At 37.2% G+C, this 288,358-nt stretch overlaps 1 protein-coding gene across 1 annotated transcript in view; it reads right to left on the bottom strand.

The window, feature by feature from the left end:
* Positions 1-339, bottom strand: part of LOC149160371 (uncharacterized) — a 2,426-nt gene extending 2,087 nt beyond the window's left edge. Inside the window, exon 1 of the mRNA XM_089434602.1 lies at positions 1-339. This exon is cut by the window's left edge and continues 889 nt beyond it. Within this exon, the coding sequence (XP_089290728.1) occupies positions 1-339 (339 nt within the window).
* Positions 340-288,358: the final 288,019 nt, after the last annotated feature.

Below are 288,358 nucleotides of genomic sequence, written 5' to 3'. Positions count from 1 at the left end.
ATTTCCAATCTCCTGGAGGGAGCTCTCTTCCCAGTATTCCCATGGGAGCGAATACAGCCTTATCCAGACAGGAGCATAGCTGAGTTCTTCCTTGTCTGGATTGAAGCGTTCAACCCACCCTTTGAGATATAGACCTGCAGAATTGAAGAAGTAAGGACCCCCATCCAGAATCCTGTTGCGATCTTCCAAGCAGTTGAAAACAGCCGTAAAAAACCCCTTCGGTCCTAGATGCAGAGTGATGTGGCCCTTTGGGTTCCATTTGGAATTTATCCAGCTCCTTAGCGCTTTCTCCGTTGGCCATATTCCAATAAACTTGCCAATCAACACATCATCCCTCATAAACTGTATTCTGGCATTGATTCGATGACTGGGAAATTCCACTTTTGGCCTATGAGTAGCCACCGATCTACATGTGGAGGAACTTGCTTTGGTTTTGTCTTTCTGATCTTGTTCATTGTCCTGTTGCTTGCTACTGTTCCTATTGTCCTCATTCTGTCTGTCTTCCTTGTCAGTATCTTTAATTCGCTACTTTTGGCTATCGTTTTTTGGGGGAGGTGCATCGCCCTCCCCTTGAGGGGGCTACATGTTCCTTCGCACTATGGCAGGACCACGAGACCTCCGATCCGCCCAGGTTCTGTCAAGGCTGAGCTATGTCAGTGGAGCCTACCATAGCAGGGGCTGCAGAAATCCTAGGACGAGTTGTAAAAACCCTAGTTCGCTGCTCCCGATCCCTCGCTCTCCTTTCAGCCCCTTGGTCATGATGTTAATACACACCCCTAAATCCATTAATGTATTTGAATTTTTTTGATTTGGATATGGACAGTGATAGTGGGATTTCTGAGATCATCATATTTGACAACTGCATCCCCCCCATAATTAAATTAGATAATTTACCCAAACCATGAATAGTAGGTGTATACTTGGGCTTTCTCCCTAGATTTCTAAGACACAAATCTTAAACAATTTTGGCATAAATTGGCACATCTCTTATTGCTTGTAATAGTGGAACCTTTACGCACAAATTCTGAAGCTCCTCTAATAAATTGAACTCAGGTTGTGGGGTTTTCTTAACTATTTCCAACCTTTCTAGATATGGAGAACTAACATATTGGCTATTAGTTTGGCTAGAGACAACCACTTGTGGCTCTTCTACTACTTCAGGGCTTATAGTATACATGCACTCCTCTTTTCCTTCATGATTACGTTTCACTTCAGGAGATGAGGGTTTGTCCTCCACTTGTTCTGTGATTAATGGTGGATTCCATGGGTGCGGTATCTTCCTAAACCTGATTTGTACATCATCACTATTGTTGGGGAATAATCTCTAAGGCAAGGGTTGAAAAACTCAACAGAGAAGAGTATATAAATAAACAAATAACACTCAATCCAACATGTAAAAATTTGAATTATTAAAGTTTGAATCAAGAACGTACTCGAGGGTCCTACATTTGAAGATGTTCTTGTAGGTTCCAAACCCTCTGCTTCCTCCAAAGTGTGAAAACCTGCAAATCAATCACATGATCATAGATAGAACATATAATTAAAATTACATGCATAAGACTATGTTAGGTCATCATAAATATCAATTTATACATGAGTTTCTTTATTGATGAATAACAGTAAGTACATGATAGATACAACCTGATCCAGACCAAAGGCACTGAAAAAGCCTTCCTCTGGATCTGTCCAGCCTGAGCCATGAAGATAACCTCTCTAATAGATGCAAGAAGATGCTAGATAAGGAGACTAAGCATCCTCACCAAAATTGACCACTATTTCCACAAAAAATTTAGAGAAGCCATTGAAATAAATAAGCATCCTAAAAACCTAAACAAGGATGATGGGTCATAAGCAATAATAGGATCCCCACATTAAAATCCAAATCCTGTAATTTGTAACCCCTTAAACTCATTATTAACTCTCTCTTTCTAGTTTATTTATATTTTTTAATATATTTTCTAATATATATTTTTCCTTAAATTATAAGACCCCTTATCGCACATTAAAATACTTTTAAGAATTAATTTTAAGAATTCAATAATTATTCCTATCATTTGATAATATAACATTCAAACATAATATTACATAATATATAAATACACATTTATTAATTTTTGAAAAAAAACATTTTATTTATTTAATTTATTTAATAATTACATAATTCCTTTCTAAATAATTTCATTGTTGGCCATTTTCTATAAAACCCTAATACCATCTCCCTATTTATTAAACACTAAGTTTTCATCAGTTTTCCACATACTTTTATCCTGATGATGAACCTCAGTTGAGGGTTCGAAATGTCAATCTTCAAATCAATATGGATGCAACGAATCCAGAAAATATATTACAACAAGATAAGAATCAAAGAAATCTTAAATTAGAAAAAAAAAACCTAAGGTATTGAAAGAGAACTCTAGACCTTGTTCCTAGAGAAATGAGTTGAAGTCAATGGGAAAATATATATTGGAAGGAAGGTATTAAGGCATCCCACATCACCGAGCATGAGCGTAACCCATAAGCCAATAATTTGGAATGAATCGGAAAAATAAAGATGAAGCAACCACCTCGAAGTATATTTCCAGTATGAAGAAAAGGGTGATAGTGCATGAAAGAAATCCTCTGAACCAAAGAATAATGAAAGTTGACACAGAGGCGAGGAATCCATCAATTGGGTCAAATGGAAACCAAGGTACTGCAAAAATCCCAATGTTTGATAATGTACGCTGACGTTGAACATAAGGGAAACCACTTAGTCAAAGACCCATGATACCGATCAATGTTGAGCACAAGGTCATCTATCAATGATGTAAATAGGTCCAACATGCGACTCTAGGTCTACTCTTAGAGCAATTTTTCGAAGTCGATAAGAGAAGACTCGTCGGTAAGAAGTCAATGGGGATCTTCTGAAATGAAATGAGCAAAAGACTAAGTAATTGATGTGACATTGAGAATAACTTGACAGATCGGGTATGGCTGACAAAATTGAGTCAAGAGTCATGACTTTATGTGACTATATGGTAGCATAAGATAACTTTGTATACGTTTGCGATGCAAGAGGCATGAACAAACTCTCCATATGATTGGAAGAGTTAACCAACTGGCGGAGGAATGACTCAAAGACAAGGTTTTGGCTTCCCTAAATTCAAACTAATTCCCATCTCGATGGAGGAAAGACTCATTTTTAAGTGCTTATTTTAAGGGCGACATGACTAACACTTGTTTCCATCAAATGATGAAGAAATTGTCTCATTCCCACTCTTGTTTTTGGAATATTTAATTTTTTGTCTTTTTCATATTATAAAGCCTGAAAAGGAATAAAATAATGCTTATGGTATAATGGAGAGAACAAGTGTCAAGGGAAAGTGCAATAGTTCCTGGGTCTGGAACATTCCTATGATCAATGCAAGGTGGCAGATACTGGTCATCAACACTTGGGGAATTTTCTCTCAACAAAAAAGGGTGTCAAGTAAAAAAAAGCTAATGAATTCATGACTTGATCTTGCAGAAAGGTCATGGTCAAAAGTGGATTATATATGAGTCTAGTGAAGCTGACTTAAGGCCAAAAATGAGTGAAATTGGTCAATATGAAATGAAATAGTTTAAATCAACACATGGGAGCCTCTAGGGTATAAAGCCAGAATAAAAGCGGAGAAGAAGAAGAATGTGGCTTTAACACAAAGTCATGGTAGGACTAAAGAGGACTCCTGTGCCTATAGAAGATTTGCAACATGGGCAACATGTGCCAGTGAGGTTCTAACTAGGAAGCCCATGGAAGGAAAGCCTCTACCACTATGTTTTTATTTTACAAAATAGCGAGTGAGAGGGGTTAAAAAATCGCAACATAGTGGGGTCCACCTTGTGACTAAGTATCACAATATGAGGTCAAGATGAAAAATGCAATGGAAAATGATCTTAAACTATATGCCAGTTTAGAGTACAATACCTGCCATGATAGGTCAGCGATTGTGGAATCAAAATAGTAGGAAAGCATCACTAAGTGTTAAGAAAAGTCTTCCTTAACCTGAAAAAGGCCCTTCCCAACACTTCAAGCAAGGTCAAAAGGTTCATAAAATTAAAATAATGAACTTTATAAAATTGGCTTTGAGTTTTGTAAATATAAAACAAAGTTTTAGAGCTTCCCCAACTCATTTTTACCATTCAAGTATTGAAGAGAGAGTTTTGGGAGAAAACTTGGGAAAGCAAGTTTAACTGATTTCACCAAAGGATTTGGAAATCGCAATCTCCAGGTAATTCTTGGTCATGATCCCTTTCATTTAGATCATTTTTTTAATGATTGAATCGATTTTTTTATTGTTTAAATTAAGTTCAAAACCAAATCTATGTATACGCAGGTCTGGTTCTATTGGGCCGTGTATAGAAATACCTATATGTGGGTTGTTAGAAGGAGAGTCATGTGTTTATGTGATTGTCTTTTACATAAAACACATCAACGTAGAGCCAAATTCAAAAATGAATTTTCTAATGGTTGAAATTGCCAAATGTTTTAGGATTTAGAGCAATTGGAGAGAAAGGGAACACACTGATGTTGATAACCAAGTCTTTGAGGACCAAGAATTGTTGGATGGAATTAAAATTGTGGATTGCTCAAGTTTTTTATGATGTCGAATATGAAAGCCCAAACCATATTATTAGAGATGTTAATAAATTATTGGGACACAGGGCAGGAACAATTCTTCATAGATTAAATGCCACTACAAATTGAGGTAGAAGATATTCAGTTCATTATAGGTCTCTCCAAAAGGGGAGAAATGGTCAATTTGAAGGGTAGGGCTAGCGAGGGCCTAAACATTGATAATTACATTGTCATGTAATGTGCACCAAATACTGACGAGGTTGGGTCAAAATTCCCAATCAATAATATCACAAACCTAACAATAAAGATCATTCTTTTCACAATTTCCAGGATATCAGGATCAACTTCTTTGCATCAGGCTTCATGAACTATGATGTTTCTAGTAGTGGTGTGCTTGTAATAGTAGTATATGATTAGTGTAAAACACTCTTGGTGAACATGAAGAGGAAAATCACAACCTGCCAATAGAGGAAGGAATTATTTTTTGGCTATGGAACTATTCTCTTCTCATTCTTCTTTGAGTGAATCCTTGCATTGCAACCCAAAGTAACATTTTCCATTAGCAGTCCCAAAGATCTTAGGATGGCTAGATGGTCAGAATTTATGAGGAGACTTGGTGGAGACGAAGTCACCCAGGAGACATTTGATGATGAGTTCTTCTAGTGTGGGAGGAACAAGTTGTAGCCATTGAGGACAACCCCTATGCAAGGATAGAATTCCGAGGGGAACCAAAGTTAGCACTTCCCGAGGGGGCTGCATGGGGTGACATTGATAATTTTTTTAACATATTTTATTTTTATTATTTTTAGGGATAATCTCAAGAAATTCAAAATCTTTTTTCGTGACACAAAAATCCTAGCAAGATTATACCGAACATGGTACATATGTGGGACCAGTGAAATTTGAATGTCTACCGAGGCATAGGCATCGTGGCAGAGACACGAAAGGTGCAACCGCGGAGTTCGATAAGTTCCTTCGATCAGTGCAGAGGAACTTGGAGAGTTTGACTTGCCAAATTCCATTGGCGGAAGTAGAGGAACTTCCAGAGGTCATATAGAGATGGGTGGTTGGAGTACCATGTGATTGGGTGGGACTTCTACCAAGAGGCTCACCCAAGGCAAGACCCTCAAACTTATATTTTGGATAGAATGGTCTTTTGATTAGAGACATGATCGGGCATAAGCCCTAATTTTGCAGGACATTTGTCCACATTTTGTAATATTTTTTGAAACTTATATATCTATAAATACATGGGATGAATTTATCACACACACACACACACACACACACACATATATATATATATATGATTGTTTGATGTTTTGATTTAATTTGATGAATGATTGATGTGCCAATCCAATGCTTGGTTAGTTATAGAATCAAAAAATGCATTATCTGATCATGGAATGTGAATGAATGTGATAAAATTAAATGATCTTTGTAATAATATCACTCTCAGAAATTGACGATGTAATGAAGGATCTCTCACATGATAAATGTTATTTAACTGAGACACCACCAATTGTGAGTCTAAGTACACCACTAATGATTCAATACCATAAGATATTGCCTTAGAAATTAAATTGATAACGACAATGTATTCAACCATATTATAATAAGCATGACCAATACATGTGCCTCTTGTGATCAACAACTAACCAGATGGATAATGAATTACCCATGGTATGGAAGCTAGATTCTTGGTGTTCCTATTGGCACTGTTTGCGGATCCTAAATACATCGAATCACCCATCGATACATGAAAAAGTATATTGAAAACACCGTCATCACCGTGATACTCACAGACAAAAACCAAAACTATACAATATTTACAAAACAAAGAAAATGTTCAAGTAAGATCCCAATCCTAATACTTCTTAAGATAAAGCCCATTTCTGGTCTTTGACATCACATTCCCTTCAAAATCAATTAACTCATAGGCACCCTTCTTCAAGACCCATTTGACAATGCAAGGATCGTACCACATAGGTTTGAAATTTTCTATTCCCAAGGTGTCATTAGCTTAGTCGTAGACCAAGATAAGGTCACCTTCAAAGAAACCCCTTGGTCAAATGAACTTATCATATAAGCTTTAGACCTTTTCTTATTAGCCTTGTTCACTGTGGCATCATCTCAACGTTGCTCATCAATATGTTCCAAGTGAAAAAGGAATTCTTCTAAACTTGACATGTCTGGAAGAAGTTGGACTTCCATCTTAAGTGATGGAATCTCACATTCTGTAGGAAAGATTGATTCCAAATCATAGACTAACTGAAAGGGAGTGAACTCCATGGATGTCTTAAAAGCATTCGATATGCCCATAAAGCTGGATAAAGCATGATGTGTCAGTTGGACTTGGCTTGATTAATCGTCCTTTGCAGGATGGTATTAAGGGATTTTTTAACGAATTCAACTTGTCCATTAGCTTGAGGATATTGAGAAGACAAATTCTCCTACCAAAATCCCAATTTCAAAGCTAATTTTGACATCATTTTAGCGTGAAAGTGACAACTATGGTTAGTGAAATTCTCTTTAGGGATACCAAAATGTGAGATAACTTGATTAAAAGTAAAAGTGTTGTTGTCTCACCATTGTTATTGAAAGTGAGCATAGCTTTGACCCCCTTCTTAAATTAGTCTACTGCTATTATAACATACTTGTGTCCCTTAGTCGAAGCTGGGTGGAAAGTCATAAAATAAATTCCCCACTTGGTAAATGGACCAACAGTAATAAGAGGAAAAAGTGGAGCTAGATAAGTGCACATTGTCCACGTATATATTTGACAAGGTTGGCATGTTTTGACCGCTTCCATACAATCTTTGAAAATCAAAGTACAAAAATATCCTGCACGCAAAATCTTCTAGGTTACTGCAAGCCCAGACAAATGACCGCCACAAGCCCCACTGTGATAGTCATTTGAAAATGAGTCAACTTCCTCTAAGGTAAAACAATGTCTAAGGATTTAATCAAGATGACAACAATATAAGGCATGACCAATAATCAGATAACTCTTAGTAAGGTGAAGTAATTTTTGGCATTCATCCATAGAAAAAGACTGAGGGAACTTCAAGGTATGGAGATATACAATTATGTGCCCATACCAAGGATTTTGGTAGGAGATAAGAAAAATATGTTCATCCAGAAATGGTTCTTCACAAGTGAAATCTCCCTCACAAGGAAATTCCGAAATTAATTTTTCAAAAACTAGAGATTTCTTTGATTTGGCTAACATGAACTCGAGATCGAGCTCTTGTAAAATTACAATTTAGTTGTTATATTTGCCCCCAATCACTCACCTACTTAGGACAAATTGAAATGGATTGATGTTAGTAATTACAATGGTTTTTATCAGAAAAATATAATGACATAGTTGTTGAACAACATGTACTGCTGCTAAAGCCAATTTCTCAACCTGAGAGTATCAAAGTTCAGGACCGACTAAGACATGATTTAGATAATAAATCACATGTTCTCTAAGGTCATCGTCTTCCTAAACCAAAACCATACCTATGGGTGATTTTTCCGCCACTAGGTACAAAAGGAAATCTCTGCTATAATCAAGAGGAATTAATAGGTGAGTAGAGGTCAATGCCTTTTCAAATCTTGAATGAGCATTGGGCGAATTTGTCCCAAAATAATGGAACTCCTTTCTTAAGTGAACACATCAAGCCTTTTGTAATCTTAGCATAATTCATGATAAAACTCCTTAAAAAGTTGGCTTTTCCTTCGAGACTTTGAAGTTGATGAACATTAGATGGGGGAGGAAACTAAAGTATTGCCTCAACCTTGAAGGGATCAACTTGAATCCCTTCACTATAGATAATGAATCCCAACAACCGACCATATGTAACAACAAAGACACACTTACTAGGGTTCAACCAGATTTTATATTGACGACACCTTTCAAAAACCAAACAAAGATGCTTTGGATGTTCCAATCTCTTGCGAGAGTGAGTAGATAAATCATCCAAATAAGCCTCAATTATTTGTTTGTTAGCGTGGAAATCATATGTCATAGCCTACTCGAAAGTAGCTCTAGCATTTTTAAGGCCAAAAGGCATTTTATTATATGCAAATGTACCCTAGGGACAAAGAAATATTGTTTTATATTTTATCTTTAGAACGAATTCACTACAACAAAAAAGGTCATTGGTGAGGCTCATGTTTGTGATGGACCTTTAATGTTCATCACCAATATTGCATATGGTGATGGTCCTTAAAAGAATGTTGTTGTGAGTGCATATAGTGACGATCCTTTATGGTTTTTCACCAAAGCCATTTTCAATGACACTTTTGGTGAGGGTTGTTAAAGGTCCATCACCAATTCTCTCTTTGGTGATGCTTCTAGTGATGATGTTTTATTGGTCCTCACCAATTCTCTTTTTGGTTACTTTTGGTGATGGTAAACAATTTTCATCATCATTGATCATTCCAATGAGTTTTTGATGATGCTATGTGACTGTTGTTATATTTTTTGTCAAAAGATAATAATTTATACCATTGTTATGGAGCCTTTTTCATTATGTGTACAAGGCCATAGAAGTTAAAGTAAATCAATTTTTTAAGAAGTAATTAGTGTATATCATTTCCCTCAAGTAATGAGAATATATTTTTCCTATAGTCAACATATGATTCATCTCTATTAGGTTATTATCTAGTGAATTCCATTTAAATGAATTTCCACTAGTGTGTGTAGAAACCATATTATTTAATACATAATCAAGCTTAGTCAATTCTTGTAATGAGAGACACCTAGCACTCCTCATCAATCTTGGTACACCTTGACATTCTTTGGCATAAACTAACATTCCTTGGCACCTCACATGTCTTGGAACATATTGATACCTAGAACATCTTGCCATGAGTAGGACACCCAAGCACATGTTAGCATGCCCCTAGCACAACATAACACTCCCCAAGCATGTGTTTGCATGCCCTATAATCCCTAGCATGCCCTGTAACACCTTGGAAAGAATTGACATACATTATCACTTGTTATGCATTAACACTTGGAATGCATTGGAACCTATTGTTAGTTTGCCCAACATGCTCCTTTTGAAAAAGATAAAGTCCTGACTTATTAACCCTATTATGTGCTCATTTCTTTTCATTTTAGCTTGGTTATCCCTTTTACTGCCTTGACACACCTTGACACATGTTGGCACACCCTAAAATGCTACATATCATGTCATGCATTAGCACGTGATATGTCTTGGCATGCCTTGGAACTATTTGGCACATGTTAGCACACCCTAGAACTCCCTAACACTTTCTGGAACTTATTAACATGCCCTGGTTTTCCCTAGCATGCCTTATCGCTACCTATTATACTATGTCACTCCCTTCTTAGCATCCCTAGCACTTATTGACACTCCCTTGCACACCTTCATATTCATTTGTTGCCATGCATTTTGACCCAGTTCTCCCTTTTGTTGCCCTAGTACTGCCTAACACTCCTTGGTATGCATTGGTACTCTCTGGCACACCTTAGCACTATTCATCATGCCCTACCACTCCATAGCATGTATAACACTCCCTAACACACATTGGTACTTGGAAAGTCTTAGCATGCTTAACATGTGTTGACATGCCTTGGTATGATTTGGCATGTGTTGGCATGGTTTAACATGGTTTAATATTAAAGTTATTTGAGATCAATTATTGGAAAGTAGGAAAGAAGTAACAAAGGAATATTTGGGACTTATAATGCACCAATACTTGGCACTTGGCATGTATTGGAACCTACAATACTACAAAAAAGGCCTTTAGAGGCAGTTTAGGTTGCAACAGTCTTGCCAAAACAACCTCTAAAAGTGCTTTCTCATGACTTTTTGAGTGGGTTTTTAAGTTATTGCCCCTAAATATATTTTTCATGGTGGTTTTCTGAAATCCCCCCTAGAAAGTATTGAAAATTGAACTTCGAAGCGGGGCGGGGGTTGGTTTAAATGACTTCCCCTAAATATATTTTCCATGGTGGCTTTTAACCCCCCTCCTCCCACCTCGAAAGTCATGAAAATTGAATATTTATTTATTTATTTATTTATTTTAATTTTTAATTAATTAATTAATTTTATTTTATTTTTAGTTTTATTTTTAATTTTTTTTTTTTTTTTTTTTTTTTTTAATTTTAATTTTAATTTTTTTATTTTTTATTTTATATGTATATATATTTTATTTTTTATTATATATATATATATATATATATATATATATATATATATATATATATAGAGAGAGAGAGAGAGAGAGAGAGAGAGAGAGAGAGAGAGAGATATTATTTTATTTTTATTTTATTTATTTATTTATTTATTTTTATTTCTTTTTTCTGGCAGGGGGTTTCTAACAACCACCTCTAAAAGTGTTTTCTCATCACTTTTGGGGGTAGAGGGGGTTTAAATTATTTCCCCAAAATACATATTTCATGGTGTTTTTTTTACAAACCCTAAAATTGATGAGAATTTAACTTTTGGAGGCAGTTTTTGAAACCACCCCTCCAAAAAAGAAAGGTCATGAGAATTGAACATTTGGAGGCATTCATTTAACAACCGGCTCTAAAATTTCAATTCTCATGACTCTTTTTTGGGGTGGGTGTTCAAAACCACCTCCAAAACTTCAATTCTTGTGACCTTTAAGGGGGGTTGTTTGACAACCCCCCTTAAAAGTCACAACAATGTAACTTTTGGAGGTAGTTTTGGAAAATCCCCCCTAAAAGTTATTATAATTAAAAATTTTAGGGGTGGTTGTTAAATGACCACCACCAAATGTTCAATTCTCAAGAATTTTGGGGGAGGGGAATCTTTTAGTATATTGAACTGGGAAAGGGGACATAAGGGTAGCATGGATGGGTAGAAGTGAGATGTTCGAGCATGATTTACTGATATCTATAATCCTAGCATTACAAAATGAGAAGGGGCCTCAGGACCTCAAGGCATAGGGTATAGTGGGGATAAAGGGAAGGAAATGAGAGAAATTGATAGGGGAACCCCCAATAATTGTGATAAGGTGATTAGGGGTCCCATTATCACAACCCATAAGCCCTTAACCCATAACTTGATGGGTTAGCCAAATTTCAACTTGAGTTGAAATTGATTGGAATTTGACAGAGTTATAGGGGAAACTGATATTACAAGAAGAGTGGAAATATGAAATGGGAAAGTGTTAATCAGGGAACATAGAAAGGAAGTTTCTATTAGAATTTATCCCTATTTATTTTTCAAAGTTAAACATTGTGACTTGCATTTGTCAATGTTAAACTAATAATGGTCAACAAGAAAATCAATTACTCTTGCCTCGAGAGAGACTAACAAATTGATATGTAAAGTGGAGAAATTTTTCCTACTTATCGAACAAGGAGTTGCATAAACAAAATGGGTTTTTTGGCTGGAATACAATTTTTAGCGAGATTGTGATTTCTTATTGTTTAAAACACACTTTTGAATGCATAAATAGATTAAACACCCTAAAAGTCCCATGAGGCACTATAACTTTAAAATTAAAAAACATAAAATTATGATTTTTAAAACATTCAACTAGATTTTTTGGACAAATTAACTAGAGGGAAAATGCCCATTTCATCTATTAGTTAGATTACTTGTATAAATAATGGTTGGAAACATATTTATCTCCATTTTTAATTTAAATATGTTATTGACCTAAGTATGAACTATTTTCAAGGATTTTAGTTTTGGGTGGTTTTCCTACAAAGCTTAATAATAAAATATCATTACACAAATATCTTAAAATCATAGCATGAATAATGCAATTATATCCATAAATTATCATACAAAATATATGAGGCATTAATCCATATGGAATTGTATTGTACGATAAAACCTTTAAGTTATGGTCCAATCAAATGTTTAAAAATATTATTTTAATAATATTGAAAAAAAAAAAATCCAGAGTTAAACATTATAACTTATATTGGTCAATGCTAAACTAATAGTGGTCAATAGGAAAATCAATCACTATAATATTTGCCTTGGTAGGGGCTAATAAGCCATTATTTCCAATGCTATGGAATAAATTCTTAAAATGTGTATCATATTGAATAAAACATAAACTAAGATTTAATGTCACACCCAACATCAATTTTGTTAACTATTTGTATAACATCAAAATTTAATATCTATGTAGCATCATCATTTCATATGCATCGATATCTAAAAATGACTTCGAATTGCAGTTTTGAACTCACTTTTGTTTGAAAATTCAAGTTGAATTTTCACATAGGTTTTGACTACAAATTAGTGGAAGAAATATCTGCCCAGGACTGGAAATTTTTCCACTTATAGGTCATTGAATATAATTTCATAAGACAATGTTCTAGTTGGAAATAAAAAGGAGAGAAGTCATCATAAAAAGCGTTCTACAACTTAGGTGTCACTTACTGTGAAGAAATAAGTATCAAAGATTACATCATTTAGTTGTTATTCAACGTGAAAAGTTTGTTATCCAAGCATCCATTCGAAACTACTATTACCAAAGGGTTATGTTTCACATGGTAGTAGGAAAAGGTTAGCCAAGACACATGAGGACATATCGTAGAGGTGTTTCCCCTATATCTCTATGCTTGGTCCTTCCACCTTTTATGTAAAAAGTATAGCAACAAAATGGGAATGTCAAAGTCCCTTGTTTGTTAGGGTTTCTCCAAGGAAGAGTAAAAGTTTATGCAACTTAGTTTCATAGAAAAATCATAGTCTTATGTGACTCAATTTAAACTTTTTCTTCAACAACTGCTTTCATTTCCCATACCTTCCTCAATATTTGCGCCTAACATATTTAGGTGGGTAATATTTCAATTGGATTTGAGTCTTACTCTAGATCTATATTATGATCTTGTGATAGTATGAAGAGTTGGGGTGGGAATGAGTGATCAATAATTTATTCTTGCACCCATTCATTTTGGGCAAAAATTAATGAACACCAAAGGCATGAAATATCATTTTCTTCATAAAAATTTTTGTATTCTTCAAAGAAATAAGGAATGATCAATATAAGGTTATGGTAAGACTACATTGTGAACTCTTACTGAGTATACCTAGTTCCTAAACATGAAGCTTTCGTTTTCGTATCAAAATCAGTAACATCCATTATTGTTAGAGATGTAGATTATCCAAACACTACTACAAAGAAAGGCCTTTAGGGGTCATTTGGCTTGCAACAATCTTGCAAAAACTACCTATAAAAGTAGTTTTAAGGATTTAGGGGTGTTTTTGAAATCCCCCCTCAAATTCATGAGAATTTGAACCTTTTTTTTTCTTTGGGGGTGGGGGGGGGGCTGAGGTTGTGGTTTAAATGACTACCCCTAAATATAGTTTTCATGGCAGTTTTTAGAAGCCACCCACTTGAAAGTCATGAAAATTAAAAAAAAATTGGGGGGAGGGGGTTATAACAACCACCTCTAAAAGTGTTTTCTCATGATTATTTTTTTTTGGGAGGGGGGAGGTTTAAATGTTTTCCCCTAAATATATTTTCATGATGGTTTTTCGAACCCCACCCCAAAGTCATGAAAATTGAAATTTTGGTTTTTGGTGGGGAGTTCTAACAACTGCCTCTAAAGGTGTTTCCTTATGAATTTTGTGGGAAGGTTTAAATGATTGCACCTAAATACATTTTTCATGGTGAATTTTTAACAAGCCCCCCTAAAAGTCATAAGAATTAAACTTTTGGAGGCGATTATTAAACCTCCCCCCCACCCCCCCACCCACCCACCCACCCCCCCCCCCCCCAAAAAAAAAAAGTCATGAGAATTGAACATTTTGAGATAGGTTTGGACAACACCCACCCAAAAGTCATGAGAATTTAACTTTTAGAGGAAATTGTTAAATGACCACCTCCAAATGTTCAATTTTCATGTCTTTTGGGGGTAGGGGATCTTCTGGTGCGTTGAAAGGTGCAAGGGGACATAAGGGTAGCATGGAAGAGTAGAAATGGGAGGTTTAAGCATGGTTTGTTGAAATCTATAATCCTAGAATTAGAGAATTAGAAGGGGGCTTAGGATATAATGACATAGGGGCTAGGGGGCCTAGAGGGAAGGTATCAATGGAAATTGATAGGGAAACCCCCAATTTTTGTGATAAGGGGATTAGGGGCCACATTATCAAAACACATAAGCCCTTAACTCATAACCACTAAATTCCCTATATCCTTAACTTCTACACTCATAATTCATAACGCATTAACCACTTATTCCCTTAAACCTAAGTGACTAACCACTTAAACCCTAACCCCTAACCTAGAATCCTTGAACCCCCTAATAGCTAACCCCTTATCCTCTTAAACCTTGACCCTTAAGACTTAACCCGTAACCCATAAACTCCTTAACCCATAACTCCTTACCCTTTGCCACTTAAATCCCATAACATTTAAGCCCTAAAACACTTAATACCCTGAACCCTAAGCCCTTGGTGATTAAACCTTAACCCTTCAAGCCCTTAACCACCAATCCCTTAACCTCTAACCCCTAAACCCATTAGACCTCACCCACTTAACTCCTAAACCACCTAAGCCCTAACCCTTTACCCTTTACCCCTGACTCCTAAACCCCTTAACTCCTAGAACCCCTTAGCATTTCTCCCAAACTGTAGATGCTCCAACACCAATCCTCTTGGTCATATTAGGTTTTTTTCTAACAACCCCTCTAATACAACCTCCAAGTACTACTAGGGTCCAAAGAAAAGAGCCACAAGATCCCAAAATTTGATCTACATTTTTTTATAGTCATATTTGCCCCAAATATCCTCCACATATTCTTTTTCAAAGGGCATCAATACGGTCTTCTAATGTCCACTAATGCATCTATGTTCATAGGAATCAACTAAGTCTCATCTCCTTACGTGAACCACGTGTAATTCATGTCCAATCAAAAGAAAAAGGAGGATATAAGGCTATCTCTTCAACTGATATCATTCTTTAACATTGGAACCTTCTTTTACCAAATGCATGGGTAACAATCCCATACAATTCTACAATATTTATCAAAGGTTTTGTCCTCAACATGCTAAAAAAACATTCAAATTCCATTAATTTTCTCCAAGTCTATTTGAAACTCTCATAATTAGTCCTCAGCCACATGAATGGTGCAATCTTCATGCTATCCATATCTAGATTCATCCCCCTTTTACCCCGTTTTTGGTTCCTTCAATACAAATATGACCAAGGTCAACTTATAATTAGGTCTCCCTTTTGCATCTTGCATCTGGTGAGAATATTTCCCTATTATTTAGGAAGGGGTTACTTCTAATATATTTACACTAATACTCTCAACATATGTGGGGCTAGAAGATACACCATGAGGAGGAAACATAGGTCAAACTGAACCTTATTGTCAAACATAGGTCAAAAATACATAAAAAATTAAATAGTATACACATGTAATTCTTACATTGTTGGCCAATTTTTGGATCAAATCCACCATTTTATTTGTCCACCTCCATGGTAGCTTCCCATTCCATTAATTCTTCAACAATTTCTTTCAATTTTCCAAGTTCCTTGTTATTTTCTCTCAATTTCTCTTCTATATGATGCAATTGTAGTTAATAGGGGAACCCCAAATAATTGTAATAAGGGGATTATGTGATCCCTTGTCATAAATCAAAATCCCTACTACATTCAATCCCTTAGTCATAATGGCCAAAGGGTGTAGTTCTAGGGCCATTGGGGCCAAATTTTGGGTTCATAATGTTACAATAAGTTGAATGATATGACTAAAAAAGTGAGAGGAGTATTTTGTGGTGTATTGAACGGGACTAGGGGACACAAGGGTAGCATGGATGGGTAGAAGTGGGATGCCCAAGCATGGTTTACTAATATATATAATCCAAGCATTAGATAATGAGAAGGGAGCTTAAGACCTAATGTCATAGGGGCTAGGGGGGCTAGAGGGAAGGAAACAAGAGAAATTGAAAGGGGAACCCTTGATAGTGGTGATAAGGGGATTAGGGGCCCCATTATCACAACCCGTAAGCCATTAACCCATAATCACTAAATTACATATTCCCTCAACCCCAAAGCCATAATCCCTTAACCCCTAAACTCACAAATCATAACTCATAACCCACCAACACCTTAACCCATTAACTCCTAACCTAGAATCCATAAACCACCTAAGAACTAACCGCTTATTCTCTTAACTTGTTACCCTTAAACCTTAAACCCTAACCCCTAAAAAAAAGTAAAAATTAACCCATTAACCCATTAACCCTTAACACCTAAATACCTTAAATCTTAAGCCCTTAACCCTTAAATCCCCTAGCCCCCAAGCCCTTGGCCCTTAACTCTTAACTCCTAAAGCCCTTAACCACTTAGTATCCAAGGCCAAAAATAATGCATCAAACCAACAATATATCTTCTTAGGAGAATCATTCACCTCTAACTAAGAATATTTGGACCATTTTATTTTTAGAGAACTACATATTGGTCTCGAGGGTGTGTGTTTGTGGGTAATTCCATTATTACCATGTATAACAAATGTAGAACAACTAGATAATTTGCAAAACCTCAATCAGAATTGTTCACGACATCTACACTTCATGTTGACATGGAGATTGTAGTGATCTCTCACATAAGGAGTTGGAAATGAATATATCATTCATAATAAAACGCCATCTTCAACCCTACTGCAGAATGAGCTATCCCTTGATACAAATATTTTGTTTGCTAAGAAAACTGAATTGTGTCAATGTAGAATAATAGATGAGAGAAAATAAAATTATATTGTCCACACTAATGCTTGAAATAGCCTCACATTTTCCATGAGTGGTGATCCATGGGGTGAATTTAGGGCACTATTAAAGTTACATCATGTTTAAATTCTTTTTACATCATGAGATTATTCTCCATTAGGGTTGATGAATCATCATAAGGGAGCATGACACATTATTGTGGAGTGATTAAACTTGTAACAAAATTCAAGTGGTATACACCTCCAATGTAAATGACATCATTATATGTTTGTTTCAAGTTGTTAAAGAGGTTATTTATAAACAATAAATTCAATGTACTTGGATTTCATATTTTCATGGCCTTGACTCTAAGATGGATTTGTGCTAGGAACACTTTATGCAAATGAGAGGGGACCTGATTGTTTAACCCACATACACAAAAGAACACTAGATTCTTATCTTCAGATCCCCCCTTGGTGGGTTGAAAGTGGGTTTACATTAGCATCTATTTTAAAATAATCATCATGCTATACCTCTTCTCAATAACATCTTCTATCTTTGCCACATACACGACATTGAGTTAGAGGATAACCTCATCTATAGATGCTTCATTTATTATGGGATTCAAGCGATGTTCTATTTTATTTTATCAAGATTTAGATAAGTCATTCTCTACTTTATTTTAATACATGTCTAACTCTTTTTATGATGGAGTTGCTCAGATTTAGATCTTTATATAATACCTTATGTGGCCTTCCCCTTTTGAACTCTTCCAAGGGGGTCACCTCCTTCCATGTTGCCTTGCCTAATTAAGGCCAAAATTGACAAATAAATATTCAAACTTCTTCAGCTATCAAATTGGTGGGGCCTCATACCTCTTCTTGAACCCCTCAATCGGGAATTCTTTCTTCAAACAGACTTTTGAGGATTTCCCATTGAAAATCGCGAGTTGGATTTCATAATAACTGTTACCCCACTTTTTATATGAGTTTTTAGAAGTAGTTTTAAATTTTGATTGACATCTCAACCCCTGTGATTCTTGTGACATTAATCATTTTCCAACTAAGATATATGGATGGATGTATAATTCATTTGATGACACCTTGCCTTGGTCATCTAGGACACTAGGTGTAGGAAGATGTTGCTTTAGCAACCACATTTAGGTTGATATATATGGTCCATGTGTATATGATATCTTTAATGTGTATTAATTTTATTGTGATAATTTTTTATAAGTAGAACTTCGGCGTAAATCACATAAAGAGATACATTTGTCGACGCGTTTCAAACCAACCAATGTGGCTGATCGTCAGGACAAGTTGAAGAAACAGATCCAACTTTGCATGCTAAATGTCTCTCTTTATGTGATTTACACCGAGGTTCTACTTATAAATATTATGGATCACAGAAGCCTCAATTCAGCAATTTATTGTGATAACTTAAGAACTCTATTCTAACTCTTAGATTCTTTGGCTGTAAGTTCTAAGTTGAGTTGTTCCATAGTGTTTCATAATTTTACTCACATAAATGTGTCATCTTGATGGTTTAAATGTGTCATGGTGATTTGAGTAGGTATTACACATCGTATATTATTGTACCCTTATTTACCTTAGTAAAATTTTATCCCATGTAATTCCATAACATATTAATTAATTTTGATCATCATGTACTACCCTATGATTCCCTCCAGCAAGAAATCAATTATTTTATCCATAAAACTCATTATGTAAACCACTTCATTTTCAGTTTTATCACCGTGATTTCAACTCAGGGTTTTGATCTCAACGATATAAGTTGTGCAAGTTCGTTGAATGATCTTCATATATTAATCTCTTTGTTTGCACAAGCTTAACCCAACTATCACAAGGTCTACTCAACCCTGGCATCAAATGGAAAGAAAAATAAATTGTAGGTATGATGAATCACTTGGAAAGAAGAGTCATTACATGGTCATGATTTAGTGGCCAAATGTTGATGGCGCCCTTAGAGTCACCTAGCTGGACAATTGTGTGAAGAGGGCTTGCAGTTTATTTTATGGGGGATTTTTCATCTTCCATGGATTTGATTCCTTAATTACTTTTACTTTTGGCCCGTCCTAAGGCATCACTCTTATTACCTTAAAGCTTTACCATGTATGTAAACACTTTCTATAGATCCCCCACAATGAAAATATAATTCAATTTTGTAGGGTATATGAAATTGTAATGATTTCTCTTTGCTACTATTCGAAAATGAATCTTGTATTAACTCAAGATTTTCATCTTTTATATTTAGGGAGAACCAAATCAATGCAATATGACCTAAACGGAATGAAGTGGTCACCCACTAACCTTAGTGTCTTTTATCGTTGATGATCCTCCTTTGCGATTGACCAATTTTGGGGAGAAACATCCCTTTAATCCCTTGTTTATCTGTTTTTTTTAGAATAGTTGGCTGATATTAATCGAAACCGATCTGATGGTTTTTGGGAATTGATATTAATCAGATCCTTTTCCTTTACAAAATACTCTATGACCACTCATTTCATAAATTTAGTACTTCCTTCCTTGCATGATCAACTATTTGATGAATCATATGCATTCCTAAAGTTTTGATTTGAAGGAAATATGTTGGCATTATGGTACATTTGTTGTCCTTGATGACAACCCACATACAAGTCAATTTAGAAATGATAGAGGAAAAATCACATTGTAACAAGTCTATTCAGAGGTAATAGAGTAATGGCATAGAAGAAAAGGATGATAAGACAAAGGATTACAAATCAGAATTGAGAAATTGAGGAAGGAGGATGTTTTAAGTTGTATAGGCCGGTTAACCTAGTTGATGTCGTGTATACACGTAGGCACACAACATAAAAGGCATGTATACATATGCACGTAGTTTCATGGAAGAAAAAGTGTGTATGGGATGGAAAATTAAGGTTAAAGAATACCAAGGGTCCATACCATGGTATTAGCCCACAATATTGCGCGAAATAACGGTTACTTGATCCCGTCTAAGAATACCATAGGTTCTAAGTGTTGTTTTGGTGCATGGTATTGACAAAGGCTCTAAGTATATAAGGAGGGGAAGATCAAAGGGCTATGTGTGGAAGTGAAATGGTTTTCATGAATACTTATGTCTGAAGTATATTGTGTGTTGTAAGGGCTATGGTTATGATATAGATCTAAAACATCTTGTGCACCCTTGGATACAATGTTCGATCAAGATCATGAGGCCTGAAATGACTTATCATTGTATGATCTGATAATGGATAGTCTAGATTTGATTGCTAACACATGTTTTATCCTTTATGTGCTATGATCTGGGTATATCTGAAGTCTTAAAAATCTGCGAAGTTATAAGTAATTATTTTTAGATCTATGTGTAGGTTCACCTTGGTGAAGGCACATATACACGTGGATTCGACTCTTCCAAGTAGTGTATGCAGAGGAAAGGATTGGTGTTTAGAAATGACCGATCTATTTGATCATTTTTGTTGTTTCACTGTTATTTTTCAATGATGTATTCATTAGATATGAAGTAAAACTAATTGTATAAGGAGATTGAGTCTAGCTAACTAATTGATTGAATAACAAAGGTGATCTTTGCTGCTATATGTTTAGAACTCTTTAATATGATAGTGGATATTTAGAATGTCTTTGTGTAGTACAGTTCTTGGTTCAAAAGTTTTATGATTCAGTATCTTTAGAGGTATACACAGGTTGGGTTACAAAAAGTGGTGTATACATGCAGGTTGGCCTCATTGAAGTAGCGTATACATTTTGACATATGATTTTTGAGGTTGCAGTTGGTTTTGGTTGTTGATGTAGTGTTCTAGGTTTAGCTCTGTGTTCTGGTGACAGTGATCTGACTATTCAGATTGATTGATTGTGTTTTTCTTCAGAGTTGATGGGTTTTAGTGATTGGTTGATGCAGTTGTATTTGATGGTTGTATTACAGTTGTGGTGATTGATTTTGAGCTTCAATGTTACTGATGGGTCCAGTATGAAAATTTGATGAAACGTGGCCTACATATTGTGTTGATGTGTACTAGGAGTATCCAGTCTAAAAATTTATGAAACGTCCCTAGAGAAAGAGTGAAGGTGGTAGCCTTCTGTAGGCCAACGCCTACGTACTGGTAAACATATAAGCTAGTACAAGAGCTAAGTGATTGGAGATCCCTTCCATTAGAAGATGGTAAATGAGTGACGGTTGTAGCCTTCAGCAAGTAGATTCTTACGTACTGGAAAAAGTTTGCACCAGTACAAAACTTTTAAACACCTTTTATAATAAGAAGATTGAAGATTAAGACGAAAACATCAGTGGTTTTTTCCCACATTGGGTTTCCACCTGAAAAATCCTGGCATTCATGTGTGTTGCTTATGTGCGTTGATTTATGTTCTTACTATTTACTGCTTAGTAAATACATCACACTATAATTTAAGTTCAACAAATAATGAATTAGATGTTTTACAAGTTTATTATCTATATGTTGGTTTCATTCATTATAGTTGCGGACCTATGTTGTTTGGTTTATGTAAAATCGTGTATACAATTTGAAAAAGAAAATTATTATATTGAAAGTTTTAATATTGATTCACCCTTGCCTCTCAGTATTTTTCCCAACAAAATATGCACGTTAACCAATTTTCTCAATATGAGAATCATCATTGTACACAGATGGATAGATAATTTTTTCTTGAGAGTTATCATTTTGAAATTTATGTATTCAATTCCTTGTCTATTAATAAGATTTATACATCTACGATTAAATATTTTAATACAAGTTTGGATACTTCTTCCATACACACCGCTATGTGCTTTGTAAATCATATCATGTTCGAAATGCCCTTGTTTCCATGATAAAAACACATACAATTCATTAACTATTTCGTTTTCTTGGCATGTATTTCATTTAGTTCTAGTCATTTGGTTGTTTTCAAAGTTTTCTTTTCATGTCTCTAGGTTTGTTTTGGAATTTTCCAGAAAAACAAGAATTCTAAAAAACACAGTGACTAAATCACTCCTAAATTGTTGCAATATGGTTGTGCTTTCAAAGCTCACCCTTGCTGGATTCAACAAAGGTGTTCGAGATAAATAAAAATAAAAATAATAGAATGAGAAACAACTTAAAATAGTTAAGAAAAACAGTTAAACTTCTGCCCCTCTTTTTTATGCAAAATACTCTGCTACAAGAAGCATCTAACAGTTACAATATACAACAATTGTGCACTAAATGAAACAACTAATAATAAATTCACACTATAAATTAGACATGTCTTAAAATTGGAAAAAAAAATCCCGGGGTGAAAAATACTCTAGGATTACATTCTTAGCAACTTACAAATCAATATTTTCTATTCACATAAATAATTAAACCCAAGAGGAGTTTTGCTCATTTGAAAATGGTCCTTTCTTCTAGTGAGTTTTCACAGTCTTCAGTTTAGGGTGTTGAGCTAGATTGGACCACTTCCTTCACCTGAACTTGAATGGATGAACTCCACCTAAACCCATCTTCTATGGTGTCCTTTTTTCCAAAAATATAACATGTCACTAGTGGTTAGGGTTTCCTAATGTAAGTTCTTGGTATCTTTCTACATGATACATGACAATGTGCCATTTTTTCCATGTCAGCTATTTTTTCATTCATGTCTTTATTTCTTTGATTTTTATTACAAATCAGGGTTAGGGTACAATATTTGATGACTATAGATGTCATCATATTAACATATTCAACATAAAATACATAAAATAAATATAACACAAAAAAGGATTGTAGTAGTAAAAGAGAATTTTTTGTGGTAAGGAAAAATAACATTAATATATGAAACATAAGCACATCAAGAGTGTATACAAACACCTAAAATTTCCTTTTGCCAATAGGAATTTTGGTTAGGACCCTCAATAGTAAAAGTCTTAATTGATTCAAAATGCACACATGAACGAGTTTTTATAACATTATGCATCTTGTGGCCATTGGAAAAAATATTTCTAAAATGTTGCTTATTTGGATGTCTCTTTAGCCACTGACACAACTTGGAAAAATTGAGAATCCCATAAACATAATTGGATACTTATAACATTATTTATTTCACCATAAATTTGTAGCATAAATATTCAATTGTACCGAGTCCAATCTCCTCATGGGAACAAAATTTCTCATGACAAGTCTCGAATTTACATTTATTCATTCAAAATCTAATCGTGTAATAAGTTAGAAATAAAATATGTGTTACATGGAATCCTACCTGTAGGGTGATGATGAATGGAAATTATTTATGGTAAAGGAATTCTATGCCCAAGAGAGCACACTAGTCAAGGTGGGTACATATAGTTTATTTCAAACTTAATCTTATCTATCTAGTTACAGTTAAGTGTGCCTTGCATATAGTGTTATCCACTTACACATAGTTTTTTGTGTCTTGCTTAAGAATTTTGTTCAAGGTTTAGTTAGAGTGAGCATGCATAATTATTATTTGTGAAGAGTTGGGCTTTTTTATTTCTCAAACTTTCACCATGTTTAGAAGTCTAAATCATAAATGTAAGAGCATAGAGGAAAATTCTAGGTGAGGCTTCTAAGGTCAAAGCAGGTGCCTTGCCTAGTAGTTGTCTCCAAGATCTTATGATTATGGAAAGTTTAGAATTTTCAATGTAGTGAGAATTTGAGTGGTGACAGGACATTACTTAAAAGGAAGGTATATCTATTTAATTAGTCTTCAAATACGAAGAAATATGTTTTTCTATGGGGATTCATTCTCCTTTGTACTTGTAATTTGTTCTTGGGATTTGATGTCAATAAAATTAATAGTTTTGCCGTATTATTTTTTCTTTTTGACATGTAAATTATATCTTCTTGTTGCTGCAATTCTCTTGGTTAATTAAGTTTAACATATGCTATGTGGTTTTTTTGTTCTCTTTGTTGTATGAGAATTTGTTATTTGATAATATGATTCAATTCTAAGAAGTTCATAGTGTTAGATTTAGGCTTAGTTTGTCCTTATACTTGACTTGGGCTTGAAGCGGCTAGGGTAAAATTGTATGTAGGTTTCTATCCTTCTAAAATAATCACTATCAAGCAGTGGTTAGGAGATAAACTTGCCTTGATATGGAGGGATTCATTTGAACTGGATGCCCCATCTAATTTTCTGACTTCCACTTTAACCCCTGTTCTACTTTTGTCTTCATAGCTTTAGGAGTACACACTAGACTTGCCAGATATAGATATATTGATGAAGTATTCTCTAATAGCTATTTTAAAGGAGGAAATTGCATTTTCATTTACTTGAAAGGATTCACTCAAGATACCCCTAGATTTCTAGACTAGAAATCTTCTTGATGTTCATGTGACAAAAATATTCTCATTGTTCCAGTATAATGGAAATTATGTCAGATGATGTACTACAAGCATATACTATGCAATTACAAGCATGTCAAGTGTTATGAAAGAACATGCACACTTTCTCTACTATCTTTTTGTTGTTGTTACCTAATGATGTAACAGGTGCAACAAATTATGGATGTAACATCCCAAGGGGATTTTTAGCCATTAGGGTTTACTAGTGTTGGCTAGGTTTTCTTCTTATAAATATAACAATTGTACACATTCATTTACCAAATATAATAGGAGGTACTCTCAATGATATACAAGATGTATCAACAATCATAAATTCTTCCACAAATTACTGTAAATTAGAGTCTATTTCTAATGAATAATAGGCAACACAACCATATTAATTCCAACTATAATAGTGTTATCCAATAGTACTAAAACCAAATCATGAGTACTAATATGCAAGCACTCTTCAATTAATTACAAAATAATTGTTTTATTTAACCACTAAAATTCATGTTTTAGAATTTTTTTTGTCAGGTTAAGAATGCACTAATGAGCCACATGTCTACTGAACTTATAGTAGACAAACCCTCACTAAAATTCCTACTTCCTTAAGTGTTACTAGGTTCATTGTTCCTAGGACCTACGGATGTGACCTTGTGGCTAAAGAATTCACGGCTGCCAAATTTCCCCAATCTCTTCAGTGAATATCCTATCTAATTGAAGAAAGGCATTGATGCATCAGATAAGTATATCCATGGCCTTGTTTTCTCTCAATCACTGATTCCAAATCTAGATATACTATGAAAACTACCGAGGGAAGGTTTTGTTGTCACGAAGCCCTTTTTATCAAGCTTGTGGTGACCAAACATACCACATAATATTCAACATATTGGATATCTTTTCAACATGTTGGATATTGGTCCTTTCACTTGAAAAATCGATATCTATTCATCATATTGGATGTCTATTAAACATATTGGATATTAGTCCTCTCACTTGCAAAATGGATATCTGTTCAGCATATTGAATATCTATCCATCATATTGGATATTGGTCCTTTCACTTGTAAAATGGATATTTATTCAGCATATTGGATGAAGCAAGTGAAAGGAAATTTTTGTGTGTAGGATCATATGTGTATGTACAAAGGCTTGTGTATGAAGGAGAAGCAGGAAATGTTGGAAGAGAAGTGAAGAATCAATTGCTTCCCTGGGCTTCTTGGTTGAGAAAGAAATGTAAATGAGGTCTATGTGAAATACAAAACATAAGTATTTCGAAGTTGACATGTTTTACTTAATGCATTTAACAAATTCTTTTTTGTATGCTTCACATTTTTAAAAAGATTGAAACCTTTTATTTTAGTAGTTCAAGGCATGGATAGCCGATAAGGATGCAAAAGCTCTTTGTTGTCAGTAGGAGCTTCTTGAGAAAGAATAATCTATCCAAAATAAGTATGCTTAATAGTGTTTGTGTTGATTTTACACAATCTTGGTGTCTAGGATAGAATCTTAAATCACTGATGGTATCAAACCAAGAATCACAAAGAAGCTACTTTGCACAGAGGAATTATAAGCAATAGTAAATCTACTAGTGCACAAAATATACACAACTTTTTACACAAATTATGTATAATAACTCAACTTTTTTATATTAATGCAACTAAATAATACAACATTCTAGGGCTCTCATACTAGGGATAGTGGCCCTCATACATCCATTGATACAAATATACAAAAGTGGGGCTTGGTCTCAGTCTATCGATAACCAATCTATCCTCAACAAGATAATCTAACCATCTACATGATGTATATCTCCTCAAAGTTTCCTTGGTAATACCCTATACACATCTTCCCGATTCTTTGGCTCCCCATCTGTAACATCTACCTCTGTCAATGCTCCAAGTCCATTTGGATACTAAATCTTAGCTCAACAATATGCTCTCTTGTTGACCATTCATCCATCAACACATCAAAACATCGAGACTCCTGTCAATTTGTTCACAAATCTGTTTGTGAACAACTCACAACTACCCACTATTGCTCCTTAGCTACTTAGGGACTTCTTCCCACTATAGTGTTCCTACACTTCTTTAATGAAGATTAACATAGGGCATGGAGGGTTGTAACCTATCATTGCACGATGTCCATCTCCCACAATGAACATGGGCTAGGAGGGTTTCCCAACTTCTACTATAGATGTCCTTCTCCACAGGACAAGTCTAGGGTTACTCAAACTGCTCCTCACCGGTCGAAACCCTAAGCTCTTCTTCTACCACTCTAGAAACCACCTTATTCCATTAAGATGGTGCACACCAAGCTTCAACTTGGGAACTATCACGATGCCCTCCAACAAACCATAAATCCCCAATGTGCTATCCACACTTGTTTCACTCTCTCGCTTCCCTCCAACAAACCACGAGTGACCAATCCTTGTTGTAGAATCTACACTCTAGTTAGGGAATCCAAACGTAGGATATCCCTTCCTCTTGGCTGCTACCAGACTTAAAAAATTTTCCATCCCTTTGACACCCATCCAACTAGAATACATCGATAATTAAGGTGACATATACAACCTTCTACCACTTCCACCTTGCATAGGGTTCTGTGAAACCTAAGCTCTAGTTATGGCACATTAGCAATCCTAATTCTTTGCTCAAAACATTATGTTTCCCTTCTCCAGCTGGCTGCCCTTTTTCATTGCCTTCTACCCTTTTTCTGAAACTATTGAGTCCTCAAGGCTCCTCCTTAGAACTACTGCAACAGATTGGAAAGCTACTGTAAGGGTCTCAACCTTCTAAGATAGGCAAAATACCTCTGATTAAACTACGTTAGGTCTTGGTTTTGTGGCTAGAGAAGAGGACCTAAACTAGGCCTCTCATCTCATAAGACAATCCTCCCAACTCCTTGTTGTAGCAACCTTCTTCTGCAGCCTGAACAAAGACAAAATACACCTCAAACCATGCTAAAAAACACATCATAACTTACCTCAAAACTGGGAATTTCTATTCTAGGGAACCCACTATCTTACACAACAATTTTAAGCCTCCTCATTGGCTAGTCTAGGTCTAATACAACTGCGACCTATCTCTACAAGAAGTACACACCCCAAACACAAGAGAATCCCCTCCAAACAGACGCCAAAATCATCCTTCTTACCTCCCTACATCCTGTCTCAGATCCGCACCAAATTTCAAAGATAATATATGATGTTTAATGTACTTAGATGTATGTTATTATCCTCCCACTCGACCTTTATATATATACTTTATGTGGGTGACATAACAACCCTTGAAAGGGAACCTTAATGTGCTAGTCGACCTGACCTTAAGGTCTTCTTCACCCATGTTAACCTTCAAAAATTAATATTTCCCTTCTACATGTCAGATTTTGATGATTTTCCTTGCCTCCAATTGCTCTCAAAGTGCTCTACCTTCTCCACCACTCACATGAAAAATTATCTTCATGGTTTTGGCCCCAATATCGATGGGTACAAAACCCCAAGCTTAGGTTTCAAGCACAAAAGCCACTTTTGTGTGCCAATTTCTCCACAACCCAGAAGCCTAGGGTTTGGAATACCTCTCAAGCTACAAATATCAACACTCCCTCTTACCAAGAGAGGTACTTCCAACACTAGGAAGTCTCCATCATATCATCTTCAGTGACACTAGCCCATCTAGCGTCCATCACTGCAACATATTGTGTAGAATGAACCCTGCAATCTCGGTAGTGCCTCTACCTCATCTCATCTGAACCTAAAGACCTCAAACCTCCATAGGGCTTCTCCCTTTGAGGCTAGACCCCCTTTGAGTCTACACGATCTCCATTGGCTCAATCCTATAAGCATTCTTCCATCTAGATAAAATAAAACATGTGAAAATCCCTCCAATCTTAGATATGCAACATCACGATCCGATGAAGAAACTAGTCTAGAAATCTGCAATACATCACATGAAGAAATCTTAATCATATTGATATTTTCCATGCCAAATCAATCCTCGAGTTTTCCTAATGATCCATGCAAATCAAAGGAATTCCATGATAAAAAAAACTGCCACACAACATACGGAAGTGGACTAGGTTCATCACTGACCCAACTAAACTCCTAACCCATCTGACCATGTAACTTATCAAGATCACATCTCCATGTCTTCAACTAAACCCTCCACTCCATGATCTATAAAATCCTATCTCCCTTGGAGATACTTTGTTGTGCACACTGATTCACTAGCCCTTCAAAGTAGCTCTAATACCATGTTGATTTTCCACGATCCTAGTGTCTAGGATAGAATCTTAAATCGCTGACGCTACCAAACCAATAATCATAATGAAGCTACTTTGCACAATGAAATTATAAACAATAGTAAATCTACTAGTGCAAAAAATATACACAAAGTTTTACATAAATTATGTACAATAACCCAATTTTGTTATATTAATCCAATTGAATAATACAATAATCTAGGGCTCCCGTACCAAGTATAATGTCCCTCATACATCCACTAATACAATGATATAAAATTAGGGCTTGGTGTTAGTCTATCGACAACCAATCTACCCTCAAAAGATACTCTGACTATCTAGCTAATGGAGAGCTCCTCACAGCTACCTTGGTCGTACCTTGTACACATTTTCCCGGTCCTTTGGCTCCCCATCTACAACATCTACCTTTATCAATTCTCCAAGTTCATATGGTCACTGAATCTCAGCTCAACAATATTCTCTGTCATTAATCATTTGTCCATAAACACATTGAGAATCTTGTTGAGTTGTTCACAACTTCGTTTGTGAACAACTCACAATTTCCCACAACTGCTCCTCAGCTACTCAAGGACTTATTCCCACTATAGTCTTCATGTGTTGCTCCAATGAAGACTAACATAGGTTATGGAGGTTTTCCACCTATCACTGCAATATGTCCATATCCCATAATGAACATGGCTAGGAGGACTTCTCATCTTCTTTTGTAGATCTCCTTTTCAACATGACAAGTCTAGGGCTACTCAAAATGCTCCTGGTTGATCAGACCTTTGAGCTCTTCTTATGCCATTCTAGTAACCACCTTAGTGCATCAAGATGGTGTACATTGAGTTCCAACTTGGGCACTATCACACTACCCTCCAATAAACCATAAATTCCTGATCCATTATCCACACTTCATCCACCATCATGTTGCCTTACAACATACCATGAGTGACCAATCCTTGTTGTAGCATCTGCACTCTGGCTAGGGCATCCAAAACTAGGATAACCCTTCCTCTTGGCTACTAATAAACTTCACTAACTGTCCAATCCTTGGACACCCATCCAACCAGCATACATCCATCATCAAGGTGACATCTACCACTTGTGGTTGGTGCCACCTTTCCTAGGGTTCTATGCAACCTAAGCTTTGGTTAGGGCACATTATCAATCCTAATTCTCTTCTCAAAACATTGTGTTTCCCTTCTCCAACTGGCTTCCCTTATTCATTTCCTTCTTCCCTTCTTACTGCACTGTTGAGACCTTAAGGAACCTCCTTAGAAGTCCTATAGTAGATTGGATAGCTACAACAAGGGTCTCAGTCTTCTAAGACAGGGAAAATACCTATGATTCAACTGCGCTAGGTTTGGAACATCTACGACTAGAGAAGAGGACCTAAACTAGGCCTCCCATATCATAAGACAACCCTTCGAACTCATTGTTGTAGCAACCTTTCTCTGTGGCCTAAACAGAGACAAAATTCACCTTAAACCATGCACAAAAACACACCTTAACTTATCTCAGATCTATGGTTTTCTCTATTAGGGAACCTACTATCATACATAGCCCTTTCAATATTCCTCGTTGGATATTCTAGGCATAAGAAAATTGTAGCCTATCTTTGCAATAATTCTTCACCCAAAACACAAGATACACCCCTCCAAACAAGGTACCAAACTCCTCCCTCTTGCTTCCTTACGTCATGCCTCATATCTGCACAAAATTTTAGAGACAATCTATGATGTTGAATACACTTGGATGTATGTAATTATCCTCCCACCCAACCTTTATATGTACACTTTATGTGGGTGACTATACAACCCTTGAAATGGTAGCTTAATGTGATAGCTGACCTAACCTTAAGGTCTTCTCTACCCATGTTAACCTTCAAAAATTAATATTTCCATTTCTACATGTCATATTTTGATGATTTTCAATACCTCCAGTTGCTCTCATAATTCTCTACCTTCTCCATCACTCTCATGCCAAATTTCCTTCATGGTTTTGGCCCAAACATTGATGGGTATAAAACCCCAAGCTTGGGTTTCAATCACACAAACCACTTTTGTGTGCCAATTTCTCCAAAACCCTCAAGCCTAGTGTTTAGAGTACCTCCCAAGCTACAAATCTCAACAGTCTGGTGTTATTTGAACTTTACCATTGTATTTATATGTTTTAAGAAATATTATTTCTAAACTAAATACATATGTTACCTTATTTAACTCAAACAAGCAAAACTTCTAGAAAAAAACGTTTGAAAAATCTAAGGCAGGAAGAGTTTAGAGAAAAAGGGAAAAGAGTCGGAAATCTAGGTATTACAATAGGTGGGGGTGTTGTTGATGGTGCAGATATTTTTACAGAGCTAGTTGGAGTCAATTCTCTGGTAGCAGTTGAAACCAACACTCCATCTACTGCATAAGATCTAAGCAATCAAGAACAATCAGGTGATGTTACTAGCTTTGAGATGGAAAGGAGTGAAAAGGTTGAATCAAATATTTCAAAATTTCTTGGACAATATTTTTTAGATGGATCAAGTTCTGTTAATAAGAATGTTGATCAGATCCATATTTGTGAAGAAAGTACACACTTGAATGTAGATAGAATCTCTACAAAAGAAGCTGGTGAAGCACAAAATGCAAGTAAGGTGAGAAAAAATCATACATATTTTGACTTGAGAAATTCTCATGTTTCAACAACAGAGCCTCCATTGACCACTGTGTAATGTTTGGCAAGAAAACAAGGAGATGAGGATAATAGCATTTTGGAATATAATACGAGGACTGTCATGCCTTCAGACAAGCAATTTGTGCAGGGATGGAGACAACGAAAAAAATATGTGGCAGTTGATTCAGTCTACTCCAGGGAACATCCCTATGGTTTTCAAAAGATATCTTCATATATAAATCCATATAGGAATCTTAAAGTAACAAGGAAATCCTACAATAGCCTATCATTTGGTAAGACGTTTCTAGGTAAAGTTGTTATTCCAAATCCATTTTCAAGAGAGATGTTTGATAAATATAGGGACATAACAGTAGGCCAAAAGGTGTTAGATATAGAAAATGGATAAAAATGTGGACAAAAAGATGTAACAAATATCAATTTTAGACTCTTGCATGGCTGCAGAATCTCAAAATTCCAAAGATGATACTTTGGATACTGGGAGTGTAGTAGAGAAAGATATGGATGTACATATGGCATCATATGTAGGCTCAAGTGGGCCGATTGGTAAGGGAATCCCAGTAGTATATCAATATGGTTCAAAATTTAAATTTCCAGAAATGGATAGTTCAGAAAGTGATAAAAACAATACAATACAAGTATTCATGACGATAGGAGAGAATGAGTCTGATTACCATCTCGAACATGTTGCCAATGATGATTTTTTGACTGGGTGCGTTTCTGTGTCTCTTAAGTAATTTTTTGGATGTATTGCCACAACAACCTTCACTGGAAAGAAGTATTATAATAGAAGTAAAACATGCAATACTTTTAAATGCTAGTCAACTAGAGGCACCTTTTGAGTCTTCTCCTGACATTATACAAAAGAATGAATTCAAATGTAATATTGATAGTTTATGCAAGGTTTCAAATGGAATCCTTGAGGGGAATGTTTCTCATGTCAAGCCAGGAAAGGAAGATGGTAATAGTGGTGATATCAGAAGAGTGATGGGAGATGGTGCAGAAGGTTCCTTCATATGACTCAAGGTCTAAGTGGTGCAAGGATAAGGGAAAATCATGACTATATGCGCAGTAAAAAATTGAAACAATTGATGAATTTGAATTAAAAGTTCTATTGGCTTGTGATACTACATCAACTTTTCTCTCTCAAAGTAGGTAGAATGTATTATATCAATCCCAACTTCATCTTTTTTGTGTAGATGATTATCCATGATTCTTACTCCTTGTTGTGTTTATATATGCAGGATGGAAAGATGCAATTATATACCCTGGAGAAATAGTTGTATCCAATCCCTATTCAAATTTAGTTCAAGATGTTAATGATGCTTCACAATAATTATGTTCATGACTTGAAATTCAATGACTTCATTTTCTTTCCTTAGCTTTTGAATCACAATAGTTTGGTATGAAACCAGCTCACAAAATATAAGAAAGGATAGATCAACGACTTCAAAATCAGCCTCTTCAAGGGGGAAACATCCTTTACATTACACAAATGAATAATTCTTGGATGATTCAAATGACAAAACCTCCTTTATATATATAGGATTCTAAGGGGTCACAATATAATAAAGGTCGACATAACAATAATAATATAAGGGCACAAGAATAACAATAGTGGGCTTCTATGGGGCACAATAATAACAATATGGGTACGATAGGGGCACAACAATAACAATAAGGGCTACAATGAAAATAGTAATGGAAGAATCATTAGTATTATAGGGACCTAACATGCCCCTCTCCTTCAAAAAATTGTTTTCCTCAACGCTTGAGTTGTTCTGGATGCTTCTGTATAAAATTCTCATCCTCCCATGTGGAATCTTCAGTGGGTAAGTTCTTCCACTTGATGAGATACCCTGAAATTGATCAAATTCATAGTTGTTGAGTTCTTGTTTCTATGACTGCTTCAGGTTCCAATATGATTTTTCCTTCCTCGTCAAGTTCTGTAAATATTGTTTGAACTAAGTTCTTTAAGCATGAAACATGGAAAACTGAGTGCACTTGGGAAGCTGCAAGAAGCTCCAATTTGTATGCCATAGCACCAATCTTTTGCAGCATCTTGTACGAACCATAATACTTTGATGATAATTTATTATCCTTATTAGCTTGCTTGAGGGACATTTTTTTTATATGGTTGTAGCTGTAGAAATACCCATTCACCTACATCAAAACTTCTTTCACCGCGATCTTGATCTTCTTGTTGTTTCATTCTATTATGCGCCAAAGTGAGGTTATCCTTTAATATCTGGAGAACTTGTTGTTGATTCTCAATGTGATGTTCCACTGCTTGAACCTTAGAATTTTCTCTTAAATATGATGTGATGGGCGGTGGATGATATCCATAAAGTGCCATAAATAGGGCCATTTCTTTTGCAGTACGGAAGGAAGTGTTATACCACCATTCAACTAGAGGTAACCATTTGACCCATTGTGTCTGTTTATCAGATACAAAGTAACGAAGATATACTTCCAAACATTTGTTTACTGTCTCAGTTTTCCCATTATGTTGAGGATGATAAGATGAACTATGAGCTAACTGAGTACCCAGACAAGAAAATAATTATGTCCAAAAATTTCTAGTGAAAATGGGATCTCTATCGCTTACAATAATCTTTGGGTTTCCATGTATCTCTTGAATTGTTTCCATAAATGTAATAGAAACTGTATTGGCTTTAAATGGATGAGATAATGCACAAAAGGGAGCATACTTGGTAATTCTCTCAACTACCACCATGATGACACTCTTTCCTTCAGAATTGGGTAAACCTGTGATAAAATCCATTGAAACCTCCTCCCAACGTTGAATTGGAATGGATAAAGGTTGTAATAGACCCGGGGTCTTAATTGTTTTAAAATTATTTTGTTGGAAAACCAAGCATTCTGCTACAAACTTTCGAAGGTCAGATTTAAGGCCATCCCAAAAAAAATCCTTCTTAACCTTGTGGTAAGTTTTTAAAAATCCTAAGTGCCCTCCTAAGGGACAAGAGTACAATTCCATAAAAATCTTTTGTTTGAGTTGGGAATTCTTACAGAGGTATAAGCGATCTTTATACCATAACAATTCATTTTTCCAGCTAAATGTATCTGATGTACTAGGATCTTGTTGTAACTTTTGAATGATTTCCCATACTTCTTTGTCATTCTTCCATTCATCCCTTGCTTCGTTTATCCAATCTATTTAGATAATAGAAATGGCGCAAAGCAATGCTTCCACATCCTCATCCTCTCTTGAGAGTGCATCTGCAACAACATTTTTATTCCCTTTTTTGTAGATGATTTCAAAGTCATAACCCAACATCTTTGTGACCCATTTTTGTTGCTCTTCTGAGGATAAAATTTTTTCTAAAAAGTATTTAAGACTATCATGATCCATTTTTACCTTGAAGTATCTTCCCATTAGGTAGGGTCGCCATTTCTTAAGTTCATGTAGTATTTCCAACATTTCCTTCTCATAAATAGATTTGTGTAAATACTTTCCTTTGATTGGACAAATTTCGAAAGAAATGGGTCTTTCTTCTTGCATTAAAACAACTCAAATTCTATTTCCTAAGGCATCACATTCCACAATAAAGGTTTTTGTGAAGTCTGGCATAGCTAAGACCAGTGCTTGTCACATTACCTCTTTAATATGTTCAAAGGCCTTCGTTGCTTTTGGAGTCCACGAAAATGCATATTTCTTCAATAATGTTGTTAGAGGTGTTGTTATTCTCCCATAATTCTTAACAAACTTGTGATAATACCCTATCAACCCGAGAAATCCTCACAAAAGCTTTATGGATGTGGGGATTTTCCATTCCTTGATGGCTTTAATTTTGCTAGGGTCTACCTTAATACCTTCATGAGATACAATATGACCCAAATATTCCACCTCTTATACTCCAAAGAAACATTTGGATCTTTTTGCATATAATTGTTTCTCCTCCATTAGTTTGAGCATCTTGTCAACATGTTCAACATGATCCTTCCAAGACTTGTTGTAGATTAGTATATCATCAAAAAATACTAACAAAAATTTTCTAAGGGTGGGTTTGAAAATGGAATTCACCAAAACTTGAAATGTAGAAGGTGCATTGGTAAGGCCAAAAGGCATGACAAAAAATTCATAATGACCCTCATCAGTTCTAAATGCTATTTTCATAATGTCTTCATTCTTCATTATGATTTGATGATATCTTGAACAAAGATGCAACTTGGTGAAGTAAATTGATCCATGCAATTCATCCAATAATTTATCAATGACAAGAATGGGAAATTTATCTTTAATAATGAGCTTGTTGAGCTCCCTATAATCTGGACACATGCACCATGATCCATCCTTCTTGTGCACCAATACTACTGGAGCAGAGAAATAACTTTGACTAGGTTGAATTATACAAGCCTTTAGCATTTTTGCAACCATACATTCAATTTCAATCTTTTGGGCATAGGGATATTTGTAAGGCCTAATGTTTGGAGGAACACTTCCTAAAATCAAATGAACAACATGATCATGATCATGAATAGGTGGGAGGCCTTTGGGAGTCTCAAATACCTTGGAATGATTGCCCAACATTTTTTAGAGATCTGGAGAAATAGATAATTTCGATGTGGGAACCTCTAGTGAACATAATTGTGAAAATACACCTCATTGCTATTTCTTTAGAAGCTTTGTCATGTCGTTAGAGCTGATTATCTTTCTCGGTTTCCTTATGATACCCCTTATTTCAAGTTCCTTTCCTTCCGAAAAAAAATTCAAGAGAAGTTATTGAAAATTAAAAGCTATTGTACCCAAAGATTGTAGACATTGGACTCCTAGTACAACATCTACAACACCCATTGGAATGGAAAGAATTGGGATATTCAATACAAATTCTCCCATGGATAGCTTGATATTATGGCACTTTCCAGCGAAATTTATGGTTCCTCCATTTGCAACCATCACTTGACACTCCGGTGCTGGATATAGGAAGAAATTCAATTCCTTGGCTATCTTACAATGAATAAAATTATGGGCACTTCCTGAATCAATCAACACTATTACCACTTTCTTCTTGATATGTCCTTTCTATCTTGAGAGTTTGAGGAGTGTTGATTCCGGCCAATGCATTACAGGATATGGTAGGATTCATTTCTTCTTTCTCTAGGGTTTGTTCATGGTGTATATCCTCTTCTTTTGACATTTCTTGTTCTTTTTCTTCCTCCTCTTCACAATCTATGTAAAATAATTTCTTCGCAGCACACTTATGACCTTTAGTGTATTTTTTATCACAACTGTAACAAAGCCCTTTTTTATTTTTTTCTTCCAATTGTTATGGTGTCAACCTTGTAGGTTGTGGAAGGCTAGGGGAAACAACACTTCCATATTTTTAGTTGTGAGTGGTAGGCTTCCTTGTTGCCATAATTTTGCTTTCAATTTTTCTTGCCAACCTAAATGCCTTCTCCAATGAATCAGGCTCCCAAAGGAGAACCTCATGTTGGATGTTATCCATTAAAGTCCCTATGAACACATCAATCTTATGACCCTTTGGAATATCTTTTACCCTTATATTCAATTTTTGGAAGTCTTCAATGTACTCCATCATTGAACCCTTTTGTTTGAGATTTATCAATTGGCTAAAAAAGGTGTTTCTTTTTGTATCCTCATAATGTGCTATCATTTCTTCCATAAAAATTTCCCAAGTGATAATTTTTTTACGAGAGAAAAGCATCGATACCATACAAACTGATTTGGTTCCAAATATAAAGTTGTAATGCATACCTTTTGTGTGTTTTTCACATTATGGAGATCGAAATATTTCTTCATCTGTAGTATCCATGTTACGGGATCCTTGCCATCAAACTTCCTCATATCAATATTTGGAACATGGTGGGTCTTCAATCCAATGTTAGAGTCTATGAAATTATGATTAACATTTATTTTGTTCTCATCATGAGTTTCCTTTACTACTCTTTCACCATTAGTAAGCATTTCCTATAGAAAATTTGTCAATTCTATCTTCAAATCTTCCATGTTGCCTTTAAGTTTTGCTTCTATAGCATCCATCTTAACTTCCATGCCTTCCATATTAGCTTACATGCCATCCATATTAGCTTCCACACTATCCATCTTAGCTTCCACGCCATTCATCTTAACTTCCATGCCTTTCTTTAAACCATCCATCTTATCTTCTGTTACTTTTTGTGAGAGTGAAAATTGTTGCTCTTGGTCTCGTAATTTTGATTTATCATGTTGCATTTCTTCCTATTCTTCATGAGTCATGGTAGAGATTTCAGGTTTCTTACTAGTTGTTTCCATTTTCTTTCCATGGGGCATCAATTAATGATAATTTTGCCTCACTAGGCCCTTTGAATCACTTCAAACTAATTTTTCAAACCAAACTTATGCAAATTAGAAAAAAAAAAGTACACACCTTTTTTTGCTTTGTAGGATCTTGATATTGAATCCGTTTATCTCTGAAATTTTGAAACTCCAAGGTCTGAAATTGCATCTGGCAATATCTCTCTAAGTCCTATTTATAACCCCACCAGTTTGATCAATATTGGATTTTTCAAAAAAAAGTGATGCCAAATCTCCCACAATGACCTGATTATGGACTAGTTCAGTGGAGCATACTTGTACGACCTTCCACATTTCATTTTTTCAACCTTCAAACCTAAAAACAATATAAAGAAAAATACAGTCCGTCTTGTTTCTATAACTTCTTACGGAATTTCAATTCGATGCTCAGAGAGAACATTATGACGATTTTTCCAAGGTTGCTTGTTTGGGATGCAATTCGGTAGCCTGCAAAAACCCTAATTTCCTGAGATCATATCCCCGACAATCTAGTGTGAAAATCTCTTAAATTCATACCTGAGTTTCATCACAATTTTAGATCAAATGGGTTTTAAGTTCGGCTTTTGAAACATTGTAGACACAATGTTATTGCAAAAATTCCATGATGACCTGTTTGGAGCAGTGAAACCCTAGAATCCAAAGCTCTGATACCAAATGTTATGCAACCAGCTAACAAAATAGAAGAAAAGATAGATCAATGAATTCAAAATCAGCCTCTTCGAGGGGGAAACCTCCTTTACATTACACAAATGAATAATTCTTGGATAAGGGGTTATGATATAATCAAAGCCGACATAGCAATAATAATATAAGGGCACAATAATAACAATAGTGGGCTTCTATGGGGCACAATAATAACAATATGGGGACAATAGGGGAACAACAATAACAATAAGGTCTACAATGACAATAGTAGTTGGGGAATCACTAGTATTATAGGGACATAACATAGTTGAATTTCAAAGAAGTGAAAGATTCTTATAATTGTAACCACAATATAGGTACCATGGGGTTCACAATGTATTCACTTAGGAAATAAATAATAAATAAGAATTAAATGTATAATCTAGTTGGAAGTCTGGAGTTTATCCAAGAACTCATCAGAACTATCCATGATAGAGGGATTTCAAGGAGGATTGACATGGTTTCTTTTCATCTTTGTTTCATGCAAGTTGGCAAAGGGAACAACCTGCATATTTTATTTGGTAAAGAGGTTTGTCTTACTTTCCTATTTAGGTGACATTGCAAAAATTGATGTGTTGTGGCTCCAACCAAGTAGACAGCATTGATGTTCTACACTCAGAAGATCATTGATTCATCTATAGGGCTATTTTCTTAAAGTGACAGTTCAAGTGTATTGTGGTTTTATCTTCTATGGTGTATTTTCAACATTTTTTGAATTCTTTCCTTTATAAATTATGGTACATTCATGAAAATTGAGTGTTTCTTGTTTTAAGGGTAGTTGGTTTCTTGTGATCTATGTAAAGAAGGATTGAAAGTGCATCTCATAGAATCAATGAAAAATTTTGAAGACTTAAGAGGTGTTGGTTTGTTGTTTAGTTGAAGTATTTTTTTGTCTAAACCTAGTTTCTATTTTGATCACCTAGTTCCACTTGGTATGGTCATTTTTTCCTGGTGAATTGTGTGTTTCTTATATTTGTTTCTATTGGAAATATTGATTTTGAGATTTTATAGCATTTCCCATAGCTTATTGTGTTAGATGAAAATAATGGAGCTTAAAAATAATTATTCATTCATGGTAAATTGTATGTTTTTCCAACAACAATAGTTGTTAGCAAGCCTGGATTTTGCAGATAGGATTTGGACTACTCATCCATGAATCTAAATTTTTTCATGTGCAGGTATTTATTCCCAGGCTTGAAAATTCAAGTCATCGAATGATGTTTAAAGTAATACTATACCTTGGATTATGGTAATTGGATGCCTCTCATAAGCAAGCATATACAAAATTCTTTCCCTTCTTGAAGTTAGAACCTAAATCTTACTAGGTTTAAGAAGGGAACCATCTTGTAAAGAAATATTTGATTACATTATTTATGCTGAAGATGGACCATGAATTGATGGTCTAAAATGTCAACAACATCTCTTTGCATGAAGTTACTCCAGAAAAGTCCAACCAAAAGTATTTATGTTGTTGAGATTCCTCAGTATAGTTTTCCAGGTATTTTGAATGAAGTTCAGGCCCAACTTTATTCAGACTAAATATTAGTATGAGTTCAACTATGGCAAAAGGACATTTTCAAGTTGCTTATTTGAAGATATAAAAAAACAACAATCAGGGCAGTAAGACCTTTTTCTTATTAATTCATTATTTTACCTAGTTTTTTAGTGTACCAAGTGGCTCAAATATGTCATACAACATTTTCGTAATTGTTAAGGAATATACTTGCATTCATTGCATTTGGATGCTAATATTTTGTATTCTCAAGATTGTCTTGGAGTGTCCTTTTCTTTGATCGTTTCATGATGGATATTGGACATTTGTTCTTTGTGAACTTGTCCTCAATACGTACTGTAGTCTAGCTGGGAATTTTTTATTGCAGATATTATTATGCAATACGACCACCTGAAATGTTCTTGTAAGAAATAAAAAATAAGGTATGCAATGGAATCACAACCTTAATTATTATTTTTTTTTAATTTTATTTATTTATTTATTTTTAATTTTTAATTTTTAATTTTTTAATTTTATTTATTTATTTATTTTATTATTATTATTATTTTTTGGATATCTACTCTATCAGAGTCTTCTTTTTCATGGTATTTTCCGTCTTGCTGCAAGAACTAAAATTTGGAGAATGGCAAAATGGATATTCTACAAAGTAGTGGTTCATAGGAACTTGACTGTTGTTTTATATGAAGTGAACTTTTTACATCAATTGAGTTCAGGAGATGTCAATTTGGCATCGATTTAATTAGAAATGTGGTGGTTTATCTGTGGAGGAGAATCTGCAAGAATGTCGAAGTTGTGTGACAACAAACATGGAAAAGGAAAGCATAGAGAAAGACTATAATTGGGATTCTGTGAGAGACATCCAAGCAAACCTTGGTTTAAATTCAGAAATATCTTAGGCAAGTGAGATGTAGGAAATTAACCGGGAGCCTGACCAGTCCCAAATCAAGAAAAATAAAATGTTACTTGTAGAAGGTTTGAATTATGGAATAAAACGCACAAGCAACATGGAATAGTGATTTGATCTCACTGCAAGGAGCAACTTATCGTTGGTGAGGTGAATAGTACAAATTTCCCTAGAACACAATCTTTTACTTGTGTTGTGACTTTCATGGTGGTTCTGACTTTGAGCTTTAAATTAATCCGGGTGGATATTGGTGGCCATTCGCCTATTCCACCTAGTCATCCAATTGGTTTCATCATTTTCCTTATTTATAGCAATGTTTACTATTTTTAGCATTTTTTCAGGTACTGAAATTCTGGAGTAGTTTTGACCCCCTAAATGACATTTTTTTGAGTTCCACAACAAGCCTGTTGCCATAGGAAGGGGCTTGTGGAAAATCCTATAGTACTCAAAGATATATTTCCAACAAGGTATAATATGTGCCAAATAAATATAATATGACCAAGTTACGACCCTGGGAAGTTGGTTTCCCAACTAACCTCAACGAGGCCCACAAACTCTTGGTGTTCCATCTCTCGGGGTTAGGGTTTTGGTTGTTTAGGGTTTTCTCGTGTTGTTTAGTAATAAAAATTCCCTTGAGCCTCATTATAACACAATTCAGAGGCATTAGCCACCACATCTCTTCTCAGAGAAAGTTACCATCACCCGAGCTAGTTTATTTCCATTTTTGTATGTAAGCATCTTTCAGTTCTTTGATATTAATGAAATGAAAATTTATTTCAGTTGTATCTCTATGTTTATGCATGTATATGTATTTTTTTTGTGTTCTTGCATAAGTCTGGATTAGTGGTATCAAAGAGGTTTACTCTTTCTCTGTTTTTCTTTGCATGTCCCCAACGAGGTTAGGGTATAAGGATTTAGGGCTCAAACTGGTTGAACCTTTGCAAGACCAGCCTCGTAAACCCCAACATCCTCCCATGGTGGAAGAAAAGAAGGATGAGGGGGTAGGAGATCCTTTCAAAATATTGCTCGAGGAAGCCCTCGAGCGAAAAAGGAATGAAATGATGGATAATTTTGCCTAGATCCTTCGATAGCTACCCATAGGCAACCCATCTTCATCTAACAGCCACTTTGGAGGCACCACTCCTTTTAAGGTACAAGTTAACTTTGACATTCCCATATTTGAAGGTTAGATAGATGCAAACATTGTATATAGATGGTTAAATCTTTTGGAAGGATATTTTTCAGTTCATGAGTTTTCCTTCGGGAAAATATTACTTTTGCACTCCACAAAGCCACCCTAGATGTCAAGGATTTGTGGGAAACGTACTGTGAACAAAAGGACGAGAGGGAATCCTCACTATTTTTAGTCTCACCCACTTGGAATTCTTTCTAAGATGCCATCAAGGAACAATATTACCTTGTTGGGAGCTATGAAGATAAATACATAAAGTGGACCATGCTGCAGCAAGGAAGGGACTAAGATGTGTCAAAGTTCATAAATGTTTTCCATACCCTTCATATGAATTTGGGTATCAAGGATTCTAAGTGGCATTTAGTACTCGATTACCGTGGTTTTCTACATAAGTAACTCCAGGACAAGATGGATTTCCTATACATCTCCTCACTTGTTATCACCTATCAATACGCTGTCAATATCGAGCAGAAATTTAAACGGAAGAAGCGATACTTTGGATCTACGAAAATCAAGCAACGGAAAGGTGCCCCCAAACCATAGAACAAAGGACAAATCCCACGAAGGGAAGCCCAGGACAACCTTCTGAAGCCACAAGAAAATAAAATCACCATGCAGACAAAGAAGGACACATGGAAATGGTGTGAGTTCCATAAGAGCCCTACTCACAACATAAGTGAGTGCCAAGCCAAGTAGTCACTAGTGGCTGAGCTAAAGGCTTCTGAATCAGATGCATGTTCCAACTTTGAGTCAGAAACTAACTAGGAGAATGATAAGGGGAATCACAATATCGATGTGGAACCTAGTGCCCCCATTGCCACCACCAAGATCCAGAAGGATAAGCTCGAAGATCCAAAGGAGGGGCAACGACTCTTCCACTCACAAATGTGGGTGAAGGGTTCTTCAGTGGAGTTCATTATCAATAGTGGAAGACAAAAGAACCTCATTTCAGCAGAGGTCGTGAAGTGGTTGGGTCTATCGGCCACACCACACCTATAAGCATACACCATCGGGTGGCTTCACCAAGGGCTAGATCTTCGCGTAAGCCAACAATGTCGCCTTCCCTACAACATCAAGCCATTCATAGATGAGGTACTGTGTGATGTTTCTCCTCTTGAATTTTGTGATGTATTATTAGGCCAACCATACTTGTGGAAGCGACATGTTGTGTATGGGTCTAGGCCTCACACTATTATTATTACTTTGGGTAATAAATTGTATAGGGTACCAGAGGTAGCATCACCTTACACTATTTCTTTGATCACTACGGAGTAATGCAGTAAGATCATCTCCTAAACCAGGAATTTTTTTCTTTATGATCCACCCTCAGGGAAAGAAGAAGATTGTGGCCACTGCCTCCAAATAAGGCTCCTCCACATGGCAGAAAAATATGGATAAGGTTATGGAGGAGTACGCGGACATCTTCACCTCACCCACAAGGGTACCTCTACATTGTTAGGTCAAGCACTCCATCAATCTAAGCCTGCACGCGCCGCTACCCAATGGAAAATTATACCAATGCTCTATTCTAGAGAACGATGAAATCAAGAGGTAGATTTAGGAGTTGTTGTAGAAAGGGCACTTTAGGCCAAGTTCATCATCCTGTGGGAGCTAGATCTTGTTGGTACAAAAGAAGGATGGGACCTAGAGACTTTGTATTGACTATCAGGCACTAAACAAGATCACTGTTCGGAATAGGTATCTAATCCCACAAATTGGTGACCTTTTGGACTAGCTCAAGGGGTCCAAATATTTCAGCAAGATTGAATTGAATTCTAGCTATCACCAGGTACTAATCGAACCCTCCAATATGTGGAAAACTTCCTTCAAATCCAAGGAAGGCCTTTTCAAATGGTTGATCATGCCTTTTGGGCTGACGAATGCCCCCGAAACCTTCATGAGGCTAATGGATGACATATTGCGACCCTTCAAGAACTCATTCTTGGTGGTGTATTTTGATGACATTTTGATCTTCAGCCAAAGTTGGGAATATCACCTCCACCATATTAAATAGGTCCTCCAAATCCTGCAGCAACACAAGTTATGTGCCAATTTGGAGAAATGCACTTTTGCTATGACCCGAGTTCAATATTTTGGGTACATTATTGATGAGCAAGGTGTGCATGTGGACCGAACCAATATACAATTCATTCGGGATTGGTCAAGACCAACCACTATAACAAAGCTCCACAGCTTTCTAGGTCTTTATAACTTCTACTGCAGATTCATGTTGGGGTTCTCTCATATCACTTGGCCTTTGAGTCAAGTCACCAAGGGATGAGTGAAAGCAAAGTTATTTTGTTATGAATCCTAATAGAAGGTGTTTTTTGAGTTGAAGCATCACCTTTGATCTACATCAGTGATCACATTACTAGACCTCCAACAATAATTTGAGATCGAGACATATGCCTCCATATATGCTATTGGTGTAGTTCTTACTCAGGAAGGGCATCCAATGGCATATCATAGTGAGACACTTTCAGGCAGTTTGAAAGTATCCCACCTATGAAAAAGAGATGTATTACATTGTGCAAGCCTGCCGACAATGGAAGAATTACATTACAGGGAAGGAAGTGATCATACACAGAGACCACCAACCCTTGTAGTTCATACAAACACGAGAAGTTTTAGAACGATCACTATCATAAATGGTCCACATACCTTCAAAATTTCCATTTGAACATTAAGTACAAGAAGTGTAGCACCAACAATGTTGTAGTTTGCCTCAACTGACCGCCGATCATGGTGTTGATCATTGTGCTCGACTCTTGTGGGCATGAGATTGCGGGGTGGCCACATCTCTACAAGAGTGATCTGAAATTCAACAACACATATCAGACACCTTTGGAAGGAAAGAAAGTTCCAATTTTTCAGCAATAGGATGCACTGTTATGCCACCTGGGACACCTTAGTGTTCCTTCAAGTGAATGTGCCAAGATGATTTGGGAAGCACTGCATGATTTTTCAGCAGACCCTATCGAGGAATCGCTTGTTGCCACTGATGAGGAGGAGTCCAAAACTTCTTCGAGCACTTTAGAGCAGCCATCAGAGAAGCCTCTTGGGTTTGATTCAAAGGATGAGGAGCAATTCATGGCTTCTCTAACTCATCTGCCAACTTGGGCAAAGAAAATCTTGCAAGATGCGGGTGAACTAGTCGGTGATCCTGAGGATGCGAGAAGGACTAGATCACAGTTTTTTGGGGCTCCTCAAGCTCTGGCTGCCACCGAACCATTGCTTCCCATAAATTTCTATATGACACTTGGTTCATATCCACAGTCACACTCTGAGGCTATTGGAAACCCTCTTTGGGAGGCTTCCATGGATGAAGAGTACTCTGCTCTCATGGAAAACAACACATGGGACTTGGTTCCACTTCCGAAAGGAAGAAAGCTTGTTCGATGCTGATGGATCTATTGAACAAATATTGCTGCATATGGTGAGATCAGAAAGTAAAAATCTCAACTTGTTGCAAAATGAAACTCTTAGGTACATGGCATAGACTACATAGAGACATTTGCACCCGTTGCAAAAATGGACTCCATTTGACTAGTTTTAGCCATTGATGCTTCTCGCAAATGGGAATTTCATCACATGGATGTGAAGAGTGCATTTCTTCATGGAGATCTCAAGGAGGAGATATATATGGAGCAGCCATAGGGATACATTCAGAACTCTTCCCTCATTTGCAGATTATAGAAATATTTGTATGGCCTAAAATAGGCTCCTAGAGCCTGGTATGCAAAGATGGATTCTTTCCTGATTTCCATTAGATTCATTCGATGCAAATCTGATCTAAATTTTTATTTGTTGCAACATGATGATTGCATTTTTCTGATATTACTTTATGTAGATGATTTACTGATGACAGGGAACCTTACCTCAGCTATTGATTCGGCAAAATCAACATTGCACAATTGATTTTCCATGATAGATTTGGGATTGTTGCACTACTTTCTTGGTCTTGAAGTTTCTCAGTCTACTTCAGGGATCAAGATGGAACAGTCTAAGCATGCATCAGCTCTACTTGTCCACTTTCAGATGACAAAATGTAAGCCATCAGCATCTCCCTTTCTTTCGGGGATCAGATTTGAGGATGCGGGTACTACACCTTTGGTGGACAGTACACTGTATCGACAGTTGGTTGGGAGTTTGTTGTATCTTACTCACACTTGACCTAATATATCTTTTGCAATAGGAGTTTGTTCTAGATATATGTAGGAGCCCCATGAGCTTCACTGGAAAGTTGCAAAGATAATCCTTAGATATGTGAAATGTACTTCTAGTTTTGGTATATTTTATGCTGCAGATTGCCCACTTTCACTGATTGGGTACACAGATTCTGATTGGGCTGGAAATGGTACTAACTGCAAGTCCACCTCCGGTTATGTTTTTAGCTCTGGTTCAGGGCCTCTTTGTTGGTCTAGCAAGAAGAAATCCATGATTTCTTTATCTATAGCCGTGTTGTGGCTAGCAACAACCCCCCTTGTTATTTAGTTTTATCAGTGATACTAAATAAGTGGGGACCCTTATTCAAAAATTTAAAAAATCGATTAATGCTTGTATTTCCTTTTTCAATAAAACTTACTATCATAAACTTAGGAGAATACCCTTGAAAAATCTAAAAATACTTAAGTTTTATGATAAGTTAGAATAAAATCACTCCTTAAAGTGTGTCGCATCGCAAAAGGGTAATGGATGCCTTCCTACAAGCAGAATTCTAAGAGTGCAAAATCACGATGCGAAATCATGCATCAAAAGACTCTCATCGCATCGCATGCCTCAAACATCACTTACGCTGAAATGCCTTAAACCACCAATATGCGATGGCACATCTTGCAAATTGCATTTCGCAGAAAACACATTGACGGATGATTACCACACGCAACCAATTTGCGATATTGCGATCTATGATACTACGATTTGCGATATTGCGAAGCAAATCACAAAATCACCTTTAGTGCACGTTGTTCAAAAAAGCATTTTCCATAAACCTAGGCTTGGTTATGTGCGTTAATGTTAATCAATGAGTTAGTTGGAAATCATTAATGAAATATGGTTTTGATCTGATTGAAGAGCCATTTCACGTAAGGTGGTATATTTTATATGTTTTCTACATTTAAAGCTTTCCCGTCACCTTTCTCTTATCATTATTCTCACCTCATTTGTAAACTGCAAAAGCAAAGAGTAGAGAAGTATACATAGCGGTGTTCAGGATATTATGGGAAAGAAGGGTAAAGCTTCGAGTTCTGAAGATAAAGAAATGACGCCCTTATACACAGACACCACTTGTAACAAAGATGTCGGTATTACTACTTGGGAAGGCATGTACAATTTACTCGAGGAAGAAAATCCCAAGGTAATGGAGCTTACAGCTACTGCAGGTTCACATGGGTCTTTTGAGGTGTCTATTACACAACTAGCATGTTTGTTCTTGCATAGGATAGCGTGAGGCCCAAAATTCTTCCATACACGGACATGGTTAAATGGGTACTAGATAATGCTGATATCACGTATAGAGAATTTAAAGCTCAAAACCACAAACTCACAGAATCGTTATTTTCACAAAATTTAAGCTTTATATCCTCTAACAAAAAGCGCGCAAAAGGAAAAAATCGCACCAAGGAAGCCCAGATCGAGAAACGGAGGCAGTTTCTGATCGCAATTAGCGCTAATCGTGCATTGCCAGGAAAAACCCCTTGAGATAGAAAGCCTCTAATCACTCAGTCACTTATAAGCCCGAAAATTTGTAGGAAAAAGCGCTAAAGGCGAAAGGAAAAACTTGAACTCTAGACCAGTGGTATTTATCAAGTATATCATCAAGTGGTATGTAGATATCTACCGAATGTACAGCATCTACAGACAAGCTGGAGACAGAAGGCTCAAGAAAGGGCAGAGTCAATCAAAAGGTTAACCAAGTTGAATTGGGATTCTTACAAGGCGTACTTGGTAAAGCCACACAGCCAATGCATGACTCTCAAATGTATCATCAATTCTACCGAGAAGATGGCACCAGCACTTGCCAATTCCGTTTTCACAGGACAACTAAAGTCAGAAGTCGGCTAGCCAACTCTCCTCAAGCAAATGTTGAACGCTTGCAATTACAAGGAACCTATACATAGATAGCTAGTTGTTAATTTTAGTTTTAGATTTAGTTTTAGTTTTAGTTTTTCTTTATTTCTTCCTGAAATGAGGACGGTCATTTAAACCACATCCTAAATTTTTGTAATAAATTATTTTTAGATTTAGTTAATAGTATTTAAACCCTTTTCATGCATTTAGAGAAGGGTCCTGAAATTTGTGAAAAACTTGTCCTCAAAACATGCACTTTTGCACCCTCCGAGGAGATTTTGATGAATGAATGGAATAAGATTTATTGATATCTGTGTTTAATATCTACTACTGATGTTGCACTTTTGTACTCTTAGTGGATGTTGGATTAAGAAGAGATAAATCATTATTGCTTGAAGCTCATGAGTAGAACTAGTTATAAATGGTACTTTTATCTCTTAACTATTTTTGTTTATGTGTTAAGGTGATATTCATGTTCAGTTATTTATATATGAATGCATGAATGCTTGAGTTATCATTTGGCACTTCTGTATGGTGATAGCTATTTATTTATGTTTAATATATGAGTAGCTTATTATGCGATATGTTTTTCACAACTGTTTCGTCTAACTTTTTATACGAAATGGTTTATCTTTATTGAATTCTTTTCTCATAGCAGTTGAATGATCTTTATTACCAACTGTTATTTGAAATCATTTTAGATCACATAATGGAAATATTACATCCCGGGTTAGCTTATAATTAGATATTTCTATTTATTAGAATACAATTGCATGTTGTTAGATTAGATTTAGAATAAAAAGCATTTTACTTAGGAACTATTAGAAAGGAAATATCAATTCTCAACACACACACACATATATTGGGAAACTGGTCCCATATCCCTAGTTGGACCCACTATACCAAACAGAAAAGGAGCTGCTAACCAAGGTCCAGACCAGTTGGGTATCCCCCTTGTTGTAGACCTGATTTTTGGGGCTTCAACATATTTGGTGCTAGAAGGAGGGCTCCGAACTATGAATGGAAAGTAAGTCTAAATCTATATACCATTCTGAGAGTAAATCGCACTCACCATCTCCCCAACTTCTCCATCGCACTTAGAATCTTTAAATCTTGAGCAAGAAGTCGGAAGAACAACAACCACTGCCAAAAACCCTAACATTTCAGAGAAATCTACTATTGAACCTCCTGAAGTTGAATCTTTGATTCATAAACTTCAACGATTTTCTATATCACCTCAAAGATCTGATAAATCTCAAGGCAGTGTGACTTTGCAATATAACCTTGCTCATCCTCTCACCAGATTAAAGAGTGAAAAGTTTGGTATTGAGCCAATCGAGTTACCTCTACCTACAAGGAAGAGAGAAAGGAAATCACCTAAAGGGTCTGATAGCAAGACTCTTTTTTCATCATCATCCATCTCAAATATCCACTATGAAGTCAACCATCCACCCCTCCACTTCAGATTATTGTCCACCAGTCCACTGGAACTTCAACATCTCCTTCTCAATCCTCTGGAACTATAATATCCTCATCTTCCCAACCGCATGGATCATCTTCTACACTTTCCTCCGTTAGTGGTTCAGCGATGGTCCAATCTCCATGGAATAACCCAGGGGAAGTCTTAAAGCCTGCACCCTTGAGTCAAATATGGCCCATCCTAAAAAATGGCTGCCTAAGTTTAATCCTGAAGCAGGCATGCTAGCGGAAGAACATATAAACAACTTTATGTTATCTATAAATCTCAATGGAGTTACTAATGAAGATGCTGTCGTCCGACTCTTTCCTAACACTTGGTAAGGAGCAGCCGGATCATGGTATTTCTCATTACCATCTGGATCTATCACTAGTTGGAATATCTTCCAAGAACAATTCTTGACTAAGTTCGGTGATGACAGGTCTACCACGACATTGATCAATGACTAGTCTAACCTTAGGGCTGAGTCAAAGGAACCTATCAAAGATTTTAACTCACGTTTCAATAAACTGTTGAACATAATTTCTACTGCTTCTAAGCCTAGCGAAGAAGTGCGAAGTGAATGGTACATCTCTGCTTTACCATCAAACATAGCAATCTTCGTTGATATGGCTAATAAAACAACTTTAGCTGACAATATGAAGGAAGCAATAGAAGTAGAGAAACGTATCATAGCCTTAGAAAAGAAAAACGCCATTGATGAACAAAAATCTAAGAAGGTTACTTTTAAGGAAGATCCCAAGAAAAAATAATCAAAAGATCCATTCGATTTAGAAGGATTGCAGAAAGTTTTGAAAACCATGTCTAATGAAATGGTTGATATTAAGAAACAAGTAGCAGAGACTTCTTCTAAAAAACTATACAAGCCTTATAGAAGAAATCCTTCGACTGATTCAAAGCCTCCTAACGCTATTACAAATGTTGAATCAAAAGAAGAAGAAGAGGAAATTGCTACCGAAGAGCCTACCGATGAAGAAGAAGTTGTAGAGGTACAAGGTATGTGGGATTTCATCCTCCCAGATGAAGAGGATCAAGAGGCATCTCCGGTTAGTACTCAAAATAGAAATCAACTCGATCCTCCTCAACCCACTCCTAAGCCAAAGAGCACAAGCTCAATGCCTAAGGATAAAGTCACAGCCAAGAAAACAACACCCAAAGCGACTCAAACAAGCCCAGTCCAAACAGATTCACCAACTCCATCTAAAACATTGATTGTTTCAGATGAAATGGAGTATAATATCATAGAAGACATGAAGAAGACTAGGGCTAATATTACTTTTTATGAATTGAACATGTTAAAAAATCAGCAAAAGGTACTTTTGAAAGAATTACATGTAGTACTAGTTGCACCTCTGCCCGCCACTGTAATCTCTCAAGCTTCCCAAGAGATGGGAAGACCTCCAACTAATGTAATTAATAAAGTTGATCCAAATGATATTGCTTTAATTGGAGGAAGGTCGAGATCTCATACTCCCCCATTTCTTCTTACTTATGAAGTTTTCAACAAAAATTTGCATAATTGTTTAGTTGATTCTGGAACTTCATCTAATATCTTACCTAAATCGATATGTGAAAAGTTGAATGTTCAACCTAAAAAATCTGTTGTGCGCATAGTGCAACTGGATCAGTCGCAAGTTGAAGTGATCGGCGAATTAAATTAGGTTACCGTAAGGCTGTCATCTAATCCAAAGGTATGTCAAGTTATCAACATTTTAGTTGCAAATATTCCAGAATTTTATGGCTTAATTCTTAACAGAGATTGGTCAGAAAAAATTCATGGATACTTTGCAACCGATTGGTCGCACATGTGGCTCCCTTACAATGGTAAACCAAATCAGATAAAGGTTGAGCAAGAAATACATGAAAAATACATAGTAACATAATTGGAAGGAGAAAATGAACCGGTATCATACAACAATAATATTATTGGCAACTATTCTGTTGATTCTTTCTTAGGAAATTTTAATGCTCACACTTCACCTTACTTAGAACATTATGTTTTATCTCAAGTAGAAATTTTTTCCCAAACAGATAGTTCTAAATGTATTAATTTTATAGATAGTCATGTAAATAAGTCTTTATTTTGGAAGTTACTTTTTGACAGTTCTAAGTCTAACGAAGGAGCAAGAGCAGGATGCGTATTAATCAGTCCAGAGGGAAACAAAACTATGCTAACTTGTATACTCGAGTTCGATTGCACCAATAATACTGCAGAATATGAGGCTTTAGTCCAAGGATTATACAAAGCAATCAGATTAGACATCAAATATCTACAAGTCTTCAGAGATTCTGAAATTGCTATCAGACAGGTACGGAATACTATACATTGTCTATCAGGTCATTTAAATCATTACCAATCTTTAGTACAAGATCTGACTAAACATTTTATAGCATTTAATATTTCATCAATTCCTAGACTCTAGAATGCTAGTGTCGACCTCTTGGCAAACGTAGCTTCCAAGCTCATTCCCTCAGAGGACTGTAGCCTCGATATATTTTCGATCAAATTAATCTTTAGACCCTCGATTCTTGATAACATTACCAATTGGAGAATTTTCAATGATGATCCTGATATTGTAAGCTTCCTCACATCTGAGGGATCTTACACCAATCAGATAATTGATGAGGACCAACATGACAGACAATTGCAACAAGATAGCACTAATAATTCTATGCCAAAGTCAGTAGTCAAATTAGAAGACCTATATGATTTGAAAGATCGATTCAAAAGATATACCAATTCAAAACTTCAAAGTTCAACTCTGAACTATGAATTAGTAAATCTAGGAACTGATACCAAGCCACAAAATATCAACCTAGGCCTTGGCCTAGCTCTCGAAGAAAAATTAGCTTATGTTCATCTCTTGAAACAATACAAAAGTGTCTTTTCTTGGAACTACGATGAACTTAAGACTTACGACACTTCTATCATCCAACATACTATCCCAATGATAAATGATGAAAAACTTGTCCAACAGAAGTTGAGAAAGATCCATCCTAATCTAGAAAAACAGATCAAATTTGAGCTCAATAAGTTATTGAAAGCCAAAATCATTTTTCCCATTCGACATTCTAAATGGGTTTCCAAAATGGTTCCCATCAGAAAGAAGAATGGAGACATTAGAATTTGCGTTGACTTTTGAAATCTTAACAAAGCCTGCCAAAAAGATAATTTTCCTTTGCCTCCTATGGAGCAAATATTGCAGGCAGTTGCAGGATCAGAATTAATTTCCTTCTTGGATGGTTTCTTTGGCTACAACCAAGTTTTGGTCCATCCCGATGATCAATTAAAGACCACATTTAGAACCAAATGGGGTACTTATGCATATCAAAAGATGCCTTTTGGTCTGATCAATGCTGGTGCCACATTCATAAGGGCCATGGACATCACATTTAAGGGATTAGTAAACAAATCAGTAGTAATATACCTGGATGATATAATTGTATATTCCAAGAAGCGAGGCAATCATCTCAGAGATTTAAAACAGATCTTCCAACGTTGTCAAAGGTATGGAATTTCACTTAACCCAAAAAAGTCCTTTTTTGCATTAATTGAAGGAAAACTTCTTGGATTTATAGTGTCAAAATCTGGAATCCATATTGATCCCGACAGAATCAAGGATATTTCTGAAATACCTTTGCCTTACAACAAGAAAGCTATGCAATATTTCCTTAGCCAGATTAATTTTGCAAAGAGATTTGTTCCAGATTTTTCAAGAATCATATCTCCTTTACAAGCAATGATTAAAAAGAACTCAATATTCAAATGGGGCCAAGACAAATATGAAGCATTCAATCTGATAAAACAAGCGATTGTTAACGCTCCATCTTTAGCAACTCCAAATTTTTCTGATCCTTTCATTTTATATACATTTTCCTCTGATAGATCATATGCTGCGTTACTCACTCAAGCAAATCAAGACAAGGCAGATGCCCTAATTTCTTTTTTCAGTTCAAATCTACAAGGGGCTGAGTTAAATTATTCAGACATAGATAAACAAGCTTATGCTATTTTCAAAGTGATAAAATATTCCAGTCCCTTTCTGCTTAAAACCCATACAAAAATCATAGTACCGTTTTCAGCGGTAAGAAATCTCTTAGTACAGAAAGATGTGGGTGAGAAAAGAGCCAATTGGGTTACCGCATTACAAGAATATGACGTTGAAATTAAACTAGCAAGTATTGTAAAAGTTCAAGGCTTTTGCAAAATGCTGGCTGGAGCATCGCTTATTTCCGAAATACCATCTGCAGAGATACAAATGTATGAGGTAATCCTAAACGATGTTGATTCATTATACGCTGATATCATATTTTATCTAAATAATGAATATGCCCCTTCAAACCTCGATTATACAAAGAAAAGAGCTCTAAGGTTGAAGGCTAACCAATATCAGCTCGTGAACGATGTAATTTTTAGGATGAATTATGATTCTATTCTCCTTAGATGTCTTGAGAAATCTGAAGCTAAAAAGGCGTTGCAGGAACTCCACGATGGACCAGCAGGTGGACATTATGTTGGAGATGCTACTGCACATAAAATCCTCTGCGTATGCTATTACTGGCACACACTATTCAAAGATGTGCATAGCTATGTAAGGAAATGTCAAGTTTGTCAAACTGCTGCTGAGAGACAAAAGAAACCAGTGTTGCCTTTGCAACTAGTCAACATTGAATAGCCTTTTGATCAATGGGGATTGGATATAATAGGTGGGATCGTTCCTCACTCTTCCAAACAACATAGGTATATCCTTACAGCTACAGATTATTTTACTAAATGGGTAGAAGTAGTTCCTCTCAAGACAGCTAATGTCAAACACATCATTGATTTCATAGATCAGTTCATAATCACCAGGTTTGGTTTACCCTCTGCTTTAATGTTTGATAATGCATCATATTTTTCTGGCAATGCTATGATTGAATTTGCACTCAAAAGAGGTTTTAAGCTTAAATACTCTGCCAATTATTACCCACAGGGGAATGGGTTAGCTGAATCTACGAATAAAAACTTAATCAGAATCATTAAGTGAACCATTGATCAAACTCACAAAAATTGGCACAAGTCTTTAATATATGATTTATGGGCAAACCGAATAACATAGAAAACCTCTATTGGCACTTCTCCCTTTAATTTAGTTTATGGGAAAGAAGTGGTTCTTCCAAGTCATCTAGCAATTCCCTCTCTGGCCTTAGTTCAATATATTGATGAAGCACCAACTTATTCCTTACAACTAAGGTAGTTGGAAATACTTAAGGTAGAAGAGCAACGAGAACAGGCTAAAATAACTCATGATCATCACCAACCATTAGTAAAAGCTTCTTTTGATTCAAACATGATATCCAGAAAGGACTTTCAGATGGGAGATCTAGTTTTAAAATGGGACAAGGCTCACGAGGAAAAGGGCAAACATATGAAATTTCAATGAATGTGGCTTGGCCCTTTCCAAATTGTAGAAATCATAGGCCCATCTACTTTTATGTTACAGGATTTAACAGGAAGAAGAGAATCTTTACCTGTTAACGGGTAGATTCTCAAAAATTATTTTCCATAGGAGATCATTCTTCTATTTTTGTACATTAGTTTTTCCTTTATTTTGATAATAAAACCAGTTGTAAATGGTTACATTTGGGATTCACGAAAAAGACAAGTATTTCTTTTAGTTTTTGTTTTTTCGCTTGTATAAATAGAAATGATTTAGAAAATTGGTCATTATTATTCAAAGATATAGTCAAAGGCTATAAGCCTGAATATGATACTAGTTTCAACCTTGTAAATTTTGATAAAAAACAACCTTTAGTGAGAATTTGTTTTATATCAGTCAAATGAAAGGTATCAATAACAAAATGAAGATTCTCTGTAAAAAATCTCTTTCCAAAAACTCTACCATTGTCGTCCAGAGCTATTCTTAAGGAAACAATGACTTCCTCCCCACCTAGGGAATTACAAGCTTCAAGGAATAATCCAGTGATACACTTTAAACTTAAAGAATAAGAGGTCTCATCACGAGACGACTTATCATGATCATAGATATTACAGCTTGCTGACTTTGCCAAAACTGCATACCACAACAGGGCAATGACTCAAGATTGTTGTAATCAAAAGACAAGGGGTCTCATCACGAGCCAACTTGTTCAGCAAAGCTATAAATCAAGTGAGTGGTACTGTCATAATTTGGCTACCAAACCAAGGCATTGTTCTTTAAGGATGAAAATAAAATGAAAGCAATAAGTGTAGATATGGATTTCTCTTTGAAAATTGTATATTTCTCCAAGTGGGATACAGGATCATTGCTGGGTAACAGGTAACCCTGTCGAGGCTATAAATGCCTGCTAGCAGCAGAGGCTCTACCTAGGACAAATGAGAAAATGTAAAACTGATTTACAGAGAAGGATTTGTTTTTATCTTTATAAACCAAGTAGTGACTGATGTAGATACAATGACTAGCTCTAGGAAGTAAATAACCAAAGTTAACATAGAAGAAACAAACTATCATAGACAACTAAAAGCATAATGTATTTTATCTTTCTATAATAAACTTTGAGTTTCTAGAAAAATTTCTAATTTGGAAGTTTAGAAAATTCAAAAGAAAAGCAGAGATAACTGGTTCTTCCAAGTGAATCGCCAATTGTTGTGGCTAGCAACAACACCCCTTCTTATTTAGTTTTATCACTAATACTAAATAAGTGGGGACCCTTATTCAAAACTTTAAAAAATCGATTCATGCTTGTATTTCTTTTTTCAATAAAACTCACTACCATAAACTTAAGAGAATACCCTCGAAAAATCTAAAAAGACTTAAGTTTTATGATAAGTTAGAATAAAATCACTCCTTAAAGTGCATCGCATCGCAAAAAGGGTAATGAATGCCTTCCTACAAGCAAATTTCTAAGAGTGCAAAATCGCGATGCGAAATCACACATCAAAAGACTCTCATCACATCACATGCCTCAAACATCACTTACACTGAAATGCCTTAAACCACCGATATGCGATGGTGCATCTCGCAAATCGCATTTCGCAGAAAACAAATTGACGGATGATTACCACACGCAACGAATTTGCGATATTACGAAGCAAATCACAAAATCGCCTTATCATATATCTTCAGGGCTCGTTGTTCGAAAAAGCTTTTTCCATAAACCAAGGCTCGGTTATGCGTGTTAATGTTAATCAATGAGTTAGTTGGCAATCATTAATGAAATATGGTTTTGATCTGATCGAAGAGCCATTTCATGTAAGGTGGTATATTTTATATGTTTTCCGCATTTAAAGATTTCCCGTCACCTTTCTCTTATCATTATTCTCACCTCATTCATAAACTACAGGAGCAAAGAGTAAAGAAGTATACATAGCGGTGTTCAGGATATTATGGGGAAGAAGGGTAAAGCTTCGAGTTCTAAAGATAAAGAAATGACACCCTTATACATAGACACCACCTGTAACAAAGATGTTGGTATTACTACCTGGGAAGGCATGTACAATCTACTCGAGGAAGAAAATCCCAAGGTAATGGAGGTTACAGCTACTGCAAGTTCACACAGGTCTTTTGAGGCGTCTATTATAGAACTAGCATATTTGTTCTTGCATAGGATAGCGCGAGGCCCAAAATTCTTCCATACACATACATGGTTAAATGGGTACTAGATAATGCTGATATCACGTATTGAGAATTTAAAGCTCAAAACGATGAATTCACAGAATCATTATTTTCACAAAATTTAAGCTTTATATCCTCTAACAAAAAGCGCACAAGAGACGAAAATCGCACCAGGGAAGCCCGGATCGAGAAACAAAGGCAGTTTCCGATGCACGATTAGTGCTAATCACGCATCACCAGGCAAAACCCTTCGCGATGGAAATCCTCTAATCGCTCAGTCGCCTATAAGCCTAGAAATTTGTAGGAAAAAGTGCTAAAGGTGAAAGGCAAAACTTGAACTCTAGATCAGTGGTATTTATTAGGTATATCATCAAGTGGTATGTAGATATCTACCGAATGTACAACATCTACAGACAAGCTGGAGACAGAAGGCTCAAGAAAGGGCAGAGTCAATCAAAAGGTTAACCAAGTTGAATTGGGATTCCCACTGGGCGTACTTGGTAAAGCCACACAGCCAGTACATGACTCTCAAATGTATCATCAATTTTGCCGAGAAGATGGTGCCAGCACTCGCTGATTCCATTTTCACATGACAGCTAAAGACGGAAGTCGGCCAGCCAACTCACCTCAAGAAAATGCTGAATGCTTGCGATTACAAGGAATATATACATAGATAGTTAGTTGTTAATTTTAGTTTTAGATTCAGTTTTAGTTTTAATTTTGCTTTATTTTTGCCTGAAATGAGGACGGTCATTTAAACCGCATCCTACATTTTTGTAATAAATTATTTTTTGATTTAATTAGTAGTATTTAAACCCTTCTCATGCATTTAGAGAATGGTCCTGAAATTTGTCAAAAACCTGTCCTCAGAACATGCACTTTTGCACCCTCCGAGGAGGTTTTGATGAATGAATGGAACAGGATTTATTGATATCTGTGTTTAATATCTACTACTGATGTTGCACTTTTGTACTCTTAGTGGATGTTTGATTAAGAAGAGATAAATCATTATTGCTTGAAGCTCATGAGTAGAACTAGTTATAAATGGTACATTTATCTCTTAACTATTTCTGCTTATGTGTTAAGGTGATATTCATGTTCAGTTATTTATATATGAATGCTTGAGTTATCATTTGGCACTTCTGTATGGTGATAGCTATTTATTTATGTTTAATATATGAGTAGCTTATTATGCGATATTTTTTTCACAACTATTTCGTCTAACTTTTTATACAAAATGGTTTATCTTTATTGAATTCTTTTCTCATAGTAGTTGAATGATCTTTATTACCAACTGTTATTTGAAATCATTTTAGATCGCATAACTGAAAGATTATATCCTGGGTTATTTTAGAATTAGATATTTTTGTTTATTAGAATACAATTGCATGTTGTTAGATTAGATTTAGAATAAAAGCATTTTACTTAGGAATTATTAGAAAATAAATATCAATTCTCAACACACACAAATATTGGGAAACTGGTCCCATATCCCGAGTCGGACCCACTATACCAAACGGAAAAGGAGCTGCTAACCAAGGTCCAGATCAGGTGGGTATCCCCTGTCATGCGGAAAGAGTCAATTTTGCGGACAAAACCGACCTCCCTAGAAGCTAAGGCTTTCTAGTGACAAACAAGACAAGTAAACACTACCTTTCTCTAAATATGCATTTAGAATACAAGTAATCAGGTGTTTATAACATACCTTTAGTCCAACGCTTTGTAGTAGTCCAGCCTCGCCGATCCGGATGAGCTCCTCCTTCTCTTCGAAACCTGCATTCACTAACAAGCCAAAAGATTACGTAGCACCTGAATAACTTATAAAATAACACATATTCATCATACAGACCAAGGAGTATATGAAACAAATCATGTATAACAACTTGTTGAGAAAAATGAGTTTATTTGCATTAAGTGGAAACAAAAGAAACCATTACAACCTGAGCCTTGGTGTTGTGCAGGTCCCTCCCAGGGTCCAGCAAGAGTTTTCCTTTACTTTGATCAGCTCACCCACTTCCAAATGAAGCTAAGAAAGGATGGGAATCTCTCCTCTCAAGCTCTATAAGGGAGTCCTAATCTCAGCAACATCTACCCTTAGGAATGTTCAGCTTTCAACCTCCCCTCCCTCTAGCCCAATGCTTGTATTTATAGTGCTTTGGAGGAAGTTAATCAGGTCCACCATGAATGGGATAAGCCCATCTTTCAATGGGATAGCTCCCCTCTTCATGGGATAAGTTCCTCTTACATAGGGATGCATGAACCATCTGGAGGTGCTCAATCCACATCAAACCATCTTCTAGAATGCTCTAGAAATGACCACAAGTAACTATTTTGAAGTGAAACTCGTGCCTTTTGACCTTTACAGGAGTACGCACCCAGCCCTTTACATATAGAGAATACAAGTACGCAGGATTTATGAATTGGAGGTGCGTACACGTAGGTAAGGCTAAGAGAAACTGCGTAACCAGAGTTAATTGACTTTTAAAGGACTTTCTCTCTTTCTTGGAGTTTGACATGATGAGCAGAGGTATGAAACTTGCCAAGGAGGATAGTATGACAGTTGATAGAGCCATACTAACTGTAGATAGTCATGGTGACAAATTTTAGTGTAACATCCCCCTTGTTGTAGACCCGATTTTCGGGGCTTCAACAAGCCGAGGCAAAGTATAGAGGTGCAGTGAATGCAGCTACACAGGCTGTTTGGTTGCAAGGGATTCTCTCCGAGTTTGGTATTTAGTATCCACTTCCAACTGTCATATTTTGTGACAATCATGGGTCCATTTAGATATCTATTGATCCATTTCAGAGGTAGAGGACCAAGCACATCGAGATTCACATGCATTACATCCGTGAGCTGATCCGTGACTGAGCCATATCACTGCTGTACTGCCCCACTAAGCAGCAGGTTGTAGACATCTTCACCAAGTCTTTCACTGGAAAGAAATTTTCATAACTGAGAGCTATGCTTGGAGTGGTGGAGACAGCTAACTAGGCCCTTCTGGCCACTTAGCCCTTTTTTCCTCTTTTTTTTTTTTTTTGTTGGGGGGGGGTTCCCACGAGGTTTTCCCTCTTTCTTCATTTTATGAGGATCTTTTATTTATTGTACCTGAGTACCTAACATAGCATCTTGGCCGGGTCTCAGTTTAGATAAGTGAGTTAGGATGAAGGGGGGGTGTTGGAATATAATCCTAACATCTACGTTTATTTTTTAGCCTAAGTATCCTTGACTTAGCCACATGCACTAAAAATAATGTTCACACTTGATTTTTGGTAAACTAGCTCGATGGACCAACTTTCCCCTATTTTTTGCCTTTAAAGGCTTAATATTATGGAAATATTGGTCCAACCACTTTCCTAAACCATTTAGACATCTAAGTGCATGTTCACACCTAATCACACCTCATCCACTTGAGTTATTTGAGGATTGGCACCCCACATGAAGATTCCCCCTTAAATCAAGGGATTTGGTCCCTCGGACCATTTTAGCATGTTTTAAAGTTGCTTTCCTTGGGAAATGCACCCCTCCTCATTCTTTCCTCATGGATGATAGTTGGCATAGGTTGTCTTGAGTCATTGTTTCTATTTTAGGCCTCCCTTTAGCTTTTCTTAGCCTTTTCTAGTTTTTTACTAGTTTTTTCCTAGTTTTCTAGATTCGGCAATTTCTATATAACCACCTCCCTTTGGGATTAGAGGTTTGGTTTCTCATGTATTACTATTATTCATTAATTTAATACATTGATTTTATGGAGCAAATTATTTCTCTCCTCTCTTGAATATCAGCAAATTACTTGTGTTTAATTTAACTAGAATTCTAGATCTATCGGAGTTTTGAAAGGAATTCTACATCCAGAATTTCTCTATTCGTCTTCACCTGCATGGAAATTGAGGCAAAAGGTGGCAGTCTGGAAACTGCTATGAATTCAGGGTGGAGGCATTAATTATTTTCTAAACATAAATCCGTTTAGGTGGCCTTCCAAAATACTTCTTACTTGGCAGAATTTGATCCCTCCAAGTAGAGTTGTGTAGAGAAAAGTGGGGTAGAGAACCAACTGCTACCCACAACTAGTCCTATAGGGTACTTTCTTAGATTAGTCACTATGGTTACCTTTGTCCCACAAGGGTGGTCGAGTCTTGAGTTTCTTAGTGATTAGCCACCGCACGGGATTCCCTACCATGGGTTGGGTAGCCCTGACGAGAACTACTCACACAATGACCTAGCCTAACCCGCTATGAATTGGATTTCTGACACACTTCGGCTTTGTATCGTGGCATGGTTAAGGATTTCAAGCTCCCTAATATGTAAAATTCTATGTCTCAATGTAGGTGATTGATGGATGTTATTGGAAACCTATTCCACCGATCCTACACCTAAATTACACATATTGTTTGGTCCTTGTGCCCAAGTGGGCTTAATTTATGTATGTTGTATTATTAAGGTGCAGCGTTTCAAGTCTAAGCTTGGGAGTGTTAACCAAGCTCATGTTCGCTTAGGGTGTGAGTGTGTGAAAATGATGTATCAAGTGTAAGAATTAATTGAGCATGTTTTATGATGCCATGTGCTGCTAAAAGTAAAGTGTTGAAATATTGTAAATAATGTTGAAAATGTACATGAAAATAAATGACAAATCAACCATGCAAAACCCCACCCAAAAAAGGATATCACATAGCTAAGCAAGAGAAGACAAAAAAGCTACTCAAAGAAACATAAATGACCTAAAATATCTAATGTCAAAGAGACTGTGATCTAGAGGCACTAATCTATTGTAAATGGTTTAGACACACAACAAAAATTAGATGTGAAAAATGTTGCAAAGGATAGGCATGAAGCTCCAAAACCTAGGGTACTCAAGGGAATGATAAGGGGGAAAGGAAAAACCCAAACTTTATAGGGAGAAAAAGGGTGAATAAAACTATCCAAAAGGTCTGTAAAACAATGGATAAGACCCTACGAACCAGTGGCTAAAAATGTTGCACCCTAGACTCCTCAACCCAACTAATCTCTTCCTAAAATAGTGGAGGTGTACCCTAAACCCTAGGGGGATTTTTCCTTCCTCAAAGAGAAAAACTAAGATAATTTAGGCCTAGGGGAGACTCAACAATAGAAAAGAAACTCTTCTCAATCCACACACAACACTCTCGAAAAATCTTATAAAATTCTAAAAAATGCAAAACACAGGTTCTAACCTAGAATAAGTGGAAAACACAGTCAAATGGATGAAAATGGTGTTTTGGAACACATATAAGGGGCTGAAAAGTATATTTTTCTCCTAGGGCTCCCGGTCGGCAAATCTCACACATATTTTACCGTCTCCTACTCGGCTGGTACCTGTGACCTGCGAAAAAACCCGGAAAACCACCAGAATCCAAAAAATTGATAGAAAAATAAAGGCGGGATAAAAATAGAGATTTAGAGGCTAAAAATAGCTGAATAAAATAATGAAAACCACTAAAATGGTAGTCACCAAGGATCTGAATTACTACATTAGCAGAGTCTCCATTTTTTAGTATGAAAATTGTCAGCATGTGTACCATCAATACTTCACTTAAGTCACTCGTGACAAGTGACCCTAAACAAAATATGTGGTTATCTACGCATCAAATATACAATAATAGAACGAGAAAACCATGCAAGAAAAAGATTGTGTGTGATCCAAAACAAAAATAAAAGCAAGAAATATCCGATGTAATAACGCAATAAAATAAGACTTGTATATGAATAATATTTTATTAAATAAAGGAGATCTACAACATGGGTCTGCAAATCCCCCTTCATGGGATGGGTTCTTTGATGTCCTTGTGCTTCAACGATTTGTCTCTCTCTCTCCCAATATGTGAAAAACCCAAAAAAAAAAAGTAGAACTCAAATGGGAGCTCAAATGTGAAGTGACGATAGTGGTGACGATGATAGTGATCATGGTGAAGAATGAATGGAAAACCCTCTTATTTATAACAAAGTATTGGGTTGATCTCGAAAATGGAAAATAATAAAATAATATTGATCAAATAGAGATCTAACCATTAGTAATACTTTATTATATTTTTTGGAGAGGGAAAAGATATTCAAAATGGTCAAATATATTTATTTAGAAATAATTAACAAATAAAATGATTTATTAATTATTTCACAAGGATTAAGAAAGGTGTGAAATTAAAATAATTATTAAATAGTGATTTAACAATTATTCCAAAAATAGAATTAAGGAATAATAAATAAATAGTGATTTATTTAATTATTCCTAGGTGATTTAGTCAAATGTGACAAGGAATAATTATAAAATAATGATTTAATAATTATTCCTAGAGAAAATTAAATAAATAATGATTTACTCAATTATTCTCATGGGGTTTTTTAATTTTAATAAGAAATAATTTAATAAAACTAGTTTACTAAATTATTTATCATGGTGAAAGAGATTTTACAATGGTAAAATTAATCTTACATGGTATATTTCAATCCACCTAGTTAGAAATGGTTAGGTGACCATTTTTTAGGTGATAACACCCGACATATTTGGCAAAGATCATTGGTATTTATTAGGTTGGATACTCATGAGTCATATATTGTTTATTCTATATTTGAAAACTACCTTTTGCAATCTCTTAGAGAGTTTACAAGGCTTTGTTTCCTTAATTGTGTGTTTGCATGCTACATAATGTGCTTATCTTTCAGGTCACTATAAAGAATGAAAAAGGTGGCAAAGAGGTCAAGATGGAACTAATGGTAATGGAAAATCTGTTGTTTGGAAGAAATGTAACACAAGATTATGACCTCAAAGGTTTCGGTCACTCCCTTTACAATTTAGATTCATTAGGAAACAACAAAGTTCTTCTGGACAAAAATCTCTTAGAGACCATGCCAACTACTCCAATATTTCTCGGGAATAAATCCAAGCACCTTTTGGAGAGAGTAGTCTGGAATGATACTTTATTTCTTATGGTAAATATATTTTTTGTTTTTCTGAATAGACTTGTTGACGGTGTTGGACCCACCAACATTCAGGGAAACTCCCTAATATGAAGTCCCAATTAGACCTCACACCATTTGGTGTAGGAGTCCCATTCAAAATACGGCTGGGTTTATGATGCAATAGGTTTTAATTATGTGCCTTGGCTACAATAATGCATAGAGTGGTGTATGGTGACTTTGTTGGAAACAAGTGTGTGACTATGTGGAAAGTTAAGTGTAATGCATGAAGTTTATAACAAACGAAGGGAAAATGAGTGAGTCCCTTAGAAGCCTGTAATAATACACAACTTGGAAGGAAAACATGAGCATAAAGACATCACAAGCTAGCCTACAAAATAGTTCACAAGTCAACTGTGATGGAATTATACAACGACACACATTCAACAAGATTCATACCAATGCAAACGAAAATTTTCATAAGAATAAGCGTAAGTCAAATAACATACATTACAATCATAACAAGAATAGTCCTACCACATTAACAACATATGCATGAAAACGTGTTGGCTATGAGATTTTATTAAGTGAAAGTTCCAATCATACATATGCCATTGATGGACCACAAGCCCCAATAGTGGAACATGAAGTCAACACCTGCTCCTCCGAAGAAAGATACTCCCTCTATGCTACAGAGAAGCCAAGGCTCTCATAAACTCCCAAGCTCTTGATTTTAATCCTAAGCCTATCCAAAATCTTGGATCCCCAAAATTCCCTTACATGATTTATGAGGGTCTATTTATAAAAAGGGGGGTGACTATTCACTTCCCCTTGGGACTCTTGGACTTCCCTCATGACTCTTCAACTTCTTTACAAATTGTCTCTTTACACTCATTACATAATGACTCTTCACATTCCAATATTAACACTTGGAATTCCACTAACAAATTAATTACAAAATAATATTATAATAAACTTGTAGCCATATATGACAAAATTAGGTAGAGACAACTAGACATCCTAATAAGACAAATAGTTAAGCTTGAGTTTGGGGAAAATCCATCTCAACAAGCTCCACTTGATGTTTCTTGGTTATGTAACGGTGCCAAGCTTTGTACTGTGTGATGACATCCCCAAATTATTCAGTGGTGCCAGGCTAGAAGCAGACTCTAGCTTGCATGGAATTCGGGTACACTAATTTAGAACCGGTTTGTGTTTTCTTCTTGATCATGAGCAACATCGTGTTGTTTTGGACATAGCCACCAATGTACTTCTGCATATTCTATTTGTTTACTTCCAAATCTTCCTTGATGGCTATATGCCTCAAATGTTCCAAGTATTCTTCAATCTCATGCATGACCTGATTCCTACACTTAATCTCCATGAGTGAGCCAACTAATTGGATCTTGTGTTATTTCACCAAGAAGTCTAGGTTATTGTACAATCGTACATATGTGGCCTGAGTGTTGGCAATGAATGAGGCGAGGTGTTTTTTATTTTAGATGACCATCCAAATCTTTTATTTTTCCAACTTTGCCTCTTTCCTTATCTTCTTTCCCAATTCAAGCAGTTCCCCTTTGTATCACATTGACCATTCATGCATGACAACAATAATTAATTACACATCGTTGAAAGTTTTGACATAATATTTACACTTTTGCTGCAACCCATGCAAGTGGAAAAATTCCTTATGCATGGTAATAAGATCCTCATAAATACTTTGCATGGTCTCTCCCAATGTTGATACTTCACCGAGTATCATTTCCTTCAGTTCTTCCAGATAGACCTATACAGGAGCTGTGTTTTGTAACTTTACTCGACATTGTTCAACCTCTTGCCTAGAAGCTTGCAAGTTCTTTTCCAACTGTTTGTTCTCGACCATTAAATAGATTGTGTTTGACTTCGTAACACCTGCGAAGGCCAAGTTGGTTGCGATAACAATACCTAGATTTCTTCTGGTGTCTTTCACGCTCACCCTTTCTCTGATGAATGCAGGAGATGCAAGTTCGTCTGGAAAATGTTTCTTCCTCGCTTATACAATTTTTTTCTAAAGCCCATCATAATTCAAATTGTATGTGTCCTTAACCATACCGTCATTAAGAGGAACAATTTCCTCCTCATCGCTTGGAACTTTCTCTATTAGAGGATGGGAAGAAAGAATGGTGACCTCTTGTGTACTTGGCATCAGGTCAACATCTTGATTCTATGGCTCTGGCTCCTCCTCCATGTCTTGGATTTGAATCAACTCCTCAATCTCTTAAGTGATCTCTTTACCCAGAATACATTTTCTCTCCTCCTCTAGCTATCAATTCTTCCCTTGTTCTCCATCTTGTCTTTGTGTTGTTTCTTCTGCTATTAATTTTTTCCTTTCTTCTTCTTCCTCCTTCTACCTTTCTTCATCCTATCTCTCCTACTCTCATTCTTCCCTTTGCTTCTATTCTGATTCCTTCACCCTATGTTTCCTCTTCTTTTCCACTTTTATGGCTACTTTAAGTTTGACTGGATCTATTTTCATCTTGTGGCTTCTCTTTACCCCTGGATTCTGCATAAATTTCCTCTTTCTCTTTTCACGCACTAGGTTGCACCCTTCTGTTGGTACTACTTCTAGCATGATTTCTTTCTGCATAGTGACCTGTGAAGTTCCTGCAAAATTGACTGGCTAATGGGACTTGGAGGCATTGTAACAATTCTTGCATGGTTCCTCCTCCGGCCAATGAAAGGTCTCTCTTAGCCACCGAAAATGAATCCTCACACAATGGTCTCTACACACATTCTAGAGATCGTATAGATTGAATTCCAGAGTATCAAATGCAAAATTTTCTATCACCTTTCCTTTGGTATCCATGAATTTCACATTCTTAATCTTGTACAATCCAATTTGCAGAGGAAGAGTTGGCCAAGGGGCTTTCTTCTTCTGGTTCAAAGCTGCTGAAAAACCTGTGGAGAGATGATACACAACTTCTTACATGACTAATGTATCAATGGCATACCTCAGTAAAATATGTGAAGGCTTCTATCCACTGAACACCGTGAGGAAAGTGCCATCAGTGAGGCAAACCAATCTGTTATCTCTGACATTGCTTCTATTTCCCCACGTGACATGCAAGGTGGATATTCCTCAAAGATCAACTTGTACAATGGAATGAGGAAGTAATTAGTTATCTTCTCCGTTACTCCTCTGTTGTTGCACTCTGAAAGTAGCTTGCAATAAATATACACAACATGCTCCGTGGTTTCCAAGTCCAATTCATGCCAGAGAATGCATTGTGTGCACAAATTGCATCCAATAAATATGCAAACATGTAAAATCTAACTTTAATTCCCTTGGGACGATCATGGGAATTGGCTACATGGATCTGTAGCTTCTAATCCAATAAGTATGACCAGTTGAATGGTTTACCTTCATTCACAAATTAGTTCAGTAAGAATGCCCACCCTTCAGGAAATGTCTCGGTGCTTTGCTGGTCATAGATTCAGCAACATAAAACCATCAAGAGGTGATAGGCCCTCCTCAAAGATTTTAATTTGTATCTTTTGGTGGTTGTCTAGTGGAACTTTGTTGGCTTTTTCACCCAGCCTTTAACAATATCCTTGGTGCTCAAGTAGCAGGTTGTTGCATAAAAGTAAGAATCCATGAGCGATTTTGGCTCAGGAAAATGGTACATTAGATGATAGTCGGCTGCTAGAAAAGAAGTAAGCCTATGTCCATTGGCATTTTTTAGAGTCATAGTCTCTCGATCTGTAACATTTTCACATGAGAACATTAGATACCTGCATGCAACCCTATGTAACCCTAACTTCTAGACATTGACATACACCTATCAATGTTCCAGATCTGCTTTGAAGCTTCATGGTGGGAAATATTCATTTACCTTTTTCCACACAATATCTGATCCTTTTCTATAAATAGTTAAGTATTTGTGTAAACAAGAAAGTTCATTGGCATACTCTCAACTGCCTCCCCGGTGCTTCTCTCTGTGGTATCCTTTGAAGCATATCTCTTTGGTGCCATGATGTTAGTGACTGATGAAGAGAAGTGCTCAACAAATGCAATACTTGTGGGAGGAAAATGGGCTCATGTAAAAGACAAATTAGCTTTAGCTAATCAACTTACAAAGTAAGATCAGGAAATAACCACATGGACTAATGTGGAAAATTGTGCACTTTTTGAGGTGAAGGAGGGAAATTGTCTACTTGAACTATGCATTTTGCAGTTTCAATAGTCAATGGTGCGTCTTGAGGCTAGACACTACTCAATGCACAATTCTTCTTGGGCAGACTAAGGTGGAGATTGCGTAGTCTCAGTGGCCAAGAGATGGGTTTGAGCCATGGAACTACATAATTCATAGTTGGGCCAGTGAGGTACTGCACATTGTGCAGTCTCATAGGTGAATTTGAGAGCTTGAGCCTTGGAGTTGTGCAATGCCCAGCTAGATGAGGAAAACACTTACCAAGGAATGAGCAGATTAGCCCGGTAAGAGTTTGGGAAGCAAGTAGATCTAAGTGATGGTGAAAATTGAAGCATAAATATGAATAAGTATGGACATATCATGGCAAAACAAGTGCAAAAGATAAACATGCAAAAGGAAAAACAAACATGCATGGAGAGTCATTGAAACGATGACCACTAATAGGAAAAACACGAAAACTAATTCTACGCTTGTAGAAGGCGAACGACGAAACGAACAAATACTTTTACAAGATAATATAGATTAAAACACCAATAACCATGAAAATAAACAAGCAAAACAACACACACAAAAGCCAAATGACAAAAAGCGACAAAAGAAAAAATCACCCAGAAAAGCGCCAAAAACTCCACCAAAGGCTCCTTAATCTCCTTGGGAATGATAGAGCTCCAAGATTGGATGTAAAAACGATCTTTAGGGGCATCCATTATCTAGATCTATATCAATTAGGGTTTATGATGCACATGCCTAAAATTAAGGAAAAAAATGACACTTGGTGGAAAGTTCCAAAAATAGTAAGTGTGCCACCTCCGAGAAACTAATTAGTGAATCCCTATTTTCTAGGGATGCTTTTTTATTTTTTTCATTCTGATTTTTCAGGAAACTTGCATGCACACTAGCAAGAAGGATTGTGTAATTCCCAAGGATTGGGCAACTTCTTGACTCAATTCATTGCATAGTTTCTAAGCTCAAGGGATGCTTTGCACAATCTCCATCATCAAGGTTGGGATTCTATCTAGAATTGAACATTTTTCATTCTCAAGGTTGGCCAACGAAGAAGAATTATGTAGTTTCTCGAAGCAAGACATGTCTACCTTCCTAGATTGTGTAGTTTTTGGAGACAAGCCTAGCAATGTTGCAAGGTCAAGTCAAGAGTTAGCTTGTGTTTGAAAGATATCAAGCTGGGATTGGTACATCACAAGAGAAGCATGAAAAGATAAGTCTTTTATCATAGAAGGAATACTTGATGATAGTAAAATATAAGCTCATGTGGACATAAGGAAGGCTCTAAAATTGAAGCATGGGAAAATTTTTGGAGGGTGGTTGTAGCAACTAAACACTCAGTGACACATTGGTAGAAATCCAACTCTCTGTATGGATATTAGATTATGAAAAGTAGTTCTAAATCTTTAGGAAGTATTTTTCAGTTCATTGACTACCATAGCTTCTTTGTTTAGCTTCTGTTAAATATATAGTCCCTACCATTCTCTTCATCGGCAACACACTTAACCAAGCCAAGTTAAACTCAGTTGTTTTGATTGGGGATGAGGAGTATATAGATATACAAGCAAATAGATTTGCAGAGTCTTGGTTTTCATCTCTGGTGTTTCTCTACTGCAAACAGGCCTAGGCAGTACCTTGATAGAGTCACTCCAGGGACACAAAAATTGTTCCATTGCCACTGAGCCTAGACAGTACCTCGATAGAGTTTCTTGCTTCAACTCCGCCTTTCTCTTCTTTCGAATTTATTATTATTATTATTTCATTTTTTCAAAGAAATGTGCATAGGCACTTATTGATTTAATGAGGTAGAAGAGGGATATTGATTTATTTAGAGTAGAAGAGGTTGTCCCTTTAGGGAAATATATTTATACACCTCTGACATACTTGTTAAATTTTCCTCCCCTCCTTCCTCTACTCGACTTAGTTGAAAAGGAACCAAATATAAAAGACCAATTAGATTAATTGGTACTATTTATAGATTCAAGCATCGTGATTCCACTATGGTCTTCTCTGAAAAGAACATATTTTCCATCAGAGTATCATCAACTAAAAGATTCAATATTCACGAAAAGAGAGGGAATAAATAGATAACTAAGCATTGGCAATAGCATAACTTCCTCTTGAACTTCACCATGATTTTTTTGAAAACCAAGCACGGCCTCATGTGAAAGTTATCCTATAACTGGAAAGAAAAGAAAAGAGTGGGGTAGAAATTAAATCAAAAACAAAAAATTAAAAAAATAAAGAAAATAACAAACTACCCCTACTCCTACACTAACTGAGAATAGGTCAAGCCTACTCAAAATGAAACTTCCAGTGTAACCACCGACGCATTGACTGACCTGTATGGGTGAGGGAAAGTATATCAAGAAATATATTAAAAAAATAAAAAAAGAATAAGAAAGATAAAGCAATGCATACTGTAACATTAGAAGTTTGGAAATACACACAAAGAAATACAAAAGAAAAGTGCATGAAAAACACTATGCATAAGCATCATGGTTTTCGAATGCACTGCAACAATATGACACACAAGAACAATATTTCGAACTTCCGAACTAGGCGAACATAAATAAAGAAGAAAACTTTCGTTTAGAAACAGAGCTCACCAGGTATGGATCCTCCAATGATTGAGTGATGAGATCATGCAAAATAGATGGAGGATGCAAAATTTGAGAGACAGAATGATTTTCAATTTTTGCAGAGGAGTGATGATGAGACTTGAAATATACATTTCTATTCTAACCAGGGCTGGAACTGGTCTCAATACTACAAGAATTGACATAACCATCAGCTCAGGCTGAAGTGCCTCGATAACTTGCGAAAGTTCCAAAACATGAGAAGGTAGATCATAAAAAACTGGTGCCTTAGAAAGTTTAACAATAGAAAAATCAGAGTCACGACTAGATGAATCAATGAAAATATCATAAAATCCATGATCAAAAAGTTTAAGATAAAAAACAAAGCATCCTCATGATCTGATGAATCGTAAAGAGGGGAAGATTGAAAACAATAAAGTTCACCCTTTATTTCTTCAGAATGATCATATGATGGATTAGAGAGATCAAGAAGAGAATATTTTTCCTCTCCAAATTTGGATGTAAAAATGACATCCCATGAGTTCTGAGTGTGATCGAAAATAACATCATCAAAAACTGATTCTTTGGAAGATTCAACAAGAATGACATAATTGTGGAATATGTCAGGATAATGAGGGAGAGGCGCAGAAGTAGAAAAATCAACCTTCATTGCAAATTCTTGTTCAGAGATAGACTCCCACACCTATTTATCATAAATGATATCGTAGGTTTGCCACTCAACACTAACTCCATCCTAAAATTGATCCTTGTGAACACCAACAAAAATAGTTGAAACATATGAACCAAACAACTTGCAATTAGGAGAACCAAATGAATCAATGGATGGAGGACAAGAAGACAACACATCATCGCAAACATCAGATTCACAGTCCAAACCTACACTGAAATTTTGAGTATGTGAGGTGCAGAAGATGGTGATAAATCAATGTATGAACTCTCAAGTTCTTAGAAAATTATATATTATAGAGAAATGGAACACATAAAATATTTTAGAAACACAAACACAAAAAATGCATAAAACAAGAGAGAGTCCTTCCTTTTATATTATCCAACAAAATGAAGAGATACAACCCTTTTTCCCCTCAAAAAAATCGTAATTTTATTCATAAGACAAAATTACATGTTGTAGATGTTAAAAAGCATATGCATATGGTCTGTTCTTGTTTTCATAGAAAACATAAAAAAATAAAAAAATAGTACAACTAACCTATTCTTTTCTCCCTTTCTTTTTTTCCACTTTTCGCCAACCTCCAGTGTTGGGCGTGGATGTTACAATGGACAACTGATTTCATTTGTATTTATGAGAGAGTCTTTTTCAGAATTATATCCTTCTGATCCATGAGTTCTCTTGTTTCCACTTACTTCCATTCCTGTTAGTTGGGACTCTTGTTGTTGCAAAGGGTTACTGGGATCTTTCTCCTCCTTTAGTGTGTTGTTCTAGACCTTTTGAACATCCATTTCTGCTTTGTATTCTGTTGTTTCTGCTTTTTCTGCTTCTTCATCCAAGGGGTCTATATATTGCCATCCTTTTGGCTTTTTCTGTTGCTTCTTGTTCCATTTGGGTTTTTCTTTCCCTTGTGGACAGGCACTATGGAGGTGACCTGTTTGTAGACATCCACAGCATCGGAAAGCTATATTTTTGTAATCTAAAGGTTTCATCCACTGTGTATTATTAAAATCAATGTAATGATGTTTAGTAATCCCTGGGTAAGATCTACTTCAATGCATATCTTGGCAAAAGTAAATATTCCCCTTGTAAGTCTGTCTCTGTCAATATTTAGGAACTTCCCCAGGGAGTTCCCTATGGCTATTAAAACATTATGATGCCAGAAGTGTAATGGAAGGTTGTGCAACCTGACCCAAACTGGCATTTTTGATACCACCATTGTGTTGGCATCAAATTCTGGGAACCAAGGGGTCATGAAGAGTCCTGCATTGCCCCAGAACCATGGTCCCTTATTGAGGATATGTTCCCTTTCTTGTGTTGTTTTGAATCTGACTATAAAAAACCCCTTAGGTCATAAGTATATTTCACAATTTGGTGACCATGCAACAAATATCCATTGGTGCAAAACATCAGATTTAGGCCAAAAACCATTAAATCTACATATAACTACTTTGGAATAGAGATTTGAGTACAAATCATTTACCTCAGGCATTGTGATGGTGAGAGTAGGGGTCTCATATTTTTGTTCCATGATGTAGGGCCCTACTAGCTCGAGAAGTGTTGTTGGTTTGGTTTGTGCTTTTTCCTTACCTTTGACTACATCTTTAAAAGAGTTTGTGCTCTTTGAGTTGGTTCCAAAGCATCCACCCTATAGACACAAGTTGATTATGATGCTTGAGTCTGTGGCAATGCCATAATCCTGAAGTGTGTGGTTATCCTATAAATTGAATCTTGAGTAGATCAGATTTTTCCTATATGTTGGTATACCAAGGTGGGTCTGGATTTTATACCTTAAATCTTGGATCCTCCTCCCCTTCCAGATCCTCCAACAAATATGCCTACCTTTGAGTGTTTTAATAAAAATTTGAATCAGGTTCGCCTCACTAGAGTGTGGGTCTGTTTGAGAAAGGGCTCAATCTGTTGCCAATGCATTTAGATCTAATAGATCTAGGCATATCAGTGCTCTATCTAGTTCTTGCTTCACCAAATCTAGGCTATCTGATGGATCTATGCATATCAATGCTCTGTTTGGTTCTTGCTTTGGCAAATCTAGGCTAGTATGCCTGGTGATGCCCTTTGAATGATACCTACCTGTGGGTTTCAGGAGGCCTCCTGGGTGTGGCGTTGCCCATCCCAGTGTTGTGTCTATGTGAATCTTATCATCAGAGAGATCCTGTTATTGGTTGGGTGATAGGTCTGAGTGAATAGCACCCAGGCGGATGCCCCATACACTCTTAGAGTCTATGTGTCGGTAGAAGATAGAAAAAAAGATTGCAGATTACTGGATCTAGCTAGTACAGGAGCCGATCTGCCATTTGGCTGCCCAAATCAAATATACCATGTCTTGATCTATAAGAAACGCCTCGTTTCAGGTAGGGAGAGGTCGTCCATGGCCATTGTGGAGGTCTATTTTCCTCCGAGGGTTCATACTCCGATTCACGATGCAACCAAACAATTGTCTGCTTTACTACATCGTCTTACACATATTCTAGTATTCCACATACTCCATTGATGCCCAGATCAGTGGGTTGGAGAGTGGCATCGGCGCTAACAACGTTCTCAGAAACCCTAGCAGTTCTTTGATCTCCATGTTTTTGTGTCCATCTCGCCAATTTCATTAAGAATAACCAAACACAAATGCCATCAAGTAATAACCCATGATTTCTTTGTAAAACTTCTTCTGGAACAGAGCTGACCCAATACAGAAGGTCGATTGAAAAATCAGGGCCCCTGCCACTCTTGATCTCTTTTGGGGATTCGATGAGGTCTTTCAGTCATTTTTGAGGAGAGGCCCGAAAGAGCGAGCCTATCTCATCTGCCAAGATGAATAGGACTAGACTTTGGCCATAGGCAAGGCTGTTAAGGGTTGCAGGGTCGAGATCAACCAGTGTGGCGACGACAAACTCAGCTTCAGAAAGCTGAAAAACCCTATCATCGCACGCCATCTCTCTCTAGTTCGTGAAAAATCCTTGCTGCCCTATAAACTCTGTGACCTATTTAGCTTAAAGTCTCATGAAGAGACACAAACTACAACTGATCCATTGTAATTTCCTCTTCGCTCTCACACAGTCTCCTCTCTCTTTCTCTCATAGAATAAACTTAAATTCAACCGCAATAAAATTCCCTCATATATAGTGAGGGGTTTCCTTATATGGAAAAAAAATCATAAATTAAACATAACTTCTCCTATAAGATCATCCGCCTAATGAATGGCTCAGATTGAATATGAAATTACAATATTTTACAAGGCAAATTTACACCTATTTTTAGCTTCGGGGGCATTGCCCCCGAATCTGTTGGCATTATGATTCAGGTGTTGTCCTTGATGGCAAACCCATTCAGGTGATAAATCAAGAAGGACGCAGGAAATATGTTCAGCAAGTGCGTCCCCGCAGGTATACCATACAGAACCCGCGTCCAGGGACGCAGGCCAGCCGTTCAGGAGGTGCGTCCGCCCAGTGCACACATTTCAAGGCAGAGAAAAGCACGTGGGGGTTTCTTGTGTGGTATCTAGCCGACGGTTTTGTGTTTCTATGGTGTCGGCTCGTGGTTTTGTTCCACGTTTTGGGGAGAAGCTTGCCTATATAAAGCAAAGGAGTTCATTTGGATTAAGTATCATCTTGGTTGAATATCTTTTGGTGAGATCTAGTCCAGATCTATGAAGGCGAATCTTCTAATGGACTGTGATCTCTATGGCGTATGATCAGATCTGTGGATCTGAGTGATTGGGTTGGTTCTGAAGTCCTCATATCTTTTATATCTGAAGGGACGCAGGTTCAGTGAAGGGAAAGTGCGCCGGGACGCAGTACAGTAAAGGCTCAGGTGCGTCTCTGAGGCAAAGGACGCGGCGCGACTATGTTATTGGGTGCGTCTCTGAAGTAAAAGATGCGGCGCGATAGTATTTCTGGGTGCGCCGGTCGCAGCAAAGCATAGAGGAACAGTGCGTCGGCACGCAGAACAGTGGAAGGTAGGCTGCGTCCAGTCGCAGGTCACAGAAAGAAAATATGCGTCCCTGTCTTAAGATGATCTGTTGACTGTATATTTCTGTTCATAAGGTGTTCTGGGTTATTTCTATAATTACTGATCTGATATCTGTAGTGGACTGTATCTGTTGTATACTTGTTGATCATTTGATTCTTCATGAAAAGAAGTAGGGGGTTGTAGCTCCCTTCCAGGAGAGACTGGAAAACGAGAGAGAGTTGTAGCTCTCTGCAGGTTGCAGCCTGCGTGCTGGTAAAGGACTGCACCAGTACAAAATCATTGTAAAAAGAATTTCTTGAAAGAAGATAGAGACATATTGCAGCAGGTGGTTTTCTCCCGCATTGGGTTTCCACCTTACATCTTGTGTTCTTTGGTGTGATTGTCTATTTTCTTTATTCATGCTCATTATTTTATGGTACTGATATGCAAGAATAATTCAAAAGATCAAATAAGGAAGATTTGGTAAATTGCTTGATAATACTGATTCACCCCCCCTCTCAGTATTATTTCCAACAATTGGTATCAGAGCAGGTCCTTCAGAAAAGCTTGATCGCTTGAAGGTAGATCGTTCATCATGAGCAACTACGAGAGAGAAGCATCAATCAGGCCACCAGTTTTTGATGGGACAAACTTCAATTATTGGAAGGTAAGAGTTACTGCATATCTTCAATCTCTTGGTACTGAAGTTTGGGACATTGTAGAAACAGGCTATGCTTTTCCTTCAGCTACTCCTACAGATCCAGCTGAGAAAAAGAAGTATGAAACAAATGCAAAAGCAGTCAGTACTCTATTAGGAAGTATATCCCAAACAGAATTCATGAAGGTAATGCACTTCAAATCAGCAAAAGAAATATGGGACAAAATGATCACAAGCTATGAAGGAGATGAACAGGTAAAACAAGCCAAACTTCAAACTCTCAGAATTCAATATGAGACTCTCAAGATGTATAATGATGAAAGTGTGGCTAATTATTTTCTTCGGGTAGATGAGATTGTAAATTGTATGAAAAATTTGGGTGAAGAAGTAAAGGAGTCTCTAGTAGTTCAAAAGATTCTAAGATCATTATCCCCCAAGTTTGAATCCAAAGTATCTGCAATAGAAGAAAAAGAAAATCTCCGTGTTCTTACTATGTCTCAGCTACATGGAATTCTAACTGCTTATGAAATGAGAAAGGGAGGACCATCAGACAGAAGGGAGGCTGCTTTTAAAGCATCAGGCAAAGAAGATTACTATGAAGCAAGCCATGATCCAGAAGAAGAGGAAGAAGAATCAAATTTTGTCAGAAATCTTCAAAGAGGTTCTGGAAGGTTCAGAGGTAAGCTACCTTTCAAATGCTTTGCTTGTGGAAAAGTAGGTCATTATGCTGCAAAATGCTCTTATAAGGATAAAGGAAAGGAACCAGTTAGATGGAACAAGAAACAAAGCGCAAATAAGAAAAGCTACTACACCCATGAAGATAGTGATGGCTTGTCAAACAGTGATGAAGATGAACAAGGTAATAAATATAGGTTGTTAATGGCATTTGAAGATGATGATTATGAGGATGCTGTAGATGTGGATAACCTTTATGATGAAATTACTAGACTCAAGAGATGCATAGAAGAAAAGAACATGATTATTGATACTCTACAATTCCAAATTGATGAAAAGGAAAAACATCTTGAAAAATTAGAAGGTGAAATTGTTGGTCTTAGAAAAGAAATTGAGAAAACAAAAACTATTAATCTCAAGTTTGTCAAAGGATCTGAAACTTTGGATGAGATTATCAGTGTGCAGCGGTCTCCACTAAATAAGACAGGTTTGGGCTATAATGGAGAAACTTCTCAAGCATCCACTTCAAAAAGTTATCTTGATGCAGCAAGAAGAAATGAGCAAGAGCACAAGGAAGATCATCAGGTAAAGCAGGGACAAATGTCAAGCAGAAACTATCAGGGGCAATCCAGCTTAAGGGTGAACAAAAGCCACAACCAGCCACAGGTAAAATCTTCTCAATTTGGTTCAAGAATAGATGAAAATAGAAATTACAATCAGTTGGCTGGTAGATCCAATAATCGCAGAAGCTTCTTCAATGGACAATGCTTTTCTTGCCATAACTTTGGTCACAAAGCAGCTCAATGTGTTGCGTATAAAACAATCATGACTAGGGAAGCTCAAAAACAAAGAAGTATGACAGGGATTACAAAAAGGACCTATAACAACTTTTCAGCTCTTGAAAATGAAGTTGAATGTTCTATTTGCAATAATTTTGGACATAAAGACTTTGAATGCAGAAGCAGGTTTCCGGAAAGAAAGGTACAAGAGCAGAAAAAGGAACAAGCCTCAGGCGCCAAAACATGGAGAATAAAGGAACCTCAAACAGAAAGATGTGGGATAGCATTTTATGCAGAAGGACAAGAAAATCTATGGTACATTGACAGTGGATGTTCGAAGCATATGACAGGTGATAAAGAAAAACTTGAGTCTTATTCTAATTTAGAAAAGGGAAAGAAAGTCTCTTTTGGAAATGATACTCCTGCAACTATAAAAGGAAAAGGTATTGCTCCTTTAAAAGAAGATGTTAAGGCTGGAAATGTTTTGTTTGTTGATGGATTGAAGCATAATCTTCTAAGTGTCAGCCAGATGTGTGATCAAAGAACCGAGGTTATATTCAGATCAAATGGATGCCTTGTTCGTGATCTTGATACAGGTAAAACAGTTCTCAAAGGAAAGAGAACTCCAAATAATCTATACATATTTGATGAAGGTCAACAACAATGTTATCTAAGCAAGAATGAAGAGCACTGGTTATGGCATCGAAGGTTGGGACATCTAAGCTTCTCACAAATAAGGAAAGCTTGCAAATATCAGGCAGTTCGCGATCTTCCAGATATCAAAATTCCTGACAACACCATATGCAGATCATGTCAGTTTGGAAAACAAACCAGAACTAACTTTCCAGAGAAAGAAGGATCAGCCAGCATGCCTCTTGAGCTAGTACATACAGATGTATGTGGACCATTCAGAAAAAGAACACCTAGAGGAGAGGAATACTTGATATTATTTATTGACGATTTCTCCAGGTTTGTTTGGTTAGGACTTATGAAGCACAAAGATGAAGCATTCGAAAAATTCAAAACCTTCAAAGCCTTGGCTGAAAATGAATCAGGTCACAAAATTAAGTGCCTCAGATCTGACAGAGGTGGGGAATTTACTTCAAATGAATTTTTCGATTTCTGTGATGAACATGGGATAAGGAGAGAATTCTCTACAGCTAGAACGCCTCAGCAAAATGGAGTTGTTGAAAGAATGAACAGAACAATCCAACAAATGGCTCGTGCTATGCTTGATGAATCAGGAACCCCCGCAACCTTCTGGGGTGAGGCTGCACATACTGCGGTTATTATTCTCAACAAGACAAATGTCCGGGTGAACAGCACTCAAACCCCTCATGAACTCTGGAGTGGTAAAGCTCCTTCGGTAAAGCACTTCAAAATATTTGGGAGCAAATGCTATATCAAGAATACTGAGGAGCAGCTTGGCAAACTTGATCCTAGAGCAGATGAAGGCATTCTTCTTGGCTATTCTCCACATAGCAAAGCATACAAATGCTACAACAAAAGACTTGGCAGAATTGTTGACAGCATTGATGTAGTGGTTGATGAAAAGGGATATATTCCTAGGCAAATACATCGTGAAAACATCGAAGAAGATGAGAGCTACCCTCAAAGACAGAATGATGAAGAAGAAGAACCTCAAGAAGAATCTCAAGAAGAACCTCACGAAGAAGCAGAAGAACGGACAAGAATAGAAGAAAAGACTCCATCCAGATATGTTCAGAAGAACCATCCAGAATCTCAGATCATGGGACAAAAAGAAGCAGGTATACAAACTAGAAGAACAGTTGCAGAAGCTTCAAGCTATTTGGCATTACTTTCCTCCACCGAACCACAAAATGTGAAAGAGGCATGCAAAGATGAATGTTGGGTGAAAGCAATGGATGAAGAACTTGAGCAAATCGAAAAGAACAACACTTGGGAGCTGGTTCCTAGACCAAAAGATAAGAATGTTATTGGAACAAAATGGGTCTTCAAAAATAAATTGAATGAAAATGGAGAAGTAATTAGAAACAAAGCCAGACTCGTTTGTAAAGGGTATGCGCAGCAAGAAGGAATAGACTTTGAAGAAACTTTTGCTCCTGTTGCAAGACTTGAGGCCATCCGAATGTTCCTTGCTCTCTCAAGTTTTCAGAACTTCAAAGTATTTCAAATGGATGTGAAATCAGCCTTTTTGAATGGAGACTTGGAAGAAGAAGTGTACATTGAACAGCCAGATGGGTTCATTCTTGGAAATGATCCAAATCTTGTATGCCGATTGAAAAAGGCTCTCTATGGTCTCAAACAAGCTCCAAGGGCTTGGTACTACCGGTTGGACAAATATCTTCATCAACAAGGTTTCTTAAAAGGTTCAGCAGATAGCAATCTGTATATAAAAGTTGAAAATGACAAATTGCTAATACTTGTTGTGTATGTAGATGACATTATTTTTGGCAGTAATGAAGAAGCTATGAGTCAAAGCTTTGCCTCAGTCATGCAGAAAGAATTTGAAATGTCCTTGCTAGGAGAACTGACATATTTCCTTGGTTTGCAAATCCAACAGAAGGAAGGAGGAATCTTTTTATCTCAAACCAAGTATCTCAAGCAGATTTTGAAGAAATATGGCATGGAAGATGCAAAACCAGTATGTACACCCATGGTCACAGGATGTAGTCTCAGTGCAAATGATGAATCTGCAGCAGTACATCAACCAACCTACAGATCTATGATTGGAAGTTTACTATATTTGACAGGTACCCGACCAGACATCATGCATGCAGTTGGAATAGTTGGAAGATTTCAGGCAAATCCGAAGGAGACTCATCTTCAAGCAGTGAAGAGAATTTTCAAATATCTTCAAGGGACTCAAAATTATGGCTTATGGTATCCTAGAGATACAGATCTTACTCTTCATGCCTATACAGATGCAGATTGGGCTGGAAGCGTGGATGACAGGAAAAGCACAAGTGGTGGTGCGTTCTTTATGGGTCCCAGACTGGTCTCTTGGTTCAGCAAGAAACAGAGTTCAATTGCCTTGTCTACAGCTGAAGCAGAATATGTTGCTGCTGCATCTTGTTGCACCCAACTCCTTTGGATGATGCAGAATTTGCAGGATTATCAAATCACTTGTACTCCTCCAATCCCTATCTTATGTGACAACACAAGTGCAATCAGCATCTCAAAGAATCCAGTTATGCATTCAAAAACCAAGCACATACCAATCAAGTACCATTTTCTCCGGGAACAAGTACTTGAACAGAAGGTCAAGTTGGAGTATGTTCCTTCTAAGGAACAAGTTGCTGATATTTTCACCAAACCGTTGCCCAGGGACACTTTTGAATACCTCAGGCAAAAGCTGGGGGTTGTTGATGCATCATCTTACTGTTGATCATCTTCCTATTGGTGGTATAGGCTCAGGGGGAGCACATAATGCATTGTTGGCATTATGGAGAAGGAGATCTTGGAAATAGCTGCAATATGTCTCTATCTCCTTCATGATGGATTTCTGGTTACAGATCTGGAGATGCATGAGCATAGGGGGAGCATACCCTTTGCCCTTGATGTCAAAGGGGGAGAATGAAGCTGAAGATTATGTGGTTGCCATCAAGTCCAAAGGGGGAGATTGTTGGCATTATGATTCAGGTGTTGTCCTTGATGGCAAACCCATTCAGGTGATAAATCAAGAAGGACGCAGGAAATATGTTCAGCAAGTGCGTCCCCGCAGGTATACCATACAGAACCCGCGTCCAGGGACGCAGGCCAGCCGTTCAGGAGGTGCGTCCGCCCAGTGCACACATTTCAAGGCAGAGAAAAGCACGTGGGGGTTTCTTGTGTGGTATCTAGCCGATGGTTTTGTGTTTCTATGGTGTCGGCTCGTGGTTTTGTTCCATGTTTTGGGGAGAAGCTTGCCTATATAAAGCAAAGGAGTTCATTTGGATTAAGTATCATCTTGGTTGAATATCTTTTGGTGAGATCTAGTCCAGATCTATGAAGGCGAATCTTCTAATGGACTGTGATCTCTATGGCGTATGATCAGATCTGTGGATCTGAGTGATTGGGTTGGTTCTGAAGTCCTCATATCTTTTATATCTGAAGGGACGCAGGTTCAGTGAAGGGAAAGTGCGCCGGGACGCAGTACAGTAAAGGCTCAGGTGCGTCTCTGAGGCAAAGGACGCGGCGCGACTGTGTTATTGGGTGCGTCTCTGAAGTAAAAGACGCGGCGCGATAGTATTTCTGGGTGCGCCGGTCGCAGCAAAGCATAGAGGAACAGTGCGTCGGCACGCAGAACAGTGGAAGGTAGGCTGCGTCCAGTCGCAGGTCACAGAAAGAAAATATGCGTCCCTGTCTTAAGATGATCTGTTGACTGTATATTTCTGTTCATAAGGTGTTCTGGGTTATTTCTGTAATTACTGATCTGATATCTGTAGTGGACTGTATCTGTTGTATACTTGTTGATCATTTGATTCTTCATGAAAAGAAGTAGGGGGTTGTAGCTCCCTTCCAGGAGAGACTGGAAAACGAGAGAGAGTTGTAGCTCTCTGCAGGTTGCAGCCTGCGTGCTGGTAAAGGACTGCACCAGTACAAAATCATTGTAAAAAGAATTTCTTGAAAGAAGATAGAGACATATTGCAGCAGGTGGTTTTCTCCCGCATTGGGTTTCCACCTTACATCTTGTGTTCTTTGGTGTGATTGTCTATTTTCTTTATTCATGCTCATTATTTTATGGTACTGATATGCAAGAATAATTCAAAAGATCAAATAAGGAAGATTTGGTAAATTGCTTGATAATACTGATTCACCCCCCCTCTCAGTATTATTTCCAACAGAATCCTCGCTAGGGGGGATCATAATATAATTGTGGCCCCCCGTGGACCCGCCCGATGACAATTAAATGATCAACAGTGTTATCACCCTCTTACCAACTGGGGTCCAATGTAGTGATACCTGTGAATAAAGAATATAATCAGGGTCCACACCCAACAATCTCCCACTTAGAGACTGATTATAACAACTCCACCACTAATTCATTTGCTAGACAAGGACTCCACTTTGGACCTGGCTATTTCTCCTCTTCATCATCATACTTGTAGACCAATTGAAACTGAGAAAAATATCAGTTTCTCCCTGGTTACAACTTTTATTAACATATCTGTAGGATTCTGGCTAGTGTGTACATTTTCCAGCTTCAACTGTCCATCTTCCAACACTGACCATATGAAATGGTACTTGAGATGTATATGTTTAGTCTTAGAATGAAATGTTGAGTTCTTTGCAAGATGAATGACACTCTGGCTATCACTGTATAACATGCCAAACTCCTGCTTCTTACCCAATTCATCAAGAAATATTTGTAACCAAATAATTTCTTTACTAGCCTTTGTAGTAGCGACATACTCTTCTTCCGTCATTGAGAGTGCAACAACACTCTAAAATTTTGAAACCAAACTGATAGTTGTTCCACCTACAGTAAACACATACCCTGTGGTGGTCCTCCTGTTATCTCTATCACCTACCATATCTGCATCAACATATCCCTGTAGAGCAATTTTTGAACCACCAAAGCATAATGCTTGATATGCGGTACCTCTCAAATACTTGAGAATCCACTTCACTGCCATCCAATGTTCTTTTCCTGGATTTTTCATGTACTTTCTTAAAACTACCACTGCATATGAAATATCAACCCTTGTGCAGACCATTGCATACATTAAGCTTCAAACTGTTGATGCACATGGAACTTTAGACATATATTCCATCTCTTACTTAGTTTGAAATGGCTAGCCAAAGGTGTAGTAACTGGTTTTGGGTTTTGCATATTAAATCTTTCCAACACATTTTGTATGTACTCACTCTAAGACAATGTTAATTTACGATTTTTCCTATCTCTAGTTATTCTCATACCAGGATTTGTTTTGCAACACCCAAATCCTTCATTTCAATTGATTTTGCTAATTTTCATTTGAGCACATTTATTTCTTGCATGTTAGACCCTGCAACAAGCATGTCATCTACATACAATAACAATATAATATAGCTTCCATCATCTTTCCTTTTGAGATAAACACAATGATCAGATTGACATCTAGTATAACCTTGTTTAGACATAAACCTGTCAAATTTTAGATACCACCACCTTGGAGCCTATTTCAAGCCATACAAGCTCCTCTTCAAACTGCACACTAGTTACTCCTTCCCTTTGACCTCATATCCTTGTGGTTTCTGCATATATATCTCTTCCTCCAAATCCCCATGGAGAAAGGTTGTCTTTACATCCAACTGCTCAAGATGTAAATCTTAGTTGCTACTAGCCTTAAAATAGTTCGATTGAAGTCATTTTAAGAAAAGGACAAAATATATCATCAAAGTCTATACCTTTTTTTTCCTATTTAAACCCATTCACCACAAGTCTAGCTTTATACATTTTTCTACCTCCATATTCTTCCTTCAGCTTGTAAACCCATTTATTTTGCAATGTTGTTTTACTTGCAAGCAACCTAACTAAGTTCCGAGTCTGGTTATGTACCAAGGAGTCCATTTCTTCTTTCTGTAGGTTTTAACCCTGTACATAAATTACCTGCATACGAATTTAAAAAATGCAAAATAAACAATGGTGAGGGCATAAAACATAAAAGATATATACACAAAGATTTTCCCTTGTATCCCAAAACCGAGACTACCAGATTGATTTTCATTATGTTCCTTTCAATGTTACAATACATATATATATATATATATATATATATATATATATATATATATATATATATATACATGGTAAAGCATCCATAAAACCCAATCTATTAACCCTAGATTAGAACATAACCATAGTTCCCTTGACTGGATCTACAAAATACCATGGTTAGAAAACCATCAAGCCCAAAACCATGTGCGAAATCAATGCACAAAACCATAGGTAGGTCCACCCACCTAATATAGGGCCCAAAAAAAAATTCTCGTGGCGCTGCCTCGGATCCTATGCAAGGGATCGGTAGCCCCCTTGCATACCCCCGATAGGGGGGTAGCCACCCCCCCGCGACTCGTCGACAACATGGGGTAGTCATGGAAAGAATATAACACAACCCACACACTTCATGCCTCGCTCCAACTTCTTCTTGGTTTCTACTTGCACTGCTTCTTCATAACATTTTGGTTCACCAAAATCAATCAACAGTACATAATATAATGAAGGAGAGTATCGTTCAGAGGGTCTACTTATCCTAGTAGATCTTCTAACACCACTTTCAGGTGTTTGAGGTGCATGTTGTTATTGTGGTTTCTGTTCTGGCTATTGATCATTATCATTTTCAGGCACCTTTACTTTTTCTATGATCTCATCAAGCACTGTGTATTATCTGTTTTCTTTTTCCTATTTCTTTTCTTGCATCTGATCCTTATACAAAACATTTTCATTGAATATGACATCTTTGCTCCTAATGATTTTGTGATTTTCATAATCGTATAAGCAATAACCAAAATCATTAACACCATATCCAATAAAGGTACATTCCTTTAATTTTGCCTCAAGCAATTGTTCTATTTTCTTTATTAATGTGGACAAAGGCTTCACAACCAAAAGTCTTTAAAAATGAGTAGTTTACCTTTTTACCTATCCATGCCTCCTCTGCAATATTTCCATCCAAGGAAATTGAAGGCCCTTTGTTTATTAGATAAACAACAGTGTCTACAACATCTGCCCAAAATTGTAAGGAAATCCTACATGCAATCTCATGCACTTTTCAAACTCCATGATTGTCTTGTTCATCCTTTATGACACACCATTTTCTTGTGGTGTTCCTAGAACTATCTTCTCTTTGTGAATTCCATTCTCTGAACAATACTTATCAAACTCTTTGGTGCAATATTCACCTCCATTGTCTGTCTGAGACACTTCAATATTTTTGCTATTTCATTTTCAACCAAAGATTTCCATTTCTTGAAAGTATCAAACACATTAGATCTATTTTGAATACAATAAATCCAAGTTTTTCTGGTTGCATCATGAATAAAAGTAACATAATAACAAGAGCCACCGAGAGATGACACCTGAGTAGGTCTCCATACATATGTATGCACAAGCTCTAATTTTTCACTCTTCTTTTCTTTCCCCTTTGAGGAATCTGTCTCTTTTGTTTTCCATAAACACAATTCTCATAAAATTCCAAATCAACATGCTTCAAACTTGACAACAAATTTTTTGAGTGAAGAATCTACATCCCCTTCTCACTCATGTGTTCGAGCCTATGATGCCATAATGATGTATCTTCTCCTATAGAGGTTAAAGCATTAACAAAATTAGAAATACCATTGCATAAATACAATGTACCAACCTTTTCTCCTTTTGCTATTACTAGGGCTCCTTTAGTGACCTTCCAAGTTTTATCTGTAAAAATAGTTACACAACCTTCACCTCCAAACTTCCCTGTTGAAATTATATTTTTCATTAGATATGGAACATGCCTTACCTCCTTCAATAACCATTGGTTTCCATTGTGTTGTTTTATGAAACTTTACCCATTTAAATGATTTTACAGGGTTTATCATCACCCAAGCGAACCTATCCAAAATCTCCTTGAAGATAATCATGAAAAAGTTTACTATCAGGTGTGGCATGGAATGAGGCCCCTGAATCTGCCACCGAGGCATCAATAATATCAATAATATTTTCTAAAGAAAGAATCAAAGCATCTTGCAAAAAAACACTTGTCACATTCACTTCATGACTATTTTCTTGTTGCGTCTCTCCTTCATTTCCCTTTCGAAACTTACAGTATTTCTTCAAGTGTCCTTTCTTCCCGCATTTCCAGCAGATTATCCCTAATCTGGACTTGGATCTGCCTTTCCTTGACTTACTGCGATATCCTAGGCTCTTTCCTCTTTACATTTTTCTTCCCCTAGACTTTGTAGTCAAAGCATTATCTAATGTCCCACTAGATCTTTTCCGTCGCATTTCCTAGCTAAGGATTGCACCGACAACATAATCAAACTTTAAAGCACTAGGTCCAAAGATAGAGTTACTAACGGCCATAACTTAACCATTCCAATTTTCTGGCAATGAGCACAGAAATAACAAAGCCCTAACTTCATCATCAAAAGTTACCCATAGAGAACTTAACTGACTGGTAATCGTATTAAATTCATTTAAATGATCAACAACAGATCCACCTTCTAACATCTTCACATTAAATAAACACTTCATAAGAAATATCTTATTTGAGGCTGAGGGTTTTTCATATAATTTAGGAAATGCCAATATTAAACCCTCTATTGTCGTTTCCTTTGAAATATTAAAGGCTACCGATGCCACTAGGCACAACTATATTGCTCCAAGTGCCTTTTTCTCGAGAATATCCCATTCTGTGTCTGTCATACTCGTCGGCTTCTTTGTATTTATGTTCAATGGTAGGTACAAATATTTATGATACAGATAATCTTCCATTTACATCTTCCACAGCTGGTAGTTTTGGCCGTTAAATTTTTCGACCCTAAACCTACCATCTTCCGCCATTGCTAGCACTTGAACTAGGAACCATTCTCTCCTACGAGTTTATTAGCCTAATAGACCTTTAACTCTAATACCAGTTGTTAGAAAATTATATATTATAGATCAATGGAACACATAAAATATTGCAGAAACACAAACACAGAAAATGCATAGAAGAAGAGAGAGGCACAAATATACGTGGTTCACCCAATTTGGGCTACCTCCACGGAGAAACAACCAGTCCTTCCTTTTATATTATCCAACAAAATGAGGAGATACAACTGACAGTCGATCCGCTGTAATTTCCTCTTCTCTCTCACACAATCTCCTCTCTCTTTCTTGCTTCGAATACACATATATTCAATCGCAATACAATTCCCTCATATATAGCGAGGGGTTTCCTTCTAGGGCAAAAAACCCTAAATTAAAAATAACTTCTCCCATCAGATCTTCTACCTAATGAATGGTTGAGGTTGACTACGAAATTGCAATATTTTACAAGCCAATTTTACATCTCTTTTTAGCTTCGGGGGTGCTCATAAAATCATCATTGTCCCCCCTAGACCCCTTTGACGATGATTAAATAACCGGTGACGTTGCTGCCCCATTACCAATTGGGGTCCAACATGGTGATACCTCTGAATAAAGAAGATAATCAAGCTCCACACCCAACACAAGTTCTCCCACCTCAACCTGCGGAAATGTAGCTGTTTGATGAGGGGAAGAGGAAGGGTCACTCGGAACAACAACTTTCTTCATCACATATTTAGGAGTTGCATAATCGAGGTATGTTGGGATACTTTCAAAAGATTGATATTCTTGTGGATTCATCGAAATATGAACAAGAAATTCAAATTTATCTTTCATTAAATTCCAATCAACATCATCTTCAGAAAATTCAAAACAAAAATGAATGAAACAATCATGAAAATCATCAAGAGATTCATCAGGTGCTTTTCGCAATTGCATGATTTTCTTGAAAACAGATTTATAATCATACTTGTCAAAGAAGTGATAAAGCTCCTTAGAAACATGTTCTAAGGAGAATATGGAAGAGAAAAGCAATGTGTAACACCATTCCTTTACACATGCTTTAAATGTGAGGATGAACAACTTGCACGTAGTATCCTCACAGTGAATATTACCTTTAGTACAATATTCAAAAAAACAAGAAGTGTACCTGAGAATGGTTGTTCCACCCTCGCCATCAAATTTTAGATTTGAAAACTCATTCATTATTCCCATGGGCACTTTCATATTTTCAGTTCTAGAAAAACATGTCAGAGTTGAGATTTGGGAAGAATCCATTTAAAGATGCGGAAAGTTCAAACATACTTCATGGGCTTAACTTGTTATCTAGCCCTCCTTCTAGTGCTAGAAATGTTGACAATGTTGGACCCTCCAACACTCAGGGGATCTCCTCGATATGAAGTCCCAATTATACCTCACACCATTTGGTGTAGGGGTCCCATCTAGAATACGGCCTAGTTGTCGATGCAGTGGGTTTTAATGATGCGGCTTGGCTACAATAACGCATAGAGTGGTGTATGGTGACTTTAGTGGTAATAAGTGTGTGACTATTTGGGAATTCAAGTTTAATGCATGAAGGTTCTAACACACAAAGGGAAAAGAGTGAGTCACTTAGAAGCCTGTAATAGTATGCAACTTGCAAGGAACACATGAGCATAAAGACATCAGAAGCTAGCTTGCAAAATAATTCACAAGCCAATTGTGATGGAATTATACAACAACACACATTCAAAAGGATTCATACCAATGCAAATGAAATAGTTCATAAGCATAAGCGTAAGTGAAATAACATACATTACAAACATAAGAAGAATAGTCCTACTATATTCACAACATATGCATGAAAATGTGTTAGCTTTGAGCTTTTATTAAGTGAAATTTCCAACCATACATATATCATTGATGGACCACTAGCCCCAATAGTGGAACATGAAGTCAACACCTTCTCCTCCAAAGAAACATGCTCCCTCTATGCTATAGAGACGCCAAGGCTCTCACAAACTCCCAAGCTCCTAATTTTAAGCCTAATCCTAGCCAAAATCTTGGCTCCCCAAAAGGCCTTTACATGAGTTATGAGGGTCTATTTATAACAAAAGGGGTGACTATTCACTTCCCCTTGTGACACCTAGACTTCCCTCATGACTCTTCAAATTATTTACTAAATGACTCTTTACATTCGTTACATCATGAATCTTCACATTCCAATATTGACACTTAGAATTCCACTAAAAAAAATAATTACAAAAGAATATTATAATACACTTGTACCCATATAAGACAAAATTGGGTAGAGCCAACTAGACAGACTAATAAGACAAGATAGTTAAGCTTGATTTTGGGGAAGCTCCATCTCAACAAATTCCACTTGATGTTTCTCGGTTATGTAACAGTGCCAAGCTTTGTACTGCACGATGACATCCCAAATTGTATGAAGTGTCAGGATGGAAGCGGACTCTAGCCTCCATGGCATCCAGGTACACTAGTTTGGAACTAATTTGTGTTTCTGTCTTGAGCAGAAACAACATCGTGTTGATTTGGATAGGGCCACTAATGTACTTATGTATATTATGGTTGTTTATTTCTAGATCTTCCTTGATGGTTATCTGTCTCAAATGTTCCAAGTATTCTTCAATCTCCTACCTAACCCAATTCCTACGCTTGATCTCCGTGAGTGGTCTGACTAATTGGATCCCATGCGATTTCACCAAGAAGTCCAAGCTGTTGTACAATCATGCATATGAGGCATGAGTGTTGGAAATGAATGAGGCGAGTTTTTTGTTATTCTAGATGAGCATCCAAACCTTTTTTTTTCCAACTCCACCTTTTTCCTTGTCTTCTTTCCCAATTCAAGTGGTCTCCATTTGTATTGTATTGACCATTCATGCACGACAAAAATAATTTATTACACAGCCTTGAGAGTTTTGACATAATCTTTGCACTTATTTTGGAACCCACACAAGTGGAAAAATGTGTTATGCACGATAAAAAATTCCTCATAAATACTCTGCATGGTCTCTCCCTATGTAGATACTTCACTGAGTATCATTACCTTCAGTTCTTCCAGATAGACCTATGCGGGAGCTGCATTTTGTAAATCTGCTCGGAGTTGTTCAACCTCTTTCCTAGCGCCTAGCAAGATCTTTTCCAACTATTTGTTCTCAACCATCAAACATTCCATGTTTGACTTTATAACACCTATGAAGGCCAAGTTAGTTGAGACAATGGCACCTAGTTTTCTTTTGGTGTCTACCACAACCACCTTTTATGCGATGAATACATGAGATGCGAGGTCCTCCAGAAAATGTTTCTTCCTTTCTTTTACAATATTTTTCTCAAGATCATCATATCTTATATTGTATGTGTCCATAACCAAACCATCATTGGGAGGAACAATTTCCTTTTCCTCACTTGGAGCTTGCTTTGCCGGAGGATGGGAAGACTGAATGGTGAACTATTGTGTACTTGACATAAAGTTGACATATCGATTTTGTGGCTCTGACTCCTGCTCCATGCGTTGGATTTCTATCAACTCCTCAATCTATTAAGTGAGCTCTTTATCCTGCATCTGTTTTCTCTCCTTCTCTAGCTTTCGATTCTACCCTTGTTCTTCAGCTTGTCTTTGTGTTGTTTCTCCTGCTATTACTTTTCACCTTTCTTATTCTTCCTACTTCTTCCTTTCTTTCTCCAATCCCTCTTGCTCTCGTTAGTCCCTCTGCTCTTGTTCTGCTTCTTTCACCCTCTGTTTCCTCTTGTTTTCCATTGTTATGGCCACTTTAATTATAGTTTCATCTACTTTCATCTTACAGCTTCGCTCTCCTTCTGGACAGTGCACAACTTTCCTCTTTCCCTTCTCATGCACTGGGTTGTGCCCTTCCATTGGTACTACTTCTGGAGTGATTTATTTTCATGGAGTAACCTATGAAGTGCCTCCAAAACTGACCCACTCATGGGACTTGGAGGCATTGTAACAATTCTTCCATAGTTCCTCCTCCTTCTAATGAAAGGTCTCACTTAGCCACTGGAAATGAATCCTTTAACTATAGTCTCTACACACATTATGGAGATCATACGAATTGAAGTCTAGAGTACTAAATGAAAACTTTTTTATTGCCTTTCCTTTGGTATCGTGACTTTCAGATTATTGATCTCGTATAATCTTATTTGCATAGGAAGAGTTGGCCAAGAGGATTTCTTCTTCCGGTGCAAAGCTACTAACAACGATGTGGAGAGATGATATGAAACTTCTTGCATGAATGAATTATTTTTTGCATACCTCGGTAAAATATGTAGATACTTTTTTCAATCGAACACCTTGAAAAGTGCGATCTGGTGAGGCAAATGAATCGGCTATCTATGACACTACTTCCATTGCCCCACGTGACATGTAAGGTGGATTTTCCTCAAACATCAACTTGTACAATGGAATGAGGAAGTGATCAATTAAATTCTCCATTACTCCTTTATGGTTGTACTCTGAAGGAATCTTGCAATATATATACACAGAAGGCTCCCATGGTGTTGAAGTCCAATTCAAGTCAGGGAATGCGTTGTGTGCACAGATTGCATCTAGTAGATAAGAAGACATGTCAAAACTAGCTTGTCCACCCTTGGGAGGATTCAGAGCATTGGCTACATGGATTCGTAGCTACTGAGCCAACAATTCTAACTAGTTGAATGGTTTACCTTCGTTCACAACCTACTTCAGTAAGAATGCCCACCCTTCAAGAAAGGTCTTGGTGTTCTACTGGCTATAAACTCTGTGACATAAAACTATTAAGAGTTGATAGGCCCTCCTGAGAGATTTTGTCTTGTAGGTGTTGGTGGGTGTCTGATAGAACTTTGTTGGCTCTTTCACCCAGCCTTTAACAATATCCTTGGTGTTTAATTAGTTGGTTTTCACATAAAAGTAAGAATCCATGAGAAATTTTAGCTCAGACAAATGGTACATGAGATGATAGTCTACTGCCAGAAAAGAAGCAAGCCTCTATTCGTTGTCATTGATCAGAGTCATAGTCTTTAGATCTATATGAGAAAATATCCAGCTGATAATTTCTGCACATGGAAACACCAGATACCTGCATGCATCCCTATGTAACCCTGACTTCTAGAAATTGACATACACCTTTCGATCTTCCAGATCTGCTTTGAAGCTTCTTTCTGAGAAAGCTTCATTTACTTCTTGCCAAGTAATATTTGATTCCTTTTCTAGAAATAGTTGAGCATCTACATAAATAGGAAAGTTCACTGGCGTACTCTCAACTGTCTCCATAGTGTTTCTCTTTATGCTATCCTTTGAAGTAGATCTCTTTGGTGCCATGATGTCAATGATTGATGAAGAGAAGTGCTCAAAAACTGCAATACCTGTGGGAGAAAAATGCACTCATGGAAAAGACAAATTAGCTTCATAAAATCAACTTACAAATCAAGATCAAGCAACAACCACATGGACTAATGAGGAAAATTTCACAATTTTTTAGGTGAAGGAGGGAGATTGGCTGCTTGAACTATGCATTGTGTAGTCTCCACAGTCAATGGTGCAACTTGAGATTAGAGACTATGCAATGCGTAGTTCTTCCTAGGCAGAATGAGGTGGTTATTTCACATTGCACAGTCTCATTAGAAAATGGATGGGCTTGAGCCCTGGAACTACGTAATGCGTAGTTGGGCTAGCCAGGTATTGTACATTGCACAGTCTTAGAGGATAAGTTGAGAGCTTGAGCCTTGGACTTATGGAATGCCTATTTAGACAAGGCAAACACTGACCAAGGAATGAGAAGATTTGCCCAGTAAGAGTATGGGAAACAAGAAGATTTGAGTGATGGTGAAAATTTAAGTGCATATTTGACTAAGTATGGATAGATCAGTGCAAAACAAGTGCAGAATATCAACATGCAAAAGGAAAAACAAAAATTCATGGAGAGTCACTGAAACGATGACTACCAACAGGAAAAAGCAAGAAAACTAATGTGACACTTATAAAATCAGAATGATGGATTGAGCCAACGCTTGTACAAGCTAACATACATTAAAAAACCAACAACCATGAAAATAAACAAGCATGAAAACCCTAAGAGAATCCAAACAATAAAAGGTGACAGAAAAAGTTACGAAAGATGACAAATGAAAAACTCACCCGAAAAAGCATCACAAACTCCACCAAAGGCTCCTTGATCTCCTTAGGAATGCTAGAGCTCCAAGATCGGATGTAAGAATGAGCTCTAGGGGAATCTGTTATATGTATCTAGACTTATTAAGGTTTATGATGCAATTCTTAAAATCAAGGAAAAAGCGACACTTAGAGGAAAATTCAAAAAATAGTAAGTGTGCCACCTTCGGGAAACTAATTAGTGAATCCCTATTTTCTAGGGATGCTTTTATATTTTTCCAAAAAAACTTGCATGGACACTACCAGGAAGGGTTGCACAATTCTCGAGGACTGAGAAACTTATTGACTTAGTGAATTGTGCATTTTTTGAGCTCAAGGGATGCTTTGCGCAGTTTCCATCATCAATGTTGGGCTGCCATCCAAAATTGCATAGTTTTCATGCTCAAGGCTGGCCTGTTAAGAAGAATTATGTAGTTTTTGGAGGTAAGGCCAACCTGCGTTCCAAGATTGCGTAGTTTCTGGAGGCGAGCCCAATAATGTTGCAAGGTCAAGTTAAGAGTTATCTTGTGTTTGAAAGATATCAAGTTGGGATCAGTAAATCACAAGTGAAGCACGATAAATATAAGTCTTTTCTCATAGCATGAATACTTGATGGAAGTAAAAGATAAACTCCTGTGGATAGAATAAAGGCTCCAAAATCGAAGCATGGGAAAAATTTTGGAGGGTGGTTATAGCAGCTATAACACAACCAAAATTATAATCTTAGTTTGAATTTTTTGTTGAGCTAGTTGTTTATCATGATTGTGTGCAATGTGCATTTGCAGTCAATTCATGTCATGGATTATTCATTACTTATTAGAGTTGATGAAAAGAGTTGTGAGCTAGTATTAAGTATTATTGATTTTATGAGGTAGTATACATGTGACAAGCATCTAGAGACCTAGGTAAAATCTTCTGGTATTCTTGGTTGTCCAAAAAATATATAACCAACATTTATATTTCCAAAGTAGTACAAGAAGAATTTTTGAAAGGCCATGTATACATACTTTTTTATGGTTCCAGATTAGTGGTGTCCTCTAGCTATCATCCTCTTCCCATTGCAAATTGACAAAAACGAATATTGTTAATAAATTTTGACAAAAGAAGATACTGGGGATTAAGATACTTAGTACCATACACCATGCGACCATTATGTAGTCTACAAAGCCAACACAATGACCTTATTCACCATGTACTTTTTGAAAAATTCCCTTGAAAAGGATGATGGGAAGCATAGAAGTCGCTTGTCCCTAGGATTGGTCCAATTGATTATTTCCTTTGTATTAGATATTTGTATTCTTATTTCTCTAATTGCTAATAATATTTACGACTGTTGATATTGTAGCCAATCCAAAATTTGTGTAGATCATTATGATATAGTTCATATGTCTTATAGGTTTGCATGTCACACATCAATTTTTCATGCAATGCTCTGTTTTGGTAATAATAGACTCATACATTTGCTTTGAAATATATTTTCTCATATTTGATTTTCCATTTTAGGTAAAATTATCAATAATTCAGCTGCTTGGTTCCGAGCATGTATCTATTAGTATTTTAGAGATGAATACAATAATTTTTATTTTTATTTTTAAATTTCAATACATGAAGTTTAGTTTACATTTTTATAAAGTCAATAGTTATTGCTATGATGTTTTTTATGCAGTGAAGTTTCCTAATTATTGCAACGATATTAAATTTGGAAATTTGATCATTCTTTACGCGAGGTATATTCCCTTGATATTGCACTTTTATGATAGGAGCAAGCAACAAGTATTGGCAGTCAAATATTTCATTCTTTGTGACCATCATTTACATGAATAGGTTGGGAGTTCCTTGATTTGAAGGGTTTGGAGGAGCTCATTTTAAGTTCCTCATGTGGATCTAGCTATAAGCTGAAGTAAGATGTGCCCATCTTCTTTTTCTTTTCCTTTTTAATTCTTCTGATAATTTCTTCTAGTTGAATATTGTCTTTCATTTACTAGTCTAATTATTTTCAATGCTTTAATATTGAACTTGTTTTATGCCATAAATAAATGACTCTAGTTGATTTTAAAATGCTTCCTTGACTTATTTTTTCCAACCAACTAAAGTTAGTGTATTAACACCATTTTCTGAACTCAAAAGGTTTCTAAATTCATCATTGCAAGTGATATGATTTTGTTTGTCCTTGATGAGAAGTATCAAAATGTTTTCTTTCATGTTTCTATCCTTTCAATGGTTGGTACATCATATGTAAGTTTTTATTTCTTGTTTTTCTACATTAAAGTATATTGGGCTTCAATGTTTCACTTCCAATTGAGTATTTAGCTGAACATATTGAGTATCTGCAAGTATTTTTCCCTTCACCCACATTTCATAACTTTCATAGCCATAAGGTTGGTACTCGTAGCTTTGATGCTATTTTTCTTATTTAGTAAAAGATTTTCCAAGAGTTTACAAAGTTTTATAATTTATTGGAAGTTGTAGAATTTGCAATTTATAAAGTTTCAAGGTCTAATTTTTTAAAGTCTAGTTCTTTAAAGGGTGCTAGCTCAATGGAAGAGCACTTTCTTTACAAGTAAGAGGTTGGTGGTTCGATTCCATCATGCCCTAATATTCATATGGAATGTTGACGATCAATTTTTGGTGACAGAGGCTCTTTTGACCATCACCAGTGAGTTTATAGTGACATTTTTCGACCCTCACTAAAAATATGAAATGGTGATGGTCAATGAACGCCACCATATATATGCATCAATGGTGATGGCCATGAAAGGTACATCACCATAAATCATTGGTGTTCATATGAAACAGTGATGGTTAATGAATGTCGCCATATATATGCATCAATAGTGATGGTCATGAAAGGTCCATCACAATAGATCATTGTTGTTCATATTAAATGGTGATGGTCATTATCCGTCATTATAATCATTATTTGTGACGGACCTTGAATGTCAACACAACACCTATACTTTTGGTGACACCACCCTTGGTGATGTTCATTTTTTTGTTGATGGAGGCTAAGGTCTGTCACCATTTCTTATAAGAAATGGTGAAAGTCATTATCCGTTATTATAAATAATTGCTGGTGACGAACCTTGAATGTCAGCACAATGCTTATAATTTTGGCAATGCCACCTTTGGTGACATTTAGTTTTTGGTGACAAAGGCTCTTTTTATTTTCGTCGATGAGCTTATGGTGACATTTTTCGACCCTCACTAATGACCTTTTTTTGTTGTAGTGATTGTTACTTGATTATATCTAGGGAATCCATCCATGAAGGGAAAAATATTATTTCCAGCACACTCATCAATAATTTGATCTATAAATGGAGTGGGGAAATTTTCCTTTGGACAAGCTTTATTGAAATCCTTGAAATCAATGCATACAAAAATTGTTCCTTATTTTTTGTCTAGAGGGACATGATTGGAAACCTATTAAGTAAGAGTAACTAGGTAAATGAAACATGCTTTAAGCAGTTTCGTGACTTCTGCCTTAATGGTCATAGCTTTCCTAAGATTGATCAGCCAAAGCTTTTGATGCATAGGACTTTTCTTTTCATAAGTCTTGATCTCATGCTAAACTATAATAGGATCAATCCCAGGAATTTCTTCATAACACCAAGAAAATACATTTCTAAACTCTTTGAATAGGTCGATATAAAATTTCATCTCTTCTTGGGAACAATTAGATCCGATGAAGACATTTTCAATGATAATGGGATTCTTGGAAATGTTCACTAGAATGGTTTCTGAAATGTTAGGCATATTACCTTTGAAAAAGGTACGTGTTGGAGCCAAAGGGTTTAAAATTTTGTGAAAATTTACATGAGGAGAAGGACTAGACAAGCTTGATTCAACCTTATGCAGGTTAGGGAGAAAATAGGGCTGATAATGTAAATCATCCCACTACCTTTCTACACCATTCATTGCTTCTATAATTGCCTCCTAATATGGTAAAATGATGTCAAGGAAATCCATAGATAAAAGTGGAATATTTAATTGTCTAGATGGGTGCCACATCATCATCCAAATCTTCTAATGAAACAAGGATTGTATCAGGATTCATAGTATTAACAATGGCTTGATATGTCATTGCTCCTGCATATATAGGATAAGTCATTCCACCCATTAGACCTTCTTCTAATGTGGTAGTAGGAGGGGCAAGGTCCATGGATCCGAAAAACAATGAGTTCTAAAAGAACATTGTTGAGGGACCACCGTGGAGGATAAGATGGCATTGACATATGCAACAAGATATGGAAGAACAAAACTACCCATCAATGAGGAATACATTCCAACCAGGTAAAATTTTAAGAAGCCCCCCTAAATTTACATGTATAATAAATGGGCGAATCTCCATGGTATATAGGAAAAATGGAAGGCGATTTTATCAATAATATGATATGTATATATAATTTTTTGGTGAATCTCTCACCATGCATGGCGAATATTTTACTCAATTATAAAATCTTGTGTTTATTGAATACACAAATGAAATCATTGCATTTCTTTAAAATATCTTTTGAAATCAAAATTACCAAAATTACATATCGATAACCTAGTGGGTGTAGGATAAAATTCACCCGTGCCATTCATAGAAAGCATGAGAAAAAACCTAATACTATATATAAAACCAAGAAAAATTCAAATTCATCCTTCTAGGGACCTCGTAACCACCCTGCCAATACACAAGTATGTTCTTGTTTGCAATTAGAAAAATTACCCAAATTACAATCTGTTTACTCCACTTCTAGGGACCTCGTAACCACCCTGCCAATACACAAGTATGTTCCCATTTGCAATTAGAAAAATTACCCAAATTACAATCTATTTACTCCAGCATATGTTGGAAAGTTATAGAAGGATGACTAGTGCAATCAATCCATTCCTTTTAGCCCTGGATTTGTTTCAGTTTAAAACAAAAGTATACAAATATACTTGTCCATTGTCTATGCTTTAACCATTCACCTTAAGATGTTTTTACAATATAATTTCCTAAGTCTATTTAATATCTTCATTATCATAAAAACCAACCTATATCCATCTTAACTCCACATCTACCACTCTTAGGGGGATGAAATTTATTTAACCCTCTGAGCACTTGGTAGACCTAGAATTAAGATGGATCTAAGATAGAATTTCCCCTTTAAATAGTCTATGCTCACATGAATACCATGGGTCAATACCATGGGTTATCATAAACCTGGAGCTTAAAAATTACTATTAGTAATTTATAAAAATTAATAAAATTAATAGTTGATTTTTACTTTATTTTTGTTTTAGCCAAGCTAAAATGTTTAACATACATTAAATTACAACATCCATTTTTACTCTTGATTGGATCAAATATTTTTTCACTCTATGCTAGTTTGCATATCACGATATTTGATACCTCTCGGGGGTTAGTAGATCCAGAGTAAAGATGGATCTATGCTGGTTTAATTCCCCCATTTAAATAGGCTACATTCCAAGTGAATACCATGGGTCAATACCATGTGCCATTTTGGTGAATACCATGGGTCAATACGATGTGCCATTTTTATTTTTATTAATACTAATATTAATATTAGGGTTAATAATGTTCTTTTGCATGGTATTAATAACAATCTAGTCCATGGTATTTGTCCCATAGTATAAATATAATGTGACTTATAGAGTAAATATAAAAAAATGTTTTATTTGTTTACCATACCTCTCATTTATTTATATTTTTATTAATTTACCATACCATTCATAAATACAAATATAATGTGACTTATGGAGTAAATATAAAAAAATGTTTTATTTGTTTACCATACCTCTCATTTATTTATATTTTTATTAATTTACCATACCGTTCATAAATACAAGGTGACTTATGGAGTAAATATAAAAGAAAAGTTTTATTTGTTTACCATACCTCTCGCTTATTTATATTTTTATTAATTTACCATATCTCTTTTACAAATATGGTATTTGGCCCATAGGATTCACTTAAATAAAACCTCTTTCTTGAGCCTTCATAAATATAACGAGGGTTATGGACTAAATATAAAAAGAGGTTTTATTTATTTACCATGCGTCTAGTTTATTTATATTTTTACTTATTTACCATATCTTTTGAGTAAGTATAAAAAGACGTTTTATTTATTTACCATACCTCCACTTTATTTATATTTTTATTTGTTTACACCCTTGCATGTATATAAGGTGACTTATGGAGTAAATATAAAAAATGCTTTATTTATTTACCATACCTCTCATTTATTTATATTTTTATTAATTTACCATACCTCTTTTATAAATATGGTATTTGGGCCTTTGGCCCATAGGATTCACTTAAATAAAACCTATTCTTGAAAATGGGTGAATGGAAGGTTGTAACTCCTAATTTCAAGGGCTAAATTTACCTTTTTTACCCTCTCCCTTAAAATAAAGTGGGCTATTTGAGGTGATTTGTAAAAATGTACTATGATACAAAATATTCGCCCACTAAAAATTTAAAACCCCTTAATTTTGCCAAAGGGCAAACATTCGCCCCTAAAATCACCCCTAATTCCAACTCATAAATTATCAGTAGGCTACTTAGTAGTCTTCACTAAGGGGACAATAGAGTCGGTAGATGCATTTGGGGTCATTGGATAATAGGTTAACTGATCAACCATAAAAATTCCCCCTTCATGAGCAAAACGTAGTATGTGAAACAAAAATGAAACTGTGGAATCCATCGCATATACCCTCTTGCGACCCAATAAATATTATAATCAAGATTGGCATCAATTATCTCTACTTCCACATTAAAAACCTTCCCCCCCTACACCAACACGAAAGGTAGGAAGAATCTCATTAGGCATATGAGAATGGACATCGAATGCGGTTAAAAGAGTAGGAGAGGGAACAACTTTAGGGGACCTGATAGCTTTCCAACATGACATAAACATGACACATGTGGAAGCCCCTTCATCAACTACGGTACAAAAGATGGTATTCTTACGATACATAGATTTAATTTGGAAAGTCATGTGATGAGGGAGTCTCTTTTTAACATTTAACATATCAAATGTCATCACTAGAGGATTCTTCGGGTCAATTGCTCCGATTATAGTGAGTAAAGAAATCCTTTGCAAAGGACACAACTAAAGTACCTCCAAAACCGACATAGCACAGGGGCTATGAGCTAAACCTTCAATAATGGAGTAGTTCTGAACAACCCTAATGGTTGGATTATAAGTCAATCGTTTTGACGAGCCTTTCGTCATCCGAGATATAGGTTCAATTGTGGGCCTCTCTATATGAATAGGTTCTTAAGTATCATAAGCGGTTTTGGCCTTAGAAGATTCTGGTTCTCCATAATCATGAGCTCTTGTTGAAATCTCAACATGAGACTTAACCGTATACACATTCGATGTGGATTCACCTTCATGGTTTCCCCTTGTAGGGGTTCCAATATTAGCATTCACACTAGAGAGTAATTGTTGCCCTTGGGGAAAAGGGTTTGTAAGCACAACCTAGGAATTAGAAGGACCTTGCTGGGCTAACAAGCATTGAGCATATTGAAGCATGGGGAAAATATGAGTAAGATGCCCACTACATATATTTCATAGGAATTTAACTTTGTTTTTGGACTCCTTCTTGCCCTCACTGGTGTCCTCACTAGGTTTAAATTTTGCATTCCCCTTCCCTTCCTTATCTTTCTTTTTCACAAATCCTTTCTTCTTCCCTTAAGATTTTTGGTTTCCTTTGGAATTCGAAGATTGAACAATATTAACCACTGAAGGTTGAGAAAGTGGAGACACTTACGGTGTAGTTTGTATTATAGAAGCATATTGTAATGACAATTGTTTAAATTTATTCACTAAAAACCTAGTCATATTAGTATCTAGCAATCCTACAACTCTGTCAACATGGGGGCTAGGTTTCAGGTTTGGTGGGATCTATTTTAAATCTAGAAGCATAACGAAATATATTTTAGAGGAATCCAGACTAGGAATAAGTTAGCTCTAACTATTGGGCTCTAAAGATAACATGTTCTTTTGTGAACACTCCTGAAAGTGACACATTGTTAGATATTGTTAGGTCCCTATAATACTAGTGATTCCCCCATTACTATTGTCATTGTATCCCTTATTGTTATTGTTGTGCCCCTATTGTCCCCATGTTGTTATTATTGTGACCCCTTAGACTCCTATATATAGAAAGGAGGTTTTGTCATTTGAATCATCCAAGAATTGTTCATTTGTGTAATGTAAAGGAGGTTCCCCCTTGAAGAAGCTTATTTCTAAGCCATTCATCTATATTTTCTATCTTTTTGTGAGCTAGTTTCATAACATTTGGTATCAAAACTTTGGATTCTAGGGTTTCGCTGCTCCAAACAGGTCATTGTGGCATTTTCGCTATAACTTTTTTCTACGATGTTTCAGAAGCTAAACAAAGAACCCATTTGAGATGAAATCAAGCTGAACCTCCAGTCTGAATTTTAGATCCTATCTCGCTATATTGTTGGAGATATAATTTGAGGAATTTAGGGATTTTGCAGAACCCCGAATTACATTCCAAACAGGTCACCATGGGAAAATCGTCATAACTTTTTCTCTAAGCATCAGATTGAATTTTTGTTAGAAGTTACAGAAAGAGGATAGGCTGCAGTTTTTTTGGGTATCATTTTTAGAACCTAAGGTTGAAATAGTGACCCGTGGAACCTCGTACAAGTTTTCTCTACTGAACCAGTCTATACTTAGGTCATCGTGGGAGATTTGGCATAACTCTTCATTGGAGAATCCAATATTGATCTGACTTGCAGGATTAGAAATATTATTCATAGGGTTACCATAAGAAGAAATTTCAGACCTAGGAGATCCAAAATTACAGAGATACATCAGATTCAATATCGAGCTCCTACAAAGTGAAAAAAGGTGCGTAGTTTTTTTAAAATTTTTGCATAAGCTTGGTTTGAAAAATTAGTTTGAAGGAATTCAAAGGGCATAGTGAAGCATTATTATCAGTAATTGATGCCCCGAAAAGGGAAAATGGAAACACCTAGTAAGAAACCTAAAAGTTCTAGCATGACTCATGAAGAAGAGGAAGAAATGCAACATGATATATCAAAATTATGAGACCAAGTGCAACAAATTTCATTTGCACAAAAAGTAATAAAAAATAAGATGGATGGTTTAAAGAAAGACGTAGAATCTAAGATGGATGGTTTAAAGAAAGGCGTAGAAGGTAAGATCGATGGTTTAAAGAAAGGCATAGAAGCTAGATGAATGACGTGGAGGCTAAGATGGACGACGTGGAAGCTAAGATGGATGGCATGGAAGCTAAGATGGATGATTTAAAGAAAGGCATGGAAGATTTGCAAACAGATTTCACAAAGTTTCTACAAGAAATGCTTACCAATGGTGAAAGGGTAGGAAAGGGAACTCATGATGAGAACAAAATAAATGTTAATCATGATTTCATAGACTCTAACGTTGGATCAAAGAACCACCATGTTCCAAAGACGATATGAGGAAGTTTGATGGCAAGGATTCCAGAACATGGATATTACAGATGGAGCAATTTTTCGATCTCCGTAATGTGCAAAACACACAAAAGGTATGCATTACAACTTTATATTTGGAACCAAATCAGTTTGTATGGTATCGATAGCTTTGCTCTCCTAAACAAATTGTCACTTGGGCTATTTTTACGAATGAAATGATAGCACATTATGAAGATACAAAAAGCAACACTTTTTTTAGCCAATTGATAAATCTCAAACAAAAGGGTTCAATGATGGAGCACACTGAGGACTTCCAAAAATTGAATATAAGGGTAAAAGATATTCCAGAGGAGCATAGAATTTATGTGTTCATAGGGACTTTAAAATATAACAACCAACATGAGGTTCGCCTTTGGGAACCAAATTCATTGGAGAAGGCATTCAGGTTGGCAAGAAGGATGGAAAGCAAAATTATGGCAACAAGGAAGCCTATCACTCAAAATCATAAATATGGAAGTGTTACTGCCCCTAGCCATACACAAACTACAAGGTTGACACCACAACAATTGGATGGAAAAAGAGCAAAAGGGATTTGTTATAATTGTAATAGAAAATACACTAAAGGTCATAAGTTTGCAGAGAAGAAATTATTTTACATAGATTGTGAAGAGGAGGAAGATAAGGAACAAGAAATGTCAAAAGAATAAGATATACACCAGGAACAAACCCTAGAAAAAGAAAAAATGCCCCTGACCATATCTTGTAATGCATTGGCTAGAATTACCACTCCTCAAACTATCAAGATAGAAGGGCATATCAAGAAGAAAAAGGTAATAGTGTTGATTGATTCGGGAAGTATCCATAATTTTATTCATTGTAAGATAGCCAAGGAATTGAATTGCTTCCTACATCAAACACCAGAGTTTCAAGTGATGGTTGCAAGTGGAGAAACCATAAATTTCTCAAAAAAGTTCCATAATATCAAGCTATCCATGGGAGAATATGTATTGAATAGTCCAATGCTTTCCATTCCAATGGGTGGTGTTGATGTTGTACTAGGAGTCCAATGGCTACAATCCTTAGGTACAATAGCTTTTAATTTTCAAGAACCTTTCATGAAATTCTCTTCAAAAGGAAAGGAAGTTGAATTAAGGGGTATCATAGGGAAACCAGGAAAGATAATCAACTCTAACGGAATGACAAAGCTTATAAAGAAAGAACAATGAGGCATAATTGCACAATTATGTTCACTAGAGGTTCCCACATTGAAATCATCCATTTCTCCAAATCTCCAAAAAGTTGTGGACAATCATTCCAAGGTATTTGAGACTCCCAAAGGCCTCCCACCTATTTGTGATCATTATCATGCTATTAATTTGATTCCAGGAAGTGTTCCTCCAAACATCAAGCCTTACAGATATCCCTATGTCCAAAAGAGTGAAATTGAACGTATGTTTGCAAAAATGTTATAGACTGGTATAATTCAACCTAGTCAAAGTTCTTTATCTGCTCCAATAATATTGGTTCACAAGAAGGATGGATCATGGCTCATGTGTCCAAATTATAGGGAGCTCAACAAGCTCACTATTAAAGATAAATTTCCCATTCTTGTGATTGATTAATTATTGGATGAATTGCATGGATCAATTTACTTCACCAAGTTGGATCTTTGTTCAGGATATCATCAAATCAGAATGAATACTGAAGACATTCCAAAAACAACATTTAGAACTCATGAGGGTCATTATGAATTTTTAGTCATGCCTTTTGGCCTTACTAATGCACCTTCTACATTTCAAGGTTTGATGAATTCCATTTTCAAACCCTTCCTTAGAAAATTTGTGTTAGTATTTTTTGATGATATACTAATCTACAATAGTCTTGGAAGGATCATGTCCAACATTTTGACATGGTGTTAAAACTATTGGAGGAGAAACAATTATATGCAAAAATCTCCAAATGTTTCTTTGGAGTACAAGAGGTGGAATATCTAGGTCATATTGTATCTCATGAAGGTGTTAAGGTAGACCCTAGCAAAATTAAAACCATTAAGGAATGGAAAATCCCCACATCCATAAAGCATCTATGAGGATTTCTCGAGTTGATAGGGTATTATCGCAAGTTTGTTAAGAATTATGGGAGAATAGCAACACCTCTAACAACATTATTGAAGAAAAATTCATTTTCATGGACTCTAGAAGCAACGAAGGCCTTTGAACATCTTAAAGAGGCAATGTGCCACACACTTGTCTTAGCTACACCGGACTTCCCAAAAACATTTATTATGGAATGTGATGCCTCAAGAAATGGAATTGGTGTTGTTTTAATGCAAAAAGAAAGATCCATTACTTTCGAAAGTCGTCCAATCAAAGGAAAGTATTTACACAAAGCTATTTGTGAGAAGGAAATGTTTTCAATACTACATGCACTTAAGAAATGGAGACCCTACCTAATGGGAAGACACTTCAAGGTAAAAACAGATCATGTTAGTCTTAAATACTTTTTAGAACAAAGATTATCTTCAGAAGAGCAGAAAAAATGGGTCACAAAGATGTCGGGTTATGACTTTGAAATCATCTACAAAAAAGGGAAGCAAAATGTTGTGGTAGATGCACTCTCAAGAAAGGATGAGGATGTGGAAGCATTTCTTTGTGCCATTTCTATTATCCAACTAGATTGGGTAAATGAAGCAAGGGATGAATGGAAGAATGACAAGGAAGTGTGGGCACTCATTCAAAAGATACAACAATATCCCAGTACACCTGATACATTTAGCTGGAAAAATGATTAGTTATGGTACAAGGATTGGTTATACCTATGTAAGAATTCCCAACTCAAACAAAAGATTCTTAGGGAATTGCACACCTCTCCTTTAGGAGGGCAGTTAGGATTTTTAAAAACCTACCGCAGGGTTGAGAAGGATTTTTTTGGGATGGCCTTAAATCAGATATTCAAAATTTTGTGGCGGAATGTTTGGTTGCAAACAAAATAAAGTTGAAACAATTAATACCCCAAGACTATTACAACCTTTATCCATTCCAAGCCAACGTTGGGAGGAGGTTTCAATGGATTTTATCACAGGTTTACCCAAGTCTAAAGGAAATAATGTTATCATGGTGGTAGTTGGTAGACTTACCAAGTATGCACACTTTTGTGCATTATCTCATCCATTTAAAGCGAGTACAGTTTCTACTGCATTTATGGAAACAATTCAAAAGCTACATGGAAACCGACAAAGATAATTGTAAGTGACAGAGATCCCATTTTCACAGCAAATGTTTGGACATAATTATTTTCTTATCTTGGTACTCAGTTAGCTCATAGCTCATCTTATCATCCTCGATCTGATGGGTAAGCTAAGATAGTAAACAAATTTTTGGAAGGATATCTTCATTGCTTTGTATCTGATAAACAGGCACAATGGGTCAAATGGTTGCCTCTCGTTGAATGGTGGCATAACACTTCCTTCCATACTGCAACAAAAATGACCCCATTTATGGCACTTTATGGATATCATCCACCATCCATCACATCATATTTAAGAGAAGATTCTAAGGTTCAAGCAGTGGAATATCACATCGAGCATTAGAAAAAAGTTCTCCAACTCTTAAAGGATAACCTCACCTTGGCACCAAATAGAATGAGAGTGCAGGTAGATCAACATCGCAGTGAAAGAAGTTTTGGTGTAGGTGATTGGGTATTCCTATGGCTACAACCATATAAACAAATGTCCCTCAAGCAAGATAAGAAGGATAATAAATTATCACCAAAGTATTATGGTCCGTACAAGGTGTTGCAAAAGATAGGTACTATGGAATACAAATCGGAGCTTCGTGCAGCTTCCTGAGTGCACCCAATTTTCCATGTTTCATGCTTAAAGAAGGTTATAGGTGACAAGCTTCCAGTTCAAATAATATTGTCAGAACTTGATGAGGAAGGAAAAATCATATTGGAACCTGAAGCAGTCAAAGAAACAAGAACTTGACAGCTACAAAATCGATCAATTTCAGAGTATCTCATCAAGTGGAAGAACTTACCCGTTGAAGATTCCACATGGGAGGATGATAATTTTATACAGAAGCATCCAAAACTACTCAAACGTTAAGGAAACCACTTTTTTGAAGGAGAGGGGCATATTAGGTCCCTATAATACTAGTGATTCCCCCATTACTATTGTCGTTGTATCCCTTATTGTTATTTTTGTGCCCCTATTGTCCCCATATTGTTATTATTTTGCCCCATAGAATCCCTCTATTGCTATTTTTGTGCCTTTATATTATTATTGTTAGGTTGACTTGGTTATATTGTGACCCTTAGACTCCTATATATAGAAAGGAGGTTTTTTCATTTGAATCATCGAAGAATTGTTCATTTGTGTAATGTAAAGGAGGTTGCCCCCTCAAAGAGGCTTATTTCTAAGGCGTTCATCTATCTTTTCTATATTTTTGTGAGCTGGTTTCATAATAGATATTTCAGGATATAAATATTTCATAAACCACTTGAGTATAAATTCATCAGGGATGTGATCCTTGATCAATATCTTCCTTCTATGCCACTCTTAAATGTGGTCGAAAATATGGGTGGTCTTGACCTACTCAAGATTGGCGAAAATTTCAACGGGAAGTGGTTAATAAAAATTGTAGCCAACTCATCAAACGTAGAATGTGACCCACCCTTTAATTCTCCATAATCATGAGCTCTTATTGAAATGTCAATATGAGACTTAACCATATACACATTCAATGCAGATTCCCCTTCCTGTTTCCCCCCTCGTAGGAGTTCCAGTATTATCATTGGTGCCAGCAAGTAATTATTTCCCTTGGGAAAAAGGGTTCCTGAGAACAACCTAGGAATTAGAAGTACCTCACTAGGCTAACAAGTGTTTAGAATCTTGAATATTGGGGTAAATATGAGTAATATGATCCCCACTACATAGATAGCATGGGAATCTAACTTTATTTTTGGACTCATTCTTTCCCTCACCATTGTCCTCCCTAGGTTTATTTGCATTCCCCTTCCCTCCCTTATATTTATTTTTCCCACATAATTTCTTCTTCCCTTTAGATTGTTGATTTCCTTTGGAATTAGAGGACTGAATGACATTAACCACTGAAGGTTGAGAAGGGGGAGACACTGATGGTGTAGTTTGTGTAGCAAAAGAATATTGCAATGACAATTGTTTAAATTTATTCACTAACAAACTAGTTGTATTAGTATTTAGCAATCCGACAACTCTATCACCATAGGGGCTAGGTTTCGGTTTGGAGAGATCAATTTTAGATATAGAAGCATCAGAAAATATCTTGTAGAGGACTCCATACTGGGAATATATCCGCTCTAATGGTTTGCCTCTAAAGATAGCTTATTCTTCCGTGGAGATTCGTGAAAGTGACACATCCTTAGATATTTCAGGCTATAAATATTTCAGAAACCCCCCAAGCATAAATTCATCAAGGATGTAAGCCTTGATCAATCCATTCCTTCTGCACCACTCTTAAATGTGGTAAAAAATATGGGTGGTCTTCACCTACTCAAAGTTTTCCAAAAGTTCAACTGGAAGTGGTTAAGAAACATTTTAGTCAACTCAGCAAACGTAGAAAGTGACCCACCCTTTAATTCAATATACCATTTTGCCGAATTTCCAGTTAAGGTACATTGAAAGAGTCTCAATCTAATTGAATATTCAATCAAGGAGTCTAATGAGCACCATAAATGGAAATTGGTTACATGGTTTGTTGGATCTTCACTATACTTCCCTTCAAACTTTGGTATTTTTGATGGAAGTTTGGTTGGGACAAGGGGCCAAGCCGGGTAGTAACATATTGAATCATTAGTTAATTTTGAAAGATCTAGAAAATTTAGAGTTTTGTTTTCCAGGGGTATATGGAGGGTATCATCCCCCTACTATAAGACAACTAGATATAAGAATATTCCCTCAAAGTGGAACATTATAAGAAGGATAAACCCATTGATAAGGGTTCCAAGCACTAGAAAAAGGAGGAAAAGTTGGTGAAGTACTAATAGTAGGGAAGGGCATACTCCCCTATTGACCAAATAATTGATAAGGATTCCCAAATCCAAAACCACTAACCGATGGATATACAAAGCCCTGGCTTCCTCGAAAAGGATTAATATTTTGAGCATGTCCAGGGAAAGGCATTGATCCTATACTCAAAGATGGATTGTAAGGAGGAACATGTCCACTTCCAAATTTGAAACCTTGTAAAGATATGTAGCTACTAGCCATCGAAGGAATAGTTTCCAGAATAATAGAAGGTAAAGTTGATGGAACTAAGGGAATCCCACTATATGGCATTCCAAAAGGAAAAGTACTAGTGAAACGAGAAAAATATTGGGTTCCCCCACTTGGACTGGGAGTGGAGGTAGAGCCAATAACTATCGTTTTAGGTGCAATGGTAGGGATAGAAAAGGTACCTCCTCCTATAGCTAAAGAAGGAGTATGCACACTAGCTATAACAACATCCACACTAGTGCTACTGACATTGGCCATGCTGAAAAAACAAGGAGAGTGAAGAGGGTTGTTGGGTATATGAGTTGGAGTACCCACATATGATACAACATAAGGAAGGTCAGAAGTAAGATGTTCTCTAGGAGTGCTAAGGGATTTTGGAATGTCTTCAACTTCTACGTGGTATTCAGATTGAAAGAGGACTCTAGCAAGAACTAGAGTATTTTCATCTGGAGTATGGGCTAGACTAGGTTCTCCCTTTGAAATAGGAACCCTAGATGAAGGATTTGTCTCTATTGTTGTAGTTTGTACTAGTTCAAAAGAACCGGTAGAATTACTCCCACGCCTTCTTTGTGAAGGCTCGACACTTGTAGGTGAAATTCCATGAAGCCTTCTAGATCGATGAACCGGTCGATCAACCACCTTTATATATAAATAAAAGTTAAATAATCAAATGACCTAAAGCAAGTTATGAGCACGGAGAACTCTCTAAAAAAGGTCCTGAAGATATAAACAAGAAAATAAATTCCAACTATTTTCACTTTGGGTGATTAGGACCAGATGAAAAAATACAAGAAAGTGAAGAAAAGGACCTCCCAAAGGTAATTTGGGATGATGAGGACCCAGTCCTACCAATAAGGTATCAAAAGAAGTTACACTAAAATCCAGACAATAGCCTTTGCTGATGCAAGTACCCAGGATTCGTAAGGGCACCCTTCAGAAGTACTATGATAGTGATGCAACGTCTGCCTTAGGTACCACAAGCATTCCCCGTGCAGCCACCTGTGTGGTCCCTAGGAAAGGAACCTAAAGTCACCATCTCATAGTTAGATGTCGGGGGGAACAGTCTTGGGTATGTGATCCAACAAGAAGGAGAGGGGGTATATCTCTTTCCCTATCTTTACACATCCTTGTGCTTGACTCCCATGTTAGAGGAGCTTTCTCAGACATCTTATTGACACTCGATTTCGACGCATTGATCAAATTCTATACTTTCAGTTTGAGTGGTCTTGGAGAGTTTACTCTCCACACACCTATTCCAAGGCCCTATAATTCCCTAGAGTAGTTGATGTTTCTATGACAAAAATAAAAATTATAGTTCATTTTAATTTTAGCATTCATTTTAATTGTCTATTTTTTAGGACAAGGGAAACGAAATTGCAACTGATGGTGTTATGACAAAAAATAAATCAATAAGAAAAAGCTAGGCTACATGAAAATGCAACTCTTCTTTTTCTTCGATGAAAAGAGACTTCTACAAATGTTCTATGAGAAAATTAATAAAGGAAAACTCATTTTTTTCTTCTTTTCTTTCCTAATTTGGCACTCACACATTCAAAATCTAACAAAAAAACTAAATGATATCTAAAATGCATCTAACCTAATGCACACTAGTATGTAAATGCAATATTCAAAGAGAATTCTAAAGGTAAGCAAATGTAACAAATAAGATAAAGGAAAATCAAAACAACAAAGAGAAGCAAATTTCAAAGCCAAGAACACTTCCCAAAGAGAAAAAGGTATTTGGCCTTATCACAACAATTTACACATTTTCCAAATTCCAAAAGTCTCTACAAAACCAAGAAACAAAAAGAAAATGAAGCAACAAGAAAGTGATTTTTCTTTTTCTTTTAAGAATCTCGAAAACTGGAAGTTCAAAGAGGGAAGAAAATCAAAGATCTCAAAGCCAAAATTATGAAGAACACTCATGTTTACCTAGCCAAAAATATGATCATAAAGATTGAAAAACTAGTGTAAACAAGAGACTTACAACTTCAAGAACTTGGCAAAAAGATGTGAAAGACTCATAGAATCAAAAAGACCTTAGAAGACTGAAAACTCACATTCACCAAGGAGTCTCAAAGCCTTTTCGAAAAACAAGAAAGAGAAGGAAAAAAGAGCCAACATCTAGGTCATATGAGAAGAAAATTAAAAATTGGGTTCTCAATAAGCTCAAAAACAATGAAGATATATTATAGAGATAGAAAACAACCAAATACTTCATAAATAAGATCCTGAACCCAACTTCAAATGCAAAAAACTTCAAAAACTAAAAACCCTAGGTTAACATAGGAATTTGTCCAACAAGAAGGAAGACATCAAGAAAAACAATTACCAAGGTGAAAAAAAAAAAAAAAAAACCTAAATAAACTTGGTCAAATCCTCAGCAAATTCAAGAAATGAAAAAAAAAAAAAAAAAAAAAATTCCAGATCTATACGTGACTATTCAAACATAGTTTTGTATATATACCCGATTACGTGTGAAGAAACTAGCATATGCGCGAGTTGCTTATGAATCACCTACATGTGTATGCGAATGTATATAACAAAAAGAGCGTATAGAAAGAAAACTAAGGAAAAGTAAAATAGAAAGCCCAGATCTAAAATATCAGTTTGAAAGACCAAATTACTCAATACTTCATTAGGCTAAAAAACCAGGAAACAACAAAATAAAAAACCAGGTCAAAGAAAGAAACCCTTGTAGAAAATACTTGATGGTATTCCCCAGCGGAGTCGCCAATTTTGTTGTCAGGAAATAATCCCTAAGGCCAGGATTGAAAACCTCAACAAAGTGGAGTAGATCAATCAACAAAGAACACTCAATCTAACATGCCAAACATTTGAATTAGTAAATTTGGAATTAGGAATGTACCTGAGGGTCCTACATTTGAAGATGTTGTCATAGGGTCCAAACCCTTTGCTTCCTCCAAAGTGTGCAGACCTGCAAATAAATCATAGAAGCATAGATAGAATATGTAATTCAAATTCCATGCATAATAATATGTTAGGTCATCATAAATAGAAATTTAGACTATCATTTATAATATGAAAACATATATCGGGAACAACACATGAGCTTATTTATTGATGAATAGAAGTAAGTAAATGATAGATACAAACTAATCTAGGCCAAAGGCACTGAGGAAGTTTTCCTCCAGATCCACCTAGCCCAATCCACAAAGATAACCACTATAATAAATGAGAGAAGATGCTAAATCAGGAGACTAAGCATCTCTATAAAGGAAACTAGGGTTTCCTAGAGACTGAGAGTCTAGGAGGCATGGGGAAAACGTAATTGATATGGGGGAAATAGAGTATAATGTCGATATCTTTCTTCTTCAATAAATTAGGCCTACCCAAGGGGTGTATATATACCACCTCAAATTGGTTATTTCAGTTGGCCACAAGCTCCTGTAGGTGGGTTCTCGATAAAACCCATAAACCCTACCCAAAAAATGGATTTTTATTTTATTTTTTCAAATTAAAAAATATATATGCGGGTATAGTGTTTTGGGACCCGCATATGTACACATTTTTGTGTGGAGAGAGTCACATATGGAATTTGAAATATACTTTCTTTAAGATAAACTCAATTATGTAAGGGTAAAGGGACTATCCAAGGCCATATAAGAGCATTATGTCTACAGGAGTGTTGAATGATGTTATAACAATTACTTGTGAGAGAAATAATACTATAGGCTAGGAATTTTGATGTTTCAACCCGCTAGATATTCTATTATTTGTATTTGGTGTAGCTTGAATGAGTAATTGAGGTCAAACGGTGGGACCAGTCGTTGGAGCATTCATCGATGCATTTATAGAAAATCATTATTGAGGCTACTAAGGTAATAATGGTGGTAGTTGTGGCTAGCGTGTTGGAAATTGATTCCAATGGAGAGAAATTTCACCAATTCAACGGCCCTGATGGATTTTTCATTGGATGAAATGCCCATTGCACCAAGGGTGAGGGGTATTGGGATTGTTGAGGGTTATTCCATTGAGGAGAAAACATTTGTGTCTATGGAGAATTATATTAAGTAGCCTAAGTATTAAAAAATGTGGAAGGGTCCTGATTCATACTTGGTGTCTACCTACCATGGATTCTTTGAGCCCAAAAAGTAAGTTGGTTCAGCTTCTTTGCTGGCACCTTGGTAGACTACCTTTAATCTAGGTAGAGATGGACATGCTTTTGTAGAGTTCTCTTCGTCACATATTCACATATCTCAAAAAAACTCATTAGAAATTCTCTAGAGGAGTGTTTCATTCTACATTTCAAGAAGAAAATGGAAGGTACCTTTTCGACATCCGATTTTTTTGTTTAGATTGAAACACATCTAACTATGAATTTAGTATCCCAAGTATGTCAGTCTTAAATTCTTCTATCATATTCTTGATCTCTATGTGAGTTACTCCCCCACTTGCCACTTTTGTGGCCTTGGTAGAAATGTCCCTAATTCCTTATTTACCCCTGTTCATTCCTCATGAACATCTTCTGCATAGATCACAATTGTTTCATAAGTTTCCTTAGAGATGTATCCCTTTCCCATTAAATTAAAAAAATCAAAATAGTCATCCCACACTCTTTTAGTTAGGTTATCCTTCAAAACATCACCTCCTAGTGCAGCATATAGAGACCTTTGCATGCTATACTAAAACAGATCTACAAAGTCCTCTAGATTTTCTCCCCCTTTTGTGATATTTTGAATAAATCATCTTTGAGCTCTCAGGTTCTGTAATATTCTTTATATTTTCCAAGAAAGGAATTATTCATATCATCCCATGAATTTATAGTATTCACACCGAGACCCATAAACCATCTAAGATTTGCTTCCTCCAAAGTGGTCGCGAATAGTTTTATCTTTTGTAAATCATCAGTATAATCATAGCTTTGACATAACACATTGAATTCAAACAAGAATGCATATGGATCTTTAGCGGTCATCCCATGAAAATTAGGAAAAGATTCCAAATAAATTGGTTTCATAATGAATTTCCCTGAGTATTAGTAATTGGGAACTCAATTGTAGATGTAGTGTTGGCCATATCTTCCCAAATCTTCCAATAATCTTCTAGGATTCCAAAATTAGGAGGGAGTCGCTGAAATGATATAGGAGAGGTTACTTATGGTACCGTAGGTTTAACAACACTTCCTTGATTAAGATTAAGGGTCTCAAGGGATGTTCCTTGGACTGGGCTACAATAACCTAATGTGGGATTGATGGTTTCACCTCATCCTTCAATAACATGTTGAAATTTAGGTTCAAATGTAGACTTATTTACTTCTCCTTTTCCTTCTACAAGGTTTTCATTTTTTGCCAACTTGGAAGACTATTCCCGAAGTTCTAGTTTCCTTCTTAGTTTACCTTTGACTATTTCAACAAAGTGATTTCTTGAGCTGGCTCTGTGACTGGGTCCTATAACATAACAAGGCTCGGCTTTTGTCTTTGATAAAATATCTTGTATATACATTCTTCTACCTAGGTATTTTCATGTTTGACCTCTTCTACCTATAAGATTGTTGTTTTCTTGTTTGCTATTTTCTACCCCTATTCATGCACTCCTATACGCTTTACACATGCAACATAAATTCTCTGATGCAGGTGAGATGAGAGGTTGCCAAGTACTTTTCCCTGAAGGGAGGTGGGTGGTAGGTGGGTAGGTTGATTCCCCTTTCATCTTTACTTCTTAGGCCCTAGTAGCACTAGAGACAATTCATATATCCAATAATATATCGTTATTTCACTCCCTTATAACCTCCCCAACAATGACACCAAAATGTTAGTTGTTGCATACAACACTCCACATTAAATATAAAATTGCGGGTCTTCTATTATTTTAAGGTTACATGCAAAATATATGTAGATCTAAAGTCCCTCTCTCATGTTGGTCGTTGTAATGGTCATGTAGCTAGAAAACTCAAAACTTACAGATTAAATCACACTCAAACAATTGAAGACACGAACTCAATGTAATTAATTACACTCCATAACTCATGAGGTGAAGGCTTGTTGGTGATTAAGTGTTCTGTTAAGGTACTCCTTTGTAAGGGTCACTGGTTCAAACCCTGTGGGTGAGCCCATTAAAGGTAATTTTGGCTTACCTTGTTTGGTATGGTTTGCGAGCTATTATGCTAGGCCAAGAGGCTGTCCATGTAGAAACACAATGTGATTGTGGGTGGTAGCTAATATTGTATGGCTCTTGTTACCAATTTCCCTCCTGATAAATAAAAAAATAAAACAAGTTCTTTCCACTCTAGAAATTAGAAAAAAAGCTACAATCAATCACAAACTTCACTGCAAAGGAAATAGACATCCATTCTATAAAAGAATCCTTTGGAATCATTAAACTTAGAAAAATTTCTATCTTAGTAACAATCCAATCTTTGAAAGTAACACCAACTAAGTTTCTATGTAAAAGTAATGATCAAATCACTCTGCAATAAAGAATCAAACTATGCTGCAAGTAATAGGAGATAAAAAAATAGCATCAATTGAATCACATTGTAGGTAACAGAAAGTGAACAACAATTATTGGGATGGGGTCCCCTAGGTTAGTTTGGGGTTAAGATAACCCAATTTTTGGTTACAAATTTGTAAATAATGTAAAGTCTCTGTGATTTGTGGATATGGAGCACGTAGGTGAATAGGAGCCAAAGGGGCTTAGCCCCTTGTTTTGGATAAGTTTTGAGTCGGTTTTGAGCATGGAAAATTTTAGGGGCTAATATCTACAAGTGGGCTAATTTTCCATGATTTTTCCAAAAAAAGATTCGCCAATTTCCATTTTTTATAAAAATGGTTCGCCCAAATTTTACGATATAAAATTATTTTACCTTAAAAGTTGCCAATATTATATAGAGAGTATATGTAAAATCACTATAAATTTGAATAATTTTACAAATAAATCAATAAAAAATGTATAGTTTCCATATTAGGGACTAATGAGATTCGCCAATATTTTTAAAATTCAAGATCATTTTCCATCCTTAAAATTTTCCCTAGTTTTGAGATTCACCCATGGTCCGTGGACCATGGCATTGTATGAAAAATACTATAAATAGGTATGTCTTAGAGAGTCTAAGGCAATAGTAGAATGAGAAGGAACTAAGATAGAGAAGAAAGGAAGATAGAAGAGCAAAGGGCTCGGAAGGACTTAAAAGAGGAAAGGTTCTGCAGCTAAGTGCACAGACCCCTGCAACTATGTGCGCATGGAAGTTTTGAGTCTGTAATCGTGAATTGAAGATCAATAAAGACAATTTTCCGAAGAATTCCTGAGTATTGTTTATCTTTGCTAATGTTATATGATGTTGATGAATGATTTGTTTTATGAGATATTGATTGAATATTACGCGATTCTCTTGAATAAGTCTTAATAATGTACGCAATGCATGTTTAAGTACTTTCACAAAGTCTTTGATGAATTCTCTTACGCTTACTAATACTTAAGTAAATTTTCACGAACACTAATTTAGGACTGCTCTCTGATGCACGTAAGTAGGCAAATTGACTGTTAAAGGTCCGCAAGGACTGATTGTAGACCTTCGCAAAGGTTTGAAGGTTGTTTTAACAAAGTTGTAGCAATGTACCCCAAGATTCTATCGATCTGCGCGAAGGCAGATCTAAGGCATTGAAATACATCACACTAGTCTTTGGATGCAGAAACTTGGTTCTTGCACCCCCCATACTGCTCCGAGTGAGAGTGTAACCTACGCTACGCAGGTTGTTACTGAAAGGAGCAGTAGTGTAGGGTTTTTTTGGTTGGTGCAACTAACTCTGAAACTAGGTCAAGACCCCCTAAGCCAACAAATGGTTCCATTACTGAGACCAGGATTTGCTTGAAAGAGATATATGATGACGCATCATTGGAATCCAACCAAGAAAGAAATTGAAAAGTGGTTGGATAAGAAGATTCACGAGTTCATGGCATAAGAAAATAGGAATCTGCTCCTGTCGAAGAAAGAGTGGTTGAACAGGTATCCGTACACAGAGATACATGTGATCTTCTTTTGCAGTTTCCCCGTTGAACTATATGAGTAGTTAGATAAATTGATAGACAGACAAGGAAGGTGGAATCTCAATAGTCCTATAGTGTGGACTCTGAAATTAGTGCAACAATTAGAATCTTTTGAAAACAAGATCGCGTGGGCTGTCGATCATTGGCTCAATTGGATTCTAGGAAGATTTGTTATGGAATTTGCAGTTGATACCTCAGTCAGCTATAGTGAAGTGGAGTGGCGATCCTTCAAAGGACCGTGAGGTAAGTACTTAAGATCATTGAATACTTGCATTAAAATGTTGCTATGTGGAAAACAGGTGATGCCATTACCTTGATGTTCGGAGCCACATGAAGTGGATGATTCTTTAGAAATCGTGAGGGATCAGGACCAGAATATAGTCCATTGATTGGACCTCCTTCAAGTGACGACGAAGGAGCGGGACAAACTAAGTAGTGAAGCACTTTTCAGCTAATCACTCAGGGGATTCCTCAAGCAACTCATCCTTCCACTCCACCTCCACTCCCACCTCCACCGCATGCACCTTCGCACACACCTACACCTCCACCACCACCATTCAACATGGCAAATGCAATGAAGATGTCGATCTTCAAAGGCATAGGAAGTGAAGATGCAGAGAATTTTTGGTTTGTTGCGAATGTTGTATGGACAACACAATAGATTACTGATGACAATATAAAGAAGGCACATTTGGTTACCACTTTGTAGGATCACACACTAACTTGGTACATTAACTATTGTTCTGACAATCCTCTTGCAATGCTAGCAGAGACTAAGATGTCTTTAAACAAAGAGTTTAGTAAGGCTAAGTTTGAATCGTAGTCAGTAATTGGATTTAAAGAAATCATGATGAGAATCAATGAGATGGCTTAGGAATTTGATCAGAGGTTAAAATGTCAGATTAGAGAAGCTAACATGTAGATCACAGATAGCTAGCATCGTGAATGGTTTATAACATTACTTTCCCCACTTGAGGATTGTTCTGTCGCAACATAAGATAGAAACCCAAGAAGAAGCCTTGGAGATTGCAATGAGGCTACAGGCATCGCCTATTCAGGATACAAACTTAGGAGTACAATAGATCCACTCACAATTAGCAACCTTACACTTAGAGTTGCAGCATTTGAAGAAATACAAGGAGACTAAACGAAAAGTGCACGTAGAAGTTTGGTGCTTAAAGTGTAAGGGCCATGGCCACGATAAATATCATTTTCCCATGTACGTGAATTATATTACAGGAGGGGGGGGGGGCAATTCCCCTAAAGCCAGAAGCTCCAGCTGGGCCGAGTGTGGGGGATGCACTATGGTGTGCTATTTGTTAGGTTATTGGACAACATGTGATGGATAATTTCCATTTACTTCAAAAGTTATTCTAGACGCCCCAACAATTGTTCTGTAACTTCTGTAAATCTATGGGCCACGATGAGTGCCACTGTCAAAGCTATGAGATGATGATGGAAAGAAAACCTACGTACTGTATGCAAGAAAAAAATTGGCGTCCAGATCAAGGCACAAGAGGAGCATGTGGAGGATATCAGGTTCAAGGAAGGGGCCATGAAGGAGGAGGACCTGGTAGAGGTCATGGCCATATTATCTACTACAACTATAGATAGCCAGAGAACTACGTTCGAGAGTGCCAGAATCCTACACACCTGTCATGTCAATACTGCAGACAGTTTGAACATATTATAGAAGAATGTTTGGTGCTAAGAGATAAAATGAAAGAGAAGAAAACATATCCTTAGCAGCCTACAAAGAATCTATATATGATGAGGGCGGAGGCTCGCAAAGAAGATCAAAGTGTTAACATTGTGCTAAGAAGTGGAATGATGACTGGCGTTGATAAGGGTAAATAACCTGAAGAAGAAGGATGGGTCCGGAAAGTGCCGGAGAAAGTTGGCTTTGATTCGGATCGTGCTAAGGAAACATTTATGGAAGCCAAGAAGAGATTCACTGAGGCCTCCACCTAAGGGAGCCAGGACAAGATGCAAGAAACTAGCATGACTGCAGAAGTTAATCCCTCTGTACTCACTATGTTTTTGGAGACCTGCATGAAACTTCTACGTGATAGCAAGGTTGTGGAAGGCCTACAAGAATTAATAAATAAATGTGCCAGAAAAGAGAAAGCCCCTGACAGACATCACGTAGTTAGAAATATTGGTAAGAATAAGGCACGAACGGGGCGAGAAATGAGGCTAACCAGGTAGATAGGAGATTATGAAATAGATCAGGTCATCTTGGATCTGGGGTCCGATGCGAACATTTTACCAAAACAAACATGGGAAAGGATGGGGAGACCTATGCACAGTGGTCTCTGATTCAGCTCAAAATGGAAAAATAGCAGAAAATCATCCCCATGGGACAGTTATGGAGTAACAATTGATATTGAAGGTGTGAGTGCGGTAGCAGACTTTGAAGTTATAGAAATTTTTGATGATAGTAATCCCTATCCCATGCTCCTAGGAATTGACTGGGCTATTGATATGAATGGAGTCATCCATTTGAAGAAGAGAACAATGTCATTTGAAAGGATGCTGCTTCATGCTATAGTGCCACTAGACCCTGCAAAAGGGCCACGATATACTCAACTAGTCCACGATTATGGAGAACATGATGATGAACTGCATCAAATCTACAAAATAACAGCGCGAGACTAGAACTAGATCAATGTGATGGAAGATGAGTGGATTGCATGGGACCAGGAGAGTTCCTGCACCTCTGATTCAGATGAGGAATTAGAGCATTGGAAGAATTGCTTGCATGAATTTTCCACATTTCGATGCAATATGATGACGAAATCACTACGCTGTGTTTGTTGGAGGTAAGGAGATTACCCTATTATGATGGTTTATATGACGTAGATTTGTTTTTGGATGAATTTGAGCATGAAGTCCCTGAGGATCACCGCTTCCAAGAATTAGAGTTGGCACTGTGTGCTACGCCCGCACAATGGTGGGGTACACATAAGAATAGTTTTGCTAGATGGCGAGATTACCGAAGAATGATGAGGTTACGATTTGGGCGTGCTAACACCAAAATGACTGAGAAATATAATGGAAGGGACAATCTGTACGAGAACCTAACGAAATGGACTAAATCTTGGGAAACAAAACCACAGCAAGAGTGGGTACACTTTTCCATACATTCAATTCCCATGAACTGGTATCTGGAAATGGAGCTCCACCATGGAACTGTAGAATGGGATGTATTGAAGGAAGGGATATTATTGACCTTCAGCTTTGAAGATGGCTTCGCAAGCATCGATGAAGCGCTACAAGAGATTAAGGTGGTTATCTTTAGAATGCCAATGGAACATATGGAATGGACCCAACCAGACTAGAGCACCAAGCTGCACCATGCGTTAGAGTGCTATAATGTGACCGCAGAAGAGGAGGATGAAGACCCGAGAAATATTAATATTCTAGAGGCAGAGGGGCATCGCGAAGTCTAAGGCCCACAAATAGAAAACTCAGACATATCCACACCTTTGAAGACAAAGCAACTCAACATTGGCACTAAAGAAGAATTGGAGTTCGTGAAAATTGGGATGACACTATAGTGGATAAAGTTTCTGAGTTGCTCCGCGAATACCAGGATCTCTTCCTGTTGAGTCTCAAAATTACTCTCTCCCTAGCAACTCTTCTCATTCCTTTTCTTTGCTTTTCCATGAGAAATATGCATTCTCATTACCAATGATCAGTATATACCATCTTAAGGAGGACATTTAGTGATTTACATATTATTATTTTATGTTTTGTTGTTTGAATAAATTTTTGTATATTAGCTACAAAACGCAGCCTATTCTGCAGCTAATCGGTTGTTCCATAGATATCTTCATGCTTTAATAGGTTCCACGTGTTAGAAGGATAAAATAACTACATGGGCAGCTTGGAAATTATCGTGACATGGACCCTATCCTATTAACCTAGCCCAGGTAGACAAGGAAGTTGGTATAAGACTACGGTCAATGGAGAAGTCAAACGCAGAGACTGAAGGTAACAGGACTCTGTTTCGTGGTTAACTAACAAATTTCATAGTGATGGGAAGCATTATCCGAAATAACTACCTGAACCTACAAGCTCCAACAACCACCTGTGCAACTGAATCCAACAACCACCATTTTGGATTTATGTCTCCAGCAGCCGAGGAAGAAATTCCGCATACCTGTCTTCTATGTGTTTTGACTGTAGCATATTTTTCTCCACAAACAATTGGTTTTCTGATAAACACATGTGTAAAGAACCGAGGAAGTTAGTAGATATAGTGATAGTTTTATTATGTAATCAAAGTTCTAAACTCTGTAATTTCTGGGCATTTTTGTCCCTGTTTTTAATATGAAGACTGCATGTTTTATGAAAGTCTGAAGGAGTTTTCTTAGAGTTGATTGAGCCAGCGTAGCCTACTCAGTTGCAGAGGGCCCCTGCACTGAAGAAGGTTTCATTTCATTTTATTTCTCTTCTTCCTGCTAACTGTAAATTCATCATTTCCTTTCACAGTGTTTATAACCATTTTCTTGCTAACCATGTTTATAATGCAATTTTCATCATTTTCTTATTAATGGTGTTCATAATTCAGGGTAGCTTCCATTTTCTTAATCTCTTTTTAGTTTTTATCAGTAATTAGAAGGTGAAACTCAGTAATGTAATCTAGTTTACTTCATTCATTGTTTTACTAGTCTTTAAATTCTCAGTTAGACTGATCAGTGCCATTTACTGTCTTCTATTTTTAGTTTACTAACTCATGGTGTTAATGAATGTTTCTGAAAAAACCCTTCAAGTTGATAATTCATCCTAAACTAAGTGGTTGAGCATTTCATTTATGCAATGAGTCTTTGTTGCATCTCTGTATTTGTTTTCTCTTAGATTAATGAAGTACAGAATTCCTCAAATGTCATCCCAAGGAGACTTTCTCCCAAAATTGAGAGGCAGAGTAACTAAGTATTTCATCTAATTTTATTTTTGTAATTAGTTAGACATCAGTTGCAAATTTCACTTTTAGTTTTAATTCATGATTTGGAAATAGTGGTAAAATAGGAATAGAAACTTTGTTTTCATTTCCTTCTAAAGCTTTGCTTCCAAGTCTTTCTAAGCTCTGTTTTCATTTTTTTAAGCTCTGTTTTCCATTTTTAGATTTTGAACAGTCTTTACGAAAGTTTGACTTAAGTTTTGATAATTACATTGTAAATCATTAGGAATTAAAAGACCAAAAACCCCCAAAACAACATAAAACACAAAAACAACGAAGTAAGAAGGGTTATCTAGCACAAACAGTGCACTACACTTCATCAGTTTACAATACCCAGATTGATAATTTATGTAGAGAAATTTAGGACAATAAATTGACCAAACATTTTGGCGTTGTTGCCGGAGAAGTGTAACTAGGTAGCCTTATCTTTTACATTGAAAAAGAAAATTGACATGCATAGAGAAAGAGACTCTAGGGGTAGATTTATAGCTAGGAGTAGAAGTTCAATTCCTATAACACCACCTACTCCACCACAAACAAGAAAAGACACATCTCCATCCCAAACTCATACTCCCAGCCATAGGACTCCTGGAATTCCAGGGGTAGAAATCCAATCAAAAGAATCTCCTACTTCATCTACCAAGTTAGTCTTAGGGGAGAAAATTTTTGAATCTCCAACAGTAGGAATAACCTTCTTCACCTCCACATGGGAACACATTGTAATTGAGGAAATAGGAATACCTGGTGAGGAAGAAGAAGTAGAATCTCTCTCCCATATTCCATTAATAGAAGAACTAGAGGAGGAGGAAGTAACCTTGTAGGTTGAGCCCTACACTAACTCTAAAGAAACTATAATGGCAGAAGAAGAACAAGATGGAGAATTCTCACTGTTTGGAGGAGGGGGTAGAGGGAGAGGTAGAGGAAATAATGGAGGAGGTAGAGGAAATAATGGAGGAGGTGGAGGAAATAATGGAGGAGGCAGAGGAATAGGGAAATAGATCATTCTTTTGGATTCCCTATAGTGGATGAGGAAACAAATGCCACAATGAAAAACATCTCACCTTCTGTCCTACCAAACTTCTATGGGTTGAAAAGTGAGGATCCTGAAACATTTTTGTTTGAGTTTGAAGTCTTGTGCAGAACTTATGACTACCTTGAAGACTCTCAAAAACTTAAATTGTTTCCTTCAACATTGAAGGGAGCTGCTTTGAAATGGTTCATGGGGTTAGTCACTCAGTCCATTAGAACATGGAATGACATGAAAAAAACGTTTTTGGATAGGTACTTGGATTATTGCATTCCTACCAATCACAAATATGAAGTATTCAAAATGATGCAAAGAGAGGATGAAAACTTAGAAGATTTGATTGAGAGATTCAACTATAATTTGAAAAGATCAAAGATGAACAATTTAGATGAAGAAACCTTGAAAGCTACTTTATTAAAAGCCAACAAAGATGAATGGATAGATATCCTTAACATGATGGGGAAGGGAGATATCTCTCAACTCCCATTAAATGATATAGGAGAATTGTGTGTTCATCTCTCAAGGGGGAAATCTAAAACAGGGCAAGGGCCAAGAAATCGTTCTCTTGTTAGAGTAAACAAATTTGCAACGGGATTTGTAAGTAGGGCAGAAATTGGTAATATGCTTGATGAATTTAAAACTGACATTATAGGGAGCCTTAGTGAGCAATTAGACACCCTTAAAATACAAAAGAAGCAGAAAACCGAGGTTGATGCTTTAGCGATTTTTTGTCCAAAATCCAGAAAAAAAGCATGCTCTAAGGGAATGCCCTTTAGATGCAAAAATTGTAGAAACTTGTATGATTTTCTCAAAAAGTCATGAGACCAAGGGTTGTCCTTCAATCCCAGGTCTTAAGGCTGTCTTTCAAGAGGAAACAACCCCAAATTCTATAGAACCTATTTGTTTTGTTGCTAGAAGACCTTGGCAGGGGCCACAAAATCAGGGATTTAACAATCAAATGTATCTTCAGCCCCAACCAAACTGGAATTCTTGGCAGCAGCCTTGGCCTCAACCTCAATCTTAGTCTCAACCTCAACCGTGGGCACAAGGAGTACAAAATCCTTATGGGATATTTTTTCAATATTACCAATATCCTCCATCATATCAGAATTATCCTCCCCCACACATTTCACAACAAAATCAGTAGCCACAACTTCAAAATTAGAACCCTCAACTTTCATTGCCACAACAACCTCCACAACAAAACCAAAATCCTCAACTCTTACTGCCATTTTAGCAGAAACCAAATCAGCTACCTGCCCAACCATTGCCAAACCCCAACAATAAAAACCCTCAGAATGCCTACATGGTAGAAGGACAACAATTTCCAACTTACATGATTACCCCTCTAGATCTTAATGATGTTCAACTAAGATCTGGAAGGATATTAGAAAAGGAAAGACCTTCTGTAGTTATTCAGGAATAGGACAGTTCTAAGGAAGATTCTCTAAAGGTCAATAAAATTTTTGAGGGAACATCTCCCCAAAACCAAAACATCGAAAAAAAAAAAACAAAAAGAATCAGTGAACACAACTCCTATCATTGAGTAGCCAACATCTACTTCTACACCTCCTTTTCCTAAAAGACTACAAATTGATAGAGGGGTAGAAAAATATATCTTGTTGCCCAACTATGATTTCCTAGATGAATTGAAGAATGTTTGTATCAAAACTCCATTGCAGCAAGCCATTAGAGAAATTCCAACTCTAGCCAAAACAATAAAGGAATTGAGCATAAAAAAGAAAGGAAGAAAAGCAAAAGAAACAAAAGAATTCACCTGGTAGGAAAAATAGCAGACATAATGATGGGAAAAAATTCCATACAAAAATATGTGGATCCAGGAAGTTCAATTGTGAAAACACATGTCAATGGAGTTGAAATTCCAAATACATTGATTGACTTAGGGGCAACAATAAACATCATGAGTAAACAAACTATGGAGTAGCTTAAATTTCCTAATCTTCTTTACACACCTACCTTACTGCAACTAGCAGATAGATCAGTAATAAAACTAGATGGTGTGATAGAAGATATTCCAATATCCCTAGGTTCTTGGGAATATCTTGTTGATTTCATGATCTTAATCCCCAAGAACAATCTAGGAGGACACCCACTCATATTAGGAAGACCTTGGTTGGCCATAACTGATGCTTTTATTAGCTGTAGATCTGGTGACATGTATATTTCTTATGGTAATTCAACAAAGAAATTTACTCTATATCCTCCAGCAAAATCAATCATAGAAATAGATGAAAAAGAATGGATTGATGATGAAGATGATATTCAACCTCTCTTTACTATTTTAGAAATTAGTGAAGATAGTGAAATTTTGAATACATTGGAAAATTTTTAATCATCTTTAGAATATGACCATGAGAAATTTCAAGAAAAATCTAATGTTGAATATTTGTCATCTAGGCATATGTCTCTCTATTCTATGGAAGAGTTTGGTAGCTCTACAATTGAAATTTTTCCAGGTAGGACATTGAACATAAACAAAAACTTGGAGAAACTACAACAAGAAGAGATAATCAAAACATTACAAAAACATTTTGCTACATTTGCATGGGAATACACTGACATGAAAGGCATTGATCCTAAGACTTGTATCCATCACATCTATATTGAGGACAATTTTAGACCTATCAGACAACCTCAGAGAAGGATGAATCCAAATCTTAGAGAGATTGTGAAAGAAGAGCTCCAAAAATTACTGAATGTCAACTTCATTTACCCAATTTTAGATAGCCAATGGGTTTCTCTTTGGTAAGTGTGCCTAAAAAGAATGGTAAATGGAGGGGGTGCATTGCTACCGAGAATTGAATAAAGCAACCCTTAAATATCATTTTCCTTTGCCTTTTATAGATCAAGTGTTAGATACATTAGCAGGTAAGAAGTATTTCTCATTCTTGGATGGTTTTAGTGGTTATAATCAAATTCAGGTAGCACCTGAAGATCAGGATAAGACCACATTTACTTGTCCATGGGGAACTTATGCCTATCGAGTACTTCCTTTTGGGTTATGTAATGCACCTGCAACATTCCAAAGAGCAGTACTAGGAATTTTTCTGATCTGATACATGATTATATAGAGGTATATATGGATGGTTTTACAGTCTCTGGAAATAAATTTGAAGAAACCTTGGAAAATTTGGAAAAAAATCTTAAAAGATGTAAGGAAACAAACCTTTCACTAAGCCATGAAAAATGTTTTATGATGTTTACATAAGGTATTGTTTTAGGACATCACATTTCAGGAGATGGGATTAAAGTTGACAAATCTAAAGTTGAAGTAATCTCTAAATTATCAATTCCAAATTGCCAAAAGGATGTTAGAAGTTTTCTGGGATTTACGGGGTACATAGAAGATTTATAGAAAACTTCACTAAAATAGCATCCCCGCTCTTTAAATTTCTTACCAAATATTATGAATTCAATTGGAATTCTGATTGACAGTTGGCATTTGAAACCTTGAAAGAAAAAATTTCTGAAGCACCCATTTTAAGAGGTCCAAACTGGAAACTCCCTTTCCATATTTCCATAGATGCTTCAGATACAGCTCTGGGAGTTGTATTGGGACAAAAATATTTGATTCCTTATGCCATTTACTATACAAGTAAGAATTTGACTCCCACTGAGTTGAATTATACTGTCACTGAAAAGGAATTTTTAGCTGTTTTCATGCAATTAACAAGTTGAAACACTATATAACAGGCTATGAAACATGTTTTCATACAGATCACTCTGCAATTATATATTTGATGAATAAACCTATTACTAATGGAAGAGTTACAAGATGGATTTTGCTTTTGCAATAATTCAACATTACTATGTTAGATAGACCTAGAAAACAAAACACAGTTGTTGATTTCTTGTCCAGGATTTAGAATATCAAAGAAGATTCTCCGGTTGAAAATAAGTTTCCTGATGAATATATTTTTGTAGTAACTACTCGAACTCCTTGGTTTACAGATGTTGCTAACTACTTGGTCATAGGGAAGTTACCTTCACATTTGTTTCCTAGAGAGAAAAGAAAAATTATTCAAGGAAGTCCAATATATTCATGGATCACTAACGAATTGTATAAAACAAGGCCAGATCTTATCATCAAAAGTGTGTCAGGGAAGATGAAATGCCCGAGATTCTTAAGGCATGTCATGATGAATCGTGTGGTGGACACTTTGCTGACAAGAGGATAGCCTATAAAATCCTTTCTTTGGGATATTATTGGCCATCCATCTTCAAAGATGCTAAAGAATATGTCACAAGATGTGACAGCTGCCAAAGGGTAAGGAAACCTACACCCTCAAATGAAATTCCATTACCAATTCAAGTACTCATCGAACCCTTTGAAAAGTGGGACTTAGATTTTATTGGACCAATTAATCCTCCATCTAAGCGGAAAAAGTATATATTGGTTTGCATTGATTATGTCACCAAATGCGTAGAAGCCAAAGCATTACCTTTTGCTAATGAAAAATCTGTAATTAATTTTCTTTTTGAGGACATCTTCACTCATTTTTGTGTTCCAAGAGAAATTGTGACAGATCAGGGATCTCAATTCACATCTAATATGGTGTAAAGGCTTGTGGAAGAATACAAGATGAAGCATTGGAAATCTACTCCCTATCATCCACAAGCAAATGGTCAAGTAGAATCTACAAATAAAGTGATTGAAGGAATCCTCACCAAGACTATGCATCTACATAGAAGAGATTGGGCAGAAAGGCTTCCTGAAGCCTTATGGTCCTATAGGACTACATGGAGGAACACAACGGGACATACACCCTATGAAATTGTTTATGGGAAACAAGTCCTATTCCCTATAGAGTTCGAAGTCAAAACTTTCAAGATGGCAGTCCAACTAGGACTAGATTTATTATAGGTACAAAAGCATAGGCTGGAGCAATTAAATGAACTTTATGAAATCAGGAAAGATGCAATTCAAAGAACTGGTATAGTCCAACAACAGAGAGCTAAATGGCATGAAAAATACATCAAGGAGAAGAGGTTTCAAGTGGGATATTGAGCGTTGTTATTTGATTCAAATTTTAAAGATTTTCAAGGGAAGTTTCAAACTCATTGGATTGGGCCATATGAGATTGAAAAAGTCTTTAGTAATGGAGCAGTGAGGATTAGAACAATAGATGAAAGTAAAATGCCTCTTCTGGTGAATGGTCATAGATTAAAGATATATCAGTAACTAGTTTCAAAAGAGGAGTTCATCAAGATTTTCCAAGACATCTGAAATGAAGTTAGTGAAGAAGAATCCTTCTTCTCCACTAACTTAGTCTTTACTTTTCTTATAATATATATATATATATATATATATATATATATATATATATATATATATATATAGATAGATAGATAGATAGATAGATAGATAGATAAAAAATAAAAAATAAAATAAAAAAGTAATAAATTGTATAAGGTTGAAAACCAATCATTGATTGACATACTTATACAGAAAATACAGGGTGAAAATCAGAGGTTTCTGACACCCTATATTTTCCATTTTCTTCTTGTAATAAGTAGTGACAAAAAGCCACAGTCACTCTGTAGTTCAGATTCTGAAAATTCATCATCTCATCTCACCCCACTCCATTTTATTTTTACAGTTTCACTTCATCCCATTGTCATATTCCATCAATAAATTTCTCCTTTCTCAATATTCATTCCATCTCCATTTCATTTATCATCTTGTCTTGCATCTCATTTCATTTCACTTACATAGCCATTTCCATTTCATTCATGATCCATAAGCCATATTTCACTTTCTGTTTCACATTCTGCAGCTTATTTCTACAGCTGATTCTGTTCTGCAACTAATCTGATTTTGCAGCTACAATTTGTTTAACAGTTCAGGCACAAGTGTACAGTTCATAATAAAATCTTGAATGCATGGAATTGAAGGAAAAATCAATTTTTGAAGACCAATCATGCTCAAGGCACCTGTGGTTCAACATCAAAGGAAAATTTTAGCAAGCAAAAGGTAAAGGTTCCAAAGGTAAATGCAAAAATTTATTTCAAAAAGCAATTTGAAAACATAAGCTTGTATAATATGTATGATCACATGTCTCCTTAATTAACCATCATTTGATTTGACTGCCACGATGTCTCTACCATATCTTCCACCTTTAATGACAAACGGTCTCAATGATTCTTTCATAACCAATCTCCGCTTCAAACTCCATAACTTGTACTCAAACGGTCCTCCACAACTGCACTTGCTACACTTGTTAATGGTCAAGATAATGATGTGACCTACCTATCTACGACTCTCTAAACCCTGATTGTCTATTTATTACATGCCAACTCTTAATTTTTTCTCTCATATTCACGCAACCATTTCATATACAAAGTCATTCTGTTTTCATATACACAGTCATTCTGTTTCCATATCCACATTCATTATGTTTCCATATACCTAGTCACTCCATTTCCATACACACAGTCATTCTACTTCCTAAATAGCACTCATTCCATAGACAGTAAAGAGTAATTTTGAGATCAGTAAATTCTACAGAACAAATACCATGGGACTCATTATCACGGTAGAGCCCGTAGGGGAAAAATTCATGAAAGGATATGCCCAAATTAAGGGGATGCTGCAGAAACTGGATGGCTCAAGTTCATTGAAAAGTTTGATGGATATCATAAGGAGATCATGAAATATTTTGCTATATCCTTTGATGGTACAGAAGTGGAGATTGGGGACATCAAGTTTGCAATAACAGAATCCTACATAGCATAGGCTACAGAATTACCAAGACTTGGTGAAAGGTGGTTCAAAAACAAAGAATTCTACAGTGAATCATGGAAGGTATTCCTAGAGAACCCATGTATGGATGTCACTGTGTTTAGGAAAGGAATCCCTATTTCAGCACTCAAAAATAAATGGAGAAGCATGCTTTTGATATTGCAACAATTTATTACCTGTGAGGGAAGATTTGGATGTATGTATGTTTATCATATACCTTTATTGATGAAATTTCTAGACAATGGGGATATCAACCTCCCTTTCTTCCTCCTAAATATTCTAAGGAGAATGGCTTCAAATGTACAGAAGAAAATAGAATCCTTGGAAACAACCATGTATCACCACGGATTGGTCAAGATCCTGGTTGAATATCATCTCAAGAAAATAGGGGATACCTGGGAAAACGTTCTGATAAGAAACCATTTCCAAGAGGCACTAGAATCTCCTGAAAAAGATAGTGTCAGAAAGAGTAAGAGAAAGAAGACTAATCTCACCATTCAGAGTAACCCTGAGCCTCCACTACAAAAAATGATGAAGAAGAGCCAATCTCTGAAAAATTAATAGAGATTAGAAAGCAAATCAAGCAAAGGAAGAAGATAAAACAACAAGCTAGTGGAATTACTGAGAACACACCTGAAAAATTGACAGAGATTAAGAGACAAATCAAGGGAAAGAAAAAAACAGGAAAAGAGAAAAAGGGTGCAAGGGAGGAGAACATAAAACCCCTTAGAAGAAGCTCTAGGCTCAAAGGAATGGTAAAGAAGGTGTCATCAAAGGAAACAGAATTCATCAACCTGGAAGGAGAAACCCCAGCATCATCTCATGAAAATATTCCACTTACATACAGTCCTTAAAACTCTCGTAGACATTATTTTGAAGGCAGCCCCAATAGAGGATCCCCAGGCATAGATCCAATTCAACAACAAATTTACGATTACATAGAATCACTGGAAAAGAAAAATGCCTCAGAGGATCCAGGTTCCTCATCCAATCCAGAACATCCTGTCAATCCACAAGAACCTCCGACTGACACACTCAAACATGAAATCTATGAGTTGGAGATATTGAACAAGCACATTAAGAAATAAAATGAAGCCCTAAAGGAACAAAGCAAATTGGATAATGCCATTCATGACAATACCATACTGCACCTAGGCCTATGGTACAAGAAAAATAGGAAGTTAAAGAGGAAGAATAGGAACTTGAACAAGACAGTGATCAACCTCAAATATAGACTTCTCATGAAGAAACCAAGGATGGTTGTCACTTCAAAGAAGAGCAAGAGAAGGAAGTTAGATGTATTGGCAGAAGTTTCTGAGCAGATGCAATAAAAAAGAGTTCATAGTTTTGGAAAGATTGCATGGGGACATACAATAATTTTGCAGTGGGGGTATGTTGAGTCTCAAAATTACTCTCTCCCAGCAAATCTTCTTATTCCTTTTCTTTTTTTTTCAATGAGAAAGATGCATTCTCATTACCAATGATCAGTATATACTGTCTTAAGGAGGACATTTAGTGATTTACATATTATTCTTTTATGTTTTGTTGTTTGAATAAATTTTTGTATATTAGCTACGGAACGCATCCTATTCTGTAGCTAATCAGTTGTTCCGTAGGTATCTTCATGCTTTAACAAGTTCCAGGTGTCAAAAGGAGAAACTAACTACATGGGCAGCTTGGAAATCATCGTGACATGGACCTTGTCCTATTCACCTAGCCTAGGACGACAAGGAAGTTGGTATAAGACTACAATAAATGGAGAAGTCAAACGCAAAGACCGAAGGTAACAAGACTATATTGTGTGGTTAAATAACATGTTTCACAGTGATGGGAAGCGTTATCCGAAACAACTACCTGAACCTACGAACTCCAACAGCCACCTGTGCAACCGAATCCAACAGCCACCACCTTGGATTTATGTCTCCAGCAGCTGCAGAAGAAATTCCGCGTACCTGTCTTCTACGTGTTTTGACTGTAGCATAATTTTCTCCACAAACAATTGTATGGTTTTCTTATAAATACCTTTGTAAAGAACCGAGGAAGTTAGTAGATATAGTGATAGTTTTATTATGTAATCAAAGTTCTAAACTTTGTAATTTCTGGTCATTTTTTCCCCTATTTTTAATATGAAGACCGCATGTTTTATGAAATGATTGAGCTAGCGTAGCCTACTCAGTTGCAGAGGACCGCTGCACTGAAGAAGGTTTCATTTCATTTTATTTCTCTTCTTCCTACTAACTGTAAATTCATCATTTCCTTTCACAGTGTTTATAACCATTTTCTTTCTAACCATGTTTATAATGCAATTTTCATCATTTTCTTATTAATGGTGTTCATAATTCAGGGTAGCTTCCATTTGCTTAATCTCTTTTTAGTTTTTATCAGTAAATAGAAGGTGAAAATCAGTAATGTAATATAGTTTACTTCACTCACTGTTTTACTAGTCTTTAAATTCTCAATTAGACTGATCAGTGCCATTTATTGTCTTCTATTTTTAGTTTACTAACTCATGGTGTTAATGAATGTTTCTGAAAAAACCCTTCAAGTTGATAATTCATCCTAAACTAAGTGGTTGAGAATTTCATTTATGCAATGAGTCTTTGCTGCATCTCTGTATTTGTTTTCTCTTAGATTAATAAAGTATAGAATTTCTCAAATGGCATCCCAAGGAGACTTTCTCCCAAAATTGAGAGGTAGAGTAACGAAGTATTTCATCTAATTTTATTTTTGTAATTAGTTAGACATTAGTTGCAAATTTCACTGTCAGTTTTAATTCATGATTTGGAAATAATGGTAAAACAGGAATAGAAAATTTGTTTTCATTTCCTGCTAAAGCTTTGCTTCCAAGTCTTTCTGAGCTTTGTTTTCATTTTTTTTAAAGCATTGTTTTCCATTTTTAGATTTTGAATAGTCTTTACGAAAGTTTGACTTAAGTTTTGATAATTACATTGTAAATCATTAGGAATTAAAAGACCAAAAAACCCCAAAACAACATAAAACACAAAAACAATGAAGTAAGAAGGGTTATTTAGCACAAACAGTGCACTACACTTCATCAGTTTGCGATACCCGAATTGATAATTTATGTAGAGAAATTTAGGAAACTAAATTTACCAAACACTTCCCCACTAAGTTTGCCGATTTTAAGGGCATAGTTGGCGATTTGGACGTTATGAAGATCACTCTAAAGCCAGACGAAAAGCCTATTAAACAGAGGTCTTATCATCTTAATCTTAAATACAAGGAAATGGTTCACCAAGATCTGGATAAGATGCTGGAGGTAGGAATCATAGAACCTATTGAAGAATATGATTGGGTGAGCCCGATGGTTGTTCAAGAGAAGAAACAAAAATGGGAAATAAGGATTTGCGTAGATTTGCAGAAGCTTAATGATGCGTGTGTCCACGACCCATTCCCAATGTTGTTTATAGGCAATTTTTTAGACAATTTTGGAGGGGAGGAGGCCTATTCCTTCACTGACGGGTTTTCTAGGTATCACCAGATCAAGATCGTGCCAGAGGATAGGAGAAAAATGACCTTTGCAATGGTTGTTTTCAATAGACTGTGATGGAATTTGGACTCAAGAATGTGCCTGCGATATTTTACCGCGTAGTCATAGCAGTGTTCAAGGAGTTCATTCATAAGTTTTTGCAAGTATACTTTGATGATTGGACAGTGTTTGGATTAGTGAAGTGCAATGTAGCAAGTCTGCGCCTGATATTGGATACAGTTCGCAAATTCTAGATTGCGCTAAATTTGAAAAAATGCATATTCTATGTTCCTTTTGGGATCTTGTTGGGTGATGTTGTGTGTAAGAAAGGATTGATGGTAGACCCTGCAAATATTGCAGTAATTGTGAATTTGGAGGCCCCTAGGAACATCAAGCAGCTACACGCGACGCTGGGACATATAAGATACTACAGAAAAATTATCAAAGCTTATGCTCAAATTATCGCGCCTATGGAGAAACTGCTAAAGAAGGACACAGCATTTTGTTGGGATGAAGAATGTCAGCGCAACTTAGATGTCTTGAAACAAAAGATGGTCAATGCGTCGATCTTGATATGCCCTAATAGGAAAAAGGATTTTCATGTACGTGTGGATGCCTCTTGCATTGCATTGGGTGTAGTGCTAACACATGCCGGTGAAGGAGAATTGGACCATCCTATAGCCTTCATAAGTAGGAATTTATCGAAGGCCAAGAAAAATTATTCAACGACTGAGCGCGAATGGCTAGCCATGGTGTACGCATTGCAAAAATTCAGGCATTATATGTTAGGAGGGAATTTCAAGATGTACACAGATCATTCTGGCTTGAAATACTTGGTCAACAAGCCTGTGTTGATGGGTAAGATTTGCAGATGGTTTCTACTATTTCAAGAGTATGACTTTGAAGTCATTATGAACCCAGGGAGGTTAAATGCGAGACCCGACCATTTGTCATGGATCGAAATAGGGGAAGAGCCTAATAATCTAGAGGAAGGGTTTCCAGATGCACAGCTCTTTGTAGTGCGTGTAGTGGATGACCATTTTGTAGACATTATTAACTTATTGACCACGGGGATAGCACAAGAAGGATATACAAGTTAGCATAAGAAAGAATCACTAGTGCATGCGGCCAACTTTTCAGTTATTGTAGGAAAATTATAGAAAATGGGTGCAAACAAAATATTGCGAAAATATGTGCTAGACTTTGAGCAGGATAGCATTCTCGCTGAAGCTGATGGGGGAGCTACGGGAGGCCATTATGCAGGAAAGGCAACTGCGCAGAAGATTTTGTGTGCAGGTCTATGGTGGGCAACATTTCACAAGGATTCCAAGGCGTATTGTAAGGTGTGCAATGCATGTCAAAGAACTCGCTGACCATCGCGAAGAGATGAGTTACCACTACATCCTCAAGTATCTTTGCGGCCCTTTGAGAAGTGGGCAATTGATTTTGTTGGGCCAATTCAACCCCCTAGAAAGGAAACAGGTGTGTGCTATATTATCACACAATGTAATATCTAACCAGATGGGCAAAAGCACAACCAGTTAAGGATTGTACAAGGGCTACAACAACAAAATTCTTGTTTGAGTATGTCTTAACCAGATTTAGCTTCATGAAAGTATTAATGAGTGATAGGGGTACACACTTTCTGCACAAAATGATCAACGCGTTGACTAAAGAATTACAGGTCTACCATCAAAAGAGTACTCCATACCACCCGAAGGCAAACGTAACTATTGAATTCTTTAACAAGATCTTGGAGAAAGTGATGACAAATATTTTTAATGTGCAACAGAATGACTAGGATGTGCACGTACCTAGAGTACTATGGGCTTACATGACTACTTGTAAGAATCTGACAGGGAAAACATCATTCAGATTATTATATGGGGTCGAAGCCATAATGAAGATGGAGTACATTTTTCTATGCATAACATCTCTGATGGATATGGCAGATCACAAGGCCTTGGACGAATAGCTTGCGCAGGTGATGGAGCTTGAAGAAGATTGATTTTTGGTAGGATTCCATCAACAAGTACATAAGGAACGCAAAAAAGCATGGCATGATCACCACATCAAGCTTCGCAAATTCAAGGTAAATGATCTTGTCCTATTATACGATAGTAAATTCACTAAATTTCTGGGTAAATTCCACATGCATTGGTTAGGGCCATATATTGTAAAAGAAAATATAGATGGAAATGCAGTTCAACTTGCAAAGATGAATGGGGAACCCTTCCCGGAAAAGTGAATGGGAGTAGGTTGAAGTTGTATATAAGGGATCCTGCACAATGACTATATGGTAGCAAGATAGTCTTAGTTCTCTAGGAAATTGTAAGGGAGCGTGAGACTATAAACTACACTACCCAACCTGAAGGACAACACAACAAATAGGCTACGCGGAGAATGATGGGGATGCAACCCAAGAAGTTGCACACAGGAAGTGGTGCCATGAGGGAAGGTACCATGTAGCACAACAAGAAAGTGGCCATTAGAGTTACTGCTTGTGACTTGATGACTAGAAGACGGTTAAGTGGAGCGGGGCAGTGAGAATTAAGGCAAAATATTTTGAATATATGCTGCAAAACAACATTTATTATCAAAAATTGGGGGGAACGATCGGATTTGAGTTCAAAACCCCCTATAAATTACGCGTGTCATTCCAATAGAGAACACTTTGTGCTCTCATATTTGATGTTGAATTTCACTGCCTGTCGCCTATGAGCCGAGCGTTTTGGAAAGAATTCCTGTCATGAGAAACATTTCTCTTGTAGCCCACGAATTGTCTATGGAGAGAATGACTGCCACCAATCTCGCAGAAGCCCTGAGTTTGGAAGTCGCTGTGTCTAACACACCAATACCAGAAGTATCAAGTGTAGAGGCTACACCTGCGGTGCCAAGGTTGCCCAGGCTGAAATAGACCATGACAAAAGACAAACAACTTGTAATGAAAGAGAAGCAACCAGCAGCAAAGAAAAAGTAGAAAAATTCAGTGCCAGTGCATGCATCCCCAAGGAAGCATACCAAAACACAAGCAAAGCAAAAGAAAGATAAGCAACTAGAGAGAGTAGTGGACCTAGAGCAGAAGAACTCTAGGGAACAAAGGATATTGATGTTGAAGGGATGGAACCCATGGCAAGGCTACCTAAGTATATCCCTCCACAGAAGGGAAAAGAAAAGGTCATGAAGGACCCGACTATCGAGAAATTTATAGCATCTACGCCCCTGCTACCTGAGCAGGTCCCTTTTGAAGGCCTTTGGCTCGCAAGGATCTCGTTGTTAAAATGGAGGATTGGGACCTTGCAGACCACACTAAGTTTCCACCTTTGGCGTCAAATAAATATATGCGAAAGGTCTATTATGAAGAAACAAGTGTTACAACATTGGAGATAAAGGAATGGGTTCGCAGTGTCGAGCAATCAGGGTTGCTCAATCTGCTATTAGTGCCACATTATCACCGCACCCACATTAATATGATATGTGTGTGCCAGCTCCTCACACTGGTGCACGATGGATGTTTATGGCTAGGAGAGCCTATCCCCACCACAAACATGCTAATTAATAGAATCACATGGCTACCTTAAAAAGGCATAAATCCGACCAAGGAGTTTGAAGGGAAGACTAGGGAGAAAGATCTTGCAGACAAGATGAAGAAGGAGTATGGCCTCATTAACAAGTCACAGGGGTACTCCATTCTTTCTATAATAGACCAGTTAGTTCAATTTGATGCCTAGATTTTAGCAAGGAAGGTTATGAGAAAATGTCGCGTGGACAAAGTTCCGGTGCCAGTGGTTTCCCTTGTTGTGCGACATGCGAAAGGCGTACAATTTAATTGGGCAAGGTATCCTTGTCAGGAGTTCATAGCGAGCTTACGATAATCCGAGGACGAAACCAAGACATTCCACTACTATTGGTTGTTGCTGTCAATTGTGCTCATTGCATGAAGATTTCCAGAGGATAGCCAATTTCCTCTGCTCGAGGAAGGATTGCCGAAGGAAGCGCAATTTGCCTCCTTATGGTCTATAAAGGATGTCACGCGGATTACAGAGACAAAGATATTTTGGATTTTTGTGGAAATGGATCTCCGTATGGCAATCAACCAGCACTTGAGGTTGTCCCTAACCTTATTCACATAGTTGTCAGCCTACGCGACATTCAAGGCTAACTTTCACAGAGTCTATATACAAGCACAAAAGGATCTAGAGTAGAAATGGCACTAGTTTCCCTATTTGGTGTCAGAAATGGATGTACAGGAAATTTGTAGCATCATGTTCTACAGATTGGTGTGCCCTATCAGAATTAGATGTTGGAACAAGCACGGGTGCGGAAAGTTCTGTTGCGTAGAAAGAAAGGAGGTTGCAAAGAAAGTTTTGTGTACCATAGTAGAATAGAAGAAGAAGGAAGCTACAGAAAAGGCTCGCATAGAGCAAGAACACGCTGAAAGGATTAGGCAGAACAAGAGCAGCGTGAGTCACAGGAAGGTGCTAAGTCACCTTCCCCGTAGACAGAGGAAGAAGAGCTTTCAGGACAAGGCGGTGGAGGTGATGAAGTGCAGTGCACCCCATTCATTTTGAAAAGATGTGACATAGAGAAGTAGGGAGGAATGCGTAAGAAGAAAAAATCTGATAGAACATAGGTTGATCACATGGTATTAACAGAGGGAAATCTCTATGAGATCGATGATAAAATTAGGGACACTATCACAAAAGTGTTGCAACAGTTCAAGCAGCAACACATGCAGATGCTTAGGGATGTTCAGAAGGATCTGTGTGAATTGTATCTCCAAGAAACATTAATCCAGGAAGATGTCAGGAAAGCGAGCAGTGCGCAAGGAAATTTGGCACGAGGAAAGATTATAGTCGCAGAGATGGCCTGGTCGCAGGATGTGAGAGTCTTCCCTTTTCCTAAAGGTTCAATCCGTTTCGACACAAATGAAAAACATGCACTACTTCACAAAGTCACAAACATGGGACTGAACCTTGTCACTTTGTCAATTGAATCTTTACATGCATTACTTTAGGGAGCCATGGAAGAGCTCAGGATTCGAGAACAATGAGCACTCACTGCTGTCAATGAGTTTAAAGTCAACAATCAACAACTATGTTTTGACAAGATGCAACCTCTAAAGGAAAAGGAGGCCCTACGACCGCATAGTTCACTTTTGGAGTCAGTAGTAGCAGAGGCCTGTGAGACAATGCCTGAGCTTCACATCCCGGAGGATGCACAACGAGAAGCCAAAATAAAAAAACTAGCTGCTGGTGTGCGTGAGGCTAAAATAGAAGTTAGATGAGTCACTTTCGAGTTCAACATCAAGATTATAAAACTGCAGTTAAAGTTTTTGCCCACAACTCCGCCTGATATTTGGGAGCAACGCAGAGTTGCAATTAAGGAAGGCATGGCTACCTTGGACGCCATAGTCACTAACTGTGCGACGTTGTTTGATTAGGCCATGGAGTTGTTGAGCAATCTGCAGGAGGACTCGAACCTGCAGACATTGAACATAGAGGTAAGGGAAAGGAAATGCCAATATGATGAGGTCAAGGTGACTAAGTGCACCTTAGCACGAGTGCAATGCCTTGCCAAGTTACATGAAGGAAAATAGCTACTGGCATAGGTAGAGGAAGCACAAAACAAGGAGGCCTTGCTAAAGGCTAGGTTGTAGCCTTGGTTGGATGAGGCTTATCAAGTCACAACTTCCATTCAAGATAAGCTTAACGGACTGCAGTAAATGCAGAAAACGATGAGGCTGGAAGTAGAAGGACCCACCACTGAAAAATTGATCGAGGAGGTTCAACAAGCAGTGGCACAAAGCATTGCTAAAGTTGCAGTAATCCAGGTGGAGCTGAGAGATCTTCGCAGTAAGATCATGACACCAACAAAGTGAATCAAGGGCGAGTCACGATCTTTGTGTTGGGGGCCTATTGGGATGGGGTCCCCTGGGTTATTTTGGGATTAAGATAACCCAATTTTGGGTACAAATTTGTAAATAATGTAAAGTCTTCATGATTTTTGGATACAGAACATATAGGTGAATAGGAGTCAAAGGGGCTTATCCCCTTGTTTTGGATAAGTTTTGAGTCAGTTTTGAGATTCACCCATGGTTCGTGGACCATGGAATTGTATGAAAAAGACTATAAATAGGTGTGTCTTAGAGAGTCTAAGGTAGTAGTAGAACTAGATGGAACTAAGATAAATAATAAAGGAAGATAGAAGAACGAAGGGCTCAGAAGGGCTTAGAAGAGGAAAGGCTCTGCAGCTAAGTGTGTAGAGGCCTAGGTAGAAGTCCAAAGCTGAGTGCGTGGACCCCTGAAGTTGTGTGCATAGGGAAATTTTGAGTCTATATCATAAATTGAAGGTAAATAAAGATAGTTTTCCGAAGAATTCCTGAGTAGTTATGTTTGTCTCTGTTAATGTTATATGATGCTGATGAATTATTTGTTTTATAAGATATTGATTGAATATCACGCAATTCTCTTGAATAAGTCTTGATAATGTATGAAATTCATGTTTAAGTACTTTTGCAAAGACTCTGATAAATTCTCTTACGTTTACTAATAATTAAGTAAATCTACGTGAACATTAATTTATGACTACTCTCTGATGCGCGTAAGTAGGAAAATTGATTGTTAAAGGTCAGGAAGGACTGATTGTAGACCTTCACGAAGGTTTGAAGGTTTTTTTAACAAAGTTTCAAAAACGTGCCCCAAGATTCTATCGATCTGTGTGAAGGAAAATCTAAGGTGCTCAAAGACATCACACTAGTCTCTGGATGTAGAAACTTGGTTCTTGCATCCCCACATACTACTTCGGGTGAGACTGCAGCCTGTGCTATGCAGGTTGTTGCTGAAAGGGCCAGTAGTGTAGGGTTTTGTTGGTTGGCGCAGCTAACTCTGAATGTGGGTCAGGACCCCCTAAGCCAATAACTCTGGAAGAAGTAAGGAGTAAACCAATATGCAAATAAAAGTAATCAAGCCACCTTGCAAGAAACAACAATTAAATCATTCTACAATTAACAGTAAAAAAATAACCCATCAGACAAATCAGTTCAACATAATCCCGATTCCAACAAATCAACCTCCTCATGATAATAGGTGCAAATACTAATTGTTGATAATTAGCAATTGCTCACACAATTAAAGCATAAGGGATTGCAAAATTCCTATGATAAATATAATTAATAAACAAAACTACAACACTTGACCAGTGAAGGGGGGCCTCCTTCACCAATCAAGGCTATGAAGGATTACTCACATATTAATACTTCAGATGATAGAAAATCACATGATATATTATATAAAAAAGTAATATAACAATGATCTCATTGTGCCTTGTTCACTAATATAGCCCTTGTCTCTTACTACTTGCAACAACTGGGAAACCCTAAAGGTCCCTTAAGTTATAAAAATTAGATGGGTAGTGGCCCAATAGAATGTCAAAATTGAATAATACATATTAAGGAAGAATTTTTTGTGTATGTCTATGATTTTACATCAAATTTTCAAAAGAACGATGACTCGTTATTACATTCTAAATCATCATAACGATTGATGCTTCACATATTTTGTCTATTGTAAGGATGGCTCTTTCATTACTTTCATTCTTGAGCATTAGTCAAAGACCACATGCTTAAGCACCATTTAAATTATAGGAAAGATATATCATGTTTCATACTAACAACATTAGAAGTAACAACATATCAAAATCAATCATGTGATAGTGTTCATCCCTTGAGCTAGTGCCATTTGTCTACAACCAATTAAATGCACTCTTCCAAGCCATCACATAAGTAATCCAAAACTAGGTGGAAACTACTTAATGATCCTATATTATCACTTGAATAATATGATTTATAAACGAGGTCATTCCTTGGTCAAAATATGAATTATAAACAAAATATCATTAGGAAAAGGATAACATAGGAAAATTAGGATAGTTTCAAGACAAGGTAAATGGAGAACAAAGATTGCAATTCATGGGCTCAACACATAGCTCAAAGGATTTTGCAAATTCCTATTGCCTTCATTTCCTTTCATGGTTGAATTGGTTCTTTAATTGTTGTCTCCCCTTGTTTCAAAGTGTTTCTTGATCATGTTCTCTTCTATACGTACTCTACTACGCTCAAATTCCATATGCACATAGTTAGAAGTGCAAGAGTTGACATACAAGTTGGGATCAAATAATTCCACACTCTAGCAAATATCCAATGGATAAAGGTGTTGCAAATACCAAATTTGCGCATAAGCATGAAATATGTTGACATGTGGATAAAAATTACTAATGGATGGATTGGAAATGAGGAGCACCATTGACCCTTAGCATTCCATATTTTTTTTTCAGTTTCCTCCTCTGTTAATAAATCTACTTCTTTATATTTGTTTTGGTTTCAAAGGAGGAAATAGAAGAACTCAGTGTGGGTAAAACAAACCACTTCTTACTTGATTCTCAAGAGGATCAATTGGAATATAATGTTTCATATCTTTGGTAGGGATTGGAAACAATCTTCAATCAATGTGGTATTTTTTTTGTTTGTGGAAAAATATATGATATACATCTTTCATTATATTATTGTCTTATTGTCATATTAAGGTTATTTTTGTTGTGGAAAACTGTATGTTATATGTTTTTCTATATATTACTATTTCATTGTCATATCAACATTATGCAACTCTTTTATTTTTATACCGAGGTTTTGTGCCTATGTATTAATGCTATATCAGGTTTATGTGACTATCTCACCTTCACCCAAGAACAACGTTGAAATTGATGACCTTGAAATGCTTGGTCATCATGGCTTCAATGCTAACCATAATTGGGAACATACCAATATCACTCCTTCTCTCTCACCCAAAGAAAAATGTTTAACATTGTTCTTTCTCCCTTTAAAAACACTGCACTAATCCCTCCAAGAGAAATTTCGCCATGTAAAGGACATTTTGATTGATTATATGAGCATCATATATCCAAAAATGATTTCCCGTGTTGATGATCAACTAAGAGAAGCATTCCCTTCTGAACAAAATGCATCATTCAATAATCACTCCATTATCCTTATTAGAGATTTAGGTCATCTGCCACTTGTAAAATGAATTCCTATGTATGTTGACACATCATGTGGAAAAGAACTATGGCATGACTTCATTTCATTCATAACGCTTTCAATTGTTTTTCATGAACAAGGTGCTAGCACTTCTCAAGTTGCTTTTTTCCAACTACCAACGAACCTTAAGAATGGAACACCTACTCTATAAGACTAGAATATTTTAATATCATGAACATACTCCTCTCTCACACATGACGAGCATAAAATATTCCAATATTCCATGAATTTATTTGCAACAAACCATTCTATTTCTTTATAATAAGACAATGCTAAAAAAATAGAACATGCCATTTGCATTATGCTCTACTAAGAAATAAAGATATCAATCTTCTCCTGCAACATAAGATGAATAGTTGGATGAAAAGGTCCTCTTATGCAATGAGCAAAAAATTATCCTCACCAACAAATTGTGGGTCGGCAAGCCTTGTTAATGGTGTGCTTGGAAAATTTATTTCCATATTCTATGCAACTATCTCAAAGTCCCCAAATTTTTTGTCCTTCATGGTGGTTGACTTCCACCAATACAAAGGGACACCATATACACTCATGTTCACCACTCCACTAGTTTTCAACTCATGTTCACCACAAAACATAAATATAAATACAATTATCTCAAAACATATCATATTTAATAATCCATGTCCTTATATGATATTTTTATATTATAAAATTAAAATATATATGGATATGTCACTTATCTATGTGCTAATAGAAGTTGTTGACCATTGGCTAGCTGTGTATGCTATCATTTTGATTGATAAAAGGAATTGCAACATCCTCCTTAAGACTGAGAGGTAGGAAAACTCTTTCTGTGTATTATAGTGAAGTGATGAAATATTTCCCTTGATACTCCTATATTTCTTTTTCTAATCTATAAAAGTATACATGCATTTCTCATACCCTTAGTGTAGGCTACTAAATTAGATTTCAATGCCATATATGATCCTTCATTCCATGATTAGGGCAGTTCACATGTGCTTCTAGTTGGGATTACATTCATCTTTGAGTTTTTCCAATACCGGCCACTTATGACAAATCCAAGTGGATGTTAATTAGTACAAAAATTCCATTTATTAGATTGGTATGATAGTCAAAAGGGAGTAATTTGTAAGAGCCCTGGTGAAAATTCCATGTAATAAAAGTTAATAAAGGCAAGATATTTACCAAGGTCATGGGACGCGTATTCTAAGTTGAATGTTGGGCAAAAGCATAGTGATGGGGATCATTGGTGATTTATTAATGGCTAAGGAATTGGCAAAGGAAATGGCAAAGGCTTTGGAAAGGAAAAATAGCATTTTGGCACATTTATTTATGAAAATAATGGAAAATAGGAGAAAATGGAGGTGAAAGATCATAGGTTTCATGTGAGGAGTAAAATGAAGGAAAATAATGTACAAGTGAAGAAAATATAGGACTCTTTGATAAAAAGCCTTATGAGGATCAGTTGGTAGCTTTTTATCAGTTCAGTTGTGGAGCCCTCATTCTATTCTCTCTCTCTCATACTCTTGGACACTTAGATTTTTCTTGGAGAACTCTTGGAGGAGTGTGGCATACATGGATGCTTGGATCAAGAAGGTAGAGGAAGAGTAGGAAAGCACAAGAGGACATCGATATCAGCAACTACAATGGGTTTCACTTGCAGGTACCGTGTTACATGTATGTTTTCCTCACTAGTTTTGGCATGCATGGCATATGCATGTGGTTTATTGGTCATGATCTGTCATTGGCATGGAGGATTTCTTGGATTGATAGTGGATTGTCTAGCCTATCCATTTCTAGGATAGCCATGGTGTTATGGGTTCATTCTTTATTTTTCTTGTTGGTTCTCATGTTTCCTTAGCTTTGGTTGAGTAACTAGTTCCTCGAATCCTTGGTTAGACAAATGCTCTGGAAGCCCAGTAACATATTGGGTTGAGTTACTAGTATTGGAAGCCTTGGTTGGACAAACACTCTGGAATCCCTTGGTGGGTTGTGTTACTAGTCCTGGAAGCCCTGGTTGGACAATAAATCTAAAGCCCAGGAGCAGCTATGGGTTGAGTTACTAGTCCTTAAAAACTTGTTTGGAAAAAAATGCTCTCGAGCCCTGGAAGGCTTGGGTAGAGACAATTCTGGTGATGGTTTGTGATGTCTAGCCATGAGGTGGAGTCACTGTTCGATGGGTTGAGATGGTTTGGCCTTTGGAAGCCCTAGTTCAGTTTTCATGGATTGTTCAATGAGATCCCACATTCTTGCTTGGAATATGGCATGGGGGTGACTAGATGAAGAGAGATTTGACTCAGCCATGTCTATGGTCGGGTGGTTAGTGGAAGTCCGAAACCTAGTTGGCCTTTGCATAATTAATATGAGGTTATTTATCCTTGTTTACTCATGATTATTATAGTGGTTTATATGTGGATTATATGGTTGTTGTTTCCTTGGTATTTATGTTGTTATGATGTTGGTAATGACCATGAATTATGATAGTGGATATGTATGGCTCTCATCATGTTTTTACTTGTAAATGAATGAAAAGTTTATATATGGCCTAATAGATAAAATTAAAACTAATTTGTTGAGGCATCAATTCTTCTTAGCGATTCTCAGATAAGCATGAGACCCCTATGCTCATTTTTACTGTTAAGACCTGTAGCTTTCATGTTTGTGACATGTTTCATGAAATTCCTATCATGGCTAGTAGGGGTCTAGTCTAGTCCTTTTTTATGCTTTTGCAAATGTATCTTTGTTCCACTATGAAATTTCATTTATGAAGGTGTCATTAAGTTCTGGGAAGTGACCTGGGCTCTCCTCCTGAAAAAGTGGCACAAATCTCAGAGTTGTAGGCACAACATTGGGGAAAATAGTCTCTGAACGTTCCCTTACCATTGTTGTGGGAGCATCTGGAGCCTCCTAGACACACCCCATTCCATATCATGGGAGCATCCAGGGGTTTGATGCACTAAAACTTCAGTTGGTCTCAGGGGTTGGTTACCTGAATGGTTTGGATGGCTCCTAGGAGTTCTGTTGTTGATGTGGAAGGTATTTGTGATGTGTTCCACAAGTTCCACTTACTTAACTGACACATAGGGATTCGAATCATTTCATAGTAACTTATTGTCACATGTTTACCCTGGTTGGCCAGTTACTTAGGTAGATGTGGGAGGAGGGTGTTACATAACTGGAAAATTGTCTTCATTTCCTTTGCTACTATTTATTTGATGACATTGAATTACTCAACTTTTAGGTGTAAGCATAAATAAGGGTTTGTTGTACATGATAACCCAACTCAATCTAATAAGAACAAGAAATATGGAGTTGAACTCATAATGGTTTTAACTTTTCAATTATGCAAGAGTTTTAATTGATTTAGAAGTAAAAACTACCATTATATGGAAAATGTTTTCATCATAATATACATTTTTACAATAATGTAATATAATATGGATTTTCAAAAAATAGTAATAATAATAATATTAATAAATGAAGAAATCTAAAGCCTGAAGTAGAGGCTTGGTTTTTATTATTTTAGCTCCATTCCTAGCACAATATTAATATTTATGGAAACTTTTATTGCTTACAATTTTATGAAATGTCATGAAAATCCAACCTCTTGGTTCAGCTATTAAAAATGGCCCTAAAGCTTACAATCCAAATTTCTAGAGAAAAAGGAATTACAAATATGCATATTTATGGTCATTCTTATCAATCAACTAGATGACGGGGTGTTCTCAATGGAAAACTACAGTCCTTTTTCACCTTTTCAAGCCATCAAAGAATCTATCGCTTATTCACTCATCTATCTTTCCCTATGTTTATAGGGAGTAGAACCATGTGTTGGACATTGGATAAACCGACCCTCCCCCTGTGTCTCGTGACACATGCTTAAACACCTCTAATGGATCCATTAACTATGGCGATGTGTCTATTTACTAACACCTACAGTTTTTGGTGTAATGACAATCTTGATTCCAACAAGTGGTATCAGAGCCAAAGGTATCGAGTTTGAATCATACCCAGTGCGCATTGAAGGGGAGATTGTTGGACATTGGACAAATCAGTGCTCCCCCAGTGTTTCGTGACATGTTCTTAAACGCCTCTCATTGATCCGTTAACTCTGGAGATGCATATGTTTATTAACACCTACGGGATTTGGTGTAATGACAATCGTGATTACAACATCATGAAGCAGACAAAGTCTCAAAAGCTGAACTATAAATGGATTGAGGGTTTTGAATTTTTTTTAAAGACTCTGGAAGGCTCCATAGAATATTTTCAAAGACCTGGATTCAAACATGATTAAAGACTAATTATGGTTGTTTTCTGGATCTTGCACAAGAAACCATACAATTATGATATTCCTATCAGTGCTACTCTAAGAGTATTTTTTTGCTAAAAATATTATATGCTTTGATACTGCAAGATCTTGGGGTGATATGACTTGTGCAAGATGACCTTGTCTTGGATATAGATGTTTTTTGCACATTCTCCTACTTCATTTGCTCCTTAAAATTGGTTATGGCTATAGTATTATCTTTATTTACAATATCTCAACTTTTTTTTGATAGAAAAAATTATTCTTATCCCATTGATCATTTGGAAGTCCATGACATGCATATTTCTATGTTTTCTATTGGTTTGATTTATATGTCCCTAGGCTAAGTGCATATAGAAATAAAAGTATCTTTGGGTAAGGATGAAGTATGATATAGATAAAGGATGGAAATATATAAAAGTTCCAAGGTGTATGGCTAGCCTTTTAGTTCAGTCTACCCAACACAACATTATGATGAGTAGCTTGATTATTGATTATGATGAGAATAATAAATCTCTTGAAGCACCTTGGATCATTTTGGTAAATTCAAGAACTTTGTGCTGGGAAAATGCAAAGAAATAGAGATATTTTCCATATGGATAATGATGGTTCTTCAAGCACATGGCTAGAAAACATGAAATGCAAGAAAGTTGATGAAAAGAAGAGGATAACCAATTTGCAATGCATAATACACCATGGGAATTGTATAAGTTCCCATCTTTTATTTCTTTATGATAATTTCTGTACCATAAGAAAGGAAAATGTCAATGAGTATTCAATGTTCATATATTCTATTATGTAATGATACAATGACTTTTCAGGCACAAAATATCAAGAAGTTGTGTTTTTCATTCAATCTTCTACAAATGCATATGATACTTCATTACCAAATAGTATAAAACTAATTCATGAATTTACATCATGAAGCCAAAGAGCGGTCACAGATGTACCTCCTCCTTACATAAGAAAGAGATGAAATGCTAATTACTTTGGCTCCAATCTCAAGAGAGAATTTACAATTTTACTAAATATGCCCATATTATCTTAGATCTACACAATTCACTGGAGCGGGTTACTCATCACATATTGGGTTAGATATACACATCTATGTTCTTGTCACATAAATGATTGCACAATACCGTATTTTTTTTCTTGAGTTCAACCTGATTGTAGATTTAGGTCATCAGGGAGCCTAAGAATAAAGCCGAGCTACTCATCACACAAACTATTTAGGAAGTTTCTTTCTAGATCTCAATGGGATAAAGGGACTGATTTGAATTACTACAAACTACTTGCATATGGAGAACAAATAAGAGTAAATATTATAAAATGCTATGGCTTCTACAGAGTTTCTAGGTTTGTTTGCTACAAGAATTAATATTATCAATTTTCTGTTTTATTAAAAAAAAATATTTGACCTCTATAAATATTAGAGAGAGAGAAAAATAAATCTTAACTAATTGATATATAAATAAGCAATTAAATGACAAGGGTAGTTTTGGCACAAATCCAAATGAGGGAGCCCCCCCGTCAAACTTCTGTGGGGGTAGTGGGTCCCTATCCTAGGCATATATCATTATAAGTCGTCGATTACTAGTCTGATTTAATTATTCTTAGAATCACATTGACATTCTAAATGTTGCCAATCATGATCACTCTATGTTGTAGTATTCTCCTTGGACTTTCACTATTATTGAATTCTATACTGAGAGATCTATAATTTTCTCCAATAATTCACATTTAAGGGTACGGCTCCAAGAAAAATTCTTGGCTGATAACAATTATTTCCCATTGTGTCAACCCCTCGCCTATTGATTCCTCATAAATTCCACATCCACATCCTTGTTTCCTATAAAACTACTTCTCCATCACTCCACATTCATCTACACTTCTATTGGTGTTCCCTTGCACATTTTGGTGCAAACGCTACTTTCATTTGATGAGAAGATGTAGGGAAGTTAATAGGTTTAACTAAAAATAAATAAACCTTTTCCATTTAATGTTTTTTTCCCAAGGAAAAATCGTAATCTTTCATTAATTTGAAAAATTACATATAGTAGATGCCCGAGGCATATGCGTAATTGTTGGCCCATGGAAAAAACTAGATATGTATCAAAAATATAAGTTATGGCCAAAGCCATTTCCCAAAAATAAATTGTACATGTTCACCTCGCACGGTGTTCGACAAGTATGATATGCATAGATAAAGTAAATACACATGTATATACATGAAAACAACTGATATATTTCATGTGAAAATTTAGGGCCTGTCCACCCTTTGGTATGCTCAATCAATGTAGGGTTGGTGGTAATATTGGTACTGTTCAGCGCCATTCTGCTCCTGGATCATCCACAAGCCTTGGTTTTACAGGGAAAAGTGTCTATGCAAAACTGCTAATCCCACTAAGGGTGGTAGCTACCTTAGAAACAAACAAAGTAAAACTACTTTCGTTTTCCTTTATGAAAGATAGATGAGAGAAGAATAGAGGAGACCAACCTCTGTCTTGCGCTTGGTTCCTTGCTCGATTCCTCTCTCTTCTGATAGTCCTTTACTACTTGCTTTCTTGTATACCCAGCTTCACAGAGTACCTGTAGAATCAAAGCAGCATAACACTATACGAGAACATGGATCTATTATCATAAACAATCTAGGATTAGATGTAAATTGACCATACAAATGCATAAAACATAAATCACAGAAGAGTATGGAGGAAAACTTGAATAGCTTTATTGGTAATCAAGAAATAGCCAAGAGAGTTACAACCAATTGTTCTGACCCAGCCTCATCCTCTCAGCAAGTGAGCCCCTCTTCACCTCATGAAAAGCTTAGATCACCCAACACTATGATGTTGCCTCAGGAAACCAACAGCAATTCCTTACAGGATGCAAAATTCCAGCCTCTAGATCTCTGGGATGAGGGATCCATATATAGATGTCTGCAAGGGAGATGAGTCAGCTTGTGATTTGATTAGTGTCTTCCCTCTGATAGTTCTTGCTTCCACTTGGAGATTGATGATCTCTTACTCATCCCTAGTCGAATTCAGAGAGGCGAGTGTCATAGGAGAAGTTTCTGGAAGATTCCATGCTTCTCCACCTTGGGGATTGACACTGCCATTTGTCTCTTCTCGTCCATCGCACCCCATAGAAGGGAATTTTGAAATGCAACGCACCTACTGTGTCTATTTAGTTGAGATGCAACACACTTTGCCTATGGAGCAGGTGAAATGGTCCAGTTTTGAGCAGTTCTTCATCGATAACTTCTGGGAGAATCTGTAATCAATTGACCTTGTTATTTTAGGGATTGGAACAACACTTTTAGGCACTTAGGAGCCCTTAGTTTATGGAAATTTATGCTTGGGGTTGCAGTGCCCAAAAATTTCTATAACAGTTGCCCCCTAAAGCATGAGGTTGTTAATCTTTTTTGATGTCGGGGGAAATGCTTTATCATGAGGATCCGAAGTTCTTTCAAGCTGGAAGGAGACCTGTAATAAGATACAATACAATACATTATCTTCATAATATTTTCATGATCTAGCTGAGGCGGCCATTCCCATGCTCAACTTTATAAATTCATTTTCATGTACATAGGACAGACAATCATGTGAGTGTAGACTGATGATTCTGGTAGAGCCATCATCCCTTAGATTGGATGATTATCTGTGCAGCAATGATGTACATTTGATGTCTTTATTTTCCTGAATATATATCGTAGCCCGGATGCATGAAACTAGATCCGAGGTCTTCAATCTCGTTCGATCTTCACTCAAAGTACAAGTCGATCCATGTGAGAGCTGTTCTGGAGTCGAACATGGAAAGATATCGCCTGATTACTAGCCAATGATGTAAGCTATTAACAGGCGTGAGAGGAATCACTGATAATGATAATGATCCCCAAGGTACTGCAGTACAATTCACGTGGTGTGAATAAAGGACTTGGCATCGAACACCACGCAAAATCTTTCGGTCGAAGGTCATTGATGTAAACCTGTCACCAGAAGTGAGAAACTTGCCATTGAGGCATGCAAGCTTCAAAGTACTGAAGGGGGTGTTTCTAGATCGACTTCTTGGATAATGAGCTGATGTCGACAAGAAGCGATCCATCATAGGAGGGCCTTAATGAATCCCACATCAATGACACAGAACGGAGAAAATGATTTTAATGGAGGTGAAAACGATCTGGTGATATAAGGTTCAAGGTGGCGGTCATGAAAGAATGGAGCGTAAATGTATTGTAGCGGGTGAGACACAGGTGAATTCTCTGAGTGACTTCTCTTGAACATATCAGCGACAATGACATGATTTATTGGTAGCATTAACCCCAAATGTGGATGGTGTGATGTGACCATGGTGATGTGACCGGTGAATGAAACAACCCAACCTGACTTGGATGTGGAGTGAAAGTGTCATGTTCAAGAGCGACTTGCTACCAACAAAGTTTCTTCAAGTTTTCTTCCCAATTTTTCCCCAGTCATCGCTGACCAGTACCTCTTTATTTTTTTCAAGCTTGAGGAGGATAACATATGCTTGTTCTATAATTTTCCCTTCGGGAAAACCCATCGCTATGTTTTAACGAGCCTAGCGATAGTGAAACTCGTTCTTGTCTGCTATGGACAAGTTTGTCGCTATTATGTTTTAACGAGTTTAACGACAAAGATAACTCTGTCCTTTTCAATTTTAGAGAGTCTGAAAAGGGACATAAAGGAAACTCCAAAAATCCTTTTTCGTCATCTAATCCCTTAAGTCCGAAAAAGTATAAAACAATACAGAAGGGATGAATTTTTGATACTTTTAACGAGCCGAACAAAACAAGCGCTCGATCTTTTTGTGTAATAATCCCCCCAGTCCAAAAGATTAAAATCTAAAGGAGGGATAGCACTTCCGGTCACTTTAACGAGCTGGAGAGGCCAATGGCTCGGCAATCTTTTCATATTTTACGAGTTAGTTGAAAGGAGCTTAAAGGAGACTCGTCTTTGAGGAACGAGTGATAAATTTGGGTAGCAGCTAATTCTGGGTAAGGTTTGGAATTTCCCGATCACGGCAGTGTTACAAGGATGGCTAACAGGATCACTCTTCGTGGCTGTTCCTCAAAAGGGGTAAACAATCAAATGGAGGTGAATGATCGGCCAATACAGAGTGGAGGTGATGATGAGAACACGACCAAGGCTTCAAAGGCTGAAGTACTACATTCACGATAGTTATTTACCAGAAATTGGTTCATTTTTTATTGAGTTTAAATGCTGGGGGAAACATTTGCTCATTGCTTATGTTTATTTTTTAACGAGCATGAAGTCCATGTTAAAACTGCTCGATATATCCAGTCGCATAATAAGGATGTCTCATATATAAAAATGGCAATTTTCAAAGCTTTGCCCCACATCCTTTCTTTATGCAAGTTAGGAAACGACCAATCCTACGAGTTTAAAGGGTTAGAGGACATACAAATTTAAAAAAAAAAATGGTCACTCTTCGCTTGCACGCCAAAAGGTTTGCATGCCCCCAATCTACCGACAAAACACTTGTTTTATCGGGAAAGGCTTACCTCTTTCAGGTTACCAAAGATTGTTCTATCTGCACCGCAAACAAAACACTTCTTCGGTGATGCCTACCGAAATAGACAAAGGCGAGTGGTGCAGATGCCTCCACCCACATAACTTTGACAAGGGAATCTTATTCCAGTCTCACCCCCTTTTCCAATCACGGACGGGAGTGTCAGACTAGTCATATATCTCTTGCGGAAACCTACCCTATACCTGAAGTTTTCCTGCCGAAGCAGACCAGGGTGCATGCCCCCTGGGTTTCAGTCATGTCCCCCGAATCACTCGCGCTCATCAGGTGGATGAACTGGGGATTGATGAGACATTCCTTGTGTGAAAAGACCATTTATGGATGGTATATGACTATTTGCCATGTGTGAACTGGGAAATGAAAGCTAGTCAACGAGCTTGACCACTCTTCCTTCGTGCAGAAAACACATTACTCTAAAGAGTGATGAGATAATGGCTCCCATGCAATAAATATGGTCTCGTCCAAGGAGTAGATTATAATCCAAGGGTCATTGGACTACCATTATGTTCATTTGAACGGTTTTCCCTCTCAATGTTATGGGCACATTGGGAAGGATCCCTAACGGTCGACTGGTTCCTTTGTTAAAGCCTATTAGATTTCTCATCTCAGGAAAAAGTGATGGCGAACCAAGCGCTTTCCAAGCAGTCGAGGAAAGGATACTCACAGAAACCCCTTCATCTATGATGGTACCAGCCATAACCATTCTATATATTTGAGCAATGATTCGGAATGGTACACTAGCCGGTAAACGGGGTCTGCCTAGTAGATTCCAGTCAAAGGAAACAACTAGGTTGCTTGGAGGTGGGACCGAATAGATGGTTGGGTATGACTCTGATGAACTTCCTTCCTGTGGTAAAGGAATGGGTAAATTGCCCCCATGTTCATCGGAGTCTGTGTTTACAAAAAGAATTTGGACGGTGTCATCCTTGTTCTCTTCGGTGACTGTATCATTTGAAGATGGAACCTTTGAAGGCAAGACCAGGTCAACTGCTGCCTCGACCTTTTGACTTTCGTCTACTATGGGTTCAGATGGTTTATCTTCAATGATAGACGCTTCGGCTGACCACCTGGGTGGGTCAGCCGGATTTTCAACTAGTGATGGACTTGGCAAGACTTTCTTATATCCAGGAGGAAGTCATAACGATGAAATTGGACGATCGTCCAAAACTCTTTTAGCCTCGTCTAAGAAGGGACAACGGTGGACGGCGTGATTGCTTTCACACAGTTTACAAGGAAATTTGCACTTTCCTTTCTATCCAGGGGCTTCACTTTCACTAGTCGACGGTGTGTTTTCAACATGACCATCAGAGGTTGACGACACCGGGTTGTGCAAACGAGGAGACCAGTCCCTTAAGATCCGAGGAATGCAAGGACAATCTCTATGATGTGGTCTCCTTTGCAAATGACACATGGCGATTTAGGCCTGGTCAGTGCAGTGTGTGGATTTTCGCTAGACGATGCTTGGTTTCCCCTTTTCGCCTTTGGCTCCTTCTTCTTCTTTTCTTTCTTCTTCTTTTCCTTCTTCTTCTTAGGTACTTGATTTTCATCTTTACCAGCTTCATCAAGTGAAGAGGAAGGAGGGGCGGAAGAATTGGATGAAGTAGAGGGTTGGGGGGTAACTCTGGAATCGTCTAGTTGCTGACTCGATTGTTCAGGAATCACGGTGTTCTGAACGACGGAGGTTGAGAAAAGCCATACGGGCAAGCCTATTGTCAATCCTGGAAGCAACAATGTGGCCATGTGGGGTGTACCGACATCTCCCCAAGAGGAGAAGGGACTAGGATTTCCTCCAAGGGGAACTCCTTGGTTGGTGGACTCCATTTTCCTCAACCTAAGACCAATGTAGGAAAGGTGATGATTATTCTGTTTAAAATAAATTTTAGACGCTTTGAAACAACTTGTTTTTTCAATTTTAAAGAGTTGAGAAAAAACAAAAGATGACTCTAGTCACCTTCGATTTTTAATGAGCCTGAAGTGACAAGTGCTGAGATGGACCTTTTCCGTTAAGGAGTTTGAAAAGGAATGAAAGGGACTGCTCTAGAAATCTAGGCAGAGGGATTACCAAACCAATCGCAAAACTACAGAATACTTTTTACGGTACGGCAGTCAATCTTCCCAAATGCTGTGTTCAGTGCATTGCGATCGATAGGGCGGCAGACACGACTTCCTATGGATAAAGGATTAAGCTTATTGTGGTCTCCCAAAATATACTCGACAGTACGTGGGAGCACAGGTCCGTACTGGCACTTATCGTCTCAAAGTGGAGGAATCACCCAACCAACAGTGAGAACAATAGTTACCAGGCTCTACGACGCTGGAATACGTCTCTAGCCTAGACTTCTAGATGTTGTGCATTAGGTTCCAAAGCATTGTTAGACTCATTAAATTTATTTTATAGTTGATCTTGCTTAAGAAATTTTCCTTTCAGGTTCACCGCGTGATGTATATGTACAATTCCTAAAATGCAATCTAAGATGATAAACAGTCGTTTTATATTCTTTGTGCAATGAAGATCCTAGCTACTAAGGAAAGAGAGACAGTATTCTTTCAGCAAAGAGCATAGAGCACACACTATATGCACTGTCTTAAATCAAACCAATCAAACAGTCTAAATGCAAATGCACATGCATGTATTTCTTTTCAGCCTTCTTAATATGTGAATGATAAAAAGAAAGCTAATGCGCAAATCTGAATTATCTTTCAAAACAACAATTACTAACAAGTTTCTTTTCAAAATCAAAATGAAGACAATGACAACACTTTGCGATTTGGAAATGAAAACTTGCTTTCGACACTAGAAAAACTACTAATTCAGATCATTTACAATAGTAACAGGGTAATCAACTATCAAGAGCAATTAGACTCTCTTCTATGATTGAAAACGACACTTGCGACACTTTCAAATCAAGAAACGACAATACAATTACGTTACTTCTTTGTAAGGGAGAATTGAAAATGACTCAACAAATACATAAAAACATTTACAATTATTTGCACAATGGAAGCGGAATAACAACAAGGAAAGGGATTTCAAACAGAGGTGTACTGACTACAGGCAGCAAAACTCCTGAATAGATCTGAAAAGAGTGAACACAGAAACTAAAATTCAGGAACAAGGCCTTGTCTGATCAGCGCACCTACTACACTCCAAAAGTGCGCTGAATTTGAGATTCATAGAACAGACAGTGCATTGGACCAGGGACGAGACTTTGATTGGGTTCCAGGTCACATTTTGCAGTTCAGTTCAGGGATTTTGGCCGAGCAAGTGGTAATCAGTAAATCAATCACAGGGGTAGATCTAAGGAGGTTACTAGAGCCACCACAAGGGCAATTAGAGAGTTTGTAAATCAATTGTTTAATTCATAAACAAAACCCGGAGATTGACTGAAGCAGCATTTATCTACTTTTCATTTGCATAGAAAATGCAGTTCGAAGGCTACCTGGCTCAACTTCAGGCTCCGTCTGTAAGTTTATAAAGTAAACAAATGTAGATAAACAAACAACCTAGTCGCTCCCCAGCGGAGTCGCCATTTTGTTACAGGGAAAAGTGTCTATGCAGAACTGCTAATCCCACTAAGGGTGGTAGCTACCTTAGAAACAAACAAAGTAAAACTACTTTCGTTTTCCTTTATGAAAGATAGATGAGAGAAGAATAGAGGAGACCAACCTTTGTCTTGCGCTTGGTTCCTTGCTCGATTCCTCTCTCTTCTGATAGTCCTTTACTACTTGCTTTCTTATATACCTAGCTTCACAGAGTACCTGTAGAATCAAAGCAGCATAACACTATACGAGAACATGGATCTATTATCATAAACAATCTAGGATCAGATGTAAATTGACCATACAAATGCATAAAACATAAATCACACAAGAGTATGGAGGAAAACTTGAATAGCTTTATTGATAATCAAGAAAGATCCAAGAGAGTTACAACCAATTGTTCTGACCCAGCATCATCCTCTCAGCAAGTGAGCCCCTCTTCACCTCATGAAAAGCTTAGATCACCCAACACTATGATGTTGCCTCAGGAAACCAACAACAATTCCTTACAAGATGCAAAATTTTAGCCTCTGGATCTCTGGGATGAGGGATCCATATATAGATGTCTGCAAGGGAGATGAGTCAGCTTGTGATTTGATTAGTGTCTTCCCTCTGATAGTTCTTGCTTCCACTTGGAGATTGATGATCTCTTACTCATCCCTGGTCAAATTTAGAGAGGCAAGTGTCATAGGAGAAGTTTCTGGAAGATCCCATGCTTCTCCACCTTGCGGATTGACACTGCCATTTGTCTCTTCTTGCCCATTGCACCCCATAGAAGGGATTTTTGAAATGCAACACACCTACTGTGCATATTTAGGTGAGATGCAATGCACTTTTCCTATGGAGCATGTGAAATGGTCCAGTTTTGACCAATTTTGAGCAGTTTTTCATGGAGAACTTCTGGGAGAAGCTGTAATCAGTTGACCTTTTTATTTTAGGGGTTGGAACAACACTTTTAGGGACTTAGGAGCCCTTAGTTTATGGACATTTATGCTTGGGGTTGCAGTTCCCAAAAATGTCTATAACACTTGTGGTAGTAACGTGGCCTCCTTGGAAAGCTTGTCAACACCTTCGTTATGTTCCCTATAAATGTGTTGACAGGAGATAAAGTTATATTGAGCTTTGTAGGATATAACTTCATCCAATATATTTATAAGAGAATGTACATGACAAAGGTTGGTGTTGTTGAACCAATTTGTAGTGATTTTAGATTCCCCAAAGATTTGTAGATTTGTGCATGCATGTGCTAATGCAAAATGCAAGAGTTGTCTAAGAGTAATAAGTTCAGCAAAATTGTTAGTTCCTTCTCCCAATCCTAACTGTATTTTGTATGAATGATGATCTTCCAGATATAGGATAATGCCCCCCCCACAACCATGTGCTTGGGCAACGCCATCGAAAAACGCCCATGGGATGGATTGATCAATCGGGCCAGGGGAGAGTATGCGCCATGGGGTTGTTTGGGTGACCTCCAGAATTTCATGGAACGCTGCCACAATCTTTGCAGTAATTAGTGGCCATCAAGCCTCGGCACCATTGAAAATAATATTGTTGCGGGTCAGCCAGATTGACCAACAAATAAGGAGAGGTAGGCATACTATTTTAGAGCCATGGAAAACAACAGTCCAAGAGTTCCAAGCATGTTTAATCGAGGGTCCTTGCCATCTGCCCTGTATGGAGAGTGTGTGTGTTATCTGTTGCCACAGGTGTACAATGGTAGGGCAAAGAAGGAGCAAGTGCTCATTTTTTTCCACTTCCTATTTGCACAAAACACACTAGTGTGGCCCGTAGAAGGATCTGTGGATGAGATTTTCTCCCATAGGATTCTTATTGTTAATCACATTCCACATGAAAAGCCGAGTGCGAGGAGGAACTTTCAGCTTCCAGAGTATTCTCCACCAGTCCTGAAGTACCTCTGGTTTGCGAGCAGTAAGTAGGGAAAGGCAGTCAATCTTTGGGGAGTATTTGCCATGCTCAGCAGGGGTCCATATGAGCTCATCACGACCCTCCTTAATTCGCACATGCACTTTGATTAGAGCATTGATGTATCCTTCTCATTATTGCTGCCATTGTTCAGGGATACCCAGGATATGAGACGATAACCAAGCCTGTTCAAAGACAGAACTGTGTTCCATGTCTACAATATGCAATCACCTTGACGTGCCTTTTTCGCAAGTAGTGAATGAGGTATGGAGGAAGCTGATACATATTACCCCCCCCCTAGTCCATGGGTCCATGCTAATACGCACCTAGTTACCATCATTTATTCTCCATGCAAGGCCCGTTCTGATGAAAGGAAATGTGTGAAGGATAGCCTTCCAAACAATAGATATCCCTGTGCGAGGCCAGGTTGGCATGCGTATCCAATCCATGAGCTAATGTGGCCAGATGTATTTGTGGAATATGATAGATGTCCAGAGGTTCTATGATTTGAGTAGAATCCAGCCCATCTTTGCTGCTAATGCTTGTGCAAAAATAGCAAGGTCTTTTAAGCCCCATCCACCCCATCTCTTAGGGAGAGCTATATTTTTCCAGCCAACCCAAGCGAATGGTTTCCCATGTTTTTTACCATTCCAAAGGAATCTACAGCATATCTTCTGGATGCGAGAAAGTATTTTGCAAGGTATCCAGGACAACGACATCGAGTACACGGGAGTGGCATCCAGAACAGATTTTATAAGGAGAAGATGGCCAGCTCTGGATAGGAATCTATGGTTCCAATTTGTCAGACTCTTCTCTATTTTGATCACAAGCCAAATCCAGTCTGCAATCCTGTAACAGTGGGGTTTGATCCAGAACCCCAGGTATTTGAGACCATTCTCTAGAGGATGTTGTTGGAAGGGAAAAAGCTGAAGGGCAGATCTATCTTCCTGAGGGGAGGTGTGGGATAGTGAGATAGTGGACTTGGAATGGTTAGCTTCCATACCGGTAGCGAGGGAAAAATTGATAGAATGTCGAAAAAGGTAAATGTGTCCCGAATGCTACCATCAAGTAAGATTAGGACATCATCTACAAATAAGAGCTGAGTGAGATAGCAGTGATCATTCATTTTCAAACCTTGTAGTTTGCCTTCCCTCTTAGCTGATGTGATCAGCCTGCTCAGACCTTCCATAACAATCAGGAAGAGAAGAGGGGAGAGAGGAAATCCTTGTCTAAGGCCTCACTCAACATGAACGAAATGTGATGCCAAGTCATTAATGAGTACGCTAAAAGATGTCGATGTGATACAGCTCATGACCCAGTCAGTAAAGGGTGAGGGGAACCCCAGATGGATGAGGATCATTTTGATACAGAGCGAGCTAACCCTATCAAAAGCCTTGGCTAGATCAATTTTTAGGATAATCCCTTTCAGATTTTTTATTTTGATAGAATGTAGGGCTTCCTATGTCGTATCAATGGCCTCATGGATTTGTCGATTCTGTAGGAAGGCAAATTTCTTAAGGGATATATGGTGTGAGTGGATGGGACGAAGCCTATTTGCAAGAATATTGACAATGACTTTGTAAAGGAAATTGTAGAGAGAAATGGGGCGAAAATCATTGAAAGACGATGGGGAGTCGGATTTATGGATCAGAGTGATAAAGGTGGAGTTGATGGCCTCGTACATTCTTCCGGTGGACCTGCACTCTTCAACCAAATTGAGAAGATCTTGTCCAATGGTCTTGAAAAAAGCAAGATAAAATTCAATTGTCCAGCCATCTGGGCCTGGGCTTCGATCTTTTTTGAACCATTTTAGAGTCCCTTCTAACTATTCTTGTGTTAGAGGAGCAGTGAGCTCTTCTGTTGTATCCAAGTCTATGAATCTGTGGAAATGTCTAGCAATTCGAACAATTTCTATTAAATTGACTCCTAGTAGGGCCTTGTAGAGACGTTGAAAGTGTGAATTCCCCTGCTGTGAGAGCTGACTGAAGGTGGATGCCATACTACCATCATCCATGGGCATATTCCATATAGTATTGGAGACTTTCCTTCCCTTTGCATAGTTCTAAAAAAACTTGGTATTCTCATCTCCAGCTTGTAGCCAGATCACTTGACTCCTAAGTTGCCAGGTTTCTTCCCTCTCCTTCAGAATTTTGGATCTCTGGTTTTCTAGATCGATAAGGAGGGACTTAGCTTCAGCTGATATGAAACCCTTATTCTGGTCATCCAGGACGGTGGCCAGAGATGACCCAACACATGCTAGGGTATTGTCGTCCCTCAAAGATTTTTCCTTTGCCCATTGTATAGATATTCGTTTGAGCTGAGAGAGATCGTAGAAGAATCCTTCGGCCAGGGATCGACCCCTAGATGGCAGGTTGGCCTGCTAGAATTCTGTGATCAATTTGTGGTAGGTCGGGTCTTGTAGCTAGGTAGCATTGAATTTAAAGGGTGCCCTGGGTTTCCTTCGAGGACCAAAAATTTCCAAAAAGATGGGGGAGTGATCTGAAATGCCTCCCATGCCAACCTACTATCTATAAAGTGTTAATTTCTGTAACAACAACTCCTTGATCTGAAACTTGTCCAATCCCCTAGCTAATGTCGCCTCTCCCACTCCTGTTTCTCCAGGTGAGAAGTGTTTTGATCATAGGGATATCAGACAGGTGCGGGCGTTCTAGTAGCTCTTCCATTGATTTAGAGAGTGGGTCCACCTATGCGTTAGACCCCCAGGATTCGCCAAACCCTATGGAGAAATTTAGGTCACATCCAATGATGAGATTAAGAAGTCAGTGCTATAAGGCCTCTCGTCCATGGCAAGGCCCATATACATTGATGACTCGAAGGTCCATCCCAAGATTAGCAGAGAAAATGTCCATCCCTATGAAACCCACTCCTCCCCAGGAAGACCTCAGGCAAATAGAACGGGGGTTATATCCCAGGGCCAAACCCCCGGATCAACCAACAACATCAAGGGAATGGAAGATCCATCCAGGTTTCAAGGAGCTTATGGTTCAGGAGATTTGTTCCACCTCACCTAGGTTTTCTTGGAGAAAAATGATATCAAGAGGCTCGGATTCAAAAAGTCTTCTAAGGGCCATCTTTTGGGTGAGCTAGCCAAGCCCTTGCAGTTGAAGGAGAGCCACTTCATGGGGGCAACTGAGGTGGGGGTGTTCAATTCTCTAAGAACCCGGTCAAGAGATGATTGTCTGCCAAAGATCACTTCATCCCCAGCTCGCAGGATGGATTTGGAAAGGTGAGATTTGCGGCCTCGGTGGGGGGGGTGGTTAAGAGATGGTAGGGGAAGGGTAAGACCCAATCCAGAGTGGGAGGGGGAAACCTCAGATGAGTGAGGATGAGGTTGGAGGTTGTAGGGGTGGGGAGGATCAATAGGGACAAAGAAAGGGGAGGGAGGGGTAGAAAAGGGATCATGGGAGAAGGATGGGGGGATAGTAGAGAAAACTAGCTGGTGGGAGGTAAGGGAGCATGGGATGGAAGTTTGAGTACAATCCTGATCTAAAACAGATGCATTATGTAGATGCAATGTAGAGCAAGTAATAGAAGATGAAATAACAGAGTGTGGAAAAGGAGGAGTACCTGAGGTGCGAGTAGCCTCTATCGTAGCCCTTGATCTGGTCATCGATGGGGATGGAGGATAGGGAGCGCTGATGGGTACCCGATGAGATGTAGATTCCCTCCCGGATGGGGGCACTGCTACAAATGGAGTCTGGTCAGGGAAAGATGTTGTAGGCTTGCCCGTTCCACCTTCAGAACCCAATGAAGGATCTAGAGAATTTCTCACTAAAGGGCATTCCTTGAATAGATGTCCTACCTTGTGGCACCTGCGGCACCTGAAGGGAACACCTTCATAGTCCAGGATTTGGATCCTTGTGAAGTTCCACCATTGCAAGGTTATTTTCTCCTCCAGCCCTTCGCGTGTATCAAGATGTACCAAGATGCGAGCAAGTGTTTGATTCTTTGATTTAATGTAGGATTTGTCGTAGTCCAAGTAGGTGCCAAGAGTATTCCCAATATGAACAAAAACATCTTCAGACCAGTACTATAGAGGAAGGCTAGGCAGCCTTACCCATAGGGGTCCTGCCCCAATCTACTGCCTTTCCAAATCGAAGAGCAAACTCCATCGTTTCAACAAGACCAGGGCGATTTCTATGTGCCAGTATCTGGCAAGCACCATGTTGGTGTATTCCTCCAGTGTAAAATGGAGTGCAAACCATCCTCGGGGAAGGATCTGTACTTCAGGAAGTTCTTTGAAGATGTTCCCCCAAATTTCTTTTACCCAGAGATCATGACATTCCGTAGAGTAGGCACGTCCTCGTACCCTACCCACCAGAACCTTCCCAGCCATGTTTGCAACCTCTCCCATGGATAAACCTTCCCCAAATTTGATAGTGAAGTCTTTCCCAGAAGTCTTCACACACTTGATTTTCCTTTTCCTGGATCTAGGCATGGTGGGATGGTCCTGCAGAGGATCAGAAGGGCTCAAGTTCTCCTTCTGTAGATGATGCACTGCCATCCAAACCTTAATCACCGGGGTTTCAAAACACCCAGATGGTGAAGCCAAGGGAGTCGTCGCTACTGTAGTGTGGGTGGTGCCGAATGTCAAGTTCTATTGTGCAGTTGCCTCGGGAGGATCAGGACCGAGGGAAGGGGTGAAGTTCACCAAGCAAAGAATGTCGCTAAGGGGCGAGGGTTCAAATGGCGGGGAGGGAGGCGAACATGCAGCCAACAGGTGTAGGGTCCCAGGTGAGAGCGGGGGACAATCGAGCGCCAAGGAATCGATGGAGATGGATGGAAAAGGGAGGGAGGATGTGGTTTTCCTGAGAAGGGTTACCACAAGAGATGTGACCGAAAGATACGGAGTAGCGGGAAAGCGTAGAGCAGTTAGGGCCAGCGTAGGGTTAGGGACCCTAAAGATATGCTGATCAGGATTAGGTTTCGATGAGTATTCGACCGTATCAAAGTCCATCTCGTCCATGTTGTAGCTGGTAAATGGGGACCGTAACCATCGGGAAAGCAAAATAGAGGGCGCAAGCAGAGGGAAGCAAGTAGCAGAGGGAGACAACAAGAGGATTACGGTGCCTACAATAGAAAAGTCCACAGTTACCCGTATCCCCTGATAGGGTAAATCACCATCCTCCTCCATTTAATGTTATAATCAATGTCCTTTTCAAATTAGAGTTTTAAATTAACTTTCCTTTTCCTTTCTAATTTGAGAATTTATGTATTTACCTTTTTCTAATTTTAAATGGGTAAGTCAATGAAATTTTCAAAGGAGTAATTTTTTTGGATTAGCTATATATTTATAGATTTTAGCAGTTAAATAACTACATGGAGGCGGACCTTGTACCACAAAAAACATGGTCTCATACATCAATTTAGTGTCTAGCTTAACTGTGACCTTAAAAATAGTTTATTATTATTATTATTTTATTTGTTTATTTTGTACAAAATTCATTTAATTGTGAAGGCTTCCTATTTTAACTTAAGGTAGATGATCTGTTGACCTTTTTTTTATTTTTTTAATTGACGAGCTAGATTGATTCTCAAAGGAATATGCTTAGTCTTAGTTCTTATCAATGGTTATAGTGTGTTATAGAGTTTGTTAGGTTGCATTGAGTTTTAATAAATTTAAAATATTAGATTCGTTCCACGTGGCTTCCTGATTTGAGACTATTCCAATTCTAATAAGTTCATATTCTAATTAGATGGGGAAATTAATATATAAGAAAATTTTATTTAGAAAAATGGTCCATTTTACAAATGATGTGTAATTCCTTTTTTTCCTCAAGTTAAATTTGACCCATAACCTTTTTATACATGGTTAATCACATAAATGTGTGCATTGGTAAGGCATTCTTCGTGTTGCAATAGTTTTTTTTGTTATATTTATAAAGCCTTGGGCTATATCAACCACATTGATATTTGTAATGTGGTTGTACTAGTTTAGTTGGTTTTGAAGTGGATTTGAATATAAATGGTAAAATGAGGAAGTTCATTTCCTAAAAAGTAAAGAGATATTTGTAAACTCAATATGTAATTAGTAGCTAGGAGAGTAGTTAAAATTTAAAATTCAAATTGAGTTGCACAATGATTGAGAGTTGCACAATGTAGTGGGCTTAATGATTGAGAGCATTTGTATTCTCATAAAAAGTTATAGATTCAAATCTAGAAATAATATCCCACAAACAAGGGGTCTAATACACCAATTCGATGTCTAACTTAACTATGACCTTAAAAATAGTTGTTTTATTATTATTATTATTATATTTAGTTTCTTTATTTTGTAAAAGTTTCATCGAATTTTAGTTGGTTTTGAAGTAGATTTGAATATAAATGGTAAAATGAGGAAGCTCCTTTTGTTATAAATTAAAAATATATCTGTAAACTCAATATGTAATGCACTTATGATGGTTAGGTTAAATTGGAAATGTGTGATGTCTGTTAGTTGCACAAGTAATTTTTAGGATTACTTTGTTTTACTGTAGTAAAAGAATTATTGGATATATATATATATATATATATAGTTTTATTATTATTATTATTATTATATTTTATTTCTTTATTTTGTAAAAGTTTCATCGAATTTTAGTTGGTTTTGAAGTAGATTTGAATATAAATGGTAAAATGAGGAAGCTCCTTTTGTTATAAATTAAAAATATATCTGTAAACTCAATATGTAATGCACTTATGATGGTTAGGTTAAATTGGAAATGTGTGATGTCTATTAGTTGCACAAGTAATTTTTAGGATTACTTTGTTTTACTGTAGTAAAAGAATTATTATTATATATATATATATTCATTCTTGAAAAAAAGAATTAGGAGGGGTAGACTACAAGGTTACGGAAGGATGGATGTGAGACAATATTCCATGCTCAAAATAGTTAAGACAGTTAAGGTTTGGAAGTTAGTTTTTTAATCTCTCTCTAGCAAAAGTAATTCCAGAAGGCAAAGAGGGTATTGGGAACCTAAGGCAAAGAAGAGAGGAATGTTTTTGATTTATGGTTTTGCAAAGTCTGGGAGGATGTGAATAAAGAGAAACCCAAATAAAATTTCCCAAGCTAGTTGGTCATTGGAACTCAGTAATTGTCAGTGACCAAAGTTGGTTGGGACCAGGTGGTCAAGAAACAAGTTGGTCTCGGTGTTGTGAGCATGAAATTGGCTCAGGGGGGAGTACCAAGTTTGATTCTGGTTCTCGCAGGTTGGGAGGAGCATCCTTCTTTCCGTAATCTCGTGACAAACCACTTTGGGAAACAGATAAGTGTTACAAACTTGGTACTTATGCTAGTAATTTGAAGAGAATGGTAGTTAATATAGAAACCATAAATTTTGTGCATTAAGGAAATGATAGAAGGATAATATTCACATGGGTGAAAATTATATGACTGTGATTTCTCTAGAGCTGATATAAATGAAATTACCCAATAGATATGGATGAAGTTTTACATCACTCTTTTATTTCATATGGAAATTAACAAAATGATATTGTTGTTATGTATGGAAATGTGCTTTGAATAAATGCTCTAATAACTACTATTTTAATTCTTGTAGGAATTAACAAAATGATATTGTTGTTATGCATAGAATTGTGGTTTGAATAAATGCTATGATAACTAGTGGGTAAAAGATAAAAAGGGATGTAAACTATGTTGTTGGGAACTGCGCATTCACTACTAATTTGTTGACAGCATTGGACCCACCAATATGTCAGGGGATCTCCCCGTAAGAAGTCCCAATTAGACCTCAGACCATTTGGTGTAGGAGTCCCAGCAGTGGGTTGTATGGTAATGCCTTGACCATGATTTCGCATAGAGGCAAGTAAGATAACTTTGTTGGTAGCAAGGGTGTGACATATGTAGTGAGCCACATGGGGTTTGAGATGAGTGCGCCCCTTAGAAACCTGTGATAGCACAAAGTTAGGATGGGAACACACGAGCAAAGATGCATCACAACATGGAAGGCAAGTTAGATAGCAATCAAAGTGATGGTTAAACCAACAACACATTTCAGAAACATTCATACATACATGCACATAAAGCTATACATGCATGCATAAGAAAATAGATACATATATCATTTAGAGTAAACCAAATAGCATAAAATAGAATACAACATATGCATGAACTGTGTTGGCTCTTGTTATATTAAGAAGTGTAAGTTCTAGTCATACAATACATCCATGTCCAACCACTAGCTCCAATAGCGGAACGTTACAGCCACAACCTCCTGCTCCTCCAAAGAGATGTACTAGCTCTGCACAGTGGAGAAGCCAAGGCTCGTTACAATATTGTCCAAGCTCTCTCCAATATAGTTTTAGTGGAAGCTTGGTTGACCAAAATACTTCACAATGAGTTATGAGGGACTATTTATAGCAAAGGGTGGGGTGACCCTTGACATTCCCCTTTGTGATAGTTCATCTACCCTCATGACTCTTCATCTACTCTATGACTGTTACATCCAACTATCAACACTTGAACTTACACTTGACAAGACATTAAATTACAATGCACATGTACTCATGTGAGACAAAATGGCTTGAGAAAGCCATGCTAGACATCATTATGACTCAGACAACTATTGGAAGACCAACTCTTTGACATCTTCATTGTGATTGATAGTAGTGTACTAATGCCAAGGTCGATAGTCCACGATGGTGTCCATGTGCTCCGAGGTGACATATTTTTGGAACCTGACTCTTTCCTCCATAGCATTCAGGTACACTACTCTGGCTCCTCTATCCAACTCATTTGAAAGCATGCATATCATTGTCTTCAATGCGGCCAGACCAGCAACATATTTGTGCATGATGTGTACACTGATGGGCAAGTCTGGGCTGGTGGCAATGTGCATCAACTCGTCAAAGTATGAGTCAAGCTCTAGTCAGACCTGTGACTTTTTCCTCTCCTGGGTGAGATTCCCAATAGATGCAATCACATGTGTGTGCACCGCAACATCCATGCTCTTGAATACACATGCATGGGAAATTTGTATGCTAGTGATGAGCTGCGGGAGCTCTTCATAGTTCCGGATTTGACTTTGGATACGTGCCTTCTGCTCGACCACTCTGGGCTTCATCATCTTAGGTAAGTGAAACGGGTCTGCCTTATATCTCATTGTCCATGCTTGCATGTAATCAATAGCAACATTCACATTCGCCAAGATACATGCTCTTCTAACACATCGTTGTTGCCATCCGTTGAGATGGACGACTTCCTTGTGCATGGCACTAAACTTGGAATACAACGCCTACATGACTATGTCAAGGGACAACAATTCATATAGTATTTCATTCTTCAGTTCTGTTCAGGACGATGCTATAAACAACTCTCCTCCTTGCTTGGCCCTCTATAGTTCCTTAGCCATTCGCTCATTCTTAGCTATCAGAAAGCGAACACTTGAGCTAGTGGCTTCGGCATATGCTCTGGTAGCATTGGCCAAGGTTATTAGATGTTTGCACACGTCAGACATGATCACTTGTTCCTATATTTGTGCAAGAGATGTATGATCATCTAGAGTCAACACTCTGTGAGACTTCACAACTCTATGTTGAGACTCGTCGAATGAGATGTTGTGCATCTCTCCTTTAGGTTGATCTCCAAGGATCTCAGTGCCTCCTTGGTCCCTTGTGACTTTCTCATCTTCTGGCTGCGATGAAGTAGGTAAGTTGACCTCTTGGTGATGAGGCATGAGGTCAATGTCTTGTTCCAATTCTTGTTGCTCCATATGTGTATCCAACTATTGAAGTGCTTTCTCTATCTCACGAGTGAAGTCTTGCTCCTATGATGGTTCACCCTGTCTGCCTGATGCAAACTTTTCTTATGCATCCACTACATGTACGAGCATTGTTTCATATGTTTTCACATGTTGCACCCCATGTTGTACTTGTTTCTATTGCACTTCCCTCTCTTGTTTATGCAACTCTTTTTCCTTTCGGAGTTACTCCTTCAACTCATGCAACTCCTTCTCTGTCTCTTCCATCCTCCGTTTCTCCCTCGTCATTTGCGTGATTCGCTTATCTCTTTGTTTTCTCTTTTCCTCTATAGCCAAAGATACTTTCTCTACAAGTGGATCTGCTCAGAACTTATAGCTTTTCTCTTCCTCCATGTGATTGACAATCTTCCTCTTACCCTTGTCATGCATGGGTATGTTCACCCCTACTACTGTTGCTGCTTCTGGTGCTCTCCGGGATGCTTCTTCACATTTCTTCACTAACCACTCCATAATGAAGTCGACCTATTCATTGGGTATGGAGAAACTATAGCAATATCTCCATGGGTCCTCCTCCGCCCAATGAAATGCCCCGTGGATCTAGTTGAACTGTACTCTCACTCATTGATCTTTCACAAGACAATGTGGGTCATACGGATTGTAACTTTGGAGGTCAAATGGATACTTCTTCATCTACTCTGCTTTGACATCCACGTTCTTGAAACTCCAGATCTCATATAACCCAATCTAGAATGGAAGAGAAAACCAATGTGCCTTCTTCTTCCAGTGCAGTCTAGTTGTCAATCCTGCTGAGATGTGATATGCTACTTCTTGCATGATGAGAATGTCCAAGGAAAACTTCAGTAGAACATGCGGAGGCTTCCCCACGCTGTACATACATATGAAGGTGCCAGATGGTGAGGCATACCAATAAGCTATGTCTATCAGTGGCTCCATTGTTGCCTTCGGCATGCAGGGTGGATCTTGTTCAAATATCATCTTATAAAACATGGTGACAAAATGATCAGACAACCATGTGATAACTCCTCTGAAGCTACATTCGGACAACAACTTACAATAAGTGTTTACAATAGTCTCTGTCGGTGACCATGCCCACTTCAAGCCTGGGAACTCCTGTCGAGCACATATTGCATCCAAGATATAGGAGGACATGTAGATTTCTTCTTGCATACCTTTGGGTGGTTGTCGAGCACTCATTACCTGTTCCTTCAGCTGATGAGCCAACATAACGAACCAGTTGCATGGTTTTCCTTCTCTGGCTAGTTGGTCCAATGCGATCACCCAACTCTGTGGGAAGGTTTTCGTGCTTTCTTGGCCATATAGTCGACATGCAAAAATGACCAAGTATTGATACGCCTTTCACAGTATCTTCGTCTTGTAGATCTGGTTGGGTGTCATCCTGAATCTAGCCGACTCCTTTACTCAGTTCTTTAGAATGTCTCTAGAGTTGGCACTATTGCTAGGTAAGCTGAAGGGAGTCTCCATGATAGTCATGAGATCTGACATCTAATACATCTCATCATAATCCTCTACCTTGAAGGTTGCAATCTTCATCCCATTGACACTTCTCAAGGTCATCATCTGTGGATCATTGTGCGAGACGATCTAGCATATCATGTTCGCACATGGGAACGAGGGGCATCTGCACGAAATCTGGTACAAGGTTGACTTGTGAATGTTCATGTATACCTAGAGGTATTTGAGGTCTTCCCCAAATGTGCCTATAAATGCATCATTGACCTCTTTTCATTTCAGTTTGATGTCCTTATCTAGAATCAGCTTCGTATCTTCATAGATCAGTAGACTTGAGGACACTTGCTCAACTGTTACTCCAGTTGCACTTCCGTCAGTGTCCTTTGATCCTCCTCCCTTGGAGGCCATTGATCCTATACTGCTAAGAGGCAGATGAACACCTGAAAGATCTAGAGACAAAGTGACAGGCATGGCAAGAAATCTGCCAAAGAAAACCAAATTAAATTGGAGGAATGACATAACACATACCTGGGGATGGAAAGGCAAATATTGCGCAATTTCTTCTAGGAGGCTAGGTGACTGGCTGCCAGAACTGCATAAAAGGAAAATCTAGGTTGTCTGGGGAGGCTAACTGGCTATTGGAATTGTGCAATTTGCAATCCAAGTTGACTGTTGACTGCTGGAATTGCGTAATTCCAGCTGACAATGATTGCAAGCTCAGTGACTGCATTACGCAATTTTTTGGGCCAGCAGTCAATGTCCCTCAGTATTTTGCAAAGTAGGCTTGGGGAACAACTTTTGGGCAGAAATATGCATTTCTAGAGAGGAAGGCAGAACCTTCCCTCCTAGGATTGTGCAATGTTGTCTTGGTGAGGCAGAGTCCGGGCCAAGGATGCCTAGACCCGCCAATGGAAAACTGAATGCAAATGTGACAGTGAATGCATGGTGATACTAAGTGTAACCAGAAGCAAATGATCATGCATGCAAACATTGAATGAAAGATTCAAAAACAGAAAAACATGCATGTGGGTGAAGCGGGTCACCGAATCAGCGACCGTTCATGCAAAACAGTTTCATGCATGCGAGAGTAGTGAGATAGCAACGAAAACTGAAACAGTGCTAGTACAAGCTAGTATGCATGTAAATGACAACAAGCATTCAAATAAATCAAGAAAACATCACTCACACAAGCGAAAACACATAAAGCGACAGAAATGTTGAAAAATACAAGTTGAGATCACTTACTCGTGAATAGTTGAGCTGGATGTGTCAAAGAGTCCTAGACGTGTTGTGGGGTGTCAGAGCTCTATTGACATGGTGAATGTTCACTATAACAACAAGGACTAACCTGATCAAAAGCCCCAATTAGACCCACTTTCGTTTGGAATGGCTAGTTCCAACGGGTTTTAAGGGACCCCGTAAACTGTTAAATGCGTTGATAGATTGCTTCCAAGAGGAAGACTTCAATTAAACCAACAAAATAAAATAGCTAACATCTATGTATTAAATCCTATCTACACTACCTCTAACTACTCTAGCCTAGTTCTAGCTATCCTAATCTATCCTGCAGGAGCATGACGAAGGAGAGGTTAAACATCATATAAGAATCCCAAGTCTAAATGAATCAATTATTGGTTCACATAAGAAAAAGGTTGCATCAATTCTAAATTGCAATCCAATCACTCATACAGGATTACACATTCCTTTTATGAATTAAAGCTCGCAACTAATGTTTAACATAGTTTCAAATCAGGGACTGCTCATGAATTAACTATGATAAAAATCACATTCAAAAAACCAAAGCTAATCATAAACTGTAAGTCATCAATGGGCACAAACACAAATCACATTCATATTTATGCTCTCAACAACATCTTGATTCTTAACATATAAAGAAGAGGAAAATCAATCTGAGAAAAGGCTCCTTCTCTGACCCAAACAATCTTCCTTACTCACAATAAACAAAAGTTGTTCTGCCAAACGAAAAAGCCCTTTTCTCATCTTTGGAGGTAATACTTATGCAAAAGCCCATGACTCTCAGTCTTCCCTGCCTCTTCATCTCCCTCCACTGTTTTCGATATACAAACCGAGTATATAGAGATAGGATTGTCAGCGTAACCGCTGACACGTAGAAAGAATATCTGTTGGGGCCTTCATTCCCTGAGGAAGTGAACAGATGTTGATAAAAAGGGTGACTATGTGTCGCCTCGCCATGATGAAAACCGAGACAAATTTGCTTTCGAAATGCACATGCAATGCATGGGATTCCGACCTGGAATGCCTAAGGCCGGATCTTTAAACATAACACTTCTGCATACATGACTCTTCAAATCCACTCATGCATCCTTTACTTCTCACCTACAGAGATAGCTATCATTAGCTTCATGATTGTGAACAATATAACAGAAATGTTCAAACAAAACATAAATGTTGCCTTCATTAACTTTTATAAAACTACAAGGAATAAGTGTGAAAGAAAAGGATTTACACACAAAACACATGTAACACACAATTTTCCTGCTTAATTTATAGGCCTGGAATGGTTTTAGAGGGCTTCACTTAATCGAAATCGGGTATCGGCCCCTCCACGAGTCACAATACCCATGCCTTCCACTTCCCTAATGTGCGATTACACTATTAGGACTCCACAGGTGCACCTTTTATACTAAAAACACGTTCCCTTTGTTATATTAGGAATTTTGGAAAACACGGGAATACAAAGAAAATCCTACTCTGATCACTTAGGCTGGACCTCAAATTTTATGTATCATGGCTTATAAATATCGTCGAGTCCAACATATTGCATATCACAATATGCACAAGCCTGGGGCTCCACCGGTTGCGATATGCAATATGGCCCCAGACCCAAAAACATATATATCATATTTGATAAGCTCGGTGGGTCCGGCATATCGTCGCGCACATTGTGTATAAGGCCCCGGCTCCACCGATATATGATATGTGATATGGCCTTGGAACCGACATATGTATGTAGTATGGTTAAAAGTGTCATCGGGTCCAGAATATAGTGGCGCACCTTATATATATATAAGCCTTAAACCTTGGCCGATTGTGATATGTGACGGGGCTTCGGACCCGACATATATATGAAGTGTGGTTAATAGTGTTGTTAGGTCTGATGCCTTATGGTATGTGTTATGTGCCAAGGTTGTGTGCGATAAGCGAAAAAGGGATGATTTATGCATGTTTTGAGCATTTCCGCTATAAAGAGCTATGACAGGAATAATGATGCGATGGGGGTTTTATGAGTTAAATAAATCTCGATGAGCATAGGAATGAAGGGCTTAAACGAGGTTACATGTGATGCATTGTTAAGGGGCTTTAACCATTTGTGAATGGAAGATTTGGCTCTCCCTCAGGTAAAACAGATCATTCAGAGAGATGCAAGATTAACTTCTAGGGGACCCATCCAAAATTGTTGCCAAGGCAAGTTTTGAATGGGTGGTGATTGTGGCCACAACAAATGGCGAACAAGTTATCTATGTTTCCAAATAAACCTCAGATCAATAAAACATCAGGGTCTTAAGATAAACTTGAAATGCAAATTGTACAAATGAAAAGGCATGGGTTCCACTTCAACATTAATTGCTTCAGGTGGGATAGAGACAAATAGCTTTTACTTACTGATACGATTTTGACAGGCATTCTCCAATGGCAGTATTGTGGGGTTTATTGACCTCCCTTTACCTATTTCCTACTTTCAAAAATCCTTTTGGGGCCATCACTGGTCTGTCCATACTTGTTTAGGTGTGTACCTCAGCTCTTCATTATTTATCAAACTTGATACAAATATGTTTGTCTGCACTTTATATAAGAATTTAGTGTTGTATTTTTATAGGATTGAGTGGGGCATAGTCATGGATCTTTCCATTTTTTTAAACTACTTAAGCAAGGTTGGGCTTGCTGTATCAACCGGTACTGTGAGCCCAGCAACAGTACCTACTCTAATTGGCTTCCCAAACAACCTATCCTTCCAATTTCAAGTTCAAGGACTAAAGCATAATTAGATTTTCCACATGTATATGAGAGTGAGTTTAGCCCATGAAAGGAGGTTTACTTGTGGATAACAGGCATTGGAAAATTTAGTGTGGTGGATGGGACCAGTGGAGAATGACTGTAAAACTTACAGGCAAGTATATGCTAGGTCTGAGTGGGAATTATTCAAAATGTGGCGTCCCTCCATGCTAGTCCAGTTGTAGTTACACATTTTTGTTTTATAAATATGCCCCTACATGTTCCATATATCTAAGTTATCAACAGAGCTTACCCAGTTCTCAACAGATGCCAATGAGTGGCTTGGTTTGAATTCTACAGCTTATTTTCAAGTTCTCATGGGTTGATAGGAAGTTTGTTTGATTTTCAAGGTAATGATGGATTCAGAAATAGTGGAATCATCGGCAGGTTAATGAGGAAGGGAAAATTTGGAGGCGGTGCATGAGGGAAAATCTGAGAAGAGTGAGAACAGGATGGGAGGGCCAAAGTCAGTTGGCTGGAAAAAGACTGTAATTCAAAACAGCAGGAAAATAAACTTTGCAGAAAACAAAAAGGACAAGAAAGGAATACAAATAAACTAACAACAAAATGAAAAGAACTCTAATCTACTCAAGAGGTAACCACCATGTGGTGGCTACTGGAAGTATCTCTTCAGATGCTGGCCCTTAACAGGGAGTTTTTTAGTTTCTCCCTGCAAAGTTTTCAATTTGTAAGTTCCTTGACCAGTTTTTTCCCCAACTTGGAATTGGCTCAGCCATAAGTGTTGGAATGTTGTCTTAAGCTGATCTCCATTAGACGCCAATGCTCGATTATATCCTGAAAACACATCTAGTAGGGACAACATTTTAGACCCAAAAACGCACTAGGGAATGTGTTCTATAGGAGGGACAGGATAGCTATCTTTCTAGGATGTTTGGTTCATGTTTCTGAAATCAATACATAGCCTGATGTTCCCAATTTTCTTTCTTACTCACACGAGATTGGATACCCAGGGGATGTGTATGACCAGAGAGATGATTTTGGCATCCAACGTTTTGTTAAACTCTTTCTTCACCAACGGTCCAGGGCCTGGATGCATATTTCGAAGCTTCCATTGGTGGGGCTTAGCCTCCTCTTTACTCCCATTCATAAGCTTGTCATCTTCAAACACCTACCAATTTGAGATGTTATCAGGCACAGATGGTCTAAAAATCAATTTAACATAACATTTGTTCTTCTTTAATCTAAAATCAGGGGAAATTTTAGCAGCCATACTAGCCATCAGATAAGCATTTTGGTTTTGCTCTCGAGGTATATATGTGGTATTAAAAGAGTCAAAACTGTCATTTAAGTTCCATACCTCGTGCTGGTACCTTACCAGGTGTGGTGAATTGCAATGTATCCTTTTCCTTACCCGATCCACGATTATTTGTGAGTCACCAAAGGCTTTAAGATTTTTTACATTCATATCAATGGTTTTCTTCAGGCCTTGCAGCAGGCCTTCATATTCTGTTGTATTGTTGGTGCATGCAAACTCCAACTGGCTAGCCATCAAATGTTGGTTCCCTTGCGGGTCGATGAGAATGCTCCTAGTACCTACACCTTCAAAGCAGTTAGAACCATCAAAATAGAGTGTCCAGAACATAGAATCTAATGTTACATAAATTGAACCACTATCTAAGAGACTATTCCTATCATCTACTATAATACAGGATAGTTTATCAGTTGGATTATGTGGGGGAACTTCAAACTATGTGTATGTCAAAGTTTCCTCAACTGTTCTTGCATGGAATTCTCCAAAACAGGTTTCTGTAGCATAAACATTGAAATTATAGTTCCCAAGGATGGAGTTGGTAAACATTATAGGTTCATTGGGACCATTTAGTTCCGTTACCACATACTTCATGTATCTTTCTCGATCAAATCTCAACATATCACCTTTTCCCTTCTGAGGCAGCAAGAGGTGGGACCAATCAGTTGAGAAGTATCCATTGAGTTTTGCTGACCAATCCCTGCAAAGAAACATTCCATAAGCCTCTGGTATATCGCCTACCACTATATCAATGACTTGTGTGTACTGTGGTTTAGTAGCCATCTGAATCAACACATCTTTAAATTCTCCAATTACTTCACATTTGTCTTATCCAATTTCATAGTTCGAGTCCCAGTTTTCTCAGGTATTGCATGTAGTCTTTTAGCAACAACATAAGGCATCATAGTGGATGAGGCACCAGAATCTACCTGGAAATTGTGTACATTCATGTTGAGGATTTCAAATGTGATAAGGAAAGGTGGGTTCATGGATTTTGATTTTCTCCCTATCATGGCTGCACTAACATCTTGGGGTTTTCGATTCATTTTAGACAGAGTGGCTTCCATAGCTAATCGCATTTGGGTTGCAATGGAGGTGTTGACAGGTCTAGAAACTGACTTCTTGTTTTGGCTGCTTGGGATGGCAGAAGTTTTGGAATTTCTCTCATTCATAGCTCTCAAGAGAAAATCTCTTTGCTGCGTTAATTTCAGTGAATCAAAGTATGTGATATTAGCCCTAGATTTCTTAAGATCATCCACAATATTGTAAAATGTTATAAACAGGATAGGGTAGAGTAAACATACCAGTTTTGTCGTTCTTAGGTGGGAGCTTACCATCTTGAGTAGCCTTTGTTGCAGCGGGAGATGCATTTTCTTTCTCTGGATGGTTTGCAACTGGGGTATTCTTGGACTGACCACTGGGTCTACTCTTCTCAACAAGGAATTTGGGAGCAGGTGCCCTCACCGGGCATACATCTTTCTTGGTCTGATCTATAGGCTTCATCACACTTGCAAGTGGCCCTTTACTTCGTGTGTGGATTTCATTAGTGTGGATTTCTGCCATATTGTCTCCTTGGTCATCATCGTTCTCATTTGTATAGAAATCCCACAGTACATTGATTTGAGATTCTTCTTCCAAGGGCTTTTCTACTTGGTATTCTTCCTCATTTTCTTGTTCTGGCTCTAGCTCCACTATAGCTTCTTCTTGGTTAAGGAGCAATCTGATAAGAGCCAGTTCTTGTGTATTTAAATTTCCTTCATTGGATGGAGCAAGCAGTGCAAGTGGACCATGACTACCTCTGTCTTTTTATGATAGAAAGGTTTGAAAGGTTTTCTGTTGTTATACTCTCCTCCACTCCCGCTTGTACTCTCTCTAGAATTCCTTTTCATATTGATGACTGTATTTGTCAACTTCTTAATGATTCGATGCAAACCTTCTATATCTGTGGTATCCTTTTCTTTGGTTTCAGCCTCTTTGTTATCACTCCCATTATTCTTCTTGGCTGCCTGAGAGACTTTCTTTTCTCCAGTTGTAGGGTGGCATTCTATGAGACTGAGCATTTCATTCTCGACCTTTACTGCTTCATCGATAACACCTTGTAAGGTTTGTGTGTTACTCCTCTTGACCCACATCGCAGTAGGGACAGGGAGAGTAGTAATGTAGAATTCCATGAGCACCTCCTTAGTAGGTCTAGTAGTGGCTGGGATTCTATTGAACAAGGTGTTGAACCGGATGTTAAAATCCTTGACCTTTTCTTTGGTTTCCATTTTCAAACAAGATAGTTCTAGAACTAAGGCCGTAGGGGTTTTGTCATCACCATACTTGTCTAAAAAGGCTTTTTGAAAGGCAACCCACGAAATGATTGATCCTATTCTTAGGCTAAAGTACCATGTGGAAGTTGCGCCAATCAAGGTAAAAGGGAATAGGCGACAAACTATATCTTCATCAGCTAACCCCAGCATGCGTACAGCCAGGAAGAACGAGTTGATGTGGTTTTTAGTGGTGTCTCCCCGCCCAGGGTTGAATTTAGGCAGTACCTTTTCTGCATTCTTGGGTAAGGGATGCTGCTGCCCAAGTATCGCCACAACATCCTAAGCAAGCCAGGGAGGCAGTGCTCCTGGAGGAGGTGGGATTTGGTTTCCACCCGGTTGAGGAATATTAGCCATATTGAGGATAGGGTTGTTCTAGTTGAGGGTTTCTTTGTTAGGATTTTCCAAATTAGGCCAGGAATTTCCTTCAGGAGGGGAATCCTCAGGAATTTCTTCCCAAGGAGAGTCGATACTCTGCAAAGAATCAAGCACAATATCTTCAAGAGAAGGGGCTACAAATGTCTCTTCATTTATGTGATAGACTCTTGACTTTATTTGTGTTTTCGGAGATAAAGACTGAAAGATAAGGAGCTGTGATAGGGAAAAAGTGTAAGCCCAAGTAAGTCTTCTGACTGGTTGTTCCTGGGTGACAGGATACTCCCACAGTGTCTCTTCTTCGAAGTGAGGCTTCTCCAAATGAGAGGAAGGATCTTTTTGACCTTCACAATCCATGCATTAATCCTTTTGAATCCATGTGTGGCACTTATAAATGAATTCTTGAAAAGTTGTGGATGATGGTTAAGGCCCTCTTTCTAGCACCAATTTGTTGACATGGTGAATATTCGCTATACCAACAAGGGGAACTAACCTGATCGCAAGCCCCAATTAGACCTACTTTTGTTTGGAATGGCTAGTTCCAACAGGTTTTAAGGGACCCCGTAAATTGTTAAATCCATTGATAAATTGCTTCCGGGACGAAGACTTCAATTAAACCAACAAAATAAAACAGCTAACCTCTATGTATTAAATCCTATCTACACTACTTCTAACTACTCTATCCTAGTTTTAGCTATCCTGATATATCCTGTAGGAGCATGATGAAAGAGAGGTTAAACATCATAGAAGAATCCAAAGTCTAAATGAATCAATTACTGGTTCACATAAGAACAAGGCTGCATAAATTCTAAATTGCAATCCAATCACTCATATAGGAATAAACATTCCTTTTATGAAATTAAATCTCGCAACTGATGTTTAACATAGTTTCAAATCAAGGACTACTCATGAATTAACTCTGATGAAGAATCACATTCAAACAACCAAAGCTAATCATAAAATTTAAGTCATCAATGGGCACAAACACAAATCACATTCATATTTATGCTCTCAACAACATCCTGATTCTTAACATATAAAGAAGAGGAAAATCAATCTGAGAAAAGGCTCCTTCTCTGACCCAAACAATCTTCCATACTCACAATAAACAAAAGTTGTTCTGCCAAATGAAAAATCCTTTTTCTCATCTTTGGAGGTAATACTTATGCAAAAGCCCATGACTCTTAGTCTTCCCCGCCTCTTCATCTCGCCCCATTGTTTTCGATATACAAATTGAGTATACAAAGATAGGATTGTCAGCATAACCACTGACACGTAGAAAGAATATCTGCTGGGGTGCTTGATTTCCTAAGGAAGTGAATAGATGTTGATAAAAAGGATGACTGTGTGTCACCTCCCCATGATGAAAACTAGGACAACTTTGCTTTTGGAATGCACATGCAACGCGTGGGATTTTGACCTGGAACGCCTAAGGCCAGATCTTTAAACACAACACTTTTGCATACATGACTCTTTGAATCCACTCCTGCATCCTTTACTTCTTGCCTACAGAGATAGTTGTCATTAGCTTCATGATTGTGAACAATATAACGGAAATTTTCAAACAAAACATAAATGTTGCCTTCACTAACTTTTATAAAACTACGAGGAACAAGTGTGAAAGAAAAGGATTTATGCACAAAACACAGGTAACACACAATTTTCCCACTTAATTCATAGGCTTGGCATGGTTTTCGAGGGCTTCACTTAATCGCAATTGGGTATCAGCCCCTCCGCAAGTTGTAGTACCCATGCCTTCCACTTCCTCAATGTGAGATGACACTATCGGGACTCCATAGGTGTGCCTTTTACACTCAAAACCTGTTCCCTTTCTTATATCAGGAATTTTGGAAAACACGGAAATACATAGAAAATCCCGCTCCGATCACTTAGGCCGGACCTCAAATTTTATGTACTGGTGTTTATAAATATCGTCAGGCTTGGCATATCGCATATCGCAATATGCACAAGCCTTGGGCTCCGCCGATTGTGATATGCGATATGGTCCCAGACCCAAAAACATATATATCAGATTTGATAAGCTCGGCAGGTCTGCCATATCACTACGCACATTGTGTATAAGGCCCGGGCTCCGCCACTATGCGATATGCGATATGGCCCCGGACCCGACATATGTATGTAGTATGGTTAAAAGTGTCGTCAGGTCCGGAATATAGTGGTGTTGATGCCCCGAAAATAGTTGTATCAACATTGGGGGATAACCACCCGATCCGGACCTTAATACAGCTCCTTTTCCGTTTGGAATGGTGGCTCCGACTGGGGATAATGGGACCAGTTTCCAAGCAATGAATAAACGGAATGAATGAATGATTGATTAACTAATCTAATGATAGAAGAATAACTTAATTTACTAGCGAAATAAAAATAATTACTACTAATCCCGGGAACTATTGTACTTTGAGGTGTAGTGCTTGATGATCTATGTTTATTAACAGGCATGTAGATGACTCCATCTAATAAACATGGACATTTACTCATTCAAGGATTACTTTGCTTAAATAGTTAAACAAAGTGATTAACGCAATATTGCTACACTCATCATTTATATCATCAATACATATATGATCAAAAGAAAATCATTACCATAAACATTCAATGGTGAAGGGAATAAAGAAATGTTGTTAAAACACATATATATATTCGATAATATCAAAGGCGATCAAATAACAATTCATATAAAAAGAATGGATTCAGACATAGATAATAGTACCATATGAGCTGCGAGTCACTCTCCAACATCAATCGCTATTTGAAATTCTTCCTCTAACGCAGAAATACTTTCAAACAAAGACAGTAGTGCACATTTGCATAAAAGCTTCTTTGCCAAAATCAGAATGATTGGTCCAGTTTTATAAAAGAATATGCCTGAAGCACAGTAGTGAAACTTCAGGTTTTAAGTGAAGTACAAAACTTTACGACCCTTTTTAAAAACATGAAAGGGTCTATAAATACTGAATTAAACTAACTATCTATGAAACTGAAATCCTACTTAATTGGTATCAAATGATTTTGAGTATCTCCTTCTTAGCAACCTGGCAGTCAGCGACATGAATAATCAAGTAGGCCGTTTGCCTTTAAACTTGAGCTAACTTATCGCAAGCATTGGCTCCACTTCGGACGGTCTGTTGAGGCGAGAGTTAAGCTGGGCGGCATAAGTGGCATCCTGAATATCGGGGATAATATACCTGATTGCATCTGTAAGGCATTTGAGGGCGGCTCTTTGACTGTGTGGTTTTACCAAGAAGAACCAATAGGTATCTCATGTTAAGCTATTAATTCCAGCAATTAATCTCCCCTTTTCCTCTAGATCTGGATAGCATGACTGCTCCAATGTTTTGACCGCTGTCAATTTACCTGGAGTGCATTGGGAAATCATGTTTGACAAGTAGAGAGTATTATTAACAAAATCAACCAAATTACTTGTGGTTGATTTGCACCTTGAAATTTCCCTCTCTACTTTCATTAACTGGGACTGCCATTCTGTAAACAATATATCTTTATGCGACTCTAAAATTCTTGGTAAATTCGCCACTTGTCCCTGATCAGTATCTTGCCAGTCAAGAAATTTAGCTATCGTTTCTTTAGCTTGATCTAATTCTGTTTTAGCCTTTTCTGTTTGTTTACTTATTGATGCCGTCAATTCGCATAGTGGCTCTGCCTGGGCGATTTGTTGACATAGAAGCTTCATTTGGGCTATTAATGCCTTATTTACCTGTAATGCTTCTAATTTGAATTCGGTTATTTGTGTGACGCCCTTTGTCTTCTCAAGCTGTGTTGATAGTTGAGCAATCTGCTCATCTTTTGTCTTCAACATTTGTTCATTTGCTGCCCTCAGTTGTGCCAAGGCTTCAAACAACTATTTCTGCTTCTGGATTGCGCTGTGATTAATCCTTTGTTTCTCTCCCTGCAATTGTTGAGTTAATTGATTATTTATTTGCTGTTGTGTTAACAATTACTGTTCTGCCTGCTCCGCTTTCTGCTGTGCTTCTGTTAGCTGTGCCTGCAATAAAAAGATTTCCTGGTCTTTTGTTTTTAATAAAAGACTCACCTCTGATGCTTTGTCTATTGTTGCTGCCGAATAGGCTCCAGCATATTGTGATAGTTTTGTTAGGTCATTAGAGGGGTCAAATTCCTCCTTCCAAACCACATTGCCCGTGACCGTCTGTTCTGGGAAAAGGGAAGGTTGATCAGTCCTTCTTCTCTTCCTCTGTCGTTTACTACAGCTTTGTGCCTTGGGCTATAGAAGACATCTAAGGGAGGAATTTCTTCTACCTGCAAAATGATTTGATCGGAGGAGTCCTTTGGTATTATTTCTACTTCCTTTGAACTGGGTAGGCCACTGGTTCCACTTGGAACCTGTTGTGAAGTGGTTTCCTGTGTATCTGCTGCTTTCGAAGTTTCAGTGTCCTTTGAACATTCCAGACTACTGATAATAGAATCAAATTGCTACCATTCCTGGAGCAATTTTGGATCAATATGAGTATCCACATTCACTTCTATGTTGCTCTGTTTCTGCTCTTTAGTCTGGGTCTCCTCCCGCACTTTCTCCTGCTCTTTAGTCTGGGTTTCCTCCTGCGCTTTCTCTTGTTCTTTTGTTGTAACCGGAGGTTCCTTTGAATGTTGTTGTTCAGGCTCACTTGGTCTTGTTGCTGGGGTTGTTGCTAACAGATCTAGAGGCAGAGTTTGCAACCTCTGTTCTCTAAGTCTGTTGAATTCAGTTAACCCTTCATCTTTGTATTGCATTATGGCCAGCGATCTAACCTGATACATTGATTCAGCTGAAGAGAACAGGTCGTCAAACTGATCTTCTACATGATCAAACTTTGTTAATTTGGCCTGTTCAAGTGCATTATAGGCGACTTTGTTGGGATCAAATCGCCTACTTGGGAGAGTTGCCAGAGTTAATGATTTGATTTTTGCAGCTTCTTTTTCTGCATGTTTGAAATCATGCAAAGTGTAGACACCACATCTCAGAGGAAAGGAGGGCCATACCTGCTTCTTATTTTTCTTGAGAGTCTGTGTAACTCCCTCGGCAATGATCTGATAGGCTATCTCCCTTGCCAGTAGTTTGTCAGGTATGTACAAAGGAAGGACATGAGGTTCAGCTTGGCTGCCAAAAATTCTTACATAAGTAAATTTCTCCTCTCCGAACCATCTTCCTATTGATGTTAAATCAATCCCTGCTTGGTAAGAAATTTTGGGAGCAGGTTTATTAAAAATAGAATAATGGATGGGTAACATGAATCCATTACAGACTTGGTACAAGTGGTGCTTGTAGGAAGTCTTCCACAATTTCTGGTGGTATATGTGAATAGGCGTGGGGTCTTGTGGAGTCCACCTCTAGCCGAGTACAGGAAACTCAGAATTAAAACACAGGGTATCTAGAATATAAGCACTGTAGTAGAATGGGGGAATAATCCTTTCTGAGACGGAAGTTTTAGTTCTAAAACTAAGAACTGTTTTCGCTAGCTTATCTGACAGTATGGTTGCCCAATCCATTATCTCGCTATTACATGCCGCTTCCATCAAGGGAACCATTTCTATAGTGAAATTAGAGGAATCGTGCAACCCCCACAGTCTACACATCATTATCCCAGCATAACAATATGGAGAACATAGAGAATCCACAGAGTACTTACCGGAAGTTTCATGCTTGTGTTTCGCCAGATTTTGCCTCCATTCCCAAATGGGTTTGGATTCAGTTTCGTTCTCATTTCGGAATTTCTCCAGAAATGCCTTGTTGTATTTCTTCTCTGGCTCAGGCAAATGATACATTTTCCTTAAATCATCAGCCTTGAATGAACCGAAGATTCTCCCATCTTTGGTGCAGAAAGTTCTGTCTGTAATTGGGATTTCCTCAATTGCCCACTTTACTACATCCGTATATGGGAGAATTTGCTCCCGAGCCGCTATCCGATGAAGGAAAGAGTCATCCAAGTCTTTCAAAGTACCATCAGATTTTCTACTAGAACCCGCTGTAGCTTGTACTCCCGTCACCTTTGGTTCTTCGACTTCAATCAAATTATAGGTACTTTGCCAAGTGGTCTTGGCGAGTCCTAAGCATGTAGTATCAGATATTAATCCTTTCTTTTTATTTGCTGGATCAGCGATGGCTTGTCCTATGGCTGGTGCAGTGGAAGCGACTGTGGTTTTCTTAGACTTCTTCCCCATTCTGCTTGAATCTATTACTTCGGAATAATTCTGCACAGAAGTGGAAATAAGCGTAACAGAGAGAATTGGTAGCGAAAACCAAATACGAGTGAGATATATTGATCAATGCGTGATGAGGGATTAACTTTAAAGTGGCCGTGGATACAATCTATGAGAAGATTTTAAGACTTACTATTTCATTAAATGGCCATTAAAACCTGCCAATCCTTTAAATGCCCATCATATCATTAATCGGCCGAATGATTTGTTTAAGCGTGCCTTGAATGTTTTGGCGGTTGAGCGTAGGTAAATCACTGTTTGAAAGATAAGGCTTTTAATACAAATTAATCGTAATATCCCTCTGCCTTAACGGCTTTTTGAAGTTTGCGCTTTTGGCTTTATCGCAATCGGGTGTCGGGGAAGACTTAAATCTTCATATTGACACCTTTTGAATTCCCCGATCGCCGATGGCGATATCGCATCGCATCGCATTGGGAGTATGGGCACTTTAAAAAGCATGCATGGTATATCACCGATCGCCGATATGCGATATCGCATCGCATCAGATCGAAAGACACTTTAAAAAGCATGCATAGTGTATCGTTGATCACCGATAGTGATATCGCATCGCATTGCATGTTATCACGTCGGAGCAAACCGATGGTTTTTTTAAGTTATGCCTCCTTTGTCATTGCGAGATGTGATCTTGTGATCACTTTATCGCAATGATAAAAGATTGATTATTTATATTATAAGACCAAAATTGGTTTGTCAAAAAGGTCTTTTATAATGTTTTCATTTTGTTTTCGAACCGTTTTGAATAATACAAAGTTGATACCAATCAAAACTAAAAGGGACCCATTTCATATGATAATTTTGTGAATAAAAATGATATGAAATGGGGGGTTGTTGTAGAGCACAACAATTGGCGATTCGCTGGAAGAAACAATTATCTCTGAAAAGTATGGAAATACTTAATCCTTTTCAAAATAGAGTTCTAATCAAAGGGGAAAATTCTAATATAACTAGGTATATATGCATTCCGAGTAAAATGAAACTATCTTTGCTAATTTCCTCTCTTATTTAAAATTAGATACATTCTAAGTTTTAAATAGGCCTCCATTGGTTTATAATGATAAAACAGAAAACCTTTCCAAATCAGCTTTTATAGTTAACTCGTCTGTCATAGGTAGAGCCTCTGCTGCCAGCAAACGTTCATAGTTTCGACAGGGATACCTTTAAACCATATTATTGTCCATTATTCCATCCATTTAAGAGTGTGATTAACAGAATGAATTCAAAACATGTTTTCATATTTTGTATTTCCTTTCCTTTTTCTGTTATTGCTAAGATAAAAAGCCATTGTCCTGGTTTGGTGGCCAGCTGTTGACAATGCCATTCACTGGTAGTAATCTAACCGAACAAGCTGGCTCGTGATGAGACCCCTTGTCTTATAATTCTAAGCCATTACCCTGTTTGGTATGCAGTATTGGTAATGTCGGTTAAACTATTTCCCGATGATCATGGTAAGCAGGCTTGTAATAAGACCTCTTATCTTTTATATCAAATATTTTAGAATTACACTCTGAGTAACCATAAACTTTGGTGAATGGGATGGACAATTTTCTCCTTAAGAGTAAATGGATGACAGGGTAAGAGTTGAAGATGCTGAAATTGGATTAGTTTCTATTTTGATATTGATAACCTTTTTGTGACCAATTTGAAAACAGAAAATGATTTACAATACTTCTAAACTTTGAGAAGAGTTTACAAAAATTGAAGTATGTTTTCGGAATGCAAATATACCTAGTTTCCTAGAAATTGTTCCTCTTATCTAAGACTTCTATTATTTTAAAAGTAAATATCATCACTACTTCTATTGAGCAACTTTTAAGTATAGCAAAGGTTAATGGAAGATACCTTACAACTTTGTTTTCTAATGGTCCTACAAACTACAAAATTCTATTAAAAAGGAGAAGGGGTTACCTTCTCAATTGAAGAATTTCTTTAAGATAAGGCCATTAACAGGGAGAGAATCTCTCAAACCTGATAAATCTTGTAATATGAAGGTCGAATGGCCTATCTTCTCACAGATCTAAAATGGCCCAAGCCACATCTTTTGGAACTTGGTGTGCTTTCCCTTATCTTCATGGGCTTTGTCCCATTTCAAAACTAAATCACGGACTTGAAATTGTTTTGAACCGGATGAGACTGAATCAAAGGATGACTTGATGATTTGCTGATGTTTTGCATGAATAACCTTGTCTTTTTCCCTTTCCTCTTCTAATTTTAGAATTTGGTCATGTCTAAGTTGAATAGAAGAAGAAGGGCTTTCCTCAATAAACTGAACTAGGGCTAGGGAAGCAAGAACAAGATTTGTGGGTAGTACTGCTTCTTTTCCATATACAAGGTTGAATGGAGAAGATCCTATGGAAGCCTTCTGTGTTATCCTATTAGCCCATAGTGCGAATATTAAGGATTTGTGCCATGTTTTATGATTTTGTTCGATAGTTCACTTAATAATTTTAATTAGATTTTTATTTGTAGACTCTTCTGAACCATTACCCTGGGGATAGTAATTAGCATAATATTTTAATTTAAATCCTCTTTTAATAGCGAAATCAAACATAGCATTACCTGAAAAGTAAGATGCATTATCAAAAACAAGAGCATTTGGGACACCAAACCTGGTAATGATGAATTGATCTATGAATTCAATTATTGCCTCAGAATTTGTTGTCTTCAAAGGAATTGCTTCAACCCATTTAGTAAAATAATCAGTGGCAGTAAGGATATACTTATGCTGTTTGGAAGAATAAGGAGTAATTTCCCCAATGATATCCAATCCCCATTGCTCGAATGGCTGTTCAATGTTGACCGGTTGCAAAGGGAAAGCTAGTTTTCTTTGCCTTCCACTAGAAGTTTGAAAATTTCGGCATTTCCTTACATATTCATAAGCATCTCTAAACAGAGTGGGCCAATAATATCCAGCATGAATGATTTTGTGGGCTGTTGTGTCAGCTCCAAAATGTCCTCCTGTTGGTCCATCATGTAATTCCTGCAAAACCTTTTGTGCTTCAGGTTTTTCTAGGCATCTTAATAAGATTGAATCATAATTTTGCCTAAAAAGCACATCATCAATAATTGTGAAATTTTTTGCTTTTAATCTAATGGCCCTTTTGTTTTTGTAAGACAGGTTAGGAGGTGCATACCCATTTTTCAAATAAAAGATCAAGTCCGCATATTGTGATTCCGAATCAGTAATACTTATCTGGTTGATTTCTTCGGTTTGATCTGTATCACCTGATTCTGGAATGTTGGATGCTCCTGCCAATAACCTGCAAAAACCTTGGCCTCTAACAATCTTTGCTGGTTTAATTTCTAAATCATATTCTTGAAGTGATGTAACCCAGTTTGCCCTTTTTTCACCTAGTTCTCTTTGGATTAATAGTTGCCTTACTGCAGGGAAAGGAACTATAACTTTTGTGTGGGCTTTTAAAAGGAAGGGTCTGTAATGTTTGACAGCTTTATATACAACAAAGGCTTGTTTTTCTACCTCGGAGTAATTCAATTCAGCACCCTGAAGATTTGAACTATAGAATGAAATGGGTGCTTCCAAATTGTGATCATTAAGCTGTGTGAGTATTGCTGCACAAGACAAGTTGGATGCGATAGTATACAGTGTGAAATGATTAGAAAAATTTGGAGTATTTAAGGCTGGGGCATTGATTATTGATTGTTTGATTAAATCAAACGCTTCCTTTTCTGTTGATCCCCACTTAAAGACTGAATTTTTCTTAATCATAGTTTGAAGTGGCAAAATGATTTGAGAAAAGTCTGGAACAAATCTTTTGACAAAATTAATTTGGCCTAAAAATGACTGCATGAATTTTTTATTATGATGGAAAGGGATTTCAGAGATTTCTTTGATCTTGTCAGGATCAATATAAATGCCATCTTTAGACACAATAAAGCCTAAGATCTTTCCTTGGTCAAGAGCGAAGAAAGATTTTTTAGGGTTAAGAGAAATACCATATCTTTTGCAGCGTTGAAAGATTTGATTTAAATCATGCAAATGATTGGTCTTCTCTTTAGAAAATACAGTAATATCGTCTAGGTAGACGACTACTGTTCTATTAATCAACCCTTTAAAAGCTATATCCATCGCTCTTTGGAACGTCGCTCCTGCATTAATAAGTCTGAAGGGCATTTTCTGATACGCATATGTTCCCCATTTTGTTCTGAATGTGGTTTTGAGTTGGTCATCAGGATGGACCAAAACTTGGTTATATCTTGAGAAACCGTCCAGAAAGGACATTAACTCAGAGCCTACTACTGATTGGAGTATCTGCTCCATGGTAGGTAATGGGAAATTATCTTTTAAGCTCGCCTTGTTCAAATTTCTAAAATCTATACAAATCCTAATGTCGCCATTTTTCTTTCTGACTGGCACCATATTGGAGACCCAGTTTGAGTGCCGAACGGGAAAAATAATCTTAGCTTTCAGGAGTTTATTAAGTTCAAATTTTATTTGACTCTCTAAGTTCGGATGTATTTTTCTCAATTTCTGCTGAATTGGTTTCTGTTCGAGAAGCATTGGAATGGTATGTTGGATGATGGATGTATCATATGTCTTTAAATCATCATATTTCCAAGCAAAAACCTGTTTATTTTTCCTTAACAGTCTAATGAATGCTTCTTTTTCTTCCAAGGAAAGTCCTAATCCTAAATTAATGTTTTGAGGAGTTTGCTCAGTGCCAAGGTTTATCAACTCAAACCTTAGGGTAGAACTTTGGAGCTTTGCATTAGTCACAGGTTTAAACCTGTCTTTAATATCATAAAGATCCTCAAGCTTCACCACAGGCTTAGGGATTGAATTCTCCTCGGGTTTACCTCTCATTTGATGGTCATGCTCGTTTTCCTCGATGATTTGATCATCATAGGACTTTTCGGAAGTTAAGAACTGTAAAATGTCTTCATCATGGTTGAATACTCTCCAATTAGTTACATTGTCGGGAATTGATGGCCTAAAAAGCAATTCTACTGAAAATCTATCTGGGCTGTAGTCTTCGGAAGGTAGGAGCTTGGAAGCAACATTGGCTAGCAGGTCAGCTGCCAAATTTTGAGACCTGGGAATAGAAGAAATATTGAATGCCAAAATGTGGGAGGTGAGTTCCTATATCAGCGATTGATAATGTTTGAGATGGGTGGAAAGACAATGAATTGTATTCCTTACCTGTTTGATAATAATTTCAGAATCTCCAAACACTTTCAAATATTGGACCTTGAGGTCAATAGCTTTATATAGTCCTTGGACTAAGGCTTCATACTCTGCTGTGTTATTTGTGCCTTCAAATTCTAACCTACAGGACAACATTGTTTTTTCCCCTTGCGGGCTAATCAAAATACATCCTGCTCCTGAGCCCTCACTAGATTTGGACCCATCGAAATATAACGACCAAAATAAAGAAGTATTAACAATTTTATTTACAATTTTCTCAGTATCATTGAAACATCTTGACCTATCTGTTTGTGAATAATTTTCGATCTGGGATGTAGAATGATTTACTAAGAAAGGGGATGGTTGGGCAGCGAAGTTGCCAAAGAATGACTCTGATGAATAATTCCCCAAAATGTTGTTATTAAATGCTATTGGTAGGTTTTCTTGCTCAAATTCAGTAACTGTATGGGTCATATGCTTTTCTCGATCGATCCTTATTTGATTTGGCTTACCCTTATAGGGAAGCCACATATGTGACCAATCAGTAGAAATATACCCATGTAGTTTTTCAGACCAATCCATACTCAAGATCAAACCATAAAATTCAGGTATATTGGCGATTAGGATATCAATCCTTTGTACTATTCTGGGATCAGCAGATAACCTGATAGTTATGGAGTTGATCTCTCCCAAAACCTGTACTTTAGTCCTGTCCAACTGTACAATATGAATAGCAGACTTCTGGGGTTCAATGTTCAGTTTGGAACAAACTGAAGCTGGCATTATGTTAGAAGATGCCCCTGAGTCAATCAAGTAGTTGTGCAGGTTTCTATTGTAGATCTCATAGGTTAGAAGGAAAGGTGGAGTATGAGAGTTTGATCTATCTCCTATTAAGACTGCATCAGTAGCTTCGACCATACCAGAAGGTGGTTGACCTGTATCATTTGGAGCTTTAGCACTGGGAAGAGGTGAAGTAGGAACAGCATTTAATTCTTTGAGAAGCAATTTTTGCTGATGTTTCAATTTACTAAGTTCAAACATGGTAATGTTTGCCTTGGTCTTTTTCATGTCATCAACAATATTGTAATCCACTGAATCAGACACTACCAGTGTCTTAGATGTTGATGGGATTGTTGAGGTTGAAGGTTGGTTTTGTGGAATTGTCACAGGTGGCTTCTTCGGGGGTATCTTTCCTTTGTTATAGCAGCACCTGCACTTCTTTTCTTTGAAGTTGTCTGAACGGGTTCGGAGGTACCTCTACTCCTGGGAGTGACAGGAAATGCTTCTTCTTCATTTTTTGTATCGGAGTTAGGTAATATAAAATCCCACATTCCATGACATTCAACAACTTCCTCTTCTTCATCAGTTGGTGTAGCTGTTTCTTCATCTCCTTCTTCAAGATCTGAATCTGCATTTGATATAACATTTGGTGGTTTTGATTCAGTTTTCTTATAATTTCTAAAGGGTCTTTTGGTTGAGGTTTCGGCTACTTGTTTTTTGATTTCAACCATTTCATTTGACATAGTCTTGAGGACCTTTTGAAGGCCTTCCATGTCATATGGATCTTTAGGGGTTTTCTTCTTTGAATCATTTTTAAAAGAAACTTTTTTGGCTTTTCTGTCTTCCAGAGCAGTTTTCTTTTCTAAAGCATTAATATGTTTCTCCACAGCAAGTGCTTCTTTCATGTTTTCAGCTAAATTAGGTTTTCCAGCCCTGTCTACAAAAATAGCTATATTAGCAGGTAGGGTAGTTATATACCATTCGCTTCAGATTTGATCACTTGGTTTGGAGGCCATTGGGATCTTATTCAAGAGTTTATTGAATCACGCGTTAAATTCCTTAATTGGTTCCCTATGCTCTATCCTAAGATTGGAGAGATCGTTTATTAGTGTAGCCAAAGACCTATCATCTCCATACTTAGTAAGAAATTGTTCTTGGCAAGTCATCCAACTGGTAATGGAACCATAAGGTAAAGAAAAATACCAGGATCCTGCTGATCCTTGCAAAGTATAATGGAAAAGCCTAACAACAACATCTTGCTCTGTTACTCCCTTCAGGTTAACTGCCAACATGAAGTTATTAATATGTTCCTCAGCTTGCGTTCCATCATCTGGGTTAAACTTGGGTAGCCATTTTTCAGGAGCATCAGGTAATGCATGCAATGGTGCAGGCATGTTGACTGCACTAGGCCTGGTCCATGGATCTGCCATTATAACAGCAGTAGTAGATGATACTACTGTTGAAATTCCAAATGTATAGGAAGGAAATGATGTTGCAGAGTGAGCAGGTTGGGATGTTGAAGTCCCTAATCCCTGATGGACAACAATATGTAATGGGGGAGTGGATGGTTGACTTCGCACGGGGGAAGGTGAGATGGAGGATGTGGATGAAAGCTCTTCACTGTCAGATCCCTCAGTGTATTTCTTCGACTTTTTCCTTTTGGGTAAAGGGAACTCAGTGGGTTCAATACCGAGCTTTCCGCTCTGAATTTTGGTGAGAGGGTGAGGTAAATTAAACTGTGAAGTCGCACTACTTTGAGATACCTCAGATTTCTGTGGTGAAATCGAGAAGCTCTGAAGTTTGTGTATAAGAGACTGGACTTCAGGGGATTCAAGACTTAGTTGTTCTGGAGTATGATGGATTTGAGCAGTGGTAGTTGATTCCTCTTCTTCTTGTTTGGATACTGGAGAACCAGCATCCAATTGGGAAGTACGAGGTGATGCGGAGGGAGAATTACTCTTAGAATGGCCTACAGATTTAGGTTTGCTTGCCATTCACAGTTGAGGCCCTCCTTCTAGCGCCAAAAATGTTGATGCCCCGAAAATCGTTGTATCAACATTGGGGGATAACCACCCTGTCCGGACCTTAATACAGCTCCTTTTTCGTTTGGAATGGTGGCTCTGACTGGGGATAATGGGACCAGTTTCCCAGCAATGAATAAATGGAATGAATGAATGATTGATTAACTAATCTAATGATAGACGAATAACTTAATTTACTAGCAAAATAAAAAGAATTACTACTAATCTCGGGAACTATTGTACTTTGAGGTGTAGCGCTTAATGATCTATGTTTATTAACAGGCATGTAGATGACTCCATCTAATAAACATGGACATTTACTCATTCAAAGATTACTTTGCTTAAATAGTTAAACAAAGTGATTAACGCAATATTTCTACACTCATCATTTATATCATCAATACATATATGATCAAAAGAAAAGCATTACCATAAACATTCAATGGTGAAGGGAATAAAGAAATGTTGTTAAAACACATATATATATTCGATAATAGCAAAGGTGATCAAATAACAATTCATATTAAAAGAATGGATTCAGACATAGATAATAGTACCATATGAGCTGCGAGTCACTCTCCAACATCAATCGCTATTTGAAATTCTTCCTCTAACGCAGAAATACTTTCAAACAAAGACAGTAGTGCACATTTGCATAAAAGCTTCTTTGCCAAAATCAGAATGATTGGTCCAGTTTTATAAAAGAATATGCCTGAAGCACAGTAGTGCAACTTCAGGTTTTAAGTCAAGTACAAAACTTTACAACCCTTTCTAAAAACATGAAAGGGTCTATAAATACTGAATTAAACTAACTATCTATGAAACTGAAATCCTACTTAATTGGTATCAAATGATTTTGAGTATCTCCTTCTTAGCAACCTGGCAGTCGGCAGCATGAATCATCAAGTAGGTTGTTTGCCTTTAAACTTGAGCTGACTTATCCCAAGCATTGGCTCCACTTCGGACAGTCTGTTGAGGCGAGAGTTAAGCTAGGCAGCATAAGTGGCATCCTGAATATCGGGGATAATATACCCGATTGCATCTGTAAGGCATTTGAGGGCGGCTCTTTGACTGTGTGGTTTTACCAAGAAGAACCAATAGGTATCCCATGTTAAGCTATTAATTCCAGCAATTAATCTCCCCTTTTCCTCTAGATCTGGATAGCATGACTGCTCCAATGTTTTGACTGCTGTCAATTTACCTGGAGTGCATTGGGAAATCATGTTTGACAAGTAGAGAGTATTATTAACCAAATCAACCAAATTACTTGTGGTTGATTTGCACCTTGAAATTGCCCTCTCTACTTTCATTAACTAGGACTGCCATTCTGTAAACAATATATCTTTATGCGACTCTAAAATTCTTGGTAAATTCGCCGCTTGTCCCTGATCAGTATCTTGCTAGTCAAGAAATTTAGCTATCGTTTCTTCAGCTTGATCTAATTCTGTTCTAGCCTTTTTTGTTTGTTTACTTATTGATGCCATCAATTCGCATAGTGGCTTCGCCTGGGCGATTTGTTGACATAGAAGCTTGATTTGGGCTATTAATGCCTTATTTACCTGTAATGCTTCTAATTTGAATTTGGTTATTTGTGGGACGCCATTTGTCTTCTCAAGTTGTGCTGATAGTTGAGCAATCTGCTCATCTTTTGTCTTCAGCATTTGTTCATTTGCTGCCCTCAGTTGTGCCAAGGCTTCAGACAACTCTTTCTGCTTCTAGATTGCGCTGTGATTAATCCTTTGTTTCTCTGCCTGCAATTGTTGAGTTAATTGATTATTTATTTGTTGCTGTGTTAACAATTGCTGTTCTACCTGCTCCACTTTCTGTTGTGCTTCTGTTAGTTGTGCCTGCAATAAAAATATTTCCCGGTCTTTTGTTTTTAATAAAGACTCACCTCTGATGCTTTGTCTATTGTTGCTGCCGAATAGGCTCCAGCATATTGTGATAGTTTTGTTAGGTCATCAGAGGGGTCAAATTCCTCCTTCCAAACCACATTGCCCGTGACCGTCTGTTCTGGGAAAAGGGAAGGTTGATCAGTCCTTCTTCTCTTCCTTTGTCGTTTTACTACAGCTTTGTGCCTTGGGCTATAGAAGACATCCAAGGGAGGAATTTCTTCTACCTGCAAAATGATTTGATCGGAGGAGTCCTTTGGTATTATTTCTACTTCCTTTGAACTGGGTAGGCCGCTGGTTCCACTTGGAACCTATTGTGAAGTGGTTTCCTGTGTATCTGCTGCTTTTGAAGTTTCGGTGTCCTTTGAACATTCCAGACTACTGATAATAGAATCAAATTGCTGCCATTCCTGGAGCAATTTTGGATCAATATGAGTATCCACATTCACTTCTATGTTGCTCTGTTTCTGCTCTTTAGTCTGGGTCTCCTCCCACACTTTCTCCTGCTCTTTAGTCTGGGTTTCCTCCTACGCTTTCTTTTGTTCTTTTGTTGTAACCGGAGGTTCCTTTGAATGTTGTTGTTCAGGATCGCTTGGTCTTGTTGCTGGGGTTGTTGCTAACAGATCTAGAGGCAGAGTTTGCAACCTCTGTTCTCTAAGTCTGTTGAATTCAGTTAACCCTTCATCTTTGTATTGCATTATGGCCAATGATCTAACCTGATACATTGATTCAGCTGAAGAGAACAGGTCGTCAAACTGATCTTCTACATGATCAAACTTTGTTAATTTGGCCTGTTCAAGTGCATTATAGGCGACTTTGTTGGGATCAAATCGCCTACTTGGGAGAGTTGCTAGAGTTAATGATTTGATTTTTGCAGCTTCTTTTTCTGCATGTTTGAAATCATGCAAAGTGTAGACACCACATCTCAGAGGAAAGGAGGGCTAGGCCTGCTTCTTATTTTTCTTGAGAGTCTGTGTAACTCCCTCGGCAATGATCTGATAGGCTATCTCCCTTGCCAGTAGTTTGTCAGGTATGTACAAAGGAAGGACATGAGGTTCGGCTTGGCTGCCAAAAATTCTTACATAAGTAAATTTCTCCTCTCCGAACCATCTTCCTATTGATGTTAAATCAATCCCTGCTTGGTAAGAAATTTTGGGAGCAGGTTTATTAAAAATAGAATAATGAATGGGTAACATGAAGCCATTACAGACTTGGTACAAATGGTGCTTGTAGGAAGTCTTCCACAATTTCTGGTGGTATATGTGAATAGGCATGGGGTCTTGTGGAGTCCACCTCCAGCCAAGTACAGGAAACTCAGAATTAAAGCACAGGGTATCTAGAATATAAGCACTGTAGTAGAATGGGGGAATAATCCTTTCTGAGACAGAAGTTTTAGTTCTAAAACTAAGAACTGTTTTTGCTAGCTTATCTGACAGTATGGTTTCCCAATCCATTATCTCGCTATTACATGCCGCTTCCATCAAGGGAACCATTTCTATAGTGAAATTAGCGGAATCGTGCAACCCCCACAATCTACACATCATTATCCCAGCATAACAATACAAAGAACATAGAGAATCCACAGAGTACTTACCGGAAGTTTCATGCTTGTGTTTCGCCAGATTTTGCCTCCATTCCCGAATGGGTTCGGATTCAGTTTCGTTCTCATTTCGGAATTTCTCCAGAAATGCCTTGTTGTATTTCTTCTCTGGCTCAAGCAAATGATACATTTGCCTTAAATCATCAGCCTTGAATGAACCGAAGATTCTCCCATCTTTGGTGTAGAAAGTTCTGTCTGTAATTTGGATTTCCTCAATTGCCCACTTTACTACATCCGTATATGGGAGAATTTGCTCCCGAGCCGCTATCCGATGAAGGAAAGAGTCGGCCAAGTCTTTCAAAGTACCATCAGATTTTCTACTGGAACCCTTTGTAGCTTGTACTCCTGTCACCTTTGGTTCTTCGGCTTCAATCAAATTATAGGTACTTTGCCAAGTGGTCTTGGCGAGTCCTAAGCATGTAGTATCAGATATTAATCCTTTCTTTTTATTTGCTGGATTAGTGACAGCTTGTCCTGTGGCTGGTACAGTGGAAGCGACTGTGGTTTTCTTAGACTTCTTCCCCATTCTGCTTGAATCTATTACTTCGGAAGAATTCTGCACATAAGTGGAAATAAGCGTAACACAGAGAATTGGTAGTGAAAACCAAATACGAGTGAGATATATTCATCAATGCGTGATGAGGGATTAACTTTAAAGTGGCCGCGGATACAATCTATGAGAAGATTTTAAGACTTACTATTTCATTAAATGGCCGTTAAAACCTGCCAATCCTTTAAATTCCCATCATATCATTAATCGGCCGAATGATTTGTTTAAGCATGCCTTGAATGTTTTGGTGGTTGAGCGTAGGTAAATCACTGTTTGAAAGATAAGGCTTTTAATACGAATTAATCGTAATATCCCTCTTCCTTAATGGCTTTTTGAAGTTTGTGCTTTTGGCTTTATCACAATCGGGTGTCAGGGAAGACTTAAATCTTCATATTGACACCTTTTGAATTCCTTGATTGCCGATGGCGATATCGCATCGCATCGCATTGGGAGTATGGGCACTTTAAAAAGCATGCATGGTATATCGCCGATCGCCGATATGCGATATCGCATCACATCGGATCGAAAGACACTTTAAAAAGCATGCATAGTGTATCGCTGATCGCTGATAGCGATATCGCATCACATTGCATGTTATCGCGTCGGAGCAAACCGATGGTTTTTTTTAAGTTATGCCTCCTTTGTCATTGCGATATGCGATCTTGCGATCGCTTTATCGCAATGATAAAAGATTGATTATTTATATTATAAGTCCAAAATTGGTTTGTCAAAAAGGTCTTTTATAATGTTTTCATTTTGTTTTCGAACCGTTTTGAATAATACAAAGTTGATACCAATCAAAACTAAAAGGCACCCATTTCATATGATAATTTTGTGAATAAAAATGATATGAAATGGGTGGTTGTTGTAGAGCACAACAAGTGGCACACCTTATATATATAAGACTTAGACCTTGGCTGATTGTGATATGAGATGGGGCTTCAGACCCGACATATATATGAAGTATGGTTAATAGTGTCGTTGGGTCCGATGCCTTATGGTATGCGTTATGTTCCAAGGTTGAGTGTGATAAGTGAAAAAGGGATGATTTATGCATGTTTTGAGCCTTTCTGCTATAAAGAGCTATGATGGGAAGAATGATGCGATGGGGGTTTTGTGAGTTAAATAAATCCCGATGAGCATAGGAATGAAGGGCTTAAACGAGGTTATATGTGAGGGATTTGTTAAAGGGATTTAACCATTTGTGAATGGAAGATTTGGCTCTCCAAAAAGACAAATCCCTCAGGTAAAATAGATCATTCGGAGAGATGCAATATTAACTTCTAGGGGACCCATCCAAAATTGTTGCCAAGGCAAGTTTTGAATGGGTGGTGGTTGTGGCCACAATAAGATCCAAGATCAATGTGAAAGAATGAGCTCTAATGCATCTAATAAATAATTTTGGGCTCATGACGCGCATGCCATAGATATAGGAAAAGGCGACACATGGAGAAAAGATTCTAAAATGATATTTGCATGTAACCTTCAGCTGCTAAAAATAGCTCCCTGAATCAAGGGATGCTTTTTGCATGTTGCCTTTTGATATTTCGGGAAAAGTAATCCATGCATGCAAGTCAAGTTTCCTTGGTCCCGAGTGGAATTGGTCAACCCAACTACACATGCAAGAAGTTCTTCAACTGCTAGGAAAAAATGTGCATTTCTGGATGGGATATGGGCTGACTGCCCAGTGGATTTGCACAATTTATGGGTAGAGTAGCTGACTTCTGCCTGGGATTGCGCAATTCCTGGGGTGAGAAACCCTACTAAGAAGAATTGCGTAACTTTCTCGATGAAGCCTCACTAGTAGAATTGTGCAATTCTAGAGCCCGATAGGTTGCCATATTGAATTGTGAAATTTTTTGAGGGAAGGCTGGTTTCCCTCCAGAATTACACAATTTCTTGAAGGAGCTGCTCAGCCTACAGCTAGACCAAGTCTGGAGAAACTGCATGTGAGGGGAATGCATCAAGCTCTGATAGCCAGGCTGCCTTTCTGCAAGAGAAACACTGAAGCTTGTGTACTTGATGAAGCAAGACATGCTTCTATGATGTGTTGGCAGGAAGGCTCCAAAATGAAGCTAAGGAAAAAATTTGGAGGGTGTTTGTAGCTGCTACAAAATAATCTAAATCGAAAACAAACAGTGAATTTTAGAGGTGTAACTCTAAGTTCGTTAATCATACAAGAATGAAAATTAAAGGTGAAACCTGTAGCAGCATGGGGAAACCAAGGGTTTGGGGTTAGTCTTGTGGTTGGTCGTTGAGGAACAGTCCTCGGTATACAAGGCTTAAATCATATCACAATGGAAATAAATATTTATGTAGTAATACATTTAGCGAATATAGTAGAACTTGTTAAAGTAACAAATGCCATAATAGAAAATTGATGCACAGAGAAATAGGGTCTATCTTGAATGAGCCTTAGATTCAAAAGAAAACACACACACACACACACACACACACACACACACACATATATATATATATTTCTCTTGTGGCCAAGTAGGGCCGAGAGTTCATCTGGAAGAACCATATTTGTTGATGGCCATGACCATTAATTAACAATCCTTAAGTTTAAATAAAACGAAACCCTTTCTGAGTGATGCCAACTATACAAACTAAAACCCATAGAAAAATTATGTGAGATAAAACCCCCAAATAACCAAGAACATAAACCCTTCTCAAACTATGGGTGTACGCGATGCATAATATATTAGAAACCCATGATGCAATAAGGTCGTTTTGCATCGTGAGATATTACAATCACACCTGAAATTTCAGGAGGTCGTTTGGCTAAGGGTGTGGAACTCTAGTGGCTCCTTTGAAATGTGCGAAGGAGACTCTCCTAGATTAAGGAACAAAGCAAGTAAAACAAGTCAAACTCCCTAGGTTTGTATTTACTCATAATCGAAATTACATGCATAGGAATATATGTATATATATATATATATATATATATATATATATATATATATATATATATATATATATATATATAGTCATTACCTGAACCCTATAGAGGAAGGGAGAGTCAAGCGAGATGGACAGTTGATCCTTCAAATGATAAGGATCACTAATGACCATTCTTGTCACACAAACCCAAAATATTAAACTATGTCATAGTAAATCAAGAAAAATAAAACAAAAACTCAGTTTAATAGGTTACATGACCTCACCGGTGAAGGCCTTGGCTAGACATAAGCTTTTACAGACCAGGATAGCATCCGAGAAGTTACAGAACCATGAAAACTCAAAGAAAATGCTGAACATTGCAGAAGTTGTAGAGACGAGGACAGAGCAGTGAACATGCACAATGAAATAACTAAGAATGAGCATGGGGAGGGTAGTTATCCTCTAACTCCTTCCCCACGATCTCCACCATCAATTCCACCCGAAACACCATCCATCGTTGATCACACACTAATCCCAAAAACGTTCCCACCATGGATGGGGTGTCAATCTCAAGAGAGAATTGTCATGTAGGGGTTGGGTTTCTGGAGAGTTTGGAAGGTCTGGGTTGGGTAACCCATAGATAACCGCTAGTATATGTTATATGTGGAACTAATGTTAATGCTATTTTAATGTGAAGGCTATTTATATGTTAAATACCATGTTAATATTATATTAATCTGAGGGTTGTTTATATTTTAATTATGAAATCAATTTTAATATTATATTACTGCGGATATATTAACATGCTCATTGAATTAATATAACAAAATGATTTTATAAAATTGGATGGTTTCGTAAACACATATATGTTAAAAAAAAAAATATGATATTATGGAGGAGATATATTACAGATGGTATCAAAGCCAGGTTCTACATTGAGGACCTGATTGGGTGACAAACAAAATTGTGTTGTGTGTGTTCACAGAGAGAGCGCTATGAGGAGAAGAGGTGGACCTGCTTTCACACCATCATCAAGACCCAATGCTGAGCCTGAATTAATACTGGTAGAAGTAACAAATTTTGAGCTATGGATTCAACTGGAGAATGAATCTCGTAACATGACTACCACAATGATGGAAACAATCCAACAACTCCAGTTAGAGATGGGAACCCTTCGAACTAAAAATGAATGTTTATTACATGATCAAGAGCATATTCTAAAGATCCTAAAAGATAAACAAAATCATCGAAATTCTAAACCTAGTTATGACAATGGTAATCGAGAAGAATCTAATAGAAGGAGAGAGGATATCATACTAGAATAAATTCAAACACAAGAATCAGAAGGGAATCAAAAAATGTAGGAAAAGGAGTATGGAGACACATCAGGTAGTGACGGACACAAAAAGGCAAAGAAGTAGAAAGTTGAGTTGCAAGGTGAATTCAAGAAGATTAAGCCTCCAAGTTATGATGGTGAAGCAGAGGAATCTGTATAGTCTTAGTTAATAAATATGACCAAGTACTTTCAAATCTATGAGTATGATGAAAATCTAAAAGCCTGACTAACCATTTACTAGCTGCAAGGGAAGGATACCCTGTGGTGGGAAGAAGTAAAAGAGGTGCATTATTTTGATGAGAAATCGATTACTTGGGAAGCATTCCAGAAACACTCAGGAATAAATATCTAACAAAATGGTTTTATGATGATAAGGCTAAAGAATTCATTGAGCTAAGATTGGGTCAGCTGACTATGGATGAATATGTGGCCAAGTTCACTTCCTTGCTATGATATGTACCATACTTATGAAAGGAGAAATCTAAAGTGAAAAGGTTTGTTAGTATCTTACCAATGTATATGAGAGAACGACTTGAATTTGACTATCCCAAAACCATGAATTACGATGTAAGAAAAGTGTGAATCTCCTATCAGCAGATGCAGAAAAAGGGTAATGGTAAAAGATGGGTCGGTAAGAAGGGACAAGAAACTGCACATAATAGTAGAAATAATAGAACAATCAATCCCAAGAATAATTTTAAGGGGCAGCAAAGGAGAAATATGGAGAAAATATAACATAAATTTCGACCTCAAAATGAGACCAGACCAGTGGAACCATCTACTAAGTCTGAGGGTAATCAAGGTTAGAAACTACCCCAACAATGTTGGGGTTGTGGAGAACCACACTACATTAAGAATTTTCCTCATCATGGGATATTGGAACTAATAGAGAACATACAGGAGGCTTCAAGAGTGGGAAAAGTAATAAGAACCATACCGAAATTAATGTGGATTTGGAAGATTGTTACGCGGATTATCAGCAATATAGCACGATCAAAATAGAAGGTAAAATGTTTAAACACACTGTTTCAATTTTGATAGATCTTGGTGCTAGCTTAAGTTACATAATTCCTAGAATATTATAACATTTTCAATTACAAACCTAGAAATTTAAAAACCCTTGGCTAGTTCAACTAGCCATAGGAGTCAAGAGACGAGTGGGGGCTAAAGTAGAAGAGTTCTCTATTGAATTAGCAGACCAAACCACTAATGTGAACCTGAATGTCTTACCTTTGGGATCTTATGACATCCTAATAGGGATGGATTGGCAGGAGGCCCATTGATATTTGGTGAATTGTAAAGAGAAGACAATTAGTTAATTGAATGGGGTAGGTATTAGAAGTGAAGTTCAAGGAATTAAGAGACCTGTGCAGTTGAGGCCAATTACTGCCTCTCAGTTGGAAAAATGTTTGTGGAAGGGTTTTTGTATCTATTTAGTACAAGTGGCCTATGTTAAAACTAATGAGGTAACCGCTGAACTAATGGACCCGCCGATAATCCAAGAGTTTGCAGATGTATTTCCTGAAGAAATATCGTAGTTACCACCAAAAAGGGATATAGATTTCACTATTGAGTTAGTTCTAGGGACTTATCTAGTATCATCAAGACCCTATAGTATGAGTATACCAGAGCTCACAAAACTGAAAATTCAGCTACAAGAATTGTTATATAAAGACTATATATGCCCCAGTGTATCCCCATAGGGATCTCTGGTGTTGTTTGTTAAAAATAAAGATGTCACCTTGAGATTGTGCATTGACTATCAACAGATAAACAAATTGACTGTATCTTGATAAATTTCATCTGTATCTTGACAAATTTGTACTGATTTTTATCGATGACATTTTAATTTTGTTCTAAAATCTTGGAAGAACATCATAAGAAATAACAAATTGTGTTGCAAACCTTAAGAGAACATCAACTACATGCGAAATACAGTAAATGCAAATTCTATAAGGAAGAGATATAGTATCTAGGGCATATAATCACACAAGAAGGCAAAGCAGTAGACCCAGAGAAAATCAAAACCATCATGGAGTGGCCCGTTCCCAATGATGTGGAAGATATCCATTCTCTCTTAGGGTTGGTTGGGTATTACCACCTCTTTATAAAAGGATTCTCTAAGGTGGCATACCCCCTGAAATCCTTGAAAAAAAAGGGGAAAGCTTTTAAGTGGACTGAGGATTGCCAACAAAGTTTTGAACAATTAAGACATCTACTAACTACAAACACCAATTCTAAGGATAGTAGATCCGAACAAGGAGTTCCTGGTTTGTACCGATGCATGCCAAACTGGAATTGGTGGTGTACTAATGCAGGAGGGTCGTGTGGTGGCATATCAGTCACAGAAGCTGAAGGACCATGAATAACATTATTTAGCCTATGACTTGGAGCTCACCGCAATAGTTCATTGCACTGAAAATTTGGCGATATTATCTGTTGGGAAAAAATTTTATTCTCATGACAGATCATAGTAGCCTAACAAACTTCTTTCATCAACCAAACCTAAATGCCTATCAAGCGCAATGCACTGCATTTCTAAGTTTGATTTCAACATTAAGAATTAGAAGGGCAAGGAAAACTAGGTAGCTAATGCTTTAAGTCAAATACTTAACTGTATCTATGAGATTTCTTTTAGAAAAATAAATTTGATTTTTCAAATCAAACAAAAGAAGCTGCTTTAAAAGATCTAGAATACCAATTTTTATGGAAACAGGAAAAACAGGGAGACAACTCTGAAAGGAAGTTAGGCTATGATGTTAACAGTGAAGGAATTTTGATGTACAGGATCACATTTACATACCAAATTAGCAAGTTGTTAAGCGATTTGTTTTGGACGAATATCATAGAAATCCATATACTGTGCACCCAAGATATCAAAAATTAATTACAACATTAAGGAAGGACTACTTCTGGCCAAGTATGAAGACAAAAACAACCCAGTATTTGGAACAATGTTTAGAATGCCAACAAGTGAAAGCATAACATTAGCATCCAGCTGGCCTGCTTCACCCTCTACCCATTCCTAAATGGAAATGGGAGATTGTAATATTATACTTTATTACTGGGCTACCAAAATAAAAAGAGTAGAATGATTCTATAATGGTAGTAGACAAATTGAACAAATTCTCTCATTTTATTCTGGTCCAATCAACTTATAAGGTTGTACAAATCATTGACATCTTCATGAAGGAAATTTTCAGATTACACAGAATCCCAAAGATGGTTATCTTAGATAGAGAAGTGAAGTTTACCTCCGCTTTTTGGAAGTCCCTATTCACTGTCTTGGGCACTCAGGTACAATTCAGTACTGCCTATCATCCACAGACAGATGGATAAACTGATTGGGTAAACCAAGTAATGTAGGATATGCTTAGAATATACGTAATGCATCAACCCATGAAATGTGAGGAATACATACACCTAGTGAAATTTTCTTATAACAATTATTATCATGCACCGTTGAAAATGAGTCCATTCGAAGTGTTGTATGGGAGGGGGTGCCGATCGTCGATCAATTGGAATAGCCAGAAGGATAAACTAATGCTAGGGCTTGACACGCTTAAAGACATGGAAGCGTTGTGTCACTCAACAACCCCCCATTATTATTAAATAAGTAACTTAGTTGAATAATGGGGACCCTTTTAAATTTTAATTATAGAGTATTTTAATGAAATATATAAAAATAAATTCTAAAAAAATTAAAATAAAGAATCATCCTAACCTTAGGTCTTAACTCCATTAATATTAGAAAAGGACTTAAAGTTGAATAGGTCTCACGAATTTCTCATATCTCTAATCGCAAGGAACTAAAGTGTCATGCTAAGTTAGTGTGATGCCAGAAACCTCGACCTAACCAACCACGATAAAATTCTTAATTAAGTTTAAGTGAAGAAAATGTCCCCTCACACATGAATAATATTTCAAGTCCCGTGGTTAAGCCATGTCATATCGCAAAGGGAAATATTGCATTCCCCCAAGTTATTATAAACTCAAAACCTCGATAAAGATTTTCCCTACATTGCAGAACTTTATTGCCATAACCTCATCGCAAAGATTTAAAGCAGTCTTCCCTCAAGAAATGTCAATTGTGATAAATCATGCAATAAGTTCTCAGCCATATCTCTTAGTGAATGTCACAAATTGCATATCGCAAATGCTCACTTCGCAAAGCTATCAATGATCGTATAAAAAACTGGCGATGCAATATAATCCAACGGGACTCTAACCTGTCCAAAAGACATGTGAAACCCATGTTTCTTCATTTATTATCAGTTATAATGGTATTAACGAACCTTGGTTATGTAAATTATTCGGTTGATTACATTGAGAATTTCGAGATTTTTTGCATTAAATGCATGTTTTCATGCTATTTTACCATTCTAACCATAAGTCTCAAACTCTAATTGTTGCTCCTTATTCTTACCATATTTTCTCTATCACAGGTTAGTCCTAAGAAACAGAGCTTAGGAGAAATGTCAAGAGCTCCAAAGAAGAATAAGAAGAATGTGGTTCTGCCACAATCGGCTCCAACTACTATAGAAGTAACTGAAATTCCTCCATTATTCTCAGATACTACGTGTACTACAGATGTTAGAAGTTCTTCTTGGGAAGCGATATACAGATTATTCGAGGAAGAAGAACCCAGGGTAGTTGTCAGACAGGCTATAGTGGATGATACTACATTGAAATTTGAAACCACTTGGGCAGATGTCACCAACTCTCATCTCCATCAGATAGCTTCTCGGGCAAAGATAATGCCATATACAGACTTAGTGAAATGGGTAATTTATGATGTGAATATCGTCGACAGGAATTTCATAACCTTAAGGACACAGACGAATATTGGATCATTCAGAGCCGAAGACCTCTGAAAGATGTACTATCTACCAGAACCCTAAAAGATATACAATTCCCAGTTTATTCAGAAGTTCGCATATGAGCATCCAGTTTAGTCATAACCAATCAAGCAGTGGAGGAATGAGCCGAGCAAACACAAACATGATGATAAGGGTATGTATTCCCTAGCTTCTCTCACTGGTCCTTATTGTCATATCACAGTTATGATGTGTAGGTTATTTAGACAACCTAATACACAGAAATTCACTATAGAATGGGTTCCCCTAATAGAAGCTACCTTAGATTCCTACATTATGGATTGGGCTACCATTTTGTTAAATAATTTGGCCACTCAAATTCTAGCATACATAATTAAATATAATATGTCTACCAGGGAGATTACCCCCTTTTCTATGAGCGCTTATATTATGGATGCACTATGCTTCACCTCTGATTTTCCATCTGTGGGATGGAAATGGACTTTAGAAGATCCTACCCCCATCCATATATACCACAACATCCTATGGGAAAGCAACTATCTAACCCAATTTTACAAAACCCGCCATGGGGTAATGCTACCATTGTACCAAACCATCTTTGATGAGAAACCTCATAGATTTTCGAGGGAACCTCTAGATGACCTCATGGCCATAGGAAAATGGTTCGGAGAACAATGTTTCACTTATGTCAAGATCTATGGAAGCCTAGCTGCCCCACATGTCCTCCCTCTCTATGTATCAGACAAACTTTTGGCCAAAGAAGTAGCATATCAGATTGTGGGAAATGGATTGACGAAATCTCATAAGGAAGCCAATAGATCTGTTTGGGAACCTTTTCCTATTCACTGTGGAGTTTTTACTCTAGAGAACTTCAGGAATGCAACGCTTGAAATTGAGAAAATTCTATGCATGAAATTTCCCACTATCCAACCTAGGTAGTACGACCCAGTCAAGAAAGCTCAAAATGTCACAGTGCGGGTCAAAGTGAGGATATTCCAACATGAGCCAGATGATTTTGATGACCTTTTTGAGACAACCACGGACTATCAACAAGTAGAGAGATTAGAAAAATCTCGTGTGAGCCTAGTAGAATTAGAGAAATTCAAAGAATACATGAAAAGAACGTTGTAAAATATACCCCTCGACATCCTAAGTATTTCGCAACCAATTCTACATCAAGAACCGGTTATAGCTCAAGTCCTAAAGGAACCTGAAGTCAAGAAGGGGAACACTGAAAGTACATCATCAGCATAATATACTAATAAATCAACATCTACCAACAATTTGGATAAAGTATGGGAACAATTTGACAAGATTGTCAATACAACCTCGCAGGAAACTTAGACCACAAATCCTATATAAATTCTTAAAACTCCTGAGGTTACTAAGAATATTTCACTCACTATTGGATCTTTTGACAAGGAAGTCAGCACCGATGACTGGGAAGTCATCTCGGAACACCCCAAATCTAAAGTTGTACTCAATATTGAAGAAATACATCCCTTGGATGTATTCTACAACCCAAAACATAAAGTTATCATGACAAGGAAAAATAAGAGAAAGAGGACAGAGCAATAGCAGGCCTTAATTCCTGGAAATATAACTTTAGAAGTCATATGGAAGGATTCTCAAATCGACCCTGGCAATGATCTCACAAGACTGTCTCAATTCGCAAGGGCATATGCTACAACTATTGTTGACAAAGCCTCAGAAGTACAACTTCTGCTCAAGGAAAAGGATGATAAAATCCTACAATTAGAACAGGCATTATGAAATGCAAGACAAAGTATTGGTGAAGAATGGCAGGTACATATGATGCAGCTGAAAAATAGCTTTGATGAAATGAAGCTTCAACATGAAGCAAACATGAGAAGTAAGGATGTTCAACTACAACAACTTCAGCTTTGGATTGATCAACTCAAAGATAATCCTAAGCTTGAAGAATTCAAGAAGGAAGCAACATAACTCAACACTCTCCTTGCTCAACAACAGGTTGCATTTTTCCAAAAGCTGACAACAATCAATGATCTATGTAAGACAAGTGATTCATTGATGAATCAGTTGTCCGACCTGAGGACATATTTTGATGACATAGAAGAAAATATATCTAACTATATTACATGGCAAGGCAGTGTAGAAGGCATGGTAGCCAATCTGCCAAGGATTCAAGACACACAAAAGGAAATCCTTTTTTGGGATTGGGATATGAGAATGAAACATGTAGAGGTAGTCATCTTCAATGCAAGGGACGTCGCAAATAATATCATGGAGACCATTCATGAGAACCTATTCAATGCAAACTTGATTCAAGAATGCCCCATCGTTACATGGCCTGATGTCAAGATACTAATGAAGCACTAGCAGGATTCGTCCAAGACAAAGGTAGATAACATAAATAAGTTATCCAAGTTAAACTTTGAACACTATTAGAAAAACTTAGTTAAACCACATAGCCAATGGATTATGTTATGGTGTTTGACAAATACTACTATCCACATGTTGTCATCACTCTCCGATGCGATTTATGCGGGCTAGATGCTATTAAACCCATCTCATCCTCTACAATTAAAGCCCATAATGGATATTTACGAAATCAGGCAGCAAATGAAAGCACAATAGGCTTCTCATTCTGGATGATTTGTTCAAACATACTCTATTTTTGTCTTTTATTTTTATATTAAGGAGGCTTGTTTGGACCTCCTCAGCATTTTAAGTATTCATTATTTTTGTAATTGATATTTTTATTTATAAATACCCATTTCATATACTTAGAAAGGGGTTCTGAATTATTGCAAAGAAACTTAAGAGACTCGAACTATTGTATCTTTCAAGTATATTAATAGGAAGGAGGAACCAATACTGTTTTCTTTCCATAAGAAGAGAATGGATCTATCAGGTACTATTATCCTTATTTTATCGCTATGTTTATATTTGATGGATAGTCACATTTTCTTTATTGTTTTTTTGTGTATTATCTTATATATTGTTGAATACTTATTCACTATTGAAGAGTATGAAGTTGTTATTCTTGAATGCATTGTAGAAACAACGAAATCTTATACGTGATATGTTTTAAAACAATTAATTTGATTAACTATTCAATCAAATTAATTATCTTTCTTGTATTTATTTCTTGAAATTCTATATGATCTATATTGTTTAGCATATTAAGGAATCTTTAAATCGCAGGATAAGGATAAGTTTAAACCTGGGAAATAGATAGTTAGATATATATATGTATACATGTTTGTATTACTTTCGTCTCTATCCACCACATATATTTTATTTATGATTACACTCCAAATCCCATCATGTATACTTAAAGGGAAACTGGTCCCTTCATCCCCAGTTGGAGCCACTATTCCAAATGGATATAGAATGGTTTTCAAGTTCTCAACTGGGTGGTTATCCCTGATCTTGAGCCAGAGACATTCCATGCCTTCAACAGGAAGCTATAGTGAAAAAGGTATGATCCAATTTAAAAGCCTCCCAATATCGGAAGAAGAATTATGTTGATCAACGAAGATCGTATCAAGAGTTTCAAGTGGGAGATCATGTATATTTAAGGGTGAAACCTAGACGAAGTACCTTAAGGTGGAATGGTTTCTCTAAAATAACCCCACAGTTTTGTGGCCCCTTCCAGATTATTGCACGAGTTGGTCCAATATCTTATACATTAGCTCTACCTGACCCTATTCATGTTCATAGCATATTCCATGTCTCTTTACTAAAAAAATACATACATGATCCTAGACACATAATTCAGTGGCAAGATGTTCAAGTAGTGTAGCAAAATAAATTGTATGTTTCTCTCTCCTCAATAATGCATTATAGATGTAACATTGAATGTGTTTGATTGCGGGTCGAACCAGATAGGGAATTCATGGTTGAACCCTTCTGTATTCTCGATCAAAGAGAAACAATATTATGGAAATGCGTTATCCCGCTGGTTAAGTTGCAATGGTGAAAATTCAACCTAAAATGGGCCACCTTGGAGGATCAACAAGTTATACAGGAAGCTTATCCACGCCTACTCCAAAGGCAAATAAACATAGAGGATGGTGTTCCACTTGAGGGAGAGAAGATATGATGTCCCTTAGTTGTAGGAGTAATTTTTAGGATTACTTGATTTTACTGCAGTAAAAGACTTATTGGAAATTATGAATGTTTTGTATGTATATATATACATATATATACATATATATACATACATACATATATATATATATATATATATATATATATATATATAGATAGATAGATAGATAGATAGATAGATAGGAGGGGTTGAATACAAGGTTACGAAAGAATGGATGTGAGACAAGATTCCATGCTCAAAACAGTTAAGACAGTTAAGGGATGACAGTTAGTTTCCCAATCTCTCTCTCTAGGAAAATTAATTCTGGAAGGCTAAGAGGGTATTGGGAACCTGAGGCAAAGAAGAGAGGAATGTTTTGATTTTTGGTTTTGCAGAGTCTACTGGAGGACATGAATAAAGAGAAACTTAATAAGATTTCTTAAGCTAGTTGGACATTGGAACTCAGTAATTGTCAGTGACCAAAGTTGGTTGGGATCAGGTGGTCAAGAGACAAGTTGGTATCATTGTTTTGAGCACCGAATTGGCTCAAGGGACTACTAGGTTTGATTCTGGTTCTCACAGGTTGGGAGGAAAATCCTTATTTTGGTAATCTTGTGACATATCACTTCGGGAAACAGATAAGTGTTATAAACTTGGGACAAATGCTAGTAATTTTAAGAGAATGATACTTATATAGAAACCATAAATTATGTGCATTTACATGACTCTTATTTCTCGTGGAAATTAACAGGATGATATTGTTGTTATGTATGGAAATGTGTTCTGAATAGATGCTCTAATAACTACTATTTTAATTCCTTTAGGAATTAACAAAATGATATTGTTGTTATGCATTGAATTTTGTTCTAAATAAAGGCTTTGATAACTAGTGGGTAAAAGATAAAATGGGATGTAAACTTTGTTGTGGGCACTATTTATTCACTACTAATCTAAACTGAAAACAAACAATGAATATTACAGTTGTAACCCTGAGTTCGTTAATCATACAAGAATGAAAATTAAATGTTAAACCTATAGCAGTAGGGGGAAACCAAGGGTTTTGGGTTAGTTCCCTGGCTGACTGTCGAGGAATAGTCCTCAGTATACAGGGCTCAAATCATATCACAATGGAGATAAATATTTCTATAGTAATACATTCAACGAATATAGTAGAACTTGTTAAAAGTAACAAATCTCATAATACAAAATTTATGCATGGAGAAATAGCGCTTGTCTTGAATGAACCTCAAATTCAAAACAATATATATATATATATATATATATATATAATTTCTTTCTTGCGGCCAAGCAGGGCCGAGAGTTCATTTTGAAGAACCATAGTTATTGATGGCTATGACCATCAATTCATAGTCCTTAAGCTTAAAGAAAATGAAACCCTTTCTGGGTGATGCCAACTATACAAACTAAAACCCCATACAAAAATCATGCGAGCTAAAAGCCCCAAATAACCAAGAACATAAACCCTTCTGAAACTATGAGTGGACACAATACATAATATATTGGAAACCCATGATGCAAGAAGGTTTGTTTTACATCTTCAGACATTACAATCACACCTAGAATTTCTGGAGCCCATCTGGCTAAGGGGAAAATCTCCAATAGCACCTTTGAAATGTGTGAAGGAGACTTTCCTGCATTAAGGAACGAAGCAAGTAAAACGAGTTACAACTCCATGGGTTGATCTTTACTCATAATTGAAATTACATGCACAAGAAAAAATATATATATAGCCGTTACCTGAACCCTATAGAGAAAGGGAGAGCCAAGTGAGATAGATAGTCAATCCTTGGGACGATAAGGACCACTGATGACCATTCTTGTTGCACAAACCCCAAATAGTAAACTATGTCAAAGTAAATCGAGCAAGGTAGAACAAAAACTCATTTGAATAGGTTACATGACCTCACCAGTGAAGACCCTAGCTGGAACATAAGATTGGGCACACCATGATAACATCCGAGTAGTGATAGAACCATGCAAACTCAAAGAAAATGTTGAACGTTGCAGAAGTTGCAAAGCCAAGGGTGAGAGTAGTGAACATGCACAATGAAACAATTGAGCGTGAGTGTGGGGAGGGTAGTTACCCTCTAACTCCTTTTCCACGATCTCCAGCATCGATCCCTCCCAAACGACATCCATCGTTGATCCAGTACTGATCCCAAAGGAGGTTACCACCATGGATGGAGCACCTATCTCAAAGGAGAACTACCACGTAAGGGTTGGGTTTCTGAAGAATTCAGAAAGTTTAGGTTGGGTAGCCCATAGTTAACCATTGGTATATGTTATATGTGGAACTAATGTTGATGCTATATTAATGTGAAGATTGTTTATATGTTAAATACCGTGTTAATATTATATTAATGTGAGGGTTGTTTATATGTTTAATATGAAATCAATGTTAATACTATATTACTCTCAAGATATTAACATGCTTAGTGAATTGAGATAACAACATGCTTTTATCCAGATGGTTGCGTAAACACATATATGTAAAAAAAATAAAATTATAATATTATGGAGGAAAGATATTACAAAATGATATCAATAAAGATTATATATTAAGATGCGTAGTAAACACACTTATATATTTATTTTATATAGTAAGATTTGTATTAAAAATGTTTATAGTTTTATTTTATGGTTAGAGTATGGGAATTATATTTGTATTAGGTTTATTTGTTTGGTTGGTTTTGAAACATACAAAATTATACTCATGAAACTTTGAAAAGAAAATTTGATCAAATAAATGTTCTTATGCGAAATTGTGTGGCACATATAAAAATGAAATATATTCTTTAAGTTTAATTTTTATATTTTGCACATCACTTAAAAAGACTTTATAATTCTTTATGATTTTAATTAGTAATTTTACTTTGTCATAATATTGTTTAATATATATACATTTTGGATTTTATGATTTGACATTCTAATTATAAAAAATTCAAAACTCAAACTTATATTTCCAACAAAATTTTACAAAATTTTAAACAAATTAATCCAAAAAATATATGAGATAACCCTTCAAAACTTATAATAAATAAACTATTTTTTTAACTACACTTAAAAAACATTAAACGCAAAAACCTTTTATGATTTCAACTATTAATCTTACCTTTTCAACATGCCACTTACAAAAACTTTACACTGATAGAGACCTGAAACCAGTGATCAAATTTGAAGGCTTGCTCTTAATTTCATTTAGAAGGGCATATATTCATCTAACCCTTCAAAGATGAAAGGTTATAAAAAAAATTCACTTCTACTGAAAGGTATATATTAAATAAACCCCTCAAAAAAATTCCATAATGAAATAGTTCCATTCTAAATCTTTAAAATTTAAAGAGTAGCTTCAATAAAACACTATAAAATCTGAATATAACTAGTAAATAAACAAAAAGTATTCTCAAATTCCATTATAAAAATCTAAACATAATTTGATGATCTTCAAAAATATTTGCACTTACATAATTGAAAATATAAATATATTTTCCCAATACAAATGGATTTCTAGTTTTCATTTATTTCCATACATCATAAGTAGCATTCCAATCTACCTCATTTAGAGCACGATGTGCACTTAGAGATATAAACATTAACATATCTAGTGTCTCCAATGAAAGTCTTTATCTATCATCATTTTTTATCCTGTTTAATTTTCAGAAGCTTCTTTCACACACTGATGTGGTTGTTGGGATAACAAGAATAGCTTGCCATAATTGCATCAAATATGGAAAGTCTTCAAATCATTCATGTTCATCTCCACATAGGTCTCATGCCATACATATCATTTTTAGGGTATGGTTTACATATAGCACAAATAAATTCATTCATTTCACCCAAACATCTAGCAGTATCCACAATAGATGATTCCCCAATGCTAAATTTTTTCACATAAACATTTCAACTATCCTTTTGTTGGAAAGTTTATATCATTCACTTCTTCATAATAATGTTGAGAAGTGAAAAACTTAGCCACATTAAATACATGTAAATCTATGAATCTCCTATCTAAAGATTTAATCACCTTTACAATAAAACATTTTCCCAAAAGAATACAATCATATAGTAGCCCCGAATATTTTCATCTTTGGAAAATTTTCAAACCTCAATGGATGTAAATGTGCCATACCTGTGCTATCTGCAACTTCAAGGGTTCCTCTTTATGCTTTAACTAAAAAGGAAGACATATGCACTGCATCTACACCAAAAATGCTTTCCAAAAATTGTTTACCAAGCATGCTAATAGAAACATCTAAAGTAGTGTCAATATATGTAATATCAACATGATCCTCTTTGAAATTTTGATTCAAATTATTTAATTCAACGAGCATGTCTACAAGTATATGGATGCAAATTTGCACTTGAAATATTGTTTCCAACTCATACATTTTTTTCTCCCCTAACTCCCAATCCTAACAAATAATGCATGAGTTTAACAAGTCTTTCCATGACCTTGACTCTTGAGATCCGCCTAATTTGATGAATTTGTAATACCACTAACTTAGTGATTTGAAATGTATACATTAGTTCTCTCAATTTTCCATGTCCTTTAGTTGATTCTCCAAGCCATGAATAAACTTTGTTTCAAATTTGTTAATATATTGCAACTCTGGAAAACGAGATGAAGCCTCATTGCTTGTTAATGATTCTCTGTGAGCTATGCAATGGATAAGTAATAAATCAGGAGCATGCGAAGCTTAGGAGATAAACCTTCATGAATACCGTTCATGGAAGATGGACCATCCGAACCAAAACCAAAAAACTTCATCAAATATAAATCCATTTATGCTAAAAGAGTTCTCACTAGATCATACATACATTGAGATATTCCATCCTTTATTTGAAGTAAACATATAAAATTTGTTAAACATTGACCTCTTCCTCCATTCGTCAAATATGTAATATAAACAATCAATTGGTGTTCCATAATTTTATCAGTTCTTTCATCAACTGAAATTGAGTAAAATGATCTATGTAAAATCTTCTCTTTTAGATTGTTCTAATACACCTCTTTAGCAACTTGAAGAAAATATTTTCTTGGTGTGGTATTTGTGTATGCAAAAAATTCATCTATTAGAAGCACGTGTGGAGTGCATTTATACCAATTCAAGTCACATATTGACTTATACGTTTCTAAATATAAATCATGTATAGCAACAAAATACATGTTTTCAATCATTGATATAATTTTCTCCTTCCCTACATTTACCATTAGTTCTACACGTTTAGTGATTGGAATATTGCTTCAATCGCTTTTTCCCTCCAAAAGTTGTAAACCAAAAATTGCGCTTTTGAGTTTTCATGGCCACTTATACCACTAACTTGAAGAGTGCTAGTTCCCTCCTTTGAAAATGGAGTCTCACTTTTAAATTTAACACGTCATGAACATTTTATCCTTTCATTACCATTAAATGATTTAAAACATAAGCCCATGGAAACCTTGTATTCCATTTAGATTTGAATATTATTTTGTGTTTCTTTGATGGGTTTTCTATTTCAACAAGCTCTACACTATTTGATTCATCATATTCATGTAGATGAGCATCAACTTCATTTTGAATATTACATGGTTGATTAGAATGTTGTGTAAGGCCAAATGATTCAACAATTGACAATTGCATTTTATCCTTCTTAGGACAACCAATAGGAGACATTTTTCAATATTTACACTATTAAATAAGTAAATAAAATAGAATAAGTAAATACATAAATTAAAAATCCCTTAGCAGGATTGAGATAGAAAAAATTCAACCTTAGCAAGATGCCATATGATTTGACTATAGATTTCTTGATAGGTTATTCATTGATTTGTTGAATAGAGAACAAACACTTCATGAAAAATGGTACTTGGACAAGAAATCTATATGGATTTAAGAAACGAAGCAAAAGAAGCAAGAGTTTGAATGAGAGAGCTATAATTGTAGAGTCCAATACCCTCAATATAAGATAAATATTATTTTCATAGTTGGTAGATTCATATAATTATGACAATAAAAATTTGCACCATTAACAATGTAGAAAACAAATCGACCACCCATGCCTGGAATGGAAGGATGACAAACAATTGCATTTAGGATATCTAGCCACAATGTTGATTTCTTGGGGTGTGGATTCTATGGTGCCTAGGATACACTCTGTGACCACGAAGGCTACCATTACTTCAAGGAGTGTTGCATTAAAGAATCCATAGAATGAAAAACCAAATGTTAATGAAGATATGAGGAGGATAATGAAAAATACCTTATAGTCTAGCGTTAAACGCCAACTTTCCTTCTATGGATGATGGGTTGCAATTCAAATGAAAATGGAAAAAATGAATGCAGGGAAAGAGCACTCAAGGATAATCACGGAGGAGCGAGAGCACATGCATAGTTTTTGAATGGTTATTCAATGTGCTTTGCTGCCCTGTGCTAGGTGTAATAGTACCATGACTGTTGCATGTCTTATTGTTGCAAGTTGAATCATGTTGGCGTAAGTTGGGGCCTCAGGGAAACATCCCCAAATCATGATATAATTGTTAAATTGTATGAGGTCATTTGGACTTTGACTGGTCTCTTCTACGAAACTATCACTAGTCAGAGTGATTTATGTGCCAGTACAGACTCGAAATTATCGTAAACTTAAAAAATTATTGACAGGTTATTAAAAATATTTCCCTTCTTTTGAAATATAAAAAAATAATCTAACCTTTGTAATTGACTAGTGATTTTGATATTTTAAATTTTTTTCGAAGTCTAATTTTTTTTTAGCCCTTCTAGGAAGGGCCAACAACCTAAAGAAGGGCTAGAAAGGATTCAATTTTGAACGTTGCCTGAAACTTCATGTGATTTCAAATATTACGCCACTTCGAAAAATACTTTAAAACGATAGAGACCTGAAATTTCATGTGATTTCAAATATTAACTTTTAAAAATATAGACCTGAAAAATATTAATAATAATATTTTTATTTAATTTATATTAATGATATTGTTATTTAATTTATATATCAATTAGCCACTTTCATCTATGTATCTATCTATTTTATGAGTTGTAAGTTGACAATTTCAAAACATTATAACACACAAAATTGTAGCAAAGCTAATAATCTTCACAATGGGGAAGTATATTTTCAATATTTCACCTAACAAAAAAATGATTTGTTATAATAAAATTAAAATTAAAATTAAAATTAAAATCAATCCTTATAAACAAAATTAATGTGATCATAACTTCGAACAAATGCAGTCTCTTTCCTTCATATGACTTTAACTCATTCTTCAAGCAGACATTAATAAATTGGGTTTTCTAGTGAGTGGGCGTTGTTCTTCTCCGTGGCTAAAAACTTGATATTGAATTGCATATCCCATGATTGGAATATGTACCCATTAGAATCGTTAATAATAATGTTTCTTATAAAGAGGTGTATTGATGTATAAAAATATTATTAATTTTTAAATTTAAAAAAGAAATAACAAAATTACAAGCTTTTAGTATTAAAATAGAATTTTAAATATTTTTTTATTTATAGAATGAAATACTTTATTTATTTTTATTTGGAAAAAATCATAAATTATTAAATATGGATGAAACAAAAAAATTTATTATTTCATTTTTACATATTTGTTAAAAATATTCACAAATACTATATATTAACTATTTATTTTTAAAAAAATGTTTTAGTTGGTGTTAGCTATAATAGAAAAGATTTATATTAAGTTTAAATTTATTATGCATTGATTCAAATTTTTCGAGGTGTTTTTTGTGCAAGATAGATTTATTGATGAAAGATAGATTCAGAGTTAAGATCGATCCATGCTAGTTTCAATCATGAACAACCAATAATCATTATGTATATGTATTGCTTGAGATGAACATGATTCTTTGAAATTTACAACATTATGAATCCAAATAATAACAAAGTGGCAATATTTAGTGATAAAAACATTGAATAATAATAAAATGAAATGATAAGAATTGAATGCTTCTCATTGTACTTGAGAATGATTAATGTCAATCTATCTTCTTTATTTTTTAGTATAATGACTATATTTATATATGATGAATATGATTTTTTTACATAGATATTTAGTTTTCTCATTTTAATTTCAATTCATATTAAATTTCAATTTAATATTAAATTTCTATCTATATTAAATGTCAATTTCACTTTCACTTTCACTTTCACTTTTTATTTCTATTTCTATTGCTTTTTCAATTTCAATTCCAATTCCAATTCTATTCAATTTCTAATACATTGATTTTAATGTACATGTCAATTTCTAGATATATTGATCTAGAAATGATGAAAATGTACATTGAAATAAAATGTATATTGAATCAATGCATTGATTTTAGTACACATTTCAATTTATATTTCTATTCTATGCATTGAATTCAATGTACAGTTTGATTTTTAGATCCACTGATCTAGAAATTATAAGAAATGTGCACTAAATGCATGTACGCTAAAATCAAGTTTTTTTAGAATTAGAAAGATTTGTTAACTTGGACATCTATGTCTACTTTTTTATTGATAAATATATATAAGTGATATTTCCAAATGTGTCCTTCATGATTGTTAGTGGCAATGCAAACTTGGAAAAACAATAATAATTTAACTTAGATGAATGATTAGATGTGCTTGCGCAATGAATTTGAAGATGGTGTAAAAAGATGAAATTTACACAAGTGAAAATTATCTTTCCCAATATATAATTTTCATTTATACAAATTGTCTTTAACTATGTGAATTTTGAATTTTTATGTCATTGGTATGCTATTTTTCATGGAAAATATAATACATGTTTATGTTAGTCTAACCTTTGAGTACCATAAAATGATAGAATCTTACTATAAAAACTTGTACAGTTGTAGAGAATAGAATGTTCTTGTATACATATATTTTTTTTAAATTTATGATGTTAATTGTGTGTGTGTGTGTATGTATATATATATAATCAAAGTCATCATATTTTTCAAATTACAAGGCCTTCCATCAGTGCAACCTCAAAGGGCTTTAACATGATCAAACACTCATTTTTTTAGATTGTAGGTCTTAATGGCATCTAGTGCACCATATAATTTTTATTTCAAATGGTTGAGGCCCAAAAATCTTATAATGGAAATAGACGAGGGATGTATATTAATATTTTCACATGTGTCAACAGAAAAATATATTAAAAATAGTAAAAATTGTTAATTGTTTTTAAAAATGATATATTTAGAAACTGCACAGTCACCTCTATATGTGTCTATAGTTTCATGACAAACAAATTTCTCTCTCTTATACAAAAACAATTCAAAAAGTAGAGATATATATGTGTGTTCTCAAAGGTTGATGTTTTCATGTATTTGTAGCCAAAACCACTAGGTTTGTGATCCTGAACCTATATCCAAAGTAACCAACTCATTGAACACACAACCTTCCCACTTGAAAGAAATTTAAATTCAAAAAGGTGCATGTGTATTCTTGGTGTTAAAAATGTGCACACAGTACTAGAAATAGGAATGTGTACATGCTCATGGCACTAAAAACATGTACATATTCCTAGCGATATCAACACACATGCTTTTCTGCCACTAATAACACATACACACACACACACACACACATTCCTAGCATTAGGAACACACACAATCGTTCTTGTGGCTAGGAATATTAACACATGGGAAATGGTTGAGATGGGATTGGGGGGAAAGTGTAGGGGGAGAGAGGGAGGTAAAGAGGGAATAAGAGAAAGAGGGAGGGGGGATGGGGCAGGGGGGGCAGGGGAATGCGTGGGTGAGTGAGGGGAAAAGAGGGGGAGAGAGAGAGAGAGTAAGTGAGTGAGGGTTGGAGAGTGAGAGAGATAGGGAAAATGGGTGAGGAAGAAAGAGAGATTGAGGAGTTATTATTAAGGAGTGATTGAGAAGTGAGGGAGGGATAGAAAAAGAGAGGAAGATGAAAAAGAGAGGGGGTTGGTAGTTATGATTCTTAGTGGTTATTGGTAACTTTTATACAGTCTTTTGGGTCTTGAACTTCTGGAGTTGATTTGAGGCCCAAAATGATGTTTTTTGAAAAATGGGAATTTGAAAACCATTGAATGTTTACTACATTTGAAAAATGTTCTTCTCGATTAGACCTTTCCAACAGGATATCAAGCACTCCAAATGGAGATCGCATGCCAAAGTTATGACCCCAAGAAGTTGACTTTCCAACTTAACCTATTGAGGCCCATAATCCTTTTATCACTTCGTCTCCTAGGGTTAGATTTTTGGATGTTTAGGTTTTTCTCATTGCTTTTTTATAGTAAAAAGGCCTTAAAGCATCATTGTAAGATAGTTCAAGATGGAACATCACCGTCACATCTCTTCTCAAAGATAAGCTACCATAGTTTAAGCTAGTTTGTTTTCATTTTGCATTTAGATGGTTTTAGCACTTTCCATTTATTAAGTCGAGTTTCACTATATCTTTGTACTTTGGTTAAAAATATGTATATCATTTAATTACCTTCATAAATTTAGATCAGTGGTATTAGAGCATTCTACTATTCATCTGTTTTTTTGTGCATGTCCCCAACGAGGTTAAGGTAAAAGGTGTCGGGACTCAAATTACTTAATCCCTAGCAAGATCATCCTCACCAACCCTGACGACCTCCCATGGTAGAAGAAAATAAAGATGAAGGAATAATATATCCTATTAAATTTTTGATAGAGGAATCCTTCAAGTGACAAAGGAACAAGATCATGGATATTTTTTACTAGATCCTTTGACGAATGCTAATAGGCAATGCATCTTCATCAAATAGTCACTTTGGAGGTCCCACCCCTTTTAAGGTACAAGTTAATTTTCATACTCACATATTTGAAGGATAGACGGATGCAGATGCTCTCAACAATCGATTAAAACTACTAGAAGGGTATTTTTTAGTCCACAATGTTTTCAATAGAGAAAATATTACCTTTGCATTCCTTAAGGTTTCCCCCCATCTTAGGGATTGGTGAGAAACTTACCATGAATAAAACAAAATGGATAAATATGCATTGCTTTCAATCACACCCACTTAGGACTTTGTTGACCGCATTAGAATTCGGTCAACTAAGGGGTCTCCCCAATGTGAAGTCCCAGTTAGACCTCACTCGTTTTAGAGTAGGAGCCCCATCCAAAGTATCATTCTGGTTTCCATGTATTCTCATAGATTCTCCTTGGATCTAACTGTCAACAAGAGAGGAATGTGTGGTGCCTTTAGAAAATAAAGATGGTGTGCCTGGTGAGTGTTGTTGGAAATAATACTGAGAGGGGGGGGTGAATCAGTATTATCAAGTCAAATATTCCCTTTTTAAAATTCAGAAGATATACGCTACTTCAGTTAATTAAAACCATGTATATACGCAACTATGTTGAAATAAAACCGCGCATACAATGCAAACTTATAATTTACTTTATCTGTCAGATGTTGATTGTTAATCTGTGTATCAGAATCAATTAACCAATAACCAGGAACAGTAAAAACAGAGCAGAAGACAACCACACACAGGAACATAAGATATAAGGTGGAAACCCAATGTGGGTGAAAACCACCTACTGCAATTCGTCTCTATCTTCTTTTGATTAGAAACTTCCTTTTACAATGTACTGGTGCAGTCCTTTACCAGTACACAGGCTACAACCTGCAGAGAGCTACAACCCTCTCTCATTCTCCAGCTTCTCCTAGAAGGGAGCTACAACCCCCTTAGCTCTTGTACTAGCTAAGATACTAGTACGTAGGTGCTGGCCTACATAAGGCTACAACCTTCTCTTTCTTCCAGGGACCACGTTTCATAAATTTTTAGACTGGATCCACAAATAACATCAATCAAACATCAAGAATTTATGCATCAACCAATCACCTTTTCACCAATCAAAACTGAATCAAAGTAAACACTTCTCTGATGACTGTACCCAGATCACAGTAACAGTAACCACACATGAAATCTGAACCTAGAACACTGCAGCAATAAACAGAGGCAGCTAGATCACAACTCAAAAGATATACGCTTCTTTAATAACTTGAAACCTGCGTGCATACGCTTCTGCGTATGGAACAAACTGCGTATGCGCTGTTTTCCTTCACTGAACCAGCGTATATACGCGCCTTCATTTCACTGAACCTGCGTACAGATCTATAAAGGATAATTCGCTCTTTCAGATATTCAAACACTAATTAACCCAGATTATCAGACTTATAGGTCAAGCAAGCGCCACATATAACAGATCAAAATCATACAAAGATACTATCATTCAAGCTTAAAGATTATGACCCATCAATAGAACTTATCCTTCTCTTTGCACTAAGGTTCTTCCTTTATTCAGATCCAGATTTGCACCATAACCCAATTACCAGTATTCCAGATCTAGCCCTTTATCAGATATTCAACAATAATTCAGATGATCCTTTGCCAAATGATCTTCTTCCTCTTTTATAGTATTAGGCCTTCCACAATACCACGGTCCAAAACCATAATAAACCAATACCACGGACCCAATACTTGGGATCAACACTTCTGACGAGGTACCATGGTCCAAAACCATAGGTTCAAATACCAAGGACTAACTACCACGTACCAAAGGTGAGTTCTCCAACATATACGCGCTTTTCCTTGCACGAAAGTGCGTGTATATGCATACGCGCCTTTGAAACGTCTAACTCGCATGTATACGTGTCTTCGTCTAGCTGAACCTGCGTATATGTCCTTTCCTTCATTCTGAAAGCCTGAACTGAGATCTGTTACCAAAGAGAGTTTCCATCAAGGACAACACCTGTGCCATAGCTCCAAACCTGTGCCATAAAGCCAACAATCTACCCCTTTGGACTTGATGGCAACCCAAAATCCTCAAAATCATTCTCCCCCTTTGTCATCAAGGGAAAAGGGTTGTGCTCCCCCTGAGTACATGCTGAAATCTCTGCCCTGCTGTGCGGACTATGCTCCCCTTGACTCTAGGCAAGATCTGCAAAAAGATGTTCTTCAAGAAGAACCATGACTTATACATCATTGAAGACCTTCCTATCACCAAAAGACTCAATACATACATCCATCTCCCAACCAAGTGGGGATACACCAGAAATTTACATGTGACAACCAAGTACATTACATATTCATCCCAGGCATAGTGGGGAAACCAAAATAGGACGTTACATGACCTTTGACACCATAAGAGATATACATGAGATAGAGACAAAATATCTAGATCAAGACTTATGAAAGTCACCAATAACTGATAGCAGCAACATCTATCAATCACCATTCAGATCAGCAACCAAGATTTCCTTTTGTTCTTCCTCTGCCTTTGTTCCACCTGAAACCAACAACAGTTGTGAACTAGAACCAAAAGCTTCTAAGATAATGCCAACAATGCATTATTAGAAGATTATCTGCTCCCCCTGAACCTGTGCCGGATGGTCTTTTTCAGACCCATATCAGAATATCTTCAACCAGAGCCTGTCCCTACTGATATCCATCAAACCTCCATATACGCGACTGTCTCTGCACAAACCGGCGTATGTACGTGGATCCTCCTCAGGCAACTCGCGTACACCCATTTTTCTCTGAAATAGACAAGTTTTAACAGCAAGATGATGCATCAACTACTCCCAGCTTCTGTCTAAGGTATTCAAATGTCTCCCTGGGCAGTGGTTTGGTGAGAATATCAACAACTTGTTCCTTAGAAGGAACATACTCCAATTTGACATTTTGTTCCAACACTTATTCCCGGAGAAAGTGATACTTGATCGGTATGTGCTTGGTCTTTGAATGCATGACTGGGTTCTTTGAAATGTTGATTGCACTTGTATTATCACATAAGATGGAGATAGGCAGTGTACAAGTGATTTGAAAGTCCTGCAAGGTTTGCATCATCCAAAGAAGTTGAGTGCAACAAGATGCAGCAGCCACATATTCCGCTTCAGCTGTAGATAAAGCAATCGAACTTTGTTTCTTACTGAACCAAGATACTAATCTGGAATCTATAAAGAATGCACCACCACTTGTGCTCTTCCTGTCATCCATGCTTCCAGCCCAATCTGCATCTGTATAAGCATGAAGAGTGAGATCTGTATCTCTAGGATACCATAAGCCATAATTTTGAGTTCCTTGAAGATACTTGAAAATTCTCTTCACTGCCTGAAGATGAGTTTCCTTTGGATTTGCCTGAAATCTTCCAACTATTCCCACTGCATGCATGATGTCTGGTCGGGTACCTATCAAATAAAGTAGACTTCCAATCATAGATCTATAGGTTGGTTGATGTACTGATGTTGATTCATAATTTGCACTGAGACTGCATCCTATAACCATAGGGGTACATACTGGTTTCGAATCTTCCATGCCATACTTCTTCAGAATCTGCTTGAGGTACTTGGTTTGAGACAAGAAGATACCGCCTTCATTTTGTTGGATTTGCAATCCAAGAAAGTATGTCAGTTCTCCAAGCAAAGACATTTCGAATTATTTCTGCATCACCAAGGCTAAGCTTTGACTCATAGCTTCTTCATTACTGCCAAAGATAATATCATCATCATACACAACAAGTATTAGCAATTTGTCATTTTCAATTTTTATATAAAGATTGCTATCTGCTGATCCTTTTGAAAAACCTTGTTGATGAAGGTATTTGTCCAAACGATAGTACCAAGCCCTTGGAGCCTGTTTAAGACCATAGAGAGCCTTTTTCACTCTGCATACAAGATTTGGATCATTCCCAAGAATGAAACCATCTGGCTGCTCAATGTATACTTCTTCTTCTAAGTCTCCATTCAGAAAGATTGATTTCACATCCATTTGAAATACTTTGAACTTCTGAAAGCTTGAGAGAGCAAGGAACATTCGGATGGCCTCAAGTCTTGCAACAGGGGCAAATGTTTCTTCAAATTCTATTCCTTCGTGTTGAGCATACCCTTTGCAAACAAGTCTAGCCTTGTTTCTAATTACTTCCCCGTTTTCATTTAACTTATTTTTGAAGACCCATTTTGTCCCTATGACATTCTTATCTTTTGGTCTAGGAACCAACTCCCAAGTGTTGTTCTTTTCGATCTGCTCAAGTTCTTCATCCATTGCCTTAACCCAGCATTCATCTTTGCATGCCCCCCTTACATTTTGTGGTTCAGTGGAGGAGAGTAATGCCAAATAGCTTGAAGCTTCTGCAATTGTTCTTCTTGTTTGTATGTCTGCCTCTTTCTGCCCCAAATTTTGAGATTCTGGATGATTCTTCTGAACATACCTAGATGGAGTCTTCTCTTCTATCCTTATCTGTTCCTCTTGTGCCTCTTGAGGTTCTTCTTCATCATCAGTTTGATTTGGAGAGTAGTCTTCATCCTCTTCGATATTTTCATAATTTACTTGCCTAGGAATGTATCCTTTTTCATCAACCACTACATCAATGCTGTCAACAATTCTTCCAAGTCTTTTATTGTAACACTTATATGCTTTGCTGTGGGGAGAGTAACCAAGGAGAATGCCTTCATCTGCTCTAGGTTAAGTTTGCCAAGATGTTCATCATTATTCTTAATATAGCACTTGCTTCCAAAAATTTTGAAATGCTTTACCGAAGGAGTCTCACCATACCAGAGCTCATGAGGAGTTTGAGTGCTATTCACTCGGACATTTGTTTTGTTGAGAATAACAACCGCAGCAAATGTAGCTTCACCCCAGAAGGTTGCGGGAGTTCCAGACTCATCAAGCATAGCACGAGCCATTTGTTGAACCGTTCTGTTCATCCTTTCCACCACTCCATTTTGCTGAGGAGTCCTAGCTGTAGAGAATTCCCTTCTTATTCCATGTTCTTCACAAAAATCGAAAAATTCATTTGAGGTAAACTCCCCACCTCTGTCAGACCTGAGACACTTAATTTTGTGATCTGATTCATTTTCAGCCAAGGCTTTGAAAGATTTGAATTTTTCGAATGCTTCGTCCTTGTGTTTCATAAGTCCTAACCAAACCATCCTGGAGAAGTCGTCAATGAATAATATAAAGTATTCTTCTCCTCGAGGTGACCTTGTCCTAAATGGACCACATACATCTGTATGGACTAGTTCAAGAGGCCTGCTGGCTGAGCCTTCCTTCTCAGGGAAGTTGGTTCTGGTTTTCTTACCAAACTGACATGATTTGCATATGGTGTTGTCTAGAATTTTGATATCTGGGAGACCACGAACTGGTTGATATTTGCATGCTTTCATTATTTGTGAAAAGCTTAGATGCCCCAACCTCCAGTGCCATAACCAGTGTTCATCATCCTTGCTCAAATAGCATTGTTGTTGTCCTTCTTCAAATATGTATAAGTTATTTGGAGTTCTTTTGCCTTTGATCATTGTTTTTCCTGTATCAAGATCACGAACACTACATCCATTTGATCGAAATATTACCTCGGTTCCTTGATCGCACATCTGACTGACACTCAGGAGATTATGCTTCAAGCCGTCAACATAAAAAACGTTCCCAGCTTTGACCCTTTCTTTCAAATGAGCAGTGCCTTTTCCTTTTATGACTGCAGGGGTATCATTTCCAAAAGAGACTTTCTTTCCCTTTTCTAAAACACTATATGATTCAAGTTTTTCTTTATCACATGTCATATGCTTCGAACATCCACTGTCGATGTACCATAGATTTTCCTGTCCTTCTGCATAAAATTCTATCCCACATCTTTCTGGTTGTGGTTCCTTCATTCTCCATGTTCTGGCATTTGGGGTTTGTTCCTTCTGAGTTCTCTTCCCAACCTACCCCTGCATTCAGACTCTTCATGACCGAAGTTATTACAAATAGAACATTCAATTTCACTTTCAAGGGCGGAAAAATTGTTATAGGTCCTCTTCGTGATTCCAGACACACTTCTTTGTTTTTGAGCTTCTCTAGTCATGATTGTCTTATAGGCAACACATTGAGCTGCTTTGTGACCAAATTTATGGCAAGAGAAACATTTCCCATTGAAGAAACTTCTACGATTATCAAATCTATCATCCTACCGATTGTAGTTTCTACCAACATCCATTCTTGAGGCAAATTGGGAAGATTTTACCTTTGGCTGGTTGTAGCTTCTGTTTGTCCTTAAGGTAGTTTGCCCCCGATTTTCTTGATAGTCTTTGTTCGTTCTTGAGGTAAACTGTCCCTAATTTACCTGATGATTTCTATTAGGCCTTTGGTCGCTCCTCCTTGCTGCATCAAGATAAATTTTGGAGGTGGATGCTTGAGATGCTTCTCCATTATATCCCAGACCTGTCTTGATTAGAGGAGAACGCTGCACATTGATAATCTCATCCAAAGTTTCAGATCCTTTAACAAATTTAAGATTAAGAGCTTTTGTTTTCTCAATCTCTTTTCTAAGACCATCAATTTCACATTCCAATTTTTCAAGATGTTTTTCCCTTTCAACCAGTTGACATTGCAGAGAATCAATAATCACATTTTTCTCTTCGAAGCAAATTTTGAGATTAGAAATCTCTTCATAAAAACCTTCTTCATCTATAGCATCCATGTAATCATCATCTTCAAAAGCCATTAAAAGTTTATAATCATTACCTCGTTCATCTTCGTCACTATTTGAAAGTCCATCACTATCTTCATGAGTGTAATAGCTTTTCTTATTTGCATTCTGTTTCTTGTTCCATCTAATAGGTTCCTTCCCCTTGTCAATCTTATCCTTATGAGGACATTTGGCAGCATAGTGACCGACTCTTCCACAAGCAAAGCATTTGAAAGGTAACTTACCTCGGAATCGTCCAGCACCCCGTTGAAGATTTTTGACAAAATTTGATTCTTCTTCTTCTTCTGACACGTGTCCTGACTCATAGTAATCTCCTTTGTCAGAAACCTTGAAGGCAGCTTCTCTCCTGTCTAATGGACATCCTTCTCTCATTTCATAAGTAGTTAGAATTCCATGCAGCTGTGACATTTTAAAGTTTTGTAGATTCTCTTTTTCTTCTATTGCAGAAACTTTAGATTCAAACCTAGGGGACAAAGATCTTAGAACTTTTTCAACCACAACAACCTATTTTATTTCTTCACCCAAGTTTTTCATACAATTAACAATCTCATCTACACGAAGAAAATAGTTAGCCACACTTTCATCATTGTACATTCTGAGATTTTCATACTGAATTCTGAGGGTTTGAAGTTTTGCTCGTTTTACCTGATCATCTCCTTCATAGCTCAGAACAATCTTGTCACATATTTCTTTTGCGGATTTAAACTGCATAACCTTAACAAATTTTGATTGATATAGGCATCCTAATAGAGTATTGGCCGCCTTTGCATTTGTTTCATATTTCTTCTTCTCAGCCAGATTTGTAGGAGTTGCTGATTGAAAAGTATACCCTGTTTCTATGATATCCCAAACTTCTGTACCAAGATATTGAAGATAGGCATTAACTCTTACCTTCTAATATACGAATTTTGTCCCATCAAAAATTGGTGGCCTGATTGATGCTTCCCTCTCGTAGTTGCTCATGATGAACGATCTTCCTTCAAGCGATCAAGCTTCTTCTGAAGGACCTGCTCTGATACCAATTGTTGGAAACAACACTGAGAGGGGGGGGGGTGAATCAGTATTATCAAGTCAAATATTCCCTTTTTCAAATTCAGATGATATACGCTACTTCAGTTAATTAAAACGTGTATGTACACAACTATGTTGAAATAAAACCGCGTATACAATGCAAACTTATAATTTACTTTATCTGTCAGATGTTGATTGTTAATCTGTGTATCAGAATCAATTAACCAGTAACCAGGAACAGTAAAAACAGAGCAGAAGACAATCACACACAAGAACACAATATATAAGGTGGAAAACCAATGTGGGTGAAAACCACCTACTGCAATTCGTCTCTATCTTCTTTTAATTAGAAACTTCCTTTTACAATGTACTGGTGCAGTCCTTTACTAGTACACAGGCTGCAACATGCAGAGAGCTACAACCCTCTCTCGTTCTCCAGCTTCTCCTAGAAGGGAGCTACAACCCCCTTAGCTCTTGTACTAGCTAAGATACTAGTACGTAGGTGCTGGCCTACAAAAGCTACAACCTTCTCTTTCTTCCAGGGACCACGTTTCATAAATTTTCAGACTGGATCCACAAATAACATCAATCAAACATCAAGAATTTATGCATCAACCAATCACCTTTTCACTAATCAAAACTGAATCAAAGTAAACACTTCTCTGACGACTATACCCAGATCACAGTAACAGTAACCACACACCAAATCTGAACCCAGAACACTGCAGCAATAAATAGAGGCAGCTAGATCACAACTCAAAAGATATATGCTTCTTTAATAACCTGAAACTTGTGTGCATACGCTTCTACGTATGGAACAAACTGGGTATACGTTGTTTTCCTTCACTGAACCAGCATATATACGCGTGTTATCGGGAATAGTGTCCATACAGAACTGCTAATCCCACTAAGGCTGGTAGCTACCTTAGAAACAAACAAACTTAAAACTACTTTCGTTTTCCTTTATGAAAGATAGATGAGAGAAGGATAAAGGAGACCAACCTCTGTCTTGCACTTGGTTCCTTGTTCGATTCCTCTCTCTTCTGATAGTCCTTTTCTACTTGCTTCCTTGTATACCCAGCTTCACAGAGTACCTGTAGAATCAAAGCAGCATAACACTATACGAGAACATAGATCTATTATCATAAGCAATATAGGATCAAATGTATATTAACCATACAAATGCATAAAACATAAATCATACAAGAGTATGGAGGAAAACTTGAATAGCTTTATTGATAATCAAGAAAGAGCCAAGAGAATTACAACCAAATGTTCTGACCCAACATCATCCTCTTAGCAAGAAGTGCTTCTTCACCTCATGAAAAGCTTAGATCACCCAACACTATGATATTGCACCAATAAACCAATAGCACTTCCTTACAAGATACAAAATTCCAGCCTCTAGATCTCTGGGATGAAGGATCCATATATAGATGTCTGCAAGGGAGGTGAGTCAGCTTTTGAGATTTGATTACTGTCTCCCCTCTGATAGTTCTTGATTCCACTTGGAGATTGATGATCTCTTACTCATCCCTGGTCGAATTCAGAGAGGCAAGTGTCACAGGAGAAGTTTTTGGAAGATTCCATGCTTCTCCACCTCGCGGATTGACCCTACCATTTGTCCCTTCTCGCCCATCGCACCCCATAGAAGGGCTTTTTGACATGCAACACACCTACTGTGTGTATTTAGGTGGGATGCAATGCACTTTGCTTATGGAGTAGGTGAAATGGTCCAGTTTTGATCAGTTCTGAGTGGTTTTTCATGGAGAACTTCTAGGAGATGCTGTAATCAGTTGACCTTGTTTTTTTAAGGGTTGGAACAACACCTTTAGGGACTTAGGAGCCCTTGGTTTATGGACATTTATGCTTGGGGTTGCAGTGCCCAAAAATTTCTATAACAGTTGCCCCCTAAAGCATGAGGTCGTTAATCTTTTTAATGTCGGGTGAAATGCTTTATCATGAGGATCCGAAGTTCTTTCAAGCTGGAAGAAGACCTGTAATAAGATACAATACAATACATTATCTTCATAATATTTTCATGATCTAACTGAGGCAGGCATTGCCATGCTCAACTTTACAAATTCATTTTTCATGTACATGAGACAAATAATCGTCTGAGTGTAGATTGATGATTCTAGTAGAGACATCATCCCTTAGATTGGATGATTATCTGTGCAGCAATGATGTACATTTGATGTCTTTATTTTCCTAAATATATATCATAGCCCGGATGGATGAAACTAGATCCAGGGTCTTCAATCTCATTCGATCATCACTCAAAGTATAAGTCGATCCATGTGAGAGATGTTCTGGAGTCGAACATGGAAAGACATCGCCTGGTTACCAGCCAATGATGTAAGCTGTTAACAGGCGCGAGAGGAATCACTGATAATGATAATGATCCTCAAGGTACTGCAGTACAATTCACGTGGTGTGAATAAGGGACCTGGCATCGAACACCACGCAAAATCTTTCGGTTGAAGGCCATCAATGTAAACATGTCGCCGGAAGTGAGAAACTTGCCATTGAGGCATGCAAGCTTCAAAGTACTGAAAGGGTTGTTCCTAGATCGACTTCTTGGATAATGAGCTGATATCGACAAGAAGTGATCCGTCATAGGAGGGCCTTAATGAATCCCACATCAACGACACGGAACAGAGAAAATGATTTTAATGGAGGTGAAAATGATTTCGTGATACATGGTTCAGGGTGGCGGTCATGAAAGAATGGAGCGTAAATGTATTGCAATGGGTGAGACACAGGTGAATTCTCTGAGCGACTTCTCTTGAACATATCGGCGACACTGATATGATGGATTGATAGCATTAACCACAAATGTGGATGGTGTGATGGAACCATGGTGATGGAACCATGGTGATGTGACCAGTGAATGAAATAACCCAACTCGACTTGGATGCGGAGTGAAAGTGTCATCTTCAAGAGCGACTTGCTACCAACAAAGTTTCTTCAAGTTTTCTTCCCAATTTTTCCCCAGTCATTGCTGACCAATACCTCTTTATTTTTGTCAAGCTTGAGGAGGATAACATATGCTTGTTCTATAATTTTCCCTTCGGGCAAACCCATCGCTATGTTTTAACGAGCCTAGTGATAGTGAAACTCGTTCTTGTCTGTTATGGACAAGTTTTTCACTATTAGGTTTTAACGAGTTTAACGAAAAAGATAACTCGGTCCTTTTCAATTTTAGAGAGTCTGAAAAGGGACGTAAAGGAAACTCCAAAAATCCTTTTTCGTCATCTAATCCCTTAAGTCTGAAAAAGTATAAAACAATACAGAAGGGATGAATTTTCGGTACTTTTAACGAGCCGAACAAAACAAGCGCTCGATATTTTTGTGTAATAATCCCTCAGGTCCAAAAAGATTACAATATAAAGGAAGGATAGCACTTCCAGTCACTTTAATGAGCTGGAGAGGCCAATGGCTCGGCAATCTTTTCATATTTTACGAGTCAGTTGAAAAGAGCTTAAAGGAGACTTGTCTTTGAGGAACGAGTGATAAATTCGGGTAGCAGCTGATTCCAGGTAAGGTTTAGAATTTTCCAATCACGGTAGTGTCACAAGGATGGCTAACAAGATCACTCTTCACAGCTATTCATCAAAAGGGGTAAACAATCAAGTGGAGGTGAATGATCGGCCAATACAAAGTGGAGGTGATGATGAGAACACGACCAAGGCTTCAAAGGCTGAAGTACTAAATTCACGACGGTTATTTACCAGAAATTGGTTCATTTTTTAATGAGCTTAAATGTTGGGGGAAACATTTGCTCATTTCTTATGTTTATTTTTTAACGAGTATGAAGTCTGCGTTAAAACTGCTCGATATAACGGTCATTTCCTGACTTTACCATTGATAGCTTTGTTCCTTCAAAGATTGCACTGCATGCTCAATTGCTTCATCAAACTAGTTAGAAATGAACAATATATGTTTGAAAAATGAGTTAAGACACTAATATTTTACTTGAATTACGTAAAAAGTAATTTAAAAGTGCTTTTACTTCTCATTTTACCATTTCATTTGAACTTTGGCTTGTTGGAGCTTTGGAGGTGCTTTTCCCCCTTGATTTTCACCAGCTGATTCCAGGAGATTCTGTGGACGATTTTTGGCGCCGCCTGGACCAGGTAGGAACTAAACTTGAGCTCTTTCATTTCATCTTTTCCATTTTGCATTCTGATCTTGATTTCTGGTTTTTCTGAGCCTCTGGGTTTGAAAAACTCACTCTGGCTCCAGTGCACCTTTTCTACATCGAAAGGTGTGTTGTGGGGAAAAATGCCTATGCAGGACGATCCTATCCACCTAAGGTGTGACGGTGCCTTAGCAACAAACAGAGACAACTATTCTAGTATTCTTCCTTTATGAATTAAGAATGAAGAGAGATGGATGGACTAACCGGTGTCTTCCGTTTGTCCCTCGATCCAGTTTCTCTTCTCTTGGAGAGTTCCCAGCTACTTGCCTTCTCGCTCGCCCAGCTTCAATAGGTTTCTGCAAGATCACAAGAGAAGAACACTACACAAGACATGGATTCATATTCATAACTAGTTCAGGATTAGAAATAAACTAAACATACTAATGCAATCATACATCAAAGATACACTAGTATATAGGAGAAACCAAGATAGCTTTATTGATGAATACCAAGGTTCAGGAAGAGATACAACCCAAAGGGCTCCAATCCAGCATCTCCTTCCCAGCAAATGGAATTCCTATCTTCACCCCCTTCAAAGCATTAAGCACCCAATGATTCCAATCTCAAACCAACAGCAATTCTTTGCAATAACAAAATTCTAGCCTCTAGATCTCATGGAGGAGAGATCTATATATAGATGTTTGGAGAGAGGATGAGTCAGCTTGAGATCTGACTAGTGTCCTCTCCCTCTATCAGTTCTTGATTCCACTTGGAGGTTCTTGCTTCCACTTGGATATTTGGAGCCTCCTACTCATCACCAGTCGAATTCCCTGAGGCAAGTGTCATTTTGGAAGCTTCCTGGGTTTTGACACCTTGAGAAATGAACTTGCCACATGTCCACTCTCGCTCAGCGCAGGTAGCCAGTGTTCCCTTTGACATTCAGCACAGGTAGCCAGTGTTGGCTTTGACATTCAGCGCAAACAGCTAGTGTAGCTACTGAAATGATCCTGAATTGACTTGTTTTTGAGCAGTTTCTGGTGGAGAACTTCTGTGAATTGCTGTGGTTTGTTAGCGTTGTTCCTCTAGGGGTAGGAACAACATGTTTAGGGACTTTGGATCCCTTAGATTATGGAAATTTCATGCTCAATGCTGTAAGGCACAAAAATGTCTATAACAGTTGCCCCCTAAAGTATGAGGCCGTTTATCGGGTGAAATGCTTTATCAGGGGGATCCGAAGTTCATCCAATGCTGGGAGGAGACCTGTAATAAGATACAATGCAATACATTATTTTTCATACTGCTTTCATGATCTAGCTGAGGCGGGCATTCCCATGCTCAGCTTTATAAATCCAATTTTCTGTACATAGAACAGACAATCGTCTGATGATAGACTGATAATTTTGAAGAAATTATCATCCTTTGAGTAGGATGATTATCTGCTGCAATGATGTACATGTCAATGCCTTTATCTTCCCTGAATATATATTGCAGCCCGGATGGATGAAACTAGATCCGGGGTCTTCAAACTCGTTCGATCTTCACTCAAAGTACAAGTCGATCCATGTGAGAAATGTTCTGAAGTCGAACATGGAAAGACATCGCTTGATTACCGGTCAATGATGTAAACCGTTAACAAGCGCGAGAGGAATCACCGATAATGATAATGACCCTCAAGGTACTGCAGTACAATTCACGTGGTGTGAATAAAGGACTTGGCGTCGAACACCACGCAAAATCTTTCAGTCGAAGGCCATTGATGTATACTTGTCGTCGGAAGTGAGAAACTTGCCATTGAGGCATGCAAGCTTCAAAGTACTGAAGGGGTTGTTCCTAGATCAACTTCTTGGATAATGAGCTGATGTCGACAAGAAGCGATCCGTCAAAGGAGGGCCTTAATGAATCCCACATCAGTGACATGGAACGGAGCTAATGATTTTGATGGAGGTGAAAACGATCTGTGACATATGATTTAGGGTGGCGGTCATGAAAGGATGAAGGATAATGTATGGCAGTGGATGGGACACGGTTGACTTTTCTGAACGACTTCTCTTGAACATGTGGCGACACTGATGCGATGGATCGGTAGCATTACCCCAAATATGGATGGTATGGCGAGACCATGGATGTGACCGGTGAATGAAACAACCCAACCCGATTGTGGTACGGAGGAAAAGTGTCATGTTCAAGAGCGACTTGCTACCATCAAAGTTTTCTTTAGTTTCTCCCAATTTTTCCCCAGTCATTGTTGACCAGTACCTCTTTATTTTTGTCAAGCTTGAGGAGGATAACATATGCTTGTTCTATAACCTGCCCTTCGGGCAAGCCCATCGCTATGTTTTTATGAGCCTAGCGATAGTGAAACTCGTTCTCGTCTAAAGACAAGTTTGTCGCTATTTAATGATTTTAACGAGTCTAACGACAAAGACAACTCGGTCCCTTTTCATTTTTAGAGAGTCTGAAAAGGTACGTAAAGATAACTCCAAAGTTCCTTTTTCGTCACCTAATCCCTTAAGTCCGAAAAAGTATAAAACAATACAGAAGGGATGAGTTTTCAATAGTTTTAACGAGCCGAACAAAACAAGCACTCGATCTTTTTGTGCAATAATCCCTCAGGTCCAAAAAGATTAAAATCTAGAGGAGGGATAGCACTTCCAGTCGCTTTAACGAGCTGGAAGGCAAAAACTCGGCAATCTTTTCATATTTTACGAGTCAGATGAAAAGAGCTTAAAGAAGACTCGTCTTTTGAGGAACGAGTGATGAAACGGGTTAGCAGCTGATTCCAGGTACAGGTTGGAATTTTCCAATCACGGCAGTGTCACAAGGATGGCTAGGTGAAATCACTCTTCGCAGCTGTTCCTCAAAATGGGTAAACAATCATATGGAGGTGAACGATCGGCCAAATGAAAAGTGGAGGTAACGGTGCAAACACGACCAAGGCTTTAATGGCTGATAAGGTTACATTCACAGTGGTTATTTACCGGGTAGATAGTTCATTTTTTAACGAGCTTGAATGCGGAAAAACACTGCTCAATCTTATGTTTATTTTTTAACGAGCATGAACTATGCGCTAAAACTGCTCGGATCTTGCGTTTATTTTTTAACGAGCATGAACTGTGTGCTAAAACTGCTCGATGTGGGTTTATTTTTTAACGAGCTTGAACCCTGTGGTAACACTGCTCACGATAAGTTTGCATGCCCTCAGCATAATAACGCAAATCGAGGTGCATGCCCCCCAAGCTTCATTGCATTCAACTCGGTGGTTGGAATGAAGGTTTACCTTTGAGACTCGGAAAGGGGATTTGTTTCATTTTTTAATGAGGTTGACACAGTAAAACAACTATCCTCATGACTCCTTGTTTCATTTTTTAATGAGGTTGACACGAGATAAGAACCGTCCTCGGAGCCCACTGTATTTATAGTATTTCTATTAGGGTGATGATCCATGCTGACAAAATGTTTAGGAATCTTCCGAATCCATTAGATATAGAAGATTTCATATTGTAGGTTTCCACTTCCGCCAGATTACTTGCAGGCGGTAGGGCAAAAGTACCCATTAAGGCAGGGTCTTTTAGGAGACCTACTCCAATATTTTGAAGCGAATGATTGCTTCCATGAATCATTGGAATGCTTCCCGTAACTTGCGAACTGTCAGGGAGGAAAGTTTGTTGGTCGACGACTGTAATTCCTCCTTGAAAGGGAAATGCAATCTTCCTAAAGTAGGTCAACACAACTGCGGCCATGGCATATATCCAGGGCCTTCCCAGTAGGATGTTGTAATCGAGGTTTCCATCAATTACTTCAACATCAATTCCTACTGTTTTGCCCCCTAGTTCAACTTGCAAGTTATTTAAAATCCTGTATGGAGTGTATGGTCGTCCATCAAATGCTTTTAACGTCGTTGACGATCTCGACAAGGGTGGTGAGCCTAAATTCTTCCAGCAACTCATCGACATAATACACGTAGATGCCCCCTCATCAATAATTGTTCGATGAATAGTTTTGTTGAGGGCTTTCACTTGAATAAGGAAAGCTAGTTGAGCTGGTAACTGAGGGTCATATCCTTTATGATCAAAGGCCACAAGATTGGAGTCCATTGGGTCAATTTCACCTATTTCTAATAATAAAGCTTGCTCTTGGGAGAGGCAATTTTGCGGTACCTCAAGCGTCGACATAGCGGACGGCGATTGGGCCAGGTCCTCTATTATATTATAATTCTGTGCTATTTTTGCACGAGGATTAAATGTCAACTTGTACACTACTCCCTTTGGCGACTTTATCATTTGTTCAGGAATGGTGGGTGGCACAACTTTGGTCAAAGTTGTTGTCGAACTATTAGGATGTTCATTAGCCTTGTTATTCGACACCTGTGGATTCCCGTAATCTTTATTCCTTGCCAAAGCATCATTTTGCTGCTTTGAGATAGACAACATAAGCACTTGGGATCGGGAAGCATTTTGATTAGCAACCAGTTTGGTACCCGGGCTTGGAAACGGATCAGTCAATACTGCTGAGGTTTTTGAACTCTTAAAGAGTTTCTTAACTTCAGCTATATGTGGACAATCTCTCGTCCAATGATCCTCATCGCATATATGACACCCCGCAGGGGGCTTCCTTTTTCTCCCTTTCTTTTTCTTCTTGCCCCCTGGTTGCTTCAGTTGTTTGCCCTTGTCGGTCGACGCGGCATTTACTTCTGAGGCAAGAAGTTCCTCATTTGCATTTTGACTGGAAATCTTACGGGCCCTTTTAGATGTAGCCTTTGTCGATTTCGTGTTTGTCATGCCAATCACGCCATCGATGGCATGAGAGTCATTGTTTGATTTAGGAGGAGGAGGAATTGAGAATTCCGGTCTAGGGGCGTCAGGTATTTTGTCATAGAGCGTGCCAGACTGAGTATAGACCAAGTCCAGATATTGCACACGAGCAATGACTTGCTCTTCCGTTACGACTCCCCCCTTTGCCACATATTCCGTGATTGTAGGAAGTAAGGATTTGATAAACCATTCAGCTAATAGCTGATCGGGAATGTACGTTTTTACCATCCTACGACGATGTCGCCACTCATGTATATGATCAGATATATGAGTGGCCGTTGTCTGTTTGAAGTTGGTTAAGATTTCCGTTCCCGTTTCATACCTTATCGGTAATTGAAAATGGGTTAAGAAAGTCGTGGCTAGGGAGCTAAAATTGTCGAACGAGGCTCTAGGTAATTCAATATACCATTTTGCCGCTCGACCCATTAACATCCTCTGAAAAAGGCGAAGCCTTATCGAATCATCATTTAGGGTGTTTGATGAACACCACAGATGAAAAGTCATCACGTGATTCGATGGGTCTTCGCCTGGATTTCCATTAAATTTAGGAATGTCCGATGGAAGTTTGTGAGGAATCGCTTGCCACCAAGGGGCGTAAGCAATTGGATCGTTCGTTAACCGGTGTAAATCGGGTAACTCTAAAGTTGCCACGAATGGTAACTGCTGATTCAGGTTAGGTGAAGCATACCCAGGATACAATGGAATCGCCTGAACAGTTGGCCTTTGCATACCAGCATAATGTAATTGATGTTGGTATGACTGATACGGTTGGTGGACTTGGCCACTGTAAAGTGGTTGATTTTGACCGTTTTGAATATACGGTTGTCCACTGTTCGCAAAGATCTGCTGCTCAGAACCTTGGTACACTTGCTGGAATTGTGGTTGTTGGTATTGCACCAGCCATGGTTATGAAGCCATGCTCTGTTGTGTTATACTAACCGTCGGACCAAGATGTGGGGTAATTGTACCCGTTTGGACCTGTGTCGTCCCACCAGTTGGCGATTGTGGTTGAGTCACAGGGTCAAGGGGCTGTTGCATTACAGCCTGAGAGATCTGAGGTTGACATACAACAGGCATCGCTTGAACTTGTGACACTGTTACAATAGCTGGTGTTGTCGGGATGTTCGACATAGGTACACATTGTTGCATAGAATACACAACTCTTGGTTGTTGGGGTAGCATAGGTACCCAACCACTTGTCGTAATTCCAGTATAACCTGAATACTGTTGAGAACTCTCGTATGGATATCCTCCCAGAGGGGGTAATGAAAGGGCATACTGTCCCCCATACGGTGGCAGTCCGGAACTCAAGGGGATTGGTTGCCCTTGGGGACTGGATGGCCCAAATTGACCTCCATAGGGATCAATTTGTCGAGTCTCAACATAAGAGTTGCCGGATATTATTCCGGAGGAACAAACTGGAATAGACCACACTGTCGAAATAGTCCCTGGGTGGACTCCTTCTAGCGGTTGTGAGCTAGTCGGGACAGATGGTATGCCGACAAACATTGTCGGGGTGACGGCAGGGAGTTTTGCTGTCGCTGTGTCGTTCGACATAGTCCTAGATGTTGACGGTTGTTCAGACATTTTGAGTCTATCCAATAGATTGCCTAGCGATTCTACAGGAACTTCCACTGGTGATAGACTAACTTCTGACGTAGAAGGAAATAGAGTGACCCCTACTCCAAAATGTGTTGGAGTACTTGCTTGCAGATCTTCTACAATTTCCTCTATCGCAATCAAATCAGGTGGAAGAGGAAGACCCTCAGGTCCGTAAAATATTTCTGGTGCCGAAGAAGGGGTTGATTCGACAGCGACAGTTGTTTGAGGAGCAAGACTCTCTGAACCGGTCGCAGATGGAACTGGTTCAGTAACGCAAGTATTTGCTCTCAGACTAGGATCAGTATCACTGTCCCTCTGTGGCTGTTGAACTTCTTCTATAGAGGCAGGGTTTCCAGAAATGTTTGGAGTAACCAGAATCTCAGATGTTGTCGGAACACTTGTTCTAACTTTGAGAGGAGATTTCGAACTGGTTAAACGAGTTCGCTTTGTCCGTACTGTTTTCGATTCTGGAGACAAAGACGGTTGACTCGTAAGCCTCCGCGAACGACGGGGTTTCAATTGACTTTCTTCCACGATTGCGGATTACTTGATAACCCAAAATACAAAAGGGGAAAGTGTGTTTCTGAATTGAATGAATTTTTTAGACGCTTTAGACACAACTTGCTTTTTCACTTTTAAAGAGTCGAGAAAAAGCTAAAGATGACTCTAGTCTCCTTCGATGTTTTAACAAGCCCGAAGTGACAAATGCTCGGATGGACTTTTTCTGTTATAGAGTCTGAAAAAGGCCAAAAGAAACTGCTCTGGAGTTCTAGGCAGAGGGTGTGCCAAACTTTTCGCAAAACCGAAAAAATACTTTTTAAGGTACGGGCGGTCGATCTTCCTGAATGCTGTGTTCAGTGCATTGCGATCAGTAGGGCGGCCGACACAGCTTCCTAAGGATAAAGGTTTTATTCCTATAGGGGTCTCCCAATATATACGCGACGGTACGTGGGAGCACAATCCGTACTGGCGCTATCGTCCCTCAGGAGGAATCACCCACCTTCAACGAGATCGACAGTCACCAGGCTTTACGACGCCGGAACACGTCTCTAGCCTAGACCTCTATGTTGTGCGTTATGTTGCAAAGCGTTGTTAAGTTCATTCAGTTTATTTTAGGTTGATCTTTTTAGAAGTTTGCCTTTTGAGGTTCACCACGAGATGTATGATACAATTCCTAAATGCAGTCTAAAGATGATAAGCAAGCTTTATCTCTTTTTCAACCATGAAAATCCTAGCTACAAAGGGAAAAGAAAGACACCATCTTTTCTCAAAGAGCAATCAACACACTCTAATGCACTTTTCCTAAATCAAGCATGCAAACTATCAAGATGCAAATGCACAATGCAGGTGTTTGTTTTCTGCTCTCTTAATATTGATGCCTAAAAAGAAAGCTTTTTTGTACAACTTTGAATTTGCTTTTAAATGACAAATACAAACAAGTTTACTTTTTCAAAATCAGAAAGAGTAGAAGAGATTACAACACTTAACGATTTTCGAAATTAATACTTGTTTTGACACTCAAAAGAGACAAACTCAAACCAAAAGCAAAAATGAATGTATAATCAACTGTAAACAGCCAATGAACTCTCTCCTAAGATCACAATCAACAGATCTGAATCAAGGGCTACAGGATGATTATTTCACTCATGCAAAGGAAAACTGTAAATGATGCCACAAACACATAAAAACACTCACAATCTTTTTGTACAAAAGGAGGTGGAATTTAAGCAGAGAAAAGGAGTTATCAGACTGGTACCTATGCTGGTTACAGGCTGCAAAAATCAGAGATCAAAACAAGGCAAAACAGAGCAGAGAACCCCAGCTGCACAAGGCCTAACTGGATCAACGCAACCTCAACATAGGGGTTTTGACATTCAGCGCAGGTGGCCTTCACGGAACTTGCATTGAAATGCAGAACCTCTTCACAGGGCTCGCGCTGAAGGAGAAACGAGAGTTTCTCACTGGGTTCTGGGTCACAGTTTGCTGATTAATCTACGGTTTCAGGCCAAATAAAAGCAACAAGCAAGGTACAATCAAAGGGATGCTTTGAGGGAGTACTAAGATATATCACAAAGGATCATCAAATCATTTGTGAGTCCATTGTTCAGATCATAGACAAATCCAGTGATTGGATCAAAGCAGCAACTGTCTACTTTGCATCTGAGAATAGCAGATGCAGTTCGATTGTTGCTGTTGAGTCTATGAAACAAACAATGATAGAGACACAAATAAAATGACTAAACAGATCTCCCCAGCGGAGTCGCCAATTTGTTGTGGGGAAAAATGCCTATGCAGGACGGTCCTATCCACCTAAGGTGTGACAGTCCCTTAGCAACAAACAGAGACAGCTATTCTAGTATTCTTCCTTTATGAATTAAGAATGAAGAGAGATGGATGGACTAACCGGTGTCTTCCGTTTGTCCCTCGATCCAATTTCTCTTCTCTTGGAGAGTTCCCAGCTACTTGCCTTCTCGCTCACCCAGCTTCAATAGGTTTCTGCAAGATCACAAGAGAAGAACACTACACGAGACATGGATTCATATTCATAACTAGTTCAGGATTAGAAATAAACTAAACATACTAATGCAATCATACATCAAAGATACACCAGTATATAGGAGAAACCAAGATAGCTTTATTGATGAATAACAAGGTTCAGGAAGAGATACAACCCAAAGGGCTCCAATCTAGCATCTCCTTCCCAGCAAATGGAATTCCTATCTTCACCCCCTTCAAAGCATTAAGCACCCAATGATTCCAATCTCAAACCAATAGAAATTCTTTGCAATAACAAAATTCCAGCCTCTAGATCTCATGGAGGAGAGATCTATATATAGATGTTTGGAGAGAGGATGAGTCAGCTTGAAATCTGACTAGTGTCCTCTCCCTCTGTCAGTTCTTGATTCCACTTGGAGGTTCTTGCTTCCACTTGGAGATTTGGAACCTCTTACTCATCACCAGTCGAATTCCCTGAGGCAAGTGTCATTTTGGAAGCTTCTTGGGTTTTGACACCTTGAGAAATGAACTTGCCACATGTCCACTCTCGCTTAGCGCAGGTAGCCAGTGTTCCCTTTGACATTCAGCACAGGTAGCCAGTGTTGGCTTTGACATTCAGCGCAAACAGCTAGTGTAGCTACTGAAATGATCCTGAATTGACTTGTTTTTTAGCAGTTTTTGGTGGAGAACTTCTGTGAATTGCTGTGGTTTGTTAGCCTTGTTCCTTTAAGGGTAGGAACAACATGTTTAGGGACTTTGGATCCCTTAGATTATGGACATTTCATGCTCAATGCTGTAAGGCACAAAAATGTCTATAACAAGGTGCATTGCATGTTGGCCTATTCACTGGACAGTTGGCATGCAACGCACCCAGGACTAAGCTGGAGGTGCGATGGGCGCAAGGAGGGAAATTTGTGCACAGTTTTCAATGGAAATTTTTGCCTGTTTCTCACCAAATTAGGATCTAACTCTTCTCTTATTTATTTTCAGAGATTTCTTGGAGAAAAATGACTATTACATGGCAAGAACATGAGCATGAAGAAGAGGACATGCTTGCTTTACATGATCCGGTTACAGTAAATGCACTGCGGAACTGTGACCTGCTGAAGATTTTCCGTATCTCTAGCATGAGGCAACAAATCAACTTGCTGCAGTATTTGCTCAATGCTTGGGACCCTACCAGCCAGGTGTTCCAGATTATGGGAAAATCCATCCCCTTGACTGTCGTGGACATCTATTTTTTGACCGGCTTATCGAGGCGGGGTGCCCCTATCTCTTTATCAGGTTCGCCCCATGGAGGCGAATCTGTGAGAGATTATGTTCGCAGGTATTGCAGAGAGGGATCTCAGCCGAGTAAAGACGGCAAGATCATCATCCGAGATGTCACTGACAAGTCTTTGAGGACCATTTTGTTCACCTTTCGTAGGATGGCTAGTGGTGCAGCTCCTCATGTGGCCAACTAGTCTTATATGCAGTACGCCTCAGAATGTCTCGAACCGAAGGTCTTCAACTGGTGTGATGCAGTACTCCTTGTGATGAAGGAACAGTTGACCAAGGTGAAAAATGGAAGATTGAAGAACTTTGGATATGGTTCTATTTTGACCGCCTTCGCCTTGGAAAAGATACCACTGATGCAGCCGCAGTATATTGCACTTGGTTTACCTCCGCCGACTGAACCACGGATGTAGAGATGGGTTGACCATATGTCTAGGCATGCTGGTCAGTCTCAGATTTCTTTTTCTGATACCTTCTTCGGGTGGTTCGATCATCAGGAGATGGTTTTTTTCCAAGTACCCATATGCTGGTATGGACTTCCAGGGTGACCCGGATTTTGTACTGCCAGCTGGCGAGCAGTGGGGTGCCATTTGTAAATTCTTGACCATAATTTTGTTTATCGTTTCTCTTTTATAATGTCCTTGTGCTTTATTCTATCAAGACTAATCAGAACTAATGTGCTCATGCAGATGTTGGTCCCGTTCGGCCAGTAGTATGCCTGAGAGTGCCAGCTGCCACTCCAGCAGGAGAGGTTGTGGGAAGGGCTATCCTTCGCGACCTTGATGTGGCCGAGACTCTTTCAGCATTACAGGATCAGGTCGAGGGCCTCACTCTTGGTATTCTAGATGTGAGGATTGATGAGCTGCCTTTGAGGTTGCAGCGACATACTACTGGCATGCCAAGTCGATGGACTAGGCTTTTACGCATGATTGCACAGGCGGTGACTTGTTATCACCAGCATCATTAGACTAGGGTGCCCCCTAGCGTTTTGAGTTTTGGGTCATTTGACCAATTTTCTCTTGGTTACAGAACATTATGTGTAAACCATAAACAGTTATATATATATTTTTTATTTTCAGAGTTTTATTTTGGTTAAGTTACATGATTCGAATGCAAATATTGATGAGATGCTTCTTTTTATAAATGTTGCAAATGTCTATCTAACACATAATTTGCCAATGAGTTAGTTAATGTTTTTAAGCTTCTGGAAATATGCTGATATTGAATAAAATCAAATTGCCTTTCCAAAATCTTGACCCTTAGGAACTTGCGATAGATAGCTGGATTTCGGACGGAGTAGATACCAGTGAGCTATAGTATGACGAGTTGTGAGTCTAGCCTGATGACCAGTCGGCGTATTCCATGTGTGATGGCATCAGAGAGAAGTTCTATCAATGCACTATATTCAGCGATGTTATTCGTTGATCGACAAATACATACCCCTTTGAAACTTACTAACTCGCCACTTGGATCAAAAATGGCCCATGCCACAGAAGATAGGTTCCGCGAACTACAACTTGCTCCGTCAGCATATCCAAAAAACGATTCCAATAGGTTCGACATCTACGATAAATGTAAAAAGTGGATTTACTTGACCAAAAAAAATACTTTAGCGAAAACAAAAATGTAACAAAAGCATCTAGGTTACTACACTGAATCATGCGTAACGCTTAAGGTACAACCCATTACGAGGTTGTGCCAGTGGAATCCCGTCATAATCCATTAACTCGTAGGCTCCTTTTGCTAACACTCACTTAACAATATAGGGGCCCATCCATAAAGACTTGAATTTACCTGCTCCCAATTTATCGGATTCTTGGTCATAAAGCAAGACCAAGTCACCTTCTAAGAAGACACGGGGTTTGACATTCTTGTCAAACTGTGCCTTGACTCATTTCTTATGGGCTTCGTTAGCCAAAGCAGCATCATGACGGGTTTCATCCAATTGGATTAGTTCCAAGGAATGAGCCTCCTCTTCTGAAGTTCCGGGGAGAAGGTCAATTGCGAGTTTGAGGGACGAGATTTTGCACTGAACTAGTAAGATTGTTTCTAGGCCATACACCAGTTGGAAAGGTGTAAACCTGGTTGCATTCCTTACCGATGTTCGGTATGCGCACAAGGCCGAGTATAGGATCAGGTGCCAACTCCTTTTGTGGACTCCAATCATCCTTTGCATCATGCGCTTCAGGACCTTGTTGATTGCTTCAACTTGTCTGTTGGCCTGCGGGTAATATGGAGTAGAGCTGTCGTGAGACAACCCTAATTTGGCAGCTAATTCGGCCATCATGTGATTGCGAAAATGCGATCCATGATCTGTGACTATAGCCTGTGGAACACCGAATCTGGCGACTACATGATTGAAAAAGAAAAGGGCAGCTGTTTCACCAGTGTTATCTAATGTAGGCATCGCCTCGGCCCATTTGGTAAAATAGTCCACTGCGACTATGATATACCCATGCCCCCTGGTCGAGGTGGGGTTACATGTCATGAAATCAATGCCCCATTTGGCGAATGGCCCAACATCAACTATTGGCTGTAGAGGTGCGGGTGGTCTTCTAGTTTTGCTATAGAAAATTTGACAGGCATGGCAACTTCTGACTGCAGTTATGCAATCTTTGAACATTGTTGCCCAGAAGTATCCTGCTCATAAAACTTTTTGCGCCGTAGTGTAACCAGATTGATGCCCCCCACACGTGCCTGAATGGCAATCATTCAGGACTTTTTCGGCCTCCTCATGGGTGAGACACCTCCTCAGAACTGTATCGACACCACAACGGTAAAGTGTATCACTGACAATCATCTAGTCTTTTGATTGGTATCGAATACATTTTTGTTCAGAGCAGGAGGTATTAGACCTATATTTTTGGGTTTGGAGATAGATGATTATATCTCCATACCATGGATTCCTTGAAGATATCATAAACAAAGATTCATCCACGATTGTTTCTTCGGATGTTTCAACGTTGGATGATGATGGAAGATCGCATAATAATTCTGCGAAAACCAGGGCTTTCTTTGACTTGGATTTTACAAATTCCAGATCAAACTCTTGTAGAATTTCTATCCATTTTGAATATTTGCCCCCCAGCAACTGTCGCGACAATATATAAGTCATGGGGTTGCAATGTGACAGAATGGTAGTTTTTAGAAAGAGGACATAGTGTTGAAATCTCTATATCGCTTGAACAGCTACGAGCACTAATTTTTCAACATAAGAATATTTTCTTTCTGTATCATTTAATTTCCTACTTAAATAATATATAGGATGTTCAATTCCGTTGTCTTCTTGAACTAAAACCATTGCGATGGTTGTATCCGCTGCAGCCAGATACAGGTTAAAGTCTTTTTGATAATCAGGAGTGTACATTAATGATGCTTTCATTAGGGATTCCTTTAAAGCATCAAAGGAAGCTTGCGCGACCTGATCCCAGACGAAGGGCACTTCCTTTTTCAATAGACGTGTATAACCTTTATCAAGTTTGGCATAATTTGGAATGAACCTCCTCAGAAAGTTTGCTTTCCCTTGGAGTTTCTGAATCTGGGGCAAATTCGAAGGTGGAGGAAAATTTATGATTTCCTGCACCTTACATGGGTCGAGACGAATCCCGTCCTTTGAGACTACAAAGCCAAGTAAATGACCAGAACTGACACAGAACACACATTTATGTGGATTGAGTCGTATCTTGTAGTGTCGGAAACGTAGAAATATCGCTCTTAAATGCTGCGGATGATCAGTCCGCTTTCGCGAATGAGCGGGAAGGTCGTCGAGATATGGTTGAATGATGTTTTTTATGTCATGGAAGGCATAATTCATTGCCCTCTGAAATGTTTCCCTTGCGTTCTTTAAACCAAAGGGTAATTTGCGATATGCGAATGTGCCCCACGAACAAATAAATGCAGTCTTTGACTGGTCCTGTGGGCGGATATTTATTTGATTATACCCGGAGAATCCATCCATAAATGAAAAGATTTCACATCCGACACATTCATCAATTATCTGGTCAATAAAGGGTGTAGGGTAGTTGTCTTTTGGACAAGCTTGATTTACATCCCTATAATCGATGCACACTCTAATCGTTCCTTGTTTTTTCATAACAGGAACAATGTTCGATACCCAATTAGTTAGAGGAACCGGGTAAATGAAACCAGCATGGAGAATTTTTTCAACTTCTACCTTGATGGCAGCGGCTTTCTTGGGGTGCACCTGCCGTAGCCGTTGTCGTACTGGTTTGAAATTTGGATACATCTTAATTTCATGTTCAACTATACTTGAGTCAATGTCTAGCATTTCATCATATGACCAAGCAAAGACATCTCTGAATTCGCGAAAAAGAGTGTTATATATTTCCAGTTCTGAAGGAGAACAACATTTGCCAACATAAATATTCTCTACAACATCTGTTTTGGTCTAGATATCTATGGCAATAGTCTCTTCAATATTGGACAAGTTTCGCTCGAAATCCACCGTGTTTACAGTATTTGATAGGAAATCAAAAATTGAAGGATGGTGAAGGTCATCAGGAGTATCTTCTTTACAATCCGGAAGATGGGAATGATGGTGGTAATCTTCCCATGGTGCCCCTTCAATTACCATTGATTGAACAGTTCCTTCGTCGGTGTAATGCACTTGCGACCAAGGATCTAAAGGGGTGCCATATTCCTTACACCTATCTATCCAAACTCTTGATGAGCGTTGATTTTGGTTTGCCTCCCATGGTAGAAACATTGATTGCTACAATATTTCTATTGGGCTTGGAGGCAATCCCTAAGCATGATCCATGTCTATATCGTTTTCTGAGATCTTTTCAATCGAAGATATCATATTTCAGTTTCCTACCGAAGCTACTTCCACCAGATTGATTGGAGGCGGAAGGGCAAAAGTCCCCATTAATATAGGGTCTTTTGGTAGGCCTACACTGATTTTTGAAGGCTTCTATGGATCATCGGAATGCTTCCCGTAACTTGGGAACCATTGGGGAGGAAAGTTTGTTGATCGACGATTGTAATCCCTCCTTGAAAGGGAAATGCAATCTTCCTAAAATAGGACGACACAACAGTAGCCATAGCATATATCCATGGTCTTCCCAGTATGATGTTGTAATCGAGGTTTCCGTCGATTACTTCGACATCTATTTCTACTGTTTTCCCCCCTATTTCAACTTGCAAGTTACTTAGAATACCATACGGGGTATACGTTCGTCTGTCGAATGCCTTTAATGTTGTTCGAAGATCGCGACAAGGTTGGAGATCCTAAAGTTTTCCAGCAACTCATCGACATAATACATGTAGATGCCCCCTCATCAATAATTGTTCGATGAACAGTTTTGTTGAGGGCTTTCACTTGAATGAGGAAAGCTAGTTGAGCTAGTAACTGAGGATCGTATCCTTTATGATTAAAGGACACAAGATTAGAATCCTTTGGGTCTATCCCACCTATAGCTAATAATAAATCCTGCTTTTGGGATGGACAATTTTGTAGTACCTCAAGTGTCGACATAGCAGATGGCGATTGGGCCAGATCTTCCACTATATTATAATCTTGTGCTGCTCTGGCATGAGGATTAAATGTTGACTTATGTACTACTCCCTTTGGCGGTTTTATTGTTAGCTCAGGAATGATGGGTGGCGCAACTTCTGTTGAAGCTGTTGTCGAACTACTAGGTTGATCTTTATCCTTGTTGTTCGACAGCTGTGGAGTCCCATAATATTTGTTCCTTGTCGATATCAAAGCATCATTTTGCTTTTTTGAAACCGAAAACATCAGCACTTGGGACGGGGAAGCATTTCCACTGTCAACCAGATTTGTTCCTGGATTCGGAAACAGATCAGTTAATACTGCTGAGGTTTTTGAATTCTTGAAGAATTTTCTAAGCTTAGCTTTATACTGACAATCTGATGTCCAATGATCCTCATCGCATATAAATCATGGATTTTTTGGTTTCCTATTTCCAGTAGGGTTTGCAAAAGACTTTTCAGGTGATGATTCCTCATGTTTCTTCTTCTTCCCTTTGTTTTTCTTCTTGCCTCCCAATTGTTTGGTTTCTTTGCCTTTATCTATCGATACGGCATTTACTTTCGAGGAAGAAGTTCTTCTTTTGCATTTTGACTGGAAATCTTACGGGCCTTTTTAGATGTAGCCTTTGTTGATTTCGTGTCTGTCATGCCAATCACACCATCGTCGGTATGAGAGTCATTGTTTGATTTAGGAGGAGGGGGGACAGAAAATTTCGATCTGGGAGCGTAAGGGATTTTATCGTAGAGCGTGCCAGACTGAGTATAAATCAAGTCTAAATATTGTGCACGAGCAATAAATTTCTCTTCAGTGATGACCCCTCCTTTTTCCATATCTTCCGTGATGGAAGGCAATAATGACTTAATAAACCATTCAGCTAGAAGCTTATCAGGAACATACGTTTTTACCATTCTATGATGACGTCGCCACTCATGAATATGATCGGATATGTGAGTGGCCGTTGTTTGCTTGAAATTGGTAAGAAGTTTCGTTCCCGTTTCGTACCTTATCGGTAACTGAAAATGGGTTAGAAAGGTTGTGGCTAGGGTACTGAAGTTGTCAAACGGAGCTTTGGTTAATTCGATATACCATTTTGCTGCCGGACCAGTTAACGTCCTCTGAAAAAGGCGAAGCCTAATCGAATCATCATTTAGGGTGTTTGATAAACACCACAGATGAAAGGTCATCACATGATTAGATGGATCTTCACCCGGATTTCCATTAAATTTAGGAATATTTGACGGAAGTTTATGCGGAATTGCTAGCCACCAAGGGGCGTAGGCGATTGGATCATTTGTTAACCGATTTAGATCCAGTAACTCTAAAGTCACCACGAAGGGTAACTGTTGATTCAGGTTAGGCGAAGCATACCCAGGATAAGATTGAATCGGCTGAGCAATTGGTCTCTGCATACCAACATAATTCATTTGATGCTGGTAACTTTGGTAAGGTTGGTGGGCATAACCATTGTAGAATGGTTGATTTTGACCGTTTTGAATATACGGTTGCCCACTATTTGCAAAGATTTGTTGCTCAGATCCTTGGTATACCTATTGGAATTGCGGTTGTTGGTATTGCACCAGCCATGGTTGCGAAGCCATGTTCTGTTGTCTGATACTGACCGTTTGACCAAGATGTGGGGTAATTGTACCCGTTTGGGCCTGTGTCATTCCACTAGTTGGCGATTGTGGTTGAGTCGCAGGGACAAGGGGCTATTGCATTACAACCTGAGAAACCTGAGGTTGACATACAACAGGCAGCGCTTGTACTTGCGACACCATCACAATAGCTAGCGTAGTTGGATTTGACATAGGTAAACATTGTTGCATCGAATACACAACTCTTGGTTGTTGAGGTAGTATCGGTACCCAACCGCTACATGTAATTCCAGCATAACCTAAGTTTTTTTGCGAACTCCCGTATGGTTTTCCTCCCGGAGGAGACAATGAAAGGGTATATTGCCCCCCATACGGCGGTAATCTGGTACTTAAAGGAATTTCTTGCCCTTGAGGACCGGACTGCCCAAATTGACACCCTGAAGGATCAATTTGTTGAGACTCAACATAAGTTTCCGGATACTATTCTGGATGAACAAACAAGAACGGACCATACTGTCGAAATAGCCCCTGAGTGGGCCCTTTCTAGCGATTGAGAGCTAGTTGGGATAGATGGTATACAAGCGAACATTGTCGGAGTGACAGCAAGAAGTTCTGTCGTCGCTGTGTCAGACGACACAGTCCTAGATGTCGACGCTTGTTCAGACATTTCTAGTCTATCCAAAAGATTGCCTAGCGATTCTACAGGAGCTTCTGATGGCGGTAGACTAATTTCTGATGAAGAAGGATACAGAGTGATCCCGACTCCAAATTGCGATGGAGTACTAGATGGAGGATACTCTACAATCTCTTCTATAGCAATAAGACCAGGTGGAAGAGGTAGACTGTCAGGTCTGTAAAATATTTCTGGTGCCGAAGAAGGCATAGAATCTGCAGCGACAGATGTTTGGGGAATAACACCTTCTGAATCAGCTATGGATGGAAATGGTTCAGTAATACAAGTGTTTACCCTCGGACTAGGATTAGTGCTACTGTCCTTCGATGGCTGCTGAACTTCTTATGTAGAGGCAAGCATACCAGAAATTTCTGGAGTAACCGGAGTCTCCGATGGTGTTGGAACACTTGTTCTAACTTTACCAGGGGATTTGGAACCGGTTAAATGAGTTCGCTTTGTCTGTAATAGTTTCGATTCCGGAGACAAAAACGGCTGACTTGTAAGCCTCCGTGAACGACGGGGTTTCAATTGACTTTCTTCCACGATTGCGGATTACTCGATCAACTAAAAATCAAGGGGAAGTATGTTTTCGAATTAGATGAATTTTAGACGCTTTGACACAACTTGTTTTTTCAATTTTTAAGAGTCGAGAAAAAACAAAAGATGACTCTAGTCGCCTTTGATTTTTAATGAGCCTGAAGTGACAAGTGCTCAGATGGACCTTTTCCGTTAAGGAGTCTGAAAAGGAACGAAAGGGACTGCTCTGGAAATCTAGACAGAGGGATTACCAAACCAATCGCAAAATTGTAGAATACTTTTTATGGTACGGCAGTCAATCTTCCCGAATGCTGTGTTCAGTGCATTGCGATCGATAGGGTGGAAAACGCGGCTTCCTATGGATAAAGGATTAAGCCTATTGTGGTCTCCCAAAATATAATCGATGGTACGTGGGAGCAGAAGTCCGTACTGGCACTTATCATCTCAAAGTGGAGGAATCACCCAACCAACAGTGAAAACAACAGTTACCAGGCTTTACGACGCCGGAATACGTCTGTAGCCTAGACTTCTAGATGTTGTGCGTTAGGTTCCGAAGCATTGTTAGATTCATTAAATTTATTTTATAGTTGATCTTGCTTAAGAAATTTTCCTTTCAGGTTCACCACGTGATGTAGATGTACAATTCCTAAAATTCAATCTAAGATGATAAACAATCGTTTTATCTTCTTTGTGCAATGAAAATCCTAGCTACTAAGGAAAGAGAGATGGCGTTCTTTCAACAAAGAGCAAAGAGCACACACTATATGCACTGTCCTAAATCAAACCAAAAAACAGTCTAAATGCAAATGCACATGCATGTATTTGTTTTCAGCCTTCTTAATGTGTAAATGATAAAAAGAAAGCTAATGCACAAATCTGAATTATTTTTCAAAGCGACAATTACTAACAAGTTTCTTTTCAAGGCAAAATGAGGACAACGACAACACTTTGCGATTTGGAATTGAAAACTTGCTTTCGACACTAGAAAAACTACTAATTCAGATCAAATACAAGAGTAACAGGGTAATCGACTATCAAGAACAATCAGATTCTCTTCTATGACTGAAAATGATACTTGCGACACTTTCAAATCAAGAAACGACAGTACAATTACGCTACTTCTTTGTAAAGGAGAACTGAAAATGACTCAAAAAATACACAAAAAAATTTACAGTTCTTTGCACAATGGAGGCGGAATAACATCAAGGAAAGGGGTTTAAAACAGAGGTGTACTGACTACAGGTAGCAAAACTCCTGAATAGATCTGAAAAGAGTGAACACAGAAACCAAAATTTAGGAACAAGGGCTGGTCTGATCAGCGCACCTGTAACACAGTGAAACTGAAATGCAACTCACCTACTACACTCGGGAAGTGCATTGAATTTGAAGTTCACAGAACAGACAATGCGTTGGACCAGGGATGAGACTTTGATTAGGTTCCAAGTCACAGTTTACAGTTCAGTTCAAGGATTTTGGCCGAGTAAGTGGTAATCAGTAAATCAATCACAGGGGTAGATCTAAGGAGGTTACTAGAGCCACCACAAGGGCAATTAGAGAGCTTGTAAATCAATTGTTTAATTCATAAACAAAACCCGGAGATTGACTGAAGCAGCGTTGATCTACTTTTCACTTGCATAGCAAATGCAGTTCGAAGGCTAGTTGGCTTGACTTCAGGCTCAGTTTGTAAGTTTATAAAGTAAACAAATGTAGATGAACAAACAATCTACTCGATCCCCAGCGGAATCGCCATTTTGTTACCGGGAATAGTGTCTATATAGAACTGTTAATCCCACTAAGGCTGGTAGCTACCTTAGAAACAGACAAACTTAAAACTACTTTCGCTTTCCTTTATGAAAGATAGATGAGAGAAGGATAAAGGAGACCAACCTCTGTCTTGCGCTTGGTTCCTTGTTCGATTCCTCTCTCTTCTAATAGTCCTTTGCTACTTGCTTCCTTGTATACCCAGCTTCACAGAGTACCTGTAGAATCAAAGCAGCATAACACTATACAAGAACATAGATCTATTATCATAAGAAATATAGGATCAGATGTATATTAACCATACAAATGCATAAAACATAAATCATACAAGAGTATGGAGGAAAACTTGAATAGCTGTATTGATAATCAAGAAAGAGCCAAGAGAATTGCAACCAAATGTTCTGACCCAGCATCATCCTCTCAGCAAGAAGCCCTTCTTCACCTCATGAAAAGCTTAGATCACCCAACACTATGATATTGCACCAATAAACCAGCAACACTTCCTTACAAGATACAAAATTCCAGCCTCTGGATCTCTGGGATGAGGGATCCATATATAGATGTCTGCAAGGGAGGTGAGTTAGCTTTTGAGATTTGATTAGTGTCTCCCCTCTGATAGTTCTTGATTCCACTTGGAGATTGATGATCTCTTACTCATCCCTGGTCGAATTCAGAGAGGCAAGTGTCACAGGAGAAGTTTCTAGAAGATTCCATGCTTCTCCACCTCGCGGATTGACCCTGCCATTTGTCTCTTCTTGCCCATCGCACCCCATAGAAGGTATTTTTGACATGCAACGCACCTACTGTGTGTATTTAGGTGGGATGCAACACACTTTGCTTATGGATTAGATGAAATGGTCCAGTTTTGACCAGTTTTGAGTGGTTTTTCATGGAGAACTTCTGGGAGATGTTGTAATCAGTTGACCTTGTTTTTTTAGGGGTTGGAACAACACCTTTAGGGACTTAGGAGCCCTTGGTTTATGGACATTTATGCTTGGGGTTGCAGTGCCCAAAAATTTCTATAACAACGCGCCTTCACTTCACTGAACCTGCGTACAGATCTATAAAGGATAATTTGCTCTTTCAGATATTCAAACACTAATTAACCCAGATTATCAGACTTATAGATCAAGCAAGTGCCACATATAGCATATCAAAATCATACAAAGATACTATCATTCAAGCTTAAAGATTATGACCCATCAATAGAATTTATCCTTCTCTTTGCGCTAAGGTTCCTCCTTCATTCAGATCCAGATCTACACCATAACCCAATTACCAATATTCCAGATCTAGCCCTTTATAAGATATTCAACAATAATTCAGGTGATCCTTTGCCAAATGATCTTCTTCCTCTTTTATAGTCTTAGGCCTTCCACAATACCACGGTCCAAAACCATAATAAACCAATACCACGGACCCAATACTTGGGATCAACACTTCTGACGAGGTACCATGGTCCAAAACCATAGGTTCAAATACCAAGGACTAACTAGCATGGACCAAAGGTGAGTTCTCCAACATATACACGATTTTCCTTGCATTAAAGTGCGTGTATACGCATACACGCCTTTGAAACGTCTAACTCACATGTATACGCATCTTCGTCTAGCTGAACCTGCGTATATGTCTTTTCCTTCATTCTGAAAGCCTGAACTGAGATCTGTTACCAAAGAGAGTTGCCATCAAGGACAACACCTGTGCCATAGCTCCAAACCTGTGCCATAAAGCCAACAAGTGTTTGGTTGTAGGTGTGTCAAATTTCTTCTACTACAAAGGGCAAGTGTAAAGTGAGCCTTTAAGAGAGAGGTAATAGTACCACCCAAGAAGAGACACATGCAAATCGGAGGGATCCATCCAACATCCAACAGAATAGTCCACAAAATATGTGATGGTCATTACAACCAATTAATGAGAAAGATTTGTCTAGAATCCCGCAGAATAGTCCACAGTGATGAGGTAGCAATAACAACCATTACAACACATTCTCAATAAGATAAGTACTAAAATAATTGAAATAGTTCAACTACTTTAGCACAGTTGAAAGAAAACATGAAATAAAAACATCCGCAGAATAGTCTTACGAATATCCATAATCCATGAATGAAGAACGTGATGGCCCATAGGGCTTCTTATATTAATTAAAAGTACCAAGACACATGTATACAATGAACACCTCCTTGCTCCTCAAAAGAACCAACTTATCTCTCTAATGCCTTATGGGAGGAGCCAAGGTGAAAAGTCATTTCCTCTTACAATGAGGGTGTATATATAACAATGAGGAAGTGATGCTTCACCTTTCTTATGACTCTTCATCTACCCTCATGATTGTTTGACACGGGGGCTTCATTGACAAAGCAATACCATATCATGTGCATTCATACTAGGGCACACAAAATGAGGAAAAAAGGAAATAATATATTGAGAATATAATAGAGGTAAAGGTTTTTTATAGGTTGTATCACAATGTGTATTATGAGGTATTGTTTATACAATACACTGGCCATGCAAAAGCAAAAACAAGTGGGCTGGAGAAATAGAATTTTAGGAGTATTGTGGGAGTATTAAGTGTGGGAGGGAGAAACAAAAAATTATGGTAATATTAGGTCCATAGTAGCCTAATATTCAAACCTATGGCCCTAGCATTGACATGAAATTCATGGTAATGTTAAATTCTTCTTTATCTTTCATTTTCATCCTTTGACTTAAATTTTTAACATTACCATGAAATGACTCAGGATGTTTGAGAGTGGTTTTGACCTCATTAGATTTCATATGGAGAAAGTAGAATTTTATATCTCACTTAAAATCCAACAGACTTATTGTTTTTTAGGATTTGAAGATTGGGGGGAATTGCAATGTTTCCATTGGATTTTGTCATGTACTAGGGTATGGAAATTGTATTTAATCAAGAGAACCAAGCCCTCTATGTACCTTGATGTTAGTGACATTAGTTTTCAAACTCCTTTATCATGACCCTACTAAAAATGTACCTGTCAGTCAAACAAAATCTTGACTTTACATGCTACATTTTTTCTATATTATTTTAATGCTTAGAGGGTGATATTAATGACAAATATCCAAAGATATGCAATGATTTTGATGATATGTAGGTATTTGTTGTAGCATGATTTTTTTGGATGCTAGAGGCCATCCAGAGCTTATTTGTTGATGCATTTTTTGTTAAGAGATGGATTATACTCGATGTTATTTTGGTTATGTGCACCCTTACATCCTATATAAATGGGAGCTTGTAATTTGTGTACCTAAGGTCGATGAATATTATAACTACTAGATGAATGATGTTATATGGTTTAATCCATGTTTTTATGTTTCTTATCATAAATTCATCATTCTACAAATCTAAGATCTCGATGCAAGCTTGCCAACGACGTGAACGACACCTCAATCTGAGTTTGTATGTGAAAGTTATGGTCGATCAAAGTTTTGGTAAAACTAAGCCCATTGGCATCCACTAACGAGGTAAAAATTTGGAATTTAGCAGCACATGAATTCCAGCCGCCAAAATGGGTGAATTTGTCACCTCGTTGATTTTGTTGGTGACCAAAATTCGGTTGGATTTTTTTGTCGAATTTGTTTAAAAAAAAACAAAAATAATATTTAAAAAAGGGGTTGGTATGCCACCACCCCACTCCACTGTCTATATCAAATATAAATATATATATTGATATATGACCAAAAACCATGTTAATAAATAGACCAATCGAGTGGCCGGTCCACCAACCGGCAGTCTAACAAACATCACTCCACCCATATGTAACCGCCAACCCATATATGGTTAAAAACATAACGAAATGTGCCAAGAAGCCCATGGCGTTTTGAAGTTGGGCCACACATGCCAATTGAAGCCAAATACCAATGGCCCAATGGGTCTTTAATTGGTTAGTCTGCCAAAAAAATATAATAAATGCCCAAATCACCCATTCGCTCGGGGGGATTGAACCGAGGAGGAGCGAAGGTCGAGCACAAGGGTTGAGAGGGTGGAACTTGACACAGTGGCTGAAGACGAACCATTCTTGGCACATTTTGTGAGACAGAATCTTGCAGGAATATTCTTGATGCTTGAGAAATCATTATATTCTCTTGGAGGCTGATTTTTTATAGAGGCGAAATGATGCTGACTTTATAGCTGTGTTGCACGGGTACCCGCACCCGGGGGTGGGGTTCTCGAACCCGCACCGGGTTCCCGCACCCAAGTCCCGGAAACGGGTACGGGTTCTTCTCAGACGCACCCAGAAGAACCGGGTTCTTCTGTGAAGAACCAGGTTCTTCAAAAAAAAAATTTGGGTTCTTCGCCTTTGACGGGTTCTTGGGTTCTTGGGTTCTTCGGGTGCTTGGGTTCTTGGGTTCTTCAGGTTCTTCAAGTTGGGTTCTTCAGGGTTCTTCGGGGTTCTTTGGGTTCTTCATTAAAAAATAATGGGTTCTTCCATAAAAAATAAAAAAAAAAATTTATTGAAACAATGAAATTTAAGAAATTATTTTTTACACCCTAAATCTTAAAGGGAAAGATCATTGTTTAAAAAATAAGTGAAACCGTAAACACTATACGCATTGTTCATTGTTCTTGGCGGCAGAGGTTCTTGGCGGCATAGCAGTTGGCAGCTTCAGCTTGGAGTCTGGACCGTGGGCAGCTTCCTTGGCGGTAGAGGTTCTTGGCGGCATAGCAGTTGGCAGCTTCAGCGTGGAGTCTGGACCGTGGGCAGCTTCCGGCAGCAGTGGGCGGACAGTTGCAGTGCGTATTTACTATTTAGTATTTACAGCGTGTGTTCTATTTAGTATTTACAGCGTGTGTTCTATTTAGTATTTTGTTTTTCTATCAGTACTTTAGATTTTTAACAGCAGCCTCTTGCATGGTCACCTGTTTTGAAAAGGTTTTAAACTTTATACTATTACTATTCTATGTCAATCTCGTTTGGCCCATAAATTGACTCGTGTACTCAGAAATCCACATATAATTTCATATAACTGTAACAACAGGCTGTTTATTATCTTACGCATTCAGCGATTTCAAAAAGCGTTTACTACATTTGTCTCTTCTGCCTTTCTTGCAAGACGGTGGGCTCTGGTTTCTGGGAATACAGGAGTTGGATATCTGTTACTCTCTAAATGTTGTGGTTGAAATAAAAATACATATAACGGAGAGTGGGTCACTACTGATTATCCCAGTTTTTCTCTTGGACCTGGTATCATTAGTTGGTAGCTGGCTCGATAAAGTATCTTACTATGTTTCACATTGGGCAGAGGATGGAGGAATGAGTTTTGGGATGGCTTGAGATATCCCCAAATTTCAGGGGTTGCCATCTTATGGTAATGGAAACCTGTCCCAAATAGAGAAAAAATATAGTAAACCTTAAGAAAAACATTTTTTGACAGTGTTACAAATGCTTGTCTCTACTCTTATTGTTCATGGCCTTTACTTGTAAAATGATTTTGAGGGCTCTGGAAAGAAATGCCTGTATTAATTGTATCCATAAAGAGGAAAGGAAAAAAAAAAGGAGAAAACCTTTTGTTTCTCACTGCTTTTTTCGAGTTCAGCCTCTCAGTAGAGGATGCTTGGGCATCCTGCACCAGGGACATGGGATGTGTCCTCAACATCCGGTGATGCATCCTCACAGGAATGCATGAAAAGTTAAAACAAAAACTTTTATGAGAAGTTCAGGATTTCAAAATCTGGGTTGGTGATCTAAGTAAATAATGTTTTTTTTTCTACAAAGTTTATCTGAAGTACGGTGTTCTCGAGCTGCTGCTGCAGTAGGTTTCGAGTCTTCGACATAACCTTCAGGATTCATCATAGAAGGAGACTGAAGCTGCTTAGAATCTATTACAGAGGACTTATTCTGCCTATAAAAGTAACCTACAATTAATATTAATTATAAATTATAATTTATAAATTTATAAAATATAAATTATAATTATTAAAATTTAATATTATTATATTACCCGACGAACCCACGCACCCTGTTTCCAAAAATGCCGTCCCCGTCCCCGTCCCCGTCCCGCACCCACGTTTCCTGGCAACATAGCTTTATAGTCATTTTTCTCATAATTTCACAAGCAACACAGTGGTGAAATCAGAAATTTCATCTGAGCACTAGAACTCTAGCCAACCAACGAGAAGGAATCTTTGGGGGAATATTTGAGATTCCCAAGGGTCCAAATTTTTACGGTATCAAAAATGGGTTAATTTTATAGTCGTTTGACATGATTTTGTGCCATGAATTCAATGGAAATGTCCATTTCTGCAGTTGAGCTTTGCATTTTTAGACCATTTTAGAAAATGGAGGTATGAGGGTTATTTATGTTGCTAATTGTAATTTATTTATGTTTCCATTTAATGAAAGAGGCCTCCTCACATAGAGCAGGGCCCAGAGACATAGCCCACATTGGGTGAACTTCATCATAGAATTGTCTTGTGCCTTTGATCTCATGGTTTCTTTTGTTTCCACTTCTTTCATGTGTTTATGTTATTTGGTTACATGCTCTTTTAAATGAAATCTTGTATGCATCCGTGGCGTAAAAGATTTGGATCAAGTTTGGTATCAGAGCAGGTCTTCTCTATGTGAGTTCCATGAGTGAATGCTAACTAGGAACACACTCCCAAAAGGAGAAGGAAAGCTCAAATCCTTTGATCTTGAAGTGGGGTGTGTAGCGAAAAGACAAAACATGGAAGATGAGGAAGCTTGAATGGAAGAAGAGTGAAATTATTGCAAGATATTCTTCACCATGGCAGAGAAAGTTGACAAGTTTTTTGCAGAATATGAGAAGACAGTCAAGCCTGAGAAGAAATAACTAGATGATCATGCCTCGGTAAATCATGAAGGTGGAGGAGAAGAGCCTCCTCCCTCTCTATCCTCTAATGATTCTTCTTCTTCCTCTTCTCGTCATTCTAACAGGCATCATAGGAATGCATCAAAAAATAATTTTTAAAGGTTGGATGTCAAGTTTGATTTTCCTGTGTTTAGTGGAGAATCTAATGTAGAAAATCTAGATAATTGGATGAGACAGGTTGAAGTGTATTATCACATACAACAAATAAAAGAGGATGAAGCTAATATCTAGCTAGCATCCCATCGCTTGAGTGGCACTGCTCTCATCTGGTGGGAAGGAAAACTGCATAAAGGTGGTAAGAATAGTCATAAAATTCTTTAATATTGTTCTGATTTTGTCTCTACTATAAGAGGATAGTTTTACACATTGGTCTACAGAAAGAAAACCATGATAGAATGAAAAAATTTGAAACAAATTAAAGGTCAAACTGTTCATAATTTTACAGAGGAGTTTAGGAAACAAACATTATCATTTAATGTTCCAATAGACACTCCTAGGACATTGATGAAATATAATGGCTCTTTGCATAATTATTTGTGTCATTCATTATTATAATTTGAAACTAAAACTCTTGATGAAGCTAGTGTGAAGGTTGTACATCTTGAAAGTAGGGGGAGTTGTGAATAAGAAGACCACCCAAAGAGGACAACAACAACTAGGAGAAAATAAGTAAAGCCTTCTTATACTCATTGTGAAAAAGAGGGGCATGATGAGGAACATTGCTGAAAATTGCATCCAGAATTGAGGCCAAAGAGGAACGATAGAAAAGAGAAGCAGAAGACAGTTACAACTATGTAACAAGACCAAGAATTTGAATGAGAGGAAGATGATAACATCACAGCTACAGGATTTTCAGGTGTTGGGCCAATTGACCTGGGATTAGACTCAGGTGATGAAATGAAGATTGAAGCTCTTGGGATTTTAGAAGATGGACCTATCAACTTAGGTTCTGATTTAGGCAATGAGACAAATATTTTAGCAGATGTTATGTCAAAAATGAGGAGGGCACCAAATTTTGTATGGCTCCAAGAGATCGAAGAAATCAACCAAAGAATCCAAGCGAAGAATGTTGGACTAAGAACACTCCTACAAGAAGCAGAGAAGGAGAAAAAAGGTTGCAACATCAGTCACAAGCCAAGGAGGATGCCTTGAAAAGTTGCAACATAACAAGCCTAAGGTAAAAAGTGATTCTTCAATGTCATGTTCCTTTTATGATGATGATTTCACTACTTTTGAGAAACATACTACATGAATTGGATCAAATATGTCGAAGAATATGGGTTATCAAGGGAAGGGCCTCGGAATTAATGGCCAAGGCATTGTGAATCCAATCAAAGTAGGGGAATTGCCTCACTATGCAGGACTTGGGTATGTCAGAAGAGAGGTTGGAGAATTCTCCAAGACATCTAGTGTCCAACCAACGACAAATGATGAGATCACTTCATCACAATCCAATGATAGTGATGATTCCAAGGGAACTTATCAAAGGCACACCAGGAAGAAGAATTCCATGATGATTTGGAAAGTTTGGAGGAGAAAGAATCATTGTAGTTACTGCAATGAGGATGGACACCAGAGAGTCGTGCATCACACACTCTAGGCCTAGAAAGCACCTATGAAGAAACCAACTGGTGAAGATTTTCAACAAGCGAATCCACCACAAGGAGATGACCCATTCACTTTTTTGAGTAAGAGATGGTTTTACTAGATATGGTAGCTTGTCATAGGCATATTTTTTAAATCATGTGTTGCGACATAATTATAAAAGTGATGATGTGTTTTCCATCACTTATTAAAGAAACTATCATATTTTTTCCTTTTGTTGATAGTCGGGGTATTGGTTTCTACTATGATGTAAACTTGACCAAAGAATGTGTGTTATAAACTCTTGGAAAGTATGGGGTTGTTTGAGTCATGTTTAATTTTGTATGTGATTGCAAAGAATGTACCAAATTTGCATGGAATGAAGACATTGAAAGTGTGGTTTGACAAGGACACAACAACTACAGATTATGTTCATTATTTTAGAGGACCAAAAGCTCCTCAGTGGGGAGGAATGATCCAGGTAGCTCCAGAAATGCTCAAAATTCAGAAGTGGCTTTAGAAACTCTCAAAAATAAGTCACTAGATTGAAGTGGAATTAGGTTCAAATCGAATATCTCGATGCAAGCTTTCCAATGGCACAAATGACACCTCAATCCAAGTTTGTATCTGAAATTTATGGTTGGTCAAATTTTTGTCCAAACTAGGCCGAGTGGCAGCCACTAACGAGGCAACAATTTGGAATTTACCAGCACATGGATTCCAGCCGCCGGAATAGGAAAATGTTTCACCTAGTTAATTTTTCCAGAGAACCCAAAATTCTAGTTGGGTTTTTTTGTCTAATTTGTTTTTAAAAAATAAAAATAATATTTAAAAGAGGGGGTGGTGGGCCACCACCCTTGCCACCCCACTCCACTGTTTATATCAAATATAAATATATGTTGATATATGGCTAATGACCATGTAAATAAATAGATCGACGAGGTTTGAACCCACACTGGTCTGTTGGCCGGTCCGCCAACTGATGGTCTAACAAATGAAGCTCCACACATATGTAACCACCAACCCATATATGGTTAAAAACATAATGAAATGTGCCAATTTAAGAAAGCCGTGGGGTTTTGAACCCAAGCCACGCATGCCAAATTGGAGCCAGATACGAACGTCCCAATGTGCCTTTCATTGGTTAGTCTGCCAAAAAAAATTAATAAATGCCCAAATCACCAATTTGCTCGAGGGGACTGAATAGAGGAGGTGATTTGTAATTGAAACTTGAAAGTGATATACAAAATGCAAGTGAAATTTGATGTGTTATGGATAATGGATCAAGTTGTAAAACACATAAAAAAGTGATTTTTAAACTTAATTAACAGCCACAATAGAGGCAAAATACCATATCATAAACACATAACAACAAACATGATAAAGGAGTTCATCCCTCTTCCGGGCTACATCTTCTAGTACAACTTCCAATGCAGGGCCTCTTTCATTAAGTGCTCAAATTTTTGTTTTCATGGATTTACAATGCTCACAATGCAAAAAAAATGACTTCGATGGATCCATAATTGTGAAAAACCCCATGTGGGTTCTTTCTGCACCTCATTTTGGCCAAAAACTGAGAAAGTTATGCATGTTACAAGTTTTTCCCAATTTCCATAGCTAACCATCCTCCAATTCGACCCAAACATCCCTTGAGCACCCCAAACATGGAACTGGCATGCGAACTTAGCCTACAATCCCACCAAACAAGCAAAATTGTCGGGCAATTAAACTGTCCACTAATGCCTAGTTTCGAAAAAACGTGATTGTATGGGGGCACGTGCCCAGGGGCTGGGGCTAACCGCCCAACCCTGTCAATCAACCCCCATCAAATTAACACACGATCACATGAATATGATAGAACTAAACCTCATCGCTATATTCTTGTGGTGAGTGCTTTTATTATGGGCATGCTCCAACTATCACCAGTAAGGTCATGTGACAACCATGTGACCAGAGATAACCCATATTCATTACTCCATCGACGGTTCTACTTTTGGTGCCTTATGTTGTGGGCTTTGACCACAGGGCTGAGACTAATCCCTAGCCCATGGTCTCTCCCCATGGTTATGTGGGTGTCAAGACCAGGCTTAGGGCTTATCCCCAGCCCAATTCCAAACAACGAATACGCCAAACTTTAAATACAAATCGGAACCTTAGGTTGTTAAGAGACATGGTGGTGGCACAGTGGTATGTGGTTGCACCGCTCAGTGCTTGGTTGCTGATTCGAATCTAGTGGTCAGCTTGGCCCCTTAACAAATTTTTAATGCACAGTCCGAAGGCCACGTGGCAACCCGCTGTTGGCGCACGTGGCCCTCCATCATTGTACCACATCAACGAACCTGTAACTGATAGAAATCCACCATTCACGAGCCAATAAGAAAAAGAAACTTGTCAATCAACCATTGGCCTGAATTTTACAGTCAAATTCCCAGTCACCTACCTAGTTAGCATACGAACTGCTGATTGGGTGTACTTTCAACCGAATTACAAAAATTTTAGCTTTTTTACAATTCGATCAGAACACGATATTGGGAGCATATAATATTGGTTTTGACTGAAACAAGTTGTGTTGGATTTAGGTAACCAACATCTACGCACTAGTACAAGTGTCGAGCACTTTTTAACACTTTGAATTTTGAGCATTAAATTGATCCCTTGGAGAAAATCCAATAGAAATTTCAAACTCAAACTGAGACAAGACCAGTGGAACCATCTATTAAGTCTAAGGGTAATCAAGGCCAGAAATCACCCCTTTAATGTTGGGGTTGTGGAGAACTGCACTACATTAAGAATTGTCCTCATCATGGGATATTGGAACCAATAGCGAACATACAGGAGGCTTCAAGAGTGGGCGAAGTAACAAGAACCATACTGAAAATTAATGCATCTTTGCAAGATTGTCAGGCAGATTATCAACCTAGCATGATTGAAATAGAAGGTTAAATATTTAAACATATTGTTTCAATTTTGATAGACCCTGGTGCTAGCTTAAGTTACATAAGTCCTAGAGTATTAGAACTTTGTCAATTACAAACCCAAAAATTTAAAAACCCTTGGCTAGTTCAACTAGCCATAGGAGCCAAGAGATGAGTGGAGGCTAAAGTAGAAGACTTCTCTATCGAATTAGCAAACCAAACCATTAAGGTGAACCTGAATGTCTTGCCTTTGGGATCTTACGACATTGTAATAAAGATGGATTGACTGGAGGCTCACTGGTATTTGGTGAATTGTAAAGAGAAGACAGTTAGTTAATTGAATGAGGCATGCATTAGGGGTGGAGTTCAAGGAATTAAGAGACCTATGCAATTGAAGCCAATTACTCCCTCTTAGCTGGGAAAATGTTTGCAGAAGGGTTGTCGTATCTATACGGTACAAGTAGGCTATGCTAAAACTGATGTGGTAACAGCTAAACTAATGGACCTGCCGATAATACAAGAGTTTGCAGATGTATTTCCTGAAGAAATATCAGGGTAACCACCAAAAAGGGATATATATTTCACTATTGAGTTAGTTACGAGGACAACTCCAGTATTAATAGCACCCTATAAGATGAGTATACGAGAGCTCATAAAACTAAAAATTCAACTACAAGAATTGTTATATAAAAAATATATATGCCCTAGTGTATCCCCATGGAGATGTCTGGTGTTGTTTGTTAAGAAGAAAGATGGAACCCTAAGATTGTGCATTGAATATCGACAGATTAAAAAATTGACTGTAAAAAAATAAATATCCATTGCCCATAATTGACAATTTGTTCGATCAAGTCAAGGGTGCCAAGGTATTCTCAAAATTGATCTAAGATCAGGGTATCATTGTATCAGAATAAAGGATGAGGATATATGCACGACTGCATTCAGTACCCACTATGGGCATTAGGAATTTGTAGTTATACCCTTCATCCTTACCAATGCCCTGGCTACATTCATCAGTCTCATGAATGGGATATTTCATCCATATCTTAACAAATTTGTACTGATTTTTATCGATGACTTTTTAATTTATTCTAAAAGCTTGGAAGGACATCATAAGCACTTAAACATTATGTTGTAGACCTTGAGATAACATAAATTGTATATGAAATACAGTAAATGTGAATTCTATAAGGAAGTGATATAGTATCTAGGGCATATCGTCATACAAGAAGGCATAACGGTATACCCAGAGAAAATCAAAATGATCATGGAGTGCCATGTTCCCAAGAATGTGGCAGATCTCTGTTCTTTCTTAGGATTCGTTGGGTATTACCACTGCTTTATAAAACAATTCTCTAAGGTGGCCTACCCCCTAACAGCCTTGCAGAAAAAGGGGAAAACTTTTAAGTTGACTGAGGATTGACAACAAAGTTTTGAACAGTTAAGACATCTACTAACTACAGCACTGATTCTAAGGATAGTAGATCTAAACAAGGAGTTCCTGGTTTGTACCGATGAATGCCAAACTGGAATTTTGGGTGTACTAATGCAAGAGGTCGGTGTGTTGGCATATGAGTCACGAAGCTAAAGGACCATGAAAAACGTTATTCAACCTATGACTTGGAGCTCACCACAATAGTTCATTGCACTGAAAATTTTGCAATGTTATTTGTTGGGAAGGAAGTTTATTCTTATGACAGATCATATTAGCCTAACAAACTTCTTTCATCAACCAAACCTAAACGCCCGTCAAGCACGATGGACTGCATTGCTAGAAAGTTTGATTTCGACATTAAGCATTAGAATGGCAAGGAAAACTAGGCAACTGATACTTTAAGTTGAAGACTAAACTGTATCTATGAGATTTCTTTTAGAAGAATAAAATTTGATTTTTCAAATCAAATAAAAGAAGATACTTTAAAAGATCTGGAAGACCAATTTTTATGGCAGCAGGGAAAATAGGGAGACATCTCTGAAAGGAAGTTAGGCTATGATGTTAACAGTGAAGGAATGTTGATGTACATGAATCACATTTACATACCAAATGAGAAAGTTGTTAAGTGATTTGTTTGGGAAAAATATCACAAAAATCCATATAGTGCGCACCCAGGATATCAAAAATTAATTACAGCATTAAGGAAGGACTACTTCTCGCCAAGTATGAAAATAGAAACAACCTAGTATTTGTCATAGTGTTTGGAATGCCAACAAGTGAAAGAAGACATAAACGTCCAACTGTCCTGCTTCAACCTCTACCCATTCCTGAATGGAAATGGGAGATTGTAACCTTAGACTTTATTACTGGGTTGCTGAAATAAGAAATAAAAAAAAAAAAAAAAAAACAACAACAACAAAATGATTCTATAATGGTACTAGACAAATTGAACAAAGTTTCTCATTTTTTCCAGTCCAATCAACTTATGAGGTTGTACAAATCGTTGACATCTTCATGAAGGAAATTTTCAGATTAGACAGAATCCCCAAGATGGCTATCTCAGATAGAGACGTGAAGTTTACCTCTTCTTTTTGGAAGGCCCTGTTCACTAGCTTGGGCACTTGGGTACAATTCAATACTTCCTATCATTTGTAGATGGATTGAAAAACTAATTGAGTAAACTGGGTGTTGTAGGATATGCTTAGAATGTACATAATGCAACAACCCATGAAATGTGAGGAATGTATACACCTAGTGGAATTTTCTTATAACAATTCTTAGCAGGAATAATTGAAAATGAGTCCATTCGAAGTGTTGTATGGGAAGAGGTGTCACGTTTCAATCAATTGGAACAACCTGAAGGATAAACTAATGTTAGGGCTTAACATGCTTAAAAACATGGACACTACAGTGAAAAAGGTACAATCCAATTTAAATGTCACCCAAGGTTAGCAGAAGAATTATGCTGATCAACGAAGATTGTATCAAGAGTCTTAGGTGGTAGGTCGTGTATATTTAAGGGTGAAACCCAGGAAAAGTACCTTAAGGTGGAATGGTTTCTCTAAACTAGCCCCACAGTTTTGTGGCCCCTTCTAGATTATTTCACAAGTTGGTCCAATAGCTTATCAATTAGCTCTACCCAACCATATTCGTGTTCATAATGTATTCGACGTCTCTTTACTAAAAAAATACATACATGATCCTAGACACATAATTCAGTGGCAAGATGTTCAAGTAGTGTAACAAAAGAATTATTTTTTTTTCTATCTCCTCAATAATGCATTATAGATGTAACATTGACTGTGTTTGAATGTAGGTTGAACCGGATAGGGAATTCATGGTCGAACCCCTACGTATTCTCGATTAGAGAGAAACAATATTATGGAAATGCATTATCCCCCGGGTTAAGTTGCAATGACGACACCTCAACCCAGAAGAGGCCACCTAGGAGGATGAACATGTTATACAGGAAGCTTATCCAAGCCCATTCCGAAGGCAAATAAACACTGAGGACGGTGTTCCACTTGAGGAGGAAAAGATGTGATGTCCATCAGTTGCAGGAGTAATTTTTAGGATTAGTTTATTTTACTGAAGTAAAATACTTATTAGAAATTATGAATGTTTTGTGTGTGTGTATCCTGAAAAATGATTTTAGGAGGGGTCAACTACAAGGTTATGAAAGCATGGATGTGAGATACGATTCCATGCTCAAAACAGTTAAGACAGTTAAGGGCTGACAATTAGTTTCCTGATCTCTCTCTCTAGGAAAATTAATTCTAGAAGGCCAAGAGGGTATTGGGAACTTGAGGTAGAGAAGAGAGGAATTTATTGATTTATGGTTTTACAGAGTCTGGGAGGACATAAATAAAGAGAAACTGAATAAGATTTCTCAAGTTGGTTTGCCATTGGAACTCAGTAATCATCAGTGACCAAAGCTGTTTGGGATGAGGTGGTCAAGAGACAAGTTGGTCTCGCTATTTTGAGCACGGAATTGGCTCATGGAAGTACAAGGTTTGATTTTGGTTCTCGCAGGTTAGGAGGAGAATCTTTTTTTCCTTAATCTTATGACAGGCCACTTCGAGAAACAAATAAGTATTACAAACTTGGTACTTATGCTAGTAATTTTAAGAGAATGGTACTTATATAGAAACCATAAATTTTGTGCATTAAGGAAATGATAGAAGGATAATGTTCACATAGGTGAAAATTATATAACTGTGATTTATGTAGAGCTAATATAAATGAAATTACCCGATAGATATGGATGAAGTTTTACATGACTCTTTTATTTCCTATGGAAATTAACATGATCTTGTTGTTATGTATGGAAATGTGTTTCGAATAGATGCTCTAATAACTACTATTTTAATTCATGTAGGAATTAACAAAATGTTATTGTTGTTATGTATAGAATTGTGTTCTGAATAAATGATTTGATAACTAGTGGGTAAAAGATAAAAAGGGATGTATGCTATGTTGTTAGGCACTATGCATTCACTACTAATCTAAACCGAAAACAAACAGTGAATATTATAGGTGTAACCCTGAGTTTGTTAATCATACAAGAATGAAAATTAAAGGTTAGACCTATAGTAGCAGGGGGAAATCGCGGGTTTGGGTTTAGTTCCCTTGTTGACCTTCGAGGAACAATCCTCAATATATAGGGCTCAAATCATATAAAAATGGAAATAAATATTTATGTAGTAATACATTCAATGAATATAGTAGAAGTTGTTAAAAGTAACAAATGTCATAATACAAAATTTATGCACAGAGAAATAAAGCATGTTTTGAATGAGCCTCAAATTCAAAAGAAAAGAAATATATATATATATATATATCTTGTGACCAAGCAAGCTGAGAGTTCATTTGGAAGAACCATAGTTCCTGATGGCTACAACCATCAATTACCAGTCCTTAAGTTTAAAGAAAATGAAAACATTTATGGGTGATGCGAACTATACAAACTAAAACTCCATACAAAAATCATGCGAGCTAAAACCCCTAAATAACCAAGAACAGAAACCCTTCTGAAACTATCGGTGGACGCGATGCAAACTATATTGGAAACCCATGACACAAGAAGGTCGGTTTTACATCTTGAGAGATTACAATCACACCTGGAATTTCTAGAGTTCGTCTAGCTAAGGGGAAGAACTCGAGTGGCACCTTTGAAACGTGCGAAGGAGACTCTTCTACGTTAAGGAACAAAGCAAGTAAAATGAGTTAAACGCCTTGGGTTGGTCTTTACTCATAACCGAAATTACAAGCACAAGAAAATATATAAATAAATAAATATATATATATATATATATATATACACACACATATATATAGCCATTACCTGAACCCTGCAAATAAAGGGAGAGTCGAGCAAGATGGATAGTCGATCCTTAGGACGATAACGACCACCGGCAACCATTCCTGTGTACAAACCGCAAATAGTAAACTATGTCACAATAAATCAAGCAAGGTAGAACGCAAACTCATTTTCATAGGTTACATGACCTCACTGGTGAAGACCCTGGCTAGAACATAAGCTTGGGCACACCATGATAGCATCTAAGCAACGACAAAACCAAGGAAACTCAAAGAAAATGTTGAACGCTGCGAAATTTGGAGCTGTGAACATGCACAATGAAGCAACTAAGTGCGAGCGTGGGGAGGGTAGTTACCCTCTAAGTCCTTCCCCACGATCTGCACTCTCGATCCCACCCAAAACTCCATCCGTCGTTGATCCAGTACTGATCCCAAATGAGTTTCCCACCATGGAGGGAGCGTCGATCTCAAGGGAGAACTTCCACACATGGGTTAGGTTTCCGAAGAGTTCGGAAGGTCTGGATTGGGTAACCCATAGTTAACTATTTGTATATATGTTATATGTGGAACCAATGTTAATGCCATATTAATGCGAAGATTGTTTATATGTTAAATACTGTGTTAATATTATATTAATATGAGGGTTGTTTATATGTTTAATATGAAATCAGTGTTAATACTATATTACTCTCAAGATATTAACACGCTTAGTGAATTGAGATAACTACATGCTTTTATAAACCCAGATGGTTGCGTAAACACATATATGTAAAAAATAAAAAATTATAATATTATGGAGGAGAGATATTACAAAATGTTATCAATAAAGATTATATATTAAGATGTGTAGTAAAAACAATTATATATTTAGTTTATATAATAAGATTTGTATTAAAAATGCTTATAGTTTTGTTTTATGGTTTGAGTATAGGAATTATATTTGTGTTAGGTTTATTTGTTTGGTTGGTTTTTGAACATAAAATTGTACCCATGAAACTTTGAAACGAAAATTTGACTAAATAAATATTCTTATCCGAAATTGTATGGCACATATAAAAATGAACTATATTCTTTATGTTTAATTTGTATATTTTGCACACCACTTAAAAAGGCTTTATAATGAAAAATAGTTGAATTTTTTTATGATTTTAATTAGTAATTTTACTTTGTCATGGTATTGTTTAAAGTATATACATTTTGGAGTTTATGGTTTGAATTTGAAGTTTATTTTTTGATTAAATTTTCTTGGTTGTTATTTAAAATGAGTTTTTATCACATATTTGAATTTAATATTTTGAAAACAATTTTGTAAACTCAATATGTCATTTGTAGTTAAGAGAGTAGTTAAAATTTAAACTTCATCAAATTTAGAGACTTTGTAATGGTAAGATTTAGTGTATTCATCCAAGAAATTGTTCTGATGGGGATGAGATGGGAGATCAGTTTTTTATAGGGATAATAGTCATAGGTGAGCCCACAAACATGGTAAGTTCTCAGTCTCTAGGGATAGCAAGAGAGAAAGCAAAAGACCACTCTCTTCCTCTGGAATATGTGGTACGTCTAAAAAAAACGTACATATCTCTAGTAGAATATGTGGTATCACTAAAAATGAACCACCATAATGAATGTTGCTCCTCATTTTGTAGGGAAATTTATGATGTGGGGTTGGTTGGCCCTTCAAAGAGCAGGTAAGAGCTGGTAGACGAGATTAGGTGGGGGGCGAAGACTAATCGGCCTGCAAAGTATTATGGGCGAGCCTCGAGCCTCACTAGACTGAGAGACCAATCTATTAATGAAAATCTATGGTTGGTTGTCCTGTAGGTTAGTTGAAAGGATCTGAGCGGGGATATATACATATACATATACATATACATATATATATATATATATATATATATATATATAATTTGAGTAGGTTTAATGATTAAGAGTATATGTATTCACATAAAAAGTTATAGATTCAAATTTAGAGATGGTTAGAGTATGTATATCTTCATATATTTTAGCAGTGAAATAGTTGTATGGAGGTGAGTTCCTTATTTCACAAACAAAGAGTCTAATATACCAATTCTATGTCTAACTTGACTATCACCTTAAAAATAGTATATTATTATTATTTGTTTATTTTGTAAAAACTGTATCAAATTTTAGTTGGTTTTAAAGTGGATTTGAATATAAATAATAAAATGAAAAAGTTATGTTTATTAAAAATCACAAATATTGAATTTATTGGTAAACTAAATATGTAATGCACTTATGATGGTTAGGTTAAATTGAAAAAGTTATCAATAAAGATTACAAATTTTATTTGTAGTAAAAACAATTATATATTTATTTTATATAATAAGATTTGTATTAAAATGCTTATAATTTTGTTTTATGGTTAGAGTATGGGAATTATATATGTATTAGGTTTATATGTTTGGTTGGTTTTGGAACATACAGAACTATACTCATGAAATTCCCGAAACTAAAATTTTATTAAATGAACATTTCTATATATAAAAATGAAATATATGTTTTTATGTTTAATTTTTATATTTCAGTAATCGTCTAAAAACACTTTATAATGAAAAATAGTTTGAAATTTTTTATCATTTTAATTATCAATTTTACTTTGTCCTGATATTGTTTAATTTTTATAATTTTGGAGTTTATGGTTTGAATTTGAAGTTTATTTTTGTTAAAATTTTTATTATTGTTATTTAAAATAAATTTAAATAACATATTTGAATTCTGGAAAAAAAACCAAAAACTTTCTAATTATAAAAAGTTCAAAACTCAAACTTATATTTCCAACAAATCTTTACAAAATTTTAAACAAATTAATCCAAAAAATATATCAGATAACTCTTCAAAATTTATAATAAATAAACTATTTTTTTAATGTACTTAAAAAACATTAAACGCCAAAACTTTTTATGATTTCAACTATCAATCTTACTTTTTCAACACGCCACTTACAAAAACTTTAAAACGATAGAGACCTGAAATTTCATGTGATTTCAAATATTAGCATTTTTATTACAGTTGTTGAACATATATTTGAAACGACAGATTTCAATTGATAACCTTTGTTTTCAACTACCAACCTCCTTATATGGTTTAAACTATTCCACATATCCGCTTAAAGTTTGGTTCAAGGTATTTAAAGCTCTCTAAGTTACAGAGTCGGAGCCTTCGGTGATTTCAACTACCAACCAATGTTGTGTGCATCTAAGCTGATCCAACGCAACGTATCGAAACTTGCCGTTATTTCGGCTAACAACTTTATTTTTATTAAATATTAGTTTAGGATTCAATTATGTTAAAGAAGTTTTGGTTATTGAGTGCAAGTTTTGGAAGTGATGATTGATGCTATGTGATTCATTTTATTAGTTTCAATCCCATTTCACTACTTCTGTGAGCATCACTCGATGCAATGAGTGTTAAATGGACTATTCAAAATCATGAGGGAAATAGTCATAGATGAATGATTTACTTAACACAATTGAATCCCAAAATGATATCTAACATAATGCATTGGAAAACCCCAATACTTAATTCAAAAGAGTGAAGGGAACTCTACATGAATGGTTCAGGAGGCACAATACTTGCTAAGGTTTTGCATATGGGGTAGCAAGCTAAGTGGGCTTGATTGTGGGAAAAATCCCACAGTTAAGCACACTTGAACCAGAGGCGATCTGGGATGGGTGACCACCTTGGAAGTCTTGGTTACAAATTAGTCGGTGAGAAATTAGTCAGTTATGACTACCTCTCATGGAAATGGTCATAGATGAATGACTTACTTAACGCATTTGAATCCCAAAATGATATCTCATAGAAATGATCATAGATAAATGACTTAGAGAAGAATCTTCGGCGAAAAATCACATAGAGATATTTTAGTCCACGCGTTTCGAACCAACCAGTGTGGTTCATCGTCACGACAAGTTGAATGAGCAGAACTTGCTATGCAATATAAATAGATTAGGCAGAATATCCCATGACCAAATTTCCAGATCAGGTAACGGCTAAAAAGATAACAACTAGATTTGACCAGGAAACAACTAGCTAGACCATGAAGGGCATAATTGACTAAATAAGCAAAATCAATTATTAATTTCCTTATAAACATAACTGAATAGTTTTATAATTATAAATATATGTTAGAATAAGCAAGTTAATATATTATAATCATAAATTAATTCACGTAATAAAAATAAGTTAATTACATTTTAAAGAAAATATAAGTTAAAGGGATATTTAATTCTTAATTTAGATTAAGTAAATACATGAAAGGATTAATTAGTTATCTAATAGTTTATAAATATTAGTTGGTTGTAAAAGTTAAAATAGAATATAGTTAATTCTACCATAAGCTTAAAGGACATATATTTATGAATATATATTAAAATAAATGGATTAGTTTTAAATTCAAAGTCAAAGAGAAATTACAATATTAATTAATACTTTATTAAGGGGTAAAAAAAAAATAGTTGAAAAATAAAATAAATAAATAAATAGAATTTAAAAAAATAATAAGAAATAAATAAAAATTAAATTAAATAAATACAATAAAATCAAATCAAATAAAAATAAAAAAAAAATATTAATTTTAATTGGATAGTAAAGGATTTTAAATCAGTATTAGAAAATTCAAGAATAAATAAATAAATAATAATAATAATAATAATAGGTTGAATATGGTGCGAGGCTGAACAGATGAGGGTTTCGCAGGCGAGGGTTTCGTCAAAGGAAGCGAAGAAGGGCTGTTGATTATGGACGCAGCGCAACAGGATAGATCTCGGGTGCGAGATTCAGAAGTATAGGAGCTAGAGCAAGAAAAGGACAAAAACCTAAAGACTGGGGGATAAACAGAAGCGCAAGATCTGAGGGAACAAAATGGAAATGGAGCAGGGGAGGGGAGAGATCCCCTCCTTCAAAGCAACGATAACGGGGGAAGCGAGGAAGGAACAATAGAAGGAAGGAGAGACCTCAGCAGCGGGAACGCAAAGGAGAACGGGAGCAACAAGTAAATGTCTGCTGAGGGCGACGAACAAACCCAGGTTTGTAATACCGCATAATAGATTAGAGAAATATAGAAGCTACATGAAGGATTATGCTTTGATCTCTAAGTTTGTAGGATACTGGCGAGTAGAGAAAGACCTTCTCAGATGGATTCAGCAAAGGTGGAAACCAAAAGGACATGTGGAAATAAAGCTGGGGGTGAAGGGATTTTTTACGGTTATATTTTCCAATCTAGAAGACAGGGAAAGGATCTTTGAGGAAGGACCCTACTTCATGAACAATGCTGGATTATTTATGAGACAGTGGGTAGACTGTTACAACCCAGATAAGGAAAGAATGTTAGGAGCCCCAGTATGGATCAGACTCTTTGGCCTACGAACAGAATTCTGGGACCCAGAGATCCTTGAGGGTATAGGTAACACAATAGGATCATTTGTGAAAGTGGCAGAATCGACAAAGAGGGGAAGATATACAACATACGCAAGAATATGCGCGTACATGAACATAACAGAGCCACTTCCATACACAATAGAGTTGGAATATCACGATGAGATCTGGCATTAACCAATTGATTACGAACACATTCCCTTTCATTGCAGAAGATGCCATGAGTATGGTCATCTGTACTGAGAATGCCCTATCACGTTAGCAGAAAAGGAAAAGGAAGCAGAAAATGAGAGGAAAAACGCGGCAAAGAAATCAGGAAAGGAGGATGAGGACTTCAGAGAAGTGCAGAGGAAGAAAAAAACAGGGAACAGCAAGACACAGATGGACAAACAAAAAGGAATCCATATTATAGAATCCCAAAACAAGTTCCAAATACTGCAGGATGAAGAAGTAGAAACAGAGGAGAATCAAGATGAGGAAATAGAAGGAATGGAAGTCATAAAGGAAAACACAGATAAAGAGGCAGATCAAATAGATAAAGGACAAGAGAGGACAAAGAGTCCAATAGAAAACCAAGAGGATCAATGAGGAATGGAAATAGACCCACAGAAAACAAAAGGAGAGGAAGAAGAACAAGTAATGACGAAGCTCTTGCAGGAATGGAAGAGGCTCGATGAAAGATTTATTCCAGAGGATAAGAAACAGATGTACAAAGAAGCCTTTCAAAGATATAAAGAGAAAAAAGGAATAACGGAAGATCGAAGAGGTGGGAAAATGGAGATGCAGGAAACACAAAATCTAGGAATGTGAAGTATTGGCAAGGGAGGCAAAAAAAGAGGTAGAAGAACAATGAGTGAAACAATTCAAGAAGTCAGAGAGATGTTAGTAAATTCAGGAAGAGTGATACCTCTCTCAGAGGTATTCCAAATCCCCCCCCGAAACTTTTGCGATGATCATCACAAGCTGGAACATAAGAGGCCTCAACAGTAGAGGCAAACAGAGGTATTTAAATGACAGACTGAAAAAAGATAAACCCAGCACAATGATAGTACAAGAAACAAAAATAAGTACTGAGAAAATGAGAGACATTTTGAATAGAAACAAGAATAGATATGAAATGATGGGACAGGATGCGATTGGGAGTGCGGGGGGTCTGGCAATAATTTGGAACCCTGAAGAAATACAATTAAGCAATTGGATAAGTTTTCCAAGGATTCTAACAGGGACTGCAAAGATAATAGGAACAACGGAGGAGGTTATTATAACAGGGGTTTACGGACCCCATACCCAAGGAGAAAGGGAAAACTTTCTGCAAAATCTAAAAGCATTGAGGAGTCTAATCCCTGGAAGGCAGTGGATCGTAGGAGGGGATTTCAATCTAATTAAAAGCTTAGCAGAAAAAAGAGGAGGGCTAAGGAGAATGGATAAAGCAATGGAACAGTTTGGAGATTTGATAAGGGAGTAGAGACTGATCGATATTCAAACTATAAATGGAAACCATACTTGGAACAACCGAAGAGGGGGAGTTAATCAAATTGCTTCACGACTTGATAGGTTCTTAATTTCCGAACAAATAATGATGAAAGATGTTTTCATAGAAGCCACAATTCTTCCAGTAGCAGGATCGGATCATTGGCCGATTAAAATGGAAATAGATCTCAAGCAAAGACCAAACAACAAACCTTTTAGATTTGAAGCATTTTGGCTAAGAAACGAGGGGCTGATAGAGAAACTTGAAGAATGGTGGAGGAAGAGTGAACAAAAAGGAAAAAATAAAATGCACACCTTCCAACTCAAATTAAAGAAGCTGAAAGATAAAATAAAAAAGTGGAATAAAGAAGAATTTGGAAATATATTGGAAGAGAAAAAGCGCCTAGAGCAAAGAATGGAAGAGCTGCAGCAGATGGATATTTTAAAAGGTATACAGGAAGATAGAATAAAGGAAGAAGGAATTATAATAAACTAGCTAGAAGAGAGAAGGAAACAAGAAGAGATCTTATGGAGACAGAAGTCAAGGGTTCAGTGGCTTAGAGAAGGGGAAAGGAATACTAAGTTCTTCCATAAAGCAATGATACAGCATAGACAAAGAAACAGAATTTTCTCCATAAAAAACCAAGAAGGCCAGCGAGTCCTCCAGCATGAAGAAATTGAAAAAGTTTTGGTTAATCATTTCAAAAACTTATTAAATGAAACTCAAGACAATAGAATAGAAGCTATAATGAAGATAAGCAGGGAGATCCCTAAACTGGTAACCAGAGAATAGAATTTAGCTCTGATGAGGAAAGTTACAATGGAAGAAGTGGAGGAAATAGTCAGGAATATGAAAAGGAACAAAGCTCCCGGGCCAGATGGGTACACGGTAGAATTCTACCAAGAAGGATGGCACTTCCTTGCTGAAGAGGTTCTAGAAGTGGTGGAGGAAGCTAGAATCAATCAAAGAATATGGCCAGGTATAAACTCAACCTTGTTGACTCTTATTCCTAAAACTACCCAAGTGGATCAAGCTGAAGGCTTTCGGCCTATAGCTTTATGTAATGTTATCTATAAGATAGTGGCTTCAGTGGTGGCCCAAAGGCTGAAATCTATTATCCCGAACATAATATCCCCAGAACAAACTGGGTTTGTAGAAGGAAGACAGATTCTGGATGGATTAGTTGTGGCCCAGGAAGTAATCCACTCTTTGAAAATGAAGAAGGAAAAAGGAATGCTGATAAAATTAGATCTGTCAAAAGCCTATGACAGGTTAAATTGGAGATATCTAGAAGCCATCCTTCAAGCCTTTGGATTCTGCGACACATGGGTGAAGTGGGTCTTAAGCATGATTTCCATACTGAATTTCTCCATCCTGCTAAATGGAGCCCCATCTATTACTTTTAATGCTTCAAGAGGACTTCGACAAGGGGATCCCCTATCCCCCTTTCTCTTCATAATAGCAGCAGAAGGATTAGGTAGATATTTCAAAAAAGAATTAAGAGAAAGGAAAATCCAGGGTCTGAGACTATGGGGCAATCATACTACTGTCACCCACCAACAGTTCGTGGACGACATCATGATATACTGCAAAGTATCCTTGAATGAGGTGAGAAGGATAAAGAGAATTCTAGAGGTGTTTATGAAAGGTTCATGTATGGAGGTAAATAATGAAAAATCAAGAACATTCTTTTTTAATACAGTGGAACCCATCAAAAATCATTTAACCAGGACCTTGGGCTATAGAAAAGGGGAACTTCCAACAAAGTATTTAGGAACTATTCTAGACTCACCATCCCTTAAAATAGGAAATTGGAAGTCCATCTTGGAAAAGATCATGAAAAGACTGAAAAATTGGTCTTTCCTTACTCTGAATCTTGCTGCAAGGGTCGTTCTGCTTAAATCAACCATCCAGGCGATTCTGATATATCCTTTATCAGTAATGGCAGCACGAAAAGGGATATGCAATAAACTGATAGAGATATACAGAAAATTCCTATGGGGAGGGCCTAAGCAACAAAAGAAATGGGCACTCTGCTCATAGGATAGCCTAACCAAACCAACAGAAAAATGTGGACTAGGTCTAAGGGACCCATCGGTCCTAAATCAAGTTCTAGCAGCCAAATTAAGATGGAGATGGATGCAAGGAGGGAAGGACCTGTGGAAAGAAATATGGATAGCAAATTATAATATGCCATCAACTCCTGAAGAAATATTAAGGAAACAAGAAACACCATGAGGATCAGATATATGGAACCTGACTAATCAAAGCAAAGAATTAGTTGATCGACATATATTTTGGGAAATCAGAGGGGATCAGAATGCGAGATTTTGGGAGGAAGCGTGGCAACAAAGGGAGAAAATGTTGAATCTACAGGGAATGCAGGATATCTACAGAACAGGTATGGACAGAGAACTCATTAGGGTCAAAGATTATTAGATAGAAGGAAGAGGAAATGAAGAATGGAGGGAATGGAAATCAATGGAAGACTAGAATAGGAATGCAATGGAGGAACAAAAAAAAATGTTCAGTAAGGAATTAGAGTCCAGGAAAATAAAAAATAGAGGAGGCAATGATATTCTACGATGGGGTAAAGAAACTAAAGGAACTTTCACTATTAGAGAAGCATATAATGTAAAAATCCAGCAAGAGCAGGGGGAAGATGAGCAAAAATGGAGGAAGCTTTGGAAAAATAAATGGTGGCCAAAGATAAAGATGTTCGTATGGCTGGTAGGGAGAAAACGCATTCTAACCTGGGATCGAATCCAAAAAAGAGGATTCTCAGGCCCATCAAGATGTTGCCTCTGTTACCAAGACGAAGAAGACCAGGAACACCTCCTCAATGGCTGCAGAATGGCCCAGTTCCAATGGGATAAGACTAAAGATCTATTTTCGACAACTAAACAAAATCCACAGGATATCATACAAACTCTATGTAATTGGGGAGAAGGAAAGTTTAAAAGCTCAATGGTAAGAAGAGCCTGGAACATGGTGGCAGGTTTCAATGTGTGGAATATTTGGAAAGAGAGAAATGGATGAATTTTCCAGGGGAAAATATCAAATCCAGAAGAAGTTTGGCAAAGGACCCTAAGACAAATCAGAGAATCAATCCTCGCAGAAATTTGGACAGAGGAAGATTGGAAGACCTCTGAGGAAGAAGCAGAAATCATAAAAAGGTTGAACCTGGAACAAGGGATGGTCTCTCAACAAAAAACAAAGCAACACCAACCTATCGCTGACCAAAGTCTTGCAGTCTTTCGTAAGCCTCAGGAAGGGTTTATCAAGCTTAACTTTGACGAAGCAGCTAAGGGGAATCCAGGTCCAGCAGGATATGGAGGAGTCTTTAGAAACAGACAAGGAGAGGTTGAATGGATCTATGAAGAACATGGAGGAACAATGAGTAATAATGAAGCAGAATTTATGGCAGCTTACCAGGGCCTCAAAATTGCTACAAGAAATGGATATAGGAAGATAGAGATCGAAGGCGATTCAGCCCTGGTCATAACCACCATTAGAAAATTAATACAAGGGAAACAATGGGAGCAGGTTGTCAAAAGCTGGAGAACAGCGAGTATAGTCCAAGAAATTGAGGAAACATTGAAAGGTATTGAATACAAAATCACCTCGCATGTCAGGAGAGAAGGAAATAAGCCTGCGGATTGCTTGGCCAATTGGGGAAGTAAGGAATTATTGGGGAAAGTGGATGACAGCTGGACAAATCAAATAGTGATGACAAGATGGGATAGCTTAAAACAACTCATAGACAACGATAACCATGAAACAACATAATGGTAATCAAAAAACCGTGAAGATCTGGAGCGGGAAGATAAGGCAGGTTTATTCGGCAGCAAAGACAGGACAGAAGGACGGCGGCCACACCTCCCTGACATTAGCAATTAATGATAATTCAGAGCAGCAGGTACGCAGTCCAAAACAAAACTCGGAAAACACCGAAGAGAGCATCATTCAAGTTGCAAGGGAGAAAGGAAGTGGAGGGCAAACTCATCATAAACGGAAAGGTGGCGAGAATTCTATAAGGCGGAACAAGAGAAGGATGAAAGACAGCAAGAAGTTGAAGAAGGTGGCGAGGAAAGGTGAGACCTGGCAGAGGAACCAAAATCAATGCCTCAAACAAACCAAAATGGCAGCGAGCTAGGATAAAGGAGTCCAGGCAGAGCGGGAGGAATTTGGAGACAGGCAATTTGAATGGAGCAGAGTAAAAATTGAAATTGAAATCTCAGACGAAATGGAGAATAACCAGGACGAGGGTTTTCGGGGTATGACTTTTGAAACAGGTCAGAGCAACAAAGGTACTAAGCGAGGTAGAAAATATGGAAGAAGGAAAGCTCACGAACAGAGAGGCAAAGGTAGACCCCAGCAAGCTAACATCGGTGAGGAGGCGAATCAGCCTCAGGTAAGGCAAAAAAGGGGGGAAGAAATCTATCTGCAGGGCAGTGCATGAAGCAGAACAGGCGTACAATCTAGAGACAAATGAGGACATACAGAAAATCATTGATGTTATGGAAGACAGAGTCTTGGAGGAACTGTCTGACCCGGAGATGGAAGAATGGACAACCCAGCTGCCTGACCCAGGCAACACCAGAGGCAGATTAACTCTATACCCCCGAGCTCTTCACACGTACTGGGTTCTGAAGCATCTCTTGGCCAAGGCCATGGAGCAAGTAGTGGCAGAGATGGTGGAAATGGCTCAGGAAGTGTCGGCAGCGAAGAAGGAGGTGGCGAACGTTGAAGGGATGTTGCGTCAACAGAACGAACAAATTAAGGAGATTCGGGAGATGCTGAAGGAGCTGGTGAAGACCAAAGACAGCAATGAAACCAAAAGGGGAAGCGCAGAGAATTGAGAGGCTTGTTAACTGTATTTTTTGAATTTAGATGCTATTTCTATGTTTTTTGGAAACTAGTTTGCATGTCACAACAATAGTAGTAAAGATAGGTCTTTTAGCAGATCTTTGAAAGAACATTTTTTGGAAACATTTGGAGTAAAAAGGTTTAATGCCCTGCAAGTTTTTAATGACAGTATGTAGAACGAAAAACAGTATTGAATGTTTGATGAAGAGGAACCAACAGATTCGGTTTCCCATTTGGGCGGATTGAGGTTTCTTAGTTTGTATTTTTTAATTTGATGTAGATAATAGAAATGCAGTAGTTTACAAATAATAATAATAATAATAATAAAAATAGAAAATTCAAAAAAAAATACCCAAGGGAGAAAACGACTAGGAGAAGAGGACCGGGACCCAGCAACTACTGATCTTCCAGCCATCTTCTCTATTGAGATTGTTCGGCCTTTTTTCAATCTCAAGAGCTTCCCTAAATTTCCGGTGATGGAATTGCGACACTCTAGCAATCACACTAGCTTCTTCGATGTAGACATGGTGATTGGTTTTCTCCACATGCTCTACTAAAGCAGAAGACTTAATTCTCATATGCTTGAGGAGACTTAGTTCTCATATGAGAACTAAGTCTTCTACTTTAGTAGAGCATGTGGAGAAAACCAATCACCATGTCTGCATCGAAGAAGCTAGTGTGATTGCTAGAGTGTCGCAATTCCATCACCGGAAATTTAGGGAAGCCCTTGAGATTGAAAAAAGGCCAAACAATCTCAATAGAGAAGATGGTTGGAAGATCAATAGTTGTTGGGCCCCAACCCTCTTCTCCTAGTCGTTTTCTCCCTTGGGTATTTTATTTTCTTTTAATTTTATTTTATTTTTTTTGAATTTTCTATTTTTCTATATTTATTTTTATTTTTATTTGATTTGATTTTACTGTATTTATTTATTTTTATTTTTATTTTTATTTATTTATTTATTTATTTTTTAATTTAATTTAATTTAATTTAGTTTAATTTTTTATTATTATTATTATTTATTTATTTATTTTGGTGAATTCGCTTATATTTATTTAAACTATTTTATTTATTTATTTATTTCAACTATTTTTTTACCCCTTAATAAACTATTAATTAATATTGTAATTTCTCTTTGACTTTGCATTTAAAACTAATCCATTTATTTTAATATATATTCATAAATATATATTCTTTAAGCTTATGATAGAATTAACTATATTCTATTTTAACTTTCACAACTAACTAATATTTATAAACTATTAGATAACTAATTAATTCTTTCATGTATTTACTTAATTTAAATTAAGAATTAAATATCCCTTTTAACTTATATTTGATTTAAAACGTAACTAATTTATTTCTATTACATGAATTAATTTATGATTATAATATATTAACTTGCTTATTCTAACATATATTTATAATTATAAAATTATTCATTTATGTTTATAAGGAAATTAATAATTGATTTTGCTTATTTAGTCAATTATGCCCTTCATACTCTAGCTAGCCGTTTCCTGGTCAAATCTAGCTGTTATCTTTTTAGCCGTTACCTGATCTAGAAATTTGATCATGGGATATTCTGCCTGATCTATTTATATTGCATAACAAGTTCTGCTCATTCTACTTGTCCTGACGATGAACCACACTGATTGGTTCGAAACGTGTCGACTAAAATATCTCTATGTGATTTTTCGCCGAAGATTCTTCTCTAAATTGATATGGATCACAGAAACCTAAATTCATTAAATGAATGACTTACTTAACGCATTTGAATCCCAAAATGATATCTCATAGAAATGGTTATAGATGAGTGACTTACTTAACACAATTGAATCCCAAAATGATATCTAATATAATGATGCAATGAGTGTTAAGTGGATTATTCAAAAATCATGAGAAATTAGTCAGTTACGATTACCTCTCATGGAAATGGTCATAGATGAATGACTTACTTAATGCAGTTGAATCCCAAAATGATATATAATATAATGCATTGCAAAAACCGCAATATTTAATTTTATTTTTATTTTTATTTTTTAATATAAAAATTATATATTATTATAAAATTAATAATAATATTAAAATATTGAAAAATGTCACTTGTTATTGTTATTATTGTTATATTATTATTGTTATTTTAATAATATAGTAAATTATAATTAGCCAAATCATACTTTCAAATTTTCATATATTAATATATTAATATATTACAAAGCTTATAATTGTTATGGAGAATATACTTCTTAAGTTTCGTCGCAATGCAAAAACATGTCAAAAGATTATAACACAGAGACTATGCAAAAACATTATAACACAGAAAAACAATGCAGGAAGTATATTTTTCTATATTTCCATAAGAAAATAGATTTCTTATAATAAAAATTAGAATTAGAATTAGAGATAGATAGAATTAGAATTAGAGATAGAGATAGAGATAGAGATAGAGATAGAAATAGAAATAGAAATAGAAATAGAGTCAATCCTTATAAACAAAATTAATGTGATCATAACTTCGAACAGAAATTGTATAATTGCAATCTCTTTCCTTCGTATGACTTTTAACTCATTTCACTTGCTCTATGATTCATCAAGCAGACATTAATAAATTGGGTTTTCTAGTGAGTGGGCTTTGTTCTTGTCCGTGGCTAAAAATTTGATATTGAATTGCATATCCCATGATTGGAGTATGTACGTATTAGACTCGTTAATAAGAATGTTTCTTATAAAGATGTGTATTGGTGTACAAAAAATTATTAATTTTTTACTTTTTAAAAAATTATAAAGCTACAGGTTTTTATTATTAAAATAGCATTTTAAGTATTTCTATTTATAGAATGAAATTAATTATTTATTTGTATTTGGAAAAAATTATAAATTTTCAAATATGGATTAAATAAATAAGTTTATTATTTTTTTTAAATATATTTTTTTGTCAAAAATGTTTACAAATATTATATATTAATCATTTACTTTCAAATAAATGTTTTAGTAGGTATTAGTTATAATAGGGAAGATTTATTTTAAGTTTAAATTCATTATGTATTGATTTAAATCTATGGAGGTGTAAAAGGTTTGCATATTGAAGGAGTTGATCTTTTTTGGTGCAAGATAGATCTAAAGTTAAGATGGATATACACTAGTTCTAATCATGAGCAACTAATAATGATTATGTATATGTATATGTTTAAGATGAACATGATTCTTTGAAATTTACAACATTATGAATCCAAATAATAACAAAGTGACAATATCTAGTGATAAAAACATTGAATAATAATAAAATGAAATGCTTAAGAATTGAATCTTTCTCATTGTACTCAAGAAGGATTAATGTCAATCTATCTTCTTTATTTTTTAGTATAATGACACAATTCATAGAGGATATATATATATATGTGAACTTTTTTTACATAGATACTTAGTTTTCTCAATTTGTTGAGAACATAGAGAGTATTATTCAAAAGCATATTTCAAGAATTACATGAAGAATAAGTTTAATAGAAATTCAATAACAATGTTGAATGATAAAAAAGTTACATTGAAATTAAGCTTGTAGACATAAATCAATGCATTGATTTCAATATACATGTTATTTTTTAGTGTGTCGATTTCAATGTATATCTCACTTTCTAACACATTGATTTCAATGCACATGTTAATTTCATTTTATATTAAATTTCTGTCTATATTCAATGTCACTTTCACTTTCACTTTCACTTTCTATGTCTATTTCAATTTCAATTCCAATTCTATTCAATTTCTAATACATTGATTTTAATGTACATGTCAATTTCTAGGTGTGTTGATCTAGAAATGATGAAAATGTACATTGAAATCGATGCATTGATTTTAGTGCACATGTCAACTTATAGTTCTATTATATTTCAATCCATGTTCAAATTCTCATGTATTGATTTCAATGTACAATTTGATATTTAGATGCATTGATCTAGAAATGATGAGAAATGTACACTAAAAGTCAATACATGTACAATAAAATCAAGTGTTTTTAGAATTAGAAAGATTTGTTGACTTGGACATCTATGTCTACTTTTTTATTGATAAACATATATAAGTGATATTTCCAAATGTGTCCTTCATGATTCTTAGTGGCAATTCACACTTGGAAAAACAATAATAAATTAACTTAGATGAATGATTAGATGTGCTTACGTAATGAATTTGAAGATGGTGTAAAAAGATGAAATTTAGACAAATGAATTATCTTTCCCAATATATAATTTTCATTTATACAAACTGTGTTTAAATATGTGGATTTTGAATTTTTACGTCATTGATATGCTATTTTTCATGCAAAATATAATACATGTTTATGTTAGTCTAACCTTTGAGTACCATTAAATGATGGAATCTTATATAAAAACTTGTAGAGTTGTAGAGAATATAATGTTCTTTTATACATCTATTTTTTTTAATTTATGATCTTAATTGTGTGTGTGTGTGTGTCTATATATATATATATATATATATATATATATATATATATATATATATATATATATATATATATATATATAATCAAAGTCAACGTATTTTTCAAATTACAAGGCCTTCCATTAGTGCAACCTAAAAGGGATTTAACAGTATCAAACACTCATTTTTTTAGATTGTAGTTCTTAATGTCATCTAATTCACCATATAATTTTTATTTCAAATGGTTGAGGCCCAAAAAAGTTATAATGGAAATAGACGAGGGATGCATTTTAATATTTTCACATGTGTCAAGACAAAAATATATTAAAAATAGAAAAAAAAAATGTTAATTGTTTTTAAAGATGATATATTTAGAATCTGCATAGTGACCTCTATACGTGTCTATAGTTTCATGACAAACAAATTTCTCTCTCTTATAGAAAAACAATTCAAAAAGTAGAGATATATATAAGTGTTCTCAAAGGTTGATGTTTTCATGTATTTGTAGCGCAAACCACTAGGTTTGTGATTCTAAACCTATATCCAAAGAAACCAACTCATTGAACAATCAAGCCTCCCACTTGAATGAAATTTAAATTCAAAAAGGTGCATGTGTATTTTTGGTGTTAAAAATGTGCACACAATACTAGCAATAGGAATGTGTGCATGTTCATGCCACTAAAAACATGCACATCTTCGTAGTGACATGAACACACATGCTTTTCTGCCACTAATAACACATACACATTCATAGCATTAAGAACACACACATTCATTCTTGTGGCTAGGAATATTAACACATGGGAAATGGTTGAGGTGGGATTGGGGGCAAGTGGAGGAGGGGGAGAGAGGGACGTAAAGAGGGAATAAGAGAAAGAGAGAGAGGGGGGGTGGGGGGGGGGATGAGTGTGTGAGTGAGGGGAAAAGAGGAGGAGAGACAGAGTGAGAGAGTGAGGGTTGGAAAGTGAAGAGATAGGGAAAGAAGGTGAGGAAGAGAGAGAGAGGGAGATGGGGGATGAGGGGGAAGCAAGTGACAGAGCGGTAGGAGACACAAGAGGAAGATAGAGACTAATAGGGGGATTATTGTGAAAGAGGGACTAACATAGAGAGAGAGAGAGAGAGAGAGAGAGAGAGAGATGATAGGGGAAAGAAAACAAGAGATGGGTAAGGAGTGAGGGAGAAGGAGAAAGATAGAGGGAGGGGGATATAAAAAAATTTGGAGGGAAGAGAGAGAGAGTTGGAGGGGGGATTTTGTGAAAGAGGGAGGGATAGAGAAATGGAGGATGGGAGTGGAAGGAGGGGAGAGAGAGGAATTCAGTGGGAGAAACAGAGATAAGGAGATAAGGATGGAGGTAGAGACAAATATTGAGTTCGGTGATAAAGGAAGAGAGTGAGGGAGAGAAGGATATATATACAGACGGATCTAGAGGAGGGATATGGAGGGGTAAAGAGGGGAGAAGAGAGATATAGAGAGAGATAGGTTAAGGGAGATTGATGGGGGAGAGATATAGAGAAAGTAAGGAAGGGAGAGAGGAGAGGGGGAGGGAGGAGTGATAGAGAAGGAAAGAAGGGGAGAGAGAGAATGAGAGAAGGAAATAAGGGGGGAGAGAGTGTGAGAAATGAGGGTTAAGGGATAGAGGGAGAGAAGGAGAGAGAGAGATAAAGCTAAAAATGGATTATTATGAAGGAGTGATGAGAAGTGAGGGAAGGATAGAAAAAGAGAGGAATAGGGATAGGGAGGGAGCTGGTAGATATGATCTTAGTGGATATTGGTGGCTACCCACCTACTCCACTAGCTCATAGAACAATTTTATATTTTGGTAGCTTTTCTACAGTGTTTTGGGTTTTGAATTTTTGGAGTTTTTTTTTAGGCCATAAATGATGTTTTTTGGGAAAATTGGAACTTCGAAATCATAGACTGTTGAGTGCAATTGGAACATGTACTTCTTGATTATACCTTTCCAACAAGATACTAAGCACTCCAAGTGGAGATCATATGCCAAAGCTAGAAGCCCAATAAGTTGACTTTCCAACTTACCCTATTGAGGCACATACGCCTTTGAGCACTTCATCTCCTAGGGTTAGCTTTTTGGATGTTTATAGTTTTCTCATTTTTTTTTATAATAAAAATACCTTACAACCACATTGTAAGATAGTTCAATATGGAACATAGCAGTCACATATGTTCTCAGAGATAAGCTACCATAGTTTAAGCTAGTTTATTTTCCTTATGCGTTTATATAGTTTTAGCACTTTCCATTTACTAACAGAATTTTAGTTTCACTATATCTTTGTACTTTGGTTACAAATATGTAAAACATTTCATTACCTTCATAAATTCATATAAGTGGTATTAGAGCGATCTACTATCTATCTGTTTTTGTTTTGTATGTCCCCAACGAGGTTGAGGTATAAGGAGTTGGGACTCAAATTACTTAATTACTTACAAGACCATCCTCACCAACCCCGACGACATCCCATGGTAGAAGAAAATAAAGATGAAGGAACAATAGTTCCTAATAAATTGTTGATCGAGGAAGCCCTCAAGCGACAAAAGAACGATATGATGGATATTTTTTCCCAGATCCTTTGACGAATGCCAATAGGTGATGCATCTTCATCAAATAACCACTTTGGAGGTGCCACCCATTTTAAGGTACAAGTTAATTTTAATACTCATATTTTTGAAGGATAGACATATGAAGATGCTCTAGATAATCGGTTATATCTATTAGAAGAGTATTTTTCAATACAAAATTTTTTAAATAGATAAAATATTACCTTTGCACTCCTTAAGGTTCCCCCCCATGTTAAGGATTGGTGAGAAACTTACCATGAATAAAACACAATGGAGGAATCTACACTGTTTTCAGTCACACCCACTTAGGACTCTGTTCACGGTGCTGGAATTTTGTCAACCAAGGGGTCTCCCCAATGTGAAGTCCCAATTAGACATAACACCATTTGGAGTAGGATCCCTATCCAGAATATCGACCTAGTTTCCATGTATTCTTATAGATTTTCCTTGGCTCTAACTGTCAATAGGCCAAGAGGAATGCATGGTGCCTTCGGAAAAGAAAGAAGGTGTGTCTAGTGAGCGTTCGATTGTAGCTGTGTCAAATTTCTTCTACTATGAAGGAAAAGAGTAAAGTGAGCCTCTAAGAGAGAGGTAATAGTACCACCCAAGAAGAGACACATGCAAACCAAAGGGATCCATCTAACATCTAGTGGAATAGTCCACACAATATGCGACGGTCATTACAACCAATCAACGATAAAGATCTTTTTAGCATCCTGTAGAATATTGCACAGGGATGGGACAACAATAACAACCATTACAACACATTCTCAATAAGATAAGTACTAAAATAAATGAAATATTTAACTACTTTAGCACAGATGAAAGAAAACATGAAATACAAACATCTGCAGAATAGTCTTACAAATCTATAATCCATGCATGAATAACGTGTTGGCCCATATGGCTTCTTATATTAAGTAAAAGTACCAAGACACATGTATACAATGGACATCACTAGCTACAATAGTGGAGTATATTGGAGCCACTCCTTGCTTCTCAAAAGAACTAGCTTTTCTCTCTAATGCCTTGTGGGAGGAGCCATGGTGAAAAGTCTTTTCCTCTTACAATGAGGTTGTATATATAACAATGAGGAAGTTATGCTTCACCTTCCTTATGACTCTTCATCTACCCTCATGATTGTTTGACACAGGGGTTTTGCTAACAAAGCAATACCATATCACGTGCGTTCATATTAGAGCATAAAAAATGAGGAAGAAATGAAATAATATATTGAGAATATAATAGGGGGTAAATTGTTTTTATAGGTTGTATCACAATATGTGTATGATGAGGTATTATTTATACAATACATTGGCTATGCAGAGGAAAAAAACAAGTGGGCTAGAGAAATAGAAGTTTAGGAGTATTGTGGGAGTATCAAGAGAGGGAGGGAGAAAGGAAAAACTATGGTAATATGAGTTCCATAGTAGCCTAATATTCAAACCTATGGCCCAAGTATTGACATGCAATTAATGGTAATGTTAAATTCTTAAAGTAAAAGTGACATTCTTCTTTATCTTTCATTTTCATCATTTTACTTAATTTTTTAACAATACCATGAAATGACTCCGGATCTTTGAGAGTGGTTTTGACTTCATAAGACTTCATATGGATAAAGTTTAATTTTAGATCTCACTTAAAATCCAATAGAATTACTAGTTTTTTAGGATTTCAAGATTGGGGGGGATTGCAATGTTTCCATTGGATTTTGTCATGTACTAGGGTATGGAACTTATATTTAATCAGGAGAACCAAGCCCTCTATGTACCTTGATGTTAGTGATGTTGGTTTTCAAACTCCTTTATCATGACCTACTAAAAA

This window comes from Pinus tabuliformis, chromosome 5_2 (genome assembly GCF_031772625.1).
Source record: "Pinus tabuliformis cultivar Carrire ecotype Pingquan chromosome 5_2, CPIR1, whole genome shotgun sequence".
Classification (NCBI taxonomy): Eukaryota; Viridiplantae; Streptophyta; class Pinopsida; order Pinales; family Pinaceae; genus Pinus; species Pinus tabuliformis.
This window is presented reverse-complemented; position numbering and strand designations above follow the sequence as displayed.